The sequence below is a fragment of the Oryctolagus cuniculus genome, chromosome 1 (assembly GCF_964237555.1).
Source record: "Oryctolagus cuniculus chromosome 1, mOryCun1.1, whole genome shotgun sequence".
Taxonomy (NCBI): Eukaryota; Metazoa; Chordata; class Mammalia; order Lagomorpha; family Leporidae; genus Oryctolagus; species Oryctolagus cuniculus.
Genome location: NC_091432.1, coordinates 92,927,104 through 93,215,461, shown reverse-complemented (window position 1 = coordinate 93,215,461; position 288,358 = coordinate 92,927,104). Strand labels below are relative to the sequence as shown.

The 288,358-nt window shown below is 38.9% G+C and overlaps 1 protein-coding gene across 1 annotated transcript; it reads left to right on the top strand.

Annotated features, from left to right (window-relative positions):
• The first annotated feature begins 149,753 nt into the window (after positions 1-149,753).
• On the top strand, positions 149,754-285,346 carry TRPC6 (transient receptor potential cation channel subfamily C member 6). The gene is made up of 13 exons (XM_002708603.4): positions 149,754-150,415; positions 232,696-233,470; positions 244,472-244,654; positions 246,608-246,772; positions 258,581-258,797; positions 264,992-265,225; positions 268,844-269,108; positions 270,141-270,336; positions 271,061-271,264; positions 273,195-273,269; positions 283,044-283,127; positions 284,424-284,499; positions 284,987-285,346. Exons 1-13 carry the CDS (start codon positions 150,252-150,254, stop codon positions 285,136-285,138), a joined length of 2,790 nt encoding a protein of 929 aa, XP_002708649.1. The 5' UTR covers positions 149,754-150,251; the 3' UTR covers positions 285,139-285,346.
• Positions 285,347-288,358: the final 3,012 nt, after the last annotated feature.

Sequence of the window (288,358 nt, the reverse complement as noted above, 5' to 3'; positions counted from 1 at the left end):
TTATAAGAAGTATATTTTTAAATTTTATTACTTTTCCATTTTATTTGAAAGGCAGAGACACAGACAGACAGACAGACACGGAGATATCTTCTATTTGCTGGTTCACTCCTCAAATTCCTGCAGCAGCCAAGGCTGGCCTAGGTGGTATGCAGGAGCCCAGAACTCCATAAGGTCTCCCGTGTGCGTGGCAGGGTTCAAAGTACTTGAGCCATCATCTGCCACCTCGTAGGATGTATTGGCAGGAAGTTGGATTATAAATAGAGTAGCTGGGACTTGAACCAGCTACTTTAAAAAAAAAACACTTTTATTTAATAAATATAAATTTTGAAAGTACAACTTTTGGATTATGGCAGCTTTTCCCCCCATAACCACCCTCCCACCCACAGCCATCCCATCTTCCACTCCCTCTCCCATCACATTCTTCATCAAGATTCATTTTCAATTATCTTTATATACTGAAGATCAACTTGGTATATACTAAGTAAAGATTTCAACAGTTTGCACCCACACAAATGTACAAAGTATAAAGTACTGTTTGAAGACTAGTTTTACCATTAATTCGTATAGTACAACACACTAAGGACAGAGATCCCACATGGGGAGTAAGTGCACAGTGACTCCCGTTGTTGATTCAACAATTGACACTCTTATTTATGACACCAGTAGTCACCCGAGGCTCTTGTCATGAGTTGCTAAGGCTTTGGAAGCCTCTTGAATTCACAAATTCCAACCTTATTTAGACAAGGCCATGATCAAAGTGGAAGTTCTCACCTCCCTTCAGAGAAAGGTACCTCCTTCTTTGATGACCCATTCTTTCCACTGGGATTTCACTCACAGAGCTCTTTCATATAGGTTTTTTTTTTTTTTTTTTTTTTTTTCCCCAGAGTGTTTTAGCTTTCCATGCCTAAAATACTCTCACAGGCTTTTCAGCCAGATCCAAATGCCTTAAGGGCTGATTCTGAGGCTAGAGTGCTGTTTATGACATCTGCCATTCTATGAGTCTGCTGTGTATCCCGCTTCTCATGTTGGATTGTTCTCTCCTTTTTAATTCTATCAGTTATTATTAGCAGACACTAGTCTTGTTTATGTGATCCCTTTGACACTTAATCCTATCATTATGATCAACTATGAACTGAAACTGATCACTTTGACTTGTAAGATGGTATTGGTACATGCTACCTTGATGGGAACCAGCTACTTTGTTATGAGATGTGGGCATACTAAGCAGTAACATTGGCCTCTGCCACACACTCCCCTTAACACTTTAAAATTAAATATTTTCTTTAGGATATTAACCTTGTGGATTTTTCAAGTTTAAAATATAGATATTTTAAGTTATAAATATTTTTATGCTACTGAAATAGTTTGCTGAATTGATTTATAAATGCTTTTTGTAGTACCTTTTGTGGGCTACCATGCTGTATCTAAAGTTCTTTGCACCACACTCTAGTATTGAATTTGAAAGAAATCACATTTTCTCTAGTTTGGTGTTTGAAAATAGAAGTTAGAATTTGATTGGTAAAGAAATAGGGGAGTAGAAAGAGCCAGGCTAAGAAGTTATGAAGACAGGTGCTGAAAGCCAGACTCTGCCACCTTTCAGCTAGGATCCTTCTTGCCTATGTTACCTATTTTCTCGTGGCTTTTTTTTTTTTTAAATAGTCCTCCTATGCTAGCATTATCATGAGGACTAAATGGGATAGGGGATGGAAAAAATTTAGTGGTATCTGACACTCTGACACTTTGCTGGGACTTGAACCACCTTGAAAAAGAAATAAAGCAAACCCTGTTTGTGGCTGATTTGGGTCTCTTATTCTTCCCTATGATTGACAATGTTTCTCAAACAGAGAATTAGAGACATCAGGTTGGGATGGCTGAACACTGTCCTGTTATAGGTAAGATGGCCTTAGGATGGTAAAGCGATTTCAGCTGTCTGGTCCTGGTGGAAAGGTTGCCAGCTTCTCCCAAGTCTACTGGAAAAGAGAACAAAGGTTTGGCTGACTGGAGTTCTCCTATGCTTAATGCGGCATTTGCTATATCCTGTTTCCGATTTCTTAAGAATGAATTCAACTACACTGCAATTTATTTAAAAGCAAACTTTTGCTAGGCTTTTATGATTTTCTTCCACATCTTTTTTAGTTGTCTTTCCCATAATCAGTTCAATAATAATTTTACATTCAATTTTACTGAGATTTTTCTAATCAGTGAGTTGTTCAGAGAAATTCTTTCCTTTTTACACTCAGAGTTCTTTAGTTTCAATAATACTTAATCAAATTACATGTCAATTATGCAACCAATACAACTGGCCTAAGCAGTTTTGGAAAGAAACACAGCCTTTTGAAGACCAGGCACACATCAGGGATTGCCTGCTAACACAGCTGGCATTGATTTGTTTCCAAGCAGGAAGTATAAGTTTGATTAGTCCAGTGAGTCTGGTAAGTAAAACTTGATTGAAAGAACTTATATGAATTGAATTATAGATTAGTACATGGTTTTCTTTTGCAGAAAATGTAAGTAATTATAAGTGTGAAATGTAACTGTTTTATGCAATACTAAACTTTCAGAACAAAATCGTAAATTAACACTGGCCATCCAGATGTTCTAGCTGATAAAGACACAATTTTAATGATTGAATATTTCAGTTTTCAACTGAATGCTCTTTTTTTAAAAAAAAAAAAATTCCACTTTAGGCACTCAATGAATATTTGTTTAATTTTAAAAATGGACTCAGTGAAGCTTTATCACATTAAAAATCTTAAATAGCTATTCAACTTTAGGATTTTTTTTTTTTTTCAAAAGAAATTAGGTTACATGGTAAACAAAAAGTCCTGTGTGATCAGCTCCTGCCAGTTGGCTAGAAAGACTCAGATATCACATGGTTGGTAGTATACAAAGTAAGTGAAAAAGAATCTGATGAAAAAGGAAGGAAAAATCAGAAGATCCAAGGTGCTCAGCTGATGTGAAAGTGTGCCCAAAATGCATGGCGCTGTCTCCAGAGTCCTTGGTGGTACAGCAAGGCAGAGAAAGTAGATTGCCTTTGAGAGATGGAGAAGGAAGCTGACTTTAAAAGATACAAATAGAATCTTCTTGATGCAGCATGAATATTTCCCCATCTTTATTGAAAAATGGCAAAAATAAAACAAAGGCTGAAGGCCAAACCAGGGGCAGGGAGAGGCAGAGCAAAGGCAACAGAGTGCATTGTCTATGCCAGTTCTTTGCTTGGGCCAGCAGCAGGGCTCACTACTGACTTGAATTCATTTTCCTTCCTGAAGGGTCTTGGCTATGTGGCGGAGTCTCAGGTTTCAAGATTTAGATGTTTAGTGTACCAAGTCTATTTCTAATGTTGTTATTTGCCCAGGGAAATGCTAACTTATCCTTATGTTCATGTGGGTTTTATTTCACTGGATTTTTGGATTGTTTCTCGCTCTTATACTTAGATATTTCACTTACTTTCTTAAGATCTCAGCAATGCATTCAAAAGCATGATTATAGTAATTTATTGAGGACAGGAACTTGCACTGCAGTAAAGATATTCATCTGAGTATCTCATCTACAATATTGGAGTAAGCTGGCCCATTAATGTCTTAGAAACATAAATGAGAAAGGAGCAGATGTCTAATTAGAATACGTTCATGGACATCAGCTTCTACTAAATGAAAATAACTGTTTCTGCATTTGCTTCAGGCTTTTTCCTTCAAACACGGTCTAGCACATTTCTCCTCTGGACTCCATAGACAATGTCAATACAATATAACTTTGTCTGTTGATTTATTTTCCAATCGATAGCTTATTTGACATTTTCAGTGTCCAGGTATGATCAAAGAACCAAATATTCCCAATGCTAATCTGACCAATCTGATCACTATTGTTTCTTCATATGAACTGGAAGCTGAAGTTCATAGGGATAAGACAGACCGAGTTCAATGCTGGTGAAATAATAAAAATTTTCAAAAACTTGCATATAACATTAGCATGACTTTTCAGACAGAATATAATTGTGTCACAGACTAAAAGTTGGAAAAATATATACCAGGCTTATGGAAACCAAAAATGAGCAGTTGAGCAGATGTAGCTATCCTGATGTCAGATAAAACAGACTTTAAAAAAACCATGAAAAGAGATAAAGGAGGACATTATTTTTTGACAAAGGTTCTATTCAGCAAGAAGACATAACAATCATAAATATATATGCACTCAACACAAGACCACCCAGATATACACAGCAAAAACTATTAAACCTAAAGGGGGAGATAGACTCCAATACTACATTAGTGGGTGACACCAAAACTCCCACTCTCATCAATGGGCATATCTACAGAGAAAATCAATAAAGATACACTGGAGTTGAATCATACGATCAAGCAAATGGACCCAATAGATATTTACAGGAAATGTTACCCAGCAGCTACAGAATACACACTATTCTCCTCAGCATACAGAACATTTTCTGGGATAGATCACATATGAGGCCACAAATCAAGTCTCAACAAATTTAAAAAGATTGAAACCACGTTATGTGTCCTCTCAGACCATAAAGGAATAAAACTAGGGATCAATAACAAGAAGGACAGTTAAACACTTATAAAGACTTGGAAATTAAACAACATGCTGCTGAATGATCAATGGGTCATTGAAGAAATTACAAAGGAAATAAAAAACTTTCTTCAAATAAGTGAAAGTGAAAACACAACATAGCAAAACCTGTGGGATACAACAAAAGCAGTAGTAAGAGTGAAGTTTCTGGCATTAAGTGCTTTCATTAGAAAAAGAGAAATGTCTCAAAGATCTAATGATGCATCTTGAAGGCTTAGAAAAATAAGAACAAACCAAATCAGTAGGAGGTGAGAAATAATAAGGCTCAGAGCAGAAATACATGAAATGTAAACAAAAAAATTCAGAGGATCAAGAAAACAAAATGTTGGTTTTTGAGAAGATAAATGAAACAGATAAGCCCCTAGCCAGACTAACCAAGAAAAAAAGACAAAAATACTCAACTACATAGAGATGAAAAAAGAGACATTATAACCCACAACACTGAAATACAAAGGATCATAAAAAAGTACTATGAGTGCCTGGGCTGTGGTGTAGTGGATAAAGCTACCACCTACAGTTCCGGCATCCCATATAGGTGCTGGTTTGAGTCCTGGCTGCTCCACTTCCAATCCAGCTCCCTGCTACTGAACCTGGGAAGTCAATAGTCCTTGGGCCCCTGCACCCATGTGGGAGACCTGGAAGAAGCTCCTGGCTCCTGGTTTAGGATTAGCCCAGCTCCAGCCATTGCGGCCATTCGAAGAGTGAACCAGCTGATGGGAAAATCTCTCGTTCTCTCTCTCTCTCTCTCTCTCTCTCTCTCTCTGCCTCTGCCTCTCTGTAACTACTTTCAAATAAGCAAATAAATCTTTAAAAAATAAAAATTAAAAAAAGCAACTATGAAGAACTACATACTAATAAACTGGAAAACCTCAAAGAAATGGATATATTCCTGGATTCATATAACCTACCAAGACTAACTCAAGAAGATATAGAGAACCTAAAAAGACCTGTAACAAGCAATAAGATTGAACTCACAGAAAATAAAATCAAGAAATCTCATTCACACTAGCCATGAAAAAAATAAAATATTTAGGAATAATTTTATCCAAAGAAGTGAAAGAACTCTACAATGAAAATGATCAAACATTGATGAAAGAAATCATAAAGGACACACACACACACACAAAAATGGAAAGATATTACTTGCTTATGGATCGGAAGAATCAATATCATTAAAATGTTTCTATTACCTAAAGCAATCTACAGATTCCATGCAATCCCTATAAAAACACCAATGAAATTCTTTACAGATTTATAAAAAGGAATCCTGAAATTCATATGGAATTCAAAAGGCCTAGAATAGCCAAAGAGATACTGAACAAAAAAAATCACAGTCACAGGCATCACAATACCTGACTTCAAAGCATACTACAAAGCTCTGGTGATTAAAACACCATGATAGTGGCATAAAAACAGACACACAGATCAATGGAACAGAATAGAAATCCCAGAAATTAAACCACATACATACAGTCAATTAATTTTTGACAAAAATGCTCAGACCATACAGTGGTGTAAGGATAGTCTCTTCAACAACTGGTGCTGGCAAAACTGGATGTGTATATATGGAAGAATGGAATTAAGTCCATACTTCTCACCACATACAAAAGCCAACCTAAGGTGGATCAAAGACCTAAATTTAAAACTTGAAAGTATGAAATTCACTTTAACAGGTTAAAGTGAAATGAACACTATGAGAAACGGTGATTTGATCAGCCCTCACCATGACTGTTGATGAGCAACTTAATATGTTATCCCTCTTAGTATTTTTTTTTTGTTTGTTCTACTTACTACTTTTGGTTGAATACTGTAATCAATACACAATTCTTCTTAAGTGCTGAAACTTAACTGAAAAGTGATCGCTGTTAAATATAAGAGTGGGAATAAGAGAGGGAAGAGATGTGCAATTTGGGACATGCTCAAGCTGACTTAGCTCAAACGGTAGAGTTAGAAACCTACCAGGGGATTCCAATTCAATCCCATCGAGGTGGCATGTACCAATGCCATCTCACTAGTCCCAGTGATCAATTTCTGTTCACAATTGATCATAATGATAGGATTAAGAACCAAAGGGATCACATAAACAAGAATAGGGTCTGCAAATACTAGCTGATAGAATAAAAAAGGGAGAGAACGATCCAACATGGGAAGTGAGATACACAGCAGACTCATAGAATGGCAGATGTCCTAAACAGCACTCTGGCCTCAGAATCAGCCCTAAAGGCATGCAGATCTGGCTGAAAAGCCCATGAGAGTATTTCAGGCATGGAAAGCCAAGATACTCTGGGGAAAAAAAAAAACCTACATGAAAGATCTCCGCAAGTGAGATCCCAGTGGAAAGAACAGGTCATCAAAGAAGGAGGTACCTTTCTCTGAAGGGAGGAGAGAACTTCCACTTTGACCATGGCCTTATCTAAATATGATCAGAGTCAGTGAACTCAGGGGGCTTCCATAGCCTTGGCAGCTCATGACAAGAGCCTAGGGTGATTACTGATGCCATAAACAAGAGTGTCAATTTGTTAAGTCAACAACAGGAGTCACTGTGCACTTACTCCTCATGTAGGATCTTTGTCCTTAGTGTGCTGTACATTGAGATTTAATGCTATAACTAGTACTCAAACAGTATTTTTCACTTTATGTTTCTGTGTGGGAGCAAACTGTTGAAATCTTTACTTAATGTATGCTAAACTGATCTGTTTATTAAGAGAATTGAAAATGAATCTTGATGTGAATGGAAGGGGAGAGGGAGTGGGAAAGGGGAGGGTTGTGGGTGGGAGGGACGTTATGAGGGGGGAAGCCATTGTAATCCATAAGCTGTACTTTGGAAATTTATATTCATTAAATAAAAGTTAAAAAAAAAGAAAGTATGAAATTCCTGGAACAACATGTAGGTATAACTCTCCAAGACATTGGCACAGGTGGTGTCTTCTTGGATAAGATCCCCAAAATACAGGCAACAAAAGCAAAACTAAACAAATAGGACTATTTCAAAGTCAGAGGTTTTTGCACAGAAACAAGAGTGAAGAGATAGCCAACTTAATAATAAAAATATTGGGGGTTCCGGCCAAGATGGCGGAATAGTGAGGGCGCGCACCGATAGTCCGGGAAAATTTAGTTTAATAAAAGGGGAGTTACGGTAGCCTCAGAAAAAAGAACCAGAAAAATATTGCAGAGGAAACTCTTCTGGATCCAGTGGGCGTGAATCAGAGGATCTACTGGGAGAACAAGGTCGCCCACCGCGGGAAAGCCAAGCCGCGGGACCGAGCTGCGCAAGCTGCAGGGTCTGCGCGCAAGTGCTCGAAGGGGAGTGCAACAGCGGGGAGACTTGGGACATCCAGGGCTCCGAGTCCACACATCGGCGCTGGAAGGGGAGCGGACCTGCGTGGAGAGCATGGGAGCCCACAGTTCGGGACACCAGCGGCAGACTCAACACACCAGCGCTGGAACGCGAGGTGAGCCGAACCTCAATAACCCGAGACACCGGCAGGCAAGCGGAGAGAGGAGACTAGAGCGAACGACCGCCGGGGGGGGGGGGGATCTTCACCAAGCTAACTGGAAGAGAGAGAGAGGAAAAAAAAAAAAAAGGTGACTGGTACGGACACGGGTTTCTCTCTCTCCGCTCACCTCTCAAGGGCGAGCAAGACAAAGAGCAGGCGCCATCTTGGACATACGTCATAAACAAAGCGACCTCAGGTCTGCACCGGCCCTGAGCCTAGCAGAAAAACCTGACTCTGGGCGGGGTGAATTAACAGGAGATTAGGACCTAGTAAATTTGTGGTGCTACTGAACTGAGACTGTGAAAAAAGAGACAGTGGGGGAGAGAACTCACGGAATTCACATGAGCACTCTCCAGAGACGCTACAATTCCGTAACTTTGGCAACCCAGTGGGAGACTGAAGGAGAATTTGAGCCCACTCTGAGGGCCGAACAGATTCCCTGTGTGGTCCTTGGGAAAGAGCTTCTGATCTCTGGCTCCTGCGGGTATATCATTTGCCTGCTAACTACCTCCAACTTCGGTCAGCTGTGCAGAATAACTTCCCTTTTGAATCGAAAAAGAGAGAGAGAGAGAGAGAGAGAGAGAGAGAGAGGTTTACCACGCCTAACCTGGGAGTGTCACCTTTGGCACACCAAACAGAGCTCTCAGGCCACACCCATCTCAAGCCCTAAGGCTCCATCAAAAACAGATAGTCCACTTAATCTAGAGTCATAGTATAACAAGAAAAAGCACCACAGTGAAGAAACCAAATATCTCCAATATGCCAAATAACAAACGCAAAAACCAAGGTAATAAAAACAAGGAAGTCACCATGAAGCCCTCAAATGAAAAAGACACCCCAATTCAAGATTATGAGGATGATGACATAGAAGAAATGCAAGAAGCAGATCTCAAAAAATTGATAAGAACATTAAGAAGTTCTCAAAAACAAATTCTTGAACTACAGAAATCCTTAATGGACAAGATAGAAAATCTCTCTCGTGAAAATGAAATATTAAGGAGGAATCAAAATGAAATGAAACAACTAGTACAACAGGAAACTGGGATAGTGACTGAAGTGAAGAATTCAATAGATCAAATGAAAAACACAATAGAGAGCCTTACAAACAGAATGGGAGAAGCAGAAGAGAGAATATCGGACTTAGAAGACAGAGAACAGGAAAGGATACAGTCAAACCAAAGAAAAGATGAGGAAATTGGAAATCTAAAACATATTGTCGGGAATCTTCAGGATATTATTAAAAAACCCAACATTCGGGTTCTAGGAGTTCCTGAAGGCATGGAGAGGGAGAAAGGATTAGAAGGCCTTTTTAGTGAGATATTAGCAGAAAATTTCCCAGGTTTGGAGAAGGACAGAGACATCCTAGTACAGGAAGCTCACAGAACCCCTAATAAACACGACCAAAAGAGATCCTCACCACGACACGTTGTAATTAAACTCTCCACAGTGAAACATAAAGAAAAGATCCTAAAATGTGCAAGAGAGAAACGTCAGATTACTCTCAGAGGATCTCCAATCAGACTCACAGCTGACTTCTCATCAGAAACTCTACAAGCTAGGAGGGAATGGCGAGATATAGCTCAGGTACTAAGAGAGAACAACTGCCAGCCCAGAATATTATATCCTGCAAAGCTCTCATTTGTGAATGAAGGTGAAATAAAGACTTTTCATAGCAAACAGAAATTGAAAGAATTTGTTGCCACTCGTCCAGCCCTGCAAAAGATGCTTAAAGATGTGTTACACACAGAAACAAAGAAACACGGTCATCAATATGAAAGAAGGTAAAGGAAGGAAACCTCACAGCAAAAGATCACAGGGAATTCAAAGCATATACTAGAACTTATCTTTGGCAAATGGCAGGGCAAAGTTACCACTTATCATTAGTCACATTGAACGTGAATGGCCTGAACTGTCCAGTTAAAAGACACCATTTGGCTGATTGGGTTAAGGAACAAAACCCATCTATTTGCTGCTTACAAGAAACACATCTTTCCAACAAAGATCCATACAGACTGAAAGTGAAAGGCTGGAAAAAGATATACCATGCCAACAGAAATGAAAAAAGAGTGGGCGTAGCCATCTTAATATCAGACACCATAAACTTTACCACAAAAACCGTTAAGAGAGACAAAGAGGGACACTACATAATGATTAAGGGATCAATTCAACAGGAAGATATAACAATTATCAATGTATATGCACCTAACTGCAGGGCACCGGTTTATCTAAAAGATTTGTTAACGGACTTCAAGGGAGACTTAGACCCCAATACAATAGTACTGGGGGACTTCAATACTCCACTCTCAGAAATAGACAGATCAATAGGACAGAAGATCAACAAGGATACAGTAGATTTAAACGACACTATAGCCCAAATGGATCTAACAGATATATACAGAACTTTCAATCCTACAGCTAAAGATTTTACATTCTTCTCAGCAGTACATGGAACCTTCTCTATGATTGACCACATACTAGGCCATAAAGCAAGTCTCAGCAAATTCAAAAGAATTAGAATCATACCATGCAGCTTCTCAGACCATAAAGGAATGAAGTTGGAAATTAGCAACTCAGGAATCCCTAGAGTATACGCAAACACATGGAGATTGAACAACATGCTCCTGAATGAACAATGGGTCAAAGAAGAAATCAAAAGAGAAATCAAAAACTTTCTGGAAGTAAATGAGGATAACAGCACAACATACCAAAACTTATGGGATGCAGCAAAAGCAGTGTTAAGAGGGAAGTTTATATCAATAGGTGCCTACATCAAGAAATTGGAAAGGCACCAAATAGATGAGCTTTCAATTCACCTCAAGGATCAAGAAAACCTACAGCAAACCAGACCCAAATCTAGTAGGAGAAGAGAAATAATTAAAATCAGAGAAGAAATCAACAGGATTGAATCAAGAAAAACATTACAAAAAAATCAGCCAAACGAGGAGCTGGTTTTTTGAAAAAATAAACAAAATTGACACCCCATTGGCCCAACTAACTAAAAAAAGAAGAGAAAAGACCCAAATCAATAAAATCAGAGATGAAAAAGGAAACGTAACAACAGACACCACAGAAATAAAAAGAATCATCAGAAATTACTACAAGGACTTGTATGCCAGCAAACAGGGAAACCTACCAGAAATGGATAGATTCCTGGACACATGCAACCTACCTAAATTGAACCAGGAAGACATAGAAAACCTAAACAGACCCATAACTGAGACAGAAATTGAAACAGTAATAAAGGCCCTCCCAACAAAGAAAAGCCCAGGACCAGATGGATTCACTGCTGAATTCTACCAGACATTTAAAGAAGAACTAACTCCAATTCTTCTCAAACTATTCAGAACAATCGAAGAAGAGGGAATCCTCCCAAATTCTTTCTATGAAGCCAGCATCACCTTAATTCCTAAGTCGGAAAAAGATGCAGCACTGAAAGAGAATTACAGACCAATATCCCTGATGAACATAGATGCAAAAATCCTCAATAAAATTCTCGCCAATAGAATGCAACAACACATCAGAAAGATCATCCACCCAGACCAAGTGGGATTTATCCCTGGTATGCAGGGATGGTTTAATGTGCACAAAACAATCAATGTGATACACCACATTAACAGACTGCAGAAGAAAAACCATATGATTATCTCAATAGATGCCGAGAAAGCATTTGATAAAATACAACACCCGTTCATGATGAAAACTCTAAGCAAACTGGGTTTGGAAGGAACATTCCTCAATACAATCAAAGCAATCTATGAAAAACCCACAGCCAACATCCTATTGAATGGGGAAAAGTTGGAAGCATTTCCACTGAGATCTGGGACCAGACAGGGATGTCCACTCTCACCACTGCTATTCAATATAGTTCTGGAGGTTCTAGCCAGAGCTATTAGGCAAGAAAAAGAAATTAAAGCGATACAAATTGGGAAGGAAGAACTCAAACTATCCCTCTTTGCAGATGACATGATTCTTTATTTAGGGGACCCAAAGAACTCTACTAAGAGACTATTGGAACTCATAGAAGAGTTTGGCAAAGTAGCAGGGTATAAAATCAATGCACAAAAATCAACAGCCTTTGTATACACACACAATCCCATGGCTGAGGAAGAACTTCTAAGATCAATCCCATTCACAATAGCTACAAAAACAATCAAATACCTTGGAATAAACTTAACCAAGGACGTTAAAGATCTCTACGATGAAAATTACAAAACCTTAAAGAAAGAAATAGAAGAGGATACCAAGAAATGGAAAAATCTTCCATGCTCATGGATTGGAAGAATCAATATCATCAAAATGTCCATTCTCCCAAAAGCAATTTATAAATTCAATGCAATACCAATCAAGATACCGAAGACCTTCTTCTCAGATCTGGAAAAATTGGTGCTGAAATTTATATGGAGGCACAAGAGACCTCGAATAGCTAAAGCAATCTTGTACAACAAAAACAAAGCCGGAGGCATCACAATACCAGATTTCAGGACATACTACAGGGCAGTTGTAATCAAAACAGCATGGTACTGGTACAGAAACAGATGGATAGACCAATGGAACAGAATTGAAACACCAGAAATCAACCCAAACATCTACAGCCAACTTATATTTGATCAAGAATCTAAAACTAATTCCTGGAGCAAGGACAGTCTATTCAATAAATGGTGCTGGGAAAATTGGATTTCCACGTGCAGAAGCATGAAGCAAGACCCCTACCTTACACCTTACACAAAAATCCACTCAACATGGATTAAAGACCTAAATCTACGACCTGACACCATGAAGTTACTAGAGAACATTGGAGAAACCCTTCAAGATATTGGCACAGGCAAAGAGTTTCTGGAAAAGACCCGGGAGGCACAGGCAGTCACAGCCAAAATTAACTATTGGGATTGCATCAAATTGAGAAGTTTCTGTACTGCAAAAGAAACAGTCAGGAGAGTGAAGAGACAACCGACAGAATGGGAAAAAATATTTGCAAACTATGCAACAGATAAAGGGTTAATAACCAGAATCTACAAAGAGATCAAGAAATTCCACAAAAACAAAACCAACAACCCACTTAAGAGATGGGCCAAGGACCTCAATAGACATTTTTCAAAAGAGGAAATCCAAATGGCTAACAGGCACATGAAAAAATGTTCAAGGTCATTAGCAATCAGGGAAATGCAAATCAAAACCACAATGAGGTTCCACCTCACCCCGGTTAGAATGGCTCACATTCAGAAATCTACCAACAACAGATGCTGGTGAGGATGTGGGGAAAAAGGGACACTAACCCACTGTTGGTGGAAATGCAAACTGGTCAAGCCACTATGGAAGTCAGTCTGGAGATCCCTCAGAAACCTGAAGATAACCCTACCATTCGACCCAGCCATCCCACTCCTTGGAATCTACCCAAAGGAATTTAAATTGGCAAACAAAAAAGCGGTCTGCAGCCTAATGTTTATTGCAGCTCAATTCACAATAGCTAAGACCTGGAACCAACCTAAATGCCCATCAACGGTAGACTGGATAAAGAAATTATGGGATACGTACTCTTTAGAATACTATACCGCAGTAAGAAACAACGAAATCCAGTCATTTGCAACAAAATGGAGGAATCTGGAACACATCATGCTGAGTGAAATAAGCCAGTCCCAAAGGGACAAATACCATATGTTCTCCCTGATCGGTGACAACTGACTGAACACCAAAAAGGAAACCTGTTGAAGTGGAATGGACACTATGGGAAACGGTGACTTGATCAGCATAGCCCTGACTGTTAATGAACAACTTAATACATTATCCCTCTTAGTGGTTGTTTTGTCTGTTCTACTTAATATGACTGGTTTAATTCTGTAATTAATACACAGTTATTCTTAAGTGTTGAAATTTAACTGAAATGTGATCCCTGTTAAACATAAGAGTGGGAATAAGAGAGGGAAGAGATGTATAGTTTTGGACATGCTCAAGCTGACTTGCCCCAAATGGTAGAATTAGAAACATACCAGGGGACTCCAATTTAATCCCATCAAGGTGGCATGTTCCAATGCCATCTCACTATTCCAAGTGATCAATTTCAGTTCACAATTGATCATAATGAAAGGACTAAGAGTCAAAGGGAGCACATAAACAAGTCTAGTACCTGCTAGTACTAACTGATAGAATAAATAAAGGGGAGAGTGATCCAACATGGGAAGTGAGATACCCAGCAGACTTATAGAATGGCAGATGTCCTAAATAGCACTCTGGCCTCAGAATCAGCCCTAAAGGCATTCGGATCTGGCTGAAAAGCCCATGAGAGTATTTCAGGCATGGAAAGCCAAGACACTCTGGCAAAAACAAAACAAAAAAAACCCTAAATGAAAGATCTCTGTGAGTGAGATCCCAGTGGAAAGAAGAGGTCTTCAAAGAAGGAGGTACCTTTCTCTGAAGGGAGGAGAGAACCTCCACTTTGACTATGACCTTGTCTAAACAAGATAAGAATCGGAGAACTCAGAGGGCTTCCATAGCCTTGGAAACTCATGACTGGAGCATAGGGAGATTACTGATGCCATAGACAGGAGTGTCAATTGGTAAAGTCAACAACAGGAGTCACTGTGCACTTACTCCTCATGTAGGATCTTTGTCCTTAGTGTGCTGTGCATTGAGATTTAATGCTATAACGAGTACTCCAACAGTATATTTCACTTTGTGTTTCTATGGGGGTGCAAACTGTTGAAATCTTTACTTAATGCATACTAAACTGATCCTCTGTAAAAAAAAAAAAAATTATCAATTCCCAACTTGACTCTCACTGGGATTAAACATGACAATAGGTCTGATCTGATTTCATCATCATTTTAAAAAAATCATCTATTATTCCTCACTTTATGTTTCTGTGTGGGAGCAAACTGTTGAAATCCTTACTTAATGTATACTAAGCTGATCTTCTGTATATTAAGATAATCGAAAATGAATCTTGATGTGAATGGAAGGGGAGAGGGAGTGGGAAAGGGGAGGGCTGTGGGTGGGAGGGACGGTATGGGGTGAAGCCATTGTAACCCATAAATCGTACTTTGGAAATTTATATTCATTAAATAAAAGTTAAAAAAATAATAATAAAAATATTACTGTGTATTCTAAATGGTACTTTTTTGAATAAATGGTGCTTTTTCTATAAATTTTTGACAATGTGTGATTCCAAATAAATGATAAGTTTTTAAAAGATTATAAAATAATGAAATATTTAAATCATTTAGGCTTTGCCTAGCATATGGATGGCTGTTGGGCCACAGTCCTTTAACTCACAAAAAAATCTTTATGTGTTTCAGATGAATAATCTAAGTAGTAATATATACCCCAACTATTCCAACTACTACAATATGTATATTGACATGATATGCTATGGGAAAGGTCCTCTGTGAGATATGAAAACATAGATAAATTGCATTGATTATATAAAAAATTTAGGTGCCTACATAGAAAATACTATATCCAATCACAACATGAGCTACAATTAGGAAAAGGTTAAATTGTCACAAAAACTTAAACTAACATAGAATTCTTAAATAACAAATATTTGGATTCCTCGCTATAAAAGAAATCAAAAGTATGATTCTACAGTCTAGTAATTGAAGTAGTAGTATAATGTTATCATGTTTTCATTATTGAATTAGCACAAAGTTTAAAAAGATTATAATGTCCAATACTAAACAGATGAAATATGACATGAATCCTTTTGAGCTATTTGGATCAGCTGAATTGGTATATGCTTTCCATAGGGAAAAATGGTGACAAGCTTCAGAAACCTTAAAAATATCATTAGTTTGACATAGTAGTTTCAGGTGTAGGAAGTTTTAATTAAGAAGTAATCAGATGTATCACAGAACTTAGTTAAAAGTGTTTACTGCAGCATTGTTCATAATATAATCAAAGTAATCTGAAGCTTGATAAGTGAATAATGGTCAAATCAAGTATGATATATCTATGTAATGAACTGTTATGCCATATCTTTAGTAGAGTAAGATGTTCATGATGAGTGTTTAAAGGATAGACAATTTCAAAAATATTTACAACAAATTTCCATTTTATATGTGTAAATTAAATATAAGAGGAGAGCAATATCACCAAATGTTAATAGTGAAAGTTGAGTATTGAAGTTTAGTGAGCTTATTTTTATCTATATTTTCTGTAACATTACTTATGTTATGTTATACTTAGCAAATTCTTTCCTATCTTCACATATTTTGTAATATCAATCTACAAAAGTAATGGTTTTATAAATAATACTTCTCAATTGCACGAGGCAGAAGTGTAATTTTAATTGAAGGTTGAGGAGGAAGAGGGAGGTGTATAACAGGGATTGCCATGTAGAAGATGCAAAATACAGGTCTTATTTGCTTTATAGCTTTAAGCAGTGCCTTGGACCACATTCAGGAGCAGGAGGTAGGAGTGAAAAAGGTAATATAAGAATATTAAATATGTGTATTTGATGATCTACCTTATTGAGATCCGTGATGATTCATTGTACTATGTGTTCATGGATAGAAATTATTTTCTAAGAATGCAAAGAGCTTTTTATTTTTGCTGTATACCTCTGCCAAAATATAATGGAAACAAAACAGATTTACTATTTTATAGAGGGATTGAAATATTTTATCCTGATATATTTTACATTCTTTTATTTAAAAGATTCCATTCTATAGATTGATAAATTAATAGTATTGATGAATTAGAATTAGCAACTAACTCAGCTGGTGTATGAGAAAGCAATGGGAATGAAATGTAAGAATTATTTGAGTGTGGGGACTCCATGCCTTCTTTCTATATTTTAAGTAAAGTTGTGCCATCAATATTTATTGTCATTTCGATTACTGTTTCATCTGGTTGCTGAGGAGATATCCTTTGAATTTAGTATGTTTTATAGTCCTTGAATTTCTCAAAGTTTAGAATACAGATATTTGCTTAATAGAACTCTGACCTCAGGTGCAGCTGTGGTCAGCAAGGTGGAAGCCAATAACTCACTTGCGTGAGAGAGAGCAAGGTCACAGGATAGCACAACATAGCACATTATCATTCCATACAGTTGAGTTATGTGATTTTGCCACGAAGACACTCAGAACAAATGTGTTTTTTTCTGTGCTTGAGCAGCTCATGAATATTGCTTTGCTTTTTCTGTCTTTACTGGGATCAAAGTACAAATGTATTCACCATTTCCTTAGCGTAACTTATGCAAATTTCTGTGTAAGACTCACCTTGTTATTTCTGATGCAGCTTCATATACATTGGATTTTCTGAATTCCAGGCACTTAATTGTGTGATCTGGACTCCTGGCCTTTCAACACATTCTTGATGATGGTAGACTGCCAACTCCCTCAGTTCTGTCTTGTTCTCTTAGCTCCCAGACTTTGTCTGACTGCCCCTGGTTCTACTGTAATGTTTCTAATACTTATACCTGCTGTAGGACCTTGTCACTTACCCTGCTATCAGATGGTTATATGATTTATTTAAAGGGTTGTTTCTTTCTGTTTGGTCCATTTTAATTTAGATTTGGCTTCTTAAGTAGAAAGGTGGTACTTGGCAATTTTATATTTTTACATTGAAAAGTGTGATTTGATATTTCCATGCTGATACATATAAATAGATTTTATTTTTGAACTCATGCAAAATAGCATACAGTATAATATCATAGAATTTAACTATTCTCCTATTGATGGATAAATAGCATATTTTAATTTTTTATTATTATAAACAATGCTGTGGTGAAAACCCTTGGACATACTTTTTTTCCATAAGTTAAAAAATACCTGGGGTGGGAGCTAGGCCTGGTGGTTGTCACCTACTTCCCATATTGGAGTGTCTGTATTCAGCAGGCGTCTCTGGTTCCTGACTCCAGCTTTCTGCTAACGCAGACCCTGAGAAGAGTAGTAATGGCTCAAGGACTTGGATTCCTGCCATCCACATGGAAAGCATGGAGTGAGTTTCTGGCTCCAGCTTCAGCCTGGCCCTTCCTGCCCATTGTGGGAATTTGGGGAGTAAGCCAGTGGATTAGAGCTCTCTCTCTGTCTTTCTGCCTCTGAAAACAAAGACACACACAATCCATGGAGTGCATGTTGAATTTGAGTTGTTAAATCAAAAGGTGTATACTTTTGATCTTTTAATAAATCCTTTTAAACAAAATAAAAATCAAAAAGTTACTTTTAATCAAATTGTCTACTAATATGGTTGTATCAGTTTACATCCCACCAACCATATTTAAGAGGCTCTGTTTTTCACATCTTTATAAATTGTGGTTATAATTAGTCTTCTTAATTTTTACCAGTTGGATGACAGAAAACCCCTTTAAAAATCATGTATTTTGCACCCGCATGGGAGACCGGGAAAGGCACTTGGCTCCTGGCTCCTGGCTCCTGGCTCCTGGCTCCTGGCTCCTGGCTTCAGGCTCCTGGCTTCAGATCTGCGCGGTGTGCTGGCCGCAGAGTGCCGGCCGTGGCGGCCATTGGGGGATGAACCAATGGAAAAGGAAGACCTTTCTCTCTGTCTCTCTCTCTCACTGTCCACTCTGTCTGTCAAAAAAAAAAAAAAAAAAGAAAAAAAATCATGTATTTTGATTGATAGTGAAGATGAACATATTTTCATCTGTTTATTAACTAGTTGTGTTTCTTTTATTATGTCATTTCCTGTCAGATTCTTTATTTTTACGTATTTACAAAAGGGTCTTTAAAATATGTGTTTTGGAATTTACTTATTCTTTGATATTTTAAACTCTCCTTTCTATTATGAACATATACACAGATCTAGAAAAATTAATAAGATTACTAGTAAAGCAAATAACCATGGATCTGCTCAGGTTAAAAAAATGCTTCTAAGATAATAAAAAAAAATTTCTCCTGTTTCTTCAGTTGTCTAAGGTGGAATGGTTAATCCAAATCAATTTATTTGCTTGCAAAAGTTTTTATTCACTTTAGAAAGAATAATTTTGATTTTTCTGTACAATTGTTGTTTGGTTCATATAAAGTGTCAGACCTACAGGACCTACAGATAAAGTTACTGACAGTTTAGTTAGTAGAGTTCTCTGTATACTGAACGGTTCCACTGGGAAGAGTAAAAACCCTAACCACTAGCCACAAAGGACTAGGGTGATAAAGGGAAATGAAACTATGAGTCATTATCTCTCCAGGAGCTGCAAATGAAGCAAAGAATCCAAGACAACAAATAACAGGCAGGGAGAAGGGAGACTGAGAGGAGGAATAGTATTTTAGTCTGAGGCTCTTGAATTCCGTGAGACCACAGAGTGGTCAGGATGATTTTATTGTATGTTTATGTTCAGGATGGGCTCCCGTGACTTGCAACAGAAGCGGCTGATGAATACAGAATCCCTGCCCATTCTGAGATGTTACTGCAATTCCTTCTGATAAAAAATTTTGATATAAATTTCCAGGAAAGGCATTAATAGACCACTGAGTAATAAGCTATGCTGAGATAAGTTTACTCATGAGTTGCCGATAGTCTTGTTCCTTTTGTTTCTATATTCCAAAGTTCAGAAAGGTTGGAGGAAGATTAGGGATAGACTAGGGAGAAATAAAACAATTTGTTAAAGGTTGCCAAAAGCACCAGATAAAAATGCATACTAGAGTTTTAAAATTTCATTTGCTGTGGTTTTCTGCCCTAGAAGTGCTACTTGTTAGCTCTTGAAACAATTACCCACACAACTTTTTTTTTAAAGATGAATTTATTTATCTGAAAGGCAGAGTAATGAGGGGAACCGAGGGGGAGAGAGAAAGAGAGAAAAAGAGAAAGGGTGAAAGAGAAAGGGCGAAAGAGAGAGAGAGATGAATGAGAATTTGTCATCCACCTGCTAACTTCCCAAATGGCTGGAACAGGCCAATCCAAAACCAGGAGCCAAGAACTCCATCAGGGTCTCCCACATAGATATCAGGAACTCAACTACATTCCCTGCTTCCCAGGTGAATTAGCAGGCAGCAGGATTGGAAGCGATGCCAGTGTCGCAAGCGGTGGCTTAACCCACTGCACCACGATGCTGGCCCCAGCTCTGTCACTTTTAATACTTTATGGTTCCTTTCAGATATTTCAAGATTTCAAAATAATTTCTTTATATACACATAGCATCATTATTTCTATGACTGATAATTCCCTTATGAATTCCTTATGAATCTCTTTCAATTGTCTCTACTTTCTCCTGTATTGTGCTTACAGTATCTTGTTCCCATATATGTTGACCTTGCATGCCAACTTATCCAAGTTCAATGATTAAACTTTTTTGTAATCATTGAACTGCAAATCCAGGAAAAAAAAAGTCAGCTTACCTCTATTTCACTATTTCTTTGAGGACCCCAGCTTAAAGAAGGAGTGGTGACATTTGTCAGGCTTCCTACGTAGGTGGTTGCTGGGTTTCACTTGAGTGGCCATCATTCTGCCAATTCACCATAGCACTAGGTCTGCTCACAGCTATATTTGTGTGTGGATGAGAGCTTCAGAGTAAAAGCCATTTTGTGAGCTGGTATTACCTTACTGGGCTCCCACATTTTCTTGGATTTGAGTTTGGGAGTTTTCATATAAATTATCATTCATGTGCATGTATCATACATTATGTATATAGTGTAGATCTTTGGCCATCCTCAGGTCTTCAATACCTGATTCTTTATACTAATCCTTCCTTCTTAGATGGGAAGCAGAGCAGTGGTTGTAACAGCCTGGAGTGTGAGTGAGGATTGCCTGGAAATCGCTATGAAGGAAATTTATAGAGTGATGCAAGTGTTCTAAAACTGCGTTGTGGTCAAGGTCATACAATTATACAAATTGGCTCAAACACTTTGATCTTCATGCTTAAATGGATGATGTTTGTAGCATGTGGATTATACCACACTGAAGCTAAAGGAGAAACTCAGATACAGTTGGAGAATGGGAGAAATCTGCGCTAGACCGAAGAGGTATTGTAAAAACCAGGAAATCTTATACCTTCAGTTCTTGCTTGTTTCTTAGGAAGGGGACTACTACACAGTAAGCCCCCAGGCCAATCTGGAGTGACCACAGTGGAGGAGAAATGATGGATTGCCATGTTTGGGCAGACAGAGTCCTGGGGATTGCTTCTCTCTCTTAAATACCACCTTAGTTGGATGGCAAGGAGGCAGATCTAGAATTTCATGTGGGTTTCTTTGTGTAGTACTCAGAAAGTGGCTGAGCAGGAACCCATGGTGTCATGTGATGAGGACTGTGTTAGCCACATGGTGATGGCAACAGTGTGGTCAGCCGAAACAGAGGCCAGAGGACAGAGCAGAGGAGACCCAGAGGATCTGAAGCAATCTCCATTGTCAGGGAACAGAGGATAAGGGATAAAGAGCGACAGCTACCTGACTTGCTTAGAGAATAGATGACGAGTTACACTGGCTGAACATTCTAGAAGCAAATATAATAAGGACAGAAGCTGACAGAGCTGTCAGGGCTCAGTTTCTGTGGTATGTATCCTGCACCTGCTCTCCATCCGGATGTCACTACAAAGAGATTGTAGCCCTCCAGCTCCCTGAGCTTACAGGAGCTTTGTCTTGTTTCCAGAACCTGTCTTGCAAAAGAAGACAGTCCTTGGGATGGAGGCTTGATGGCCCTGATAGGCCGTTTGAACTTTGAATTGGCCGAATATTTTCCTAAAAGGAACCTTTAAATTAACAAAAGATAATTTTGAACCACAAAAGGATGATTCACCTATTATTGGCATTTTACCACTCTACCCTCAGCCACCCCCAGCCTTATGCCAGAAAGGGTGTCTGGCAGGAAGCTCAGTGCATTTGTAGAGACATGAAGACTGTGCTTTTGTGGTACATCTGAGCTATCATGTGTACATTTTGACACACCCCCCCCACTCACACTACCACATAAGCTAAAACCTGTTCGTTAATAGCCAGAGCTTGAATTTGCAGTGTGTCTGTGTGTTCAGGGGCAGGAGGTGGGACTGGGGTTCAAGTAATCTGTATGTCAGTTATGAATATGCAAAAGAGGAATTGTTTCTTTTAGATGAGAAAACTTCATGGCTCTGTGAGAAAATTGGCAGCCTGTTTGTTTTCTTTCTCAATGGTGGTGCATTTCACTTCTGCTTGAAAGGGAGCATCAGACAAAGCTGGTGGAGATGGCGCAGATTTTCAGTAGTGTGCATATGATTCTATTTCTCCCAGTTGCCTCCAAGTTAGCCAACTTTCTGTCCTGGAAATGTCATGTTCATTTCTAAAACTCCAGGACCTATTTCTGTCTGTAATTGTTGCCTCTGATTTGTATCCTCCTCCTCCTCTCCACCTAGTCCAAATGCTCCCCTTTCTATAGGCGCAGCTTGCACTCCCTCCCCCAGAAGTCCTCCCAGCACCCTAAAATGTACACTTTTCCTTTTGCTGCTCTCTGGTCTCACAAAGCATTTCAATGCAGACCACTTATTTAGCTTTCAATTACACATTGCTCAGAATGGCAATTTAACTGGATTTCTTGTGTTGATCTAAAACCTCTCCCAAGCTCCAGGAGGTTAGAACCTATAGACTATATTTATTTATTCTCATAGCTCATTGTTTGATATCAGTTGGTTATAAGTTGCTCCACTGGTCTTTTACTAATTAGCTATTTAACTTTGAGCAAATGTCTTAGCCATCTTAGCCTCAGTTTCCCCCTGGGGATGTTAAGACCAGTGAGATTAAAAGTGTAAAGAATTTTACCTGTATATGTCTAACTTATTGTACATAAGTACTCTATTAATGTCAGCCATCACCACAGAAAGATCCTTGAGGGCAGGGATTGTGTCTCCTTTTACTTCTCAATGACTGCATTCAAAGTGTATTCACATCCTACTGCTGCTACCAACTGACCCTGGCTCCATCAGCTCCTGCCTGGGTGGGGCTCCTGACAGCTCTCCCTGACTCTCCTCCCACAGGCCTGCAGTCTATCTTCCACACTGAGTCAGAGCGATTACTGAAGAGTGATGGGATCTAGGATAGAGTTCTGAGCTTTTCAGTAGTTTCTTAATTCCCTTTGTGTAAAAATCCCAAGTTATTTTTTTTTGAGATTAACAAAGTTTTATTAGAGTCAAAGACCTCCAGCCAGAGCAGCATGGAGGGGGGCTTCCAGGAGAGGAAAAAACCCCAAGAACCCCATGGCACTGAGTTTTTTAAGTACAATTTCAAACAGGGGGAAAAAAACCAACTTGACAATCAGATTGTTATTCAGTTACCAGGAGGGACAAAACCCATCAAAAGACTTCATTTACAATCCTTTACCCTATCTGAGTGCTTCTGACACCAACTCTGGACCTGATCTCCCCACTTTCCCCTTGAATCAGTCACCCCTGCCCACGCTGGTCTCCTGCTGCCTGTGAATTGCCTCGGACACCTGTCAGTTGCAGGACCTTCATTCTTGCTCTCTCACCTACAGGACTTGCTCCCTTACATTTTTCAGGTCTTTTCTCAAATGTCTCCTTCCCAGAAAGGCCTTCCCTTTCTACCCAATATAAATAATATTATGTGCCCCATTTTGTTTACTGTTTTGTTCTAAATGCTTTAAAAAAGCACCTGGCATGTGCATGAAAGAATGGCAGTATTAGTAAGAATAATTAATTAATAGCAAGTGCTTAATGACTGTATGTTGAAAAGCTATCTGAATGTTTTAGAAGCAAAAATTGTTGAGATATTTCAGTATATAAGCTTATGCTATAACTCCAAAATTTCAGCATATTTTTAAACAAATTCTAATAGTCTGTGAATTTAGAAAATGTCAGGTGGTCATATTAGATATTACATATTAGACTATTTTGGGGGTAAGTATATCACAGTTTAGTCTGTGATAATCATTATCATACTTCTATTTGAGCCAACTCAGACAGTGCTGCTGATCTTGGAATCCATTACTAGCTGGATTGCCAGATTTGGCAGGTAAAATACCGGACACTCAGTGGAATTTGTATTTTGGATAAATAACAGCTAATATTTTAGTATCAATTGATCCCCCAAATTGTATGGGTCATACTTATATTAGAATAATTCATTGTTGATCTGAGATGCAAATTTAACCAAACCTCTGAATTTATCTGGTAGCTATAATTACTAACACACATATCCTGCCTATTTGTGTCACAGTTCAGAATTTTTTTTACCTTTCCCAAATCCAAATCAAGTAACTTGAGCCAGTCCACCTTAGCCTGGACTTTGCTGTTGATCTGTTTTGCCACTAGAGGGATTGTTTCACTTGGTTTTTGGCTATTAGAAAGTAAAGTTGAAAGATAAGAATGATTCAATAAAAGCAGCCCTTCCTTTCCCTTGATTCCAAAGAAAGAGTACAGAACACACAGTTCAGTTAGAGCTTCCCTCTGTGAAGGAACTTTGAATAATGAGTTGTCTCTACAGTGAAATTAGTCACTTGTCTCAACCATCTATTAACACACCCCATGGAACAGCAGATGGCCTGGTGTGAAGTATGCCCACAGGGCTCTGTTTGTGGGGGAAGGGCTGCATTTGTTTCTCTTTTCTAACTACCCATCTGGTAGAGATATTCTTGCAGTTTCCAATGGTGAGCATTCCTAGGTTGAAGATTTAATTTGAGACCTGTGTGGCTCATGTAGGACAACTAGTGTCTAAGCTCTTGCCTTTATACGGTTTCAGGCTTTTTGTCTACTGAGACCTGAACAAAATATTTTTGGCCAATGAATGAAGATTCCAGATGTTGCTTTGAAATTTGTCTATATAATGATAGTGATTTTCCTGCTGAAGAATGTATAAAAATGTGTAGTTTCCTGTTAAACTCCATTTTGTTTTTCTTTAATGCCATCTGGTTAATAGATTGTACTTACACTTCTGATGTTAGTCCCAAACAGAAGCAGCGTTGGTTGATGTATGTATGAGTCGCTGCATCTGACAAGATATTCTACTTTACTCCAAATATTTAAGAGATAGGCTACTGGATTTCAAAGGCCTCTTTAAAGTAGAGTTGAAGCTCCCTCTTATTATCTGTGGCTTTTTTGTTCTTCTGTTTGTCCCATAAACTATTACTAGTTTGATTTTCTAAAGATAAGTAGAACTCTGTGAGGACATTGCATTCTTAGAATTATTAGACTAAAGTGAAGAGCAAACATTTATAAGGAGAGTAAATATTAAAAGAACAAGCAGTATTGTGTAGTGCTCAGATTAAATAGCATTTGGTTTGCTTTGTTCTCTTACCTTTCAAATTCTGCTTACCCAAAGGCGCCATCTAAAGCAGAAACATCCATTACTATGTACACACTGGGCTGGTGAAAAAGAAAGTGTACCTTTTGAAGAATATCAAGTGCTCAGTGTCTAGTTCCTCAAGGCTATTTTTTCCCAATTCAAATAACAACAGTAACAGTAAAGATAAGAGTTATAGTCAATTTTTTGCTGCTCAGTTTAAAGCATGATGTTTTACTTATCCTCCTGTTCTGAAGAATTGTAAACATATCCTAGATGTTAAGATGCTGCTTGGAATGCTGGCTTCCCGTGTTGGAGTGCCTGGTTTTGAGTCCCGTTTCCCTTCCACAGTCCTGTTTCCACTTCTTGAGGTGCAACCTGGGAAGCTGCAGATGGTGGCTAAAGTAGTTGGGTCCTCGCCACCCACATGGGAGACCCAGATTAAGTTCCTATCTCCTAGGCCAGACTGTTGTGTGCATCTGGGAGTGAATTGGTAGGAGCTCTCTCTGTCTCTTAAATAAATAAAAATAGACAAATAAAACAATTTTGAAAAGAGTAAGTTCCTGTCAAGACAGTATCTTACTCATCAGAACTCAGTGTTCTTGATGACAGGATATGGCCTATAATGGATACTTGCTAAGCAAAGTCTTTGAGTGTTGTCTCTGTAAATTAAAAATCTAAGCTCTGTGGTGGATGCAAATAATATAGAATGTTGTAATTAGAATGGTCTTGATTTCTGTGATTTCTATGAGTTACTCTGCATCTAAGTCCCCTTGAGAGCATAGCTTTTCTGAGAAAATAAAGCAAAGAACAGTGTTCCCATCTCCTTTCTGGTGATGAGGACACCTTGATCCAAAACAAAGTGAATATCTCCAGTTAGTCTTTTCTAGGGCTAACTTTTGTTTTGCAAAATTGTAGGAATTATAACCTGGTCTATACAAAATAAATCTCAGTTTAGTATGATTCATTGCTAAAAAATGTTTTATCAATATATATTCTGAGAAAAAATACTCATATAGTTAATTATGTACATATGTTCATATCTTTTTTATGCATCTTGAAACATCTGCCATGTACTGAAATTTTTGACTAGAGAAGAATCCTTGTACTTTAAGTGAGTTTTCCTCTGACTTGAAAGTTATTCTGATCCATTTGGTGGGTTACTTCCCAATGGATTACAACTGTAATTAAAATCCTTAAATTGCCCATACTATTCAGATTCAGATGAAAAGCTATGTGGTAAATGTTACCAGAAATTAGACCTAAGGTGCAAGAAATGACTCGTGTTCTGCTTGCGTACGGAAATTCCCAAGTGCTGGATCTGTGCTTTTGAACTGATTGAATCATTGATATTTTATTTTAAATTTAAGTTGCTAAATTTCATACTGTCATCATTTGGAAAGGATAATAGGTTTGTGTAAGTGACAATTTCTGAGTCTGAAAAAGCTGTTGAGTACATAGCAACAGTCAGTGTCCTGTGTCAGCTACTATGGGAAGCAGAAGAAGAGAACATAGCCTGATCCTGCCCTGTGGAACAGGGTGTAAGGTTTACGTTGTAGAAAAACAGACTGGGGTAGAGAATAAATATACAAAGATAAATTGTGTTTCTATATACTAGCAATGAAAAATCCCAAAAGAGAATTAAGAAAGCAGTTTTATGCACAGTAACACAAATAAATACTTAGGAATAAATGTAACAAAAGAAATAGAAGATCTAGGAGGAATCAAATATAAAATATGGGAGGAAATTAGGGGAGATAGCAGAATGAGCATCTCCAATTAGAGATATGAAAAGCAGAATGTTCCAAAATCTGACACTTTTCAATACCAACATGGAAATTTCAATACCAAATGGAAAATTCCACACCTGACCTCATGTGATAGGATCCAGTAAAAACACAGGTGCATTAAACTATTATATAAAACCACCTGCAGGCTATGTGTATAGGGTACATCTGAAACATAAATGAATTTCATGTTTGAGCTTGGCTCTTATCTCTCAAGATACCTCATTATGTGTATGTAGATATTTCAAAATGTGGAAAAAATGTAAAATTGGAAGCACTTCTGATCCCAACCATGCATACTCAGCCTGAACAGATTCCATACTCATGGATTGGAAGAGATAATATTAAGATGTCAATTCTAATCGAAATTCTAATTCTAATTCTAATCAAAATCCTAGGAGGTTCTTTTTTTTGTAGATATTGACAAATTGATCCTAATATTTATTGAAAAACCAAGGAACATAGATTAATGAAAACAATACATAAAGAAGAAAAGTGGGAGGACTTACTGATACTTACAATATAATTATAGTCATCAAGACTTGTAATATTGATGTCAGGGTACATTTATATCAATGAGATGAAATAGAAGTCGAGGAATAAATATATCCAATTAATGTCAATTAGTTTTTATTGGAGTTTTCAAGGAAATTCAGTGAATACAACAAATGTAACTCAAAGAATTGGATGTACATATGTTTTTGAAAACTTATCATATTAAAAAAAATTCAAGTTTGATTATAGACCAAAATGTCACAATGGAACTAAAACTTCTAGAGGAAAGCATAGGATAAACTCCTTTTGACCATGGGATAAAGAAAGATTTCTTATATTTAACACCAAATACATAATCCATAAAAGCAAGTAAATGATAAATTAAACCTTTTGTTCTTTAAAAGATACCATCAAGGACAGATGTGGTGGCACAGTGCGTTAACTGCCACTTGGGACCCCTACATCTCCTCTTAGTGAAAGTTCCAGTCCTGGCTACTTTGCTTCCAATCCAGCTCCTTGCTAATGCAACTAGGAAGCAGCAGCTGATGACTCAGGTATGCTTGGATCCTACTACCCACATGGGAAACCCAGATGGAGTTCCTGGCTCCTGGCTTTAACCTGGCCCAACCCGGACTCTTGTGGTTGCTTGGGGGAATGAACCAGTAAGTGGAAGATCACTCTCTCGCCTCTTCTTTTTCTTTGCTTTTGAAATAAATAAATAAATAAGCCGGCGCCGCAGCTCACTAGGGTAATCCTCCGCCTTGCGGCGCTGGCACACAGGGTGCTAGTCCCTGTCGGGGCGCCGGCTTCTGTCCTGGTTGCCCCTCTTCCAGGCCCGCTCTCTGCTGTGGACAGGGAGTGCAGTGGAGGATGGCCCAAGTACTTGGGCCCTGCACCCCATGGGAGACCAGGAGAAGCACCTGGCTCCTGCCATCGGATCAGCGCGGTGCGCCGGCCGCGGCGGCCTTTGGAGGGTGAACCAACGGCGAAAGGAAGGCTTTTCTCTCTGTCTCTCTCACTGTCCACTCTGCCTGTCAAAAATAAATAAATAAATAAATAAATCTCTAAAAAAATAAAAGGACACCATTTAGAAATTAAAAAAAAAAAACCCCAAGCCCAAACTGAGTGAATATGTTTACAAATGAATAACTAATAAAGTTTTGTATCCATAATGTAAAGAATGTTTGCAACTGAAGAAGAGAAGCAATCCAAGCCAATTATATCAATTAATTTTTAGAATCAGTTTATATATTTTTTTGAGTGGCAGACAAAGAGAGTGAGAAAGACAGAAACAACTCCCATATACTGGTTCATTCCTCGTATGATCACCAGGGATAGTGCAGGCCAAAGCTGGGAGCTCAATCCAGATCTTCCAGATGGGTGGTAGGAGCCCAGTTACTTCAGCTATCACCACTGCCTTCCAGGGTGGGCATTACATATCATCCAGATGGGAGATTGAAATGTATTTCTTTTTTATTCATATAACAGGAACAGATTTCATGTAGTGCAGAGATACAGTTCTAAGAATATAGTGATACTTTCCTCCCTCCATCCAAAATTTACTTTTTCCAGTGTCAAATTCTTTAGGTTATTGAAGAAACTAAATATGCTTCCAAAGGAATCTAAGTTCTGAATCTTTCAGATTTTATCATTCCCATCATTTAAAAAAATCTTAGTCCCACATATATCAAACCAACCTCCCCTCCCATCTTCTTTTCATCTCCTCCCCCTCTTCCCCAACCCCCTCTACTATCCCTTCTTCTACCTTTCCCTTTCCTCCTTGTCTTCTGTCTCCTCTCTATCTCCAAATTTTTCTATTTTTGAGATAACATATTGTTAGTCAAGGACTTAATTGCACACTAAATGAAGACCAATAAGTAGAAACCAAAAAGACCAAAGTACAGCAGGAACCTAATATAGGAAAGGATTGTAACCATAATCAAATAAAAAGATGTCCATTCCACTCAAATACAATACATTTTAAAATAATCACTCTCTTTTTAAACGATGGGACTTGAGGAATGTCTTCAGAATCTCCAACATAGTTCTTGGAAACAGCAGCTCTCTTTGTTTTCTTGTTCCTGTTTCATCTGTTTACATGCTAGGAAATTGCAGAATAGCAATACTAAATGCAATGGGCATAAACAGGCTGGAGCAATGATAATGGACCCTTGGTAAACATTGCATAGCTGTTGGAGCGTTGGTGCTGGAGAGTCTTGGAGAGCAACATCCTGTGAGGCCCCAGCGTGGACGGGAATTAGGAGGATGTTTAGAGAGCAAATGGAGGGCCCAACAAGAGAGCTTTTACTCAGCACTGTGATTACAGCACCCAAAGAATGACTAAAGGATACTTTAACATTGTTTCCTATAGGGAAAGTATCATGCTTTGAAAAGATTAAAGAAAAGTAAACCCACTACTCTGAGTTTACATCATTATTAATAATTTGTTACAATTTCTTCTAATCTTTTCTGATCATATACATTTTATTTTATGGATGTGGAATCATGTCAGAAACATAGTTTCCTGTTTGTACTTTTTATCACTGATTTATACAAGAAATATTTTCCACATTAACTGTCTCAAAATTTTAATGACTTCACTAGAACTATTTACCTAATTGCATATTTTTTATGCTTAATTATTTCTAGGGCCTTTCTACATTTTACAAGGAAAAGTGATATACCAGAGTGAATAAAAACATGCACTGCATAGTCACAGCCTACTCATTATCACTGATGGCACCTAGTAAGTGCCGAAAAGATTAGCAACAAATACCTGGAGTGCAAATCCTCCTCTTCACCCTCATGTTTTTTAAAATAAGATTAACTATGTTTAATCTCCTTGCCATATACTCTCTCTTTTTTTTTTAAGATTTATTTATTTATTTTGAAAGTCAGAGTTACACAGAGAGAGAAGGAGAGACAGAGAGAGAGGTCTTCCAACTGCTGGTTCACCCCCAATTGGCCGCAATGGCCGGAGCTTCCCCAATCCAAACCCAGGAACCAGGAGCTTCTTCCGGGTCTCCCACACAGGTGCAAGGGCCCAAGGACTTGGGTCATCTTCTACTGCTTTCCCAGGCCATAGCAGAAAGCTGGGTCGGAAGTGGAGCAGCTGGGACATGAACTGGCACCTGCAAATGGGATGCCAGCACCTCAGATGGTGGCTTTACCTGCTACACCACAGCGCTGGCCCCAAATGTTTCTTGTATTACTCAACTTGAGTATGTCATCTATTGGTACTATGTCTGTAATGAGCTAACAGACAAATGAGAGATGATTTCATCGGTCTGGGCTGTGATAGCAAAGTACCTCAGGCTGGATAGCTTATGAACAACTGAAATTTATTACTTGTAATCCCAGCGGCTGGAAGTTGAGGTCAGGGTGCCAGGCTAATTGAATTTCGTAAGGGCCCTCTCCCAGGTTACAGCCTACTGTTTTCTCATGATCTTCACATGGCAAAGAAGAGGAGGAGACCTTTCTGGGTTGCCTTTTATAAGGGCGCTAGTCCTATTCAAGAGAGCTTCACCTCCATGACCTAGTCTCTTCTGAGGGCCCCACCTCTACCACTGTACCACTGGGAATTAGATTTTCAACATAAGAGGCTTTTTTTTTTTTTTGAGTGGGACACAAACATTTACTCTATTTATTCCAAGAATAGTATATTATCAAATAAGTTCCTTGGAACTTATTCTTATGTAATTGCTATCAATAGATAAACTTGAAATTTCTCTCTGTCCAAAGTAATAAATAATGTCTGTGGTTAAATCCCATAATAATTCTCATCACTTTGAGATTGATCCTTGCATCTTAAGAAGAACCTCCCTAGTTTTTCAAATATTCAAGAAAGAGCATATCTTTTCATCTTTAATACCTAATTTGTAATGTTTGAATGAATACATAAATAATGACATCAAATAGTAAACAAAATATTTCTAAACAATTCCCTTTAGAAAGTCATCTTATGACCAAGTTAAGGAAAAGATATTCCAGTTCTTCTTCATTGTCATTGCATTGTCTAAAAGGCTACCACTCTTAATTGTATTAATCGCTCTAAATAGCACTCAATGATTTGTAAGGCTTTCTATTAAGATACTTGATGACCAACTGTGGTCAAATAACAATACAGTGAATTTCCTTTTAAAAATATTTATTGAATTGTTTGAAAGGCACAGTTAAAGAGACAGACTTTCCATCTCCTGGTTCACTTGCCAAATGGTCACAACAAACTGAGGTGGGTAAGGCCACAATCAGGAGCTGGGACTCCATCGGGTCTCCAGTGTGGAGCAGCTGAGACGAGGGCCTGTACTCTTATGGAACCCTGGTGAAAAGGAGGCCTTAGCCCACTGCGCCACAATGCTGGCCTGATACATGAATTTCTAAAATACTTTAAAAATATCTACCATTTCTCTACATTGTTGGTACTCCCTATGTTTTTTGAATGTAAAGGAGTTAGACAACAAGTATTTTTGATAAGGTAGTTGTAAGGGTTTCAGGCACCTAATGTTTGACTCTTGTGTATCCATTCTCAGTAATTGTGAAAAATCATTATCTCAGTAAGTTCTTCATTCCTTGAAGAAAAAAAAACTGCATATGTCAGTGGAAAACTTAATTATTATACAGAATTTTATGTTCATCCTATTGAAAATTCAATCAATGGCAACACCCATTCTGTTGCTTTTTGTACTTCTTACCAAATGATTGATTCTTCTTGAAATGTCATCATTGTTAAGTGGCATAGAAAAACATTTCATTAAAAAATTTCCAGCATTGTGCTAACAACTTCTAATGGGGATCCTATAATGAATTTTTCAAATATTCCTACAAAATCATGTGGTTTGCCACATTTTGCAACCAGGTGAGCCATTTTTGTGTGTGTGTGTGTGTGTAAGACTTCTCACATCCATGGCACCAGATCACTAAAAGCCAATGATGCCTTTCCAATTTTTTTTTAATATGCAAACACCATAGACAGGACCATGTTGTCCTTCCATTCTTGTCTTTCCCTACAAGAATCATTAGGCTACACAGGAACATCACAACATTTTCTAAGGCCCAAGAAGGGTTGATTTGCAGTTACTGAAATAAATTTTTCCAACTGGTTGCAAATTTAAAGATGCCAACCGAGAAGGTTTCTAAAGTCTCTTGTGATCGCATAGTCTGACTTGTAATCAGTGAATGCAGCACCTTCACAAAACTCCCTGAGAAAGGATTTTCTTCCAAGGACTAGGGGTCCACTACGTGTAAAAGCAGTCATTTGCTGTTACAGAATTGCACTTTTAGAAAGTCTTTTCTTAGAGTGAACACAAGCTTGCATGCTGGCAGTGCCCAGGTGTGGAACAGAGGGAAGCCAGTGAGCATGCAGTGGCTTCTAGCTCTGTTCTTTCCCCATCTAGAACACGGCCTGTTCGGCTGACTTGATTTAGATGATTATTCATGTTGCAGAGCGCCAGACAAATAAGTAGTTTTATCCAGACAACATCTGTCAGGCCTGACCTCCTGTCTCTCTTCTTCAAGTTAAAATCAAAATCCTTCTTCTTGCTCCTCCCCCATATGTGAAACTGCACAACTTTCCTCCAGCGGAACAGGCATTATTTTCTGTAGTGCAAGAGGTCCCAGCGGTTTGCATTTCAAGGTGTTATTTCTTCTCTCATTAAGCCTCATGCTCCCCAGGCTCCCTCCTCAGCTCTCAGCTCCTACTTACCTACAAGCATGATTTCACCAGGTAACAGCGCACTGATGACTGTAGAGTCCATGTATGTAGCCCAGGCCCCTCTCTCTTGCTTAAAATCTGCATATCTACTGTGCACCTGCATAGCTGAGGGATATGTGTTCAAAACCTAGCTTTCTTCTACTTTCCTTTACTTATCCACTATCCACGCAGTCACCCAAAATCCTACAGATTATGTGAGTCTCCTTCAGCTCACAATCCATGTGCATTCATTTAGGAAATGTTGGAAATCTCTCAGTTGCTCTGTTTTCTCATTGGTCTCACAGCCTGAGTGACAGTGGTGCTCAGCAAATGAGAATTATTGCTTACAACAGAGTATGCCAGACGTCTCACCTTTATTTTTATTTAGTCCTCACAAAACATCAAAAGAAAGTAATATTATGCTAACGCTATCTGTGAGAAAACTAAGGCACAGTTAAGTTAAACAGTTCCCCTGAGTTCACTTACCCTGCAACAGGTGTAACTAGAATTGAGACCAACTTCATCTTTTCATCAAATCAAATTTTCAAATTTTTCAACTCACCTCACAAGAATTGTCATAAGTAGTTTCCTGGTATCTCTACATCCACCTTTTTTTTCTGATCACACTTTTTAAAAATAAAGATTTATTTATTTGAAAAGCAGAATGACAGAGAAAGGTTGGGGGGAAGGGGAGAGAGAGAGAGAGAGAGAGAGAGAGAGAAAGGAATCTTCTATCCACTGGTTCACTCTCCAAATAATCACAACAGCTAAGGCTAGACCAGGCCAAATCTGGAGCCAGGAACTCCATCCAGGTCTCCCACATGAGTAGCAGGGGTCCAAGGGCTTGGGTTATCTTCTGCTGCTTTCCTTGGTACATTAGCAGGGAGCTGGGTGAGAAGTAGAGCAGGCAGGACGTGAACTGGTAGACATATGGTGTTGCAGGCAGTGGTTCAATCCACTGTGCCACAATGTCAGCCTCTCTATTCTCACTGCTACTTTGCTGCAGAAATAATCTTGGTTTAGCAAACATTTGTGAGGAGACCTTAGCCTATCTCTCTGGTTTCATCATTTACCTTTCACCAAGGATAAACACACTTTGCTCTAATCCCAGAAACAACTCGTGGCTGTTTCATACCTCAGTACTTTTTAATTCCATCTATTTTGTTGCAATTGTCAGTATTTCCTTCCTTTTCTGTTACTGAGTAATTCCATTGTGTGTATATACTATGTTTTCTTTATCCATTCTTTCACTGATGAAGGCCTAGGTTGACTCCGTATCTTTGTTATTGTCCATAGTAAGCACGAGCATGCAGGTGTCTCTTCACTATTCTGACTTCATTACCTTTGGATACGTTCCCAGAAGCAAGACGACTGGGCCAAATGGTAGTTTTTATTAAATTTTTTTGAGAACTCTCCATACTGTTTTCCATAATAGCTGTACTTATTTGTATTCTCATTAAAAATGTGTTACAGCCCCCCCCATCCTTAGCAGCATTTGTTGTTTTTTAACTTTTGATAATAGCCATTCTAACTGGAGTGAGATGATACCTCATTATGGTTTTTATTTTCATTTCCATGATGGCTAGGGATAGGAGCATTTTTTTTTCACATGTTTGGCCATTTGTATTTCTTCTTTTGAAAACTGTGTTCAGATCCTTTGCCCATTTCTTAACAAGATTGTTTGATTTGTTTGATTTTCTTAAGCTCTTAATGTATTTCAAATATTAATTCTTGATCAGACCCATAGCTTGCAAAAGTTTCCTCCCATTCTGTCAATTGTCTCTTCACTCTGTTGATGATTTTCTTTGTGGTGCGGAATCTTATTAACTTGATATAATCTGAGTTGTCTGCTTTTGCTTTTATTATCCTTGTGGGACCTTATCTAAACATATGGTACTTTAAATGCACTGAAAGCTTGCCAAACACAGGATGTAATTCCCTTTCAGCCTGGCGTGGCTCATCTTTGGATGATTTTCATCTTGGCCTGATGAATGAATTTAGGAATAAACTCAAATATCAGCTCTTTTCAGTCATTTTTACCTGAGTGACCCATGTAGAAAGAATGTCTCCATCAGCTATTTTCCCACACCACCTTGTGGGAATGGGTCACATTCCCATCACATTGTCTTAGAGTTGATTGTGTGTTTCTCTTCTGCTTCACACATAATTCCTTGAGGACAATGATCATGTCTTATTCAACTTTGCATTCTTAGTGTTTCCTCCATTCCTAGCTTGTCACAATATTTCAATAATTTGTGTCACACTAACGGATCACAAAGGGTAGTGGTCACCCCATCAAGGTGGCATGTACCAATGCCATCTCACCAGTCCAAGTGATCAATTTCAGTTCACAATTGTTCCTAATGAAAGGACTAAGAGTCAAAGGAAGCACATAAACAAGTCTAGTACCTGCTAATACTAACTGATAGAATAAATAAAGGGGAGAGTGATCCAACATGGGAAGTGAGATACTCAGCAGACTCATAGAATGGTGGATGTCCTAAACAGCGCTCTGGCCTCAGAATCAGCCCTAAAGGCATTCCGATCTGGCTGAAAAGACCATGAGAGTATTTCAGGCATGGAAAGCCAAGACACTCTGGCAAAAACAAAACAAAAAAAACCCTAAATGAAAGATCTCTGTGAGTGAGATCCCAGTGGAAAGAACAGGTCTTCAAAGAAGGAGGTACCTTTCTCTGAAGGGAGGAAAGAACCTCCACTTTAACTATGACCTTGTCTAAACAAGATAAGAGTCGGTGAACTCAAAAAGCTTCCATAGCCTTGGAAACTCATGACTGGTGCATAGGGAGATTACTGATGCCATAGACAGGAGTGTCAATTGGTAAAGTCAACAACAGGAGTCACTGTGCACTTACTCCTCATGTAGGATCTCTGTCCTTAATGTGCTGTACATTGAGGCTTAGTGCTATAACGAGTACTCAAACAGTATATTTTGCTTTGTGTTTCTATGGGGGTGCAAACTGTTGAAATCTTTACTTAATGTATACTAAACTGATCTTCTGTTAAAAAAAAAAAAAGAAGAAATTATCAATTCCCAACTTGACTCTCACTGGGATTAAACATGACAATAGGTCTGCTCTGATTTCATCATCATTTAAAAAATCATCTATTATTTTTCACTTTAGGTTTGTGTGGGAGCAAACTGTTGAAATCTTTACTTAATGTATGCTAAACTGATCTTCTGTATATAAAGAGAATCGAAAATGAATCTTGATGTGAATGGAAGGGGAGAGGGAGTGGGAAAGGGGAGGGATGCGGGTAGGAGAGACGATATGGGGGGGAAGCCATTGTAATCCATAAGCCATACTTTGGAAATTTATATTCATTAAATAAAGGTTAAAAAAAAAGGGTAGTGGTCACAAACTTCATTCATTATTATCTTACTGCTTTTTTGAGAATAAATTTATTCTTTTGTAAGAGTTTCATTAACATCAATTTTGATGTTTTACAGGTATTTGTCAGAGTAACTCCTTTCCACTACCTTTTCCATATGACTGAATATAGAATGCATTCATTCCCTTTGATTTAAATTATAAACTTTATGAAACAAGTCAAATGATTTATTTTCTAAAATGCCAGGTTTTTTTTGTTTGTTTGTTACAGAGTTCAAATTTTACTGATGTTCTGACAGTTCTCTTTTCACGTTAAATGTAACTGATTAAGGTCACTCTGAATGTCACAACAATGAAAACATAATTATCTTATGAAATGTTGATTTTTGTAGACTAACAATAGTGGACTTAGAAATGACAAGGATAAACTGACCTATTATCGTACCATCATTACACTCTTGAAACAGTGAATCAAACTTTGTCAGACACAATGAGGAAACAAGTTACTTTTTTAAGTTCAACCCAAGAGAATAGAATAGGGCATTAGCTTCATTGGTGTGTAACTGAGAAGTCATAAAGGAGATATGAAGGGACCCAGAAATTAGCAAAACAGGAGCTGTTGCCAGTCTTGGCTGCAAGGGCACAGGAAGGAGGAATGTCAGGGTGCTGTAGCAAGCACCACAAACATCAGAATCTGTCTGGTGGGAGCTGCAGCTACAGCGTGGACAAGACTGTGGCAGACTCGCAAAGCAAAAGGCATGATGGCTTTTTTCTTTCTTTTTATCTGGTGATCTACTGACAGTGTCCCCAGCAGGATGTCTAAATCCAATTAGATGCCTAGAAAACGGAGCCTGAATGTGTGATCCCTGCAAAGTGGAGTAGAGAAGGGGAAGAAAGAGGAATGAAAATGAGATCAAGTAGGCCAAGAACTAGCACTTGCCTTATTTATTACTTAGTGCCCAAATTTACATGCTGCTATCACCTTATTTAATTTGAGCTTGCAATAATTATAGGCAGGAACTGTGATCTGCTGAGATAATGGATTGGCTGGTTACTTATGTCTATTGTCTATATAAAATATTATTAGGCTATGCTGCTTACAACACAGTTCTAGCCTTATTTCCAGTTATGAAGTTGTAAATAATAAATTTTAAAAACAGTTTCATTTTTATATTATTCACATGCCATAGAATTCACTCATTTAAAGTGTACAAGTCAATGATTTTTAGTATGTCCAAAGATATGAGTAATTATTAGCACAATAATTTTAGTACATTTTGAAAACCTCTGAAAGAAACTCATACTGTGTAGATATCACCCTCATCATCCCTGTCTCCAAGAAATCTCTAATGTACTTTCCACCTCCATAGGCTTCCCTATTCTAGACTATCACATGCATGAGATAGTATAACATGCAGTCTTTTGTAACTATTTACATTCATATATCTAATGTTTTTGAGGTTTGGCCCTTTTGGAACATGTAGCAGTATTTGTTTCATTCCTTTTTATGACTTCTTATTCATCAATTCTGCAGTTGATTGATAGAAGGATTATTCCTGATTTTAACTATTATGAGTAAAGCTGTTCTATACATTTGTGTGAAAGTTTTGATGTAGGCACAGGTTTTTTCTCTCTCAGGCATATACCTGAGATAACACTGCCAGAGCAGGTGGAAATAATTGATTTTTAAATGAAAGTGAAACTGCTTGGCATAAAGTATTCTTTTGACATCAACTATCCCCCAAGAAAAGAAAAGAGCACTCCAGATACAGATGTAACTGGTTCAAGATCTGCTATATAAAAACTGTTGTTAGTGAGGGTTCAGTGAAAGATGTGTTTGTTTCTAAGCTTCAGTTGCATTTCATTCTAATATTTGATAGTGCTGGTATTTATAGTGTTGTTAGCAAGAGTGCACATCTTCCATGTGCTGGTTCATTCCCCAAATGCCTGCAACAGCTGGTGCTAAGACCAGGCTGAAGTCAGGAGCCTGGAACTCAGTCTAGGTCTCCTATGTGGATGAGAGGGATCCGAGTACTTGAGCCATCTCCTGTTCCCTCCAGTCTGCAGATTAACAGAAAACTGGAATTGGAAGCAAAACTGGGACTCAAGTAGAGGCTATCTGGTATGGGCTGCAGACATCCCACGCAGAGACTTAACAACTGCATACAATGCCTGGCCTGATGATTGGTTTTAGATACTCTATTCTTTAAAATACTAAGGGTTTGAAACTGCTGAAAAGAGAATGTGTGGGGCTGACTCTGTGGCTTAGTGTGCTAAGCCACCACTTCTGACACCGATTTGGAGTGCAAATGTAAGTCTCAGTGGCTCTGTTTCCAATCCAGCTTCCTGCTGATGCACCTGGGAAGAATGTGGAAGATGACTCATGTGCCTGGGCCTCTGCCATCCTCGTGAGGGACCAAGCAGGAGTTTCCGAGTCCTGATTTCAGTCTGGTCCTGCTCTGGTTCTTGTGGCCATTGGGAAATGAACTGGCAGATCTCTTTGTCTTTCCTGACTCTAGTTGCTCTGTCTCTTGAATAAATGAATATTTTTTTAAGTGTGAGTTTTTTAAAAAAGATTTATTTACTTATTTGAAAGGCAGAAATAGAGAGAGAGAGAGAGGTTTTCCATCTTCCATATGCTGGCTCACTCTCCAAATGGCCACAACAGCCGTGGCTGGGCCAACCTGAATCCTGGACCCAGGAACTTCCTTGCGGTCTCCCATGTAGGCACATGGGCCCAAGCACTTGGGCCATCTTCTGCTGCTTTCCTAGGCACATTAGCAAGAAGCTGGATTGGAACTGGCATCCATATGGGATGCCAGCATTGCAGGCAGAGGCTCAAGCTTCTATGCCACAGTGCCAGCCCTGAAAAATAAGTATTATACTTGAAAGTCACAATTATACATGGAGAAGGAGAGGCAGAGAGAGAGAGGTCTTCCATCTGCTGGTTCACTCCCCAGGTGGTCTCAATGGCTGGAGCTGCACAGATCTGAAGCCAGGAGCCAGCCGCTTCTTCCAGGTCTCCCACCCTGGATTGGAAGTGGAGCATCCGAGTCTCGAACCGGCGCCTGTATGGGATCCCAGCACTGCAGGCAGTGGCTTTAACCCACTATGGCACAACACCAGCCCGGGATAATGACGTTTCAACTCCCTTTTGCCCTTATAGAGGCCCTGGGGAGAAAATACACAAAGGTATGAGATGAAGAGACTATTTAATTTTTCAAAGAACTAGATTGGAAAAATCATCTCCTCAGATGGACTGACCCGCGAGCTACCATCCTGAAGGAGAGTTGGGCCAGCCCAGCGGGTACAATTTCCAGAAAGACAAACATTTGGGCCTGCTTCCAAAAATCAGGGTTGGGTTCTAGCCTGCCTACCACACAGAGCAAAGGCAGACAACCCCTTCTGGCAAGGGGGAATATTTAGAGAGGAAAGGAAAGGGGGAGGGGAGAGGAGGAGAGAGGAGTGGATTGGAGGCCAGGAGAGATGAGGTGAGGCTGGGCGAGGAGGGGAGAGAAGAGGGGCAGGGAGTAGAGGGGAGAGGAGGGGAGTTTGAGAACTACACTTTGTGTGCTCACTCTGTTCTGGTCGGTTGGCGGGTAGCCTCTCTTCCTCCCTTGAGGGAAACATAAAAAGCAAAGAAGGCTTCCTCTGGCAGGGAGCTACTCTTGGTAGCTTGAGGACAGGAGAATACAGGAGGGGCCGGCTTCTGGCACCACCACACTGTGTCTTCTGTATCTTTACTGATGTTGTTTCTGCCTGAGACTGCTTTTCCGTCTTCTTTCCTGCAACGTTTACTTAAGTTCCCTCTGTTCCTTTACCATTAATTCCTTGTTCTGCACAGCTCTGGTTAGGCATGTAATGTCCACCATAGTGCATTATGCTGGGTTATAACTTTCTGTTCTATATTCTGTACTATTTTTCTTTACTTTTCTCTGGATTGAGAGTTCAAGCAGGTTTATCTGGTTTATTGTTGCATACCTGGTACCTATGATAATGCAGGTACACAACAGGGAATCAATAAACATATATTGAATGGCACCTAAAAAAGGCATGAGTTGCAATTATTGTCTTCATTGCGTGAAGACAAGTTAAACTGCTGTTCCTTAGGAAAATTTATTTTTATTTTATTGTGTTGGAGTCACCCCAAGCTTGAATCCTTGCTTCACTATTTGCTAATGAAATGATCTTGGACAAATATTTAACCTTACTAAGTCTGTGTTTTCTCATTTGTTTAGAGATACAATAGTAGTATATATTACTATTTTGAGGATTAAATGAGATTGGTTTATGAAGCACTTCACTGGTTCCTGACACATAACCGGGGGTCAACAGAATAATTGGTGCTTGATTATAAACATGCCTTTATTTATGGTATTATCATCTACTGGATAAACCTATAAACACTAAATACAGTAGAATTACTTTAGAAAACAATTTTAAAAATCTTTAGAAAATCCTCAAATATTCAGAAATTGAACAAAACACTTCCAAGGAACTCATGACTCAAAGAAGAAATTAAGTACTAAAACATTTTGAATTCAAAATTCATGAAGCAAAATTCAGATGTGAAAGGAGAAATAGACAAACCTGAAATTAGAGTTGTAAATTTCAGTCTCTGCTTTTAGAAACTGATGGAGCAAGTATACTGAAAATCCATTAGGCTTTAGAACATGTGAAGAATACTATCAACAGAGTTGACTGAATTAATTATTTAGAGAACATTCCATTCAACCCTATAAGAAACATTATCTCAAGTGTACTTGGCATATTCACCAAAATAGACCATATACTGGGAAATAACATATATCTGGAAAAGGCCCATTTTTGTTTTTGCTAATTAAAGAAGAAATCACAAAGGGTTGTTAGAAATATATTTTAAACTAACCAATAATGAAAACGTGTTAAAATTGATATGATGCAGCTAAAGCATATTAGAAGGAAATTTATAGCTTTAAGTGTAACAGAAGAGAATGTTAATGTCAATGTTTTAAGCTTCCACTCACGAGTAGAAGGACAGTTAAGTCCCCTGTAGTTCCAAGCTTGCACGCATGCTAAGTGGAAGTAGGATGAAGATCACTTCTGCTGCTGCATTTAACCCTGGTGCCACTAAAGATGCCATTACCTGCTTCCAAGAATGGTTTGTTGTCTTGGTTGAGGACAGGATATTAGTTTTAGAAGTTTCCAGTTGTTTCTTTTCATGTAATAGTTCTCACTCCATAGGTCAAGGAACCAGTATGGGCTGTGTGCCAATGACTGAGCATGACTAACACCAGGAAAATGACTACCATATAGTTCCGTAGATCCACAGGATCTATTTGGAGCCTGAATGGGTCCAGGTTTTTATTATCTGGTCTCCATGTGCTACCACTTTAACAGTGCGACTATGAAAATACATTGGGTCTCCAGAGGTATCAATGTGAACTTGAACCCTGTACCTGGTAGTCTTCTCAGAGAACAATTATATAGTATACCTACATGACTGTAGGTCCTCTGGGGAAGAATTGTGAGGAAAATAATTGTACACTTTCACTGTTATGCATAGGTCCCTCCTCTTGGGGATCCAGCTTTTGTGTCAGTCAGCCTGTTCTGGGGATGAGAAATGGCTCCAGTCTACAAACTGTGTAAAGTATCACAACTTTTTGTTATGATGATTTCCTCAGCAATGTAGTCATTTATTTTTAATTTATTTTGATTGTTCAGATTGAACATTACCCCAGCTGCCTATTCTGCCCATAAGAACACCATATTATGTTAGCCATTTCCATAACCCTCTGTTATCCAGGAGTGTTTATAATTTCATCACATCTTACAAAAATTGCATCTACTTCTCTTATGACTGTTAAGTGCTATCACTTGACTTATGGTTTTGGTTCCTATCATAAGCCATTGCTATCAGTGAGCTCGGATCTCTAATGGGCTTCTCTACCTCACCCCTGTCCTATAAAGGAGGCCGCCTCTGAACTTTTTAGAGACGCTCACACCAGGTTCAACAGGCCACTCCTGGTTTTGGTAGCATGTGTATCCTCTGGTCTGAAAAAAAAAAATCCAGTGAGGTCTAGAATTGTGTTTCACCTGCCATAGCAATAAGGTCAGCCAGCACAGAAATGGAATTATTTCCATGGATTGTCTTTTTTTTTTTTTTTTAAAGATTTACCTATTTATTTGAAAGTTAGAGTTACACAGAGAGAGGAGGAGAGGCAGAGAGAGAGAGAGAGGTCTTCCATCCGCTGGTTCACTCCCCAACTGGCTGCAATTGCCAGAGCTGCGCCGATCTGAAGCCAGGAGCCAGGAGTTGCCTCTGGGTCTTCCCTTATGGGTGCAGGAGTCCAAGCACTTGGGCCATCTTCTACTGCTTTTCCAGGCCACAGCAGAGAGCTGGATCAAAAGTGGAGCAGCTGGGACTCAAACCGGCGCCCATATGAGATGCTGGCACTGCAGGTGGTAGTTTTACCCGCTATGCCACAGTGCACGGCCCCTCCATGCATTGTCTTTTACAATATGCATTTCACGAATTTTTTGAAGGCCACTTATATATATGGATTACAAAATTTTTGCACCAAATAAACTTATCATGTGTTCAAAAATTATTTGGGGGAGAGACAGAAAGAGAGAGAGAGAGCTCTTTTTCTGTTGGTTCACTACACAAATGCCAGTAACACCAGAGTCAAGTTAAACTCAGGAGCTGGGAATTGAATCAGGGTCTCCCATGTAGTTAGTGGGGACCAGTGTACTTGAACCATCACCTGCTGTCTCCCAGGGTGTACACCAGCAGGAAGCTAAAATCAGAAGTGGAGCCAGGACTCAAACCTAAGCATTCTGATATGAGATGAGGGCACTCAAAGCAGTGTCTTAAGCGCTGCACCAAACACTTATACCTAAATTTATCTTTTAATTTTATTTCTCACAAACTTTTTTAAATAGTTGTTTTCTTTATTTGAAATGCAGAGTTACAGAGCAAAAGGGAGAGACAGAGAGAGAGATCGTCCATCTACTGGGTTACTTCCCAAATGGCCGCAATGGCTGGGGCTGGGCCAAGCCAAAGCCAGGGACCAGGAGCTTTTTCAGGATCCCTCACATAGTGGCCCAAGGACTTGGGTCATCTACTGCTTTTCCAGGAGCATTAACAGGGAGCTGGATCAGAAGAAGAACAGCCAGGACTTGAACCAGCACCCGTATGGAATGCTGGCATTGCAGTCTGTGGCTTAACCCGTTTCTGCACAATGCCACCTCCAACTTTTTGAGTTATCCTTATACATGTCTGAGCTGAAACACACCAAGTCCTATACCAAGTTTCAGGGAATATAGCAACTGCTGTCTCACTTCTGCCTTTCAAATGTCACACCATTTCTCTTGCCGTGAATCTTAACCTGAAACCACATAAGGAAAAGAAGTATGGAAAACATAGTTCCAAATCAGTTAATTTGACAGAGTACAAAGTCACAACAGCTTCCATTTTTCTCTGAGTGAAATTGTCTCATGAAAAGAAGCTCTAGTTTTCTACATGCACGATATAAATGATTCCCAGCATAGTGGCCAGGACACCTGTTTCAGTATCTCTCATCTTGACTTAAGGGCTCCTATTTTCCCTTCTCCCTTTTATTTATATATTTTTAAAATTTTTGTCTTCCCCCTCTTTCCTTCTAACTTGAAAGGAATTGTATTTTTTTAAATTTTATTCTTGATTCCACCAGAAGGTTCTGTTAGAAGTGACTTCTTCCTCACTTCATGTTCATAATTAGGTAGAACACCTACTCCCCTTAAAGTTTCGATTACCTGATAAAATGTAGCATTTAAGCGAAATATTCACAGGGCTTTTTATGCCTTTAAAATATATGGTATTGGGGCTGGTGCTGTGGCATAGCAGGTAAAGCCTCTGCCTGCAGTGGCGGCATTCCAGATGGGTGCCGGTTCATGTCCTGCCTGCTCCACCTCTGATCCAGCTCTCTGCTGTGGCCTGGGAAAGCAGTAGAAGATGGCCCAAGTCCTTGGGCTCCTGCACCTGTGTGAGAGATCCAGAAGAAGCTCTGGCTTCAGATCAGCATGGCTTCAGCCGTTGCGGCCATCCTGGGAGTGAACTAGCTGATGGAAGGCCTCTCTCTCTCTACCTCTGCTTCTCTGTAACTCTACGTCTCAAATAAATAAGTAAATCTTTAAAAAAATATATATGGAATTACATTTGGTCAGATGACTTCCTTAAGTCACAGTACAGCACCCATTTTGCTTAGGTCTAGGGTAAATCTAGCTGTTTTTCCTAGTAGGTCCCTGAAGAAAACCCAGGGCTGTGGAAGATCATGAATGGAAATTTAGTGTTCAACAATTTGTGCAGTTCTCTGCTTACATGCCGATTACCTTCTATTTTTCCAGGGAAGCTATTTTAGTGCTTTTATACACTTGGTTCTTTGGGAGGCACTTCATTATTTCTAACAAATAAACTACGGTGACTCATAAAACACTGTCTTGGGCCAGCATTGTGGCATAGTGGGTAAAGCTACTGCCTATGGCACCAGCATCCCATATGGGTGCCTGTTTGAGTCCCGGTGGCTGCACTTACTCCATAGCTCCCTGCCAACGTGCCTGGGAAAGCACCCACATGGGAGACCAGGAGAAGCACCTGGCTCCTGGCTTCAGGACAGCCCAGCTCCAGCCATTGCAGTCGTTTGAGGAGTGAACTGATGGATGGAAGATCTCCCTCTCCTTCCCCCTCCCCCTCCCTCTCCCCCTCCCTCTCCCCCTCCCCTTCCCCTCTCCCTCCCCTCCCCCTTCCCCTCTCCCTCCCCTCCCCCTTCCCCTCTCCCTCTCCCTATAACTCTGCCTTTCAAATAAATAAATAAATCTTTTTTTTAAAAAAAAAACATTCTGTCTTTCTCTATTTTACTTGCTAAAAGGACACAAGAAATATGAATAATGTTACCTATGACCAAGGTATAGTTTCTTGACAATTTCTCTTTCTCTGCATACTTTCTAGCAAATAAAAATATTAAGAATCTAAAAAGTTTCTATACTTACAAATCTTAACTGAAGTCTTAAGTTCATTAAAATTGCTGCTGATTTACTGTTTTAAGTATTTAACATAAAACTTTTAGCCAATAAGTTTAAATCCATATGCCAATAAATTGAGAGTAATTAGTTTTCACAATTGTCTTTTGGATGAAAAAAATCCCTGCCCATAAAATACCTGGGAGATGAGTTTAATTAACTTCACTCTTGCCAAGCAGCCCCTTTCCACTTCCCTTACAAATGACCTCAGCTTGCTAACACTTGACCACCTGTCTGTGTGTCTGTTGTGTGGCCCATCTTCAGCTTATTAAATTTGCCAGGTTGCTTTACATGAGTTCCAGGTTTCATTCCTGCAAATATTCTTGCCTTCGTGCCAGCTGGTCCTAGTGACAAGGCCCTAGTTACTTTGACCCCTTTATCTACCCTTTTTTGGATAGATTTATTCTAGTTTAGGACCTTCTGTCACACCAGACCTGAAAGCTCAAAGGAGTTAAGGCAGTGCCATCCTGCTGCCTGGATTCTTGGCACCCCGTTATATCATTAGGATACTTTAGACTCCAATGAAGAAAACCAGAATTTAAACTGCGGTAAACACAGGCATGCATTACTTCATAATGTTCCAAGAACGGAGCGGACTCCAGAGTTACTTAAATTGGTCAGTTTCATGAGCTGTTCAAAAACCAAATTTCTTTTGTCCCTTGGCTCTGCCCTCTTCAATAGAGGCTTTATTGTCAGGCTGGCAACAAATTGCTGGCAGCAACTCCACATGTCATTTCCAGGTACCACCACATCCCAAAGAGGAAGGAAATGATTTCTTACTAGGTTCTTTCTAAGAAAAGGGAAAATATTTTTTTCCAAAGTGCTTTCCACTCCTCACCTTTCCACCATTAGATTGCCCCTCTTCCGGAACTGGCCAGAATTAAGTCACATTCCCGCGCTGAAGTTCTCATTGGAAGGGGAATGAGGGTGCTTATTCCACCAGGCACACTTTGGGGAGGGGACGAGGCCCCATCCTCTGAACTACTTGGTGACATGTGGGAAAGTGGATACCTTAGCAGCATTTGATTTTATTAAGAACGAGGAAGGGTGGAAGGAGACTGATAGGCAACCAACAGGGCCTGCCATATCTCTGTGCACTTCTACGTCTTCCCTGGGTTGAGGGATCAGGAAGATAGGAAGATGAGGATTCAGGACCTGAGTATGCCTACGTCTCTCCAGTTGACTTTGATCAAATTTACACAGTGTCAGGTATTTTTTTTTTGTCTTTAAAGTAGGTAATAAATATCTTCCAGTGATTGAAATGAATAAATGAAAATAGCAACAATCGTAAACAAAGCAAAAAAAAAAAAGGTTTATAGAGTTCTGGTTTTAGTGAGTTTTCAATTAAAATTTTTCCCTCCACTTCCTCAACCCTGTCAAAGCCCCGTTCCTGGGAAGAATCACTACAGGCTCTACAAATTCTAGTCCTGTTTCTCTGACACGGATTTTCCTGGAGAAGCACTGTATAGAAGTTCTGCCAGACCTGCCTTATGGCAGTGCATTTTGTTTCCTTTCTTCTGGATGTGGAAGTGTTTATGAGGCTGGAACATTAGGAACATTTCTATTTACAACATGAAATATTAGTGGTTACATAACTTGCCCTGCAGAAAGACAGTGCCACATTGTTGTGACTGAGGAAGCTGTAAATTATGCAAAAGGATGAGAGTCAAATATCTCAGACATAAAATGTGTGCCGACTTGTCAGAGAATCTGAAACAGACAGGTAGAGAGCAACGTCTCCACCACAAACGTCTCAGCTGACCTAGTTTCAAAAAATGTTTCAGATCAAAGCCCATCTCAGGTCAACAATGCCTGATTTGCATTTGAGTGATAGCTGTGCAATAAAAACCTTACACTAGTTTTCCATTGCAAACGAATTCGATGACTCTCTACAAATTATTTGAGGTCACCCTTGATGAGTTCAAGTTCATTAGGTGGCACAGTGTAATATATGATGAGTTCTCATATGTAAAGAGCAGGACCCCAAGCAGTTGGGTCATCATCTACTGCTTCCCCGGGAGCATTAGTAGGGAGCTGCACTGGAAGTGGAGCAGCCAAGTCTTGCAATGGTGCTCCAATATGGGATGCTGGCATTAACAGCTGGCAGCTTATCTCATGTCACTCAACGCTGGCCCCAAAATGATGTTCTTCTGAGTGTAAGCATCCTTACTGCTCAAAAAGCCCTCGACTGGATCTGTGTCAAGATGTGCTCCACGTATTTCTCCCTCGTGTGATTACACAGGGTGTAGAAGGAAAAGCATCATTGGGATGTATGTTATAGTTCGTTAATGAATTGGCAATTCATGATCGAGAGCTGAGACACCTGGAGGTGGCAGCCTGCCATCTGTTTGTGATAAAACACTCCTTTGTTTCATCTGTGGGAAGCAATCACCCTCACTTCAGGAGATAAAGATGAAGTTGTTCTAAGCTGGTAGCACATTTCCAGTATATATAGTGGGATTTCTGACTCCTAGAAGAATTAATTGTTTAAGCCATCAATCTAATCATTTGACATATATATGTGACAGGGTAACCGTCTTGGTGGTTACCAAGACATGGTTCCTGCTTTGGAGCATCTGTAGTTCAGCCAGAAAGTTAAAGTAGCCTGTTCTAAAATGCACATAGTAACCAGATTTTTGGCAAGTGACAATGATACAAAAGAACAGATGGCTCAAAAATAGCATAAAGACAAATATTCACTTACCCATGAAGAGTACTGAGGTGGGAGTTGTTTGAAACTTAGGTTTTCTGAAGTCATGTTGAAAAGCATGATATTTGTGGAGCTATAAGGTCACACTGATTGCAGAAAGAGCTGATAATGGGATTATTGTTTTATTGAACAAAAGTTAACGAGCTTATGACCAAGTGATTAGAGTCTCTTCTTTCTCATACTCGATAATGCTGAGGCATATTTCTGAGCTCTCTGTGAAATTGTATTAGTCTACTGACTCTGTGTGTGTGTGTGTGTGTGTGTACTACAAACAGTGGGATATATAGTGTAGCTTCTTGGTTAAGCATGTACCTCTGGAGCCAGACAGCCTGGGGCTCATTCCTGGCTTTGTCTCACCTGTGAACTAAAGCAAGTGGCTCAGCCTTTATGTTTCTCATTTTCCTTATCACCAATATAAGAACCATAACAATAGCACCTACGTGGCAACACAGCTGTGAAGATTAACCATATTGAAATATGCAAAGCACACAGATAGATACAAATAGATTGTATACTAAACACTGGGTATTTTCCTAAGCATTTGCTGGTATTATCTACCTACAATAGCTTACTTCTTGTCAGAAACAATGCAAGCCAAAACACAGTGGCTCAGTTTTTACAGCTGTGTGTGAAGGAGAGAAGACTGTAAAGCTATAATTCTATTTTAAAAAAGTTTCAAAAATTAAGGTGAAAAATAAAAACTTTGAGAGACATAGAAAAGCTAGAAAGTTTGTCACCAGCAGACCTGCATGGAAGGAATGTTAAAGTTAGTCCTTAAGGCAAATTGAAAACAATTCCAGGGACCGGCGCTATGGCGTGGTGGGCTAAGCCTCCACCTGCATTGCTGGCATCCCATAAAAGGAACTGGTTCATGCCCTGGCTGCTCCTCTTTGGACCCAGCCCTCTGCTATAGCCCAGGAAAACTGAAGAAGATGGCCCAAGTGTTTGGGCCCTGCACCCGCATGGGAGACCAGGAGGAAGCACCTGGCTCCTGGCTTCGGATCGGCGAAGCGCACCAGCCGTAGCGGCCATTTTGGGGGTGAACCAACGGAAAAAGAAGACCTTTCTTTCTCTCTCTCTCTCTCACTGTCTAACTCTGCTTGTCAAAAAATAAATAAATAAAAAAATAATAAAATCTTACCAATAATAAGTAGGCTAACTTGATCATGATAAGGGTAGCTTCATCTGGAGGACATAAAAATCCTAAATGCTTTCAGAATACATGAAATAAAAACTGACAGAACTTCAAGAAATATCGATCTCCAAAAAATTACAACTGAAGAATTCAACATCCCACATCTCAATAACTGTCAGTTTAGTAAAAAAAATTATAAGCATCCAGAGGTCCTTGATGGCACTGTATTGATCAATGTGATCTAACCGACATTTTTAAAGCACTACGCAAAAACAGAACACAGGTTCTCAACCTTGGTACTACTGACAATTTGAACTGGATACTTGTGAGGGCTGTTTTGTGAACTGTAGGATGGTTAGCAGTATCTTTGGTGTCTATCCACTAGATGTCAGTAACACCTTTCCCCCAGGGTGGTAATCAATTGTCTTCACACAATGCCAAAGGTCCTCTGGAAGCAAAATCACTCCCAGTTGAAAATCTCTGGTTTAGAAGATAGCTATGCTGTGAGGTGTGTGTTTGGAAAGAGAAGACTATTGGTTTTCTTTTTTTTTTTTAATGTCTAATCATTTTATTTTTATTTGACTATTGGTTTTCCAAACAAGAGAGCCCCTGGGCTGCAGCGGTCACACATTACCTTGATAAAATTAGTATACATTCCAGAGTTTACTAATAGTTTTCTCACTTTCATTTCAAAATCTGGGCTTGAGCTATGGTTTATTCACAGAGTTTTAATGGTACATTAGAAGTTGGCAAATGATGAAGTAAGAACTTTTCATCTGGTTTTATTCATTCAATTCAGTAAGTGCGTATCAAGTGTTTACTATCTGTTAGCTGCATTATAGCACTGAGCACATATAGAGGACAAAGCAATGTACTTGCCTTGATAGAGCTCATATTCTGCTCCTATTCGGAATAAAATAATAAGTAAATATATAAATATGTATAAATAAGTCAATATATATGTGTCTATGTTACATGGTGATGGGATTATAGAGAGAAAACACGATAAGAAAGACATGAGGAAAGGATAATGAGACATCTGTGTTCCCATTTCAGGTAGAAGGAAAGGAATTGCAAGGGCCCTGAGGCAAGGCCTTGATTGAGAACGTTCTGGGAAGAGCGATTAGGCTGGTGTAGAAGGAAGGGAGTAAATAAATCTGACATTGGTAGTAAAGGAGGCTATAGAAGTAGCACTAGGGCAAAGTCACACAGACCGTCTAGATCATTACGTAGGTTATGCCTTTCAAGGGAAAAGGAGGGCCACAAGGTTTGAAGGGAAGTAATAGGACATTACAAATGTAGCATTCTCTTTGATGGCTAAATTGTGCCTAGACTGTGGAGGACAAGCTTAGAAGCTGGAACACCAGTTAGAGGCTTTTGTCTTCTTGCAGATGAGCTTTGATGGTGCTCCATCCAGAGTGGTTATAGGAGAGGTGATGAAAACTGTGATATTTTGGATTTATTTTTGACATTCAGCAAATAGGATTTCCTGGCATAAAGGATGTGGGGTGTGAGTAAAAAAGAGATATTGATGATAAATGAGGTGTTGACCTACAAACTGGAACTGAACTAGAGCTGTCATTGCTGATGTAGAGAAAATGGAAGAAGGGCCATACACTTGAGGATATGTTAAATGTGAAATGTTGGGGTCCAATGTTGTGGTATGGTGGGATGAACTGTGGTCCAGAGTACCACCCTCCCATACAGGTGACAGTTCGAGTCCTGACGGTTCCACTTCTAATCCAGCTCCCAGCTAATGTGCCTGGGAAAGCAGCAGAGGATGGCCCAAGTGCTGGGGCTTCTGCACCCACATGGGAGACCTGGAAGAAGCTCCTGGCTCCTGGCTTCAGCTTGCTGCAGCCCTAGTTGTTGCAGCCATTTGGGGAATAAAATAGTGGATAGAAAACCTCTCTCTCTCTCTCTCTCTCTCTCTCTCTTTCTGTCTTTGTCTCTCCATCTCTCTAATTCTGCCCTTAAAATAAATATAATAAATCTTTTAAAAAAAGATTGAAATGTCTTTTTAACACATCACTGAAAATGTCAAATGAACTATTGGCTACAAGAATTTAGAGTATAGTGAAGGAGTTCGATGAAGAGAAACTTTAGTATATTTGGGAGTCTCCAGAGTCCATCTGGCACTTGAAAGCCTTGACACTGAGTTATCCTAGAGGATGGGTATAAATAGAGAAGGCAAGAGGCATTAGAGATAAGCCCTGGGTAAGGCTAATATATAGAAGCTGGGCTGATGAGTATCTTTGTTTACTGTGGCTCCTGTAATACATTACCGTGAATCCAGCGGCTCAAAACACCATTCATTTCTTCTGTTACAATTTTGGAGGTCAGAAGTCTAAAATCAAGGTCTTACTAGGGCTTTCAAACAAAGTTCCTTTTAGGTACTTCATGGGACAGCCTATTTCCTAGTTTTTTTTTTTTTTTTTTTTTTTTTTTTTTTTTTTTCAGTTTCCAGAGGCACCGGAACCTCTGACGATGGTCTCTTCCTCACATTGCGTCAGACTATTGCCCTGTCATCACATCTGTTACGATTAACTCTGATTTGCTTCTCTAGTAAGAGCCCTCAGGACTCCATTGAGTTCTGATACTCCAGGATTATCTATTTTATTCTTAACTGAATCATTCCTATAAGCTCTTTTTTACTCATAGCTTCTGGGCATTAGGACATGGGTACCTCTGGGGAAACAAATATTTGACCTGCCACAAGAAGGAACTGCAAGATAAGACTCAAGGGAGCAGTGCTCATTGAGGTAAATAGTAAGCAGAGGAAGTGTGCCCTGGAGCCAGTCTACAACAGTGCTTTAAGAGCATGGAGTGATCATTCTGTTAAATACCACTCACTGATCCAGGATGATGAAGAGAGAAATTGATCATTAGATTCACTTTAATGGAAAGCAGTGCTGAGAGTGGCAAGAGAACCATTGTATTGAAATTGGTGAAGGATGAAAACCTGCTTAGGGTGGATTCACCCTAATGGAGAAGAGCGAGCTTTTGGGTTTATGACCTGTGCGATTGTACAAAGCCCCATTCTTAGAAAAGTCCACACTTTGTTTAAGGCTGTGTTATTACTGCCTTTAAATTCTTAGTAATTTTGCATACAGGGTCTCATATTTTTAATTTGCATTGGGTCCTTCAAATTATCCAGTAAATCCTGCAGTGGAAGAAGAGGAATTGGAGCAGTGATCATGTATAACTTTTTCCAGGAATTTAAATGTGGATAGGATCAGAAATACAGAGCCAGAGAAGGCAGTGGGAGTCAAAGGAGCATTTTCAATTGAAAAGGGTTGCTTTCCAGTATGGTGCTTACTAGGTAATAATAGGGAGTCACAGCTTCTGGACACCATTTTTCCTATTGCCGGATGTCCCACATGTGGTTTTGGCTGATTCCACAGCATGATTTCACTGGAACCCTGTGTGGGAGGATATGCCTCTCTTTCTTTGTCTCATCTCCACTCTTTTTCCAGTGTGTTTGTGGTGTCATGCATGAAAGATCAAAATCAAACTCCAACATACCTTCTTATCTACCAAGCTTCTGTCACTCTCAACAATGAACTGGCAGAAGGGATTAATTTTCCAAGCTTTGTTCTTCACAAAGCCATGCTCTTTTAGAACTATTTGCAGATGGATTTTTATCATGATTTTTTCCAAGCATTTTCCCAGGCATACCAGTTAAGCTGACTCAGGGCCAGGACCATTCATTGCTGTCCTCGGGAAAGGCACACTGCTGGGTTTTGTCCAAGTGGCAGGCATTGCTTCCATCCATCACAGTCACTGGAAATGGATTTCACTTCGAAGGGCTGTGTTGAACCAGTAACCATCCATAGAGTTGTACCGAGCAGCCAAGCATCACACCCCTCCACCAAGCAAGCAAAATGTAACACACACTCTTGTGCTCCTCTGAGGCAATCTAACCTTGATATCATGGGCTAGAAAGTTTCAGGAATCCCTGAGATGAATGTTATTAAAACTATTAAGTGGAAAACAAAAATTGTGATTAGTTCAAACTAATTTTTAATTTAATTAAGATTGATTTGTTTGAAAGGCAGAGTTAGAGAGAGAGAGATCTTCCATCTGCTGGTTCACTCCTGAAATGACTGCAACAGCTGGGGCTATGCCAGGCCAAAGCCAGGAGCCAGGAGCTCCTTCCTGGCTGCAGACAGTGGCTTTTCCTGTGGCGCCACAGCTCCAAATCCTCAAATCATCTTTGATATTTGTATATATGTACAATTGTTCAATTTGTTGGAGTGAATTGTTTTGTGTCACAGCTTCAATTTTGCTTAAAGGGATAACAATTCTTTAATTTATTCAATATTAGCAATTACAACAAAATTTGGATAAAATGGTATTTTTTGACATTTGAATGTTTCTAATTTATGCAAGACTCGCTTTTCCTCTTCCTTTAATTGACCGGATTCACTGCGGTGCATCTCCTCAGTACCTAAGCAATAAGTGCCTGGAGGCTGGACCCAACAGAAAAGAGGATGGGAAGTGAGAGATGGGTGGGAGGGCAGGTCTGAAGAACACTGAGGTAGACTGTTCACTGATTCCCCCAGTTGTTGCTTGCCAACTGTGAACAGTAGCACGTGTTAGGAAACACAATTCTTGTCACCCGGTGCCTATTTTTTTTAATTAGAGTGACACTTATTAAACAGGAAATGTTTACACTTACAGAAAGTGACATGAAATCGAAGTCTGAGTCTTTGGGACCCTCCCATCTTTCCCCAGGTTCCCTTAATCTTGAGTCTTCTCACGGTTCCTGCCTTCTTGCCTTGGTTTCATGTCTCTCCTTTCCTATATTCTATCAACATTCATCTGTTTCAGTTTTATCCCTTCCAAGCCTACTCTTTATTCTGAGTTGATGAAAAGCCACGCCTAATATGTAAGTGAATAGTTAGTTTGCCCTTCTTAGACAACATAGTTGAAAAATTTTAATTATGCATCTTAAAAGAGATTTCCCCTTTCAGCTTTTACTAAAAAAAAAAAAAAAAATCTAGAGACTGAAAACACTAGGGACCAGCACTGTGGCCTAGCAGGTAAAGCTGCTGTCTGCAGTGCCAGCATCCCATATGGGCTCCGGTTTGAGTCTCAGCTGCTCCACTTCTGTTCCAGCTCCCTGCTAATGCCCCTATGAAAGCAGCAGAAGACGGCTCAAGTCCTTGGGCCCCTGCACCTATGTGGGAGACCTGGAGGAAGCTCCTGGCTCCTGGCTTCAGACAGGCCCAGCTACAGCGATTGCAGCCATCTGGGGAGTGAACCAGTGGATGGAAGACCTTTCTCTCTCTCTCTCTTTCTCTCTCTCTCTCTGCCTCTCTGTAATTCTGCCTTTTAAATAAATAAATGTTAAAAAAAAAAGAATGAAAATACTCGGCATTTTGGTAGGTAAATGTAGAATCCTAAAAATATAGAAGCCAGGGCCAATTACTATTTGCTTTGAGGTCACATGCAATTTAAAAAATCCCTTTAATTTATTTAAACTCTTAAATGTTCAAGAGAATTTTCTGGTGTATTTTATCATTTAATATTCACAAGTCCATAAAAATGTTCATTTCATATTACTGTTGAGGGAACAGAACCAAACCAAATTTACACAGTTAGTAAATGATAGAAACTTAATGTCTACTTGAGATTTTCAAGCCAAGTGTTTTTTCATTTTTGCTGCCTTTCCAATTCCAAAATCAAGTTTGTAAAAGTGCTGAGCCATGATTTTGATTTGGAAGGAATGAGTGGAGGAAAGATTGAAGGAAAGGAAGGAAGGAAGGAGGGAGGGAGGGAGGGAGGAAGGAGGGAGGGAGGGAAGGAGGGAAAGAAGGAATTAAATGGGGAGGAAAGGAAACAAATAGCAGTGGATAGCAATTCAGGAGGTGGCGATGGTGGCTGAGTTACGAGGCTGAAGGTCTCCCACTGTAGGTGTGGTATCCAAGAGGTACTTAAATTTCCTCCATTTGCTCTTTATTTCTTTTCTCAGCAGCAAGTGCAAAGTGAAATAATCCAGGATATTAAAATGGGTGATTAAGTACAGAATTTCCCTTGCCCTGTGGGAGCCTGAATTCATAAAGTAGAAAAGCAACAGCTGGAGAGGCATCTGTAGTTTCCTAAATCTAAGATCTCTAAAGCAGCCTGGCACATTTATCAGATGATTATGTAGTGCTTGTACTAAAGACTCACTCTATGCTGTTTGATGATCTTTGATCAAGGTGGAATAGCGTTAGCTCTGAAAGGTAATTAGCTTAAAGTAGGTTTATTATATTATTCATAGCTATAAAAAGATTAGATAAGAGGTAAAAAAATTCGGTGATTTTGGTACTAATCTATAGGGAAATTATTTTTGATCAAACTAACCCACAATAATATCTCTGCTTTCTTACTTTCCATATTGGTTATTGAATATACATGATAGATTTTAGTATTTTGTTTGTAGCTTTTTGTGTTAATCTCATTTCCCTTTTAGATATTTGTCTTGATGTCAGTGATATGTCAAATGCTTTTTATGAATGCCTGATAATATCCAGCAGAGATTAAAGAAATCCAGAAATAGCCATTTTAATCAAAATGAAGTGAAATTCTTTTTGAAAAGCACATCTTCAAGATAAAAAATCAAATCAGGTCTTATATTTTATTTTCTTTCTTTTATAAACAGACAAATTCAAATAAATCTGTTCACAAGATTTGTCTTCATTTGTTCCTGTTCATAAAATGTTACATAGAGTGAAACCTCTTTACACTGATATTGCTATTCCAAATAAGTAAAAACTAGAAAAGATGCTATTCCTCGTTAATTTCTCCTATTGTTATTTAATAAATGTATTATACTTTTCATCTACGTAAGAATAAATTTATTTTCTGTTCCTGGGATTTCCAGCAGCATATTTTGCTAACTTTGCTTTTGGATTCACCCTGCCCCCCACCATGATAGCTCATCTTGCAAGTAAATTACAACATGTGAAATAGTTACGATATTTCATAGTGATAAAGAAATTAGTGATTGGAATGGTCAAATTTCCAGTTACAACTAGAAAATTAAGTCAGTTATACTTAATAATCTTGTTAATACCTTAAATGTATGGAAAAAGTCCATTTTAGGAAAGTAATATTTCTTTGAATATATCTGTGTGAAAACACAAGCTTAAAATGTATTTTATGAACCTGGAATTAATTCTAAATTTAATTCTAAATCCGAGTTGATAAATATATAAATATTTTAGGCAGAAACTTGGAACCAATAGGAAGAACAGTTGGATTTGTCCAAAAAACATCTGTAATAATGGACTCAGCTATTTATTTTTTCAATATTGTCTCATCAAATAACTACTTATCATTGCTCTGCTTTCAAGACATTTTGTTTTTCTGTCTTTAGAGAAAGAAAAATCGCATTCTGTAGAGTGTACTGAGTAGATTATACAAGCACAAAATGTAAATATTTTTAGCATTTCTCCATTTTAGGTAACAACTCTTTTTAAGACTAATTTATCTTGTGTGCTCAAGGGCACATTCATTGTAAACAAGTCAGATTTCCATTTTTAGTAGGAAACCTTTGTCATAAATTTAAAAGTTATTAGCAATGAGAACATTTTAAAAATCAAACTTCTGATGAGCATTAGCTTAGAGGAATAAGAGGCCAGAACTGTGGGCTCCTGGGTCAGTTCTCCACACCCTGTGGGTGATAAGATAGCAGCCATCTTGGTTCCCCGATTTCACTAAGATATGCGGATCCTTCCTGGGCCTATGGCTGTGACATCAGACTTTCACCCTTTGTGTCATGTTTGTCCTCAGTATGGGTAGTCTAATGTGCTTTCAAAACAACCCCTTTAAATTCAGTCCAAGCAATCAGACTTGTACGTTAAAATAAAGGCATAGTCTTCTGTCTCACTACCTTCATAGGATGTGTTAATGAATTTCGACTTTATTCCTGGATGAAATCTTTGTCTCAGGAAGGCCCCACACTGTTCCGGAACCTTAAGATACTGTCAGCAGGCCTGACTGGGGAGTCTTGGGGCCAAGAAACTGATCTGCCAACTCACTTGCAAATGTAACGTCTATGGTGTCTTGGACACCTCCTTGTTAACACTCTGTTTCACTGCTTTACCACAGCTGCCAGGGCTGATAACGGCGAGAAACAGCAGGTGGGTAATGACAGGAAGACAGTTTTGGCTTCAAATGTTTATGATTCTTGAGATGGACTCAGAGATGCTCTGGGCTCTTTTGAATTCTACCTGATACCCCAGCCTCTTCTTGGTCCACGATTCCCTTCCTATTTACCTGAGTTCCAGCCTTCTTTTCCACTATGGTACAGATAGATATCAGCTGGGATGGACAAAATAATCAGCTCAATTGTTATTTCAGTTTTTTATTTCAGCAATAATTTCCCTTTTCAGATTTAATATAGTCTCTGTACCTGACTACATGAGAAGTCAAAGGTTCTTTTGACACAAACTATGCCCTTCAGATTCTACAACCTAGTTTATTTGTGTATTCATAAAGCTTTACCAAGTTTATTGTTCATATATATTCATATAAAGATTTATTTATTTACTTGAGAGGCAGAGTTACGGACAGAGAGAGGGAGAAACATAGAGAGAGGTCTTACATTCACTGGTTCACTCCCCAAATGGCTGGAACAGCTGGGGCGCTGCCAGGTCAAAGCCAGGGGCCAGGAGCTTCTTCTGGGTCTTGCATGTGGGTGCAGGTGAAAGTAGTTGAGCCTTGTTCTACTGCTTTCCCAGGCCATCAGCCAGGAGCTGGATCAGAAGAGTAGTAGCCAGGAAATGAACTGGCACCCATATGGGATAAGGGCACCACAGGTAGATGCTTAACTTACTAAACTACAGCACCGGCCCCAACAAATGAATAAATAAATCTTTTAAAAAATTTAGGTACAAATATCAGTAGCTATGACAGAGGAGGGAAGAGTATAGTGTAATGGAAAGAGCAGTGTATTTGGTCTAGAACTCTGCTGATCATTGTGTGGGTCATGTGGAGTAGCAATGGCAGCACCACTGGAGAGCTTGTTAGAAATTCACTATGAGGACTACCATATGCCCACTAAATTAGAATGTGCATTTTAACAAGCCTTTAATTAAACTTTGAGAAGCATTACTCAGGGGTTCTTGTATTAAGTCCCTTTGGAGCCATTTTGAGAGCATATTTTAAGAACTGCTCTGCAGTGGGAATGACTAATGTCAGTGTAACAGGATTTTAAAGAGACTCAAATTCAAGGTGATGGGTATAAAACACTTTTCTAAAGTACTAAATAATACAAGGGTACTTAAAAATTTATCAAACAGTGGAATTAAAAGATCAATTTGTTTTGGTGCAAAAAATTGAAATGCAAGCATAATACTTTAATAAAATACATTTCTATGAACTTTTTAAAGATTCCTTTTTATGTATGGATTTCAATTTTTTTGCAATAAGATAAATTAATCTTTATATTCCACTTTCCATGAAACTTTTAAAAAAAGATTTATTTATTTGAAAGAGTTAGAGAGAGAGAGAGATCTTCCATCTGCTGGTCCACTCCTCAGATGGCTGCAGTAGCTGGAGCTGGGCTGTTCCAAAGCCAAGAGCCAGCAGCTTCTTCCAGGTCTCCCATGTGGGTGGCAGCAGTACAAGCACTTGAGACATACTCTCCTGCCTTTCCCACGCCATTAGTGGGGATCTGGATCAGAAGTGGCACACATATGTGATAGGAGCATTGTGATCTTTGGCTCTACCCACTATGCCATAAAGCTGGCACCTCCATGAACTGTTTGTAGTCCTCTGGTGAACAGATGAAAGTTGTCTGTATTTTCTGAAAATGTCTCCATGGGGAGTGTAAACATCTGTATAACCCGTGTGAAGAAGCATGAGACCTGAAGATGTCTCTTGGTCCTCAGCTTCTCCTTTGCAGGCCACCCTTTAGCTCTCACAAGGGCGTACTCTTTAACTTACATTCTGGAATTCTTTTTTGAGATTGTCTACTTTTGATGTTGCTTTTTCCACTTTGGAACTCCTGAGTCATTCTACATCTTCTGGAAGTCAGCATGATCTTTGTTTTGCCTTTTCAATTTTTGTCAATTGAGTTAACATGAAGTACTATCATTAATTTAGATAATTAATTAATATAAAATTCAGACCAAATAGTGACCACATAGATACGCTTAGAGAATTGGAGTAATCCAGCACAAAATACATGGGGATGAGAAGTTTACCATGTGTGGAAGTTGAGACATATTTGAAATTTAGCTTTTGCAATATTAATGTTTTGTCCTATTGTTTTGTTGATGTGAGGCCAACACATGACTTAGATTGCCAAGTTCTTTCTCCTTTGCTTTCTACAACGTAACTTCTTCATTGCATCATTGACAACTAAGGGTTATAATCACCTATTGTCAGAATACGGGTGGGTTTCCCCTAATCACTAGAAGCTATGGATGAGAAATAAGGTTTATTACTGCTGGCTGAAGTATTTTTCCACTAAAACATTTTATTTCCAAAGAGTCATGGGATATTTAGAAATCATAATACCAATTTTTTCTAGTTATCTGTTTTTGTGAGGTGGGGATGGAGGAGTAGCAGAAAAAGCAAAGACTGCCATGTGGCATATGTTTGAGACAAACTTATAGATGATAAAAACTGCTAGTCTGATAAAAAATTCATACCTGAATAATTAGACTGCGTATCAGAAGGTTTCTTTTAGTTGTAAGAATTAGACTGACAACCAGTGCTTCATATATCTCATCTCTGATTCAGACATAATGGGATTAGTTGAATACTTAGACCTTCTAATTTTTGAGAAAAATTTAAGAATAAATTACGTATTCTCTTCACTCTCATCCATGCTCACCCCCACTCCCCCTCCCCCATATCACTTGTAGGAAAAAACTGCTTTATAATCTGGGATATATTTACTGTTTTTTTTTAATCCATAGGAAGTGAATGTATCTTCCTATAACATTTATTTTATCCAGTTATTATAGTTACTCAGTTATAACATTTGTGTTACTCGGTTTTGACATAGAGAAAAAATTATGTTTGACATAACATAATGCATTTGATTGGGTGATGTTGTTAGAAGTTATTTATGTTTATTAGGTCATTTGCCATTTTTCTTTTCTTTCTTTTAAGATTTATTTATTTATTTGAAAGTCAGAGTTACACAGAGAGAGGAGAGGCAGAGAGAGAGAGAGAGAGAGAGAGAGAGAGAGAGAGAGAGGTCTTCCATCGATGGTTCACTTCCAGTTGGCCGCAATGGCCTGAGCTGTCCCGATCCAAAGCCAGGAGCCAGGAGCTTCCTCTGGAGCTCCCATGCGGGTACAGGGGCCCAAGGACTTGGGCCATCTTTTACTGCTTTCCCAGGCCATAGCAGAGAGCTGGTTTGGAAGTGGAGCAGCCAGGTCTCAAACTGGTGCCCACATGGGATGCCGGCACTTCAGGCCAGGGCATTAACCTGCTGCGCCACAGCGCTGGTCCCTTGCCATTTTTCAATACCACTAAGTGATAGGTAAAAGTCTACTGAATTGGAGTGCTCATATTTAGAAGATCTAAGCATAAAATAGTGTTTTCTATTCCTTAAGAGAAGTGTTTATTTAATCTAAATGTTATATACTGAATTTCATATATTTCCAAAATTTTTTCCTTCTTGGAGTTTGAAATTTTACAACTGTGTCAATTAATAGTCATGTTTTTTAGTTCATGGCCCCCTTTTGTTGGGTAATCTTATGGTTTACTTAGTCTTCATCATGTTGGACAGATGTGAGTTGGTGATCCTTTCTTTCAGCTTCATCCTTTTTAGATATAGAAAAGTACATCAATCTGAAATGCCTACTTTTTGTTCAACACTGCATGTGTGTGTGGTGCATTGTGTGGCTCAATTAGCTGCTGCCATCAAGTCCTCTGGTGTACAGCATGAATGGGCCCTGATGATTCTCTTGTCAACCTTTGGTGAAGGTGCCAGTGAAGGCAGTTAGTGAGCAGGAAAAATATTTGACAAACTTCTTGGAGGTTATGTCTCACATCTTTACTTATTCAATATATTTTGCATGATAGGTGAAGTTAGGACTCTGAACTCAACAAGTGCACATCTCTTGGGATAATGGTCAGTTTGTAGGTTAGGGTGACCCACTGCCATGGAAATGTTGAGAACCACAGATTAAGTTCAGATCTACTTGTGATCATAATCTAAGTTTACATAAAAAGTCATCCCAGATTCTGGGGCTTAATACAACACAAGATCATTATTTCAGATCCCATGTGTCACAGCTTGAGGTTTCTCTGCTTAAGATCGCAAAAGTCTGTATTCAAGGTGTTAGGTGACAGTGTTCCAATCTGGAGGCAAATTAGGGAGGAATTCGCTTCCAAACCTATCCAGGTTGGTGACAAGATTCTTTTATTGTGGCTATAGGACCCTGGTTTGTTGCTGGTTGTTGGATGGAGCCCACATTCAGCTCCTATACCACCTTGCCCTTCCAATATGGCTACTTCTTCAAAGCTGCTAGGAAGACAGAGTCTTTAGAATGAATCTGCTAACAGGACACAGTCACACATACATAAGGAATAGGGCAGTGACATCCTTGACCTTTGCTACTTTCTATTAGAAGTAGTGACAGGGGCCCGTGCCATGGCGCACTAGGTTAATCCTCTGCCTGTGGTGTCAGCATCCCTTATGGGCGCCGGGTTCTAGTCCCGGTTGCTCCTCTTCCAGTCCAGCTCTCTGCTGTGGCCCAGGAAGGCAGTGGAGGATGGCCCGGTGCTTGCGCGCCTGCACCTGCGTGGGAGACCAGGAGAAAGCACCTGGCTGCTGGCTTCATTTGGGAGTAGTTCTGGCTGTGGCAGCCATTTGGGGGGTGAACCAACAGAGGGAAAACCTTTCTCCCTGTCTCTCTCTCTCACTGTCTAACTCTGCCTGTCAAACACACGTAAGGGAAGGTGATGGTCCAAGAGCATGACAACAGGATGTGGGGACCACAGGGAACCTCCCTAGAGTCTGCTCACCTTGCTCCTTAACTGTCTGTATCCATTTAAGTTAGGGAAAGCTGCATATAATGGAAAAGCCAAGTTACTGGTGACTAAAGCAACATACTCTTTCACATAAAAAGAAGAAAAGGAAAATCTGGAGGGAGACATTGCATGACTGTTACGGTTACTTGGTCTATTCATGTGAAACCTATACTCTTTCTACTTTTGTTTTCTAGTCTCAAGGTCAGATTATGGTCAATAGGACTCTCTTAGCACTTAGAGCCATCACAAATAGAAAGGAATAGTAGAGAGAAAATAAGAGTCACCTCACTCCAGCTTGAACAACTCCCTGAGCTTTCTTGGATATCCCACAGAACACTCCATCATTTTGGCCAAATCTTAGTTATATATAGCTGAGGGTTTCATATAAGCCTACAAAGCTTGGAGAGAGACTGAGAAATGCAATGTTTAAATAGACTTATTATTAAATAAATAAAAAAAGAAACAAGCTAAAACTAGAAGAAACCACTATTCTGTTCTTTTTCAAATAATACAGGTTTGGGGGTATTTAAGTATATTTTCAATTCAAATACTAATATAGAATAATGAAAAATTAAGAAAGAATGGTATTTAAAATTAAATAAAAAATTAATCACCCTGAAAAATAATAAATAGAGCTATTACTGCCCAAATTAAAACCAGGGTCCTTTTACTAAGAATGGAAGGAATAGATTTCAGGTAGTAACATCCTGTTTGTGCCATGTTGGCATTGAGAGCTCCTTAAAATCTTGTCCTGATGAAATGTTGAAACTCTCTGGCTGTTACTGACCTCCTTATGGAAACCATCCATCTGGGCCTGCCTCCAGACCACCCTTAAACAGAAAATATGTTGATTCCTGCCTGGATTGGCTCAGGATTCTTTACCGTGAAAAGTCTCATATACTGGTTTTTCCGTCCTTGCTGCAGTGCCTCCGATGATAACATGTGCTATTAATCAATAGTATGTGGGCTGTACCTTGTTTCACTAATTACACTTTTATCTCTACCATTCAGATCCCAAAACTCTTGGGTTGGAGTCCTGGCCTAGAGCCTGCTTCCTTTCAGCAATGCTTCTTTTACTAGGAGATTTACTGCCTGCTCTAAAATCTTCACCTACACTGATTCCATTTCAGGGCAGCAGATTTTTCCATTTTGTATCTTTGATGCCAGGTCCTTGTTCAGATTAGATCCTGCTCTCTGTCCCCACAACCCTGGTTATGCTATCTAGTATCTGCAGCTGGAACTGACCCTAGTGCTTGTCAGTTGGAGTGTCTGGACCTAGTTCACATTTTCTCTATCCCCAACCTCAGTGTGCTGCTCTTACAGCAGTTATCTAGGCCTTGCTAGATGTGGAAATATTGGCAATATTAGTCTAGGTGCACACTATGTATTTTGTGATTATATGACTTGATCAGTCAAATCAGATAGAATATTAATTAAGAATATTAATTATGCATTTTAGGAGGAGATTCTTTTATCTTCATCAAGCCAATTTCCTTCACCTACTCAGGAATGTGTTCCTATATTTTAAAGAATATTCCATTTAGGTTTCAGGTTGTGGTTTTGGATCTTGACTTTCTCAATGCCATATATAATTTGTCTGGGAGTATCAATCAGAGGTGATATATTTGGGAAAATTTTTAGAGCTTTGAGCCCATGTGGCATGGACAGTGAGGCTGGGATTGCTGTGGGGAAGGGGAAAAGAAAGATAGACCAAAATTCTGCTCAACTGCCTGGGGCTTCTGCTGCCAGCTTTATATTTGCTGCTATTGCCCTAAAACATCACCTTTGCACTCAACTGTTGTTGGAGATCTTATCAATGTTTTACTTCCCTGGGAATTATACTTCTCTGTAAGGTGATTGCGCCAGTTCATCCCATTCATCCTTCAAGCTCACCTACTGGCTCTAGTGTCAACACTCCATTGACTTTTAGGTCACACATATGACATTGAAAATATAATGGCCAATATTGTCACCCTGTCTGTGGTAGAATGAGAAGGCCATGCCAAGATGGCCACTGTCAAGCAAGCGTTAGTTACTCATGAATGGCTTCGAAACCCACCTGGCCACAGAGCCTGCCTGGCAACAGGCTGTGACTGGTTAGGGCATAAAACACCTCTTGACCGGATTGGCTGCCTCGGCTATATAAGCTGCTGTACCAACTGAAATAAACGAGTCTGCGGGTTGCTTGCCTCTGGCCCGCTTTCACCCAACTCCTGGTGTCTGTGTGGTGACTCCATGCCTCTTGCCCCCACTGTGCTCTTCCTCTCAGAACGAATCTACAGCAACACCTGTCCATGAAAAACATATCATAGTCTCAGTTTTGCATTCACATTACTAATACTTATGGATACTTACTTGATATTGTTCTGGGTTTGGCATATAGTACTTACTGAGAATTTCCTTACTCTCAAGTCATTTATAATCTAGAGAAATCTATAGATAAAGAATAAGTTAGGAAAAAACATTAAGGAATGATAAGTAGATTGTGCAGACTTAAAATAAACATGGGTTAATGAGTGACTTAGGGTGATATGTTCAAGAAAAGCCTCTGGAGAATTAAAATATAGACTTGGATCTAAAATGATAGGAAGAGTCAATCATACTTGACAAAGGTGGGGCTTTTCAATCTTCCACCTGTTGAAAATTTATCAGAGGGAAACATCAGGAAAACTCTGCAAGACAGTTGCATAGGCATAGACTTCTTGGAAAACACTCCAGAAGCATAGGCAATAAAAGCAAAAATAGATAGTTACATCAAGCTAAAGGAGCTTCTGAACTGCAAAGGAAAAAACACTCAACAAACCAAAAAAGTAACCAACAGAATGGGATAACATATTTGCAAACTGTGTAACAGGTAAAAGATTAATATCCAGAATCTATAAAGAGCTCAAGAAACTCAACAACATCAAAACAAACAATCCAGTTAAGAAATGGGCAAAGGATATGAACAAGCATTTTTCAAAGGACAAAATTCAAATGACTAACAGACACATGAAAAAATGATAAGGCTCACTAGCCATCAGGGAAATGCAAATCAAAATCATAATGAGGTTTCACCTCACTCCAGTTAGAATGGCTCTCATACAGAAATCAACAAATAATAAATGCTGGTGAGGATGTGGGGAAAAGGTTCTCTAATCCACTGTTGGTGGGAATGTAAGCTAATACAACCATTATGGGCGATAGTATGGAGAGTCCTCAGAAATCTGAAAACAGATTTACCAAATGGCACAGTCATTGTAATCTTGGGAATTTACCCAAATGAAATAAAATGAAATCAGCATATGAAAGAGTTATCTGTTTATTGTAGCTCAATTCACAATAGCTAAGATGTGGTATCCACACAAATGTCTGTCAACTGATGGCTGGATAAGAATATATATATATATATGGAATACTATTCAGCTGTCAAAAATAATGAAATCTTGTGTTTTGCAACAAAATGTATGTAACCAGAAATCATTATGCTTAGTGAAATAGGCTGGTCTCAGAAAGAAAATTATCATATTTCCCCCCTAATTTGTGGTAATTAATATACAGAGTACAAAAAATGTACTGTATATGAGCAAAATTGACATTTTGAGCTTAATTATTGTTTGATTACTGACTGTACTCTCAAGGAACAGTGGTTTTTCTACTTACTATTTTTTGGATTTTTTATTTAGGGCTAATCTTATGATTATAAAATAAAAAAGTATATCATCATAAAAATTAAAAGAAAAAATAAGAAAAGGAGGAGGAAGGAGGGTACTGTGGGAAGTATCATTATGTTCTTAAATCTGCATACATGAAATACATGAAATTTGTTCACCTTATATAAATAAAAATACTCTCGAGAAATTCAGCATAGAAAGAATTTACCTAACATAATTAGGGTCTTCATTGACATACCCACAGCCTACATCATACTGAATAGGGAACATTGAAAGCAATTTCTCTTCAGTTTGGAACAAGACAAGGATGCCCACTTTTTTCAACATTGTGCTAGATAATAGAAAGAACGAAATAAAAGGCATTAAAATAGGAAAGGAAGTCAAACTACCCTTGTTTGCATATGACATGATCTTATATCCAGAAAACCTAACGCCTCCAACATCTTTTTACAAATAATAAACAAGTTCAGTAAAACTGCAAGGTATAAGATTAATACACAAAAATCTATGCACCACTAACAAACTATCCAGGAAAGCAATCAAGAAAAAACCCATTTGCAATAGCTATTAAAAATAAATAAATTATTTTGGAATAAATTTAAGGATATGAAGGAACTTAAAATGAAAAATTGAAAAACACTGAGGAAGAAATTGAAGAGGATATGGAGAAATGGAAAGACATCCCATGTTTATGGATTCGAAGAATATTGTCCATACTACTTAAATTGATTTACAGATTCAAGGCGATTTCTATCAATTATGAGTGAAATTCTTCACAGAACCAGAAAAAAATTAACAAAATTTGTATTGAACAACAGAAGACCTCAAATAGGCAAAGTAATCCTGTACAAATGAAAAAAACAGGATGCATCACACCTGATTTCAAAATATACTACTAAGCTGTAATAACCAAAACAACAGGGCACTGAGATAGCAGCAGGCACATAAGCCAATGGAACAGGACAGAGAAATAAATCCATGACATTAAGTAAAATGAGTCATGCACAGAAAGACAAATACTTCATATTCTCTCTCATATGTGAATCTTTCAAAGCTGATTTCATAGAGAGTAGACCAGAAAATAGGAAAGAAATGGGTGATGGAGAGAAGATGATTAATGGTTGTGGGAGTATCATTGGATAGGAGGGACTACTTCTAATATTCCATAGCATAGTAGGGTGATTATAGTTGAGAATGGTACTTCAAAATAGCTAGTAGGCTGAAGTTTGTATGTTTCCAACACAAAGAAGTGATACATATTTGAGATGCTTGATATGCCAATTAGTTTGATATGATCATTACACATTGTATATGTGTATTGAAATATGATATTGTACCCCATATACATATAATTATTATATCAATAAAATAATAAATAGAATAAAGAGGCAGAATCGAAAACAGTCTGCCTGAAAAATTACCTTACATGATTATGATATATGCTATCCTTATTTTAATGATCTTTTGGGTGTATTTAATGAAATAGGCCAAAAAAGGTAAAGCTCAGTTTGAGAAAGGAGATTTTAAAGCTCAAATTACTCAGTTTCTTCATAGTCTGTTGTGGACAGCAAAACTAAGATTATAAATTTTCTTTCCACCACTTAATATATAACAGCAATAAAATGCCACCATCAGTGGAAATGCATTCCACAATTAATTTGTGTACCATGTTCTTCAGCTACTACTGCTATACAGATCTACCATGATACTTGAAATTGGGTTTCTACCTACATCTATTTATTTTTGAAGCAGTATTTTTAAAGCAACCATTACTTTAGCTTAGAAATTATAGCACAGTTCCAGGTGGTAGTTGTATGATGGTGAACAAATCTCTTGCCTTCATGGAACCTACATTCTAGGAGTGGAAATAGCCAGTATCCAAGTAAATAAATAAATCAGTTTGTTTTAGATAATCATGAGGTTAAAAAAGTAAACAGAGCAGAGTGATGTGGTAGAGAATGACTACATTTGACTTTATATGGTGGTGATCAGAGAGAGGAAACACAAGAGTGTGATAGAAGATCACAAGCAAATAAAGGAGTGGATTGAACAGGAGGTAAGGTTGTGGAGGTAGGAAAAGCATGTCGGTGTGTTTAAGGCATTGCACTAGCTATATTATCACTTGTTAGTGTTAAGCCTCACATGTAGCATGTAGTAGCTTTTTCTAATCTGAAACAAATGCCTTCATGAACTGAATTATTCTTTTGTGATAATGTACGTCTGTGCTCCTCTCACTTCAGAATGCAGGCAAGTCACTTGGGAGGCTTTTAAAAATACAGATTCTAATCCAAGGTCTTAGGTGGGATACAAAATTGAGTAATTTTAGCAAATTCACAGATGATGTCAATGCTGCTTTGAATATAATGGACTTTGAATATCAAGGCTGAGTCTGTGATAACAAGTTTGGAATTTGTGCTGAGTTCAATAGGAAGCCATTGAAGGATTTTTTAAAAAATAATATAAATCAGTTTGTTTAAGACTATGCCTTACATCTCCATGAGGCTCATTATGTGTTTGGTTTGGCTGTTTTCCGTCCTCTCCAGCAGAAATAAGGGGTCTTCAAAGTGCTCATGAAAAATGTACATTAGCTTTTAATGCCATTTTGCACAAACTGTTTGAAGCATCCTGTATTTAGTCAGAAGGCCATTTCAAAGCTTGCAGATCATGTTGCAAGGTTGTTTTTTTTTTTTCTTTGCATTTTCTTTGAATCTTAACTCCAGGTACTGAGCTAGGTGAGCTCATCTATATCAACCAAGGGGACCTTCTATCATTTTCTTTTGTGTTTCTTCTCTCTGATCATCACCATATAAAGTTAAACACAGTTATCTTCTACCACATTACTCTTCTTTGTTTACTTTTTTATACGCATGATTGTCTAGAACAATCTGATTTATTTATTTACTTGTACCCTGCCAGACATTAACATAATCAGTTTTCATCATAATTTTACATTGTTATAAAGGATGCAATTTTCTAAACTATTATAAACATGGAAAATTTTAAATAGAACTTTAATAACACTCTTAAATATATTCACTGGGATCCATATACTATTGTCATTTATATTTCCTGTCACCCACTAAAGATAATAAGCTCTTCAGTAATAGTTGCAAAGTTTACAATGTTTCATTTTTTTCTGAACTTATAATTTCATCATACTTCTCCCACAGAATGTTATCCTAATACAATTTACACTCGATGCTTAAAAGTCTTTTACTGATCACCTGTCTTTTGTGCCTGCAATAAAATATATAAGTAAATACATATTTCCAAATGTCTTGTGACTATAAAGTTCTAAGCTATTTTTTTTCTTCTGGAATGAATTATAATTGCAATTATTAGTGAAAAAACTAGTCAAAGTTATTATTTTACAAACCTTAAAAATTGCTTTTTCATTTTATAAGATCTATTTTTTACCATGAGACAATAGTTAATCTACTTCATCAAAGTGTCAAAAATTTTAAAAACAAATACAGGAAGTTAGATATTTGAAGGAAAAAGAAACTCTTGAATCTTATAAATAGATGATTCAGTTTTTGTAAGCAAAGATCTTAATAAAGAAATATGAAACACTAGAAATTATTTTGATAACATATAACCTAAGCCTAACAGCAAATTAAGGCCTTTCATTATTTGTTATTAAGAGAAGAATGAAATATTGCACGAAAAAACTTAATATAACAGAGAGAACCATATTCTAATTTTGCATCTGTATATTTCATATTTTTTTAAAAACTTTTTAAAATTATTATTTTACTTTTTTAACATTTTGTCACAATCACTTCAAATGTGGATATTATATAAATATATGCTATTTTTTCTCAAAGATAGAGATACTAATATCAGAGTGAGGTTCATGACACTCATCATGATGGACAGAAGACTGTATTGCCATTTATGTCATTTACATGATGTGATCCAGTAAAGCAATACTTAAACTAAATACCAAGTGATATGACATCTACCAATTTTTTTTTTTGACAAGCAGAGTTAGACAGTGAAAAAGAGAGACAGAGAAAAAAGTCTTCCTTCTGTTGGTTCACCCCCCAAATGGCCACTACGGCTGGTGCACTGTGCTGCACCGCGCCAATCCGAAGCCAGGAGCCAGGTGCTTCCTCCTGGTCTCCCATGGGGTGCAGGGCCCAAGCACTCAGGCCATCCTCCACTGCCCTCCCGGGCCACAGCAGAGAGCTGGACTGGAAGAGGAGCAACTGGGACAGAATCTGGCACCCCAGCTGGAACTAGAACCCAGGGTGCCGGTTTCTCAGGCGGAGGATTAGCCTAGTGAGCCACAGCGCCGGCCTGCATCTACCATTTTTTTATACTCCCTTGGTGTATTAAATTCCTCAAATAAGAGAAAACAAGTTATATTTGTCTTTCCGAATCTGGCTTTTTCACTTAGCATAATGATCTCCAGTTGCGTCCATATTGTTGCAAAAATTAGGATTTCATAATTTTTTATTGCTGAATAATATTTCATCATGGATTTATGCCACATTTTCTTTATCCAATCATCAGTATATGGACGTCTAGGTTGATTCCATATCTTTGCTATTGTGAATTAAACATGGAAGTGCAGGTAACTCTTTCATATTCTGATTTCAATTCCTTTGCATATATTCCCAGGAGTACCATGGCTGGATCATATGGTAGATAGTTTTTAGTTTTCTGAGGAATCTCCATACTGCTTTTCATAACGGTTTTACCAATTTGCATTCCTATCAACAGTGTATTAGGGTGCTGTTTTCTCCGGGATACACACACAAAAATTAAATAAATAACAATTAAAATGCAAAAAGGAAGTGGGTGTTGTGGTGCAGCAGGTTAAGTCACCACTTGAGATACCCACATTCCATACTGGAGTACTGGTTTGAGTTCTGGTTCCTCCGCATCTGATCCAGTTACCTGGTAATGCTTTCTGGGATGTAGTAGGTGATGGTCCCTGTGCTTGAGCCCCTGCCACCTATGTGGGGAACCCTGATGGAGTTCTGGCTCCTGGCTTTGGCCTGACCCAGCTCAGTCCTTGTGATAGCAATTATAGAGACATGGAAAACAAATGAGCAAGAAGCCCAGGAAGTCAAGTGAGAGCTAATCTGGCCTTCTTAAGTTTCAAACAGCAGTTAGAGCTCACAGTGGAGTTGAAAGGAAGGCGGTTGTCCATATGATGCTGAGCAAAGACTGCGAATACAGCACAGGAGCCACTGTCTGTAAAACATGTATTTATTTATATGAAGAGAACAGATTCCATGTATTTCATCATATACACAGTTTTAAGCACATAAGGATATTTCCACTCTCCCTCCCTCCCTGCTGCCTTTCATTCTTTTTCTTTTAATTTTTGTGATAACATATTTCAAATTCACTAATATATAGAGTACAAAAGAAAAAAAGAACTGCTGTCTTTTACGTACTATTTAAAGTGATGAGCCGGAGGGAGATCACCTGGGACACTGTAGAAAGAGAAGAGATGGATGCCTACATAGACGCTCTGAGGACTGTACTGTTTGGGAATTCAGAAGAGAAGGAACCAGAGAAGGGGTAATGAGGGAACCACCCACGAGGAAGGAGGGATCTAGAACTGAAGGCAGGAAGAGAAAGATGCAACTTTCTTCCAAGGCGCTGCAAATAGTTCAGTTTGTAGGGGCAGATGTTTGCTCCAGCAGATAAGATAGTGATCGGGATGGTATTCCGTATCAGGGTGCCTGCGTTTGAGTGCCAGCTCTGCTCCTGATTCTGGCTTCCTGCTGATGTGCATCCTGGCCTGGAAGGCACCGGTCTTTGCTATCCGTATGGGAGACCTAGATTGGGTTCCCAGCTCCTGGCTTCTGCTTCTGCCTGGCTCAGCTCCAGCTATTGTAGATATTTGGGGAATAAACTAGTAAATTGGATCAGTCTGCTTCTCAAATAAATTTTAAAAAATGAAAATTTTGACGGCTCTTTCTGTGAAATCACACTACTTGAGATCAAACTGGCACTATCTCAATTATAAACAGACTAGCTGCTTCCTTGTGGGTTCAGTTTTACATCTGTAAAATGGGAATAATCATGGTCCCTATATAATAGGATTGTTTTAAACTGAAATAGGTTCATATGCTTATGAGATTCTGACATGTTGGAAATATTTCAAAATGTACCTTTTATTATAACTTTTATAATTATTACATGTACTTTAAATTTTAGGTATAAAATTTGTCTCAAGAATGAAGAACACCTTCATCACAGGGAGAGTTCTTATTGGTCTAATCTATCTGGAAGGTTTCTTATTAATATCCATGAAAAGCCTTAAGTATGTTTATAATCTTATTAAAGATAATTTTGCTTCTAGGAACTTATAAAAATAATGCACAATGATACATATGTAACGATGTTCATATCATTACCAAAGGAAAAAATATACTAAATAATAATTACTTGAAAATTGGTAACATGAAGTTTGAAAAATGTGCATTCAGACAATATATTGCCACAATAACTAATGATATAGGTGCTCATTTGGGTAGAGATATGTGTTCTTTCTGCATGTTTTAAAGGTATATGTGTGTATTTGTGTGTGTGTATGTATGTGTGAGCTTATACAATAAAATATTTACAATTTTCTCTAAGTGGTGAAGTTAAGGGTGATTTTTAAAAAAGATTTATCTATTTATTTTGAAAGTCCAAGTTAGAGAGGGAGAGAAAGAGAGAGATCTTTCATCTACTAGTTCACTGCCCAGATTGCTGCAATGGCTGTGGCTGGGGCCAGGCTAGGCCAAAGCCAGGAGCCAGCAGTTTCACCCAGGTCTTCCTGGGTGACAAGTCCATCTTCCGCTGCTTTTCCCAGGCCATTATCAGGGAGAGGTATCAGAAGTGGAGCTGCTAGGACAGTAACCAGCACCCACACAGTTAGCAAGTAGTGTCTTTACCAGCTATGCCGCAATACTGGCCCCCCAAAGATGATTTTTAAAAGTTTCTATGTATGGGGGCCAGCACTGTGGCACAGTGGGTTAATGGGTTAATGCCCTGGCCTGAAGTGCCGGCATCCCATATGGGCGCCGGTTCAAGACTTGGCTGGCTCCACTTCCTGTCCTGCTCTCTGCTATGGCCTGGGAGGGCAATGGAAGATGGCCCAAGTGCCTGGGCCCCTGCACCCATGTGGGAGACCTGGAAGAAGCACCTGGCTCCTGGCTTCGGATCAGCACAGCTCCGGCCATTGCGACCATTAGGGGAGTGAACCATCGGATGGAAGACCTCTCACTCTTTCTGTCTCTACCTCTCTCTATAACTCTTTCAAATAAATAAATAAATCTTTAAAAAATAAATAAAAGTTTCTATTTACACTTCCATGTGTTCATGTGTTTTCTGGAATTTTTTAGTGTGTAAGGTTTTTTTTTTTATCACAGAATGAAAAGCAAAAATATAAATGTTTGACAGAATAGAGAAAACTGCATACAGACAGGCTGCCTCGAAGCATCTGCACTCTGCCACAGAGGTTGATGACTCTTTAACATCACCCGGAGGCATTGCCTTTCTTCCCAATGCTGCCCAGCCCCCTTTGTGAAACAAGATTAAGTGCTGTCCAAACCCAGGTTTATTAAGGGTCCTTCTGCCAGGCTGGAGCCTTGTGCAGCTTGTAGTTGCAGAGAAATGGACCTTCAGCGAAGTTAATGAGAGGAGAAGGAAACAAGTCACTATGAAGTCTGCTTGTCACTGGGCTCTAAATCATCTCCCCAATTACTTCTCTTCTGCCAGCTGCGCTCTGTGACCTGGTGCTTTGCCCAGGAGACCGATCATGTTCAATAGATTGTGCTGGAGCAACAATTCACTCAGGCAGAAGCATTTGTATGCATCCAAAGAAGAGTGTCGTGCAAGTTCAAGAACAATATGAATTTTATACTGTGCTGATCCTTTTCAATATTCAGGAGTGTTTAATAAGCATGATCCATTACTAAACAATATTATTTAACATGAAAACATAATCCTCTCTGTTGATTTGGAAAGAAGAACTTAAGCAAATTATTATATGGCTATCATTACCCCATTTTTCCTTTTTATTATACTCCAGTATAATTAATATCATGCCTAGAGGTACAGTCATTATGTACTGAAATACAGTACACATTGTACTAAAATGACCATTTATAACTTCTTTAATAAACAGATTCATTTTGTGTGTTACAATCTACCTATTGTTCAAAGTTTGTTCCAAAGTCCTTAGTGTAATAATACTTCTTAGAAACTGTCTAGTCTAGTTCTGGTCTCAGTCATGGGAGAGGAGCTTGCTTCAAGAACTCATGAGGAATAAAAACCCTGGCAAAAACTATAAACGATATAAAATATAAAGGAGGAGCATTTCACTGGATGAGAAACACCTTACTATGGCTTTTTTTTTCTCTAAGGGAATGGTAAAGGCACAGAACAGCTAGACATAAGCAGAAAGCTGTGATGTCTAACTTGAGGTGTCAGAGGAGAGTTGAGGTGTGCCTGAGGCATGGGAAGTTGAGTGAGGAAATCCTGGCAGAGGGGAAGCCACAGAAGGAAGAACCCTCAAATCTGCGTCTAAACTTTCCTCAAATCCTTGGACAGCTCCATTTGAACATATGCAGGGGAGAACTCCAAGGAGCCCAACAGAGAGTGGCACTGAGTGTTCCATAGAGATTTCAATTGCTGCCCTCCAAAGAGGAGATTGAGCCAGCCGTGTTAAAGGGCCTCAGTAAACTCAAGGTATCCATGGAAACCCCACAAGTTTCATGCTGTAAGGACCATGTCTCAGGATCTAAATCTAAAAGAATGACCCTAGATCTAGCATAAACTACGAGACTAATGCAAAGTATGCAAAACCAAACCTTCACAAGTTCAATATGATCAATAATTTAACTGCTTTTTAGGACAAAAATCAAACAGCATGCAGAGGATAATAACAGAATCCAGAGTCTCTGCCGTATAACGTCGACTATGTCTAATATGTGTTAAAAATTCATAGGTCCACAAAGAGACATACAACTGACTCAAGAGAAAAAAGGGTCAAAAGAAACCCTTCTTCTCCCTCTCTATCATTCTCCCTTTCAAATAGAAAATAAATATTTAAAGAAAAAGAAAAATGGACTGGTATAGTGAGCTAAGCTGCCACCCGCAGTGCCAGCATCCCATATCGTAGGGCTGATTCGTGCCTGGCTGCTCCACTTCTGATCCAGCTCCCTGTTAATGTGCCTGGGAAGGCAGTGGACGATGACTCAAGTACTTGGGCCTCTACCACCGAAGTGGGAGACTCAGAACTCCAGGTTCCTGGCTTTGGCCTGGCCCTGCCCTGAACACTGCAGCCATTTGGCAAGTGAACCAGCAGATAGAAGATTGACATCTCTGCCCTCCACCTTCTTTCAAATAAATGCATAAATCTTAACAACAAAAAGAAACCCTCCTCAAGATGATGTAGACATTGACACCAGGAGACAAGAATTTTAAAGCAGCAGTTATAACTATGCTCGAACTGGGAACTCAGTTTATTGCTTGTCAGCCCCAAGTCTACCTTTCTTTGCCCTGCTCCGTAAAGTGGCCTAGAACGTTTATTTCTCCTTTGCCAATTGAGCAATGTTAAGATTTTTTTTTTTTTTTGACAGGCAGAGTGGACAGTGAGAGAGACAGAGAAAGGTCTTCCTTTGCCGTTGGTTCACCCTCCAATGGCCGCCGCGGCCGGCGCACAGCGGCCGGCGCACCGCACTGATCCAATGGCAGGAGCCAGGTACTTATCCTGGTCTCCCATGGGGTGCAGGGCCCAAGCACTTGGGCCATCCTCCACTGCACTCCCTGGCCACAGCAGAGAGCTGGCCTGGAAGAGGGGCAACCGGGACAGAATCCGGCGCCCCGACCGGGACTAGAACCTGGTGTGCTGGCGCCGCAAGGCGGAGGATTAGCCTAGTGAGCAGCGGCGCCGGCCCCAATGTTAAGATTTCTTAACAATAGTCACTAAGGAGCATTTAAGAAGGAAGAGACTTCTCCTCCTAGTCTGATACACTTTTTAGCTTTTAGACATTCTCACTGCTGAGTGTAAGGCAGTCCAGAGACTGTGGCGCCCGGAGCAGCATCTCAGCAGGCTGCTTCCATTAGTCCAGCCACTGGGCTGCAAGCCCCAGCAGGTGGTTTCCTGTCTGCAGTCTCCACCCCATACATCAGGAACTTCCTGCCATGCAGTGGGCCACACCACACCCGCTGTGTTGCATCTCAGCTGTGGTGGTGGAGGTGACTTGTTTCATGCTTGTGCATCCCTTCATGGCTCCACCGCATCCCTGGAGACAGTGCAGTGACTGCTTTCCCTACCCACTATTTATGAAGATTCTGCAGACTTCTCTTTTTCTCTCAATAGCTAATAATTCTTTTAATTACATTTTTCCCATTAAAATTATTGGTAAGTTTTTGACCTCATGACTTGATCTTGGCTTTTAGTCATAAAATATGTTCAAAGTGAATAGGAAATCTCATAGAGATTCTGAAGCTAAAAGACACACTGAAATATAAAATAAACATAATAAACAGTATAAGTGATACAAAAAAATCCAAAATAAAAATTCATGATATAAGCTTAACAGCAGATTGAGTAGGACAACAAAACAAGATGTGAAGACATCTCTGTATTTCTCTAAGCAATGGAAAGAACAGAGAATGAAAAAACAAGTGAATAGAGCTTTAGAGACCTGTGGATCACCGTCACAACGTTGTAACAGGCATATGACTGTAGTCTCAGAAAGAGAGAAAATTGAAAATATAGGATAGATTTTTTCCCCAAAATAATGGCTAAAAACAAATAAACTATGGATTCAAGAAGTTCAGTTGATTTCAAAGAGGATAAATATAGAAATTGTCAGTCTTAGGAGCATCAAAGTCTAACTGATGAAAATCAATGATAAGAAATCTAGAGAGTGATTTGTTATGACGAGGGTAACCATAACATGAGCTTCTGCTGACTTCACATCAGAACCAGTGGAGACCATAATACAGGAAACAACATTTTTAAAGTACTGAAAGGGATAAAGGTCAATTCAGAATTCTATATCCAGGGAAAATATCCTTCAAAACTAAAGGTAAGAAACAGATTTTCAGACAGGTTGAAAACTGAGAAAATTCTTCATCAGCAGAACTTCCATATAAGAAATATTACAGGGATTTCAGGCTAAGAATTACACCACATGCAAGAATCACAGCTACAGCTGGCAATGAGATGATGAGAAATTTAGAAACATAGTTTTCCTTTGGTTTGTGTAAAATATACAAAGTGCAATGAAACAAAATTTATAATATGCAAAGATCTAAAGTACATGAAAACAAAAACAGAAATGAGAGAATACATGGAATGACAAGATTCTTAAGTCTTATAAGAAGCAGAATAACATGAATTCTAAGTGTATTGTGACAAGTTAAAGGTGGATGTGTGATCCCCAGAGCAGCACTCAAAATGATAACAGAGGTGTATATCCAAATAACCAGAAGGAATTGAAATGCATTAGTATGACTATTCAGTTAATGTGCAGGAAGAATGGGGGGAATAAAGGGACAAGTAGAAAGCTAATAATGAAATGGCAGATATAAACACAGTCATGTAACAAGGTACATTACATGCAAATAGACTAAGCACTCTGTTGAAAAGGCAGAGATTACCACAATGAGTTACAAATGGTAGTAATTGAAGGATACAAGTATAAAGACACAGGTATGTTGAAAGCAGAAATATAGGAAAATATACCACATATAAAGTAAGTATATGAAAATCATATGACTATATTAATATCTACAAATTAGCCCCCAAATAACATGCATTTCAGGATGGGAAAATCCATCAGGGAGATAGAATCATCTATAGTTGTCCCACAGTATCCACAGGGCATTGGTCCCAGGAAACCCACACAGATACCCAACTCTGTGGATGCTGAAGTCCTTTATATAAAACGATGTAATGTTTGCATAGAACCTATGTGCCTTCTCCTGTATACTTGGATCATCTCTAAATTACCCACAATACTAATGCAATGTCAGTTCTATGTAAATAGTTGTTATGCTGTGTTGTTTAGGGAATACTGACAGGTGAAAAGTCGGTATATGTTAGTACAATAGCATTTCTTAATACTTTGATCTGTGATGGACTACTCTGTTGACATATCATTTCACTATCTGTGTGTATGTGTGTATACATGGATTGCCAAACCATATGGAAGTTCTATTTCCATTTTTTTGAGGAGCCACCATTCTGTTTTTCATAATGGCTGTTTTAATTTACATATCTACTAAGAGTGTGTAAGGATTCCCTTATATCTACATCCTCAACAGCATTTCCTATGTCTTGCTACCTGACTGTGGTTTTGATTTGCATTTCCCTGATGATTAATGATGTTTATACCTTTTTATGTAGTTGTTGATCATTTTTATTTCTTGTTTGGACAAATGTCTATTCAGTCTATGCTCATTTTTAACTTAAGTCTTTTATTTATTTCTGCTGTTGAGTTGCAGAATATATTTTGAATATTAACCCTTTATTAATATAGTTTGCTAATACTTTCTCCCATTCTGTAGGTTGTCTTTTCACTTTTGTTGATTGTTTCTTTTACTATGCCAAAATCTTTTTGTTTAATTTTAGTTGCAGTTCTTTGTTTTTGTTTGTATTGACTACCTTTTTTTTGTCGAAGCTAAAAAATTACCACCAAGACTAATCTCAGTAAAGTTTTTCTTTGTTTTCTCTTTTTTTGAAGTTTTTATTTAATGAATGCATTTTTTCATAGATACAAACTTAGGAATATAGTGGTTCTTTTCCCCATCCCCACCCTCCCACCCCAACTCCCATCCCATCTCCCTCTCCCTCTCCCATCCCCTTATCCATTATGGTTCATTTTTAGTTTGATTTTATATACAGAGGACCAACTCCATGCTAAGCATAGACTTCAACAATTTGCACCCACGCACACACACAACATATAGAGTAAGTTTGGGAACAAAATTTGCAGTCGATTCTCATAGTACAAACTCATTAGGGATGGAGGTCCTATATGGGGAGTAGGTGCACAGTGATTCTGTTGTTCCTTTAACAATTAACACTGTTATCTGTGACATCAGTGATCATTCGAGGCTCTTGTTATGGGCTGCCGAGGCTATGGAAACCTTCTGTGACCATAGACTCCATCGGTATTTGGACACGACCATAAGCAAAGTGGATATGCTCTCCTCCCTTCAGAGAAGAGTACATCCTTCTTTGATGACCCTTTCTTTCCACAGAGATCCTTCATGTAGGACATTTTTTGCCACAGAGTCTTGGCTGTCCATGCCTGAAATGCTCTCACAGGCCTTTCAGCCAGACTAGGAAGCCTTAAGGGTTGATTTTGATGTCAGAGTGTTATTTACAGCGAATGTCATCCTAGGAGTCTGCTGTGTGGACTCCTTTCCATATTGGACTTTCCTCCTTTTTTTTTTTTTTAAGATGTATTTATTTACCTTGAAAGAGTTACACAGAGAGAGAAGGAGAGACAGAGAGAGAGAGAGAGGTCTTCCAACTGCTGGTTCACTCCCCAATTGGCCACAACAGTCGGAGCTGTGCTGAACTGAAGCCAGGAGCCAGGAGCCAGGAGCCAGGAGCCAGGAGCCAGGAGCCAGGAGCTTCCTCTGGGTCTTCCCATGCGGTGCAGGGGCCCAAGGGCTTGGGCCGTCTTCTACTGTTTTCCCTGGCCATAGCAGAGAGCTGGATCGGAAGTGGAGCAGCGGGGGGTTCAAACTAGCACCCAAATGGGATTCTGGCACTGTAGGCGGCAGTTTTACCCGCTTCGCCACAGCACTAGCCCCTCCTTCCTTTTTAATTCTATTATTATTACCAGGCACTGGAAGTTATTTATATGATCACTTTTACACTTAAACCTATCTATATGTTGACTTTAACATTTAATATGATCATTTTAACAGTTAAAATGGCATTTATACCACCAATTTTTATGGGTTTGGAGACCCACGTCAAGATTTTAGGCTGTACCCTTAGAGGTAAGTCTGTAGGGCTGTTGCGGAACTATACTGCTTTACAGTTACAGACTACCTCTTCCCCCTCTTGTTTTTAAACTGGGATCTTTTTCCAATTGACTTAAAATACATATTATTAACTCTATGTTACATAAAGAATTCAACATATAATATGAAGAAGAGAAAAGGAAAAGAAAGAAAACAGAGAAAAAAGAATATACAAAATATAAAGTATCAATAATAAACTGTCCCTTGACAGTCAGGTCAAGGACTATTCAAGTCATTGATTCTAAGAGTGTCAATTTAGCTTTTATAGCTTTCATTTTAGGAGTGCCATTAATTCTCCCAAATCAAATCAGGGAGAACACATGGTATTTGTCTCTTTGGGACTGGGTTATTTCACTAAGTATGAGGTTTTACAGCTTGCTCTATTTTGTTGCAAATGATTGGATTTCATCTCTTTTTTTTACTGCCATGTAGTATTCCATAGTGTACATATCCCATAATTTCTTTATGCAGTCTTCAGTTGATGGGTATTTATGTTGCTTCCATAGCTTATCTATTGTGAATTGAGCTGCAATAAACACAGAGGTGCAAATAGCTCTTTTGTTTACTGATTTCATTTCCCTTGGGTAAATTTCCAGGAGTGGCATGCCTGGGTCACATGGTAGGTCTATATTCAGATTTTTGAGGTATCTCCATACTGTTTTCCACAGTGGCTATACCAGTTTACATTCCCACCAACAGTGGGTTAGGGTGCTCTTTCCCCACATCCTCTCTAGCTTTTGTTGTTTGTTGATTTCTGTATGAAAGCCACTCTAATTGGGGTGAAGTGAAACCTCATTGTGGTTTTGATTTGCATTTGCCTGATGGCTAGAGATCCTGAACATTTTTTAATGTGTCTTTTGGCCGTTTGGATTTGCTCTCTTGAAAAATGGCTGTTAAAATCCTTGGCCCATCTCTTAATTGGATTATTTGTTTTGTTACTGTGGAGTTTCTTGATCTCTTTGTAGATTCGGGTTATTAATCCTTTATCAGTTGTGTAGTTTGCAAATAATTTCTTCTTTGTTTTCTCCTAGGAGCTTTACAGTTTCAGGGTTTATGCTTAAGTCTTTAACCCATTTTGAATTCATTTTGTTGTGTGGTATAAGAAAAGGATCTCAGTTCATTCTTTTGCATGTAGATAATTAGCTTTCCAAACACTATTAAGGTGGCCGTCCTTTCCCCATTGTGTATTTTTGATAACTTTGTTGACAATTATTTGACCATATATATTTGTGTGTATTTCTGAGGTCTCAATCCTGTTCACTGGTCTCTGGGTCCATTTTAATGTCACAGTGATGATGGCACTGTGTTGGATGTATTGTGCCTTTAGTGCAGCCATGGAGCGGAGGGTTGGAGGGTGGGAATGCAGGGAGGGCCACAGCTCCTGGGTCCAGAACAGCAGTGGCACCAGTGCTCAGGGTGCAGGTGCTTCTGCTGTAGCACCGGCAAGAGTAAGTAAGGTGTGAGTGCTTGTGGAGAAGCCAGGAAGTGCGAGTCTGGAGCATAGATAGACACATGAAGAGCTACTATGGCTCTAGGGGTCCAGGGCACTGACATTTCTGTTGCAGCTCTAACTGCACTGTCCATAACTCTTGCCATAGGGGTCAGGACTGGGAGTGCTGTTTTGTGTAAAGGAGCTGAACTCCAGGTCCAAGGCCTCTGCTGGGTTAGGAGGGCAGGGTAACCCCAGTCCTAAGGGGGTAAAATAGTGGCTCAAATTGCAGGGAAGGGTTGCAGCAGTCAAGGGTGTTGATTTACCAAGAAAGTTGCTATGGGCAGGCATTTGGTTCAGCTGTTAAGATGTCGTTCTGGACATTTGCCTAGGTTTGCTTCTACTCTCAATTTTGGCTTCCTGCTAACAGCCACCGTGGGTGCATGTGATGGCTCAAATCCCTGGTGCTCTGCCACCCACATGGGAGACCTGGATTGAGTTCCTGGCTCCTGACTTCAGTCTGAGCCAGGCTCTGGCTATTGAAGGCATCTGGGGAGTGAATCAGGGGATAGGACTCTCTCTGCCTCCCTTTTCCCTCCCTCTTTCTCTGCATCTCCCTTTCAAATAAATTAAATAAGTTTTAAAAGAATTTGCCAATATTCTGTGCAGAGCATGCCACTGGAGTTTGCACTGATGAATACCAAAGGAGCTTTTGCCATGAAAGCTGTGGGAAATTTACAGCTGCCATTGGGTTGTTAAGGTTCTCCATGGCAAAGCCTACTGGGTTCTCTGTAGAGCAAGTTACTGGGGACTGCAGAGGTTTCCTTCCCTCAAGTGCCAATATTGATAGATCCTACCTTCAACTCTGTGCCTAACCATTTCCAGAGATCTCTGTCATGCTGTTATCCTTAGCGATCCTTTCTGTGCAGGCATTTCTGGGGTTTTTGTTTATCTTTTGCTCACTTGTGTTGCCATCTGTGCTTAAGTGGATTCTAGTGGCTACTTTTGCTCATGGATAGCTATCTATAGTTTTTTGATGGAAAATGAAGGCTGATATTTCACATTCTGGTTTCTCTCAAAAAACCACAAATTTGACCATGACTTAGACAACTTGTTGAATTCAAAAAATTTCTTGGGAAAAGGAAAGCAACTTTTCAAAATAGACACAAGATAAAATAGAGATTATGGCTAATCTTATATCCATCTGACCATGAGGGTTTTTTTAAATAAAAATTCTCACCAGTAGACCAAGGTGGTTCTATAAGCTCTCTCAAACACAATAAGGAATAATATTAATCATATATAAACTCTTTCAGAAAACAAGATGAGGCCCCATGTCTTAACTGGCTTTAGGAGCCTACTATAAGCCTACTATAACAAAAGAAAATTATAATAGTATCTGTCATGAACAATATGTATAGATCAAAAAGTTTTTAATAAAATATTAGCAAATCTGATCAATTATTATATAAAAAGGGTAACTTAACATGATTGGGTGTGGTTGTTCCCTAGAAATGTGTTTGGTTTAATATTAAACTCAAAAACCTTCATTTGATGAAATTAACTACACCACACAGAAGGAAGGTATATGACTTTATCTTGGATGCAGAAAGAACACTTAGCAAAATTCAACTTGTCCTCTCCTGGGTTTTCTGATTCTAAGGCTCTAGATTTTCTCATATTTACTGCTGACTTTTTCTTTATCTCTTTTGCAGTCTCCTGCTCTGTTATTATCCAAATGTTGTGTTTCACAGGTCTCTGCACTAGGCCATCTTTTTCTTTATCTTCATAAGCTTCTTAGATATCACTGTCTCCAGGGTTTTCATTTCCACCCATGTTTATAGCTCTAACCCAACCTCTGTGCTCCAGGCTCGTGTAAACAACTGCCTATTTTGACATCTCCATTTGTATATTCTTTGAGAACATCATACTTAATATATTTAGATGAACTCTTAAATCACACACACTCCCATTTCCCTACTTCTTCCCAGTATCTGCTTCTTCTCCAGTTTCTTTTTCAAAAAAAGATATTTATTTACTTGAGAGGCAGAGTTAGAGAAAGAGAGAGAGGGGGAGGGAAGGAGAGAGGGAGGGAGAAAGAGAGAGAGAGAGCAAGAGAGCGAGAGATTCTCTCATCTGCTAGTTCACTTCCCAAATGGCCGCAACCAGGAGCATGGAGCTCCATCTGGGTCTCCCGTGTGGTTGGTGGGGGCCAAAGCCCTTGGGTATCTTCTACTTTCCCACATGCATTAGGTACATTAGTCAGGAAGTAAAGCAGAAGTGGCTCCCATTTAGGATGTGGCTTTGCAGGTGGGTACTTAACCCATTGGGCCACAATACCATCCCCTCTCCTCTAGCTTCTTCCATCACAATATCACTGTATCTTTCCAACTTCTCAAGCCAATGGCTCACACTTATTGATTAATTTCTCCTTATTCACTGTCTTCTTCATTCAGCTTATCAGCAAGCACTGAAATTTATGCCTCCACAATGTCTTCAATTTTATTTCACTTTGTCAAAACGGTATTGTCTCCTGCCTGATCACCACACTAGCCTCTCTTCCTGCTATTTTCCAGATTTCCCACTTGTTTTCTATCAATCTATTTTTCACATAGCATCCAGAATGATCCTATTACTCCTGAGTTTAAGAACTCTAGTGTTGGGGCTGGCACTCTGGCGCAGTGGGTTAACGCCCTGGCCTGAAGCGCCGGCATCCCATATGGGCTCCGATTCTAGTCCTGGCTGCTCCTCTTCTGATCCAGCTCTCTGCTATGGCCTGGGATAGCAGTAGAAGATGGTCCAAGTCTTTGGGCCCCTGAACCCACGTAGGAGACCCAGAAGACGCTCCTGGCTCCTGCCTTCAGATGGGTGCAGCTCCGGCCGTTGCGGCCATCTGGGGAGTGAACCTAAGGACGGAAGACCTCTCTCTGTCTCTACCTCTCTCTGTAACTCTGTCTTTCAAATAAATAAAATAAGTCTTTTTAAAAAAAGAACTCTAGTGTCTTCCTATTGTGTTATAATAAATACAGTGTACATTCCTATCCTTAATATTGAATGCTTGCTCAAGGTATACCTTGTTCATCTTTTAATCTAATCTCATTCTACATGAGATCCATCACCATATATTTTCCATACTGGTTCCTTTTTCTCCTCTCAAATGCGCCAGTTCTTTCATGACTTAACATAAAGTTTAAGCAAATTCTGTCTATTCTCTAACAGAGATGAGAGTAATATTATAAACAGGTTGTGAAAATGTTTGAAACTATGTAAATGTTAGTGTGCTGCATTTTTTGGTGATAGTCCTCCACTTCTTTTCCTGTATCATATGAATGAGGCCTTGTTTAGAGACAGAAAAGAAGTGAGGAAACAGATTCCTAACTCAAAGTCATTGGAAAAGAAGTCAAGAAGGACAGAGAAGATGTAGGGCTGAATTCTTAGAGAGAAGAGGGAAGAATAGAGAATGAAATAGGAAAACATGAGGTTGGTATAGAGACCCACCCTGAACAGGGAAGTTTGAGTTTAACCATAGGTGAATTCATGAAAATTCAATCTGAGAACAGAGTGAGTCTATGGAATAAGGAATTAGTGAAAACAAAGTTAGCAGGTGGTAGAAGAAAGATGACTCAACAGTCAGTTCTGGGTCCAAGTTAAAAAACAGCACAATAGAGTTGGCTCTTACTGGGAATTTGTGGGGTTGAGATGAAAAAGGCATTTCAACTAGGCCAGAATAGTATGTTTCCATGGTAACATATAACCAGCAAAATTCAAGGTTGATACCTTGATATAATCAATGTAATCTTTGGACAGACTGTCAGAGACCAGGAGCTGAATGCATGTAAATCCAGACTGCCCAGAGGGGTATCAGATTAAAGGCAAAATTTAGAACATCCCAATTTAGAGGTTATGGCAAAAAGCCAAATCCAGTGATGCTAATAAATAGAAACTGTGGGAGAATCTGAAATACCAGGCAATTAGTGGCCCAATGACATGGGCTACAAATAGCAAGATTTTGTGTACAGATTTTTTTTAACATTGTACTCTTATAAATTCTTAAAGAGTTAAGAATTTTGGAAGCTTTAGGCAAGAAGTCAATAGCACTTTAGTATGAACATGTTTACTCAATATGTTAGTTATCTATATATGTTCAAAAAATACCTTAACTTAAATGGCTTAAAACAATGAATATCTATTGTCTCATGGTTTTTGTTGGTCAAGAATATGGGTGTAGGCTGGCACCGTGCTGCAGTAGATTAATCCTCTGCCTGCAGCACTGGCATCCTATATGGGTGCCTGTTCTAGTCCCGGTTGCTCCTCTTCCAGTCCAGCTCTCTGCTGTGGCCCTGGAGGGCAGTGGGGGTTGGCCCAAGTGCTTGGGCTCCTGCACCCGCGTGGGTGACCGGGAAGAAGCACCTGGCTCCTGGCTTTGGATCGGCGCAGCACCAGCCATTGCGGCCATTTGGAGGGTGAACCAACGGAAGGAAGACCTTTTCCTCTGTCTCTTTCTCTCACTGTCTGTAACTCTAACTCTCAAATAAAATAAATAAAAATCTTTTTTAAAAAAAAAAAAGAATATGGGTGTAATGTAATTGAGTGCCTCTGGCTTGAGTTGCCTCAGGAAGTTACAGTCAAGCCATTGGCCAGGTTTACAGTCATCTGAAGACTTTACTGGAGCTGAAGTTTCACTTTCCGGATCCCTTTTGTGGTTGTTGGCAGACCTCAGTTCTCCAGTGGCTATTGGTCAATTATGTGCCTCTCCTTAGTTCTTCCCCAGAGAGAGTCATCCAGGAAGAAGTAAGGAGATGTGTGCAAAAGGGCCCCCAAGATGGAGGTCATAGGATTCTTATAACCACACCTCAGAACTGACATAATCATTTCTATCATCTTCTATTCACTGGAAGCAAGTCACTGCATCCTGCCGATGCTGCAGGAGGGGAGATTACACAGGATGTGACTACTAAGAGGGGGGATCTTCAGAGGCCAGTTTAGAAGCTGCCAACCACATACCATATTTTAGAAGGCAACAGGCATTATTCCTTAGGTGACGGGGCTTGAATTCTGGATTGTGAAGTGAGTAATGGACATACCTTGTGTTGTAGTTAGACATGTCACTAATGTTGATTAAATGTCACCTCTGAAGTGCATCCTATAATATATACCAATAACTCTAAGCTATTTCAATTCAAATGCTATTATTCTGGAAACCCATTGAAATTATGGGGGCAATAAAACTTCAGCCTAAAACAAAGTTGTATAATCTACATTCTCATCCCAGAATAGATCCTCAATGGTTTCAGAACATCTACAGCGATTATTTATAAAAATGGTCATGACAATATTGTTTTATAAGCAGGAGCTATAAAAATACTTCTCAGAATATAAACAACTTAGAGTATTTTGAATACATACATAACTCTCATGCCTTATTCCAAGATTAAATATAATAAAGAGAATACTAATTCTAATTTTTTAAAAGAAATCAATCTTTGAACAACACATTAATGTGTTGTTCAATGTGAATTAATGCTATAACTAGTACTCAAACAGTATTTTACACTTTATGTTCTCTGTGGGTGTAAACTGTTGAAATCTTTACTTAATATATACTAAATTGATCTTCTGTATATAAAGATAATTGAAAATGAATCTTGATGTGAATGGAATGAGAGAGGGAGCGTGAGTTGTGGGGGTTGTGGGCAGGAGGGAAGTTATGGTGGGGGGGAGCCATTGTAATCCATAAGCTGTACTTTGGAAATTTATATTTGCTAAATAAAAGTTAAAAAAAAAAGAAATCAATCTTTTCCAAGGTAGGATCAATGAAGTAGGAATTATCTCAGTGTTAGCACATTTTTTAATAAAACCACTGAAGTAAACAATCATATTCAATGTCTTTGTGTAAGGAGTTAGATTATATAAGCAATGAGATATACTGATAGGTAACTATAAGCTGATAAAAATCAGAGTAAATAAAGGGATATTATAAGGAGCTCTAACAGAGCAACAGCAACCAGAACTCCAGCCCAAATAAGTCATCACAAAATCATGGAGATCCAAAGCTGGGGTGAAGAGTGAGACGTATGTATGGAATGTTGGGTATGTCATTGTCAGATGCCAAGCTGGGAGAGTCAATGGAGAGACCAGTTATAGTGAGAAGAGACAAGAGGCAGTCCCATTTTTCCTACTGCTTCATTAATCAATCTTTTTTCAGACTCCTTTACTGGCCTCTTCCCTTTGGCTCCAGTGCTAACTATTGTAATGATTCAGAGTTGTGTCATGAGGTGCATTCTCCTTATGTATATCCTCTCCAGATTCTGTCTTGGTAATCTCTATTGCTAAATATTCCTATTTGTAGTGCTTGCCAAATTGAATCTCCGCACTGAAAAATGTCTCTAAATTTTAGGCTTGTGTTTCTAATAGTCTACCAAACATTCCTACTTGTAGATTTAGTAGAAATCTCAAATATAAGTCGCTATCATGATTGGATCACTGCTATTGGCCTTGAGTTTGAACAACCTGAATCATACTGAAACACTGATTTAGAGTGACTCTGATACATGTAGGATATAAGAGAAGCTGAGGACTTGTGCTGCATTTATAGGCTTGTGTATATGTTCTTGCTATCTGTTTACCAAGGAACTGCTTCCAGTCTGTTACCTGAAGATGCCATGTATGGAGAGTTGCCACAGGGCACTTTGCAGACTGGAAAAGTCCCTAAACTAAGGGACTTAGTGCAAACTCGCAGCTCTGTGTAGAAATGCTAATCACCTAAGTGGAAAATGTGTTGGACCATGGGAATACTCTGAGAATAGTCAGTGATTCAGAGTCCCTTTTTCCTCTATTATATGCATGAAATTTGTGTTTCTCTGGGTTGATCTTCAGCATGTTGGGTGAGGACTGATCATGCTTTGTGCATATAGGGCCACTCTTATACACACACATACACATACACACTCACAGAGACTCATTGACTCACTTTCTTGATTTTTGTCTTTTGATGAACTGAGCTTCTTCTGTTTTCACTTTAATATCATCTTTTCATGAACTGAAGTTGTTAAATCTACTTTAATAGAATATATCAAATTTTTATTCAGAAGTAATTCTTTCTAAGAAATATTATGTCCTTTCTGAGAAATATTAGCCCCTGCCCAAGGTCATAAAGTTTGTCTTTTGTTTTCCTCTAAAAATTTTATAGCTTTATAGTTTAACCTGTGGATTTACAGTCCATTTTTAATTTACTTACATTTTTAGTGTCAAATAGTAGTCAAAACTCTCTTTATTTTGATATGAATTTCCAATTAGCACCATTTATTGAAAAGAATATCCTTTCCTGTTGATTTGCAGTAATGTTTATGTCATTAAGTCCAGCCACATATATATGTGCGTAGGTCTGATTTAGGTCTCCCGGGGTAGACAATGTCCAGCCCGTGGGTTGTGTATAAGGCCTGCAAAATCATTTAGTCTGGCTCTGCCATGGCACCGCAGGTGGGACTCATGACTCAATACATCTACAGCAGGCTAATTTTGAAGTCAATAATTTTATATGGCCTACAAATAAAGTTATGAATTTTCAAATGGCCCTTGGCAGAAAATAGATGTTCCATTCCTGCTGGGGATTCAACAGTAGGTTCCCTGTGCAACAAGCCCTGAACATCATTGTTTGCTTCCCCAATACTGAGATTTTTGAGAGTTGGTTGTTATCTCCAGACTGCCATTGGTGAGTGAATTGGAAAAATTTCCAAAGGAAACAATCAGCACAAAACATTTGGTTTGCTTCTCCTTGTTCCATTAGTCTTCAGTGTCCAGGCCAGTCAGTGTTAGCTACTTTGTTAATATTTTTTCTTTTTTTAAAAGATTTTAATTTTATTTATTTGTTAGGCAGAGTTATAGAGAGAGGGAGAGAGATCTTCCGTCTGCTGATTCAGTCCCCAAATGGGAGCTATCTTGAAGGTTTATTAATCAGCAAGTACATTCTGTGATTAAATGCATCACCTCCAACAGTATATATAGATGACTTTTCCTCATGGTGGATTGACCTATGGGGAGGCATTCTTTTCAGCAAGATTCAGCATTTACTGAATCATTGCTATGTGGGAGACACTGTCAATCATGAGAACAGGAACAAGGTACAAGTCTGCACCCTCCTACAGCTCACAGACATGAACATAAACAAAGTGGCCACATAAATGTAAAGCGTTACCCAGGTCCCTGAAATGTCCCTACATGAAGGATACCTGAAAACCATCTAATCCATCCTGCTCATTTTTACATGAACCCAACTACAATTGGCATAGGCGATCCCTGGGCCTCTGAAATTCTTACAGCCAGTCCTTCTTTCAATATTTATACTTTAAAGGGCTAAAGGTTTCTGTCCTGTGTGTTGGAAGAATAGAGCATCTTCCTCAATGCCTCCAATCTGGTAGGGTCTTACATTTCCATGGTCTGTTCCATGCCAGTTTCATGTTTCTAAAAACCTGATCCACAATGCTTCTCTCTTGGAGTCATCCTACTCTCTTGTCTCTGAGATGGTCAAAACACAGAGCAGTTTCTGTGATGTCTCTCAGCAACACCCACACAGATGGTTTGCAGTTGAGAGGACACAGAGGAGATGATACATCGTAACACATCAATCCACACACAGTTAACATCAAGCACACTGATTCACAAATGTCAGCTAGATATTTCCTATCTGAAGAATTATATGGATGAAATAGCATATTGAGGTAGGCTGTGATGAGCAATGGGATTTTTACAGTTAGAAATTAGGGTGGAGGATACATTCAGAAGTGAAGTTTTAAAGCAAAAGTTCAAATAGAGGATAGGGCATGAACAAAGATCTTCCACAAATAAGCCTTTCTGATTGTTCACTACTTCTTTATTATACTCTTGTACTGGTTTAGGGTATACTGGTTGGGCAAAATTGAGGATGCATAAGTGAGTTCTGTGGATAAAATCCATAATGATGGTTTGGGGGGAATAATGGACAGCTAGCAAATCCAATATGTATGAAACTTAGTAGCTAGATGAAGCAGTAACCATACTTGGGTTGTTGGAAGAGTGATATGGCAATAATGTGTCAATGAATTACAGTGGAGATAGGGTAAGGGAGAGAGGCTAACTGTGGAGAACAATTGGAACTGCTCCCCGAGTGGGGCTGTGCTGCTGGGGTGTTTACAGGCATCCTTCTGTGGTCACATTCGCCTTGGTCGTCTCCCCTGCTGAGAGTTACCATGGTGAAGGTCAGGCCTCTTGCACAGCAGCTCACCTTGTGTGAGTGTTGAGGACTAGGGATAGTAGACCAACTTGCAATGACTTTGAAGGGTCATTAAAGTTTCTGAGTATCTCTTAGGGTAGGTAGTGGGCTTATGCCATCCTGGGATAGGTCTGACTGTAGCTTGACTTCTTTCTCTGTCCACTCCAGCTTTCTTTAGTTCTCCTCCTACAGATGTTGATCTCAAAGACACCCTTTGATAATTATCCTGTGCCTAAACTGCATCACAGAGCGCACATTAGTCAGAATATGATTATGCTAGTCTAGGAGAGGGGCAGCAGGGACCTAAATTAGAGTAGTGTCACCTGCAGTAAAAAGGTCAGGGACAGGTATTTGAAGCAGTGGTTAAGATGCTACTCCGGATGCTCCTATCCCATATCAGAGTGCTGAGGTTCAAGTCATGGCTCTGCTTCTGATTCCAGTTTCTTGCTAATGCACACCCTAGGAGATAGCAGGTATTGGCTAAATTTTTGGGTCCCTGCCACCTATGAGGGAGACCCTGGTTGAGTGCATGATTCCTGACTTCAGCTTGGCCCAGCCTTGGCTATTGTGAGTTTTTGTGGAATGAACAAGCAGGCAAAAGATTTGTCTCTGCCTCTCTCTCTGCCTTTCAAATAAATAAAAACTAATAAAGTTTTAAAATAAATAAATTTAACAATTTAAACGAATTAGAAAGGTCAGATACATAAACAAAGTCAGGTTCTCCATGGAATGACTTTGCTACCATGGAGTGTCACTGAGGATTATGTAATTAGGTGAACCAAGTCTATGTGACTGCAATAATGAATCAGTCTAATCCATTCAAACCATGAGTGAAAACATGAATGGGTGAATAAATCAATGAATGAATCAATAAGAGAAACAGATGTAGTAAGTCTGTTTGTAGTCCAATGAATAGAGCAGGTCCAGAAACACTGACTCTACTCTTTGTAGGGCTATAGTAACACACTGGACATAAGCAGATTGGCTGTCATGGGCATCACATAGGAATCTGCTATGCTTGTAAATACGAAGATGGGGAAAATCAGTGCAGGGTGTTTTCTTTCTTTCTTTCATTTTTTTTAATTTAGTAAATATAAATTTCCAAAGTACAGTTTATGGATTACATTGGCTTTCCCCCTCCATAATTTCCCTCCCACTCGCACCCCTCCCATCTCCCGCTCCCTCTCCCATTCCATTCACATCAAGATTCATTTTCAATTATCTGTATATACAGAAGGTCGATTCAGTATATATTAAATAAAGATTTCATCAGTTTGCACCCACACAGAAACACAAAGTGTAAAATACTGTTTGAGTACTAGTTATAGCATTACTTCACATTGGACAACATATTAAGGACAGATCCCACATGATCAGTAAGTGCACAGTGACTCCTGTTGTTGATTTAACAATTTGACACTCTTGTTTATGGCATCAGTAATCTCCCTAGGCTCTAGTCTATGGCATATAGCATATAGCATTCATGTAACCTTTCAAAAGGCTATGGAAGCCTTTTGGGTTCGCCGACTTCGATCTTATTCCAACAGGGTCATAGTCAAAGTGGAAGTTCTCTCCTCCCTTCATAGAAAGGTACCTCCTTCTTTGATGGCCCTGTTCTTTCCACTGGGATCTCACTTGCAGAGATCTTTCACTTAGTTTTTTTTTTTTTTTCCAGAGTGTCTTGGCTTTCCATGCCTAAAATATTCTCATGGGCTCTTCAGCCAGATCCAAAAGTCTTTCATTTTTTTTTTTTTAAGAGTTACAGAGAGAGAGAGAGAGATCTTCCATCTGCTGGTTCACTCCTCAAATGGCTGCAACAGCCAGAGCTGAGCCAACCCAAAGTCAGGAGCCAGGAGCCTCTTATGGGTCTCCCACATGGGTGCAGGGGCCCAAGGACTTGGGCCATCTTCTACTGCTTTCCCAGACCATAGCAGAGAGCTGATTCGGAAGAGGAGCAGCCAGGACTAGAACCAGCCCCCATATGAAATGCCGGGGCTTCAGAACAGGGCTTTAACCCACTATACCACAGCTCCAGCCCCAGCAGGGCGTTTTCAAAGAGATATTTATTGTGCTACATTTGTTAGTTCCATGGATGCTAATCAAGGATTTGAGATACCCTAAGTAGTACTTCTTACCAAGGTCCACTGCTGGCTGGGAAGTATTAAATGACCCTTTGTTTCCCATTTAAAGCACTGATTCATAAAAGGTAACACTGAAACCTCACCTGACCAGATTCAAATATTTCTAACTGTGTAATAGGAAATTTTTAGGATTTTATGAGCTAGTAAAAATTAAAGCAAGATAATAAAATGAATTTGCAATAAATCAGCTTGTTCTGTTGTAATTTGTCTCTTCCTGCTAAAGATGGAAAGCAAAAAAACTTGGAAAATCTTGAATACTATTAGTTGGTACTGATATTTTTTATCTTTTTAAGAAAAGACATTCTTTGGGGCTGGCGCTGTGGTGTAGGTTAAGCCTCTGCCTGTGATGCTGGCATCCCATATGGGAGACAGTTCATATCACAGCTGCTCCTCTCTTGATCCAGCTCCCTGCTTATGGCCTGGGAAAGCAGAGGAGCATGGCCCAAGTGCTTGGACCCCTGAACCCATGTGAGAGACCTGGAAGAAGCTCCTGGCTCCTGGCTTTGGATAGGCTCAGCTCTGGCCATTGTGGCTATTTGGGAGTGAACCAGTGGATGCAGAATTGATCTCTGTCTCTCTCTCACTCTCTCACTCTCTGTCCCTCTCTCTGTCTGTAACTCTGCCTCTCAAATAAATAAATAAATAAATCTTTTTTTTTTAAAAAGAAAAGACATTTCTACAGTGATGAAGGCAGCTTCCTAACCTGAGTATGTCCACAGCTCAGACGTAGTAGTCTGTAGGCACTATAAGATAACTAACTGCCAGCGAAAATTTATTTGTCCCCAATGTTGTCCTTGTCAAGACCTGTTTTAAAGTAAATTCTGCAAATATTTACTGGGGACTGGTCATGTATGAAACAGTATGTTAAGCAACGATATTTAAGATTTTGAAAGAATAAAAACAGCCAAGGAAACTGAGAGGAAGAAGGATAGAGGGGAAGAAAAGGGGATTAACCAGAAAGAAGGGATTCTTGATGATGTCACTGAACCAAAACGTTAAAATAACATGAGACTCAAAAGACATCCATTAGATTGGGTATCTTAGACATTTTAAGTAAGTTTTGAAAGGCGGTTTCTGCAGGGTCAAGGTCAGAACACAGTGGTTTCATAGAAGGAAAGGCAGTGGAGACAGCAGATTCCGAAAGCTCGATGTGAAGCAAGGGGAAATGCAAGCCCTTGGCTTGGGGATCAGAATCACAGCAGTGGAGTGTCTTTGTCACATGTGAGAGAAATTATCAGAAAGGAAATTGTAGAAAATACCGGTGAGAGATGAGACAAATGAAGAAGTGAGACTTCTCGGAGGCAGCCTGGGATGGGACTGTGAGGACAGGTGCTTGGATGGGTTTGAAGAATAGCATATTAATAGCAATGATGATAGCTAGTAAATGATCACTATGTGCAGTACCTGCCTGAGTTGTACATATTCTTTCATCCTCCTGTTGAACATTGTTAGATGTTTATGATTATTGCCCCACTTTTATAGCTTAGGAAAACAAGATACAAGGAAGAATAGTGCCTTTGTAGCTAAGATTATAAGTAAAGAAATAAATCAAAGTGTTTACTATGGGAAGCCTACTTTTAACTCTATAAAGTAGAAGGTGAGCAAATCTACTGAGAATGAGGCAGAAGCTGACACAGAAGAGGACTCCAATTATTGTGTAGGTCAGAAACAGTTGTGAAGGGTTGGGGGGTGAGTTCCACTGGGAACAACTGAGGTTCCTTGAGCAGTTATGAGGAGCCAGTGGGGGACAGTCATGGACTTTTATTGCTTCTGGTAAATTTAGCTATGCAATTTTCTCCAGCTACACTGTCCTTCTAGCAGCAGAGGAGATGAACAGTTGGAACTGACACCATCACAGTCTGTGCCATTAAGAACTTCCAGCACCCAGAGGGACATCAGTGTTCATGAGATGGTCTGTAGGTTATCCCAGCATCAAAGGTCCTCGACCCTGTCTATTCCAATTACCTGCTGCTTCACTCTATTTCATCCACTCATTCACTGGCCACTTCATGAACCTTATTAAAAATGTCATTCACACAATGTATATCCTGGAACCTCATTGCAATCTGCACCTGCAGTGATTGAAATTCTCTACTTTCCCTCAACCTATGTGAGTTCTCCTAACTAGCCCTGATCCCAAATTTAAACATTTAACCATGTATTGTTGATATTTAACCATGTATTGATGCCTCTCCATTCTCACACACTTCTCTCTCTGCCTAAGATATATTTGTACTTTCTCTGCCTGGTAAGAACTTTCATATTCCAAATGCAGTTCAATGTCAGCTCCTCTAGGGAGCTCGTCCCAACTCATTTTATCCTTAAGTATTTTCAGTTGTCCATCTCCCTTCTACTCCTTCCCATGGCATTCTTCATGTCTCCTCCCATCTTCAAACTGCATATTACTTTATTTTCTGGTTTCCCATACAACTCAATCATGAGATTCTTGAAGCCTGAGCTTGTGTTTGTGTTTAATGTCTACATTCATGTAACTGAGTGCAGCACTATAAATAGAGCTATTGCTTAATAAAATCTGATATAATCAATTTCTCTTTAACATTCATTCAAGCCTGTGCAAATATTGCTCTGCTCAATTTTTCCTGAGAATTTGAAAATAAAATCTCAATGCAGATTCACATTCATTATATAATGATTTAATGAGACCAGACTATTATATGCCAATTCTTACTAATCTGCACAAGCATTCAGAAGTCTTGATGCTTTTTTTTTTACCTCCCTATGATTTATTGGACAGGGCTACATCATGTGCTATTTCTGAGAAAATATTTCAGTATTAACATGAGCGATGGTAGCTCTGGACTGAGAAAGTTTCTGTGTGAGGGCATTTCAGGAAGTTCATGGAAAATGGATTAAAATATGTTTATTTTGGTGCCAAAAACTTTCAAAATCTATACATAGTTTTTCCATAATACTCATTTCCCATGAACTTTTTGAAGACTGCTTGTACTTCAAGGAAAATGTGTTTAAAAAGGGAATCATTTTGGGGCCAGCGCCGTGGCTCACTTGGTTAATCCTCCGCCTGAGGAGCAGGCATCCCATATGGGTGCCGGGTTCTAGTCCCGGTTGCTCCTCTTCCAGTCCAGCTCTCTGCTGTGGCCTGGGAAGACAGTGGAGGATGGCCCAAGTGCTTGGGCCCCTGCACCCTTATGAGAGACCAGGAGGAAGCATCTGACTCCTGGCTTCGGATTGGTGCAGCGCGCCGGCCATAGCGGCCATTTGGGGGCTGAACCAATGGAAGGAAGACTGTTCTCTCTCTGTCTCTCTCTTTCACTGTCTAACTCTGTCAAATAAATAAATAAATAAGTAAGGGAATAATTTTTAGTTTCCAAAGCTTTGTGCTAAGTTTTACAACCAGAGAGAAATAAATGAGGTCTTGGAGGACCCATATCTTTCTCTACATTACTTCTACCTTAGTGTTGCTCAAATCTGTTTTTAATAGAGATAGATAATTGTTTTTGTTATTTTTTATTTAAAAATAGTGATAAACAATTGCCTTTAGCAGTATAACTTTCACTGATGGAAGAGTAGTTATATAGCATTTCTGTGGCAAAAGTAACAGAAAAACAATCTAGTATAAAACTGACCATGATTGCATCATTGGAATCTGGAAGTTTTTGATGAAACTATCCCATATTCCCCTGTCTTGCTCCACGAGAGCTGACAAAATGGAGTGCCACTTGCTACTCCAGGCCAGGGCCTTAGCTAACACCCCTTAGCTTGACTCCTTCAGAAAGACTTGACTTTCAAGTTGGTTAACTTTCTCTTTTTCTAAGTTCTTATAGCTCATTACTCTACTTATCGAATCACCTAGAGCCGTATATTTAGCATATTTATTGACCTCCTTCCTAGACTATGACCTTCTTTAGGCCATCAGTTATGCCTTATTTTATTATTGATTTGTTCTTATTAGAGAGCTTGGCATATAGCAAATGCCAACTAAACATGGATAGGTGGGTGGATGCAATGGAACACACCAGCTCTTTGCATCCCCCTTCAAGCAGTGCAGGCAGGGAAGTCTGTTCGTGCTAGAGCATAGAACATGTTGTCTGTCTTTTCTTTCACCACTGCTTGTTTACCATGATGTTTATGTTCCCTGTGTTCAATAGAGATCTTACAGGACTGGCTGCACCACTCAACTCCGCCATGCAAAGGATTGTGCCTCCATCTTATTAGAGAAATGGTCCTTTTGACACAGTACAAGTCCAAATCTAATGTCACTGAGCTGCCTGCAGGTGTCATTCAGTGATAAGGCCACTGACTCTGCACCTGTCCTTTATTCTGCCTGGGCCATTGTTTCCTTAATAAGTAAAAAAGAAGGGTTAAGAATTCTTTTGTTTATTATGTGCTGAGCCTTATTCTATGTACTTGACTTTATGTTACTCCATTTCACTCTCATACAGCACTGCAATAAAAGTATTTCCTAAAATTTATAGACTAGGAAATTGGGGAATAGCTATTTTCAATAGCAACGGTGGGGCCCATTGAAAGGTGCACCAGCTGAAATGAAAACTTTGGTCCAACCACTTGCCAAGATATTGCCTTAAGGAAACCATTTGCTCTCTCTAATATTTGGTTTTAAAATCTGTACATGATGATGATAAATTCTTCCCTTATAGAGTGCTTGTAAGATTTAAAGGTAACACAGAAAGCAGGTAGCAAGGGGCTAGGAACATAGTTCATTTAAAATAGTTCTACATTGTTTTACAAACCTATTAACTATCTAATCCCATTCCACTTAACAGCCAACCTAATATTCTGAAGCCCATGTCTCTGGTCCTTTACAATTTTAGCTGACTTCCCAAAACATACAACCAATATAGATCACAATGGTAATCTACTTGTTTTGGTGGAAAGAAGAGAGGATTTAGAATCTCAAGGCATGAAAGTCTCATCTCTACTGCAGAAAGACTCACTATGAAAGTAGTTCGCTAGAAGAGGGACATGACATGATAGCTGTGGTTAACTGTATTATGCAGTAGAATATTTGACACTTCTAAAAAGGCATTTGGAGATTTTCCCAAGAATTCACACCAAAGCTACCTACCTCGGAATAGCAGGAGCTATGGGTAGTTGTGAGCAACCTGCTGTCACTCACTCCAGAGGGCCCATTGCTAAGAGAGTAGGAGGGAAAACGTCCCACACATACCCTGAACAGTGAGGCCTCAGGTCCAGTGATCTGAAGCACTGGGGAGAGCCTCACTTGACTCACACAGGAATGGATCAGACCAGCGTTATCATTTTGTGCTTTAACAAGTGAGTATTCTATACCTTATCACTCTGCTCAATGAAATGGAAAAGACTACACATAAATTATTTCATTAACCTATTACTTCGGTAACCTTATAGTACAATGATTCACAAACCAAATGATTTCCAGGAAGATAACTAGAAGGCCAGGGAAAATCTTCAAGCATTTAACAAAAAGACACCGTTAGAAAGATCACCCATCGGTGAGGGCCACCTTATGATTCTAATTGAATGGGGGCTTGCGTCATGAAAGGCAGAAGAGCCAATAGGGAGGAGAAAACGCAATCACCTGAGTGGGATTACAGAGAACAAATGATTACTTAACAGTCCCCACAAGATGTGGTGAACCTGAGAAATACCCACAGATGAGTATGCACTGTGGGATGACAATTTGCCCTGTTCTTGCGTGTGACCCTGTGTGTATCCTTTTTTTTTTTTTTTTTTTTGCTTCATCAGCATATCCATACCTATTAAATGGAATCAATGTGTTGGATGGCCTTGCTGCTGCCTCACAGAATGCTGTGGAAGGAGAGAGACTTTTGGAAGATTTCAGTCTGAACCTGCGTCAGGTTCACTTGAGTGAAAGTTTGACTTTGAGTAAAAGTTCATGAAAGAATATCTCAAATTCATCCATATTTCTACATACAAGGAACAAGTGTGTTGACAGCAAGATTCTTAGGTATCTTTAAGGCTGAGACTTTGTATGATTTTTCAACATCTTCCCATGGCACTTACCCCAGGAAGGGATTGTGCTTGTCCTACCTCTTCTGTCGTGGTTACAGTTTTTTTTTCATTGACTGATAGCATTCTTTTGTATTTGAGTAAACATGAGTCAGGTTTTTAGGGTCTGACCATCTCAAGGCCCTGGCTCAAGGCCCTGGCCCAATCATCTTTCTAAGCCTTCAAAGCAGAGGGCAATGTCCAGTGACATTTTTTTCAATGTGCTGTTTTCCCACACGCATAGGCACACTCCCTCACACAAAGTGTGCATATACTGAACAAGAGAAAAATAGTTTGAGAATTGCTGGGTGCCATGGAAATGAATATTGTTCACTAAAGCCCTAGAAATTACATGAGAATGTGCTCTTAAAAATCCATTTTGTTATTGTTGCTCTGGGCAGGTCACGGAAAAAGTGACCTATACTATTATTTCCCATCACCCCTTTTGGTGACCTTGCTCCCACTTCCTGATTCCACAAATATGAGTGAAAGTTTCTGATTCAGTTTACTAAATCCGAAGGGATGTCCTCTAGCAAAACTGCTGCTGAATTTGACTCTATTACTCTCTCCTCCCTTCCTTTCATATCTGTGCGTTTTCCCCTTTCTTTCTTGAAGTTTTCAATGGGAAAGAGGCAAGAAGAAGAAACTTGTGCTAGATGGGGAGAGAGAAGAGCAGACAGTACTCTCTTGGAGAGGAGTTGGACACGTAGTCCTAATATCCCCAGTAATTTCCTGGGTCATTATTCTGTTTTTATTACCATGACAAAATACCTGAGGCTGGATAACTTTTCAAAGAGAAGAGGTTTATTTACCTCAAAGTTCTGGAAATGTGAAGACATGTTATGGTGTCACCAAGCTCTGGTGAGCACCTCATGGCAGAAGTGCATGTGAGAGGGAGAGATCATTTGACCAGATAGTAAACCAGAAGGGAATTACAGTCAAACTGAGTGCTTTTAATGATTCACTCTAATGAGTACTAACTCAGGGTCCCGCAAAAACCATTTAATGCCTTCCAGTGCAGGGATCATCACTATGGAGACCAAGCCCCCAGCATATGGATTACTAGAGGTGCACTCAAACCATATCCAAACCATAGCATAGGCCAAACTTCCTATTTTGTGCCAAATAAATGGATGTGAATGACTGATATTCCTGACAAAATTGCCATTTTTTTTTTAAGAATGAAAGGAGATTTCGTGGCTCATGTAGTTCACAGCTGAGTGGATGGTGTCAGCACTTAATCTCAGGTCTAGCTTCAAACCAGCTGTCATATGCAAGTGGTCCTCATACACAATGAAACTGAGCTGGAAATGATTTAACCCCTCACCAGTAGTTGAAAAGAGCCTTGTATGGCTTCATTACAAAGGACTAAAATATTGAAGGCATGGAGTTCTTCACTGTGACGTTTAGAGACACTAATATGTGACCATTCCCACCACCACCAGTCTTCTAGGATTCAGAATTTCTTTCTCTTTGCTTGGCCCTGGACTCCGTCAGTTCTCTTTTATTGTATACAAACCAGTTGGCTTGGATGTACATTCCTTTCTCATTCCTACCTAGTTCTGCGTCTCTGAATTCATCCCTATTTTGAGTGTCTCATGGTTCATCTCATAAAGAGATTATCCAGGGCATGTCTCCCACATCCGGTTGCCATTTCTGTCTCTGTTTTGTCCTCTGAATCAAACCTTTGTTTTGTTTTCTGAACCTTGAGATTTCAATGCTTAACCCTGGTGGCCACTTCCCTGGAATCCAACATTTCTGCCCCTGATGAGACCTCCTGACTCTTACTAACTGTCTCTTCCTCGATGTCTTCCTGTCAGATGAGATGAGTGAACATGGATGAGGACAAACAACTGAAATGGTGAAAACTTGCTCTTAAATGACAGATTTCTTGTGGTAGCTTCCTATACAATTAGTTAATCAGTATTATTGAGCCTCTACCCATATTTTCTCTAGTCATGCCAAACACCATGAAGAAGACAAAATCAGACCTAAACTCTAAAAAGCTTATGATCCAATTAAGTAGATGAATAGGGTAAGTGAAAAATAGTGAGACCTTGGATCCAATCTGGACTGTGGCACTGTGTGACTTTGAGGCTTTGACAGGTGAAGAACTTTCTCTTCCTTTCCTATTGCACATATATGTAAAACCTGTACCTTTGGATTATTGTGAAGAATAAGTAAGATGAATGTAAAATGTATTCCATATTTTTGGTATTGTATCAGTAAGGTTCCAATCAGGTAAACAGAAACTCCTTTCAGTATTTGAAGCAGGAAAGGAAATGCTCATAATTAGTTATGCAGTTGGTAGAAAATCTACAAAGACCATCAGTAGAAGGGGAGGCAGCCCAGAAATTAATAGTAGCAAGAAGTCACAATCATCCTTAGCTTGGAGAGAGAGCAGAAGGGGCTGTATTATAGTCAGGGTCCTTAGTGAATGGTGGAACCAAGGTGGGCACGTGGAGTAGGAGCCACAAAGAAGCTGCGCCCATTACTGGGGAAGGAGAGCTTGCCAAAGAAGTAGGGGGAGAAATGCTCTGGCTTTTCCTTTCTTCTTCATGTCCACCCATAATTTCCAGAACATGTTTCCCATTAGCTGAATCCAGTTTACTTGGAAATGAAAGTACATGTATGGTCACTACCCCCCTTTCAACCTCCACTGTAATACAAACACATAAAGTCATGGGTAAGAAAACATTAAAGGGCAAGTATGCCCAACATTGGTTCTTGTCATGGTTTTGTGTAGGTAGAGTATGGTGTGTGTGTGCTGGAGGGTGGCATGACTCTGCTAGGAGGCCAGATGGTCAGGTAGGGGTTCTAAAAAGAGTAGATGTAGGCCAGTAATGAGTTGTCATTTTTAAAAAATGTCCAAGTGAAGGGGTAGGCAGTAAGGACTTATTGTTGATCACTGAGCAAGAGCTGTGACAGAAGTATGCATTGGAAACCAGTATCCTGCAGGCACTGATTGCATTTAGAGCTAAACAATAGCTTTTAAATGTTTCATTTATTTATTTGATAAATGAAAGTTGTATATATTTGTAATGTACAACATAGTTTGAATATATATACATTGTGGAATGGCTAAATAAAACTAACATATGTATTACCTAGCATAGTATTGTTTTTTGTGATGAGAGCATTAAAATTCTACAGCTATAAACCAGTTTGCCTAGTTTTGCTTTTGTTGTCCATGCTTTGGGTATCCTATCCAAGGAGTCATTACCTACACTGGTGTCTTGAAGTATTTCCCTTACATTTTCTTCCAGCAACTTCAAATACTTATGTGTATCAGTTTTGCTGCAAATACAGTGTTTTGTCAAACTTTGTTTTAAATCTTTGTCAGATTGTTAAGAATGATATACTACTATAGTCTTCATGGACTGTGACTATTTTCATGTTTGTTGAATATGTATGAAATTGATATCTTTTCATTTGATTATTGTTTGTAGCCCTTACCTATATTCCTGCTGAACTATTATGTTTGGACTCATTTGTTGAACTCTTTATTTAGTGGAGCATGATGCCTTTCACTATGTCAATTAAACATGTTATCTCAAAGATATAAAAAATGAAAATTAAAAACTTACTGTCATAGCAATTTCCAAATACAGAAGGCATTATTATTAACAATTGCTATGCTGAACAATAGGCCTCTTCCATTTACTTATTGCATCTAATTAAAATTTTGTGTCCTTTGACCAACACCTCTCCTTTTAAATAATTTAAAATTAAGTGTTAGAAATTTTAATGATGATATTTCCAGTAATATACCTGCTGTCCCGTAAGGGTAGTAAGAAACTAAACTTCAGACTCTCCATGGGAAAAATGTGTGAGTGTAAAGGAAATACCTTGAGGTATTTCCATTATTTAGCCATAATTAAAGTATACTTGACTTTGCTCTGTAAATATAAAACAGAATTAATTATCTTTTTAAATTAAAAGATTCTTTACAATTTTATACCATTGTTTTTAAAATTTATAGTTTCATAAAGCTCAACTTTCTAAATGAATTTTCTTTGAAGCCTCTATGCAATATAACTCTCATGATCTCACATTAAAATTATGAAGCAGAAAAATCTACATGGTATTTCCACATTGCAAATTGGTAGTTGTAAATTCATACTACCCACAGAGTTACAGACTGCTAGGTATTGTGCTCCTCCAGGGAAGGCTCTGTCTTGTCTATCAACGTGCAGGACCCAACAGAATGTCTTGTACACAGAAGGGGCTAATGCACGTTTTCCAAATTGCTATCATTAAATAAACTGCAGAATATTACTACCAACAAGACAGTAAGAGAAGCTCTTCTCTGTCCCTTCCATTACTTTGATGAATAATCAAATGAAGCTTGAAGTAGTGCTTCTGACAAAGGGCAGTTTCCTTGTGGTTCTTGGATGTTCCCTGACCTGTATTCAGACCTCCAGACCTCTGCGGTACCAGTCCGTAGTCAGGAAACCAGCTTCTCTGAACATCGGTTTCTGCTTTTGCAGAGTGAGCTGCACATGCCTGCCTGTATTTAAAGTTTTGTCAGGGTTGAATACAATCCTATAGTTCAAAGCAAATAATAGCTGTTAAGCACCTGTAAGGAGCCACTAACCAGCTAGCACATTAGTTACTCTCAGTGGCCATGCTTCAGCCTGCTTTCCTCATGGTGATGTGAAAGTATTGAAATTGAAGCTACGGCCGGCACCGTGGCTCACTTGGCTAATCCTCCACCTGCGGTGCCGGCACCCTGAGTTCTAGTCCCGATCAGGCGCTAGATTCTGTCCTGGTTGCTCCTCTTCCAGGCCAGCTCTCTGCTGGGGCAGTGGAGGATGGCCCAAGTGCTTGGGCCCTGCACCTCCATAGGAGACCAGGAGGAAGCACCTGGCTCTTGGCTTCCGATTGGCGCAGCATGCTGGCCGCAGCGCGCCAGCCATAGCGGCCATTTGGGGGGTGAACCAACGGAAAAAGGAAGACCTTTCTCTCTGTTTCTCACTAACTCTGCCTGTTCAAAAAAAAAAAAAATCGAAGCTACACAGTTAATTTCAACAGTGTTGGTTAGGTGTACTACAGCTGCTTAGCTAATTATACCATTCCTACTGTTTTTAACAATCCTTTCTTTCATCTATTTCCTGTAGCACAAAGTCCTCCTGGTTCTTCCTCTGAAATGTGTCTTATGTCTCAGACCCTTCTCATCCCCACTACCACCATATACCTCCAGGCTCTTGAGCATAAGCGGAATTACAATGAGAATTTCTTAGCCATCTCTTAACCTCTGCATTTCTCTTTCTACTTCTATCCATACCTGCTATCTTCCTGCTCCCTCTTGTTTCAGTTTTGCTTAATTTAGAATTGTGTAGCATTTTGAAGAGTATTTGCAACCAGTCTAAAACAGTAAAACAAAATAAAAGCTAAATAGTCATTTTTAATTCAACATTTTAATGTAATGACTTTGAAAGTAGGATATGCACCTTTCAGAATATAGACTATTACATCAATTAATACTTTTACTTCTGTAAAATTCACTACATAGTGCCTTTTTTCTTCTTTTAACTGAGATCATAACAAATTTCACCACAAAAATAATTCATAAACACTAGAATATTATCTGTAATAGGTATTTGGAGCCAAAGGCAATCTCTAGGCTCCAATGAGTAATTGAGGAAGTTGGGGGAAAGGTCAGTATAAGGAATGGAAATAATGTCTCCCATCAACTCTGCTGCACGCATCCCCTAGCTATCTGCTTCCCCCTCACCTCCCTAACTTAACAAAATGTCTCACTGCACCACTCACACATTGCTACTGGGAAGAGTCCCATGCTCACAATCCTTGCTCACCTACCTCCTGCCTGGCTCATCAGTGGGGTTGAGCTGAAAACATAAGGCATGCCCCATGTGTCTCAGCAGAGGAGCTGTGAAATTGAGCAGCTTTGCATTATAAATCAGAGGCTTACAGGTTGATGTCAGACACAAAGGTTTCTTAAAGTCTCGGCAGATAAATGTCTAGCATCTACAGCTCATGATATATCACAATTGCTCAACAATTGGCAGTTACCGTGTCATAACTTCAGTTTGGAACTTGAGAGCAGGAATGGAAAAGGGTAAAAGCATTTTTCCAGAACTGTTTTTAGGTGCTTAGTCACAAACAAAATAGAATTAAAGATTCTGAGTCACTTTCTTGATATATTCTCTCTGAAACCATTTTAGCATTCCCTGTTTTGTCTGCTATAGCACAGGGAAGAAACTCTATGTTCCCTCACCAATAGGTGGAGAATGAGTTCCTGATGTTTCCTAAATCTATGTTAGTTATCACCAGGACTTGATTTGCTAATGGAATGTGTTAGGTCATTTCAGAGGAGTCAGAATTAATGCAAGTTCTCCCTGAGTGTTAATTCCTTGTATATGAAAAGGCAGGCTGAGGGGGTGGGGACAGGTGGGACCAGGAAACAGGGATCACAGGACTCACAGGGGCGGTCCAGGAAATCTGCGGAGGGAGGCTCAGAGGAAGCAGGTTCTGTGTAAGCAGAGCAGTAAAGGTCACCATTGCTTATTTTTGCTGCTTCAGGGAGAGAAGAGCCAGACCCAAATATATTTAAGGGCTTAACACAGAAAGAAGTTGAGACTCTGCGTTATCTGACTGCTGGACTTCTTCAGTTCCCGTGGACTTTAAACAGAGTCCAGCTATGGGAAATGTTCAAAACCCACCCTGCGAAAACAGACAGAAGACACAGAACCACAAAGCCTTGGTGAAAAACAAACGGAAGTTAAGAAAGCTTATATGCAGGGTTTATGACCTTGCATATGTAAATATCACCTGTAAATAATCCTAAGACAAGGCACTTCCTGAGCCCTGCACCTCTTCCCCCAAATCTGTTAAGTGTGTGAACTTTGGCACACAGTGTGAGGAAGTGAATTTGGGTACATTGGATCAAAGCAGCACATTTCTGTCTTAAATTCGCATTTTAGTGAAGAGGCTTTAACTGATAAAGTACTGATTTGCCTAATATCTAATTGATATTTACCTGACAGTAGCTTTATCCAATGCATTATCTAAGTGCCTGAGAGTGTGTGAGAAGAGACCGGTGGGGGGGGGGGGGGGAGGTGGGGGGGGTGAGGTGGGAGGATCGGGGTTGGGGGTGGTTCATTCCCTCCCCACAAGGAGAGTAATCCTGTGTGAAGGACAAGGATCGGGAGAAGGAACAGGAGCAGGCCAAGAGTGGCGCGCAGATCAGTTCATGAGTTGTGGTCACTCATTCCTCTGTAGCTCACACCTACCCTTTATGCCCATGGATCTCTATCCTGGAGATGACAGAGATCAAACCTAGGAAGAATAAAGTGAGGGACCACAGCAATAAGGAGAGCAAAGAACTGCAGCTGGTCTGGGACACTGCACTGGGAGCAAGTGAGTTTTAAACTCCCAAGAAGTTGTGTCCGTGAGGCGGAAAGGCAGCATGGGATTAGCGAGTATTTGTGATGTGCTTTGACTTTCCCTTAGTGGCTCCCCCTGGTGACTTGAAAACAACACAGCAGCTTCTCCTTCATCACTCTTGGTCTTTGTCCTCATTAAACCTGGCATAGCTCCTGAAACCTAGATGGAATTAAACCTTTTTTTAGTGAATGAAGAGAGATTATAACCAAAATCAAAATATTTAAACTCTCTGAGGCAGCCATTGTTCAAATATTTTAGAAATTTTGAGCTCATGAGTAAACAAACAATACAAAATTAAGGGACTCTTACACATCATTTTAAAAAAGTATCATACATTCAAACAATGGAATACTACACAGACATCATAATATTAGTACAAAGAATATTTAAATTATACATGGAGGAATTTACCACTTGCAATTAGATGTAAAAAGTGGATAGCTAGGAAGTATCTATAGAATATACCATATTTGTAAAGAGAAGATAAATATAAATGGAAAGGTAAAATATCAGAAAAATATTGATTAAATGCTAACAATGATTGTTTTGGATTACCTAGAAGCATGATTATTATGTGTCATTTAAAAAAGAAAAAATGAAAAAAATTGACAAGTACAAAACGACAAATTGTAATGTTTTACCTGTTTGCATTTTCTGACATAAGTATTTGGGCTGTACTATAAAAGGGAAAGTCTTATGAGAAATAGAATGAACTCCCAGAGAAGTCCCTCATATGCAAATTTCTTCCTGGGAGATGCTGATTCCCTTGTGTGTGAGTCCATGCAGAAGTGAATGTACTCCCCATAGCTTCCTCATATATCAGGATTTTAATGTTTTTGGTATGAAAATAACCATCCTTTAATTTCATTCATTTTTTTCACAAACTTTCTGAAGTATCCATATATGCCTCAGGAGACTCTATCGTTCATGAGAAAATTAGGTCCCCTGGAAGGATTCCCTGGTGTTGCCCTCTGGAGCTTGGTCACGTTAATACACTCTTTGCTCCATGTTTCTCCCAGAGAACAAACCTTCCTTCAGACTTCCAGAGTATGAATCCCCACCCGTATTCACCACAGCTGCTTGGTCTCTGAAATCCATCATCTCCTTCGTAGTCAGGGACTTCATCAAATATGTCGGGGGCACAGCAATATTTAGAGCAGTCATCCTAGATTAGGAAAACATATGGGGGTACCAACAGCATGGTTCAGGATTCAAGGCTGGCTTTGTCTTGTATCTGATGACCTTACAGTTCTCCTTGCCTTTACATATATATTAAGATGTCCCTTCCTTTGCTTCTGGACCCAGGAAATCTTAAGAACACATCTGCTGGCCATGCTCTGTTATCTTCTGTGAGGACCTGTATCATCCTCAGGTTGGGCTAACCGCCAGGAGATAAGAGGGCAGGATGGATTGTTCATAACTGATTTTCCTAGTTTCTGAAAGTCAGCTAAGATTTAGGATAAAGGGAGTGAATGAAACCCAACTTCACGTGGGAGAGTATGAGGAAGAAAGCTAGCACTAGAGATTCTGAGTCCAGACAGTATTCAAGAAGATACGAGACTTTTCAGAAAGAGAAGGGAGGCACATCAAGAAGGGAAGAGAGGCGCCTCTTTCCTCAGTGAATCTGCTGCTTCAGATCTGTTCCACTCACAGTGAACTCCCTGGGGCCCCTGAGCTTCCATGCAGCCTTTCTCATTCAGGTTATTCCCTCTCCCTGAAACGTGCCCTCACTTCTAACTTCTGGTGATGGCAGGTGCTGTAATACCTCATCTGATACTAAAAATGGATTAAGCCCGGGTACTTCCGTACCATTTGAGTTTACCTTCATCATAGGTAATTTCACAGGTCATCAATCTTGCCCAAAAGAAAAAAGCATACCAAGATTCTTAGAGTCAAAAAATGATTTATCTTTATATGTTTGTTGCCTCCAACAGTGCCAAGAACCAAATGGTTCTCTCTCTCTCTCTTTCCCTCTCCCTCCCTTCCTCTCTCCCTCTCTCCCTCCTTCTCTCTGTCTCTCTCCCCGTCCCTCCCTCAGTACTGTTGGACTGAGAACAATTTAGACTTGGATTTGAGAGGGGGAATCAGAGATATCTGAATTCAATTAAAATGTTTTTTCAAACTAAGCAAATCTGGATTCTCTAACTTACACAGCATAATTTACTCATAGAGTTGATATCACTATTTCTACTGCCTGTTGGAAGGCCAAATGGTTACCCTAGAGAGAGCTAGTGGAGGAAATGTTGTTTTGTAAAAATAAATTTTCACCTTTCTATTTTCTCTGTGACTGACAGAAACTGGATTATCTTTGGAACATGAAGACTTTAAAATGTATTTCAGAACTATCCCAGTTTCATTAAGCTGGGAAAAAGCAAATTTTCTATATCCATATTTCCCTCCGATTCCCATGGGCCTGCTAGGACAAAATCACAGACTAAAAATAGCTTAGACAAATTTAGGCTCAGTTAGGCAAGCTATTTCTTCTGTTGTACATAGTTTTTTTTTTTAATTTTCAAGCATCTAGTTATTCCATTAATGCTATGAAAGTGTCTATGTGGTATGAAGAAGACCAACAAGATTGTGGTATATATTTAGTCACTTCCTTGAAAGTAATTCTCAGAATTCAGCTTTCATTGGGCACCTATTTCCTCTTTCTGATACTACTTTATTACATTTTAAGTTATGATAAACCATAAATTATTATCTGCCTGATTATGCTCAGCACCTAAATGTTTTGAATGTAAATGAAGAAAAATAGTTTTAAACCTTTTCCTTTATTAATTCCTATGCTTCAGAAATCATTTTATACTGACTTTATTTTCACATGTACATATTTTATTTGAGTCAAGATGCTTTTTTCATTTTCTTCTTTGCACACTGTGATTTTTTTCATCAAGCTTTATCCATTGTTGGGTTTCATTCTCTTGTCTTTCAAGCTTTTCGTTCGAAGTTCCTTCATGTTCCAAAAAATAAATCTATCTTTTCTAGTCCATTATGTAACTTTTTATGAAGTTCTAATTTGTGATTGTCTCAGGTGTGGGATATCTGGCAAGAACAATGGCAAGATTGTTTCGATCACTGTAAAGAACTCTCTTACAAATGTTAAGTAACTATTACATTTTCCAGAAATTTCTGACTGCCAACTGACTTCATCACTCCCACTCACATTGCGTATCTGCTTCTGGTGCATTAGATTTTGCTAAACTAAAATAAATATTGAAGTGCTGAACAGTCAGGATTCGAGTCATAGTTTTGATATGGCAGATAATCCTCAAATATTGCTGTATTCTAAGCACCATTAATTCAGTGGAGAACAGAAGCACTCTTGGCATGTTTGAGAAACAGCACAGAAGGACATGGAAATGCAGGACCACATTTTCAAGTTTCTACAGGAACCATATCTGCTCATACCTCACACAGCCACTCTTGGTGTCCAGAGCTCAGTGGGAGGCACTGCAAAGTCACAAGGTAAAGGAAATTGGAAAATAAATGGGTGAAAAATTGGGACTCCTAGAAAGTATTTACCCAACCCCCAGTTTTCCATTTAAAATAAAAATAAGACATTCGGAATTATGAGACAAGTGATATTTTGAGTTTTTATCATTTATACAGTTAATACAGCAATTAACTTATTTGATTTTTTTAATTTGAAAGTCAGAGTTACAGAGAGAGAGAGAGAGAGAGAGAGAGAAGTCTTCCATCCAATGGTTCACTCCTCAGTTGGCTGCAATGGCCGGAGCTGCGCCAATCCGAAGCCAGGGGCCAGGGGCTTCTTCCGGGTCTCCCACGTGGGTGCAGGGGCCCAAGAAGTTGGGCCATCTTTAATTGCTTTCCTAGGCCATAGCCCAGAGCTGGATCAGAAGTAGAGCAGCCGGGTCTCGAACCAGCGCCCATATGGGATGCCAGCGCTTCAGGCCAGGGCGTTAACCCACTGCGCCACAGCACCAGGCCCGTGATTTTTTAATATTATTAAATTTCCCTTTTGTCCCAGAGCAAAGTCATGATGTACATGGTGTTACGTATTTATGTATTTGGTTTATTCATATGGGTTTAGATTTATGGAGATCCATGAGTGCATGGAAAAGAGTGAGATTCACTTGTTATCTTCTTTTCCTACTTTGTCTAGTTTGTTTTCATATTAAGGCTACATTTCTCTTGTGAAAGAAGTTTGAATTTATAACCTCTTTTATTATTCTTTGTATAAGTTTGTATAAGATTGCATTATTGCTTCTTGAAATGTTTATTAGATTTTGGCAGGGAAACCATTGACAGTGTTTTTTTATGGGACAGTTTTAAATGCTGATTCAATCTTTCAAGCAGGAGATGGTAAGAATTTTTTTTATTTCTTCTTTAGTGTTGATAAGATATATTTTCAACATTCTGTTGGATGTAACTTTGTGATATCTTTCCATTATTTATTAGAATTGTAAGATGTGTAGAGATGTTAGCCAATTCTGACAACAAGAAACAACTAAAGTCGTAGAGATTTTTTTAAATTGGAAGTATCTCTATTTGCAAATTAAATACTCCTAGAAGATTTTGGGGAATCAACAATAAAATTAACTGAGAATAAAGGAATTCAGTAATTTTGCCAGATATAAAATTAATATATCGAAATTAATGACTGCTTCTCAGTTTTTATTTTTAATTATTTTTAAATTATTTTTAACAGATTCAATATAATTTGCAGATACAATTCCCTCCTTCTCCCTCCCATCTTCCTTTTCTCTTCCTTTCTATTTTTAGTTTTTGAAATAACGTATTTTAAAATTATGTTGCAGTAAAAAGCCTTAATACTTTACCCAATAAGAAGTTTAACTGTAAAAGGCAAAAGACTCTAGTTTAGTGGGAATATAGATAGCGGCTATAAATAATAACTGAATGGAAAAGGGATGATTTCACTTACATGTAGTAAATTTTATGGTAATTACAGATTATCAAAACTGTAATAGTATAACATTCTTATCCATTGGCTTGGCAAAGGCATAAAACAAATTTTCACAAAACTATATTTGCAGCGATACTGATACATACAAACTTTTATTTCTTTTTATAAATTTTAGCTCTCACATAAGGGAGAACATGGAATATTTGTCTTTCTGTGGATGGCTTATTTCACTCAACATTATGTCTTCCAGTTATGTCTATTTTGTTGCAAATGGTAGAATTTTATTCTTTGTTTATAGCTGAGTAATATTCTATTGTGTATATATGCCAGATTTTCTTTATGCATTCATTTGATGATGGACACCTTGGTTCATTCCAAATTTTGGCTTCTATGTATAGTGCTGTTATAAACATGGTGATACAGGTATCTCTTTGATACAACATGTTCATGTCACTAATTCCTTGATGTGGTAAGATAGTGGCTCACAGCTGGCAGCTGGCTACACTATGTGGATAACTGCAGCAGTGTCTCTGTCTTCTCTATTGCTGTTCCTTGGAGTCTTTGTTGTTTTTTTCATTTCTTTTCTGAACATTGAATATTTCCATCAGTCAGAGCCCTGGAAATGTGGTCATTCCTCTGTGTTTTTTTTTTTTTTTTTTTTTTTTAATGCAAGAACAGCTGAAGTTAGCATGGTGATACTCTATTCAGCCATATTGGGTCCTTCAAAATTATTGACCTTATTTTAAGTAAAAATAACTATTTAGACATTATTATGGATGACCAAGCTATACTTAGAGTGATAAAAGACTGAAACTTAGAAATGTATCTAATAAGAAATTTGTAAAACGTATATGGAGGAAACTAAAAACAATTCTGAAAGACATAAAACTGGATTTGAACAAATAAAAAAAGGTATCCCTTTTATTTTGACCTGATGAGTCAACACCATAAAATTGTCAAATTTTGATAAGTTTATTTACAAAGTTGGTATCCCAATAAAAATATCAACAGACAATTTTCTGGGGTTGGAAAAGCTAACAGCAAAGTTCTTATGGAAAAATAAACATATAAGAATAACTAGAAAAGTATGAAAGAGAAATCCAAAGAGAAGTGGCTGTCTTTATGATATTTTAAAATGTGTTACAAATCCTCTACAATTATATTAGTGTGCAGCTTATAAATGAATGAATTGAATAAACAAACATGTTAATGAAACAGTAGAAATAGATTCAAGTACATGTAAACATTTAAAATTTATTGAATTTATTTGAAATATAGAGAAACGGGGCAGAGAGGTATCTTTCTTTGCTCGATAACTCCCTAAATACCTAAAATTTTTGAGAATGAGCCAGACCAAATCTGGGAGACTGGGAGCTCATTTCAGTTCCCCAAACTGGGTGTCTGCTATCTCTCATGCTACACATTAGCAGGAAGCTTAAATTGGAATTGGAGCCAGGGCATGAACCCAGGCACTCTGATATTAAATATAGACTATCAAAGCCAAGACACAACCGCTGGTAAAATCCCAACCCCACCAGGAAATTTAATATGTGATAAAGATGATATCTAAAACCAATGGGACAGAGGTGAGATTTTTAATAAATGCTGCTGAAGTAAGTGAATAGCTATTTAGAAGAAAATAATTGAATTAACAACTCATACTATACACAAGAATAACCTCCAAATTGAACAAGATACATAGATATAAAAATGAAGCCATGAAATCACTAGGAGGTGCGACTTTCCCTACACATTGGCTGTAGGGAAAGGTAATCCATCCATGACGTAAAATTCAGATTCAATAAGATTTAAAGAGGGTATTCCACCATCTTCTGGCCCTTTACAATGATACAACTGGAAAATTTTATTGCTGTTTCTTTGAGCACAATGTATCATTTTCTACTATCTTCTTTCAAGATGATCTCCTTGTCTCTAGTTTTCATCAGTTAACTATAATGTGCTTACTTCTATAAGACAAGTTAAATTTCCCTAAATTTAAACTTGTGGAAAAAATAAAAAAATACATTGTCACTTGAGAATAAATGAAAGCAGGATAATTCTGAAGAAGTCCTCATGGGATAAGTGTATTTCTTTTATGACTTTTACTGGAAGAGAGATTAAAATAAGTAGGGGCAGAGAAAATCTCCTGTAAAAAATCCATAATCTTTATGACCTGTAGACAGGAAGACAGAACTCAGGGCAGTGCCAGTTGCTCATAAGTCAGGGAGGATTTATGAAGAAAAAGAGCTTGAGTTGGGTAATTCTAAAATTATGTGAAGAAATTCTTGTCAAGTCCCTGGCTTGAACTATGTATAAATGAATGTAAACTCAAAGTAGCACAACTGAAGAACCACACTGAAATTTAAGTTGCCATGAAAAAGAAATAGTTTGCTATTAAAAAACTACTTTGCAATCTAAGCCCAGTCAAGTGAATTGCTCTCAAACATAATACCAGAATTTCATGGAATATCTAAAACATAATATTCACTCTGACCGGAATACAACAGTAGTTAATGAACAAATAAAGAATCTGGAATATGTGACCTATTTTTAAGGAAAAAGATAACTTAGATGTTAGAGATAATAGACACTTTTAATGAATTATTTTCTTGAGAGAGAGTGTGAGAGTGAGCTCTCCTTGGTGATTCACACAACCGATACCTGCAAAAAGTTAGAAGCAAAAGCCAGGAGTTGAGAACCCAATCCAACTTAGCCACAATGGTGGATGGGGCCCAATTACTTGAGTCTTCATTACTATCTCTTAGGGTCCACAGAAGCAGGAAGCTGGAGTCAGGAGTCAGAATCAGGAATGGAACCCAGGTTCACTGACTTAGGATATGAGAGTCTTTTTTTTTTTTTTGACAGGCAGAATGGACAGCGAGAGAGAGAGAGACAGAGAGAAAGGTCTTCCTTTGCCGTTGGTTCACCCCCCCCCCCCACTGGCCACAACAGCCAGTGTGCTGCGGCCAGCGCACTGCCCTGATCCAAAGCCAGGAGCCAGGTGCTTCCTTCTGGTCTTCCATGTGGGTGCAGGGCCATCCTCCACTGCACTCCTAGGCCATAGCAGAGAGCTGTACTGGAAGAGGGGCAACCAGGACAGAATCCGGTGCCCCGACTGGGACTAGAACCCTGGGTACCGGCGCCGCAAGGTGGAGGATTAGCCTATTGAGCCACAGCGCCGGCAGGATATGAGAATCTTAATCATTATTCTAAACACCCACTCTGTAGTCAAGGATTTTAAAGGAGCTTCAATAACTATGTGGAATGAAAATAAAATATTGATAAAAATATCTAAAATGAAGGAAGAAATATCTTACATAAATATAGAAATAAAGAATAAGTGTAGGGCTTGGGGTTATGGTGCAGTTTGGCTTCTGTTTCTGATGCTGGCATCCCACATCATAAAATAAACAGAAATTGTAAGATTTGTCACCACTTGTCAAGGCCTTGCAAATGATTACACAGAATGAGCTACACATAGAAACAGACAATGATATTCATCATTATGAAAGAATATGAAAGAAGAAAATATCCTAATAAAAGTACAAAGGAAGTCCAAAGCACATAATAAGAATATTTATGGGAAAATGGTAGGGCCAAGTCATTACTTATCAATATGAACCTTGAAAATAAATAGCCTAAATTCTCCAATTAAGAGATACAGACTGGCTGAATGGATTAAAAAAACAATACCTATCTATTTGCTGCCTGTTAGAAATACACTTCATCAACAAAGATACAAGAAGACTAAAAGTGAAAGGATGGAAAAAGATATACCATGCTAACGGAAATCAAAAAGAGCTGGTGTAGCCATCCTAATATCAGACAAAATAGGCTTTAACACAAAACTATTACAAGAAAAAATAATAATGGCATTATTTAATTATTAAGGGATCAATTCAACAGGAAGATGTGACTATCATAAATGTATTTGCACCCAACAGCAGGGTGCCTGGCTATTTAAAACAAATGTTAATAGATCTAAAGGGATACATAGACTCCAATACAATAGTTATGGGGGAATTCAACATGCCACTTTTATCAATGGACAGATCAACTAAGCAGAAAGATTAACAAACAACAGAGCTAATCTACACTATGGACCAAATAGGCCTAATTGATATCTACAGAACATTTCATCCCACAAATGCAGATTACACATTCTTTTCATCAGTGCATGGAACTTTCTCTATGATAGACTATGATAGGCCATAAAGCAAGTCTCAGAAAAATTACAAAATATTGAAACTCATACAATGCATCTTTTCTGACTATAACAGAATAAAGCTGGAAGCTAACAATTTAAGAAACTCAAGAAAATAGGGGAGCACACAGATACTCAGCAACATGCTTTTGAGTGAGCAATGATCATATGAAAAATCAAAAAGGGAAATTTAAAAATTCCTGGAAATGAATGATGGTGACAGCACAACATATCAAAATGTATGGGATACAGCAAAAGCAGTGTTAAGAGTAAAATTTATAAAATTAATGCTTACATCAAGAAATTAGACAGCTATCAATGCTCAAGTACCTAGAAAAACAAAAACAAACCAAACCCAAAATTATTAGGAATAATTAAAATTAGAGAAGAAATAAATAGAATTGAAACAAAAAAGATACAAAAGATCTGTGAAATGAAGAGCTGTTTTTTTGAAAAAATGAGCAAAATTGACAATCAATTGGCCCAATCAACCAAAAAGAGTAAGAGAAAGTGAGAGAGAGAGAGAAGATCCAAATCTATAAAATCATAAATGAAAAAGAAGATGTAATAATGGATACCATAGAAATCAAAATAATCATCAAGGGTTACTACAGATAGCCATATGCCAACAATCTGGAAAATCTAGAAGAAACAGATAGATTTCTGAACACATATAACTTACTGCAGTTGAAACTTGAAGACATAGAAAATCTATATAGACCAGTAACCAAGACAGAGATTGAATCAGTAAAAAGACTTTCCAAACTAAGAAAAGCTCAGAACTGGATGGTTTAACTGCTAAATTCTATCAAACATTTAAAGTACTAATTACAATACTTCTCAAACGACTCAAAACAACTGAACAGGAGAGAATGCTCCCAAATTTCTTCTATCAGGCCAGCATCACCTTAATTAGAAAATAGAAAAAAAGTTCCAACAGAGAAAGAGAACTGTAGACTAATATCCCTGATGAACATAGATGAAAAAAATCCTCAACAAAATACTACTAATTGAATCCAAGAACACATCAGTGCTGCTCCTCCGCACGCGGAGGAGCCGCACTGGACCGGACGCTTGTTGTTCCCCTTTTTTACAAGTCTTTTCTATAGTAAAGTAAGAATAAGTAAACAGCGAACTCCCAAAGCAAGAATGAGTAGAGAGAAATGAGAAAGAATGAAGCAACGAACTTCCCCGCAAACTCTCCAACGCACTCTCCAACCAACCCACACCACCATGCCATCTCTCTCCTCCTATATAGTCCTCTCCACCAATCCGTGCTCTGCTACCCACACGCTGAGCACGCTGCTCTCCTCCAATCAGGAGCAGCTCCTGCAGCTTGTCAAGTTGGTGAGAGGCAGCTGGGTAGAAGCTGTTTGCTCCTCTCCCAGCGCCATATTGTGGGAGAGCAGATGTATAGAATAAGTCTTAATTCCAGTAACAGTATAGTCCAAGTTGCTCCCCACACATCAGAAAGATCATTCACTCAGACCAAATTGGATTTATACCTGGTATGCAGATATGGTTCAATATATGCAGTTCAATAAATCTGATAAATCACATTAACAAATTGAGTAAAAACCATATGGTTATCTCAATAGATGCAGAGAGCAGATTTTTTCTATTTGATAAAATACAACACCCTTTCATGATAAAAATATTAGACAAATTTGATATTGAAGGAACATTCCTCAACATAATCAAGGCAATTTATGACAAACCCTCCACCAATATCAAAGTGAATGCAGAAAGGTTGGAAACATTTCCACTAACATCTGGAACCAGACAAGGATATCCACTTTCACCATTCCTATTAAAGATAGCCCTGGAAGTTTTAGTCAGAGACATTAGGCATGAAAAAAAAATCAAAGGGATGCACTTTGGAAAGGAGAAAATCAAATTATCCCTGTTTCAGATGACATGATTCTACACACAGAGGAACAAAAAGACTCCACTAAGAGACTATTGGAACTCATAAAAGAGTTTGTTAAAGTGTCAGGATATAAAATTAACATTCAAAAATCAAAATCCTTTGTATACATAGATAATGCCATAGTGAGAAAGAACTTCTAAGATATAACCCACTCACAATAGCTACAAAAATATTAAATACCTTGGAATAAATTTAATCAAGGAGGTAAAAGATCTCTATGAAGAAAATGATAAAACATTAATATAAGAAATAGAAGAAGACACAAAAAATGGGAAAAATCTTCCATGTTCTTCATTTAGAAGTATTGATATCATCAAAATGTCCATACTACTGAAAGTAATTTACAGTGTCAAGGCAATCCCAATCAAAATACCAATGAAATTCTCAGATCTAGAAAAACCAGTGACAAATTCATATGGAAACACAAGGAACCCTGGATAGCTAAAACAATTTTAACCAACAACAAAAAGTTGGAGGCAGCACAATACCAGACATTAAGACATATTACAAGGCAGTTGTAATCAAAACAGCCTGCTACTGGCACAAAAATAGACATGAAGACAAATGGAAGAGAATAGTAACCCCAGAAACTAATCCACACATCTACAACCAACTAATCTTTAACAAATGAAATGAAACCAATCGCTGGAGAAAGGACAGTCTATTCAATAAATGGTTCTGGGAAAATTTGATCTGCACACACAAAAGTATGACACAAGATCTCTAGCTTACATGTTATAAAATCAACTCAAACTGGATCAAGCATCTAAATCTATGACCTGATTCCATCAAATTAAATTACCATATGAAAACATCAGAGAAACTCTGGAAGACATGGGCATAGGCAAAGACTTCTTGGAAAAGAGCCAAGAAGCACAGGAAATAAAGACAAAAATAAAGTGGGATTATATCAAGCTAAGAAGCTTCTGCACTGCAAAGGAAACATTCAGCAAAGTGAAGAGGCAACTGACAGAATGTGAGAAAATATTTGCAAACTATTCAACTGATAAAGGATAAGTATCCAGGATCTATAAACACCTCAGAAAACTCAACAAGAAAACAACTCAGCCAAGAAATGGGTGAAGGACATGAACTGGAAATTTTCAAATGGTGAAACACCAATGGCCAACAGACACATGAAAAAATGCTAAAGATCACTAGCCATCATAGAAATGCAATTAAAAACCACAATAAGGTACCACCTCATCCCAGTTAGAATGGCTAGCATCCAAAAATATTTAAAAAAAAATGCTGGTGAGGATGTAGGGGAAAAGGTGGAAGGAATGTAATCTAGTACAATGAATATGGAAGACAGTATGGAGATTCTTCAAAAATCTGAAAATTGTCAGCTATATGACCCAGCCATCCCACTCATGGGAATTTACCAAAACAAAATGAAATCAGCATATGGAATAGTTATTTGTGCCTCCGTATTTATTGCAACTCAGTTCACAATAGCTAAGATATGGATTCAAGCCAAATGTCCACCAACTGATGACTGAATAAAGAAATTTTGCTTTATAAATGCTATGGAATATTACTTATCCATCAAAATGAATGAAATTCTGTCTTTTGCAACAAAATGTATGTATACATATATACATGGACAGAGACAGAAATAGAGACAGAGACAGTTCTACTCCTTGCAGTTCTACTCCTGTAAAACTGTTCCTCCTACTGTTTACTAGTTGACTATTATGATTAGTTATAAATTAAGCCTGTGAATATAGAGTAGATTAAAATCATGGCTTTGTAATAACTGATTGAGGAGAGGAAGGGTGGGTGTAGTGTTTTAATTGTTCCTATAGAATGCTTAAAATCTGTTCTCTTTACATTACTGAAAATTTTAAAGACAAACCAAATTACAAAAAAAAAAAGATTTCTGGTTCAATAGTAGGCTGACTGGCTGATGCACCTGGGAAGGTGGTGGAAGATGGCCTGAGAACTTGGGCTCCTCAGCCATTGTGAGAGACCAGAATAGAATTCTTAGCTCTTAGCTTTGGCCTACCCCAGACCTGGTTGTTGTGGACATTTGGAGGTATGAACCAGTGGGTGGGAGATCCATCTTTCTCTGTCTCTTTGTATCTCTCCTGCCCTGCTGTTCAAATAAATAAATATATGATTGCGTCTTTTAAAAGATAATGGATTTAATCCTTATTCAATGATATTTTTATCTAAAAAACTACTGAATGGAAATTATAGATATAAATAATACAATTTCTAAAATTTAAAAATTCACTAAATATTCTTATGAGCAGAATTATAATGATAGAAGAAAAATATGGGGAACTTAAAGATAGACAAATATAAAATATCAGCTCTGAAGAAGCAAAGATTGAAGAAAGTAAATAATAGAGCCTCAGGAAACTATGAGACAATACTGAGTAGACATACTTGTATTTGTTGTCTCAAAGGAGAAAAAAGGTAGGCTAAAAAATTTTGAACATAAAATAACCAAAATTGTACACAATTTAGGCACAGATTTTTTTAGTTTCAATTAAGCTTTGTACTCTCTTTGATCCATCAGTCCCACTATTAGGAATTTACACTTAAAGATGTATCTCCATCAATATCGCAATACATAAGCACAAGGCTATTTATTATAGCATTGTCAACAGTGAAAATGATAGATATAGTTTCAATATCAATACACTGAATATTGTTTGAATGAAGTATGGTTACATTTCTCCAAGAGACAACAAAGTTTTTGTTAACGGTCAGGGCAATGCTAGGACCACACAGTCTCTATTGAATTACTTAACTCTGTAATTGTAGCACAAAGGCATCCCTAAATACTATGTAAACAAATGTCCATGACTGTGTACCAATAAAACTTCATTTGCTATAACAAATTGTAGGTCAGAGTTTGCCTGTGTGCTGTTTGCCAGGCCCTGGTTTACATAAAGTAGAACTGTGAATCTATTTGCCAAAAAAAAAAAAAAAAAAATTGAGGAAATCCTCTATAAACTGACATGAAGAGATTTTTTTAAATAAGTATCAAATAAAGGGACTATTTGAGTACCACAATGCATAATCATTATAGTGGGTACTAACCCATTGAATAAAACACATATATCCATCAATTCAATGGTAATGAATGAATTGTGGGAAATAAGAAGATTTTGTAATAGAGTGACAAAAATGAATATATAGGAAATGATGACATCAGAAAAGTCACCATGTTCTATATTTTGCTATGCTATTGTGAATAGTTCATGTGTCAATTAAAATTTTTTTTTATTTTTTATTTAATGAATATAAATTTCCAAAGTACGATTTATGGATTACAATGGCTTCCCCCCCATACCGTCCCTCCCACCCACAACCCTCCCCTTTCCCACTCCCTCTCCTCTTCCATTCACATCAAGATTCATTTTCGATTATCTTAATATACAGAAGATCAGCTTAGTATACATTAAGTAAGGATTTCAACAGTTTGCTCCCACACAGAAACATAAAGTGAAAAATAATAGATGATTTTTTTTAAATGATGATGAAATCAGATCAGACCTATTGTCATGTTTAATCCCAGTGAGAGTCAAGTTGGGAGTTGATAATTTCTTTCTTTCTTTCTTTCTTTCTTTTTTTTTTTTTAAAGCATCAGTTTAGTATGCATTAAGTAAAGATTTCAACAGTTTGCACCCCCATAGAAACACAAAGTGAAATATATTGTTTGAGTACTCGTTATAGCATTAAATCTCAATGCACAGCACATTAAGGACAGAGATCCTACATGAGGAGTAAGTGCACAGTGACTCCTGTTGTTGACTTTACCAATTGACACTCCTGTCTATGGCATCAGTAGTCTCCCTATGCTCCAGTCATGAGTTTCCAAGGCTATGGAAGCCCTCTGAGTTCTCCGATTCTTATCTTGTTTAGACAAGGTCATAGTCAAAGTGGAGGTTCTCTCCTCCCTTCAGAGAAAGGTACCTCCTTCTTTGAAGACCTGTTCTTTCCACTGGGATCTCACTCACAGAGATCTTTTGCCAGAGTGTCTTGGCTTTCCATGCCTGAAATACTCTCATGGGCTTTTCAGCCAGATCCGAGTGCCTTTAGGGCTGATTCTGAGGCCAGAGTGCTATTTAGGACATCCGCCATTCTATGAGTCTGCTGAGTATCTCACTTCCCATGTTGGATCACTCTCCCCTTTATTTATTCTATTGGTTAGTGTTAGCAGGTACTAGACTTGTTTATGTGCTCCCTTTGACTCTTAGTCCTTTCATTGTGATCAATTGTGAACTGAAATTGATCACTTGGACTAGTGAGATGGCATTGGTACATGCCACCTTGATGGGATTGATTGGAATCCCCTGGTATGTTTCTAACTCTACCATTTGGGGCAAGTCAGCTTGAGCATGTCCAAAATTATACATCTCTTCCCTCTCTTATTCCCACTCTTATGTTTAACAGGGATCACATTTCAGTTACATTTCAACACTTAAGAATAACTGTGTATTAATTACAGAATTAAACCAGTCATATTAAGTAGAACAGACAAAACAACTACTAAGAGGGATAATGTATTAAGTTGTTCATTAACAGTCAGGGCTATGCTGATCAAGTCACTGTTTCCCATAGCGTCCATTTCACTTCAACAGGTTTCCTTTTTGGTGTTCAGTCAGTTGTCACCGATCAGGGAGAACATATGGTATTTGTCCCTTTGGGACTGGCTTATTTCACTCAGCATCATGTGTTCCAGATTCCTCCATTTTGTTGCAAATGACTGGATTTCGTTGTTTCTTACTGCGGAATAGTATTCTAAAGAGTATATATCCCATAATTTCTTAATCCAGTCTACCGTTGATAGGCATTTAGGTTGGTTCCAGGTCTTAGCTATTGTGAATTGAGCTGCAATAAGCATTAGGGTGCAGACCGCTTTTTTGGTTGCCAATTTAAATTCCTTTGGGTAAATTCCAAGGAGTGGGATGGCTGGATCGAACGGTAGGGTTATATTCAGGTTTCTGAGGAATCTCCAGAGTGACTTCCATAGTGGCTTGACCAGTTTGCATTCCCACCAACAGTGGGTTAGTGTCCCTTTTTCCCCACATCCTCACCAGCATCTGTTGTTGGTAGATTTCTGCATGTGAGCCATTCTAACCGGGGTGAGGTGAAACCTCATTGTGCTTTTGATTTGCATTTCCCTGATTGCTAATGACCTTGAACATTTTTTCATGTGCCTCTTGGCCATTTGGATTTCCTCTTTTGAAAAGTGTCTATTGAGGTCCTTGGCCCATCTCTTAAGTGGGTTGTTGGTTTTGTTTTTGTGGAGTTTCTTGATCTCTTTGTAGATTCTGGTTATTAACCCTTTATCTGTTGCATAGTTTGCAAATATTTTTTCCCATTCTGTCGGTTGTCTCTTCACTCTCCTGACTGTTTCTTTTGCAGTACAGAAACTTCTCAATTTGATGCAATCCCAATAGTTGATTTTGGCTTTGAATGCCTGTGCCTCCCGGGTTTTTCCAGAAATTCTTTGCCTGTGCCAATATCTTGAAGGGTTTCTCCAATGTTCTCTAGTAACTTCATGGTGTCAGGTCGTAGATTTAGGTCTTTAATCCATGTTGAGTGGATTTTTGTGTAAGGTGTAAGTTAGGGGTCTTGCTTCATGATTCTGCATGTGGAAATCCAATTTTCCCAGCACCATTTATTGAATAGACTGTCCTTGCTCCAGGAATTAGTTTTAGATCCTTGATCAAATATAAGTTGGCTGTAGATGTTTGGGTTGATTTCTGGTGTTTCAATTCTGTTCCATTGGTCTATCCATCTGTTTCTGTACCAGTACCATGCTGTTTTGATTACAACTGCCCTGTAGTATGTCCTGAAATCTGGTATTGTGATGCCTCCGGCTTTGTTTTTGTTGTACAAGATTGCTTTAGCTATTCAAGGTCTCTTGTGCCTCCATATAAATTTCAGCACCATTTTTTCCAGATCTGAGAAGAAGGTCTTTGGTATCTTGATTGGTATTGCATTGAATGTATAAATTGCTTTTGGGAGAATGGACATTTTGATGATATTGATTCTTCCAATCCATGAGCATGGAAGATTTTTCCATTTCTTGGTATCCTCTTCTATTTCTTTCTTTAAGGTTTTGTAATTTTCATCGTAGAGATCTTTAACGTCCTTGGTTAAGTTTATTCCAAGGTATTTGATTGTTTTTGTAGCTATTGTGAATGGGATTGATCTTAGAAGTTCTTCCTCAGCCATGGCATTGCCTGTGTATACAAAGGCTGTTGATTTTTGTGCATTGATTTTATACCCTGCTACTTTGCCAAACTCTTCTATGAGTTCCAATAGTCTCTTAGTAGAGTTCTTTGGGTCCCCTAAATAAAGAATCATGTCATCTGCAAAGAGGGATAGTTTGAGTTCTTCCTTCCCAATTTGTATCCCTTTAATTTCTTTTTCTTGCCTAATAGCTCTGGCTAGAACCTCCAGAACTATATTGAATAGCAGTGGTGAGAGTGGGCATCCCTGTCTGGTCCCAGATCTCAGAGGAAATGCTTCCAACTTTTCCCCATTCAATAGGATGTTGGCTGTGGGTTTTTCATAAATTGCTTTGATTGTATTGAGGAATGTTCCTTCCAAACCCAGTTTGCTTAGAGTTTTCATCATGAACGGGTGTTGTATTTTATCAAATGCTTTCTCGGCATCTATTGAGATAATCATATGGTTTTTCTTCTGCAGTCTGTTAATGTGGTGTATCACATTGATTGTCTTGCGCACATTAAACCATCCCTGCATACCAGGGATAAATCCCACTTGGTCTGGGTGGATGATCTTTCTGATGTGTTGTTGCATTCTATTGGCCAGAATTTTATTGAGGATTTTTGCATCTATGTTCATCAGGGATATTGGTCTGTAATTCTCTTTCAGTGCTGCATCTTTTTCCGGCTTAGGAATTAAGGTGATGCTGGCTTCATAGAAAGAATTTGGGAGGATTCCCTCTTCTTCGATTGTTCTGAATAGTTTGAGAAGAATCGGAGTTAGTTCTTCTTTATATGTCTGGTAGAATTCAGCAGTGAATCCATCTGGTCCTGGGCTTTTCTTTGTTGGGAGGGCCTTTATTACTGTTTCAATTTCTGTCTCAGTTATGGGTCTGTTTAGGTTTTCGATATCTTCCTGGTTCAATTTAGGTAGGTTGCATGTGTCCAGGAATCTATCCATTTCTGATAGGTTTCCCTGTTTGCTGGCATACAAGTCCTTGTAGTAATTTCTGATGATTCTTTTTATTTCTGTGGTGTCTGTTGTTACATTTCCTTTTTCATCTCTGATTTTATTGATTTGGGTCTTTTCTCTTCTTTTTTTAGTTAGTTGGGCCAATGGGGTGTCAATTTTGTTTATTTTTTCAAAAAACCAGCTCCCCGTTTGGCTGATTTTTTGGAATGTTTTTCTTGATTCAATCCTGTTGATTTCTTCTCTGATTTTAATTATTTCTCTTCTCCTACTAGATTTGGGTCTGGTTTGCTGTAGGTTTTCTAGATCCTTGAGGTGAATAGAAAGCTCATCTATTTGGTGCCTTTCCAATTTCTTGATGTAGGCACCTATTGATATAAACTTTCCTCTTAACACTGCTTTTGCTGCGTCCCATAAGTTTTGGTATGTTATGCTGTTATCCTCATTTACTTCCAGAAAGTTTTTGATTTCTCTTTTGATTTCTTCTTTGACCCATTGTTCATTCAGGAGCATGTTGTTCAATCTCCATGTGTTTGCATATGCTCTAGGGATTCCTGAGTTGTTCATTTCCAACTTCATTCCTTTATGGTCTGAGAAGCTGCATGGTATGATTCTAATTCTTTTGAATTTGCTGAGACTTGCTTTATGGCCTAGTATGTGGTCAATCCTAGAGAAGGTTCCATGTACTGCTGAGAAGAATGTAAAATCTTTAGCTGTAGGATTGAAAGTTCTGTATATATCTGTTAGATCCATTTGGGCTATAGTGTCGTTTAAATCTACTGTCTCCTTGTTGATCTTCTGTCCTATTGATCTGTCTATTTCTGAGAGTGGAGTATTGAAGTCCCCCAGTACTATTGTATTGGGGTCTAAGTCTCCCTTTAAGTCCGTTAACAAATCTTTTAGATAAACCGGTGCCCTGTAGTTAGGTGCATATACATTGATAATTGTTATATCTTCCTGTTGAATTGATCCCTTAATCATTATGTAGTGTCCCTCTTTGTCTCTCTTAACGGTTTTTGTGGTAAAGTTTATGGTGTCTGATATTAAGATGGCTACGCCCACTCTTTTTTCATTTCTGTTGGCATGGTATATCTTTTTCCAGCCTTTCACTTTCAGTCTGTATGCATCTTTGTTGGAAAGATGTGTTTCTTGTAAGCAGCAAATAGATGGGTTTTGTTCCTTAACCCAATCAGCCAATCGGTGTCTTTTAACTGGACAGTTCAGGCCATTCACGTTCAATGTGACTAATGATAAGTGGTAACTTTGCCCTGCCATTTGCCAAAGATAAGTTCTAATATATGCTTTGAATTCCCTGTGATCTTTTGCTGTGAGGTTTCCTTCCTTTACCTTCTTTCGTATTGATGACCATGTTTCTGTGTTTCTGTGTGTAATACATCTTTAAGCATCTGTTGCAGGGCTGGACGAGTGGCGACAAATTCTTTCAATTTCTGTTTGCTATGAAAAGTCTTTATTTCACCTTCATTCACAAATGATAGCTTTGCAGGATATAATATTCTGGGCTGGCAGTTGTTCTCTCTTAGTACCTGGGCTATATCTCACCATTCCCTCCTAGCTTGTAGAGTTTCTGATGAGAAGTCAGCTGTGAGTCTGATTGGAGATCCTCTGAGAGTAATCTGACGTTTCTCTCTTGCACATTTTAGGAACTTTGCTTTATGTTTCACTGTGGAGAGTTTAATTACAACGTGTCATGGTGAGGATCTCTTTTGGTCGTGTTTATTAGGGGTTCTGTGAGCTTCCTGTACTAGGATTTCTCTGTCCTTCTCCAAACCTGGGAAATTTTCTGCTAATATCTCACTAAAAAGGCCTTCTAATCCTTTCTCCCTCTCCATGCCTTCAGTAACTCCTAGATCCCGAATGTTGGGTTTTTAATAGTATCCTGAAGATTCCCGACAATATGTTTCAGATTTCTAATTTCCTCTTCTTTTCTTTGGTTTGACTGTATCCTTTCCTGTTCTCTGTCTTCTAAGTCCGATATTCTCTCTTCTGCTTCACCCATTCTGTTTGTAAGGCTCTCTATTGTGTTTTTCATTTGATCTATTGAATTCTTCACTTCAGCCACTATCACAGTTTCCTGTTGTACTAGTTGTTTCATTTCATTTTGATTCCTCCTTAATATTTCATTTTCATGAGAGAGATTTTCTATCTTGTCCATTAAGGATTTCTGTAGTTCAAGAATTTGTTTTTGAGAACTTATTAATGTTCTTATCAATTTTTTGAGATCTGCTTCTTGCATTCCTTCTATGTCATCATCTTCATAATCTTGAATTGGGGTGTCTTTTTCATTTGAGGGCGTCATGGTGACTTCCTTGTTTTTATTACCTCGGTTTTTGCGTTTGTTATTTGGCATATTGGAGATATTTGGTTTCTTCACTGTGGTGCTTTTTCTTGTTATACTATGACTCTAGATTAAGTGGACTGTCTGTTTTTGATGGAGCCTTAGGGCTTGAGATGGGTGTGGCCTGAGAGCTCTGTTTGGTGTGCCAAAGGTGACACTCCCAGGTTAGGCGTGGTAAACCTCTCTCTCTCTCTCTCTTTTTTTTTTTTTTTTTTTGATTCAAAAAGGAAGTAATTCTGCACAGCTGAACGAAGTTGGAGGTAGTTAGCAGGCAAATGATATACCCACAGGAGCCAGAGATCAGAAGCTCTTTCCCAAGGACCACACAGGGAATCTGTTCTGCCCTCAGAGTGGGCTCAAATTCTCCTTCAGTCTCCCACTGGGTTGCCAAAGTTACGGAATTGTAGCGTCTCTGGAGTGTGCTCACGTGAATTCCGTGAGTTCTCTCCCCCACCGTCTCTTTTTTCACAGTCTCAGTTCAGTAGCACCACAAATTTACTAGGTCCTAATCTCCTGTTAATTAGCCCCACCCAGAGTCAGGTTTTTCTGCTAGGCTCAGGGCCGGTGCAGACCTGAGGTCGCTCTGCTTATGACGTATGTCTAAGATGGCGCCTGCTCTTTGTCTTGCTCGCCCTTGAGAGGTGAGCGGAGAGAGAGAAACCCGTGTCCGTACCGGTCACCTTTTTTTTTTTTCTCTCTATCTCTCTTCCAGTTAGCCTGGTGAACTCCCCCCCCCCCCGGGGGTCGTTCCCTCTAGTCTCCTCTCTCCGCTTGCCTGCTGGTGTCTCGGACTATTGAGGTTCAGCTCACCTCGCATTCCAGCGCTGGTGTGTTGAGTCTGCCACTGGTGTCCCGAACTGTGGGCTCCCACGCTCTCCACGCAGGTCCGCTGTGAATCATGCGTTCCGGAAGAGTTTCTTCTGCTGTTTCCTCCCCTACTCTTCCTTGAACCTGCAGTATCTCCACTTTTATTAAACTATCTCTCCCTGGACTATCAGTGTGCTCCCTTCCTATTCCGCCATCTTGCCTCCTCCCCGTGTCAATTAAAATTTTAAAAAGTCACTAGTTGTAACCATGTCATAGTAATAATTGATTGAGACAAAAATTATCAATCAGCTGGCGCTGTGGCTCACTAGGCTAATCCTCCACCTTGCGGTGCCGGCACACCGGGTTCTAGTCCTGGTCGGGGTGCCGGATTCTGTCCCAGTTGCCCCTCTTCCAGGCCAGCTCTCTGCTGTGGCCCGGGAGTGCAGTAGAGGATGGCCCAAGTACTTGGTTCCTGCACCCCATGGGAGACCAGAATAAGTACCTGGCTCCTGCCATCGGATCAGTGCGGCGGCCATTGGAGGGTGAACCAACGGCAAAAGAAGACCTTTCTCTCTGTCTCTCTCACTGTCCACTCCGCCTGTCCAAAAAAAAAAAAAAAAAAATCAATGGATGCTAAAGCTAGAGGGGGAAAGTTGCATAAAGAATGCAATATTATATTGACTCAAAGAATTACCTCATACATTGTTTATTAATCTTGATGGAGTATAGCAACTCAGGCAAGTGATCAGGGTCAATATCACCAATAATTGAGAAACCAGGATCATATTCTTTCTGATGTGAGAAAGACAACATTATATCTGCCTAAAATACATAAATTGAATATAATATTGAAAAAAATATCAGAACACCCAAAGGGATGTTCCACAAAATAACTAACCTGTGCCCTTAAAATGTCATAATGGAGAATACAAAGACGTGACAACTAAATACAGTGCAATAACTTGGGTTGGGTACTGGATGAAACAAATAAAACTGTCAGAAAGGACATTATTGGAACTTTCAAAAATTAAATATTTAAAAATATTTTATTTACGTGATAAAAGTTTCATATATTTCATATATACAGATTTAGGAACATAGTGATACTTCCCACTCTACCCTCCATCCCGCCCATACTCCCACCCTTCTTCCTCTTCCATCTCCCACTCCAACTCTTAATTTTTACAAATATCTACTTTCAGCTTACTTATTGATCAGAAAGTTCACCATATACTAAGTAAAAGAGTTCAACAAATAGTACAAAGGAAAAAATCACTATTTCTAAACAGAAGAGGCATGGGCTATAAACAATCAACAATCTCAAAATGTGCATTTCACTCTATTACATTACATTTTAGGTACTCTATTAGTTACCACAGATCAGGGAAAACATATAGTATCTGTCTTTTTGGAACTGGCTTATTTCATTAAGTATAATGGTTTCCAATTAAGTCCATTTTGTTTTTCTTTTTCTTCCTTTTTTATTTTAAATTTACCTTTTTTTTCTTTCTTTTTCTTTTCTTTTCTTTTCTTTTCTTTTTACAGCTGAGTAGCACTACATATATATTATCCAGTCAACAGTTGATGGACAGCTCAGTTGATTCTATATCTTAGCTACTGTGAATTGTGCTGCAATGAACATGGGGTACAGATAACTTTTTTAAAAGATTTATTTATTTGAAAGTCAGAGTTACACAGAGAGAGAAGGAGAGAGAGAGAGAGAGAGAGAGAGAGAGAGAGAGAGAGAGAGGTCTTCCATCTACTGGTTCACTCCCCAATTGGTTGCAATAGCTGGAGCTCTGCCAATCCAAAGCCAGGAGCCAGGAGCTTCTTCCAGGTCTCCCATTTGAGTGCAGGGACCCAAGGACTTGGGCCATGTTCTAGTGCTTTCCCCGGCCATAAAGGAGAGCTGGATCAGAAGTGGAATAGCCGGGACTCAAATTGGCGCCCATATGGGATGACAGCACTGCAGGCTGTGGCTTTACCCACTATGCTGTGGGGAGCAACTCGGACTAGACTAAGTTACTGGAATTAAGACTTATTCTATGCATCTGCTCTCCCACAATATGGCGCTGAGAAGGGAGAAACAGCTTCTACACAGCTGCCTTCAGTTCAACCAATAAACTGTAGGACCTACTCCTGATTGGAGGAGAGCAGCGTACTCGGAGTGTGGGTAGCAGAGTTGGGATTGGTGGAAGAGGACTATAAAGGAGGAGAGAGACAACATGCACCAGGAACATCTAAGGGGAACATCTGAAGGAACACCTGTGCAGCCCCCGAGAGAGCCGGCCGGCGGTGTGCCGCTCCCCCGCGGAAGTGGGGAATGTGGCAGGGGGAACCGCCCTTCCACGGAGGTGGAAGGGACGGTAGCCAACCCGGGAAGAACCAGCAGCAAACCCGGGGAGGGCCGAGCAGACGAAAGAACAGCGCAGGGTCCTGTGTCGTTCCTCCATGAAGAGGGGGAGCGACATATGCCACAGTTGCCACAGACAACTCTTTCATATGCTGATTTCTTTTGGTTTGGGTAAATTCCCAGGAGAGGATGGCTGGATCATATGGTAGGTGTATATTGAGATTTCTGAGATATCTCCACACTGTCTTCCACAGTGGCTGTACCAGTTTACAATCTCACCAACATTGGATTAGGATACATTTTTCCCCCACATCCTCACCAACATGCTGATTTCTGTATGAGAGCCATTCTAACTGGAGTGAAGTGAAACCTCATTGTGGTTTTGGTTTGCATTTCCCTGGTGATTAGTGATCCTGAGCATTTTTTCAAGCATTTGTTGGCCATTTGAATTTCTTCTCTTGAAAAATGTCTGTTCAAGTTTTTGCCCATTTCTTAACTGAGTTGTTTATGTTGTTTAATTTCTTGAGCTATTTATAGACAGGATGTCAATCCTTTATTAGTTGTGTGGTTTGCAATTATTTTCTCTCATTATGTCCACTGCCCTCACTTTTCCAAGTGTTTCTTTTACAGTGCAGAAGCTTCTCAGCTTGATGTAATCCCATTTGTCAATTTTGGCTTTGATTGCCTGTGCTTCTGGGGTCTTTTCTAAGAAGTCTTTGCTGGGACTGGCACTATAGCGCAGTGGTTTAACGCCCTGGCCTGAAGTGCTGGCATCCCACATAGGCGCCGATTTGAGACCCGGCTGCTCCACTTTTGATGCAGCTCTCTGCTATGCCCTAGGAAAGCAGTAGAAGATGGCCCAAGTCCTTGGGCCCCTACACCCACATGGGAGACCTAGAAGAAGCTCCTGGCTCCTGGCTTTGTATCGATGCAGTTCTGGCCATTGCGGCCAATTTTGAATGAACCATCAGATGGAAGACTTCTTTCTCTCTTTGCCTCTCCTCTCTCTGCGTAACAATGACCTTCAAATAAAATAAATAAAATCTAAAAAAAAGAGAAGTCTTTGCCTAATGTCTTGCAGAGTTTCCCCAGTGTTCTGTAGAAATTTGATGGTATCAGGTTGTAGATTTAGGTCTTTGGTGCATTTTTAATGGATTTTTGTGTAAGGTGTAAGGTAGGAGTCTAGTTTCATATTTCTCCACTGAGAGACTATTGGAACTCATAAAAGAGTTTGGTAAAGTTGCAAGATATTGAATCAACACACAAAAATCAATAGCCTTTGTATACACAGATTATGCAGTGGCTGAGAAAGAATTTTTATCAACCCCATTCACAGTAGCCACAAAACATTAAATACCTCGGAGTAAATTTAACCAAAGATGTCAAAGATCTCTAAGATGAAAATTACAAAATATTAAAGAAAGAAATAGAACCCCTAAAAATGGCAAAATCTTCCATGCTCATGGGTTGGAAGAATCAATATCATCAAAATGTCAACACTAACAAAAGCAATTTATAGAGTCAATCAAAATATCAACAACATTCTTCTCAGATCTTGAAAAAGTGATGCTAAAATTCATATGCAAATACAATAGACCCAACGTAGCTAAAGCAATCTTATACAACAAAAATAAAGCTGACGACATCACAATACCAGATTTCAGACATACTACAGGGCAGTTATAATTAAAACAGCCTGGTACTGGCACAAAAACAGACGTGTAGACAAATGGAATAGAATAGAAATTCCAGAAATCAGTCCATACATCCACAACCAACTTGTCTTTGACAAATGTGTTAAAATCAATCCCTGGAGCAAGGACAGTCTCTTCAATAAATGGTGCTGGGAAAACTGAATCTCTGCTTGCAAAAATCTAGAGATTAGATAATAGAATTAATAGAATTGAGATCAACAATAGAGATTAGAATTCTCTTATTCTAGGACATTCAGACTGAAGTATGTCAGGTAAAAGAATGTGAAATCTTCAACTTACTATAAAATGTATTATAAAAATGTAATGTTATCTATGTAGAGCAATGATGATAATGCAAATATGGCATAGAAATAACAAATGGTGAATCTGGATAAAGGGTATATATGAGTTTTTCTGCTTTCTAGAAATTTTTAAGTTTTTATTTGGAATTGTTTCAAAATAAAATTTTAAAAGAAAGCAATAGCATATCATACAACTCCCACCTTTGTCATAGCAAGGGATTCTCAACAAACCTGCCTTTCTTCTAAAAAATAAGCCACTTGTGATTTTAGGTAATGTTCCATGAATTGTGTTTGAAGCACAACTCAATTAAATGGATATTATTTTATTTAAAAAATGTTGCTTTTAGTTTTGAGTGTGTAAATATAAATTTATCCCTTAGAAATACTTTGAACCGAAACGTTTTAACTGGAGTTCTGTACTTTCTACAAAATTTGGACATTATTGGAAAGTAGAAACTAAAATAATTTCTGTGTCTTATTACTAATTTCCCAGCAAATTAAATTTTTTTTCACCATGAAGTGACCCTCTTTATCACTGTCACAGAAATTAGGAACTAGAGTGAAGTGGTTCTGCAAACAAAACAAATGATAAAATAAAAACAAGATTGTGGCATCTGCTCAGATATCAGGTAATGATTGACAAGAAATCTATTATCAGATGTTGAAAAGAGTAAAATCCATGTTATGTGATGGATAAAAATGGCAAAAAAGATCATCTTGTTAATTATAGACAATCTAACTAATGAAGCTGTAATTATAAGGAAATGAAGTGTTCACAGCAAATGTTGGTTGGTATTAACTGTATCCAGCACTTTAACACAAAAGATCTCAGAATATTACAGGAAGGCTTTCAAGTAAAACTGGAAGAGAATAGACTCCTCAAATTCAGAGAGATTTAAGGGTTGAATAGGGTGCTGCTTTTCATCCCAAACAGTAACATATACAATTAAAATTATTTGAGCCACAAAGATACATACATTCAGACTCATATGAAGGATCAAATCAAATCCATTTCCATCATGTTCATTGTTAAAATCTTTATGGATTTAGGTGGCACAAAGTCAATCTCTCCAACTAAAGGAAATGGCCAAGGATGTGGTGTTCCTGTGGCAGTCTGTGATTCCCAGAGTGTTTGCATTTTTAAGTGACAGTGAAGTGGTTGGGGAAGTGTGCAATTGTAAATGGGAAATCTACAAAGTATAACTTTAATAAATACGTGTGCAATTATTGGCACATGAAGCTGATGGAGAACACATGGGAAGACATTTTCTAAATTTTGAGAACAGCATAATGTGAAAGAAAACATGACCCTGTGCTAAAATATTTGATTTTTTCTTTCAAAATTAAATGACCTTTGGATTCCCAAATTTTTCCAGGAAGGAAGCAGGCTGAGATAGATGCTCAATCCCCAAGGAGGACACATCTTCCAGTACATAAATCAAAGGGATCCAAGAAGCATAGTGGAGAAGGAATACATTCCAGATGTCAGAGTCAAAGGACATAGAGAACAGTAGTTGTAGAACTTATTTGAGAAGCAGAATCAAAACCTAATTAGGGAAATTATCAAATCCTATGAAGGATCCTTCACAATGTCTTCCAGTAGGATTTCAAAATTGAATCAGCATGGGGTCCACTGTATATTCATCTTAGCAAATGAAAGTCCACTTTGTTATTATTCTGTCCCAGTCCATTGTTGTACACCAAGTATGTGTACAACAAATCCCATTTGTTTTTCAGTTCTTGGAGCTCTTGGAGCTGTTACAGGTGCCATCACTCAATGACGTGGACAAAATTTCTGCTCTTCCTCATCATAAAATGAATTTGGCTTTTGATTCTGTGACTGGTTGTGACAATTTGTTTCTCTTCAGGGTTATTAGAATGTTTTACACTTGGTTGAGAGAATGTGACTAGTATTTGTGGGAGTACTATAATAGTAACAAATGCTGTTTAACAAATACTTGTGGTTCTTCAGCATACATGGTAGACAGGTACTTCCTGGCCCCTGGTAGTTTGAAGGGGCCATAAAACTAGTTCTATGAAATGGATTTTAAGTTTTGACCCAGAAACTTTAATTACTGATTAGATACCACCTGAGACTTTTCCCCCTCTGTCATAATGATGGCAATGTTTCAGAGTGCCTGCTCCATCAGCACCTGTGACAGTAATTGTAGATTTTTAATTTGAATCAAGAAAAACATGCAGAAGGATCAGTATTAATTGCTTAAGTTACTAAAATTTTTGGGCTTTTGTTACCACAAAATAATCTTAATCTATGGGTAATATTTTGTTCTCCTATCTGATTTTAGGATTTTTAATTATTTGATTTTATGCCACTTCACTGTGATGGTTTCAATTGTGAGTTCATTTTTGTTTTTCCTTTTTAGGATTTACTGTACTTTTTGGTCCAACAATTATCATCCATCTCTTCTGAGGTGTTTTCAGCTAATTATTTCCACAAATACTGACTATGTTTCATTATCTATTTTCATTCCTGCATTCCATTTAAATATTTTTTGCTCTCTCATAGTATCCTCTTTGTATCTGGTCCTCTATGATTTCTCATGTTTTGTGTCTCCTTGTGCTTTACTGTGGATGGTATTTTTGAATTTTCAAGTTTATTCTTTATTCAGTTGTGTTTAATATGATTTAAACACATTAATTGAATTCTTAATTTTAATGACAGCATTATTAAATGTCATTTTTAGTTCTTTTTCACATCTCCAAGTTCACGGTTAGTTTTTATATATTAATGTAATTTTCAAGTGTGACTTTACCTCCAAGAAGGATAACTATTTTTAGGTTGTACTAGTTAATTCTAGTATTTGGGATCTTCGAACTTTCATTTCTCTCCTTTTTTTTTCTCTTTTAGTTCTTATATATATTACCTTGCTTTTATTTTTTTTTAAGATGTTTATTTATTTATTTGAAAGTCAGAGTTACAGAGAGAGAGGGAGAGACAGAGTTAGAGAGAGAGAGAGAGAGATCTTTCATCTGCTGATTCACTGCCCAAATGACCACAATGGCTGGGGCTGAGCCAGGCCAAAGTCAGGAGCCAGAAACTTCTTTCAGATATCCTACATGGGTGGCAGGGGCCCAAGAACTTGGGCCGTCCTCCACTGGCTTTTCCCAGAATGTGAGCAGGGAGCTGTATCAGAAGTGGAGCAGCCAGTACTTAAACTGGTGTCCATGTGGGATGCCAGCATCATAGGCTGCAGTTTTACCTGCTGTGCCACAGTTTTGGCCCCCATCTTGCTTTTAAATAGGCTTTCCTGGCTTTCATTGTTGAATATTTTATTTTTATCTTTTTACTTTCAAAACAATTCTAAAGGATTTATTCATTTGAAAGACAGACTGATAGATGGGGAAAGGAAGCAAGGTAGGGAGAGAGAGAGAGAGACCTAGAGAGAGAGAATTGCCATGTTCTGACTGGTTTATGTCCCAAATGGCCACAATAGCCAAGGCTGGGCCAGACCAAAACCAGGAGCCACAAACTCCATTTGGGTTTCCCATGTCAGTGGTAGGGACCCAAGCACTTGAGCCACCACCTGCTGCCTCCCAAGGTACACAATAGTAGGAAGCTGGATTTGAGAACCGAGGTGAGACCCAAACCTAGGCACTGCAGCAGAGGATGCATATGTCTTAGGAAATTTATTAACAACTACACCAAATGTCCACCCCTGAGAAGTCTCTTGATTCAGGCAATCAATATCTATTGCTGCTGCAACCCACCCCCAGCCCCTGTACCATCCACGTGGGTGGCAGGGGCCCAAATACTTGGCCAGTCCTCTGCTGCTCTCCCAGGGCATCATCAGGGAGGTGGATCAAAAGCAGAGCAGCTAGGACTATCGCAAGCTGTGGCTTAACCTGCTAAGCTACAACAATGACCCAATTAAGTTTTTTTTTTTTTTTTTTAAAGATTTACTTATTTAAGTCAGAGTTACAGAGGGAAGCACAGACACAGAAAAAGATCTTCCTTCCTATAGTTCACTCCCCAGGTGGCCGAAATGGCTGGGGTTAGACCAGGCTGAGCCAAGATCTTCTTGATTTCTCATGTGGATGGCTGGGGCCTAGGCACTTGGGCCACCCTCTGCTGCTTTTTCCACTATCAGGCAGCTGGATTGAAAGTGGAGCAGCCAGGATTTGAAGCCCTACAGGATGCCAGCATCTCAGGCAGCAGCTTTACTGGCTTGCTGCAACATGCTATCCCCTGTGTTTTTCATTGCTAAGGAATCATACTGTTTTCTAAAATGGCTGTACAAGTATACAGTGTGTAAGGTTCCCTTTCCTTCACACCTTTGCCAACACTTGTTACCTTGTTTTTGAGCCATCATAGCAAGTATGAGTTGACATATTATAGTGGTTTTAATTTGCATTTTGCTTATAATTGGTGATGGTGAGAATACTTCCAAGTTCCTGTTGGGCATTTGTATGTCCTCCTTTGAGAAATATCTTTTTAAGTCCTTTGCATATAGTTTAGTCTGGTGTTTTCGTTTCTTGTTACTGATTTGAGTTTCTTAAATATTCTGGATCTAAGCATCTTCTCAGACGTATGGGTTGTAAATATTTTCTCCTATTCGGCACTTTGTTGATTACTTCCTTTGTGGAAAAGAAGCTTTTCACTTGTTGCGATGCCACTTGTCTATTTTTGCTTTTGTGCTCCTGTTACCTGTGTTTTGGAGATCATATACAAAATGTCTGTTCCCAGACCAATGTTGAGAAGCTTTCTTCCTATCTTGTCCTCTAATAGTTTTACTGCTTTTGTCTTATATTTCAATCTTTAACCCATTTTCAGTTAATTTATTGGATATTGGGTAAGATAAGGACCTAGTTTTATTTTGCAAGTGGATATCTAGTTTTCCCAAAACCATTTAGGAAAAGTCTATACTTTTCCATTGCATATCCTTGGCACCTATGTCTAGGATTAGTTAAGTATAAAGACATAAGATTATTTATGGCTCTCTATTCCATTTTATTGAACTACATGTCTGAGTTGTTGTTCTTTTCCCCCAATATCATGTGGTGTTATTTATTGTATCTTTGCTGGAGATTTTGAGATCACTTAGTGAGATACCTCTGCTTTGTTCTTTCCATTCAGGGTTGCTTTGGCTATTTCCAGTCTCTGGCTTCATACCAATTTTAAGACAATGTTTTTCTATGTCTATGAGACGCTTCATTGGAATTTTGGTGGAGATTGTATTAAACCTGTAGATTGCTTTGGTAGTATGGATATTTCAACAGTGTTAATTCTTCCAATCTATGAACAAGGTTAATATTTATATTGATTTGTGTTTTCTTCAGTTTCATTTATCAGTGTTTTATTGTTATCAGTGTATAGACATTTTACCTTCTTGGTTAAATGTATTTCTAAGAACTTTTTTTCAAAATTTATATAAGGTGAACAAATTTTTTGTATTCCATATATACAGATTTAGGAGCATAGTGATACAAAGAATTCTTTTTAAGGCTATTGTAAAAGGGAAATATTGATTTCTTTTTCAGATAGTTCTTTATTCATGTTTATAAATAATACTGATATCTGTTGAGTTTGTATTCTGTAAGTTTGCTAAATTCATTTATTAACTCTAAAGTCTTTAGAAAAGATTTATTTATTTATTTATTTGAAATGCAGATTCACAGAGAGAGAGAGAGAAAAATATTCCATCTTCTAGTTCACGTCCTAAATGGCCATAAAGGCTGGGGCTGGGACAAGCCAATGCCAGGAGCCAGGAAGTCCAATCAGGTTTCCTACATTGGTGGCAGGAGCCCAGCTTCTGGGACTGCACACTAGCAGTGAACTGTATCAGAAGTGGAGCAGCCAGGACTCAAACTAGTGCTCCAGTATGGATGCCAGCATTGTTAACCTGTAGTGCCACAACATTGACCCCTCTAAAATTTTTTTGTTGGAATGCATAGTGTTTTCTATTTGTTTAAGACTACATGCTTTTATAGAGATAATTTAACCTCTTCCTTTCCGATTTGGATGTCTTTTATTTCTTTTTCTTGCTTAATTGTCATGACTAGAGTTTCTAGTAACATGTTGAATAGAAGTGGTGAGTGAGGCTGGCACTGTGGCTCAATAGGCTAATCCTCTGCCTGAGGCGTCAGCACACTGGGTTCTAGTCCCAGTCAGGGTGCCGGATTCTGTCCTGGTTGCCCCTCTTCCAGGCCAGCTCTCTGCTGTGGCCCGGGAGGGCAGTGGAGGATGGCCCAAGTGCTTGGGCCCTGCACCCGCATGGGAGACCAGGAGAAGCACCTTGCTCCTGGCTTCAGATCAGCGTGGTGCGCCGGCTGCAGCGGCCATTGGGGGGTGAACCAACCACAAAGGAAGACATTTCTCTCTCTCTCTCACTGTCCACTCTGCCTGTCCAAAAAAAAAAAAAAAAAAGTGGTGAGAGTGAGCATCCTTGACTTTTTCCTTAACTTAAAGAAAAGGCTTTTAACTTTATCATTGAGTATGATGCTATCTTTGGGCTTCTCATATATGGTCTTTATTTTGTTTAGATACATTCCTTATATTCCCACATTTTTTGAGTTTTACAAAATTTTAAAATTTTGTCAAATGTCTTTTCGGTATCTATTGAGATTATCAAATGATTTTGGCCCCCTATTCAATTAATATGGTATATCATATTGACTAGTATATATCAAATCATCCTTGTATCCCAGATTAAACCCCATTTGATCAAAATGACTAATTCTTTCACTGTGTTGTTGAAATGTGTTTGTAATTTGTTAAGGATTTTTGCAACTGTATTCATCAAGTATATTGACCTGTAATATTCTTTCTTATAGAGTCCTTGTCAAGATTTGGTATAAAGGTAATTCTTATCTCGTAAAATGATTTTGGAAGTATTCCTTCCTCTTCAATTTTTCAAAAGAGCTTTGAGAAAATTGAATTGGTTATTTTTAAAATGTTTGGTAGATTGCCATAGTGAAGCTATGTGTCCTAAGTCATTCTTGATGGGAGGATTTTTATTACTGATTAGTGTTGCTACTCATAATTGGCCTGTTGAGGCACTCTATTTGTACATGATTCCATTTTGGTAAGGTGTATGTGAATTTCTTGTGAATATCTAATAGTTGGGTTTTGACTATTTCCCACTCAGTAACTGTATGTATTTTAAAGAGAGGAATTAATCCACTTACATTTAAGAAAATTATTGATAGATAAAGCCTAACAAGTGCCATTTGAAACTTATTTCCTTGTTTTATTGTTTTTTTTTTTTCCTTTCTTCCTCTCTTAATCTTCCTTTGTGGTTAATTGATTTTCTCTAGTAGTGTATTTTGATTTCTTCCTGACTATTTTTCGTGTGTCTGTTAAAGCTTTCGTTTGGTGGTTACCATGAGGTTTAGAAAAACATCCTTTGGTTTTGGTTAGCAAACTACTTAAGAATCATAACAACTTAATATTGTTCATAAATACAGAAAAATAAATAAAACAGGAAAAAGATTTAAAAATACTAATAACAAATTGTACTTGTCTTCCATAATTTCCCATTTTTTGACTTCCTGATATTCCATTTTGCATCTTTCTATATTGCTTATCTCTTAACATATTAATATAGTTTTTATAGTTTTTGTCTTTATTCTACAGATCTGGCTTACACACCTTGTTTACAAAAATAGCATATTTTAATTAGTCTTTAAAATTATTTTACAAGAGAGTTTTCTACCTTCTGATATTTTCTTCTTATTCATTATAGTCTCTTTCTTTCACTTTGAAGAACTCCCTTTAGAATTTCTTCTAGATCAGGTCTAGTGGTGATAAATTCTTTCAGTTTTTATTTTTCTGGAATGTCTTTATTCTTCATGGATAGCTCTGGTGGGGACAAAATCCTTAGATGGCAGGTTTTTTTTCTTCCATATCTTGAAAATCTAATCCCACTCTCTCCCAGCCCGTAAGGTTTCTGCTGAGAAGTCACATTCAGCCAGGATGCTTTATCTGTTATTTGTTACTTTTCTCATGCAGATTTGACAATCCTCTTTACCCTTGGAGAACTTGTTCATTATGGTTTGAGGTATACTTGGCTGTGTTTTGTCTGACAGGTGATGTTTAGCTGGACAACTATATCTTTCTCTGGGTTTGGGACTTTTTTTATTATTATCTCTCCCCAACTCCTTTGACGTTGTCAAGTCCATCTTGAGCTCTAGCAACTCACATAATTTCTTTTCAATGCTGTCTCAAAGTTCTCACAAGCTTTCTTTATTCATTGTGATTATTTTCTCTCTTTTTCTCTTCTAACTGTGTACTTTCAAATAACAAGCATTTGAGGGCCCTGATTCTTTTTTTTCAACTTTTATTTCATAAATATAAATTTCCAAAGTACAACTTTTGAATTATAGTGGTTTTTCCCCCCCATAGCCTCCCTCCCACCTGCAAACATCCCATCTCCCACTCCCTCTTCCATCCCATTCTTCATCAAGATTCATTTTCAATTATCTTTATACACAGAAGATCAACTTAGTACATACTAAGTAAAGATTTAACAGACTGCACCCACACAGACACACAAAGTATAAAGTACTGTTTGAGTAGTAGTTTTACTGTTAATTAGCATAGTACAACACATTAAGGACAGAGATCCTACATGGGGAGTAGGTACACAGTGACTCCTGTTGTTGATTTAACAATTTGACACTCTTATTTATGATGTCAGTATTCACCTGAGGCTCTTGTCATGAGCTGCCAAGGCTATGGAAGCCTCTTGAGTTCACCAACTCCGATCTTATTTAGATAAGGCCATAGTCAAAGTGGAAGTTCTCTTCTCCCTTCAGAGAAAAGTACCTCCTTCTTTGATAGCCCATTCTTTCTGGTGGGATATCACTCACCGAGATCTTTCATTTAGGTCATTTTTTTTTTTTGCCACAGTCTCTTGGCTTTCCATACCTGAGAAACTCTCATTGGCTTTTTAGCCATATCTGAATGCCTTAAGGGCTGATTCTGAGGCCAGAGTGCTGTCTAGGCCCTGATTCTTTATTCTGTTTCTTCTACACTGGAATTGGTACTTTCTGTTATATTTTTAATTATGCTTAGTGTATTTTCAGCTCAAAGATTTTTGTTGTAATTTAAAAATTATAGTATTGAATCATTTTTGTATTTTCTTAAAGCTCATTGTGTTTTTTGAAAATGGCAATTTTGAGTGCTTCATTCTAAAGTTTAATCCATGTTGAGTGAATTTTTGTATAAGGTAAAAGGTAGGGGTCTTGCTTCACGGTTCTGCACGTGGAAATCCAATTTTCCCAGCACCATTTATTGAATAGACTGTCCTTACTCCAGGGAATGGTTTTGGATCTTGATCAAATAAAAGTTGGCTGTAGATGTTTGGGTTGATTTCTGGTGTTTCTATTCTGTTCCATTGGTCTATCCATCTGTTTCTGTACCAGTACCATGCTGTTTTGATTACAACTGCCCTGTAGTATGTCCTGAAATCCAGTATTGTGATGCCTCCGGCTTTGTTTTTGTTTTACAAGATTGCTTTAGCTATTCGAGGTCTCCCGTGTCTCCATATGAATTTCAGCACCATTTTTTCCAGATCTGAGAAGAAGGTCTTTGGTATCTTGATTGGTATTGCATTGAATGTATAAATTGCTTTTGTGAGAATGGACATTTTGATGATATTGATTCTTCCAATCCATGAGCATGGAAGATTTTTCCATTTCTTGGTATCCTCTTCTATTTCTTTCTTTAAGGTTTTGTAATTTTCATCGTAGAGATCCTTAACGTCCTTGGTTAAGTTTATTCCAAGGTATTTGATTATTTTTGTAGCTATTGTGAATGGGATTGATCTTAGAAGTTCTTCCTCAGCCATGGCATTGCCTGTGTATACAAAGGCTGTTGATTTTTGTGCATTGATTTTATATCCTGCTACTTTGCCAAACTCTTCTATGAGTTCCAATAGTCTCTTAGTAGAGTTCTTTGGATCCCCTAAATAAAGAATCATATCATCTGCAAAGAGGGATAGTTTGACTTCTTCCTTCCCAATTTGTATCCCTTTAATTTCTTTTTCTTGTCTAATTGCTCTGGCTAGAACTTCCAGAACTATATTGAATAGAGTGGTGAGAGTGGGCATCCCTGTCTGGTAGCAGATCTCAGTGGAAATGCTTCCAACTTTTCCCCATTCAATAGGATGTTGGCTGTGGGTTTTTCATAGATTGCTTTGATTGTATTGAGGAATGTTCCTTCCAAACCCAGTTTGCTTAGAGTTTTCATCTATAGAATACTATACAGCAGTCAAAAACAATGAAATCCGGTCATTTGCAACAAGATGGAGGAATCTGGAAAACATTATGCTGAGTGAATTAAGCCAGTCCCAAAGGGACAAATATCATATGTTCTCCCTGATCGGCGACAACTACCTGAGCACCAAAGGGGAAACCTGTTGAAGTGAAATGGACACTATGAGAAACAGTGACTTGATCAGCTCTTGTCCTGACTGTTGATGTACAATGGAATACTTTATCCATTTTAGTTTTTTTGTTGTTGTTGTTGTTCTAGAACTATTGGTTGAACTCTGTGATTAACACACAATTATTCTTAGGTATTTAAATTTTAACTGAAAAGTGATCCCTGTTAAATATAAGAGTGGGAATAAGAGAGGGAGGAGATGTACAATTTGGGACATGCTCAATCGGACTTGCCCCAAATGGTGGAGTTAGAATCATGCCAGGAGATCCCAATACAATCCCATCAAGGTGGCATGTACCAATGCCATCTCACTAGTCCAAGTGATCAATTTCAGTTCACAATTGATCACACTGATAGGTCTAAGAGTCAAAGGGATAACACAAACAAGTCTAGTGTCTGCTAATACTAGCTGATATAATCAAAAAGGGAGAGAATGATCCATCATGGGAAATTGGATACACAGTAGACTCATAGAATGGCAGATGTCCTAAACAACACTCTGGCCTCAGAATCAGCCCTTAAGGCATTCGGATATGGCTGAAGAGCCCATGAGTATTTTAGGCATGGAAAGCCAAGACACCCTGTAAAAAAAAAAAAAGACCTAAATGGAAGATCTCTGTGAGTGAGATCCCAGTGGAAAGAACGGGGCCATCAAAGAAGGAGGTACCTTTCTCTGAAGGGAGGAGAGAACTTCCACTTTGACTATGACCCTGTCGGAATAAGATCAAAGTCAGTGAACCCAAAAGGGTTCCATAGCCTTGGCAACTCATGACTAGAGCCTAGGGAGATTACTGACGCCATAAACAAGAGTGTCAAATTGTTAAGTCAACAACAGGAGTCACTGTGTACTTACTTCTCATGTGGGATCTGTCCTTAATGTGTTGTACATTGTGAAGTAATGCTATAACTAGTACTGAATCAGTATTTTACACTTTGTGTTTCTGTGTGGGTGCAAACTGATGAAATCTTTACTTAATATATACTGAATTGATTTTCTGTATATACAGACAATTGAAAATGAATCTTGATGTGAATGGAATGGGAGAGGGAGCGGGAGATGGGAGGGGTGTGAGTGGGAGGGAAATTATGGGGGGAAAGCCATTGTAATCCATTAACTGTACTTTGAAAATTTATATTTACTAAATAAAAAATAAATAAAAAAAGAAAAACTAAAAATAAAAAGGAGGGTACTTAAAAAGCAAAAACAAACAAACAAACAAAAACAGTTACTATAGTCTCTCACCTGGATTCCCCTTCCTCTTGTAAAGGTGGTTTTGGGTAGGATTAATTGTCCAACTTGGTGTCTCTATGGAGATAATCACTGGAGCATGTTACTCAGGCACCATCTTGTTCTCCTCCTAAGATATATTGTTTATTATTCCATTAGATGCACGTTGTGAGGGCTTTTACTCTACTTTCTATATTCAATCAATATTTCTACTTTATCAGTTTAATTTATTTATTGCAGTATTAAAACAATTTATTTATTTATTGAAAAAGTGAGAGAGAGAGAGGGAGAGAGAGAGAGAGAGAAAGATATCTTCTGTCCATTGGTTCGCTTCCCAGATACACAAAACAGTCATTTGTAGGCCAGTCTGAAGCCAGAAGTGAGGAACTACATTCAGATCGCCTACATTGGTTGCAGGAATCCAAGTAATTGGACCATCCTGCATTACCTCCCAGGCACATTAGCAGGAAGCTGGATCTGAAGAGGAGCACTGGGGCTGAAACCAGGCATTTTACTACAGGACGCAGGCCTCCCCAGTGGTGGCTTAATCAACTGTGTCATGGCACCCATCAAAATTTAGTGTTTTCACTAACTTATTTGGTATTTTGTAGAGCAAAATTTTTAATCAGTTCTATTACAAATTTTTGTATTGCATTTGGCACATTTATTTTTAGAAATGTGAAAAAAAAGCAAACTGTAGAGAAAATCTGCCTCCAAATGAAAATATTAAAAATATTACATTATATCCAAGCTAATTTATAAACTGAATACAAGTATGATCAAATTAATAAGGCCGGTGCTGTGGCTCACTAGGCTAATCCTCCGCCTGCGGCGCCAGCACCCCTGGGTTCTTCCCGGTCAGGGCGCCGGATTCTGTCCAGGTTGCTCCTCTTCCAGGCCAGTTCTCTGCTGTGGCCCGGGAGTGCAGTGGAGGATAGCCCAGGTCCTTGGGCCCTGCACCTGCATGGGAGGCCAGGAGGAGGTGCCTGGCTCCTGCCATCGGATCAGCACAGTGCGCTGGCCGCAACACACAGGCCGTGGCGGCCACTTGGCGGGATGAACCAATGGAAAAAGGAGGACCTTTCTCTCTGTCTCTCTCTCTCTCACTGTCTAACTCTGCCTGTCAAAAAAAATTAATAATAAAATACATTATACAATCTGATGTAAGCCTGATTTATTTTAAATTAGGTATTAATAAAGCTTTTTCTTTTTTTTTTTTTTTTTTTTTTTTTTTTTTTTTTTTTTTTGACAGGCAGAGTGGACAGTGAGAGAGAGAGACAGAGAGAAAGGTCTTCCTTTGCCGTTGGTTCACCCTCCAATGGCCGCCGCGGCAGGCGCGCTGCGGCCGGCGCACCGCGCTGATCCGATGGCAGGAGCCAGGAGCCAGGTGCTTTTCCTGGTCTCCCATGGGGTGCAGGGCCCAAGCACCTGGGCCATCCTCCACTGCACTCCCTGGCCACAGCAGAGGGCTGGCCTGGAAGAGGGGCAACCGGGACAGAATCCGGCGCCCCGACCGGGACTAGAACCCGGTGTGCCGGCGCCGCTAGGCAGAGGATTAGCCTAGTGAGCCGCGGCGCCGGCTAAATTAGGTATTAATAAAGCTTTATAATTTTCTTTCCACAGCCTTAAAATTCTTTGTTAAATTTATTTCCATTTATTTTGTATTTTATAGGCTGTAATATGTTTTGGCTGGTTATTTCTAGAGTATAATTGTACCAAACACATTTCCTATTTCTTTTTATTTCACCTGTTTGTAGTAGTTCTTAGCTAATTAATAACTACAGTAAATTATTATCATTCTTCTGTCGCATTTCTCCATGTTGGTTTTATCTAAAACAGATCTTATTCATCCTATTAAAGATGTGTCTGTTATTCTGTTACTAAACTTTTTACCTTATTTTTCAAAAATCAGGAATGAATTTTGAATGCTATGAGCTGTGTCTTTTGTACCCATAGATATATTGATTAGATTTTGAATTTTAGACTTTTTCTTAAAGGATATTAGTATTTATTCAATTTGCTACATGTATCAATTTATACCATGAGAAAAATTGAGGCCTAGGCTGTACTTGAACATGTTTAGCTATAGGAAACTAAAAAATAAAAACAAACAAAAACTCCCTAGCTAAATCCATTCTTTTACATTTTTTAAAAAAGATTTATGTATTTGAAAGTCAGAGTTAGAGAGAGAGAGGGAGAGATAGATTGAGATACCTTCCATCCACTTAATCACTCCCCAGATGGCCGCAATGGCCAGAGTCGGGTCAGGCCTAAGCCAGGATCAGGATCTTCATCCAGGTCTCCCACATGGAGACACTTTGGTCATCTTCTGCTGATTTTCCCAGGCCACTGGTGGGGAGTTAGACTGGAAGCCAGGACAAGGACAGGAATGGGTGCCCTTATGGGATGCTGGCATCACAGGTGGTGGCTGTACCCATTAAGCTATGCCACAACATCAGCCCTCTAAATCCATTCTTGAAATGTTTTTGTTTACTGAATCTAGGAGACATTTATCTATAAATCGCAGCAGTACTCTCACCAACCTATGACTATTAATGAATCACTCCTCTGTTATCCATTTCATATTTTTCAGAGTTGTTAACAAATATATCACACAATGCTCTTGGCAAATAGTTTACTGAAAGTCTCATAATAATTCTATCAAAAGAGAAATAAATTTAGCTCAACATGTCTTGTAAACATGAACTCATTACAACTGCTTACAAAATATTCATATGGCAACATGAGAATTTTGGACAACATCTATGTCAAAGCTTGAATTAGAGCACAAATTAAAATAGATTATGCCTGGATAAAAGATTGCTGTCTTAATTTTAATTTTTGTCCCTTATAGTTAATAACATAACATTTGACCTGTGAGAGACAGCAAATGTAACTGTCATAATCCCTTTACTATAAAAATTAAGAAATTGAGGTTCAAAGTCCTAGTAGCACCTGCTCCTATTTCACTCAAACTAGAATTAACCTAAGACCTTTTTTCAGTTCTTCTGAAGCTTCCAGGATGTTCTGTTTTAGCTTTTCCCCCTGGGATTCTATATGTGTTACAAGTCAGAATAGCCAGATGAATTTGTGAGTAAACTTTTCTTTGTAGCTCTGGCCATCTCACCCCGAAATGCATTTCCCAGGAGGTTCCTGTGTTAGTGGTTTCCCATCAGCAAGTGCACTTCACAGACTGCAGCTGTCCCAAGTCCTCTGTGCGACTCCTTCTCAGCAGCTGCTTGAGTCATGAAGCACTCATAACAGTTTCTCCCCTTTCTGTCCCCAGTAGCAATTTCTTCTTCTTTCTCTTGAGCTCCTAGCCTGAGCTCTTCTAGAGGACAGTCTATTTATTTCTGTCCCTATTGGCTTTTCAGATACTGTGTTAGAATTGCAGTATTTGTTTTTGTAAAAATCAGTCTGTCAATAAGTGCCAATGTGTATAATGAAGAGAAAATCCTTTCTCAATGAACCCCTCTCTCCGTACACACATAGCCTACCTTCATTCTCACATTTCTGAGTCAACTACCAAAAATGCTCTTTTATTTCAAAAATATAAGCATACTACTTAAACATATGTAACCTAAAATTTCATCCTGCTATTATCAACTTCATAAAAACTCCAAGTTCCCTCTCCAGCTATTTTCTAAACATTTATTTATTTATTTATTTGAAAGGCAGTTACAGAGAGATAGGGAGAAAATGCAAAAGAGATCTTTCATCCACTGGTTCACTCCCCCAAACAGTCACAAAGGTCAGAGCTGGGCCAGAGGGAAGCCAGAAGGCAGGAGCTTCTTCTGGATTTCTCTTGTGGGTGCAGGAACCCAAGCAGTTGGGCCATCCTCTGCTGCTTTCCCAGGCACATTAGCAGGAAGCTGGATTGGAAGTGAAGCAGCTGGGACTTGAACTTCCCATAAGGGATGCCAGTGCTGCAGGCAGTGGCTTAATCCACTATACCACAGCACTGGCCCCATCATCCAGCCATTTTTAACTTTGAGGACTATTTTTCATTGCTCCAATTCTATTCAACATTTCTATACATGATTCAAAAATATTTGATGGAGAAACTGTAATGTTCTTTATTGGTTTTGTTGTGTTTTAATGTAAAGAGTTAACATTTCATAGATGGCTATAGAATGCAAGAAGTTAGAGACTGACAGGTCTTTAGTAATTATATATCTGCATATGATGAATAAACAGGCACAGAGATCAGATCTACCCCCCTGAAATCACATAGCCAGTTGGGGAAGCGGCTCAGATGAAATCCCAGTTTCCAGGCTTCCAGTCTTTCTCTATCACATCATAAACTCTGCCAGAATCTTCTGATATTTTGTACCTGACCTTCTCCTGAGAACGTGATAGATACCCTGGGTTATACTGGTCTAGAAGTCATTGTATATCAAATAGCATCGAAAAGATGTCTTATCTTGCCAAATGATAAACTGATGTCACTTTTTAAGTTTACTGTAATAATTTTTTCAGTGTGAATGCTGTTACCTGCGAATGAAAAACAGTGTTATAAAAATGACACAAATAATTTAACTACATAAAAACAAAATAAATTCTCTCAATTTTTGTTTTTGTTAAGAACTAACACTTCAGCTAACACTGTCAGTGTTTTCTAACTTTGCTTGAAGTCATAGAATTTGAATTGCGTAGAAAATATATGAATATTACTTTCCCCACTAAATTGCTTCCCATATTTTGAGTTCCCAAACAGATTACATGGGAACTATTTAAATGCAACCTTTACTAACTGATTTATTCAAACACCAAAACTGTTGAGTACTTAGAGTTGGCAGTTGCCATCAACAAATTCTAAAGAGTACGTTTCATCACTTGGAAATAGTAAGATGGTGAATTACAGCTCCACATATTGAGAGGACTAACAGACAAGAATTATCTAGGTTAGATTTTCAGGGTAAATGCTCTTGAGGTAGCCAAGAATGTTTTCTTCTTCATTAAAAATACCTTCTCCACCCACCCACTCATCCATCCATCCATCCATCCATCCTACATAGCTGTGCTGCATACAAAGCTGTTCCCTCAGGGTGTACTATTTTATCTTCTCTCTTAGCTTTGGTTCTTAGTGTACTAGCGAAGTCAGAACTTTCTAAACTTGTGATCTCATTTCTGCCCTATAAAGTGAATTGTTTTTGTTCACACTTGCAACCTCCATTGCATTGTCTACCTGTTCAGGAGTGGCAAAGGTATCGTTACAGACAGGATTTTAGATATCTGGCAGTCTTCAATCCAGTTGCAACAGGCTTCTTATCTTTTATCCTGGGTGGCTCCTTGCCATGTAGTCTCAGTTTAACCAGCTTTTCCGTGGAAAGACTTCTTTCAACCACCTATGAAGTGGTCAATAGCCAGCTACCATCACATCAAATTGTTTTATTTTCATTGTAACCTTCAACTTCCTTAGTTGGCTTGTTTAATCGCTGTCTCATTCTCCTCCATGAAAGCTGTATGAGGGCAGATGATTCTTTTGCCCCTTGAATCAATCCTGTAACAGTGCTTGGCAGGCAGAGGTCATTCATTAAATACTTGCGGAATGGATGGATAGATTCCTCATTTATTGCTGCTTGAACTACAGCAACTTCTGATGCATCTCTGTTGAGAAGTTTTACTTCTCATTTGTATGCAGATTAATCAGAATTTAAAACTAAGTCTTAAAATGAATAAATTTGGGAATGCGAGAAACATCGGGCAAATAATTCTGCTTGGCAGGAGCATTTTTCTCTGAGGTAAGCAGGCTGTTGGTGTTTATCATCTTAAAATGCTTGCTTATGTTTTTTGCTATGCTCGGACCCGGGGACATCTGGTGAGGGGCACACAGAACGTTTTTGTTTTAAAGTCAAGGGTTGAGTCCTAGTAATTTCGGGCGCTGGGGGTAGAATTAGAGTACCCCAGGAAATGAAGACAGTCTGGAGAAAGGAAAGGATCCTACCCCTCTTAAGAAACAGGTTTCCTTGATCGTTCGCGTGTGACTTAAAGGAAGCTTCCTAGAAAGTCCTCCGTTTGTGTTGGAACTCGGTCAGCAGACCCTGAAAGCAGTGACCCCGCCCCCGCCCCCAAATTGCGTGTCTGGCTCCGCCTAGTGTAGGTTCCTCCTGCCCCCGAAAGTTGTGGCGACAGGGCAGGTTTTGGCTGCTTTCGAGAACGTCGCTCCGATCCCTTTAAAGGCGGGGATCAGGACGGAGGATGCGGGGGAAGAAGGCGGGAGCCGAGGGCTGGAGTCGCGGTTGACATAGAAACTCCAGCGCCGTCGCCCGGGGCCCTGTGCCCTCCGGCTCCGCTGCCGCCCGCCGCCCCGCCTGCGCTCTCCCTGCCCGGAGCCCCGGCCGCCCCCTCCCGGAGCTCAGCGGCCGCGCGCGCTCGGGCCGAGGCCCCCTGGCGTCTCCCTAAGTGTGCTTTCTCCCCGCGCGGGCGAGGAGAGCCAGTCGCGGAGCCGGGACCGCTAGCCGTCTACACCCCTACCTCACCCTCTGTCCCTTGGGCACCAGTTTGCTCAGGACCGGCGTGGCGGCGGGTGACGCGACCCTTCCGCAGCGGGTCCCGGCCGGAGGTGCCGTCACGCCTCCCTCGGGAGCCGGCCCCAGACCTGTCCGACGCTCCGGCCATGACCCAGAGCCCGGCGTTCGGGCCCCGGAGGGGCTGCCCTGCCGCCGCCGGAGCCGGCGCGCGGCGCAACGAGAGCCAGGACTACCTGCTCATGGACTCGGAGCTGGGAGACGACGGCTGCCCGCAGCTCCCGCTGCCTCCCTACGCCTACTACCCCAGCTTGTAAGTGCGGGCAGTGCGGCCGGCGGGCGCGGGCTGCACGGCGGGAGGCAGTGCGCTCGTGGGGACCGGCGTGTGCGCCTCAGAGCCAGCACTGGCGAGTCCGAGCGCAGGGTTTGTTTGCCCACGAGAGAGAGAGGGAGAGACAGAAAGAGATAGCGAGCGAGCGAGCAGGGTTCCAACTCCACTCCAGGTGACCAGGCTGGGCCATTTCTTCAACCTGTGTCACTCTGATCCCCTAAGACTCAGTCTCGCCGCGCAACAGGCGCGATGAGAACAGCGGTAGGTGTTCCGAGGTGCGCCCCCCAGGACTCCGAGCCTGTGCGGCGGGGATGACTGGGGCCGCCTCAGGGAACTCGGGAACCCGCGCTTGTCGCCTGCCTCAGCCCCTCAGCAGGCGCGCACAGCCTCGAAGTTCCTAGGTGCGCGCAGGAGGGAGTGCATTTGAGTCCCCGGCCTTCCCGCCCGGGACCTGGGGGTTAAGTTGGGGAGCCAGAACCATTGGGCTTCTGCACCGGCAGGCAGCGAGACGCTTTTTTATCTGGGGCATCCGGGGCAGAAATCCTTTCGCCGTGCCGGCTGGGGGCTCCGAGTTGATGAAGCGAGGGCGCCGGCGGGGTCATTTGTGGAGTGCCCTCGGAGCAACTGAGAGACTTTCTTTAAGAATCTGGATTTTGAGAGGTGGCAGGGAGATTGGCAGAGGGTGGAACTGAGAAGAAATTCTGCCTTCAGCGCAGGCCTGTGGGCACACATGCAGCTGGAGATACCGTTTCCGCTTCTTCGCCCCTCGGCTTGATTGGATGAGCAGATTTCCGGACCTGTCACGTCCATCCGCCTGCGGTCCCTCAGCAAGCAGTTCTCCAGCTCTGCAGGCAGCTCTAGGTGGAGGGAGGGTCTAGCCCACAGATGCCCAGTGGGCCTTGCTGGTGGATGGGCGCTGGTCGGGGCTGGCCGGAGCGAAGGGCACTGTGGTTCCCATGCGCCCTAAGAGATGAGCCCCAGGAAATGATACGTCTATTTTTTTTGTTTGTTTGTTTCCAGTAAGAGCATAGAAAAAAAATGCTGGAAATGGTTCCACTTATCTAATCTATTTGCAATGCAGTTAGAAAGATATAATTCACAGACTGTAAAATCTACCTATTCAAGTCATAGTACAGTGTTGTTTTAATACATCCATTAAGTTGTCCAATCACAAGTAACATGTGTTTCCAGGACATTTCTTCACCCTCAAAAGAAATCTTACACTTGACATCAAATTAGAACATATATATTTTTAAAGTCTGGCAGTACAGACTTGTGGACGTTCGGATCAGCTAGAGATCTTGTTCAAATGCTGCCGACTCAATAGGCCTTAGGTGCAGTGGGAGGCTCTGTCTTTCTGGCCATATCTCAGATGATGTAGAGGCTGCTTGTCTATATATCACACTCTGAAGGGAAAGGAGCTATATACCAAGAAAAAAAATCCTGGATATTCCAAATGCAACTATTTTCAATTTTTCTTTGAAAGTCTATGTTTAAAATACAAATACAGTTCTTAAAAAGATGATTTTGAATTGAGATCTATTAAGTCTGAAGCTTATATGTTTTCTGGTCAAACCAAGCGAGTTAATAGAGGTATACTGCCTTCTAAAATTAGACTGTCCCATGAACAAAATCTTTGGTTTCTAATTCTATAATTTCTACACTCAGTGGCTACTGTGTCTGTGGGATAAGTGTGGTTATATATTAGCAAAGAGAGAGACTATAAATAAGGTATTAACTCCAAGTTTTCTGAAAATTTTCCCCAATGGTCTTTAAATGTGACTTACTGCTTAAAGGAATTTTCTAGTTCTTTATATTATCTACTATTTAGAGAAAAATAATTTCCCTTGGTTCAGGAATTCCAGGTCTCTCTTAGTGGATAGACTTGAGCAGCAGAGGGATGAGTAGAAACATTTTAATGGGCTTCAATTGTAATGTAGACTGCCCCATGTCATGTTGAAGGAAATTCTTGAATTAAGAATTTGATCTTATCTGAATCAATATTTCAAATGATTTTTAAAAAATTTTTTTTCAAAGATTTTATTCATTTATTTGAGAGGTAGAGTTACAGACAGTGAGAGGGAGAGACAGAGAGAGAGGTCTTCCTTTTGCTGGTTCACTCCTTAAATGGAGTCAATGGCTGGAGCTGTACCGATCCAAAGTCAGGAGTCAGGAGCTTCTTCCAGGTCTCCCTTGCAGGTGCAGGGGCCCAAGAACTTGGGCCATCTTCTACTGCTTTCCCAGGCCATAGCAGAGAGCCAGATTGGAAGTGGAGCAGCTGGGACTAGAACTGGCGCCCATATGGGTTGCTGGCGCTTCAGGCCGGGGCTTTAACCTGCTGCACCACAGTGCCAGCCCCTCAAATGATTTTTTTTTTTTTTTTGGACAGGCAGAGTTAGGCAATGAGAGAGAGAGAGAGAGAGAGAGAAAGGTCCTCCTTTTTCTGTTGGTTCACCCTCCAATGGCTGCTGCGGCTGGCTCGCTGCGCCGATCCAAAGCCAGGAGCCAGGTGCTTCTCCTGGTCTCCCATGTGGGTGCAGGGCCCAACCACTTGGGCCATCCTCCACTGCACTCCCAGGCCACAGCAGAGAGCTGGCCTGGAAGAGGGGCAAGCAGGACAGAATCTGGCGCCCCGACCGGGACTAGAACCTGATGTGCCGGCGTTGCAAGCGGAGGATTAGCATAGTGAGCCACGGCGCTGGCCCCCTCAAATGATTTTAAACTTACTTTTCAGGTGCTGTTTTCTCTGGCAAAGCTTTTATTTTTTTTCAACTGAATAAGCAAATAACTGAAAAAAATTGTAAGCAATAAATCATAATACTTCACACCTGTGATGTATGAGCGAAAACTAAAGAAAATTACTTGTTTCTGGTTGAGAGTACGCATAGACACTTTCATATACTTTGACTTGTGATTTAAGCAATATTAGGTACTTTTTCCGAGTGGGAGCTGTAGTCAGGGCGATCACTGGAATGCTGTAGATATATATGTTGCCATTTTCTCACATCGTTGAAATCCCAAATCTTTGTAAGTTGCCATTTTGTAGGATAAATTCTCTGATTTTTACTAAACTCAAATTCAGTTTCACAGTTTACTCCTGTAGAAAGTTTTTTATATATGTTTAGGGAACTTTTACTGCTGAGAATTGTGCTAAATTATCTTGTTTGAGAGCTATAACACAGTCTGACTTTAATAGTACAAGCAGTAACATTTTGAAATGGAATTTGGGAGAAAAAATACAGCTTTTCTCTTTTTGCTGCTTTCAATTGAAAATCAGTTAAAACTGTGTATTGTGATCAGTTTGTAATGGCGATTAGAGAGAAAAGTCCATGGCCTACCAGGATCCCTGGAGGTCTATTACATTTGCTTTATTTACAATTAAAACAGAGGTCTCTGGGACATCACTTCTGAACATGGGGACGAATCCCAGATACACATACACATACACACACACACACAGAAACACACACAAATATGTAGTCTCAAGATCTGAATCACGCTCCAACTAAACTTTGGGAGGAACTACTTGATTAATTATAGATGATGAAGCAGTTAACTGTGAGCTGGTACTTAGGTAGACTGAAAGATTCTAAACCTCTTACGGTTACACACACTTAGCAATACTGGAAAATATTTTAAGTGATTTTAAAGAATTACTCAATTTTGTAAGAAATAGAAGGGATGACTCTGTTTCAGGAACACAGGGATTAAACACTGGAGTGTGGATTGTGAAGTGATGCTGTGACTGCACTGAAGAGTTATGGGTCCCAACAACCAAGGAGCTTGGAGTGTAATGTTTGTATAAAACACAAAGAAAGTAAAGGCTTGGAGCCAGAGTAGGCAGAGAGCTGGAACTGAGACAACCCTGACAAAAAGTTAGGCTAGAAAAATGTGCACACTGGCATGGATTAAGAACAGAAACTTCATGAAAGAAGTTAGCATTTCATATCCGGGGCCTGCATGCCATGTGTTTTTGTTTTTTTATACTACCTAGCTGACCTAGAAAGTCTAAGCTGGATAATTCCCCTGGGGATCTTAGAACAGGGAAACACAAAACCATGGTAGAATAGTAACAGCCATCCAGAATGCCTAGGGTTTTCACAAAAGCAAGTCCTGTTAAAGACATGCTCACCATAAGGAATGAGAGTCAGTGGAGGACATAATGCATGTGTGAGAGTCGACATAACACCTAATGGCATTCTAGATCCTAAAGAATTTGGCACGTTGTAACAACATGAAGCAATAGAAATGTGGATAAAGTACTGCCAGTGTAAAAGAAGAATCAAATCCTAAGGAAAAGACTTATTTTAAGAAGCAGATAAATAGAACATCTGTGAATGAAAAAAAAAACTGAATGCTAGGTTAACTTAGCATAATTGAGGATGATCCCCAAAATGCAGAGACATAAAGAAATGAAAAATATAAATATTATTAAGAGCCATGGAATTAGAAGATAGGAGTTCCAAAACAAGAAAATATGGAGAACACGGCTATGACAACATTTGAATAGATGATTTTCCAGATATGATGAATTCTTGTGTTCACTAAGTACAGAAATATTAGTGTAACACAGAAAAAATGTTTAAACATATTGTTTAAATTGTGGAGTTCCAAAGACAAGAGTGATATTAAAAATTAAGGAAAATACAGGGATTTGAAGGAATAAGTTTTAAAATTCAGAATATTTACAATGGAAATACACTCAACATATTTTGATACATAGGTTTTATAATGTATAGAACTGTGGTTAAAATGCATTATTTCCACTCTAATTATTAATGCAGTGCTTCATACAGTCAGCATGGTTACTGATAACATATCTTTAAACATAAGTACACACACAAAAGAACTTTAAAAGAGGGTGACAGTGTTGAATCACAGTCTTAGAAGGAACTTGCATTCCTTCTCTTATTTCACATGATGAAATCAAAAATCACTTTTAAAAAAGGGGGAGTGGGGCCGGTGCTGTGATGCTGTGATGCTGTGGCTCATTGGATTAATCCTCCGTGTGCAGCGCTGACATCCCCTATGGATGCCGGTTCTAGTCCCAGCTGCTCCTCTTCCAATCCAGCTCTCTGCTGTGGCCTGGGAAAGCAGTAGAAGATGGCCCAAGTCCTTGGGCCCCTGCACCCCTGTGGGAGACCTGGAAGAAACTCCTGGATCCTAGCTACAGATTGGCCCAGCACTGGCCATTGTGACCATTTGGGGAGTGAACCAGCAGATGAAGACACTCTCTGTCTGTCTCTTCCTCTCACTGTCTTTAACTCTACCTAAAAAGAAAAAGGTGAGGGGAGGGAGGGCTGGTGGATTCTTTAAAATTTTTACTGGCTTCGGGAAGCATTTACATAGCCTGAAACCCACTTGTGAGTCCTTGGACCCAGACTGTGAAGTTCTGATTTAAGAAAGGCAACCTACTATTAGAGACCTCAGTTAAATACAGACCTCCAAACACAGTGTTGTTGTTTTCAGCGACTCCCACAACAAAAGCCCTCTGTCTTGAACACATTTACACACACACACACAAATGAAAAATTCAGGTTATAAGATGGATTGTTCTAGCCGGTGCTGCGGCTCAATAGGCTAATTCTCCACCTAGCGGCGCCGGCACACCGGGTTCTAGTCCCGGTCGGGGTGCTGGATTCTGTCCCGGTTGCCCTCCTTCCAGGCCAGCTCTCTGCTGTGGCCAGGGAGTGCAGTGGAGGATGGCCCAAGTGCTTGGGCCCTGCACCCCATGGGAGACCAGGAAAAGCACCTGGCTCCTGGCTTCGGATCAGTGCGGTGAGCCGGCCACAGCTCACCGGCCGCGGTGGCCATTGGAGGGTGAACCAACAGCAAAAGGAAGACCTTTCTCTCTCTCTCTCTCTCACTGTCCACTCAGCCTGTCCAAAAAAAAAAAAAAAAAGGGTTGTTTTTTGTGACAATTGCTCTGAAGTTTAAGATTGAAGTTAGAGTACTAGGATTGGTGTTTGGGTATGAGTTGAAGCCTATGAATCACATGACTGTGTTCTGTTACTTCTCCTATGTCTGTCAAATAAGCTTTTTCAAAGATTTGTTCTACCTGTTCGCACTTACTTGTTCACATTTCTCTTTCCAGTTGCTAGACTACAAGCTTCCTTAGAAAGGGCTATCTTCCCTCCCCCTACACTTAGCATAATGCCTAGCAAAGAGAAGGTGCCAACTGATTTAGTCATCAACAAAGATGTCTTCCTTCTCCTCAATATTTATCCCAATAAAAATAAAATGATTCTGGCTCCTTTAATAAAAAAGCATCTGGATCCTTTAAGTTAGAGGAATGATTGTCCACAGGGGAGATGCCCACATCTTACATTGCAGCTTCCTGTCACTAAAATTCACTAATCACTGCTGCCCCTACCATGCCACTCTTCTTAGCCTTTGCTCTTCCCTTCAAGTTTCCTATGCACACTGACATGAAGCTGTTATCTTCACCGGATAGGGTAAGAATTTGGGAATAATCAGAGAGAGCTAATGTACAGAGAGAAACTCATAGCTGGCTAGAACTACTCTTCCAGCTTATTCAGTGGAATCTTCTAGGAATTCGCCCTCGCCAAGGTCTAAGTTTCATCGACAGGCAGCAAACATGCTTTCCTTTTCTCTTGAGACCATCCTCAATCCATCTAGCCCCTCACAGTCCTAGCTAGAGACAGGAAGGTTCCCCTTCTCCCTTTTCTTTCAGTGTAGATATACCTTTCAAACTCCATTTTTTCTTTTCTGGATGATTGGCATATGGATGTCCATTCCTTAAACAAAAACTTCAGCACTTACCCACAGAGGTATGGCTTCACATCAGAATATGACAGCCCAGTAGCAGAATTAGAGCTTTCCAAGTACAAGCAGGAGGCTCATTTATTTTCAAGACATAAAACCAATCAAAGAAGAAGGTGAAATACCATGATCTTATACTTATCTAGTGGTTTGATATTCAGAGTGAATCCTAGTACCTATTGTGTCCTTTGAAATAACATAACATAACACATTTCGTAACCAGAAAGTCAACATCTGGACCTTAGTTACATGTTTGCAGTTTGGAAGCCATTCCCCAAGAGAAAAGCAAGTGTAAAAATCACTCTCGAGTCTTATTCTTCTTGGTTTATGAATCAATGTCATGCCGCACTCCCCCATCCCCAGCCTCTTGCATTAGTGGTGGGTCTCTCAGAGCCGACCACGCTGGAGGTCTATGTTCTGCATGACAGAAGCCACCTCTTTTGATTCCCAAGTTGCTCTAGCTTGGAATAATCAACATCTGCTGGTAACAAATTACTATAATGAAACATATTTCAGGGTACCAACATTGTGGGTTGTGGAGTGATTGCCAGATGTGCTTAAATGCTCACATGTATTCTGCGACAGTACATTGGTTTACCTCTAGGAAGACAGTGCAGACTTTTTCCTTGAGTTATAAGAAAGAACTTCATAAGGTGATTCATCTTTGCCTTTTAGAGAGTAAAAAATCATAAGAGGAAAACATTTTCTTGAGTCCATTCTTGCTTTTCTCTTTCATAAAAAATATGCTAAGTATAATTGGATCCAGTTGGTTAAAATTACCATTTGTGATTGCTCATTGTTTAAAAATCTTTCTAAAGGCTTTCAGTGCATGGAAATAGTGCTCATCTGTATGCCAAATTTCAATTAAACTTTGGCGTCTGAAATTCAGTGTGCTGTTGAAGATCCTTTAAGCCACTGGAATTTCTTGACTTAGAGTTTTTGACAGAATGTATGTTTAGAGCAGCATAGCAAAATGGGTATTCCAGGTATTCAGATAGCCCCTATGACTGCAGCATATCTATATTCTAGCAAATTCAGCTGATGCAGCCACACAAGAAAAATGATGTTAACTGGACTGATACACAGCTTAATGTAAATTGCTGTTTTTGTAGAACCCTAAGCAAAAATATTTATATATATTTGGAGCAACTAACATTTTTTGAATACCTACTCTGTAGCAGGTTCTTTTCTAGTTGTCACAAAAATGTAATTTGCTTTTCAGAGCAACCACTTGGCTATTTTTAGTGTTCCTTTTATAAATGACAGTAACTTACATTTATGTAAAAGGTGGGAGGGGAGAGGGAGGGAGGAGAGAGAGAGAGATAGAGAGAGAGAGAGAGAGAATGAATCTCATCCATTGGTTCACTCCACAAATGACACAGATGGCCACACCAGCCAGGCTAGGAACGCAGTCTGGTCCTTTCACATGGTTGGCAGGAGCCCAATTACTTGAGCCATCACTGTTGCCCCCCGCCCCCCACAACCCGGGTCTTTTGTAGCAGGAAGCTAGAGTCAGGACCTAGAGATGGGACTGAAACCTAGGTGCTCTGATGAGGGATGTGGGCATCTTGAGTGGTAAGCCAAATGCCCGTTCCTATCAATGCTGAAATCTAAAGATGTTAAGCAATGTGCACAAAGTTACACAACTGGGAAGTTGTTGTCAAGTGGGAAAATACTGTTCTATCTCAGTGCATGCTAGTATGCATGCACACAAGGACTGGCAGGTTGCAGAGTCATATACCCCTCAGCATCCTTAGTCATCATGCTTGCATCTGGCACAGCTGGATACAGGTTGATTGTGCCCTTGGTAAATGGACTCATCATCCCTTCCCCCTTTTTAAATTTTAAAAAGAAGATTTTATTTGTTTTATTTGAAAGGCAGTTACAGAGAGAGGGAGAGACAGAAAGGAGAGAGCTATCGCCCATCCACTGGTTCACCCCCTCCCCCAGTGTTCGGCCCCCAGTGATCAGCTGCCTAATGACTGGGGCTGGGGTTGGGAAGGGCCAGAGCTGGGAGCCAGGAGCAGGAGCCAGGAGCTCTGGAAATCGAACAGGTACCCATATAGGATACCTTCATTGCGGGTGGCAGCTTAACCTGCTACACCACAGGACTGGCCCCTCCGTCTCTCGTTTTATCATAGGTTTCTAGGGAGCCACAAGTTGGCTGTAATCTATAGAACCAAGATTCCTTGTGCTGTGCTTATTATATCTGCTGTACTGTTGGGGATAGGTGAAGACAGGATACAAGGTTATGAATAGCAATAATAAGTTGTCTCAAACGTTCTCTTTCTGGTGAGCGCTTAACCATCTTTGAAAATCAAAAAGATTTTATAGTCCACTTCTTTTTATTTATTTAGTAATCTGTTTATTCATTTATCTCTTGACATTTTATATCTATATTCAATAACAAGAAAATCATAGCAACATTTATAGGGGGCTTTATGTGAGGTAGTATTAAGTGCTGTATAGGTATCAACTCATTTAATCTTTTTAACAACCCTATACGGTGTGTAATTTTATAACCCTCATTACACTGAGAAGAAAAAAAATGCCATAGCAAAAGAGGTTAAGTATATGGCTTCTCTGCCTTTTGGCTAAGATCAAGTGAAGAGGTTAAGTGATTTGCCAAATGTTTCACACCTTGTAGTTGGCAGAAATCACATGAAAGAAAGGAAAGAGCACTTAATAAATGACGAAATGGGATTTTAGAAATTGTCACATAAGGAAGACTATGAATGTACAAAAATTAGGTAGTCTGTAGATGATTTATATGTATTCGTTTTACCAAAGGTCCATGAACCAGGCCGGCGCTGCAGCTCAATAGGCTAATCCTCCGCCTGCGGTGCTGGCACACCAGGTTCTAGTCCCGGTCAGGGCGCCGGATTCTGTCCCGGTTGCCCCTCTTCCAGGCCAGCTCTCTGCTGTGGCCTGGGAGTGCAGTGGAGGATGGCCCAAGTGGTTGGGCCCTGCACCCACATGGGAGACCAGGATAAGCACCTGGCTCTTGTTTTTGGATCAGCGCAGTGCGCCGGCCACAACACACAGGCCATGGTGGCCACTTGTGGGGGTGAACCAACAGAAAAAGGAGGACCTTTCTCTCTCTCTCTCTCTCTAATTCTGCCTGTCAAAAAAAAAAAAAAAAAAGTCCATGAACTGATGACTCTTTAAAGCTTACAAAAAAATTTTCCCTTATTCTTCATTCAGCTGTGTCATTTGGATGAAATTGAATCTATGCTCTAATATAGGTTGTATTAGAGAAATGGACTCAAATGATTGTCTGATACTCGATATTTCGCTGCAGGATTCACACAATTTTTAAAGTATTTTGCATAGTATTCATCTGAAGGTGTATATTGTGAAAAATCAATTACTGTGTGGATAGTCATGTTAAGATTGATTGCCTATTCAAGGCAGATTTCATTTTGCAATTACAGCAGCTCTGGTGTGCAGCAGAGAGTATTTTGTTCTGACATTTGGTGGGTCAGCATGAAACTCACAGAAAACTGGAAAAAGTTCTCTTCATAGAAACAACTAACATAGTTATTTTGAGAGTTATAGTAAGAATTGAAAATGGCGTGATTTCTAAAGGTAGCTGAAAAATTCTTTTAGGGAATTGAAATGTTACAGATAAAACTAGGTTTTGTTATTGCTATACTAGCTTCTGGAGACTGAAAGTTGCATGGAGTAGAATGAAGGGATGGTGACACACAATGCCCATCTCTTGGCAACGTGAAAATCTCATTCTTACCATGGGGAATGATTTCTGCAGGATTTTTTTTCTTAGAGGAGCATTCAGGGCCAGACACCATTTTACATCCTGCAGGATTCATTAGATTTATTTCAACAGAGATTTATTTAAGGCATCATAGTTGAGAACTGTGAACACCTTATTTTAACATGTCTAGGCTTCTGTTCTGATATTGTATGCATCTTTAAGACCCAGCAAAAAATGTGCTGTTTAAACGATATCTCTGATTTTTTTTTTTTTTTTTTTTTTTTTTTTTTTTTTTTTGACAGGCAGAGTGGACAGTGAGAGAGAGAGACAGAGAAAAAGGTCTTCCTTTTGCCGTTGGTTCACCCTCCAATGGCCGCCGCGGCCGGCGCGCTGCGGCCGGCGCACCGCACTGATCCGATGGCAGGAGCCAGGAGCCAGGTGCTTTTCCTGGTCTCCCATGGGGTGCAGGGCCCAAGCACCTGGGCCATCCTCCACTGCACTCCCTGGCCACAGCAGAGGGCTGGCCTGGAAGAGGGGCAACCGGGACAGAATCCGGTGCCCCGACCGGGACTAGAACCCGGTGTGCCGGCGCCGCTAGGCGGAGGATTAGCCTAGTGAGCCGCGGCGCCGACCTGATATCTCTGATTTTTATTTTGTATTTACTGAAGCAGCATTTTATACTTGGATATAGATTTAGGTCATATATAACTCTTACACACCTATTAAAAAGAAGAAAAAACACACCGAATAAACCTGTCACAATGTCTCTAAAGCCCCTTCACAATGAGAGGTGGACTCTCCTGAGTCTCTTTGCAGCTTAGGATCTTCACTGACCACGGTTTCCCCAAGGTACTGTCGTGAACTATGCCAGAGAGAATGCTGCGTGATGGAGCACAAATCCAAAGAACCCGTGATCCAAAACTTCTGGTGCCAGGCGACTAAACTGACTTCTCAATTACATAGAACTAACCTATTTTGACCTAAGTGTTCTAGAACATTTCTAAACAAATTAATTTACTACTGTTCTCCTTATATTTCCCATTGTCCTCGACACACACACACACACACACACACACACACACAGGTATTTGTTTCTTAGGATTGGATGGGAGGCTTCACTACTGTTTCTGGGATTTATTTCAAAGCCACTGTTATTCATTCTGAGATGATGGATGACGTTGCTTTTGATGTTTGTACATGCACTGGCAATGAAGACTGTGTCATGGTAGTGACTAACAGCTGACCGTTGCAAGAAGCCTCAGATTATAAAATGTGTTCTATTCTAGGGAAGTTAGTATGGGAGAAGTATGTGTCCTAGAATAAATAAAATATTATGCCCAGTGTGCCATAGTTCGTGTGAATGACACAAAAGAGGTCTGAGACATATGAGATTATAAGGCGAACAGTATCCTTTGGGATCTGTCTGGAATTTAAGAAATTCAGACTTCATTCTCTAGCTGACTTTAAAAATACAGAAAAGATTATGCAACTCTTTTGCTTACTTTCCATTGTATTACCACACAGCATACCTGTGTGGTAAGTAATATTATTTCTAGTTGTAAATGCAGAAACTGAAATTCAGAAATATACAATTACTTGCCTAAGAATTAATGATGCTCAGTGTGTGAGCCAGTACTTGAGTTCATATTTGATTGTAATGTTTACTCTCTTGCTTACTTTTGCTTCTCACTGGTCTTCACTTCTTTCTCTCCTGCACACTAACAGTTCCATGAGGACAGGGGCCTCACTTATGAACAGTGACTAGCATTTGCTGGGCAGTAAATAGATACTTGTCAGATGAATAAGTTAATGTCTGCCTTTACAAAATTATTTCAGTATATTGAACTTATCTATAAAATCCTTTCATGTTTTGTTGTCACATAGTATCATTAGATTTTGCATTTAGGGTATCATGTTTTCATGTAAACATTTGTTTTGGAAGCACTATAATACTGGAGTTTTATATTCTTTCATCTTAGGTCATTTGATGAATTTTAGGAGCTTTGTAGTATATGTTTAATACTAAAAATATGACTTTTAAAACATTTTTAAATAACCGTAAAATAAGAAAATGTGAATATAAACAATATGGTGTTGATAGAACACCCATGAAGATTTATCTTTTTTTATTATAATAGCAAGAGGAAAAGTACTTGAATTTTTAATGTAACTTGAAAGAATTTGTAAAAACTGAAATTTTTGACACCAAAGCTCATTATGTCCAAGAAAATTTAAGTACCGAAATGAAATAATCCAACTTAAAATCAAGAAAGTAAGAAAAGAAAGAATGATTTAGCAAAAATGGTCTAAAAGTTACACGTTTTTGATTACATGATTTTGATTTGGACCAGATAGTATTTGGGCAAAAATTACAAATTATTTAGTTGATTTTTATTGTAATAGATCTTTAAGAAATTAGATCAATTATTTTCAAACTGAATCACAATCCCCCTATTAGCCATAATAGTTTAGAGATTACCCAATTCTGTTTACCCAAAGACTCTGATAAATCCTCACTACAGACTTGTAGTAAAAGATACTATAAAGGAAGGGTGTTGCACATTAAGTGTTATGAATACACAGAAAATATTAGCAAGCTGTTGTCTAAATGTGTAATCAGATAAAGTTGATTAAAACATTTTAATCAATGGTTTTCAAGTCTAGTCTTTTATCATAATAATCTGGATGATTTTTAAAAATAACGGTTACCCAAGAGTTACCAAAGTCCAAATAAGCCTGAATTTTTAGGGGATAGGGCTTAGAGATAGTATATGTTTTTTTAAAAAATTACCCAAGGATGTTTTATTACCACAATTTTAATGATCTGTGATTACTTTGAAATTTACTATATGAAAATTTTCTGTATGCAGATGGTGAAATGGTCATTTTTCCAATTCAATTTTTTATAGCTGTTGTATCTCTCTATTCTTTTCCTTTTTACTTGTTAAACTCCTTATTTGGTGAAGTATCAAATCTTTTTTATTGTAATATAAATTTAAAGTGTGTTATCTAAAAAATGAAAAATAAGATAGAAGTAGGGTGGGAGGGAGAGGGAAGGGAGGAAGCGAATATCTGTATGTTCTCAGAATTGTCTACACAAAGCACACTAATTTGTTAAAAACTAATTAAAAATGGAAAACTTTATAAAAAGTCACCCAGATGATTGTAATATGTGATCAGTTTTAGAAACTTACTGTTTCGGTCATTCTGGATTTACTATGAGAACAAGAGTTGGCAATAAACCTAATTTCAATCAAGAAAATTATTGTGTGTTCATCCAATAATAAAAAAATTGAGATTTTAAAAAATTCCTTTTCTAGGGTCTAGTGATTAGATAGTATTAGACAAACTGAGAAATAATGTATTATAATTAAACAAATTCTCATCAAATACCTACAATGTACACAGTTCTATTTGTGATATATTTTAGGAGCATAAATAATGTGTCTTGGTGTTATGATTGTTAAGAAGTTTGAAAAGTAATGCCAGAGCTGTTTTATGAAAAACATTACCCTATGGTGTTTTTCTTATAAAAATGCATGGTGTGATAATTTTATATATCAGTTAGAGGGTAAAATTATTTGTTTGAATTTTATTTTATTTTAATATTGATATTCTTCCTTATTGGGATTCTCAGGATAGCCTTCAACTTCTGTAATTTCAGAAAGCATAAAAGAAGTCTGTCATTTTTTAAGAATTTATGGGTTAAAATTCCCAAAGAGTGAAAATTTTGCTATTGACTACACTTATCACTTAACTGTGTTACTTTTTTCTGAACATTATGAAGTTTTGAAGATCTTTTTTTTCTTCTTTGTTGTTTCCCTTGCTCTTCAGAATCTCTTTTTTTTACACTTCCAGTTGTTGGCTTTTGTTGCCAGTGCTTTTGCATCCTCTAGAAATTTTTGCAAAAACAACTTCAAGGAGTTTTTCTCTTGTTTCCTTCTGAGTAATACGTTCAGGTTTTTAGTCCATTTTGAGGTGATTTTTGTATATAATATAATTATTTATTTTGCATACAGATATACAGTTTTTCTATAACAATTATTGAAGAGACTATCTTTTCCCTCATTGTGTCTTTTTGTTGCCTTGTTGAAAATTAGTTGACTTGAATTTATTTCTGTGTTCTATTCCATAAATCTATGTGTCTGTTTTATTCCAGTGCCATACTATTTTGACTATTATAAGTTTGTAGTATAATTTAAAATCAGGATTTGGGATTATTTCAACTCTATGTTTTTCTCCCTCAAGATTTCTTTGGCTATTCATGTCCTTTTGTTGTTCCATACAAATTTTAGAATTTTTTTTATTTCTTTAGAATTTTTTTCTGGAATTTGGATAGAAATTGCTTTGGATTTGTATATTGTTTTGAGTAGGATGAGCAGTTTAACAATACTGATTCATCCAATTTATGAACACAGGCTATATTTCCACTTATTTGTATCTTTTTAAATTTCTTTCATATTTCTTTTTAAAATTTAGGAGCAAGACGATTTCCACATCACTTTTTGTACAAGCATGTGCTAGAGCCTTTAACTTGAAGGAAGGGAAAGAGAAAAAAAGAAAGATGATAAAAGTTTGTAAAGGAAAAAATAGCAAGTGTCACCACTAACATTAGATTATGTACATAGTAAAGCCCAAAAATACCATATAAAAATTATCCATTAGCAGAGAGTTTATGAAATCATTGTGTATGTGATTTATATCAATATGTAAAATCAACTACATTTATTAATATCAGGAACGAACTCTTAGAAACACAATAAAAGTACCACTAACAGAAACAACAAAACAAAAGCTCATTGGAAATAAACATAACAAAACACATACATAACTCTAGTGGAATGAAAATCAAATTTGTATTGAAAGACATTTTAAAGTGGTAAATACAAGTACAATGCCCAAGGCATTATTGCACTCCCATGATTATCACAAAAGCCAAGATATGGAGTCAATCTAAGTGTCCACTGATTAGTGAGTAAGTGAAGAAAATGTGGCATATGTACATAATAGAATATTTTTTGGCTATAATAAACAATGAAATCCTCTCATTCAAGCCAGTATTGGAACTGGAAGACATTATGTTAAGTGAAATTAGCCAAGCACAGAATGATAAACACTGCATGTTCTTTCACATTTGGAAGTTAAAATTTGTTCTTAAAGGAGAGAGTAGCATAAATATTAGCAGAACCTAGGAAGGGTGAAAGGGAAAGGAGGAAAGAGAAGGTTTGTCTTCAAGGGTGTGCACTAGCAGGAATTTGGAATTGGGATCAAAGTTAGGATTCAAACCCAGGGACTCTAATATGGAATTCAGGCATCATAAGATGTGTTTTAACAAATATACCAAATTCCCACCCCAGCACTGATATTTGGTTCTATAATGATTGACATTATAGCAACATTACATGAAGACTGACATTTGTAATAATGCCCGTGAGCCATCAATAGAAACTTAAACTGAACATTGTGAACATACTTAAAAAAGAATATATGTAATGCATTTAGAAAGACTTTGAATCCAATATAGCTAACAAAATCGTTTATGCTATAAAACATGATAGTATACTTAAATATCCCTTTATGCAGATTAACTCATTAACAATAATTGAATAAAATCTGAGGCTTTAACTTGGGCTTCTGCTGATTTGAGCCTTCCTTCCTTCTCTGACATCAGCTGTCCTCTCACCTTCTTCATGATCTTTCTGTTCCAGCAGTAAAGGGCCAATGCTCCTGACTGATGCACATTTCATTACACCTGTTCCTTTGCCAGTATTACCCTTGACTTCTGTTTTACCAGGAGCATCCCTTGTAGAGGATCTTTCCCTGAGCTCTCCTCGGCACTTCTGGTTGTTCCTTCTCAAGGCTCTCACAGTCTTCTGGGGTGTTCTATGTCACTGTTGTTACTACACAATGATATAATGATTCATTTCTGTGCCTGCTGTATGGGGCTTTTGGGTATTTGAGAGCCAAGGCTAGGGCTCAGTGATACACTTGTGAGTTATAGAATAGTGCGTCACTTGGAATATTTTTAAATGTCTGATGCATGGAAGGATGGCAGAATGAACCAATTTTGCCAACTCAAATGCTTAGACAAGTACTGAATAAAAGAATAGCAAATAGAATGTAAATGGAGGGGTAGTTAGGATTGTCCTTTAGAGGATGGCATATTTGAAAATGACAGTTTCCTCTCAGCCCTGGTCAGTTATTGCCATAAGGCATTATTCGAATGTTCCTAAATCATCTGATTTTTATGAGCAGCCCAAGTAAGATTTTATGTCTGAAGTGTTCTGATTTTGCAAACACTAAATGTTACAAAAGGACAATAGACCAGATGTAACTCCAAGACTGATAACTTTAAAAGATTTAGAATGAATAACACATCACTTGCCATGAAATTCTAATTAGAAGCTCAACGAATTTTGCTCATTCATATAACTACATAATGAAGGTCACTACTCCACTGACCTATACCAAAGCAAAACTAAAGTTATCATCTTGGCATTACACAGGTTTTATTTTTATTTCTGAAATTGGGCTGACAGATGTTTTTCTGCAATTGGCCAGCTGTTGCTTTAAAAATGAACTGCAGCAAAAGACTGAATTGAAAGTAGATGCTTTCAAACTTATGGAGAAATACACTTTGAAGCATCACTGCAGTAAAGTGTCCTTTCAGATTACAGAGAAATTATCTTACCTCTCTGGAAAAATGTTCACCTTTACTTAGAGGTATATTCATGATATATCTTGATTATTAAGGCTGAGAGCATTTACTTTGATAATATCTACAGTGATTACCACATGGAAAACCATTTCCTAAGGAACAACTGAGAGAGTGCTACACAAAGCTTTATAAATAAAATTTTATTTACATAACATTCTCAACATTTCATATTCCTGACTACACATAACAAGAGTGGTTCTCAAAGAAATCAGGTGCATAAGCACAAATATTCCTTAACACCTGTTTTGCACTAAAAGTTTGCATCATGTTCCATAATGTTCCCATGTGCATCTGAGAATAAAGTTGTTTTTCTACTACCTCTTTTTTCCAAAAATATGTAATATGTTTATCCATAACTTTGTATGTCCTTAGGTCATGCCACAGGGGTATTCTTACCAGGACGAGGGAAAGCGAATGACTCACACCAATGACTATGAGCAGAAAATATCAACTCAGCTACTGACGATGCTCATACCATGAGTAAATCCATGGAGAACTCAAAACAGGAAAAGGAAACTAGGGAAGGCAAGAGGAAGCCTTTGGGGAAAAATCAGTGAAATAGAAGGGAAAGTTCAATTCAGAGTGGTAAAAAAAAAAAAATACGATGCTGGGTGACAAAGTTGGAAGAGAGGTATTTTGAACGCAAGAAGCAGTATCAAGTGTCCATCTGTTCCATGGCTAGTTGATACTAAGCCTAAAGCAACCTGCTTTGAGTACCATCGAAGATTCCACCACAAAGAGAGTTAGCTGTGTTATCATCTAGTAAATACATATTTCCTGAGGTCAGAGAATGATTTCCAAAGCTTACACCCTTTCTGTTCATGACTGTGTCACCATGACCTAGCACAGGGTAAAGGCTCAGTGACTATCAGATTTTACAGTGTTAGCACTGAAGATTATCCGGGTAGCTAGAATATACACTAATGCAATTGGAATAACCTGAGCCCACAGAATGGGATCTTTGTGGTCTGTTTTAAAACTTGGAGACATAAAGAGAGAGCAAGACAGACTTGGGGAAGACAGAGGGAGGAAACAGTCAGAGGGGTGATGTGCCTACACCTAGTGGAGGACATAGTTCTGATTGGGGCAGCATCCAACCCTGAAAGAACAGCTGCTCTCTGTCTCAGCCTGGAGTCTAGAGTAACTTTCTCTAACTTTTAGTGAATCAACAATTCTATTGATTGGTTGCTTTTCCTTTTAAAACAATTGTCCCCCCCTCTCTAAATGAAGCAGGAAATGGGATGCAGTGAGTTGGATAACCTGACTCTTCTCATTGCCTGACCCTGGACAGCCACCACCTCAAACTGGCCAGGGCTGCCACAGGTACTATGGAGGTCAATGTTTCTCTGTGTAGCCAGGGAAAGTCAGTATATTCCCATCCTGTCTATATTTTACACATAAATTCTTCATGCTTGGGAAATATTACAGAATCCAATCTAATCATGATTTTATTTGTTCTCTTTGAATAATTTTTGTTGTTCAATGTTGGAGTAGGCTTAAATGCTCAGTAAATATGTGAAGTATCACATAAATGAACATGCAAGTTTAAAACTGGATATGTGTAAATCCACAATTTCTTTTGGGTTCGACTTCTCTGCAGTTCATCCCTTAGTGAAAAAAAAAAGTAGACATATAAAGTAAAACTGTCCATTTCCAGTTCTTTCCTGTTTAATAACACAGCATACAGCATATTATCTCATGCATCCATTCCCTTGCTATACTTACTGGCCCATCTGCCTGGAATGATGATTTTCCCTTTATCTTTATTTGTAGAGCTCATGCGTCGTAAGAGACACTTCCCTATATTTCAGTTCTAATACAGGCAGAGTTCAGTGTGTCTGTTTCTGTGTTCCCAAGTGCATTATATACACGTATATAGTGAGCTTTTTCCACATTAAACTAAGAACATTTACAGCAGCATCTAGTACAGAACAGGTGCTTTGAACGTGATCCTATTTTGGTAATTGTCTCATTTTCCTTTGCTACTGGATGTGGTATCTGAAACATAATAAATCTTAAGTGTGTTTTTGTGGAGAAAATGATGTAGGAGTGCATTTACTCTTCTAAAACTATGAGATCCAGAAGAGATGTTAATGAAATACAGAAGCTTTTTTTTCTTACATTTTTGGTAGAATAGTGTGTAATTCTTAATTTCATGCATCTGTGGTAGGATATGTTATAATTGTTAGTGGATGTGATACAATGTATATGGCAATCCCAGCTGGTGAACTGGCTGAGAGGGAAGAAAGTTGGAAAATGTTAGGGACATAATTTAGGTGGATTCTCAAGTACTGATCAGCAATCCAGAGTATAAGGTCTGAAGGCATAGGACTAATGTTACTTGATTTAAGTTAACATTGTTATCAAAATTGGTTTTATCTGATGGATAGTCAAGGTAATAGGACTTCATGGGTAGTAAGATATTTGGATTCAGCCTATGATGTTCTCTTTATTTTTTGTTCACCCAGTTTTAAATAGGGTACTAGGTATGATGAATATTAAAGGAAGTCACAGAGCCAACTTGGGAGAAACAAAAGCAAAATTAAAGAAGGCTAGCATCAGGGTAGGCAGGTATGGGACCAAGTTACAGGGAGGAGCATAGCTCAGAGTGATATTTGATTGCTGCAGTCGGTCTCTGTCAGTGGCAAACTTCACCACCTCAAATAACTGCACTGGTCAGACTAGCACAAGTTGATGGTCCGAGTTACACAGAGAATGAATGGAATGACGTTAGTTCTTTATGTTTAGGCTTCACCCTGAAGCCCTATATTACTTCTCATTAATCTTCTTTTTTTAAAAAAAGATTTATTTTATTTATTTGAAAGGCAGAATTACAGGGAGAGAGAGAGAGAGATCGAGGAGAGAGAGGGAGAGATGGAGAGAGATCTTCCATCTGCTGGCTTACTCTCTAGGCCAAAGCCAGGAGCCAGGAGCTTCTTCCGGGTCTTCCACATGGGTACAGGGGCTCAAGCACTTGGGGCATTTTCTGCTGCTTTCCCAGGTACATTAACAGGGAGCTGGATTGGAAATGGAGCAACAAGACTCGAATCAACACCCATATGGTGTGCTGGCATTGTAGGTAGTGGTTTAATCTGTTACCCCACAGCACACCACCCCCTCTCCCCCCGCCATTAATACTCTTCTTTATGAATTTCCCCAAACCTAGACTTTAAGTAAGCTTCACTTTTTACTTCAGCCAAACATAACATATTGCTTTTCCATTATCTGGGAAAGCAGTGATTTCTTGGTTCTGGTATTTTCACTTCATTTTTGCTGTTTGAAACAGGAAAACTCCACCAGATACATTTGACAGTGTTTATCACTAATACATCACACTATCTCCTTTACACAAATGCTATTCTAGGCATAACCCAGAATCCCATTTTGGATAATTAGAAAAATCTGCCTCCTGTGGCTATTATTTAATTTTTCAGTTATGGGTCATTGTTTATTTCAAATGTGGGTTATGCTGATTTCTTTTCTTCATCACCTGTCTGTCCTGCTTATAGCTAGAAGTGACCTGCCACAAAAGGCAAGATGTGCCAGAATTCTCATTCATGGGACCAGGCATATACTCAGTTCCAGCAGAAAAATAATAATGTGGGAATTTTCAGAGTTTGAGACATTTTAACTAGATAAAAGACTTTAAATTAGAGAATCCGATAGCTAAATTGACTTACTTAGAATATGTTTTTGGAGCATCAACTAATGTTCTCTTTCTCTTCTTGTTTTAAAAATATTTATTTATTTGAAAGGTAAAATGACAGAGAGAGGGAGAGGGAGAGTGAGGAGAGAGGTAAAGGGGCAGGGGAGAGAGAGTGAGTCAGTCTTCCATCTGCTAATTTACCCCTGGAATACTGGTTAAGAGCTGGGGCTGGACCAAGCTGAAGCTGGGAATCAGGAACTCTATCCAGATCTCCCACCTGGGGGGCTGGGACCTAAATACTTGGGCCATAATGTGCTGCCTCCTATAGCAGCATCAGCAGTAAACTCTTCAGAAATATGGAGGAGCCAGAACTGCAACAGGTACTCTGATACGGACTGTGGGAGTCCCACGGAGCCTCTTAACCTGTACCACAGCACCCACCCCACTAACGTTCACTTACTGATTTGCTCAACAGATTAATGTTAGTGGAAAAAAGAAAACATGGCTCCAGATCAGAATTTGAGGTTTCTGACTCATCTCCTTAGTTTTTGTTTTGTGCCAGGATGGATTGACTAACGCTTTATTATTTGGTACAAATGCTTCCTGGACCATTTTGTTTCTTGACGTATAAACCAGTGAGACAGAAGGTGATAAAAGTATTTCGAGCCAAATAATTTAGATGATTAGAAAAATCTGCCTCTTGTGGTTCTGTTATTTATTTTTTCAAATATGGGTCATTGTGTGTTTTGGATGTGGGTTATACTGATTTCTTTCCCTTGTCATGTGTGTGTCTTGATTTTTACAGCTAGAGGTGACCTATTATCCAAAGGAAAAATGTATATTAAATGGCCTTAATTTCACTTAGTTAAAGAAAATCCTGATTTTCTGGGTCCTGAAAGTAACCTGTAAATTATAAGTAAAATACATGGTCATCTGGGTGTCATGAATTGTGAGGGAGCTGAGATGACGTTCACTTTCAGTCTCATAGATTTCATGGATGTTGGTAGAAGACCCAAGCCTCCAGAGTCAATAATGAAGTGTAGTTTCTCATCATAGCAATAGCAGAAGCTAGTGCATTCTTATTTTTTGGATTAGTTCCTTAAGCCACAGGTTTTTGTTTTTTTTTTTTTTTAAGATTTAATTTATTTATTTGAAAGACAGAGTTACAGAGAGAGGGAGAGACAGAGAGAGAGATCTTTTATCCACTGATTCACTCCCCAAATGGCTATCAAAAAGCAGCGCTGGGCAAGATCCAAGCCAGGAGCCAGGAGCTTCTTCCAGGTCTCCTTGTGGGTGCAGGGGCCCCCGTACTTGGGCCGTCCTCCTCCGCTGTTTTCTCAGGCTCATTAGCAGGGAGCTGGCCAGCATCGCAGGCAGTGGCTTTACCTGCTACACCACAGTGCTGGCCACAAAACTGTAATAGAGGAAAAGATCTTTGACCTTGCAGAGCCTATGTCTTTTGTAAAGGGAAATAACCATGGCTGGCTTTATGTTCTGCGTGAGGGACATTCTATCTTCCAAGACTACTTGCTGTACAAACATCTGTGAATATTTAGTTTGTATTAAAGGATAAGCATTGTCTTGTTTAAAAACCCTGGATTCATCTGTAAACAGTTGAATTTTGGTTGTCTGAGCATTTGTTTGGTAGAAACAGTTTATTGGAGGGAAACATTGCCATAAAAATAATTTGGGGGCTAGCATTGTGGTACAGCAAGTTAAGCTGCCACTTGTGAAACCAGCATCCCATATCTGAGTCCCTGTTTGAGTCCAGACTTTTCTCTGTTCCCCATTCAACTTTCTGCTAATGTACCTGGGAAGGCAGTAGATTATGGTTCAAGTACTTGGGTTCCTGCCACCTGTGTGGGAGAACTGAATGAGTTCTTGGCTTCTGGCTCTTGCCCATCCCAGCCCTGCCTACTGCAGCCATTTGTTGAGTGATCCAGAAATTGGAAGATCTCTCTCCTTTCTCTATCACTCTGCCTTTTGAATAAGTAAATAAATATTTAAAATAATAATCATTAATAATAATAATTTAGAACTCTAAGAAGTTATATACTTATGACTGGGGAAATAATGAAAAGCTCTTTACCTTGGGTTTGAAAATGAGGAATCAAGTTTTCTCTCTCTATGTTATTTCTTGGGTGAAAAATTTTTAACAAATTACATATTTTAAAAATTATGCCATAAAAATAGTTTAAATAGTAAAATCTAGTGTATTTTTGGCTTTCTGCTGTAAAATCATTTATACAAATATTGTGTTACTAATATTGTTACCTTAGATTGGTCATAAATGAAGTTTATTTTATAATGCTGTAAACTTTGTTGTACTTAATGAGTGCCAGTTCATAATATTTATTTAGTGCGTTTAACCACTTAATAATCTTACTGAATATAATTTTTAAAGGCATATAAAACTAAATTGTTGACTGCTATTTGTCAGTATTTACAGTAAAGTAAATAATATACAGTTGATAACTTCCTGATTACTACAAAGTTATTGCTTTTCCTGGCATCTGCTAACCCAGTAACACAAATACTAGAAGGATTGAGCCTTTGTATAAGGAATGAGATGGGACCAAAAGGAAATCATTCAGTTCAGTAACTTAGATTACAGTAGGTTGTTTTCCCTTTTATACCAGCAGGTCCTAAACTGCCAAAGTCTCACCATCCAATCAGGTGTCCATGAGCCAAGTGTTAAGACATTCCATGAATAGTGGCTTTTTAGTCAATATAGCACAGGGATTTTGACTTTTTGCAAAGTAATTATTCACTAGAATGATCTTTAAATGTCCATTTATCTAATTTTTGCTTAGCTTAAAACGGCACACCAGGATGTCTACTTTCTCCCTTGTGTGGGGAGATTGCTAGTAGCAATACATTTTTTTCTTTTAGAAATTTTTCATATAGTTCATTGCCTTCATAGTTTATAGACTTAGATATATAATATTAAATAGTTTCTTTTAAATCTTTTAAGTTAAGCTGTTTGATTGATTTAGAGTCATTATTTAATTTGAAAGGTTATAGCTTCCGAAAAATTTCCAGTTTAAGTTGAAGGCACTTAACTCTTAGGTTGCTCAGAATGATAGCATCCCAAAATGTGGGTTTTCCTATGGTGATTGTTTTGGTGAATGTTGTGAAAACCATTTATATATGTATTTTACATCTACACAGATAAATACCAAAAAAAAACTTGGAATGGTCCTTAGGCATATGATTTAAAAATTAAGTTCTGATTGAATAGTGACTATGGAAAATTTCGCCAGTACTCTGAAAAGCTGTTCTGCAACGCAGCAAATGTTGTTTTCCGATACAGGAAGCAACTACAGAAGCTTTTTTATTTGTTAGAAGTAGCAGTACTATTGATGCAAACAAACAACAAAATTCACAACAACTCCCCCAATGCTACTTTGAAAACCAACATATCAGAATTGATTTTTATTAGAATATAGATATTTCAGGACATACTCTGCCTTCCCATTCAGTACACATCTGTCCAATACTTTTCCACTACAAATTCTATAGACTCTGCCTCTTGGACCTTTATACTCTTTCAATTCTGCTTCTTTCTGATTTTTTGCAATGTAGTTTTATTTGGAACCCAATGATTTTAACCATCACTGCTATTTCCCATAGCCTGCATTAGCAGGGATCTGGGGTCAAGAGTTAGAACTGAGAATTGAACCCAGAAACTCTGATGTGCTACATGGATGTCTTAACTGCTAGGCTAAATACACACACCTGCCCATTTTTAAATTGGATTATTTGATTTTTGTTTTGAGTTATTTGAATTCTGTGTATTTTCTGTATGTCAGTTCTTTGTTAGATACGTAATTTGTATATGTTTTCTCCAATTCTGTCAATTGTCTCTTCACTCTTGATTATTTCCTATGCAGGAGCTTCTTGATTTGATATAATCTCATGTGTTTACTTTTGCTTTTGTTGCCTATGTTTTTAGATTTTATCCAAAAAATCAGTTTATATTGATGTCTTGAAGTATTTATCTTAAATTTTCTCCACTAGTTTTCTAATTTTAGGACTTACATGTAGGCCTCTGACGCATTTAGAGTTGGTTTTTGTATGAGATAGGAGATAGCAGAAGCCTACTCTCAGTCTTCTGCATGTAGATATCCAGTTTTTTCAATGATATTCATTAAAGTGGCTACCTTATCTCCAATGTATGTTTTTGGTATTTTGTCAAGAATCAGTTGGCTATAGATGTCTGGGTTTTATTTCTGGGATCTCTGTTCTATTCTGTTAATCTATGTGACAGTTTTTATGCCAGTACTATGCTGTTTGAGTTACCATAGCTTTGTAGTATGTCTTTTTTATTTTTATTTATTTATTTTTGATAGGCAGAGTGGACAGTGAGAGAGAGAGACAGAGAGAAAGGTCTTCCTTTGCCGTTGGTTCACCCTCCAATGGCCGCACCGCGCTGATCCGAAGGCAGGAGCCAGGTACTTCTCCTGGTCTCCCATGGGGTGCAGGGCCCAAGTACTTGGGCCATCCTCCACTGCACTCCCGGGCCACAGCAGAGAGCTGGCCTGGAAGAGGGGCAACGGGGACAGAATCCGGCGCCCCGACCGGGACTAGAACCCAGTGTGCAGGCGCTGCAGGCGGAGGATTAGCCTAGTGAACCGCGGCGCCAGCTTGTAGTATGTCTTGAATTCTGATATGGTGATGCCTCCAGATTTTTCTTTTTGCTCAAAAATTGTTTTTATTTTTAAGGCTCTTTTGTGCTTATTTGTAAATGTTAAGATTGTCTTGCCTATTTCTGTGAAGAATGCCATTGATATTTTGATGGAATAAACTGGGTTGTCTTTTCATTTAAAAAATGCAGTTTTTGAACATGAAACAAGTCAGAAAATACAGAAAAGAAAGGGGAACTTTCAGTCTCACTGCTTGAGCTCATATTTGGTTCTACTTCCCAGAGTTACCTACTCATATTTTCTTACATGTTCTTTCAGAAAATGTCTGTGCAGATATAACCATTTATACTCTATTATCAAAGAAAAATCAAATATCTTCATACTCATCAATAACATAATTTTTTATTCAATAGTGTATATATTTTTAGAATCTCGCATTTTAGTAACAGATTTGTTTCATTTTTTAATAGCTGCTTGGTGTATTCTGTTGTGTGGAAATACTTTTTAAAGATTTATTTTATTTGAAAGGCAGAGAGACAGAAGGAAAGGAGAGGAGAGACAGACACACAAACACACACATACATGCAGAGGGAGAGGGAGTGGTTGAGGGGGAGGGGCAGGAGGAGGGGAGGAGGAGGAGGAAGAAGAAGGTCTTCTATCTGCTGGTTGACTCTCCAAATGGTCACAACAGCAAGGTCTGGGTCAGGCTGAAGCCAAGAGCAAGGAACTCTTTCCTGGTCTCCCAATATGTGTGGCAGGGACCCAACTATTTGGTCCATTTTCCACTGGCCTCCCAGGTGCATGGGCAGGGAGCTGAATCAGAAGAGGATCAGCTGGGACTTGAACTAGCACTCGGACATGGGGTGCAGATGGCAGATGTTCTAAGCTGTGACTTAACCCTCTGTGCCACAATACTAGCACCCTGGAAACACTTTCTAAAGAATTTTTAAATGATTATTTTATATAAGTCTTTAGAAAACTCAATAGAATGATTATTTATGTATGTGGCTTATTTTGCAGTGGAAATTGTATGGGCTTTGCTATTACACATAATTGGATTCTTACTTTGATTAAATGCCTTGTTTCATGCTTAGATAAGCAACTTAACCTCTTTAAACCTCACTTTCTTCATCTGTGATATAATACCTATTTTCTTAGGCAATTGAGAAAATTATATGACTTGATGAATTCTAAATGCCTAACATGTAGTATAATAAGGGAAAAAAAGGAAAGAACATTTAGAAACTGTACTTTGTTGAAATTCCCTTGGCTTATATTTGTTTTAATAGGAATCATATTTTAGACCCATAGCTTCATTGTATATGGAAAGACTTCCATGCTCTGAAGAGCCTTAGAGAATCTTAAAGTCATAGCTGGCATCTCCTAGAGACAGTTTATAAGTAAGAAGTTTGTCTGAATACATTTGGGTATAGCATATTTATTGACATAACAGTTCCATTTTTGGTGTCAGAATTGTCTAGTAGTCTTATTTCAGTGTTTGTTAGTTTGTTATGTAATTTTGAATAATGGGAATTATCAAGTAGATGCATACAGACAGAGGGCTAAGAGTATATAGTAGCTACTCACACCAAAGGATATATGTCTTTGTGTACCTGCTTCATTCCTGGTGTCCTTTTGTTAGTGTATGCTGACTTTTGGGCAATTAGGCATACATCAGAATCAGTGACTGATACATAACAACCTAGATACCTGTTAAGATATTCTATCTTCTACACAAGGTTTTGGATAACTCACTGCTTTCTAAAATATAGGCAAGAAGAAACATTCACAAGAATGAGCTGTGACAGAAATTGGTACCTCCAATTGATGTGTTTGGGGTATGCTTAGCATGATTGATAGAGCTTTTTTCAAACCTACAGGGATTGTAAATTCTCTAGTTTGAACCAATTTTATTTTAATTTTTTAACTTTTATTTAATGAATATAAATTTCCAAAGTACAGCTTATGGATTACAATGGCTTTCCACCCCCCATAACTTCCCTCCCCCCCGCAACCCTCCCCTTTCCCCCTCCCTCTCCCCTTCCATTCACATCAAGATTCATTTTCAATTCTCTTTATATACAGAAGATCAGTTTAGTATATATTAAGTAAAGACTTCAACACTTTGCACCCACATAGAAACACAAAGTGAAAAATACTGTTTGAGTACTAGTTATAGCATTAAATCACAATGTACAGCACATTAAGGACAGAGATCCTACATGAGGAGTAAGTGCACAGTGACTCCTGTTGTTGACTTAACAAATTGACACCCTTATTTATGGCATCAGTAATCACTCTAGGCTCTTGTCATGAGTTGCCAAGGCTATGGAAGCCTTTTGAGTTCACCAACTATGATCATATTTTGACAAGGTCATAGTCAATCCCATCAAGGAGGCATGTACTAATGCCATCTCACTAGTCAAAGTGATCAATTTCTGTTCACAACTGATCATAATGATAGGACTAAGAGTCAAAGGGATCACATAAACAAGACTAGTGTCTGAAAATACTAACCGATAGAATAAAAAAGGGAGAGAATGATCCAACATGGGAAGCGGGATACACAGCAGACTCATAGAATGGCGGATGTCCTAAACAGCACTCTGGCTTCAGAATCAGCCCGTGCCGGCGCCGCGGCTCACTAGGCTAATCCTCCGCCTAGCGGCGCCGGCACACCGGGTTCTAGTCCCGGTAGGGGCGCCGGATTCTGTCCCGGTTGCCCCTCTTCCAGGCCAGCTCTCTGCTGTGGCCAGGGAGTGCAGTGGAGGATGGCCCAGGTGCTTGGGCCCTGCACCCCATGGGAGACCAGCATAAGTACCTGGCTCCTGCCATCGGATCAGCGCGGCGCGCCGGCCGCAGCGCGCTGTCTGCGGCGGCCATTGGAGGGTGAACCAACGGCAAAGGAAGACCTTTCTCTCTGTCTCTCTCTCTCACTGTCCACTCTGCCTGGCAAAAAAAAAAAAAAAAAAAAAAAAAAAAAAAAGAATCAGCCCGTAAGGCATTCGGATCCGCCTGAAAAATCCATGAGAGTATTTCAGGCATGGAAAACCAAGATACTCTGTCAAAAAAAAAAAAAAAAAAAATGATCTAAATGAAAGATCTCTGCGAGTGAGATCCCAGTGGAAATAACAGGTCATCAAAGAAGGAGGTACCTTTCTCTGAAGGGAGGAAAGAACTTCCACATTGACTATGACCTTGTCTAAATATGATCAGAGTTGGTGAACTCAAAAGGCTTCCATAGCCTTGGCAACTCATGACAAGAGCCTAGGGTGATTACTGATGCCATAAACAAGAGTTTGAACCAATTTTAAATCAGTTTCTATAATCCTAAAAAATGTTCCTGGCAGAGGAGTCTTGTTCCATGTCACTCATTCTCTATTTGCACTGTAACACTTGAGTTGCTTTGATATTCCCTACATCGAAGAAGAATATTTTACATGTATGTTTGTGAGTGCCTGGGAAGCATTGGGCCCATTTAGCTCCTTAGTATCAAGATACTTTGGGGCTGTTGAGAATGCTGACTTTAAAAGGCCTTCTCAAGTCTCTCCCTTTAGTGCCTCTCCATCTGGAAACATGACTTGGGACTTCTTATCTGTTCAAAGATGTATTTCTCTTATTCATTCACCCAATTGTTTGTTTATTATGATTTCAAGTTCATGAATGTAAACAAATGTTAGATGCAATTTTCTGTCCCTGGGGCTTGTATTTTAGTAGAGGAAACATGATAAAGTAAGTTTAAAGGGTCGTTACCATTTCCTTAGGGAAAATAAAATTATGCAGTGTGATAATAGGACAGGATGGAGGGCTACTTTAGCTAGGTTGTGCAGGGAAGTATTCTGACGAGCAGAGAGCTCAATGACAGAACTTAAGAAACCAAGTGAAAGTTTGGAGGGTATGTCATTCCAGATAGAATTAAGAGGCCCAGAAACAGAGATGGATCCAGAATATTTCTGGAATAACACTGCCAATAATGCCAGGGACTCCGGACCACGGCAGAAGATGGAGAGAACTACGAACTCCATATGAGTAGATTCTAGCTCCTAGCTACATGTTTGATTTTTTTTCTCCTGATCAGTCTTGGGAAAGAATTTTGTATTCCCTGAGTGCAATGGGAAACTATTAGCATTTGTTTATTTGTCTTTTACCAAAGTAAAGATGTGGTCTAATTTCATATTTTGAGAAAATATTCAGACCTCTGTGTAATGGGAAGGAATGTATGCAAAATGACCACTTAGAGAGATATTCTTGAAATCAGAGGATAGGCAATGGTAGGTTGAACCTGAATTTTAGAAGCAGATATGTTGATGTGATTTAATTCCAGACATATTTTGATGTTTGAACCACTGAAAAACTTGTTACATAGATATTAGATAATTAAGAGGGAGGGATAGAGGGAGGGAGAGAAACTACTTTAACATTTCTGTCATAATGTGGACAAAGGATACCATTTGCTTAAAGAAAGCTGAACAACAGGAAAAAATAATAATAAAATTTTGGTCAAATTAGATTTTAGATACCATTAGGCTTCAGGAAATGGTATTTGTAAATAGGGAATTCAAAGATTGGGACGCATCAGGTGATACTGATTTGCTATTTAAAGCAAGATACTGGATGAGTTCTTCCAAGGACAAGGGAACCAAAATGGGAGCACTGGGACATTCTGACATCTAGAGGTCAGGCTGAGGAGAAAGAGGTAGCAAGAGGGACTGAAAAGAAGCAGATGCTCCAGTACGAGAACACAGGAGTTTGGTTCAGGCATCAAGAAGGAGGAAGTACTCATTTATGTCATTAATACTGGAATGAAAAACAAAATGAGAATAGATAAATTGTTGAACTTGCATGATAGAAGTCAATAACAACCTTGATAAGAGTGTTCAGTGGAGTAAGAAAAAATTCTGATTTGAATAAGTTGAGGAGAATAAAGGGTTGAAAAGATGTATATCTCACATCTATACAACATTTTTGAAAATTTTTGCTATCTTTGGGGAGTTTCCAACTTAAACTTGTGGTGCCCTCCTCTCTCCTCTTCTTTCCCCTGCATTGACCTGTTGAAAATATAGCTGATGCCCTGTTATCTGATCCTGTTGTAACCAGTAGTTAACAGTTTAACTGGGAGTATCAATTGAAGGAGAGAATTATGGAAAATGATTTATCTAACACTTAACATATCAGTTTAAAACATTAGTTAAAGCATAAATTAGGATTGATTGAATAACAGTTTGATGTAGTGCCAATGTTTTCCCTTGAGCATACTCCAGACTCAGGGTTAGCAGCCATACCATAGTATGTCATTTTTGATTTACAGCATCAACCTATTATTTTTTAAAATTATTTTATTTATTTGAGAGAGAAAGTGATAGAGAAAGCTCACTCTCATTTGCTTGTTAACTCAGAAAGTACTTGCGACAGCTGGGTCTGTACCAGGCTGAAACTGGGAGCCAGGAACTCAATCCAGGTCTCCCACATGAGTGGCAGTGATCCACCCACTGGGACTATCACTTGCTACTCCCAGGGAGTCCTGTAGCAGGAAGCTGGAACTGGGAATGAAGCTGGGACTCAAATCCAGGCAGTCTGATATGGGCCATGGGAATCCCAAGCAGTGCCTTGACTGCTGCACCAGACACTCCTCTCACACTATCAGTTTTATTGACGTAGAATGAGAAGATAAAATTCCTCCAAATCAATCTGCAATCTAGGGATCGTCTCGAATTTCTTATGATTTCCTGTGTTTTACAGTTGCTTCATGCAACCTAGTTGTACAGAAAACATTTTTTTCAGTAGACTTTCTCTTATCCAGTCTTCTCAAAGTACTCAATATACTCTTCAGCAACTGATTTTACACTTCTCGTTCACTAATAAATATACATTAACTGAATTTTGTTGGTTGCAGAAGTTCCCTGAACACTAGCCATGGGTATTGGATATGCTAAGTGTGACAGTGAGTGTGTATTCCCAGTGGAGAACATTGGTTAATACAGGAGTTAGATAAGATGAGGTCTTTCAAGAGAGAATTTTGTACATGGTTATTGGATTGTGCTTTTCACCAGAAGAATTCAAATAATATTAAAGAAAATAAGGATTTGAATTTCTACTAAAAATCTCTGTGAGTTCATATAGTTAGGTATCATGTGTTTGTGAAAGAAAAGCAACATCAATCAATTTAAGGTAATTAATGCCTAGGAATATTGATAGTAATCATATTTTTTGTTTTCAATCTTTTATTGTGAGACATGGCACAATACAGAAGAGTATATAAAACAAAATATGAAATCTAAATATAATTATGAAATGAACTCCATGTAACTAATGCCAAGGTCAAGAAACACAACACTATCATAAGTCAGATGATTTCTTTGGGCTTCTTTCTAATCTGTCTTTTGTGATAATCATTTTTTGTTTTTTCGTGTTATTTACCCTTTACATAGTTATCCTCAAACAATGTACTTTATTTGCAGTTTCAGTAAATGGATAATGCCATTTGTATTCTTTTATTTGTTGCTTAATTTGTTCATATAATTTTGAGACTCATCAAATTTGTGTGTATCTCTATTTCATTCATTACTGTAACAGTATCCCATTGTATAAATGCTCCATAACTTATTTGTCTATTCTATTATTGATAGATATTTGTATTATTTCAAGATTTTGACTACTATAATCAATGCTGCTATATATATTCTTATATGTACATATTGTTGCATGTTTATTTGGGTTTCCAGACTGCACTGTCAACTGTAGCAAGCATTAGGCAGTGACTATGTAAATTTAAAGAAGATAAAATTATTTAAAATTAGAAATTCAGGTTTTCAATCATGCTAATCATATTTCAAATGTTCAGTGGCCACATTTGACAAAAAGCCATCAAATTGGGCAGTGCCAATTGCAGAAGATTTACATTGCTCCACAAGTTTCTATTGGGCAGCCCTGTCCTAGGGAGCATATATAGGAATAGAACTGCTAGAACCTGTAAGAGATATATCTTTGCTGTTGGTTCACCCTCCAATGGCCACTGCGGCCGGCACTCTGCGGCCAGCGCACCTTGCTGATCTGAAGCCAGGAGCCAGGTGCTTCTCCTGGCCTCCCGTGTGGGTGCAGGGCCCAAGGACTTGGGCCATCCTCCACTGCACTCCCTGGCCATAGCAGAGAGCTGGCCTGGAAGAGGGGCAACCGGGACAGAATCCGGCGCCCCAACTGGGACTAGAACCCGGTGTGCTGGCACTGTAGGTAGAGGATTAGCCTATTGAGCCGTCGCGCTGGCCTCGGGATTTTCTTTAGTTTACTGGGGCTGCCATGACAGGGTATTAATAAAAACTTGAATGGCTTAAACAAAAATAATATATTGTTTCACAGATTTGGAGGCTAGAAGACTGAGATCAACATGTTAGCAGGATTGATTTCTTTCTGAGGACTACACGGGAAGGATCTGCTACAGACTTCTGTCATTGACTTGTAAATGTTAGATTCATTACTTTTCTATTTCCTGTGAACTCAACTAATTTATCTTCACTTTTTCCTCTTTCTTTTTTCACCCTATTTATAGAATGGATCAAGCTGATCATCACAGGTAAACAAATAAATTGAGGCTTCATCTGTGTGAAAACTGAGTGGCACCAGCGATGCTACAAGGGTGAATAGGTCAGATAAAATTGGTATTTGGTTTAGAAGCTGATATGAAAGATAAAGTCCATTTCAGTAGAATAAGGCAAGTGGAGAGAGCACAACTGAAAAGAAAAAAAGTGATAAAGACCTTCATAATATTCTTACAAGATATTTTAAGTAATGAGGAAAACCTCATTATTATATAATTTGCATATCATTATATATCATCATATATACATATACATATCATTATATAATATATATATATATACCACCTTCCCTCTTTGATTATAAGAGATAAAACATACAACACAGTGTTTATTTTTATTCAAAAAGTTACTGTCTCAAAACATAAATACAAATCAGAGAACAGTACAATTAGGATAATAGGATATGGAGGACAACAGGTTACAGTGATATATAAAACATTTTTAGCTGGTTGAAACAAAGCTGTAAGAACTGCTTTCACAAAGAAGTACTCCTTTCAAGAGTGAGAAAAAAATCAACTTAGATTTAAAATAATATATACAGTCCTCTCAGCAGTTTTAGTAATGCAGTGCTCTGTGAAACAACATATGCATACTTTTGCATGTAACAATATTTGTTGATGGAAAATAATTGTATTTCATCATGATCTGTTAGCTAACCTATGGTTTTTGGCTATCACAGCCCAATGCTTGTTTGATTTCTGACTCTAAACACTGGAAGCCTTTTGGTATTCATTCATCTGAAGATATTCTTATATTGCAAGCATATTAAGGCATGGAATGATTAAAATAATTTACCTCAAGAACTGACAGACGACTGACAAAAGATACACGTCATATAAGTTAATATTTTGTTTTAAGCGATGTCCAGCTTTCCTAAGCCTCCCAAATTAGTTGATGTCAAAATGGCGAGTAGCCACTTTCTATTTTAAACTAATTTATTTGTGAAAGGACATAAAATGAAGTTAAAGCTTAGCTTCCAAGGAATATTATGGATTACGAATTCTATTATCTCACCTAATTTACATACAGAGGAAATATGCTGTAACCTGTTAGAAGTATCTTTAACCTGAAGACTGCTTGCAAAGACAGATAGGTAAAACAATATAAAATACAAATTTAAAAATTATTTTTAAGCATAAACACTCATGCTTTTCTATTTTTAAACATTATTAAACTCTCAATATATTTCTGAAACCTCATAATTTTAAGTTGGAATTTAAAAGTAAGAAAAAACAAACTGTGCAGTTATAAAATCAGGACCAATTTATATATATATATATATTCATATATAATTTTATTTAAAATTTAGAACCCTATTCCCACACTCTAATTAGCTGTATAATTTTTGTTTAGAATTTTTCTGCAAATGTCAGTTTATAAGAAACTGCCAAAGTGCTTTTCAAAGTGGCTTTCTCATTTTGCATTTCAACAGGCTATGTATGAGATCCATGTGAGGTGTTCCACCCTTGCCAAACTACTTATAGTCAGTATCCTTAATTCATTATTTAATGATTATTTGTGTTGAGCATCTTTTCATGTGCTTATGGGACATCTGTACATTTATTTTTATATCTTTCGCCAATTTTTAAAATTATGTATTTAGTTATGAGATCTTTACATATACTGGATAGAAATTTTTTTAAAAAAGATTTATTTATTTATTTGAAAGAGCTACAAAGAGAAAGGGAGAGACAAAGATCTTCCACCTGCTGATGGCCACAATAGGCAAGGAAGGGCCAGGCTAAAGCCAGGAGCCAGAAGCTTCATCTGGGTCTTTCATGTGAGTGCAGGGTCCCAAACACTTGGGCCATCTTCTGCCACTTTTCACAATTAGCAGGGAGCTGAATTGGAAGTGGAGCAGTCAGGACACAAACTGGCGCCCATACAGGGTGCCAGCATTGCAGGCAGTGGCTTTGCCTGCTACACCATAATGCTGGTTCCAAGAAATTCTTTATAAATATTTTGTAATATTTTTATAAATATTTTCATAATATTTTGTAAATATTTTCATAATATTTTGTAAATATTTTCTCTTTCTGTTTGATTCTTTGATTTGCATTTTCTTTGTTGTCTGTCAAGGAGCAGAAATTTTAATTTTAATGAAGTACAGTTTATCAATGTTATAAGTGCTTTAGATTTTAAATTTTCTTCAAAACTATTTGAGAGGCAGAGAGAAAGAGAGAACAAGTCAATGAGCAAACTTCCATCACTTTCAAAATGCTTGCAATGTCCTAATCTAAGCCAGGATCTGAGAACTCAATCCAGTTCTCCCATGTGGGTGCTAGGAGCCTCATCATAAAAGCCATCAGTACTGACTCTTTGGATCTTCATTAGCAAGAAGGTGGAGTCAGGAGTCAAAGCCAGGAATTAAACATACTAAACAGGGTAGCTTTGATATGAGAAGTGGGTGTCTTCTTTTTTTTTAATCTCTTTTTTTTTTTTTTTTTTTTTTTGACAGGCAGAGTTAGAGAGAGAGACAGAGAGAAAGGTCTTCCTTTTCCGTTGGTTCACCCCCAAATGGCTGCTACGGCCGGCCGGCGCGCTGCGCTGATCCGAAGCCAGGAGCCAGGTACTTCCACCTGGTCTCCCATGAGGGTGCAGGGCCCAAGCACTTGGGCCATCCTCTACTGCCTTCCCAGGCCACAGCAGAGAGCTGGACTGGAAGAGGAGCAACCAGGACAGAATCCAGTGCCCCGATGGGGACTAGAACCTGGTGTGCCGGTGCCGCAGGTGGAGGATTAGCCAAGTGAGCTGCAGCGCCAGCCACGAAGTGGGTGTCTTAACCAATAGGCTAAACACTTATTCCCTTTCTAGGCTTTTAATATCCTATCTAAGAAATCTTTATGTAAAAATCACAATTTTTTTCTCAAATATTTTGTTCTAAAATATTTTTCTCTTGTGTTGAAGTTGAGAGTCCATAGAATTTTTATCTAATTGGGTTTATCTTTCATGTCTGCTATCATTTGTAACACATCACATTCTCTAAACATAATGATAACTTATACCAAAATAGCTATGAAACATTAGAAATTTATTTATTTACTGGTCTTCACATGGCAAAATATATTCACTTTTTAGCAGGCACTCTTCTGTTTTTCATTTTCTTTAATGCTTTTCTGAATAATGTGACTTTTAAAAAATTTAAAGTATTTGTGACTTTTTAGGATGCATAATAAAGGGTTTAAACTTTGGATAATGAACCAGTTGTGATAGGCAAAAAAAAAAAAATGGTAGAAATATCATTTGATTTCTGAACGTGATTGGGTTTAACTTCCGACTTTAATAGTGACTATCAGCTAGGTGACACCAGTATTTACACAAAGCTTGCACAACTATCCAACATATCTAGTCTGTTGCAGTAAGATATGCCTTTAGATTCTCATTTAAGGAATCAGTGAGTCTGAATAGAGTGATGAATTTATACTTTTCACTCATAAGTAGTTAGTTAGGACCCTGCTTATGATTAATTTCAGCACTAAGTTATTGCTTATTTACATGAATGTCCCAGGCAGGTAACCACAAGACCCTATATTTCTGTTTGTCTCAGTATCCCCGTTGAGTGTATCCTTAAAATTACAATAGGCAAGTCATTATAGATCAAGCACAGTCAATCAACCAAAGACAATTATGTTCTATTTTCAATCATTTCAAGTTTTTTAAAAGAGTTTATCTAGGGATGCTTTTACTCTTCCAATAAAAAATGCACCAGGTAGTTTACCAATAACACTTTAGACCTAACAATTACTGATCTCAATTTGAATTGCTCAAGAGTTGCCTGATATTTCCAGGTACTCCAAACTTCCAGTTATAGTATATTTTTCAAGATAATAGATACTACGTAGGTGGTTCCTGGTTAGAGAAGCTCTGTCAGGTCCTCCCTCTGAGCCATGTGAGAACACACTGTGATTACCAATGCTAAGCCTGCTTGTATATTAGCGTGCTCTAAGCTACAGGGCTCTTCAACAAGTTCATGGAAAATGTGTGTTATGCAAAAATGTGTAGATTTAAAATTTATTTCCACTAAAATAAATATTTTATTTCCATTTTTAGTGAGTTTTTGAAATACCCTTGTATAGTTCTTGAATGATTAAGAATACTAATAGGGTAATATCTTTTTTTTCTCTCTTATATTTCTTATTTTAATTTTTCTTATTTTTTTATTTAGTGTATTTTTTAAAAATTTATTTTATTTATTTGAAAGTTAGAGTTACACAGAGAGAGGAGAGGCAGAGAAAGAGGTCTTCCATCCGATGGTTCACTCCCTAGATGGCCCCAATGGCTGGGGCTGCGCTGATCTGAAGCCAGGAGCCAGGAGCTTCTTCTGGGTCTCCCACATGGTGCAGGGGCCCAAGGACTTGGGTTATCTTCTACTGCTTTCCCAGGCCATAGCAGAGAGCTGGATCAGAAGAAGAGCAGCCAGGACTCGAACCGATGCCCATATGGGATGCCTGCACTTCAGGCCAGGGCTTTAACCCACTGCGCCACAGCGCCGGCCCCATTGTTTTTCTTGATAATTGGAAAAGGAATACTCTGGTTTAACAGTCCCAAGGTGTTTTTCAGTCCTTAGCAAAAGCAGGTATGGGTGGAACCCATAATTAGAAATTGTCTATGGAAAGTTTTCTTACTATATTCCATCCTTTTAGCCTGTCCTGGCCCAAACTTTGTGTCTCATACGGAGCATGAGAAATAGTCATTTTAGAAAAAAACTTCCTTATTGAAAATATCATAACCTCTACTCCACTTTACTAAACAACCTCACACAATTGAATAATGGATAACCAGTGATTTGAATGGTTTTGAAAATTTCTGATGTTTTCATCATAGAAAAATGAAAGAATTGACTTTTATCTATCAAAATGACTTATTTCTGAGGTTAGTACAATTAAAATGATTTTTAGTTTCGCAAAAGTTCCAACCAGTTTTCCTTATTTGAATGTTGATAAATTTAAATTTTTCTTACTAATTCATAAACTATATGCTTACATTTCCCCCACACCCACATTCTGCAAATATTAATCATGGTGTTTTAGGTAGCTGTAGTCCTAGGTTTATTTTTCCTTACCTATCCATTAAGCATCTTTCAAAAGATTCTTTTAAGATTAAGCATTAATATATATGAGAGGGTTTTGTAAGTTTCTTATACATTGTTCGGTAGATTATCTGATCTGATCATCTCAATTCCTATGCACCTTTATCTCTGCTCCATGGATGGAAAAACACTCAGAAAATCAAGTAAACAACAATAACAAGTGGTCAAGTTAGGAGCATAATCAAAATATTTTGATTTTTAGCTCATTTTTATTTAGAGTCCATAGTCAAGATAAATGGGATATTCAGAACAAAATTTTATTATTTCTGAATGATTCTTACTCTTTAGATTGGAATTGTTTTTCATGTTAAGTTACAGGCATGCATTTCCTCTGCCATCACATAAATGAGATGATTATAATATCTGAGTTATATATTCAATTGCCTTACATGTACATTTCATATCACATATGACAGTGCTGAACAAGAATGAATTCTAATATATTTCAAGTGTGTAATGCTGTCATTTAACACTGCATAAGCTCAGGAAAATGCACATGATAAACAATTTTAAAGAGTGCTATAAGGAATACTACATCTTTCTTTTAGTGTTTTTATGAATAATGAAAACTGAGAAAATAATTTACTGTACTGCTTTGAGTACCTAAGTCTACTTAATTCTTTTTTAAAATATTTATTTATTTATTTGAAAGTCAGTTACACACAGAGAGAAGGAGAGGCAGAGAGAGAGAGGGAGAGGTCTTCCATCCGCTGATTCACTCTCCAATTGGCCACAATGGCTGGAGCTGCACCAATCTGAAGCCAGGAGCCAGGAGCTTCTTCTGGGTCTCCCATGTGGGTGCAGGGGGCCAAGCTCATGGGCCATCTTCTACTGCTATCCCAGGTCATAGAAGAGAGCTGGATGAGAAGTGGAGCAGCTGGGACTCGAATCGGTGCCCATATGGGATGCTGGCACTGCAGGTGGCGGCTTTACCGGCTACACCATAGCACCAGCCCCTACTTAGTTCTTAAATTGTTCCAGACACTTTGCACTGTCTTCTGCTCTTCATGTGCTCTTGCTCTTCTGAGTTCTGCCCATCACAACTTGAAAAGGCCTCTGTGTTTTCTCTTTATCTACGGTGATGTTGCCTCATTTCCACTGCTGATAAGTATTTCAGAATCTTCTAGAGAAAAGGAAGCTTTACACATACATATTGCTTCATGCTAAAAAAAGTAAAGAAGTTTAGAATTGCTTTCTCATCTTATAGCTCTCAATTCCTTGTCATATTTTGATATAACTGGAAACTTAAATATGATTGAAATTAATAGTTCATGTGATTTAGTATTATGAATCTATAATTAATGACAGGAGAAAAATCAGTAATCCTATTGGCACTCCCATTTTCGATCTCAAATGGTATTCCTTCACCATCTGCCCATTCTCCAATAACAATGTATCTAGATATGTGGGCTTCATTTCACAAACACCCTAGAATCATCAAATAGAGGACTTAGTCTTAGGACGTAATTAGATATATGTTTAAGTAACTCCCTTCACTCAGAAAATTAATACTGAAGTTCTTAACCAGAGGTGGTGTCATTGGGAGGTTGAAATATGATATAATTTGAGAATACTATTTATGGGCAGTTTTTCCAAAAAGTATATTTCTAAATTAGGCTAAAGATTTTGGGAAGATGGTGATAGCAGATATACAGTTTAAATAAATGATCAAGGCAACTTTTTTTAAAAAAGCATTTATTTATTTATTTGAAAGGCAGAGTTACAGAGAGGCAGAGGCAGAAAGAGAGAAAGAGAAAGAGATATATAGAGAGAGGTCTTCCATCCACTGGTTCACTCCTCAAATGGCTGCAGTGGCCAGAGTTGAGCTGATCCAAAACCAGGATCCAGGAGCTTCTTCCGGTCTCCCACTCGGCTGTGGAGGCCCAGGACTTGGGCCACCTTCTGCTTTCCTGGGCCATAGCAGACAGTGGATCAGAAATGAAGCTGCCAAGACTTGAACTGGTGCCCATATGGGATGCTGGCACTGCAGACAGTGGCTTTATCTGCTATGCCATAGCTCCAGTTCCTCAAGGCAACTTTTTAGCAAAATCAAAGACCAGTGGACATTGACAACAAAACTGGTGACAAAGTAACTTTACAAACTCAAAATACAGGTTGATGGACAAGCCAGAATCCCTGTGTGTTGTATCTGGACTAAAGGATACAGAGAAGGGCTCGCTGTGGCCTCTGAAAAAATGAGACCAGAAATACTAACACCTGCTTTAGATATTGAAGAGAATGCTCAATTTGAAAAGAGCAAAGAAGAGTGATTTATTTACTCCAATAGTAGAGGATAGGGACTTATGGTAAATTATGAGCATGAAAGCAGTCTGGTCCTTGGATTGGAGCAGTCTAGTGTTTGTGAAATCTCAAAACTGAGTCTATAGGGTTTCTTCTTACGACAAGACCTCACAATGAGGAGTGGCATTAGCACCGAGTGTGACAAGGATGAGAGAGAGAAAGGAGAGTTAAATAAAAATGGATGTGTTTGTTTAGAACATAATTTTTAGTAATAAAGTTAAAACATTATAAATGTGTAATATCCCAGTTCTGTAGGTCCAAAGTCTGGGGGAACTTGGCTGTTTTTTTCTGCCCTAAGTCTCGCAAAGTAGAAACCAGGATATCAACTTGTCTGGGCTCTATGAAAGGCTCCAGCAAGAACCCACTTCCACATTCATTCAGACAGATGGCAGCGCTCTATGACACATGCCTGTAGGGCTGACATCCTCTTATTTGTTGTCTGTTCTGGTGCCAATTCTTAGCTTTCCTGCCTGCTGGCATTCTCGGATTCATGGTTCCCTACATCTTCAAGACCAGCTACAGAGGCTTTCTCCTAGGGGTTGAGAGCTTGTCATGTCTCAAATCTCTCTACACCTCCCATTCTGTGTCATCTTTCCTGCTGCCAAATGGAGAAAATTCTCTGCTTTTGAGGACTCAAGATATTAGATTGGCTTTATGCAAATCATTCGGATACTCTCCCTTGATATTATTTTATGGGGCATAAACTTAATTATGTCTGCAGAGTCCCTTTTGCTATGTGATACAACACATTCAAACATATATGTGATATAACACGTCAAGGTGGAGGATACAAATGTTTTTGGAAGTCCATTTGGTTTTCTACATGGGGAACCAGAGAACACAGAGCAAGGGAATGTTGGGAAGCGACTCAACTGTACAAAAATAACAGAGACTGGAGCTTTCCAACATTAGAAAGCCACCTTTCTGTGCCTCCTTCAAAAGAGTTCAAAGAAACTAATTTCACATAAGAACAGGCAAAACCAAATGGTTGAAAAAGAGGTCAGAAGACAGGTGAAAGAACAATATTTACCAGAATGAGGAAAAAAATGAGAAAAGAGTTAACAGAATTGAGGTATTAAAAAGAAAGGAAAAAAATTCAACACAAGAGTGAAACAGCACAACAGAGAGTACTTTCAGAGGAACAGAAGGTGCAAAGAGATGACTTGTTAACATGTCAAACACGGTATAAAAAAGTGAGGGAAGAGGCTTGAGAAATGATTGCAGAGAAAGTTAATGGTATTCAGTTTTAGCAAAGAATGATCAGCATAGTGGTAAATTGAGATCTCTGAAGAAAATTAAAATAAAGCAAAAGAATAGAAAAAATACTAACTGGAATTCAAGAAAACTTTAAAAATATGTATTTGAAGCTATATATTAAGTGTACATTGCATAGCTGAATGTCAATTCAGAATGACAAACATCAAGATTTATTTTAGTAAAGTGACTGTACTTGAAGGAAAAGTATTTGAATTGGAAGTGTTAGCATGAATTTCATCTTTTCAAAGACGTTCTAAAGGAAATGACACTCAATGACTCTATGCTTTTATCCCACAGTCCGATTACTCAGAGTGAATGGCACTACTATAACCAAATGTAACCCTGTTCAGTCCAGAAACTTGATAATCACGCTTAGTCCTTTCAGTTCTTAACTTTTTCCTCTTCTTCACTGTGAACAGCTAACCGGTCTGAAAGTCCCATCAATTTTATCTTTTGTGATTTCTCAAGTCTGTCCATTTCACTTCTCCATCCAAATGACACCATCATCTCTCTCCTGGAATACTGTAGTTGTCTACCTGTTAGTCTCTGTATCTCTATATATCTGTCCTTGCCACCTTCAGATCCATTCGTCACTTTACAAAATGATCTTTATGAAGCAAAATGATGTTTTAGACATAGCAGTCCTGAAAATGGCTACAAAAATGGCCGAATGCTATGGCCTTTGTGTAATGCTAGAGTCCAAAGAGACACCATTCTCATTGCAACTCGGTTAGTCTCCAGCCTTACTGGACTCCTGTAGATTACACAAGCACACCAGAGCTTACAGGTTATCACACTAGGTGGTTTTTCTTCCTGGAATGCCCTTTATTTCTTGACTATATCTTATTTTTCCTTTGTATTTCAGTTTTAATATCACTTTTCCCAAGAAAATTTTTCTGATTTCTATCCTAGATAGAGAATATACACCCAAAGGCACAGAGCACCCTGCAGTTCTCAGTCACACTTTGAGCACTTATAATTACATTTTTATTGGCCATTTTCTCCATTAACATGAAGTTCCAAAAAGACAGAAACTTGTCTGCTTATTTTCTACCTTATCCCATTTCTTAGCACATAGCAAATATTAATTTAATTTTTATTGACTGGATAATGGAATGACTGTCTCTATAGACAGAATTTGGACAGAAAAATATTCTGTTTTCCTTACTCTAATCTTTGCATTTATTAAAACCAAATACTGTGACATCTATTTTATTTATAGGAATATAACTTATAGGAGCTGTTCACATTTCACAATTAATCAGGCTACCAACATTTTATTATTAGATTTTTCTAGGGAAATCATTTTATTTATCTGAAAAACATTTCATATTTCACACTTGAATTTCTAAACACAATTTAAGCTGATTAACTAGTACCCCTAATCAGCAATGCTTTTACACTTTACTTTTTGCTAGGTAAACCAGAAAGGGGAAATAGTCTATTATCAGGAATTTTACTAAAATGTAAACAAAAATAAGGCATCTCATAGAGCCTACTTGTTTTCTGCAATTTCTATATTTGAGATGAATATAAAGATTCAAAGGACCCTAAAGTTCCTAGTCAGCAGAAAGAATGGATTCAATCATGTTGACCCAAAGATGTTTTGTGAAAATTTTCATATTAGTTCAAGAATTAGAGCAAAAATATAATAAATGTTAAAGCAAAAAATTAAATTAATGGCTTATTTTGCTGGTGATTAAGTTAACCATAAAGATAAATTATGTATATAACTTGTGAGCATTATAAAAAGTTTTTAATTCTTTTTGTGTGAAAGAACACTTCTTAATGCTTTGGTTCCTCAAATTTTTTATATTTTTTTCTGATATAATTTTACAGCTATGTGTGAACTGTATATGGCTTCTTGTATGCAAATAAGAATCTCCTGAATTCTTATTTAAAATTTCTGAAAAATCATTTTGATTAAAGCCTCATTTAGCTGTGAAGTGGTTGTATTATAAGAGATATTAGCTATCTCTTGCTGAATATAATATAGATGTTATATATGTTACATATAACATATATAATGACATATAATGGTCACATTCATTATATATATAATTATATATTATATAATTATATATAGTTATAATTATATCTATAATATATAATATATTTATTACATGTTATTATATATGTTATATAACATATATAATGAATATATGCATAACTATATGATATATAACATATATGTTATATATAACATGTGCTATATATATTATATATATAACAGCCATTAGTTGGTTCTCCCTTCAACTAGACCAGGCGTGTATGATGTTATTGGTCTTTTGCCTGAAGAATTATTTGACTACCTTTTCTTTAATTTCCTTGATATCAAAGTGTAATTCTAGTTGAATTTATTTGTTTTAGGATAATGTAGTTTAAATAAATTTACAGCAAATCCTTACTGTTTTATCTATAATGCTACTAGAGTGTGGGAAATAGGACTGGTTATACAAGATCCAATGCAGAGGTCACACACTGAGAGAACTTTCTGACTGCAGAGACTAATTAGGCAAGGGCAGTGTTCTGGGCACTGCATCAGGGAGACTCGCAAGCATGGAAGTTGGGAGTGGATGGACATCAGCTTTCAGTGAGCATATTAAGGAGCTCTTGGTTGCTTGAGTGAGGCTGTGAATACAGCAAAAGAGCTTGCCCATGGTCCAAGTCTGAGGAACTGAGGACAATCATGTCCTGGAAGGAAATGGAATCCTGAGGAGAGATCCAAGGTAAATAAACAGGGGGAAAGACAAGTCTAGACTTATGGATTGAGATACTATAAGAAATGAGGGGCAAACACTTAAATTTAGGGGTAGCAATAATATCTTAATATGAACAGATTCTTTCTCAGGACTCAACTCCTGCCATCCTCTTCATCCATGATATCCTGCCAAAGAGCCCCAACCCTTCATTTCTGTGTTCTTAAGCCTCTATCCTAAGCTTCTTAATTCATGGCTCTTTGTAGTGCTGTTGAACTACCCGTAGAGCCATGCTGTTGATCTTCATGCTGGGAACTCACATACCTTTTCTCAAGGAGTTATGAGCTGACTTGGCAATGACTCCTTGGAGGAACCAAGAGGAGGAAGGATCTGAGCCCACCTCAGAGGCTCAAGACCCATTGCCATTACAAATCCACTGTGCCTTCCCATTCACTACTATAAGCAAGCAACAGTGAGTAGGGCAGTTCCTTCTTTCCTCCCACACAGCACAGCCATGCTGATGGCTGCTCTTGACTAATTTTTTTTCTTCTCCTCAAAGTTTCCGTATAGTCAGCCTCATTTCACTAGTATAACAATACTGACCAAGATACAGAACCTCACCTTTGAATGGTACTCCCCCTTTTTTCAGGGATTACCTAAAAAATCACTACGTCAACAATATATCCCTGCTTCTACAACTTGGACAGTCCTGGAACCAGCCACTGCACATTTGTATTGTTCTCACATCATGTTGTGTATTGTCGCTCCCCGTCTTCGTGGGGGAACGACACTAAGCCCTGCCTAGGCTTCATATCCGAGTCACGGCACCATTATGTTGCTCCCCCTCTTCGTGGAGGAACGACACAGGACCCTGCGCTGTTCTTTCGTCTGCTTGGCCCTCCCCGGGTTTGCTGCTGGTTCTTCCCGGGTTGGCTACTATCCCTTCCACCTCCGTGGAAGGGCAGTTCCCCCTGGCCACATTCCCCACTTCCGCAGGGGAGCGGCACACCGCCGGCCGGCTCTCTCGGGGGCTGCACGGGTGTTCCTTCAGCTAGATGTTCCCCTTAGATGTTCCTCATAGATGCTCCTGGTGCATGCCGTCTCTCTCCCCCTTCATAGTCCTCCTCCGCCAATCCCAACTCGGCTGCCCACACGCCGAGCACGCTGCTCTCCTCCAATCAGGAGCAAGTCCTACAGTTTATTAGTTGAACTGGAGGCAGCTGTGCGGAAGCTGCTCACTTCTCTCCCAGCGCCATATTGTGGGAGAGCAGATGCATAGAATAAGTCTTAATTCCAGTAACTCAGTCCAGTCCGGATTGCTCCCCACAGTGTATGAGGGACCCTCAAACATATCAACCTTAGGCCAGGGCTCAGTAAACTCCAGCAAATCATTTTTATCCCTGAATGCTTTTAGAAAGGGAATATGCACCCCAAACTGACATTAGCCTCAATAATTTATAAAGCAAATAAAGAATTCCATAGAAGTAATGAGAGAAAGCTTGTAGACAGCAGAGATGAATTTTGTGTGATTTCTAGTTTCCCAAATTTTGAAGGTTCCATTAAAACCATAGCTTTAACTAAGAGAAGATCTAGGCTTTGTGGGGCCACTTAAATAATTTTAGAAGCTATGCAAAAATAAAAAATACAAAATTATGAATATATCTTTGCTAAAATCTCCCTGGGACCTTGGGAGAAACAAATGAGAGACTCTGAGGTTGAATTCCTTAGCTTCAGGGGACATGTGCCTTGGATTCAACTGTGTAATATTTTTGCTTGATCTGATCCCTGGCCTCACTTTTTCTTTAGGAACATGAGTGATTGAATTGATTTGGCTCCTGTCAATCTAACTACACCTCTGTCTTAGGACACGTCTTGCCTCATCTCCTTCCTTCAGAACTGTCTCCCTGCCAAGTCGACCTGACCAGCCATCTCTGCTATGGCTAAAACTGATAGAGAGGAGGAGAGAAAACTTAGGGACACTTCTGTAATAATCTGGTGATGCAGGTTTCAACCTCAGTGGAGCAGAAAGAATGGGGGAGAAGAGGCATGGACTTGATTAGTTATAAAGGATAACAACAGGGAAGTATACCCAATATCAATATTGAGTAGCTGAGAGTGAGAGGAACGGATGTGGAAAAGTTGCTGAGTTGGGCTTTACGTGTTTAAATCAGATGAAAACATGGCCAGAAGTAAAATTGTGTTAAATAAAATGTTTCAAATTATTTCCACTTTATTCATCATCTTCATGGAATTTGGGAGGAATAATTGGTAAATAATATTCCTTCAGTAAAGCAAATGTATTTGAGAAATCAGTATTATGGGTCCATTTTTTTGGAATGGATAATATGCATGCTGATCATACACACTGATGTACTAATCCTGGATGCCGACGAACATAAAGATAATGCATTTAAAAGTTGTGGGTATCAGTATTGCTGCAACTATAGTTTTGTCAAACTTTGTTTCATATCTTTATCAAACCAATGGTTATAAATGGTATACCACTATAATTTTTTAAAGATTTTATTTATTTATTTGAGAGGTAGAATTACAGTCAGAGAGAGGGAGAGACAGAGACAGGTCTTCCATCTGCTGGTTCACTCCCCAAATGGCTGCAATGGCCAGAGCTGGGCTGATCTCAAACCAGAAGCCAAGAGCTTCATCTGGATCTCCCATGTGGGTGCCCGGGCCCAAGCACTTGGGCTGTCTCCTACTGCTTTCCCAGGCCATAGCAGAGAGCTGGATCAGAAGAGGAGCAGCTGGGACTGGAATCAGTGCCCATATGGGATGCTGGCGCTGCAGGTGGAGACTTAGCCTACTACACCACAACACTGTCCACTACTATAATTTTAATGATCTGTGATTATTTTAAAGTTTATTTTATATGAATGAAATGGACATCTTTTCATTTGATTATTATTTTTAGCCCTTGCCTAAATTTTTAATTTTTACTTTTTGAACTCTTTATTTAGTGGAACATTAAGCCTTTGATTATACTGTAAATTAAAATTTTATTATTATACTGTAAATTGATGTAAATATGTAATGATGTAAATATGTAAATATGATTATACTGTAAATTATCTCAAAAATTAAAGAAGAAGGAGGAAGGGAAGAGGAAAGTGTCGCTCCCCGTCTTCGTGGAGGAACGACACAAGACCCTGCGCTGTTCTTTTGTCTGCTCCGCCCTCCCCGGGTTTGCTGCTGGTTCTTCCCGGGTTGGCTACCGTCCTTTCCACCTCCGTGGAAGGGCGGTTCCCCCTAGCCACTTTCCCCACTTCCGCGGGGGAGCGGCACACCGCCGGCCGGCTCTCTCGGGGGCTGCACAGGTGTTCCTTCAGATAGATGTTCCTCTTAGATGTTCCTGGTGCATGTTGTCTCTCTCCTCCTTTATAGTCCTCTTCCACCAATCCCAACTCTGCTACCCACACGCTGCTCTCCTCCAATCAGGAGCAAGTCCTACAGTTTATTGGTTGAACTTGAGGCAGCTGTGTAGAAGCTGTTACTCCCTTCTCAGCTCCATATTGTGGGAGAGCAGATGCATAGAATAAGTCTTAATTCCAGTAACTTAGTCTAGTCCGAGTTGCTCCCAGTTGCTCCCCACAGAAAGGAGCAAGAGAAATACTATATTTTTAGAGTTGTATCTATAAACTCCATTGAATCTGTTCTTTTTGTATTAATATCACATTACATAAGAACTGATGACAATTGTGTTATAGTAATTATCATGCATTTGCTGATAATACCCTAATCTAAGGTATTAATAAATTCCTTAAAAGTAAATAAATAAAAATTTTTTAAAAAGGTTATAGTTACAGACTTGGTGGCTCAACTTCTAGTGTCAAAACCCTGTCCTGCCGCTTAGGAACTATGCTGCCAAAACAAGGTACTTATATGCTTCTTCCTCAGTTTTCCCAGGTGCAAAGTAGAGATCGAAATAGTATGTACATCATAGGATTGAGCTAGCTCCCTCTAGCTTTACTTAAGTGTAATTGGCAGTGTGTTTATTGGGTGGATGTTGATCGACTGGTTAAGATACCTATGTCCCACATCCCACTGGGTTTTGTTCCCAGCTCTAACTCTTGATTCCAGCTCCCTGCAAAAGCAGACCTGGAAGGCAGCAGATGATGCTCAACTAATTGGGTTCCTGTCATTCACTTGAGAGACTGGAATGATTTCTTGACTCCTACCTTCAAATTTGCCCTACTCCCCTATATTGTGGGCATTTAGGAAGTGAACCAGAGGATGGGAGTTGTCTCTCTCTCTCTCTCTCTCTCTCTCTCCCCTTTTCTGCTTTTTAAATAAATAAATGAATAATTTCATTTACATATATATTCAGGATATATAAAATGATTTTATATTGTATAACGATTACTAAAATCAAAACAATCAACACATCTATCACCTCACATTGTTGTATATATGTGTTTGTGTGAGGATAATTGAAATATACTTTCTTATCAAATTAAAAATAAATAATACCCTTATTAATGATAGTAACTATGCTGTATATTGGATTCCTACAACTTAATGATCATATAGTGAAAGTATATGCCTTTTGACCAGTATTTCCGTGTTTCTCCTGTGCCCCACCCAGTCCCTGAAGAGGAACAGGAATCTACTTTAGGGCCCATGGTTGGTTCTTCAGTGAGTGGATTCCAAAGCCTCTATAGGGACACATTTGTCTGTGGATGGCTATTAAACTCTTGTTGTTGTGTAGGGGATATGAGCAGAGGACCTCCTTTCTGCCATCTTATTGATTGGGATTGAGTTATTATTTATAAAATTTTATAATTATAGCTGGCACAAATTTAAGAGGACTTCAAAAATCTGTTGCATGGTAATTTGCATAGTGTTTAAGATGCCATTTGGGATGCCTGTATCACATTCAGGGGCCCTGGGTTCAAGTCCTGACTCTGCTCCTAATTTCAGCTGCTTACCAATGCATCTGATTATGCAGGTGATGACTCAATTCTTTGGGCCCCTGACACCCATGAGGGAGGCCCAGAATGACTTCCGGGCTCCTGGCTACAGCCTGGCCTCCCCCTAGGTGTTTTGTGGTATTGTGAGTATTTGGGCAGTGAACTTGGTGATGAAAGTTCTTTTTGTTTGTCCACCCATGTCTCTCCATCTCTCTGTCTTTCAAATGAATAAAACGAAAAAAAAAAAAAAGAAATGTTTGTGGAAAATGTGGTTATGAATAACACCAATTCACTATGAACTTTTTGAAGTTCCTTGTACACATTTACAATATCTAAGTGTTTCATGAATAAGTTCATGTTTCTTAAGATCTTTCCTGATTCTGAGGTTATCCAATTCTATAGGGCAATCTGTTCTTCCCAAGCTTTATGATGAATTACTTTGCTTTCATATAACTCTACATCAAGAGAAGCAATTTTAAAATACAATACATGTTTGCAGGTCTTGTTGAAGGACAAAAGACACCTCAGTGTACACTCATGCTTTTGTCTAGGCTATTTCACTCCTATAATGAAGTAGCAGCATCTATTGGTTCCCTTAGGGGAGTGCTCCAAAGGCAAGGGATGCCATCACCACAATGCTGCTCTAGTATTTAGTCTCCAGGTCTCTTTGCTGTGTGTCTCTCATCCTTCCTCTCTAATAGGCTCTAAGTGCATTAACCACCTCCCAGCCTGGGGAGCATGTTTCAGGTGGAGAGCTCCCTTAATCCTTTCTGACCTTTCTAGGCTTTTAGTGAAGTCGGAGCTTTTTCTAACCCTTCAACCAAGTCTGGCACTTAAAGTACATGAGGATTCCTTAGAAAACGCACTTATCCCTTACTTTCAACTGAAATTCAACTCATTAGTTGTTAAAAGGAGGAAAATACTGCTTATTCATCCTTCACATCTCCTGCTTGCTAATGTGACTGTGTACTTATTAGTTAGTTCCAGGATATACAGCATAGGATTTAATATTTCCGTGATTACAAATGCCTAGTGGTGTAGGATATATTTATTGTAAGTTATTTCTTCTTATGCACTCTTAGATCAACTTAGGCATATAGAAAAAAAACACAAGAATTTTTCAGTCTGTCAAAATTCTTTTTGGCTCAAAGAATTTTTATGACACAATTACCTATCTCATACTCCTGAGTATATTTATATTTTTCTAATATACGCAAACTAAAAAAGTACCACACAATAGAATCAAATGGTTTGCAGTCACATAGATTTTTTAAAAATTATTAATATAAAAAAGAATAGATCTTATGCATCCCATAGGTACAATTCCAAGAATACAACTACACTTTCCTCATTTCCCTGCTCCTCCCCAATACCATTCTCTCCTCCCCTCTTGACATCACTTTCTACAAAGATATAATTTTTTTTTTTTTTTTTTTTTTTTTTTTTTGACAGGCAGAGTGGACAGTGAGAGACAGAGACAGAGAGAAAGGTCTTCCTTTGCCGTTGGTTTACCCTCCAATGGCCGCCGCTGTCAGCGCGCTGCGGCCGGCGCACCGCGCTGATCCGATGGCAGGAGCCAGGTGCTTTTCCTGGTCTCCCATGGGGTGCAGGGCCCAAGCACATGGGCCATCCTCCACTGCACTCCCTGGCCACAGCAGAGAGCTGGCCTGGAAGAGGGGCAACCGGGACAGAATCCGGCGCCCCGACCGGGACTAGAACCTGGTGTGCCGGCGCCGCTAGGCGGAGGATTAGCCTAGTGAGCCGCGGCGCCGGCCCAAAGATATAATTTTAATTCACTCCATATTTACATGTTTAATTCAACACTAATTATGGTATTCAACAAATAAAAAGTAGAAAGTCCACAGTTTCACGGAAGTATAAATAAGGGCTAAAAATGACAATCTTATCACCAAATGACCATTTCCTTCCTATATATTTTTTGGTATTCTGTATTAAATGCCACATATCAGAGAAAACATATGACATTTGTCTTTGTGAGACTGGCTTATTTCACTAGGCATAATGGTTTCCAATTGCACCCATTTTTGGGGAAGATTTCATTCTTTTTTATGGATGGGTATATTATGTAGTATATATATAAAACACGTTTTCTTTATCCAGTCGTCATTGATGGACAGCTGGGTTAATTCCATATCTTAGCAATTGTGAATTGAGCTACAATGAACATAGGAGTAGAGATAACTATTTCATTTGCTGATTCCATTTGGTTTGGGTGAATTCCCAGGAGTAGCATGTCTGGTAGAACCATAGTAGAACCATTTTCAGATTTCTGAGGAATCTCCATAGCGTCTTCCATAATGTACTAGTGTACATTCTCACCAATAGTGGATCAGGTTACCATTTTTCCACATCCTCAACAGCATTTATTGTTTTTTGGTTTTTGGATGATAGCCGTTCTAACTAGGGTTAGGTGATACTTCATTGTGTTTTTTATTTGCACTGCCCTGATGGGTAGTGATCCTGAGCATCTTTTCATGTGTCTTTTAGCCATTTGAATTTCATTTTTTGAAAAATGCGTGTCTGTGTCCTTTGCCTATCTCTTAACTGAATTATTTGTTTTTGTTGTTGTTCACTTTTTTGAGCTCTAGATCCTTGATATTAATCTTTTATCAGTTTCATAGTTTGTAAATATTTTCTGCCATTCTGATGGTTGCCTTTTCACTTTGTTGAGTGAGTGTTTCCTTTGCAGTACAGAAGCTTCTTAGCTTGATGTTATCCCATTTGTCTATTTTTGTCTTTATTGCCTGTGCTTTTTGGTTCTTTTCCAAGAAGTCTTTGCCTATCCCAGTGCAGCATTTGCCTGATGTTTTCCTCCAGTAATTTGATGGTATCTGGTCATAGACTTAGATCTATTTTGAGTTCATTTTTGTTTAAGGTGTAAGGTATGGAACTTCTTTCAAACTTCTGCATGTGTAGATCCAACTTTCCCAGCACCATTTGTTGTAGAGATTGTCCTTTCTCTGGGGATTGCTTTCAGCTCATCTGTCAAAGATTAGTTGGATGTATATGCGTGAATTAATTTCTGGAGTTTCTATTTTGTTCTTTTGGTCTACATATCTACTTTTGTGCAAGAAGCAGGCTGTTTTGATTATAATTGCCTTGTAGTATGTCTTGAAGTCTGGTATTGTAGTGCCTCCAGCTTTGATTTTTGTTGTTTAAGATTGCTTTAGCTGTTTGGGATATCTTGTGTTTCCATATGAATTTTAACATCATTTTTTCTAGATTCGAGAAGAATGTTGGAATTTTGAGTTGGATCACAATGAATCTGTAAATTCCTTGCTGTAGTAGGAATATTTTGATGATTTCAATTCTACTAATCCACGAACATGAAAGATTTTTTCATTTTTTCTGTCTTTCTGTTTATTTCTTTAATGTATTCTAAATTTATGGTAGAGATCTTTTGCATCCTTGGTTAAATTTATTCTAAGGTATGTGAGGTTTTTTTGGTAGCTATTATGAACAGGACTGACTTTACTAATTCTTTCTCTACCATGGCATTGTCTGTGTGTACAAAGGCTATTGATTTTATATCCTGCAACTTTACCAAACTATCTTATGAGTTCTAATAGTCTCTTAGTGCAGTCGTTTGGTTTCCATTTATATAGGATCATGTCATCTGAATAGAGGGATAATTTGACTTCCACTTTACCAATTTGCATCCTTTCAATTTCTTTTTGTTGCCTAATGGCTTTTTTTTGTAGTAATTCCTGATGATTCTTTTTAGTTCTGTGGTATCTGTTATTACATCTTCTTTTTCTTCTCTGATTTTATTTATTTGGGACTTCTTTATTTTGGTTAGTAGGGCCAATTGTCAAGAAGACAATTCTTTGTTTCGCTGATCTTTTGTAACATGTTTTTTGGTTTAAATTTTGTTTAATCTCTAATTTTTAATTCTTTACTCCTGGTACTTTTTGCTTTGCTTTGTTGTTGTTGTTCTAGGTTCTTGAGATACATTGTTAGCACCTTTATTTGATGCCTTTCCAGTTTCTTGATGTAGGCCCTAAATTTCCTTCCTAACACTGTTTTCACCTTATCCCATAAGTTTTGATCTGTTGTGCTATTATATTCATACATTTTCAGGATTTTTTTATTTCTCTTTTGTTTCTTCTATGACCCACTGTCCATGTTGTTCAGGCTGCATGTGTTTTCATATTTTCTAGAGGTCCTTAAATTGTTAATTTCCAAATTCATTCCGTTGTCAGAAAAGATACATCGTATGAAGACAATTTTTTTAATATGGAGAGACTTGCTTTATGAACTAGCAAATGTTGTCTATCCTAGAGAAAGTTTCATGCACAGATCAAAAGAATATGTATTCTTCAGCTGTAATATGAAATACTCTCTAGATATGTTAGGTCCATTTGGTCCATAGTATAGATTAGCTCTGTTGTTTCTTTGTTGATTTTCTGTTTAGTTGATATGTCCATTGATGGAAGTGGGATGCTGAAATCTCCATTATTATTGTATTAGAGTCTGTGTCTCCTTTTAGGTCCACTAACATTTGTTTTAAATAGCTAGACATCCTGACATTGAGTGGTTTTTATGGCCATATCTCTCTGTTGAATTGATCACTTAATTATTACATGATGCTTTTCTTTGTCTCCCTTACCAGTTTTTTTTTTGTTAAAGCCTATTTTGTCTGATATTAGGATGGCCACTCCTGCTCGTTTTTGCTTTCCATTATCATGTAATATCTTCTTCCATCCTTTCACATTTAGACTTGTTGGAGAGGTGTGTTTCTTGTAGGCAGCAAATAGATGGGTGTTATTTTTTAATCCATTCAGCCAGTCTATATCTCTTAATTGGAGAGGTTAGGCCATTTACATTCATGATTATTATTGATAAGTAATGACTTGGTCCTACCATTTTCCCATAAATATTCATATTGTTTGCTTTGGATTTCTTTTGTACTTTTAATAGGAGATTTTCTGCCTTTACATTCTTTCATTTGACAACTGTTCTGTGTTCCTGTGCTTGGCTCATCCTTAAGATTCATTTGTAAGCCTGGACAAGTGGTGATGAATTCTTTCAATTTCTGTTTGTTTCAGAATGTCTTTATTTCACCTGAATTTATAAAGGGGAGTTTTGCAGGGTACAGAGTTCTGGGTTGAATTTTTTTCTCTTGAGACTTGGACTATGTCTCTCCATTCTTGCCTAGCCTGTAGGGTTTCTGATGAGAAATCAGCTGCTGATTTAATTGACAAACCTCTTAAGGTAATGTGGCATTTCTCTTGTGAACATTTTAGAATCTTTTCTTTGTTTTACTGTTGAAAGTTTAACTATAATGTATCATGTTGAAGGTCTTTTCTGATCATGTCTATTAGAAGTTTTATGTGCTTCTTGTACTTGGGTGTTCCTTTCTTTCTCCAAATTGGGGAATTTTTCTGTTATTGTCTCACTGAATAAGCCTTCTAATCCATTCTATCTTTCCACATCTGCAGAAATTCCTAAGATACATGTGTTTGGTCATTTGATAGCATCCCGTAAATATCAAACACAATTTTCAGTTGTTTATAATTTTTCTTATTGTTTTTTATCTGAGCCTCCTATCTCAGATATTCTTTCTTCTGCCTTACTAGGTTTGTTGTTGAGGCTTTCCATGGTATTTTCTGTTTGACATATTCAATTCTTCATTTCTAATATTTCCATTTTATTTCTCTTTAATATCTCTATCTCTCAGGAAAATTTTTCATCCATACTGTCCATACTATAAATGGATTTCTTTATCTCATGAATTTGTTTCTGTGTTTCTGAGTGATCTTACGATCATTCCTTTGGGGAGTCATATTGTCTTCCTTATTCTTGTTTCTTGTATTTCTGCATTTATTTTTGGCATTTGTGAAGACACTTGTTGGTTTTCCCATTTGATGGCTTTTATCTTTGAACTCTACCTCTGTGGCTTTGGGGACTGTCTGCTCCTTCAGTGGATTTCCAGAGGTGTGTGCTGGTGGGGCCATGGAGCTCTGGTCAGTGCTCAAGGGTGGTGTGAGAGTCCAGGGTGACAGCCAAGTTGGACATGGTAGATTTCCTCTATGGCCAACAGTGGGGAGTGTGTGATCACATCTGCTGGCATAGTCCAGTCTCACCTCCTCTCTTCCAAGGTGATCAGTTGCTACAACCCCCACCCACACAGGCACAAGGACTGCACAAAAGATTGGTGAGATCTTCACTGTGACAACAGAACCCTCTGAAATGACCCACTCCAGGCAGTCAGGGAGCTCTGAGCCTCTGAAGCCAGACAGAGTGATTGCCCAGAGAACCAGATATACCTACAGAATTTCCACAGTATTAGTGCACAGAGCTGTTACAGTCTCAGGGTGCAGGGGATCCACTCTGAGCCCCATTGCCTTCCCTGTCCAGGGGTAGAGCAGAGGTGTTCCCAGAACCAGCTGCCTGTGAGTGATCCACCTTGGCAGTTTGACCACTAGAAACTGTGACAGGGTGGGGGATGGAAGCACCTCACAGTCCTATGTTGGTGCCCAGCCCCTTGCCAGCCTTCCAAGCCAGAGTCAAGGCCACTGGGAATGCAGACTTTTTCCCTCTGATAAAATTCTCTAGTTGAGAGAGCTGCCACAGTCTCTACTGGCAGTAAGATGGTGCCTTCTCTGTGCTAATTGCTGGGCACCCTTGTGGGGAATGAGGAGAAAGAAATGTGCTTTTCTTTCATGGGGTGAGGTGATTACCCCGCCCTGCGCTAGGGCTCCAGGCCGGACTCAAGAGTCAGTGTGGTCTGCAAGGTTCTCCCTCGTATCACCAGTGATACGGGCTGCCACACTGCTCTCACCAGTCCCCAGCTGCGGGAGTCACCAGTGGTGTCCCTGCTCCCTGCTGCATGTTTGTATATCCATGCTGCTCCACGATGTCTCTCTTCTTTCTGGAGAAATTCCCCTGCAAATTTCTCTCCAACTACCCTAGGAATGCATTTTCTCTGCTTTGCTTCTGTTATCTTCCCTGGTCACAATCGGCATATCTTTTCCCTATTCAGTCATCTTGGAATCCATCTCACATAGATTTTTTTTTTTGACAGGCAGAGTTAACAGTGAGTGAGAGAGAGAGAGACAAAGAGAAAGGGCTTCCTTTTTCCGTTGGTTCACCCCCCAAGTGGCTGCTACGGCTGTAGTGTTGCGGCTGGCGCGCTGTGCTGATCCGAAGCCAGGAACCAGGTGCTTCTTCCTGGTCTCCCATGCAGGTGCAGGGCCCAAGAACCTGGGCCATCCTCCACTGCACTCCCTGGCCACAGCAGAGAGCTGGACTGGAAGAGGAGCAACCGGGATAGATTCTGGTGCCTCTACCGGGACTAGAACCCAGGGTGCTGGCGCCGCAGGCGGAGGATTAGCCTAGTGGGCCGCAGCAATGGCCTCTCACATAGATTTTTGTGATAAAAGAAAACATTAAATATGAGTTAGTAATAACAATTATTAAGGAAGAATAATAGTATTTATTGAGTGTTCAGGGTGCCAGATGTCAAGCCAAGCAACATTTTATAATGTGTTAGCAGATATAATATTATAGAAGCCAACCACACTCTAAGGTAATATCTGCAATTAAAGACAATTTTTAACCAAAGTGTTTTACAATAAGGACATATTAATAAATATGATAGTATTACATATTTAATGGCATTCCAGAAGAATGCTGGGAAATTCATACTATAAACTTTTTTAATGATTTGTTTCTTTGAGAGGTAGAGTGACAGTGAGAGACAGACAGAGAGAGAAAGAGAGAGATCTTCTGCCCTCTGGTTCATTCCTCAAATGGCCACAAGTGCTGGGGCTGAGCCAGGCTTAACCAAGTATCCAGGTCTCCCACATGCATGTCAGCAACTCAAGTACTTGTGCTATCATTAACTGTTTCCCAGAGAAATTAGGAGGGCGCTGGACCAAAAACAGAGTAGCTGGGACTCGAACTGAAATTCTGGTAAAGAATACAGATGTCCCAAGCAGCAGCTTAAGCCATTGTGCTACGTTACCAGCACTGCTATAAAAAATTATAAATTAATTCCAAAGATATTTTGCATACTCATAAAATTCTCTTTTAATTCCATTTTCCTGTGAAATTCTGGAAAATTTATTTATTTGAGAGGGAGATAGAGACAGACAGACACAGATAACACAGATATACCATCCACTAGTTTACTTCCCCAATGCCTGCTATAACTTGGGCTGGGCTGGGGCGGGGCCAGGCCAAAGCCAGGAGCCAGGAGCCAGAGACTCAGTCTAGATCTTCCACATAGGTGGCAGGAGGCAATTACTTGAGGCAGGCATCACTGCTGCCTCTAACATGTGCGGTAGCAGGAATGAGAATGGAGCAGCACCAGAACTCAGACGCTTTGATACGGGATCCCAAGCAGCATTGTAACCACTATGCAAAATGTCCACTACACCAAATACACATCTTGCCATGACCTTTTTGAAGTATCTGGCTCTATAGGAATGTACAGAGACATATAGAGAAAAATATCTTATACTCTGTCACATTCCTGCTCTCAGGAATTTGATTAAAACTACAAAAAGAAAGACATTAAAAGGAACAACTGGGTACTTCGTTTTAAAACATCTTTTTGCAAATAAATAGTTTCAGAAAGTCAGCTAATTAGCAAGTTTAAAACTGTGTGCTATTGTTCTTGTAAAATCTGCAAAATGTGTTTGGAGAGAACTAGATAACACACACACACGGGTAACACACAACACTTTATAAATGCACATAGTCTCCTGTTAGCCTAACATAGCCATGTCCTGCATGGCAGTGTTTTAGTTAATAGCATATCCCCTATACAATGATGGTCCCATAAAATTAAAATGGAGCTAACAGATTCCCCTTGCCTAGCGACATGGAAGCCATCACAGCTATCTAAGCCTTTACAATGTCCTAGTGCAATGCAATACTCATGTGTTTGTAGTGACCCACGTGTAAACAGACCCACTGTGCTGCTGGCCATAAAAGTGCAGCACACAGTTCTATAAAGTACGTGATATTTGGTAATGATAATTAGCCACTATTTTGCTGGTATATGTATTTGCTCTCCTTTCTGTTGTTATTTTAAAGTGTACTCCCACTTAGAAAAAAATGGTGACTGTGAAACGGTTATATCATGTTACTCTGGCAGTTGCCTTATATATCTCATGTTTACCACATCCCTTTTTATATTTTTTAATTTTTCACTAGTTTTTAACATATTCCATATAGTTCTTAGATACAACCCTAAGAATCTAACGATATCCCCTTCCCCCCTCTCCCTCTCACCTTTCCTTTCTAACTCTGTTCCCTTTCTCTCTCCCTCTTTCATTTTTTAGATAACACATTTTAAATTCACATTACGGTAAAAAGGCTTAATGCTTCACCAAATAAGAGGTTTTTTAACAAGTAAATGCATTGTGGCATATGGGGTAAAGCCACCACCTACAGTGATGTCATCATATATAGGTGTCAGTTCATGTCTCAGCTGCTCCACTTCTGATCCAGATCCCTGCTAATGGCCGTGAAGGCAGCAAAAGATGGCCCAAGTATTTGAACCCCTGCCACCCACATAGGAGACCTGACTGAAGCTCCTTGCTCCTGGCTTCAGCTTGGCCCAGCCCTGATCATTGTGGCCATCTGGAGCATAAATCAGCAGTTGGAAGACCTCTTTCTCTGTCTCTCTCCCAATAAATAAGCAAATCTTTAAAAAAAATTTAACAAGTGAAAACAAAAAGATCCTAGCTAAATGGAAATATAGGCAATGGCTATAAACAATAATTGAATAGAAAAAATGATCATTTCACACATGTTAACCTGAGTTAGATTTATACCAGCCCAGCATACTCTATAATCTTCGCACCATGATGAAATCACCTAAGAATGCATTTATCAGGCCAGGGCTGTGGTTCACTTGGCTAATCCTCTGCCTGCAGTGCCGGCACCCCGGGTTCTAGTCCCGGTACCCCAGGTTCTAGTCCCGGTTGGGGTGCTGGGTACTACTCCCAGTTGCTCCTCTTCCAGCCCAGCTCTCTGCTGTGGCCCAGGAGGGCAGTGGAGGATGGCCCAAGTGCTTGGGTTCCTGCACCTGCATGGGAGACCAGAAGGAAGTACCCGGCTCCTGGCTTCAGATTGGCACAGCGCCTGCTGTGGTGGCCATTAGGGGAGAGAACCAATGGAAGGAAGACCTTTCTGTCTCTCACTGTCTATAACTCTCTCTCTGTCTCTCTCTCTCACTGTCTAACTCTGCCTGGCAAAAAAAAAAAAAAAAAAAAAAAAGGAATGCATTTATCAGAATATATCATTATCATTAATATACTATATCATTAATATACTATTTGATGTGCCATCAAAACATGTAGATTTTGAAATCCATGTTTATACTCAGTGTCATATATGAACACTTGCTTAATAAAATACTTATGGGCATGAAATGATCCAGGAGAAACCTTTGTTTCTTGAATTTTATTAACACCCTAGAGGCTTTTGCTTTAATTGAAGATATTAATGTCAAATGTTGCTTTTAAAACTTGAGAGTAATTAGTGAGCACATATTTAACCAAGACTGAGAGGCAGCATCAACAGAAACTTCAAAACTAAGAAACCTCTCTTGGCATTTTCCAGAGTAATACACATTTCATAAGGAAATAAATATGATGTAAGAAATGGAAAACAAAAAAATTCTTTTTCATCCTGAAATATTATCAGTCATTAAAATTAGTCTGATACTGCTAGCAAGTTTTCCTTTTCCAGGGTCAGTGATGTGCTTTATGAAATAGAGCACAATCCTTTACCTTTATGATATCTTTTTTTAAAAACTTTTATTTAATAAATATAAATTTACAAAGTACAGCTTTTGGATTACTGTGGCTTTTTCCAATCATAACCTCCCTCCTACCTGCAACCATCCCATCACATCCCATTCATTTTGAAAATTGCAGCCTTTCTAATACATTCAGCATTTATGTATACAATTTTTGGTGTAACTCATTAGAAACACAAACCAATCAATTTTACTTACAAAACACATTCCTGGGGCCTGCACTGTGTCATAGTAGATAAGGAGCTGCCTGCGGCACCTGTTCCTGTCCCAGCTGCTCCGCTTCTGATCTAGCTCTCTGCTATGGCCTACGAAAGCAATGGAAGATGGCCCAAGTCCTTGGGCCCTGCACTTGGGTGGGAGACCTGGAAGAAGGCTCAGCTCCAGCCATTGTGACCAGTGGGAAGTGAATCAGCAAATGGAAGACCTCTCTCTTTGTCTCCTTCTCTCTGTAACTCTATTTCTCAAATAAAAATAAATAAAATCTTTAAAAATAAACCCATTCCTGTATTTTGTGAGCTAAACCTGTTTAAATCATCTTTCAGTGTTCAGAAACTTCTGCAAAGAATTTATGTATGCAAAGAAAGAAATGAATTGAATAATATACCTAAAAATGTGCTCAGAAAAAGACTATATTTTGCCATTAAAAGAAGGAAGAGAAACTAAAATATACTAAAAAAAATTTCAAGACTTCAAAAAAGTGTCATATATGAGCTTTTACAGGCAGAAAAATAGATCACATTTAAGTAGTGTTCAGTATTTGTTACAATTTCTCATAAAAGTTAGCACTGAACATTTTTGTGAAAATAATGGTGATTTCTCTCCATTGGAGGAAAATTCAATTAACTAGATGCTATACCCTTGAATGGTCATTGTTAAAAGGAGCCGCACTTAGGGTGAGAGAGACTCCTATTTTCACTCGTTCATTAATGCATGTATACAGAATGCTTTCGGCATCTCAGAAATTGTGTGAGGGACCTGGAAAAGACATGGTTCTTGTACTCTGGGAATCTATTCTACTACGAAATCAAAATACACAGTGACAAGCATGCTGTAGTAAAGGCAGTAAGCACACAGGAGGAAAATCCACTCCATCCCAAAGAGTCAGAGCCAGCAGTCCTAATGCCAACAGGGACCCCACTGTGTGGACTACCATCTTAATCTCTATCTGCCCTCTTGCACTTGATTCTCAAAGCCTGCAAAAGTTCCTGAGTTCTGTTCTTCCTTTTGTTCATGCACCTCCTCTCTCTGTAATGTCCTCTTTCTCCTTACTCGACCTTTACCTGGATAATTCATGCTTGTCTGTGAGATCTTCTCCCAGATCTGTTCATCCAAGCCAGAAATATGAGTCACTTCCCTTTACCTTCTCCTTTCCATTCAATCCATCGCCAAGTCCTGAAAATTCAAGAGTTATCACCTTAGCTGTGGGATATTGTAATTTTTCCATATCGAATGAAATAAACATGCAATGTTGGTCTTCTTGCTCTTTTTAAGGTGGTGAAATGCAGGCTAAGAGAGATTAAGGTACTTGCTGAAGATCATATACTTAGCAAGTTTCAAAGTTGGGAGTAAAGCCAAATTCCATCTGACTCCAAAGACAAAATGCATTACCACACTCTCTTTCCAAGGCAGGGGATATGCTAATGACCATTACATGCTTTTTCCAAAGCAATATTAGTTTTAAACATTCAACTTCATTTTGTTTAATCATTTCTTCCATGGTTACACAAAAAAGGTGGCTAATGAAATTGGCACTAGACTCTCACTTTCATCTCTTCAACAGTTCCTTTAAGATTTCTACTTAAAGCAGTGGTTATTTTAAGAAAGGCAATGAGACTTCATAGTTTAATACATACTTCCAAGGCACAGAAAGTGAGAAATAATTGGAAAATACATGAAACAGTTTTCGTCTTGTTTCAACAAAAATATTTATAAGGTGTTATTAGAGATGTGCTGTAGGAAATTCATGAAATAATGACAAAAATGAGTGAAAAATAGAATCACCTATAATTATACAACCCATTTGCTGTGTTTTATAGATGAAGGATGAATGTATAATGCTGCATATGAAAATACCTCTTACTGTAAGGAGTAATGTGAAATATTGAAATGAAAGACTCAGCCTGACAGTATGGTAGATTTAAATTTGATGGTAGACTTACATTTCTGACTTAAATACCTTTAAATTCAAGAGATAATAAAGGCCTGGTGGGATTGAAGCCTCTGTCTCTTCATATCTTGATATTTTGGTGGATTCACCTGAGTGTCCACAAGGGGTTTATGATCCCAGACATGTAAAAGGAAGACTGTAGGGAAGACAAAAAGTAACATCAGTAAGAACTACTTTTTTTAGAGATCAATTTATTTTATGTGAAAGGTGGAGTTACAGAGAGGAAGAGAGGCAGACTCAGAGAGAAAGAGATCTTCCATCTGCCAGTTCACGCCCAGATGGCTGTGATGGCAGGAGCTGGGCCAGTCTGAAGCCAGGAGCCAAGAGCCAGGAGCTTCCTCCAAGTCTCCCATGTAGGTGTAGGGGCCCAAGAACTTGGGCCATCCTAAGAGGCTACTTTTAAACTAGAGAAATTCTTACCAACTGGTTGGATACAGGTAACTGGCTATTTTCCAGTAACTCTGAGTTGACTTGGGCAATGACAAAGCTTTTTCCTCTTTAATAGACATTATATTTTTAAACCACAAGAGATAATGGAGGCAAGAAGAGTAGCAGAGGACAATAATTTTTATTCAAATATGGGCAGAGTTAGGTGCACAAAATTTTACATAGACTCATCATATCCATTTTAATCATTTTATGCAATAATAGAAAATTATCGAACAATTTTATTTTCTACACACATGTACCTACTTTAAATGATCATTGCATGCAGGGCAGAATGGTTGAGTAGAGATTGGATACCGTTTATCTCAAATGCTAGAATCACTACAATAGTTTAATTTTATTCAGTTTGTTCTATTCAATTTCAGCCAACAATATCTGTGAAATGAACTTCCATTTAACCTAAGGGAAAATATAGAATTTTTCACTTTTTACTCTCTACTGACGATTGAAATTGATTTCATCAGAGAGTTAGTCTGTAAAGTTTGGTGGAATCTATGTTTCATGTCTGCTACTATTGATTTAAAATGTTTCAGAAGAAAGACAAAAGAACAGAAAATTTCAGGTAGTTGAAGAAAATGGCAACTACCTGGCTTCAGCTTCTATTTTAAAATTTTATTTAAGTTATAAAAGTTTCATGTATTGCATATGTACAGATTTAGGAACATAGTGATACTTCCCACACTACTCTCCCTCCCACCAAGGCTCCCACCCTTCTTCCTCCTCCTTCTCCTATTCCCACTCTTAGTTTTTACAAAGATTTATTTTCAGTTTACTTTGAACACATAAGGTTAATCCTACATTAAGTAAAAGAGTTTAACAAATTGTATGAAGAAAAAAACACTGTTCCTCAATGGTACAGACAAGGGGTATAAACAATCACTGAATCTCAGAATTTCCATTTCATTCCAATACATAACATTTTAGTACTCTATTAGTTACTGCAGAGAAAGCAAAACATATAACATCTTTGTTTTTGGGACTGGCTTATTTCACTGAATATAATGGTTTCCAGTTACATATATCTTATTGCAAAAGAGAGGATTTTTTTTGGCAGTTAGTAGTACTACGTAGTGTATATATACCATAATTTCTTTATCTGGAAATCAGCTGAGGGACATCTGGGTTGATTTCATATCTCAGCTATTGTGAATTATGCTGCAGTGAACATAAGGGTACAGATAACTCTTTCATATGCTGATTTCTTTTGGTTTGGGTAAATTCCCAGGAGTGGGATGGCTGGATCATATAGTAGGTCTATATTCAGATTTCTAAGATATTTCATACTGTCTTCCACAGTGGCTGTACTAGTTTATATTCCCACCAACAGTGGATTAGGGTACCTTTTCTGCCACATCCTTGCCAGCATTTTTTTTTTGCTGATTTCTGTATGCAAGCCATTCTAACTGGAGTGAGGTGAAACCTCATTGTGGTTTTGATTTGCATTTTACTAATGGCTAGTGATCCTGAGCATTTTTTCAAGTGTCTGTTGGCCATTTGAATTTCCTCTCTTGAAAAGTGCCTATTCAAGTCCTTTGCGCATTTCTTAACGGGATTGTTTGTTTTGTTGTTGTTGAATTTCTTGAGCTCTTTATAGATTCTGGATGTTAACCCTTTATCAGTTATATAGTTTGCAAATATTTGCTTGCATTCTGTCAGTCACCTCTTCACTTTGCTGAGTGTTTCTTTTGCAGTGCAGAAGCTTCTCAGCTTGATGTAATCCCGTTTGTGAATTTTGGTTTTTATTTGCCTGTGTTTCTCTGGTGTTTTCCAAGTTTTTGCATATCTGGCCTCATCTTCTAATATATGAAGGGAATTGAAAAGATCTTGGAAGTATAATTAAGAGATAATGTGCATTTTCATGAACATTTTGAGACCCTTTGTATCTTTGACAGGATGAAGAGCAAGAAAGTGGAAAACATGTCCTCAGTATAATTTGAAGAAAGAGAATGACAAAACATTACAATGATTGTAATGAGAAAAAGAAAAACAAAAAACAAATCCTGATGTAGAATCTCTTGTCTTCTTGCCTTCCTTCCTCCACAAAGACCAGGAAATTCTAGAGGAAAGAAAGAAAAAGAAAGCCAGTGGGTAGCCTTAGGATGATTGGAAACCATTTCTGCAAAGACTAAGTTGATCCTAAGACTGAAAAAATACTTGAAAAATGCCTTGGTAGAACAGGGTATGGTTTATGAGGAAAGGACATAAATGTATGCATGGCTTCAAAGAGCATTCTTAAAAATATGTAGCTTCAGGGAGGAGGAGTGTAAAAAATAAAGCACAAAGTACTTTATGGCTGTTTAGTAGTGAAGGAAATGAAAGTGAAGGGCAAAAGTCTTGTCCTGGAAGACAATAGCTGTGATGGTTAATTTTAGGTGTCAGCTTGCCTGAGACATAGATTATCCAAATATATGGCTAAAGATTTTTGCATGTGTTAGTGAGGGTATTTCTAAAGATAGGCATCTGAACCGCATTACTGAGTAAAACAGATTGCTCTTTTCAATTTAGCTGGGCATCATCCAGCTCACTGAGGGCCCAAATAGAACCAAAATGCAGAGAAAGAGCCTTTCCTGGCTGCTTGTGCTGAGGTATCAGTCTTCTGCTCTTGGAATGGGTCTTACCCCACCAGTTCTGCTGCTTCTCGGGATGAGGTCCTCAGACTTGAACTACTCACCGCCCTTCCTGTGTCCCCAGCTTGCAAGTGGCAGACAGTGGGACTTCTCACCCTTTATAATCATGGGAGCTACTTCCTTACAGTAAACTTCCCTCCCCTCCCTTCCCTTCCCTTCCCCTTCTCTCCCCTCCCCTCCCCTCCCCTCCCCTCCCCTCCTCTCCTCTCCTCTCCTCTCTCTCTCTCTCTCTCCCTCCCTCCCTCCCTCCCTCTCCCCCCCCCCCCACACACAAGGGAGCTTCAAAAAGTTCATGTAAATGAAATTAAAAGACAGGCATGTTTCCATGGCCTCTTTGAAGACCTATTCTGTGTGTGTGTGTACACATATATACACGTTGGTTCTGTTTTTCTGGAGAACTCTAATACAATAAACAACTAGAAAAATGGAAACCACACAACTTCATCTCACACCACCAGTGTGGCCAACAATCGTGTAGAGTTCCTAAACTTTGCAGTATTGACAGAAGAGGGTGCTATTGATCTAGTAATCTTGGGTGTGCCTGGCAAAAAATGATCCAAGAAATTGTCCTAATCCTCACCAAAACATGGTATTATCATTCTTTTTTAATTTTAGCGATTCTAGAATGTGTGTATTGGTATCTCATGGAGGTTGTAGTTTGCATTTCTTGAATGTGTAATGATATTGAGCATTCTTACCTGGCTCTATTCAGCTTGTTCTTTGTCCTCAAAGCTGTTTTAAATAATGGCAAATCTTCTGTTTATATAAAATGTGGAAGTAGAATCAGATGTTGTATTAACTTCATGATTGGATTGAAAGCAAGGAAACAGAGACTGAAGTGGGCAAATGTAGCCTTGCTTTGCTCTGAACTGGTGGTAAGCATATGGCTGATCCCACTGACGAGGTCCCACACATCCCATGAGCAGACACACTTAGGTTTGTGTCACTACTCTGGACTTCAGCTAAGAGTTGAGGAATGTTAACTAAACAACCATTTGGCCTATGCCAGTCCTACTTTTATTTGGCCATGATCTAAATGAGAATAAATTTAACACCAGCAGTGGGATTATCTGAGGATTAATATGTTGTTTGTTAAATTTGATTTGATTTTCATCAGAACAAAATCCTTCTTAACAGGACCAGAAACTAATTTCTTTTAAATAGTACCATAGTACCTATTTTTCTTTTCTTTTTTTTTTTTTTTTTTTTTTTTTTTTTTTTTTTTTTTAGTAATAGCATCTTGAAGTGAAAGTGCATCAACAGGTCAGGTTATAAGTAGCTGTTTAACATTGGACGACTTTGAGCCACTGTTTTCTCATATAGAAAGTAATTAGATATTAAACAATAATTTGTACACATTCTCTATTCTAGAGAACCCAAGGCAGGTATTTGAAAAGCGCCGAGGTTGAAAGGGACAATATCTAAGAGACCTTCTAGTACTTCTAGTTTGTCCCTCTGACATTATTACCTTGGGGGATAAAGTGGAAGTGATACAGAAGTGTATCCTATATGCGAATGTTTAAGTAAGTAACAGTCGCTCAGTGATTAATGGAATTAATAAAGAATCACAGAGTAGCATGCACAGAGGAAATATGAACCTTTTAAATTTACCTGCATAGTAGTATAATGCAGTTAATAAAAATGGCCAGAATTATATTGGTAGGGATCGAAGAAGTTCATTTTTACCATGAAAGAAAAAGGATAACTTCTCAGTGAAAAGTAAAACTTTATTTTTTTGTTTGTGTGCTATCAAAGCATCTAAGCATTAGTCAATTAGGCTTGTTACATGTGGTGCTAAAGCTGTGGCTTCACTGATTTTATGTCTTCCTTTTCCCCTGACTTTAGGGTAGTCAGATAACTAACTTCCATGGCTCAAGTCACCTTGAAAACTTCCTTTCACATAGAAGTACATTGACAGGAGCTTAAATAACACCTATAAAATGATTGGCACATAGTAAGCCTTTAGTAAACATCAATTCTCATCTTCCCGGTTCTAGTCAAATTAATATTATTAATATACACCCATGTCAGAGTTTATCTGATAGTTTTATTTATAAAGCTTGTAAAAAAGGGTGAATAAATATATAGTGAACTTTTAATTTACTTGATGCAATTAAAATGCTCAAAATCAAATTCTACCAAATTTACTATATTTCCTTTTTGTTTTGTTTTTTTACTGAGGGTAGATGAATGCACTTAAATTTATGGCAAGTAGCAAAGTAAAAATCAACCTAAATGCCCACCAATAGTAGACTGGATAAAGAAATTATGGGATATGTACTCTATAGACTACTATACAGCAGTAAAAAAAAAATGAAATCTGGTCATTTGCAACAAAATGGAGGAATCTGGAACACATCATGCTGAGTGAAATAAGCCCAGTCCCAAAGGGGCAAATATCATATGTTCTCCCTGATCAGTGACAACTAACCGAGCACCATAAAGGAAACCTGTTGAAGTGAAATGGACACTATGAGAAACAATGACTTGATGAGCCCTTGTCCTGACTGTCAAGGGACAACTTAATACTTTATCTCTTTTAGTATTTTTTTTTTTTGTTCTACTTAACACAATTGGTTGAACTCTGTAATTAACACACAATTATTCTGAGGTGTTTAAATTTAACTGAAAAGTGATACCTGTTAAATATGAGTGGGAATAAGAGATGGAGGAGATGTACAGTTTGGCACATGCTCATTCGGACTTGCCCCAAACGGTAGAGTTAGAAACGTGCCTGGGGAATCCAATTCAATCCCATCAAGGTGGCATGTACCAATGCCATCTCATTAGTCAAAGTGATCAATTTCAGTTCACAATTGGTCATAATGATAGGACTAAGAAGTAAAGGGATCACATAAACAAGACTAATGTCTGCTAATACTAACTGATAGAATTAAAAAGGAGATCGCTGTCCTTAATGTGTTGTACTATGTGAATTAATGGTATAACTAGTACTCAAACAGTACTTTACACTTTGTGTTTCTGTGTGGGTGCAAACTGTTGAAATCTTTACTTAATATATACTAAATTGATCTTCTGTATATAAAGATAATTAAAAATGTAACTTGATGTGAATGGAATGGGAGAGGGAGTGGGAGATGGGAGGGTTGTGGGTTGGAGGGAAGTTATGGGGGGGGGAAGCCACTGTAATCCAAAATCTGGTTTTGGGAAATTTATATTTATTAAATAAAAGTTAGAAAAAAGAAAAGTAAAAATTTGTTTAATATACTCTGGCAGTGGGCATTTCACCTAGCAGTACCACATAGGAGTGCCTAAGTTCAATTCTCACCTCTAGGTCCTGATTCCAGCTTCATGATGATGCAGACCCTGGGAGGCTTTGATAACTCAGGTGACTGACTCCTGCCACACACATGAGAGACCTGGATTGAGTTCCCAGCCCCTGGTTTGACCCCTCCAGTAATTGTAGGAATTCGGAGAGTGAACCAGCAGATGAGACCTAGAGTGCTTTCTTTCTGTCTCATCCCCCCTCCCCCATCAAGAAAATAAAATAAAATAAAATAATACTGTAGAAGATAATAAATGTGATTCTATATTGAGAACTCAATATTATTCTATAGGAAATACTCTAATGGGAAAAATAAGAGTATCTACTATATAGGGTTGTTAGGAAGACTAGTTAAGACTTATAAAGCACATAGTACTATGCTGGTGCCATGAATGGTATTTTTGAAATGAAAACACACATAATGTTCCTACCTTCCCACCAGTCCTTTGAGAAGTTAGTACTCATTTTTCAGGAAGCCAGACAAGCTACAAATGACAAAGCCAGAACCTGAATCCATGGCTTGTTATTCTACATTCTGTGTTTTTAACTACTATAAATCTGGGACATCTGATGAAAATCCATGAATTTGGACACAGAAAGAGAGAGAGGGGGAAAAAGTGTAGCTTAAAAATTCCTGACATTTTAATGCTAGGAATGATATAAGGGACAAAACTGTATGGTTGCTTTTCAGTGTCTCTATCTCAAAGTCTCCAGTCCTTTAAAATGGGGATTGAGGATTATTGAAAGATGTTAGTTGTATCAAGTGAGTATGTCAAAATGGATAGATTTGGTTTTATGAATATTTTTATGTTCAGATATATAATTCTTTATTAAAATATTGCTTATTTATTTTTGAAAGCAGAGTGACAGAGGGAGGGAGAGATTGCTCTTTCATTTACTCATTCAGTCTCCGCATGCCAGCAACAGCCAGTGCTGAGCCAGACAGAAGTCAAGGGCCAGTGGGTCTCCCACATGAATGGCAGGCCCAAACACTTGGATCATCTTTTGCTGCTTTCCTCATGCCAGTAGCAGGGAGCTGAATCAGAAGTGAAGCAGCCGGGACATGAACTGGTACCCGTATCCACCTGGGGTGCTGGCATTGCAGGTGGAGGCTTTACTTGCTACACTATGCCACAATGCCAGGTCCCTACTCTCTTCTTGAAATCAACGCCTGTGGCTTCCACATGTGAGTGAGAAGATGTGGTATTCATCTTTCAATGCCTGGCTTATTTTACTTAACATAAGGTCCTCCAGTTCCTTCAATGTAGTCACAAATGACAGGATTTTATTTTTTTCCCCCGTGGTTGAATAATACTACATTCTATGTATGAGGGGACTTCAAAATGTTTGTAGAAAAATAGCACTGCAAACCTTATTGTTGTGAAGTCTATGCTTAGTTTTTCAAAATATATATTTTATTTTCCATGAAATTTTTGAAGATCTCTCATATACCACATTTTCTTTATCCCTTTATTGATGGACTCTTAGGTTGATTCCTTAATTTGGCTATTGTGACTAGTGCTTCAATAAACATGGGAGAGCAGATATCTCTACAATCCACCGATTTCCCAGTAGTAAAATAGCTGGACCATATGGTAGATCTCTCTCTCTCTTTTTTTTTTTTTTTTTTTGACAAAGCTTTATGCTGACTTCCATAATGGCTGTACCAATTTCATTCCAAACAGTGTCTAAGAGTTCACCTTTCTCTACATCCTCTCCAACATTTGTTATTTTTCTATTCTTTGATAATAGCCATTCTAACTGGGGTGAGGTGATATCTCATTGTGTTTTTCATTTGCATTTCCTTTCCCTAATGATTAGTAATATTCAACATATTTTCATATACCTGTCGTCCATTTTAATCTTCTTTTGAGAAATGTCTATTTAGCTCCTTTGCACAAGAGTCTCTGTTATGATTAAAAAGGACTTAAGAAAATCCATAATAGATGAAGCATTAAATTACCTTAAAGTGAATACCACAAATCACCAATTTACATAGTAACTCTAAAAAGTGACTATTCTTCCTCCCCTCCCCCAATTTTACAATCAGAGAATCAGGCTCACAAGGATGACATGGGAAGTAAATGGCATATCAAGGTTCCAAATATAGCCCGTGTTTCTTCAAAACATGTGTTTCCAATATTTTTCAAGGTCCCCTAAAGTTATCTCAAGATTGGTTCTCAGATTGGTTCTCAAGATTTGGTTCTCAAGATTTGGTTCTCAGTTCCTATAACTTTGTCCTTAACCTCAACTGAGAACTTGAATTATATAACTCCAGACCCCTCAGAATAAGACTCAAGCTAGCAACCCAATATCTTTGTTCTAAAGCTTGAACCTCCTAAATTGGAATTCCTTAACTCTTAGGGACTTACCTAAATTTTCATCTTTCTGCTTCAAGATTTCAGTACTCAATGCTAAATCATGAACATTGGTGGATGTTCAGTATCTATCCTTGAGTCCCATGGCTTCAGTTAAACTGAGCCAGAAGCCACAAATTCCCTTGGGAGAAGGAACTCCTTCTTGTTCCAGGGTTAAGAGTCAATTTTCAGCTTTATTTGGATTACCGACATACAAATGTGGCTTCCTCTGCCTGGAGGACTCCTCTCCTTTTTCCTCCTCCCTACTAACTCTCTTTCATTCTTAGAATGAGTGAAACTTCCTCAGAAGGCTTTCCCTGACCCCCTGCCTAGGTTGCAAACTGCTGGTCATTCATTTATTAAGCACATTACTTCCTGTCTGTCAACATCCATCACTCCGCTATCATGTTTCCTTTACTGCCGCACCCTGTCTTCCTCTGCTATGTCTCCCATGTCCCTCATACTGTAACTGGAACATGTTGATGTAGATGCTCAGTAAATATTTAATGAATGAACAAATGAACCAAGACCTTGCTGGTGGATGTGAGATTGGATAGTGCTTAAAATTATACCCCATCGGCAAAGAAAGGCACTCCACAATTTCTTTTTCTTTTTTTTTTTTTTATTTGACAGAGTTATAGACAGTGAGAGAGACAGAGAGAAAGGTCTTCCTTCTGTTGGTTCACTCCCCAAATGGCTGCTATGGCCAGAGCTGTGCTGATCCGATGCCAGGAGCCAGGTGCTTTTTCCCGGTCTCCCATGCAGGTGCAGGGGCCCAAGCACCTGGCCATCCTGCACTGCCTTCCCGGGCCACAGCAGAGAGCTGGACTGGAAGAGGAGCAGCCAGGACTAGAACCCGGTGCCCATATGGGATGCCAGCACCTCAGGCAGAGGATTAACCAAGTGAGCCTCGGCGCCGGCCCCACCACAATTTCTGTTTCAGTAAATGAAAGCTAAGGACTGGAGTCCAACCCTCTGATTCTTTATAGTGTACTCTCTTCCCTGTGGCAGGTTCAGATAGACTGAAATACATGCTGGGAGCATTTGGACCCAGTCCATGTGGTATTTTGAGAGCATGTTGCAGACCTATTATGACATCAGTTTCTTGAGCGGCATTACCTCTAGGAATCAGCCACTTCTGCTTGTGCTCTTCACAGCATTTGGAATGTTTCTACAACATCAAATTACCCTTCCTCTCGCACCTAAAGTTAGAGTTGCTCATTTTAAGCCCTATATGAACATCAGTTTAAAATTCAGATGGATGAATCCTAGTTACACATTTATTTTTTTCAGATAATGGATTGCTTGAGCTTTAATGTGGTTGTCTTTCCTGACAGATACCTTCCAGGGGAAAAATAAGCTCAGAAAGGTGAGAACTGATGCTGCATCCATGGCTCATAATAAAAAAATGTACTCACTGTTTTCCCTGTGCATATGTTTTCAACAGTGATTTCTGAAGGAGTTAATCTTGGCAAAGTCAAGTTCACTTATAGAGCTTGTGCTGGCTTGGTTGCTGCCTGATTCCTCACCACCCTTTTCACCGTGTCTTCTCCCTGGGCAGTCAGAATCAGCACAGGTTTCTGTGGATTGCATCAAAAGATTTCTTGACCCCCAGACATTGGGATGACGTTACCTCCTAGGGGCACTTACATGATATCAGAGGGCAGGAAAGTTAGGACAGGGTACCAATACCCCTGTCCTCCAGTGTGGGCTGTCACCCTTGACCAAAGGTCAGAGCCTATGTCACGAGGCCCTTGCCTTACAGCGACCCTGTTTAACTTTAACTTCTGTTGACTACTCTGTCCTTATGCTCCATCAGGCCTTGGGCTACATTCTTGCAGATGCGGGCACTGCCTGATGCCATGTTGAATTTTCCTATCTCTGGCCTGCACACTCATAGGGTCCCTGCATTAAATCACTCAGTTTATCCCATTTAAGTGTTCTGTCTTTTTCTTGCCTGGAATTTGTCATCTGCAAGAAGTTATTTGTGGAATGGGAAAATACACTGTGTGATACACAGGACTATGACAGTTGTTGATAATAGAAGCAAAGAGTTTAAACCTCTTCCTTTGATGAGATAATAGGGATGCATTTTGCTTGTATTATACATAAACGTTTTAATATTCCCAAGAGTGCTCTATTAAAATAGATAAAAAATAAATGTCTTTGTCCAGAGCTCTGCCAAAGAGCATTTCAAATAAGGAAGACACAATACATGAAATAAATTAAACCACAAACTGGAGGCTGAAAAAGGAAAAATTACATTTCAGGTACAATTGTTTTCTGAAAAATCAAGCTTCTGTAACTGTTTTATTATTTACTCATGCTTTCACACAATTCGGTTTCTAATTATGCAGACAAGACGCCAATTGATGATAAAACAAGCAGACAAACCAAGAATATGTAACATGCAAGAGATTTTTTTCCAGTCACGCTTAGGCTGGTTCACCATTCTACAAGTGTAACAACAACAGGCCTTGTCATTTCACTCATGGAGTACTTAGGCAGGCTATGATGCGGTGTGACTGATCAAACAGAAAGTTGATATTTGAAGAAATGACAGAAGTTCATGGGAAAAACCGAAGCTAATTGAGTCAAAATGAAGACTTGCTATCGAGGAAAATGATCTGGAGGTTAAAGAGATTTGGTAGCACATTGTGAAGATGGTACAGTCATGCCCTGTGAGTAATGTCAAGGATACACAGAGCCTACAGGGCAGTGGGGAGGATACTAGTTCTGCTTTTAAGGACAAGAAACTCCTCACTTCTCGATCAGGGAAATGTCACAAAGATGCTGGGAAAAATGAGCTCTTCAACTTGCTCTCTTCTATACTGAGCTTGCTGTTTACTTAAGTGAACGTAAAATATTATATATACACTAAGACACACGGGTTCTTTATTTCCTGTTCCTTTTTTGTTTGTAGGATTGTACACTGTAATGATTTGCTGTGAGGTTAACAGGGAATAAACAGGCTTTGAAGTTTATCCCTTTAATGGCAAAATTCATGCCGTTAGCATTTATGTACTGAGTGTGTACATCGTGCTTAAATTTATACCCCATTAGCAGTATTAGGAGTGGTGAATTCCGTAGTGAAAAAAAAAAATAGTCCTTGCTCTCATGGAAGCAAAGAAAACCACTAGAGTTTTGTACTGATTCCTCAGCCCCAGAGGAATGGCCAGCGTTATGTAGCTAGAGATTAAGTACAAGAGTCTCAGTGTTGCAAAATTAGAAGAAAACCAAGCCTACCGTTCATTCTCCTAAAAACGGTCTACGGTGTTAAGTTAATCTCTAAATATCCAAACCCATTTTTTTCCATGATAATTGTGCATGTAAAAAAATATATATTCTGGAATTTTCTTTGTTTCTCTTTTCCTAAGTTGAATCTAAGAGGTCTACTCTTGAGGCTCTCATGCTGCCTGTAATAGTTGCAAACCATATTTTTTTAAAAAATAAACCTTCTGTTTTAGAATTGTGCTTTAATTCAAATATTTGCAAGGATATTTAAAGTGCAAAGTAAGGTTAATACTTAAGCTGGGTATAAGTTTGTCTAGGAGCAGTGCCATTTCATTAAAGTGCATCATCATCTGAATTGGAAGTAAAGACAATGATTGAACAGGCTCTGGTCTCAAGCACACAGTCCCCTCTACTTACGAGCTAATTTCTGTCGCTGGCATTTTCATTAGAGATGGACTATTCTGTCTCTCACTGCCTGAGGCACAGGCATCATTTTGACTGTGGAAAAAATCAAGAAAATGAGGTAGGTAAAAGCTACTTTTCATGACCTAGTTTATGTTTAACTGACGCTGTGGGCAGGGGCTAGCTACACTCTTTCCTAGAGCCAGTAAATTTATCCATTGTGATGAAACAAATTTTTAAAAAGCACATATCAATATGTTGGTTACTAAACTTTCAAGCATGCTAAGCGTGGCTAAATGGATGCAGAAAATTTCTTATGAACAATTTTTTTTTTACATAGAAGAGCAGACTTTGAGAAAGGATACGCTTCAGTTGAAATGAAAATATCTGTTGTTGACACTGTCCTGTGGAATGAGTTGTTCCTCTTTTAAATAGATGATTTTTCTAAGTTATGTTTATTCTTAATATGCAGCTCTACAGTACATTTTTATAAAACCTGTCTACAGATAAGAAATGCAATCGAGTATTATCTAGTATCTTTCTTGAAAGGTTTCCATGTTTGTTTCTTAAAAAATTGCTTTGCAAATTTTGCTTTGCCCTTGAAAGTCAAGGATTAAGTAACCTTATTACCAAAAGATACACAGAGTTTATTGTCATTTCTCTAGATTGCAATTAAGAAAGACCAGAACTGCTGCAAACCATTCATTTTTTCTGACAATATTCAAGCAACTTTCACTGTATTTTACCACTTATACAAGGAATACTAACCATCATATGTGCATTTGTTATCATTCTAAATCAAAATTCCTATGTAAGCTTTCTTTATCGGTTTTTTCTGTAGACAGAGGGTTAAAGAGTTAATGGTAATCAAGAACTTGTATTTATTTTACAAATAAAAATGTGCTAAAATTTGTCACTGCAAATGATCAATATTTGTGGTCATAACAACAGGACAGGGGAAAACTGATAAAAATATTTCTATGGCAATGTTACTGCTGTGACTTCAAGAGGATGGAAGTTATCAATGTAAAAGCCATTAATATAAATGCCATATTAGGGAGCCGGTACCATGGCTTACTTGGTTAATCCTCTGCCTCCCATATGGACGCCGGTTCTAGTCCTGGCTGCTCCTCTTCCAGTCCAGCTCTCTGCTGTGGCCCGAGAGGGCAGTGGAGGATGGCCCAAGTGCTTGGCCCCTGCACCCGCATGGGAGATCAGGAAGAAGCACCTGGCTCCTGGCTTTGGATCAGTGCAGCTCTCGCCGTAGCAGCCATTTGGGGAATGAACCAACGGAAGGAAGACCTTTCTTGCTGTCTCTCTCTCTCTCTCTCTCACGGTCTATAACTCTACCTGTAAAATAAAAAAAATATGCCATATCAGTTTAGAAGGGTATAGGATATAACTTTAGAGTTAGTGGTATGCTGAAATATAAATTACCATTTTTCAAGTCAATGGGCATTACAATTATAAATCAATATTTTTATATTTTAGAATTAAAGATGTCACCACTCACACTTATTCTAACTCAATTTGAACTTACAAGTACAGTATCAACAAATAAACATTTTTGGAAACCAGATTGAAAATCAAGAGTTAAGTAAAGTTACAGATTATAATATTTATTTATTTAAAAATACAAAAGCCATTAATATGAATTACCATCACAGCCCTTACCTTTTTCATGGATCTTGTAATTGAATAAAAGCTGAGAAATGATAAAGTCTAAACATCCTTGTTAATGTAAGTGCACATTACCTGTGGCTGGGAAAAAAAAATAAAGTCCAATTTAAGTACTTTCTGTTTTCACCATATCAATCGACCCTGAAAATCACCCTTTGAGATAAGCTGGAATAATGATTTCTGCCATTTTAATAAATAAAGAAGGACTGAAAGAGACCTGGTCTTTGATATTTGTTTATTGGTACTAATTCTTGTGAGATTTGTTTTAACTTCACGAGCTCATCTCATTCAAGTTTGCACTCCCAGTACTTTCATTTCACTTCATCCTCCCCAGTCCTACTATTTCTCCCTGAATTTCATATGTATTTTTTCCTTTACAAAGCATGCTCCTCTTCAGAAGACAACTTTTCTACCCCTAATCTTTGAACTTCTTGTTGGCAACAGTAACTATTAGAAGTAAAAATATAGAAGATAAGAGAAGAAGTGAAAGGCTGGAGAGGTTATTAGAAGCCAGAAAAATGACAGAGAGAAGGGAAGAGGGGTAAGAATTTCAAAAGGAAGGTGATGGATGTTTGCTCAGGTAACAACCACTGGTGACCTCCTGTCTGTTCTACCTCGTTTGTTCTGATAACTTAGAAGTAATACTGCTCTTCCTGAAACTCACCCCAACTCAAGATCACCTTTTGCCAAAACTAACCTTAGATTCAGTCCGGTTCTCATAAGGGAAAACTGAAATCTCATAGAAAAGATATTAGAAAGTATATTTCTTTAAAAGTTTGAAAAGAGTCTACTAAGGGTCATGACATATTTGAGTAAAAACACTAACATAAAATATACAGAGATCAAAGCAAATGCTTAGTCAAAAAGCAATTTTGAAGCAAGTTCTCTGAAGTGAGAACTCTGCAGTCTTTATCACCAGTGTCACCGAAGAGAAGATACTGGGTCTTTGAAAGCAGAAAAGTATTACAAAAAGAAGCAGTTTAAGAAAAAGAAAGAGATTCTTGATAATTAAAGATATAATAGCAGAAAAATTCCATGGACATATTAGAAGATAATGTTGAATAAATTTCCCAGAAACAAAAAAAGGTTGAAAATGGGAGAGAAAAGATAAGGGACATAAAGAGCAATTCCAGATTGTCTAACATCCAAAGAGGAGTTCCAGAAATAGAACAATGACAGCATGAAACAAAATTATCAGAGAAACAGGGCAAGAGCAATTTTCAGAAAAGGATAACACATTCTCCCCACCCTGCCACACCCCCAAATAAATGGGCTTATTGCGTGCCTACCACTGTGGAAGAAAACAGACTCTTTCTAATAGGCAATCATGTAACTTTATGACACCAGAGACAAAGAGATATTCAGAATGAAAATGTCATTATACTTCGCAGTAGCAGCTGCACAAACTAGAATCTAACATAGTGAGACCTTCAAAATTACTGTCCACATAGAATTCTCTATGCAGCCAAACCACCAATTAAGTTTGGAGGTAGGACACAGTAATGTTTAGGCATGCAACAAAATCTTTACCTCCTGTGCACACTTTCTCAGTCAGCTACTGAAGGATGGGCTGTACTAGAACCAGGAAATAAGAAAGGAAACAACAGGAGATGCAGAAACCAAGAACTTCCTAAATCTGTATATATGAAATACATGAAACCTGTATAACGAATTTTTTTTTTTAAAAGAAAGAAAGCAAGAAACTCAACACAAAGGCAAAGCAGAGGACATTCTTAGAATAATACCAAAAGGAAGATCCAAAGACAACATATGTTTATTAAGTCTAGACAACAACTGGTCCATATGAGCAGATCGTAAAATTATGGAAGAGATTCTTCAAGAAACTAAAATAGAAAAGATATCACGTGATATGTAGGATTTCTTAAGAATTACATTGAAGGAGAAGAGAATGTGGTTAAATTAGTCATGTGTGTGTGGAGCATTAAGCAAATGAAGAGAATTTCTAACTACTGGGTTTCAGGTCAGAGGAAAATTGTACCAGAAAAGATGCCGTAGTATACCAGTTAGCTATGATTAGTACTTGCATTTTCATAGTGCAAACAGCAAAGAATTATCTAAAGAAAGTTGTGAGGTAACTATACTGGTGTGATTAGGGACCATGAAGTGTGTGTGTGTGTGTGTGTGTGTGTGGGAGAGAGAGAGAGAGAAAGAGAGAGTGGGGGAGAGGGAGAGAGAAATGGGCAGGAAAGCATAGTGCAGGATTGTGAAAGTGAGCTAAGTCCTTAACTTCATAATGCAAAGTCTGGAGGTAATTGCAAACCTGAAAAATAAAGAAATAGCCATATTACCAAACTTTATGGATATAAGTTTTAAATTATGAAATAACTGGTAAAGCGGCTTGCACTGTGGCGTAGCTGGTAAAACCACCACCTGCAGTGCTGGCATCCCATATAGGTGCCGGTTCAAGTCCCAGCTGCCCCACTTCCAAACCAGCTCTCTGCTATGGCCTGGGAAAGCAGCAGAAGATGGCCCAAGTCCTTGGGCCCCTGCACCCACTTGGGAGACCCAGAAAAACCTCCTGGCTCCTGGCTTTGGATCAGTACAGCTCCAGCTATTGCGGCCATCTGGGGAGTGAACCAGTGGATGGAAGACTTCTCTCTATATATCTGCTTCTGCCTTTGCCTCTCTGTAACTCTGCTTTTCAAATAAATAAATTAGTAAATATTAAAAAAAAACTAGTAAAATAGTTTAATTAAAATGTCCCTAGGGATCAAGAAATGGGGAAAAATGAGGCACATGGGCCTGCTGCTTTTTTGTAATAAGATTAAAAAGTCTTTAAAATATGTTCATATGTAACTTTGATTAAAGTTGGAATCAAAACTAAAATAATAGCTATACAGAATGAAAAGAGCTCAGAAGTCATCTCCTTATCATTAATAAGTTTATAAACACATTGTATAAACACTCATCTTACATGTAATTATCATATTAAATGCTTTTTGTGTTGGCCTTTCATGTCATTCTTTTAAATTCACAAGACTTTCTCTCTTTTTTTTTAGATTTATTTATTTATTCAAAAGTCAGAGTCACATAGAGAGAGAAGGAGAGGCAGAGAGAGAGAGAGGTCCTCCATCCACTGGTTCACTCCCCAGATGACTGCAATAGCTGGAGCTGTACTGATCCAAAGCCAGGAGCCAAGAGCTTCTTCCGGGTCTCCCACATGGGTGCAGGGGCCCAAGCACTTGGGCCATCTTCTGCTCCTTTCCCAGGCCATAACATAGAGCTGGATTGGAAGTGGAGCAGCCAGGACACGAACTGGAATCCATATGGAATGCCAGCACTGTAGGCGGCGGCTTTACCAGCTATGCCACAGCTCCTGCCCCAAGATTGTCTCTTTAATACAACATCAGATGGTTGGTTTTGAAGAGTCTTTTGATAGCCAAAGGAATCACCGTTGAATTAAAAATATTTATGAAGATGGCAGCATAAATTCAAGCTCCTAGGAGAGTTATAATCTATTTGTGAGTCACTGAAGTCTCCCTAACTTATTTCTATTGCTAACTATCACCCTGCCATAGATAATAATATCTCCTGGAGATTTTGTATCAAGAGGAATAACTGTGGGTCCAGAGCTGTGGGGTGAGTTGCTGCCTGCAACACCTGAATCCCATATGAGCACTGGTTGAGTCCCTGCTGCTCCACTTCCAATCCAGCTCCTTGCTAATGTGCCTGGGAAAGCAGCAAAAGATGGCCCAAGTATTTAGGCCCCTGATGCCCATGTGGAAAATCGGAATGGAGTTCCAAGCTCCTGGCGTCTGGTTGGGCCAGCCTGGGCTGTTCTGGCCATTTGGAGAGTGACACAGCAGATAGAAGATCTCTCTGTCTACCTCTCACTGTTGCTCTGCCTTTCAAATAAATAAGTAAAATAAAGCTGAATAATTGCTAGTAGGGAAAGCAATTTAGATTCTCTAGGCCTGGCCACACTGAAGGGAAGGGTGGCTTGTGGAGTTTTTGTATCCATTTGTCTTCATCCTGGAAAGGTTTTCAGTCTTTAAAGAAGAAAGATTCTGGAAATTTATAAAGAGGGGAAACAACACTCATTTAGCATATCTTTTCCTTCTTTTCAAACCTTTCCCCAATTCTGTAAGAACTCACTCTGAGGTTTCCTGTTAGCAATAGAGATAAGATTTGAGGGTCTAATTTTAATTAGTCCTTCAAGCACAAAGAGGCTTTAAAACATAAAGTTGGGGATTGGTAAAGAAAGAAAATCCCCATTGTAGCATCTTTTTTTATAGTCTCCCATTTTCTTTTTATTTTAAGATTTATTTATTTATTTGAAAGTCGGGGTTACACAGAGAAGGAGAGGTAGAGAGAGAGAGAGACAAGAGACAGAGTCAGAGATGTCTTCCATCTGCTGGTTCACTCCCCAATTGACTGCAATGGCTGGAGCTGCGCCCATCTGAAGCCAGGAGCCAGGAGCTTCTTCCGGGTTTCCCATGAGGGTGCAGGGGCCCAAGGACTTGGGCCATCCCCCACTGCTTTCCCAGGCCATAGCAGAGAGCTGGATCAGAAGTGACGCAGCCAGGACTCGAACTGGTGCCCATATGGGATGACGGCACTGCAGGCGGTGGCTTTCCTCATTATGCCACAGCGCTGGCCCCCATTGTAGCATCTTGATAGGAGAAGAATCACTTTCTCATCACAGGTTGAAGGTTTACAGTAAGGGCTGGCTGCTGCTTTCACCACTATCTCCTTTACAGAAATAATCCTTCCCAGCTGGGACCTTGATCATGATTTTCTCAAATCTGCATTGATTTTTAGGGTAACAGAGCCTAAGCATTAACCGCCCTTATTAATGGAACCTATGCCTTAGCATCAACCTGATCACTCTCCTCTCCACCTACATCTGACCTCTGTCATAACCCTCTGCTCCCCACCTCCGCAGAGTGCGCATTCTCTCCTAAATCCTACTCAGCCTACCACTGGGTTAGATGCCCCTGCCATAGGTTTATCATGAGAATTAAGCAGCAGCCAACAAGGCAATGTGCTGGTTTTCTATTTCTCCCTTTAGACTATACGATTTGTAAGGACAAAAAAGTACCTACACTTCTTCACTACTGTTTTTCCCAGGTGTTATTTAGTGCTGACCTTGGCATAAGAAGGACTTAATAAGTAGCTGCTGAGTTTATTTGCTACTTTTCTCTAATTTTTATTTTTATATTCATACACTCTATTATATTGGTGACTGATTATGGGTAATAAAGTTAGTCTTTTTAATATTTATTTATTTATTTATTTGAGAGGCAGAGTCATAGAGAGAGAGGGAGAGACATAGAGACAAAGGTCTTCCATTCATTAGTTCTCTCCCAAGATGGCCACAATGGCAGGGGCTGGGCTGATCTTAAGCCAGCAGCTAGGAGTTTCCTTCAGGTCTCCCATGTGAGTGCAGGGGCCCAAGCACTTGGGCCATCTTCCACTGCTTTCCCAGGTGCAGTTTTAGGGAGCTAGATCAGAAGTGGAGCAGCGGAGACTTGAACTGGCACCAATATCGGATATGGGCACTGCCAGCAGAGGCTTAACCTTCTACACCATAGCACGGGCCCCAGAGAGTTAGTCTTTCTTAAGTCTGTACTTCCGTGGTTAAGAAATGCATATTAATCTCTATGTGAAAGGCACAGAGATTATGCCAACTGCTAGAGTCTCCACCTTAGATGGGGATGTTAAGAATTGGTAAAGTACTTATTTTCTTAAAGGAGAAATCCTTGGAATCCATTAACAAACAAATGCATGCATCTTCGTTTTCTTAAGTAGCAGGTCTAGAGACAATAAGACAAGGTCTAATATATTTAAGGAATGCATTAGAAAATGACAGTTCATTTGGCACACTAAAATGCTCTAAATATGATTTGTTCATAATCTGTCTCTTTGATTGCAGCCGGGGCACTGACAACAGACTGACCCACCGGCGGCAGACAGTTCTCCGTGAGAAGGGAAGAAGGTTGGCTAACCGAGGACCAGCGTACATGTTTAGTGATCGCTCCACAAGCCTATCTATTGAGGAGGAACGCTTTTTAGATGCAGCTGAATATGGAAACATCCCAGTGGTGAGGAAGATGTTAGAGGAGTGCCTGTCACTCAATGTGAACTGTGTGGATTACATGGGTCAGAATGCCCTGCAGTTGGCAGTGGCCAATGAGCACCTGGAAATCACAGAGCTTCTTCTCAAGAAAGAAAACCTTTCTCGGGTTGGAGATGCTTTGCTTCTAGCTATTAGTAAAGGTTACGTCCGGATTGTGGAAGCAATTCTCAATCATCCAGCTTTTGCTGAAGGCAGGAGGTTAGCAACCAGCCCTAGCCAGTCTGAACTCCAGCTGGATGATTTTTATGCCTACGACGAAGATGGGACCCGGTTCTCACATGATGTGACTCCAATCATCCTGGCGGCCCACTGCCAGGAATATGAAATTGTTCATACGCTCCTGCGGAAGGGTGCCCGGATTGAAAGGCCCCATGATTACTTCTGCAAGTGCAGTGAATGCAACCAGAAACAGAAGCACGACTCCTTTAGCCACTCCAGGTCTAGGATTAATGCCTATAAAGGCCTGGCGAGTCCGGCTTACCTGTCATTGTCTAGTGAAGACCCAGTCATGACGGCTTTAGAACTTAGCAATGAGCTGGCCGTTCTGGCGAACATTGAGAAAGAGTTCAAGGTAGGTCGTTAACAATAGCGACTTCATCTCCCAGACGTCAAAGTCAAGGTGTACTTACAAACTTTCATGGCATGCTCAGCACCATGCTAACCTGTGGGTTGGAGGTAATTTTCTATGTTAATTCAGGAAGATAAATCACAGTTAGTGATGGTCTATCTACCAGAAACTTTACATTTATTATGTTGTATCCTTATCACAACTTTGAGAAGATATTATGGAGAGATGAGGATAGGGGAATACAAAGGTTAAATAAGCCTCACAACTGACAACTGATACATGAAAACGTTCAGAATCCAGATGGGCTGAACTCTAAATCCCAGGTTCTTTCTCCTATGAAACAGGGGTTTCTGTGTTGAGAACACTGTGATAAGTGCTTTTGAGGTCAGAAAGATGAAAAAGGTTAAGGAAGTCACAGTTTGGCTTGACAGAAGAATGGAAAGATAAAGCAAAATGAAATTACCAGGTAGAACTATAAGCAATGTGCTGTGCAGCTTCAGAGAAAGCAATATTTAACTCTATTAGGTTTCAGCAAGGTTACAGGTGTTTCAGGTGTAATATGAAGAGCAATTTGGAAGGCGCGGAATGAGAGGCCAGGGTAACAGGAAAAGTAAACGCTTGCGGTTATGAGCGAAGCAGACACTTAGAATTTTGAACAGTCTTTTAATAAAAGGAATCTGGAGAAACAAATGAGTATCAGATGCTGCCATTGCGCAGTGGTCTCTGATGCAGTTGGGGAGGATGGAGACTCAGATTCCTAGCACAGGGTCATCCCACACACACCTCTGAACTCCCCCCAGTGTGTCCTCTGACCACCTTACAGTGCTGCTCACGTGGCACTGTGCACGGGCTGATGCACGATGTGCCTTTCTCCTCTACCCAGCTGTTGGTGGTTTGGAACCAAGTCTGATTCATCAGGTACAGCTTTGTAAAAATTGATCCTAGCTTTGTTTTCTCGATTTTACATACTGTGAAAAGCCTTGTCTCTGTACATCCTTGCCTTGTCTGTCCTGGAAGTGTCTTATCCCTCTGTCACTGCCAGGAAAGTGATACACTCCACTGTGGGATCCAGGTGTCCATCTAACTCCAGGCCCTAGCTGTTCAAGGAGGGGAGAAGTAAATGGCTACTGAAGCCCGCAGTCTGTGCTTGGCTCCCAGGATGAAGGAAGGTGCTTTTCCTCTGGCCACCTGGCAGCTGGGATGCAGGACAAGCCAACCATCTTTTCCAGCCCTGTCTCTTGTTCCTGCCTGCTTTTCATTTGATTCTTGGGACTCAGTGATTCATGGAATTTTGCAGGATTCAAGTTAACACAGTATCTGCGAAATCTGATTAATATTTAATATTTCTGTATTTAATTTTTAGTAATTTCATTGCTTATGTTGCAACATTTCTGTTTCCTCTGTTGTATCCTCATTTACACACTTTGACTAAATCACTGACAACTATTACATTCTGTGTGTGTCATTTAGTCATTCACCTTCATCTTTGGAGCCCCTGTTTTGTTCCAAATATTGTGGTGGGGGCAGCTGAGGATGAGGTTAGAGTAGAATAAAATACATGTAATATAATGAGGGAGTGAGTTCTTGTAGTCCCCATAATATTAGGCAATGACTTTATGACATGAAAGCAGAACATTGGCTCAAAGGTGGGAAGAGCCACAACAAACCAGGATGTGAATTCTTCAACGGCCCTACAGGTATTACAAAATATGGAGGCTCCCATGGGATTATGAGTATTTAAAGGTCTGCAAGTTCCTTTGTTCATAAAGAACATTTATCTGGTCATGTAGGTATAAGAGAAGCCTAGATTACACACTTTCCACCCATTTGTTCTGTGGCTATGAGCCTTTAGACAGTTTCACCCTTTTGTTAATGTCCTGCCTCTATGAGGTCTAGAGGAAAAGAGAAATCTATTTGAAAACAGATCCTTAAGGTCTTTTGTTTTTTTGTCTTTAGACATAGTTTGCTATTAAAAGAGGGTAGCCATTTTTAATTTTTTTTTTTAATTTTCTTTAAGTTACACAAGTTTCATGTATTTCATATATACAGATTTAGGAACATAGTGATACTTCCCACCCCACCCTTCCTCCCTGGCCAGGCTCCCACTCTTCTTCCTCCTCCCTTTCCTATTCCCACTCTTAAATTTTACAAAGATCTATTTTCAGTTTACTTTATACTCATAAGGTTAACCCTACACCAATTAAAAGAGTTTAACAAATAGTATGAAGAAAAATACACTGTTCCTCTACAGAAGAGACAAAGGCTGTAAACAGTCATTGAATCTCAAAAATGTCCATTTTGCTCCAATACATAACATTTTGGCTACTCTATTAGTTACCCCAGATCCAAGGAAAACATATGGTATCTGTCTTTTTAGGATGGGCTTATTTCACTAAGTATAATGGTTTCCAATTGAATCTATTTTGTTGCAAAAGACAATATTGCATTTTTTTTTTACAGTTGAGAGTACTCTACAGTGTATATAAATCATAATTTCTTTATCCAGTCATCAATTGATGGACATCTGGGTTGATTGCATTTCTTAGCTATTATGAATTGGGGGTACAGATAACTCTTTCATATACTGTTTTCTTTTGATTGCTAAATATCCCCAGGAGTGGGATTGCTAGGTCTATATTTGGATTTCTGAGGCATCTCCATACTGTCTTCCACAGTGGCTGCACCAGTTTACAATCCCACCAACAAAAAGTGTGTCTAGAACTTTGCAGTTAGCAGTTTTTCTAATTAGAATCCTGGCTCAGAGGGGTCTTGTTTGCCAAAGGAGAAAGGTCAGTTATTGGATTTTTACAAAAGCTTTTCATAAATACAAAACAAACAAGCATTTTTTTTTAATTTCCTCACCCAACATCAAGCCTTAAAAGAAATATTCTCTGAGACTAGTTGTGGTAGCAGAGGTAAGAAGAGGCTTATGCCAAGGTGAGCAACCCCTGCCTTTGTGGCTCAGGTCTCAGGGAAGTGATGTTCAGTCCCTACCCATGGCTCCTGTGACACTGTGTCTTTTCCCAGCATCCCAACCTCAGCTTGCAACAGCGAGGGGGACCTGACGGGGATGGGGAAGTTAGTGCCTCTCAAGGGAGTATTCCAGTATCCTGCAGACATGCTGGAAATAATCATACAAAGATAAAGGACATTTAAAAAAAATCTTTCCTAATTTTGCCACTATGAAATAAACACTGATAAGTTGTAAAATACACCAATACACCAGCATATCTCCTTCTAGTCATATATATATGACTATATATATATATGTGTGTGTGTGTGTGTGTGTGTGTGTGTGTGTATAATTAAGCTCCTGAGAGTCCCTAGTGTCTCAGGAAGCCAGGGAGATTCCGATGGTAGGACCGACTCAGGCCTCATTTGCCTCACAGGAATCTGAGCGATTGATGTTGTTGGCTGCAGGGAAGACTTCCCTGCCCCTGTGGTCATCATATTCTTTGGTTCCCTTACCTCCTGAGAGGCATGTGAAAAATTCTGTTCTCGTTTGTGTATGTCAAACTTGTTAACTAATTTTTTTCTTTTGTAAGTTTAAATATTTCTAAAGGATCTGATTTCTATATGGTGTACATATTGCCATTTGAAAATAGAACTTTTAAGTTACTATGATGATTTGATGCCCAACGTCAGCTATTTTTTAAAAAGTGGACAATCTCTGATTTAGCGTTCCGATTAGTAACTTTTTCCTTTTTCTCCCAAGCTCATATTTCCAGTCTAACTTCCCCCACAAATGTGATTCTCACTGTAACTGGTTTTTATTGTAAAGTCTCTTAAAATCACACACACATATATCTTACATAAATAAAAACATAAGCACATATATGTATACTTTTAATTTTTACAGTTTATTTTCTGTGATCATATCACTACATATTAAAATATTCTGAAAAAGTTACATTCCATCTACTATTAGTACTTTTGGTCAAAACTACATACACTGAATGCAGTTGTGAAAATAAATAAATTAAATTTTTAAAAATAAATTTTAAATATATAATACTCAATTCTTACTGGGAATGAATGTCTGTGGCAGTAATTTTGTTCACATTTTTGCATAATGTACCTTTGATACATCTTTGGAAGATTTTGTGAACTACGTAAATATGTAACGAAAAAATTCCATATTCAAATATAAAACCACTTAGTATGACAGCCATACTAATATGTTTTTATTAATAGCATGTATGAGAAATTGTTAAATATTTTATGGAATTAGAAAAATGTGTGTTGATTTTAGTTGGAATAAATATTTCTTGATGTGATTTGACAACTATCTTACTGAATTACACTCACTGAGTTGAGAAGAAATCAATAAAAGTGTTATCCATGTGTTTTAGCCAGTGAAAAATTTGAGTCCTGGACACATTCCAAGTCACATATAAAAGAGTCATTCCCACCAACCTTTCTGCCGTGCCTGTTGAGAAATTTTCCTTTCTAGCTAATGATATGTCCAAAAGATGAGTGCTAAGAATAGATGAAAAGAATAATTTTATTTAAATATGTGAAAAGGCATTTTTTTAGTACAGTGATTCTCCTTTCTTTCAGGGGATTTGTTCCAGGATCCCCAGAGGATGTTTGAAACTAGGTAGTATCAAACCCCAAATAAACTATAATCTTACCCACATGCATACATGAATGTAATGCTTTTTCCATCGTAAGTAAGCATTTATCCTACACTGTGGGTTAACTTTTGCAGCTTGAGGTGTGACAACAAAACTAGCACAAATTTCTTTCCCTCTTCACAATTCCATGATAGATTTGTTCTTACCATAGATCTTAGAAACCTCAGCATACCTTTCATTAAGAAATTGGAAACTATCACTTTTTGACCTGAAGGGAGAACCTTATGGCTTTTGTTTGACATATCTGAATTGTGAGCATGTTTACTTGTGTGCTTTGGGGCCATTATTAGGTAAATAAGATTCCTTGAACCCAAGCACTGCAGTTCCTCAACTAATGATCTGATAACCAAGGTGGTGTTGGGCCCTGCACCCCATGGGAGACCAGGATAAGCACCTGGCTCCTGCCATCGGATCGGCGCGGTGCACCGGCCGCAGCGCGCTGGCCGCGGCGGCCATTGGAGGGTGAACCAACAGCAAAGGAAGACCTTTCTCTCTGTCTCTCTCTCTCTCTCACTGTCTACTCTGCCTGTCAAAAAATTAAAAAAAAAATAAAAAATGATTAATGAATTGGTGATATATAAAGCATAGACATGACTGACAAAGGGATGATTCGCATCCCAGGAGGGATGGAGTGGGATGGCTTGAGATTTCATCATACCTCTCAGAAAGGTGTGAAATTAAAAATTCATGAATTGTTTATTTCTGAAATTTTCCATTTAATACAAGTGTTTTCAGACCACAACTAACAACAGATAACTGAAATAACAAAACATGAAACTCAGAGAAGGGGAGACTACTATATTCTCTCCATATGACTTCATTGATTAGCTCTTATTGGACTCAGAAGAGAGATGAATTCTTTGACAATAGTTGAGAATAAAGAGATGTAGTATTTTTTATGATTTTTAAAGATTTTATTTCATTTATTGACAGGCAGAGTTACAGAGAGAGGTAGAGACAGAGAGAGAGGTCTTCCATCCGCTGGTTCACTCCCCAGATGGCCACAACGGCCAGAGCTGCGCTGATCCAAAGCCAGGAGCCAGGAGTTTCTTCTAGGTCTCCCACAAGGGTGCAGGAGCCCAAGCACTTGGGCCATCTTCTGCTGCTATCCCAGGCCATAGCAGAGAGCTGGATTGGAAGTGGAGCAGCCGGGTCTCAAACCGGTACCCATATGGGATGCCGGCGCTTCAGGCCAGGGCATTAACCTGCTGTGCCACAGCGCCAGCCCAAGAGATACAGTGTTTTAAAAATGATCCTTGTTTCTATTATCCCTCTGAATTTAGAGTCCCAACATGAGCCAGCGTATTGCATTTCTTCGTCTTCAGCAGAAATGTGTATTACAATAGGGAAATACAGAAAGCCCCTCTGGGTGTATGACTTCTAGATTAATCATCCGTGGAGATTCCTGTTGCTTGGTACACAGATGGATGAGCATGGGGATTATTTTGTAAAGGAACAGAATATGTATTTTTAAGGAAATTGGTTTTAGGAAAGGTGAAGATCTGGAAATTGTCTCAAATTTGGCAGTGCTCCACGGTCCTTTGAAAAGTCTTCATGTACCTCTATTTGAAGATAATTGACTTATTTTTTGACAGAGAATGAGAAGTTTCATAAGGATTTTAAGTTGTAAGTTGCAATAAGCTCCTCCTAAATTCTCCTCTTCCATGGCAACCCACAGGGCAGTTGCTATTGAATTTTTTTGTTTTTAAAGATTTATTTTATTTTATTTGAAAGCCAGAATTACAGAAAGGCAGAGGCAGAGAGACACACACACACACAGAGGGAGAGAGGTCTTCCATTCGCTGGTTCACTCCCCAGATGGCCAGAACGGCCGGAGCTGCACGGATCAGAAGCCAGTAGCCCAGACCTTTTTTGGTCTCCCACGCTGGTGGGGCCCAAGGACTTGGGCCATCTTCTGCTGCTTTCCCAGGCCATGGCAGAGAGCTGGATTGGAAGTGGAGCAGCTGGGACTCAAACTGGCACCCATATGGGATACCAGCACTGCAGGCAGCAGCTTTACCCACTATACCACAGCGCTGGCCCCTGCTATTGAGTTTATCAGTCAATTTTAGGTTTGCATCTTGAGTATTCTAACCAAACAAATAATTTTATTCCTCATATCAGCGAGTCTTTAACCAGATCAAAGCAGAGAGAACGCTAGACCACGATAGAGAATTCCAAGTATTAGAACCATAACAAGAAGAAAATTAATACTTTGGAGAGAGCAGGTGTTTAAAGAAAATGGGGGGAAAGTTGATTCAAAAGATTTTTACCTTCCATTGCTATAGTGTATATTTTAAAATAACTAGAAGAGAAATTTTTGAATGTTGTCACTAAAAAAAGATAAATGTTTGAAGTGATATGCTAATTATTCTGATTTGATTGTTACACAGTGTATACATGCATCAACATGCTGCATTAGCCTTATAAATATGTACCATTATTAGCTGTCAATTAAATAGAAAAATAAAACCTACAAGAAGGGATTGAAGAAAGTTTTTGACCTATTCAAAGTCAATCTAATTCTTTATCATAAACTTTGGTAGTGTGAGGCCTTGGCTACCTTAAGCTTGAAATTCGATTAAGTTTAATTTTAGCAACAAATCCTAAATTGGTAAAAAACAGAAACCCAGAACTTTGCCCAGTTTTGATACTAAAGAAGGAGAGCAAAACTCATGGTTTCTTTCATGTGCAGGCTTAGATTAGGAGTAACAAACATCAAGGCAGGGACAATCTTGTTAACAAACGCAGTGCCCCAGATTCCTAATTTCCTTCTAGTTTTTCAAAAGGTACCTGTAACATATACCTACACTTTCTTGTTTCAGAACCTGTTTACATTTTAGGTTGAAGTGACGCACAACGTTTCCTTTTATTTCCTCTAAAATCACCTCTCTTATGCAGCAAGGATTGTTCCTGCTGTCATCCTGGGTAGATTGCTTTTGTGGCGCTTTCCCAGCTCCTTTAAGAGTTCCGTGTGTAGACATGCACATGGCCCTCCAGATGCCCCTGCCACTGAGGTAGAGAAAGAGGTATTGTCAAGAAACTCCTGTCATGTCTGTTTTTAAACTGTTGCTATGTTCTGGTGTATAATGCTAAAAAGAATCTGGCATAATCGGGAAAATAAATATCCCCCCAGAAACTGGCTGGGTTGAAAAGCAGTATTTGTCAGCAGAACGGCGTGTGACTGTTATCAGAACTTACAAGGTGACTTGTAGTTTCACATTTGTGCATAGTTATTAAGCGGCAGAGTAGAATACAAATCCAGGTGTGTTTTGTGCCCAGCCATATGTCTGTCTTTACACCATTCTAAAAAGTTAACTTCTATATTCTTCACGTGAAGCTCAGCTTTGAGACTCAAAATTAGTACAGATAATGCTTAGGTAGAAAGACTTTTGAGTTTATTCAAGACAGGCAGATACATACACAAATATGATAAAATGGTATGTGTGTATGTGTGTGCGTGTGTGTGTGTGTTCTTGCCTTTGAAATTTCCTATTGAAATACATGAGCAGATCTTCTGGCAGAATTTTAGGTCTATGACAAATCAGTAGTTAGGGAGAGAAATGTGACAATGTGCCCTATGAGGGTTCCCCACCCCTGAGTCCTCCTGTTTACTTTCATTGTTGCTCTTCAGAGTTCATAGCTTCACTGGGCCTGAAAATTCCCGAGCTTATGGGTGAATAAATGTGGCTACCACACACTCCCCTAAAAAGCTCCTGCTCCACTGCTGACAATCAACAGAAAAGTCAGTGGCATCTGACCTAGCTTAGAAGATGTTTTCAGGTCTTGTTTTGAAGTCGTGCCCCATTTCCTTTTATCTTTCCTGTGCAGTGGCATCCCATTAACTTTTATGTCTCTCACAAGCCTATATAGTAGATGCTGTGTTAATGCTTGCTAGTGCAGCTTTAACAGCTGCAGCAGAGCTCAATGACCAATGCCCCATTCAGAGACAATTATCCTAATTAGCAGGAGGGTCCCAGAGTGACAGTTGGGTTCAAGGAGCATGACTGGCCATTCTTCACCATGTAGATATTAATATTCTACACTTCCTTTATGCTTCATGCACAAAATCCTGTTTTACAAAACTCTCCTTTAATAAGACTATGGTATCGATCACAGCACTATGCACAGAATATTTATTGAAAGAATGAGTGAATGAATGTTTACCTTATTTTCAGTATATTTTCAGATAATATCCAGGAATCCCAGCATGCATTTGTACTTGTTAGCACAACTTAGTGATGAGGAGGTGAGAAAAGCTGGATATTGTTTGTGAAATAATGAAAATAATAATAATGGTGATGTTAATAATAACCATTGATCAGCACTGTTCTGTGCCAGGAACCTGGCCTTCCTCATCTTGTACAGTCTTCATAGCAACCCTAGGAAACGGGTAATAGGACTACTCCTATTTTCAGCATGAGGATTTTGAAGCTTTAAGGAATGCAGTCCTTGCCCAAAGTCACATGGCTAGAAAGGGCCTGAGCCTAGTTTCTAACCTGGTCATCCCTTCTCCAAAGCTCACACAATTGATTACTGTGAACCAAGGCATGTTTCCTCTTCCCACTCTGTTAACAAGGCATGTTTCCTCTTCCCACTCTGTTAACTTCTTTTAAAAAATATTTATTTATTGGCTGGCACCGCGGCTCACTAGGCTAATCCTCCGCCTGCGACGCTGGTACCCTAGGTTCTAGTCCTGGTTGGGGTACCAGATTCTGTTCCGGTTGCTCCTCTTCCAGTCCAGCTCTCTGCTGTGGCCTGGGAAGGCAGTGGAGGATGGCCTAAGTGTTTGGGCCCTGCACCCACATTGGAGACAAGGAGGAAGCACCTGGCTCCTGGCTTCAGATCAGCATAGCGCGCCAGCTATGGTGGCCATTTGGGGGTTGAACCAACGGAAGGAAGATCTTTCTCTCTGTCTCTCTCTCTCACTGTCTAACTCTGCCTGTCAAAAAAAATTTATTTATTTATTCATTTGAAAGGTAGAAACATAGAGAGTGTGTGGGACAGAGAGATAAAGAGAAAGCTTCCATCAGCTGATTCACTCCCCAGATGGCTGCAATAGCTGGGCTGGGCCAGGCCAAAGCCAGGAGCCAGGAACTTCTGAGTCTCCCATGTGGGTGCAGAGGCCCAAGAACTCCGGCCATCTTCTGCTGCTTTTCCAGGTGCATTAGCAGGGAGCTGGATCCAAAGTGGAGCAGCTGGGACTCAAATTGGTGCCCATATGGGATGCCGGTACTGCAAGTGGAGGCTTAATTTTCTGTGCCTCAGCACTGGCCCCTCTGTTAACTTCTAAAAAGAAAGTAATCTTCATTCATTAGATAGAAAGAAGAGGCAGAAATTAAAATTACAGATCATAACATCTCTCTTTTTTATTTTTATTTATTTATTTATTTATTTGACAGGCAGAGTGGACAGTGAGAGAGAGACAGAGAGAAAGGTCTTCCTTTGCCGTTGGTTCACCCTCCAATGGCCGCCGTGGCCAGCGTGCTGCGACTGGCGCACCGCGCTGATCCGATGGCAGGAGCCAGGTGCTTCTCCTGGTCTCCCATGGGGTACAGGGCCCAAGCACTTGGGCTATCCTCCACTGCACTCCCTGGCCACAGCAGAGAGCTGGCCTGGAAGAGGGGCAACCAGGACAGAATCCGGCGTCCCAACTGGGACTAGAACCCGGTGTGCCGGCGCTGCAAGGCGGAGGATTAGCCTAGTGAGCCGCGGTGCCGGCCAACATCTCTCTTACTATGTAAGATCCCTCTAAGGTAATCCGTTGAAAGGTTAATTGTAATACAGATATTTTTATTTAATTTACAGCCTCTCAAATCTCTTCTGTCGCCCCAACAGCAGTCATCTTTTCATCTGAAAGATTAATAAGCAAGCATTGTTTCTAATCTGTTGTTGTATGGTGTAGTTGTGTGACCCAAAGACTTGACCAAGAATTAAGTAAGCCCCTCAGCTTACGCAGTTTACACCAATCTTCCAAAGATGGATCAAAGGTACACTGTGCAAGCAGGAGAGGAAGTTATGATCACTAAGGAAATGATGTGTACAAAGTACTAGACGCTTAGTGTGGAAAACGTTCTCTTTCTCTGGGGTCAATGGGTGAGTTTGGCACAGCATGCTCTTTCTAATAACTTTGATTCCATTTTAAGGAAAACCTGTTCTGGGGATGTGAAGAAAATCTTCATGGTGATAACATATTTTGGAGGTCAGTCAGCAGACAGCAGCTGAAATATGTAAAAGAACAGTGAAACTGGACAGAACTTTATTCTTGAAGTATACAGTCCCTCAAGTCTGCAACATTATGCTGCTTATTGGAGTAAAATGTGCAGCTTTTGCATTATTGTTTTGTTCTTTGCCTTGTCTTTCCTAGAATGACTACAAAAAACTCTCAATGCAGTGCAAAGACTTTGTTGTTGGACTCCTTGATCTGTGCAGAAATACTGAAGAAGTCGAGGCCATTCTGAATGGGGATGTTGAAACACGCCACCCTGGTGACCATGGTCGTCCAAATCTCAGCCGTTTAAAACTTGCCATTAAATACGAAGTAAAAAAAGTAAGGTCAGGCATGAAGCAAATTTGCATGATTTCAGTTTTTATTGGTGCTAACTCAGGATGAAGGATTGCCCTTGTTAGATTGAGCTGAGTTTTTCTAATTGACATTGGCACTAAGCAGAATCTCTAAGAACTATTAACAGCTAGTTGTGAGGTATTCAACTTACACCAAACACCAGTCTTCAAAAGCTAGACCCATTTACACAGAACATTGCAGTGACTGCCGCTTTCCTTGACTTAACCAAGGATACAACAATGACTTTGTGCAGGCAAACTATAAGACTTACTTAAATGATGGGAACATCATTATTTCATACCCAGCTCCATTTTCCCATTTGCTGCTGTTTTTCATTTGGAATGAATGCCTTCAATTCCTTCCTCTGTGCATTTGAGTCCCCTCCAGCTGCAACTTTACTTGTGGGAAATTTTAAATCTCTGTCTTTTTTGAAGTAGCCCCTACACCTTTGATTGCTTTCTTAGGTTATGTGAGATCTTAAAAAATGTAATGGTAGGTTTTGTAATAAGAGTAGTTCACGCTCATGGTTAAGTTTTCAAATAGTATAGACATGTCTTCTCTCAGTCCTTCAGTTCTTTAAAAATTGCTATGTATCGATCTGAAAGGCAGAGTGGCAGAAAGAGACGGATAGGGATAGGGATAGGGATAGGGATAGGGATAGGGTTAAGGATAGGGATGGCGGGGGAGAGAAAGAGAGAGATCTGCTGGTTCACTTCCCAAATACCTGCAACAGCTAGGGTTGGTCCAGGCCAAAGCAAGGAGCCAGGAGTTCCATCTGGTTCTCGCTCGTGGATGGCAGGGGCCCACATACTTGGCCCATCACTTAGTGCCTCCCCAGGTGCACTAGCAGGGAGCTGGATCAGAAGATCATTAATGCAGCAGCTAGGTCTGAAACTGATACTCCAATGAGGGCTGCCACCGGCTTAATCCAATATGCACTGCCCCCTGTTTCCAATCTTAATGGAGAGTAATGAGCTACCATTATGCTTTTCAAATTTATGTCTTAGATATCTTCACATATCATACAATAAACACCTTTCATCTGTCAAACACTGCATTTTTATATCATTATATAAGTGTTCATTAATCAGTTTACTTTTTAAGGATGTTTATTCTATGTTTTATTATTACAAATGTTTTGTCTATTTTTTGTACAGCAAACATACTTGTTCATTTATCTTGTTTACTTGAAAACTAAATTCCTAGATGTCAAATTATAGTAAAATGTCTAATTATTTTTCATTTTTAAATGTTTATGTATCTTTATTGATTTGAAAGACAGAGTGGCCAAGGCTGGGCTAGGACAGAGCCTGAAGCCTGGAGCTCCATCTGGGTCTCCCACATGGGTGGCAGGGGCTCTAGCGCTTGAGTCATTCTCCGCTGCCCTCCCAGGCACATTAACAGGGAGTTGGATCAGAAGCACACAAGCCGGGACTCAAACCAAAGTGCAAATGGGATGTCAGCATCACAGCCAGTGGTTTACCCCTCTGTGCCACAATCCTGGCTCCAATGTTGTTAGCTTGTTAAAATTTTTATATGCTTTGAAAGAAAGCCTGTTAAGTCATAAAGGAAAGTTTGGGTAAATTTGAGTATTAAAATTTATTTTCTAGTATTTTCTAATATTTTAATTTTTATTTAAACTTTTTTGATTAACATTTAAATTTGTACATTTTTATGAGGTACCGTGCAATATTTCAACACTTGTATATAGTGTGAATTGATCAAATCAGGCAATTAGCAGGGATTCTCAGATTTACATAATATATATTAGAACATCTTGCTATCTTACTTGATGCCTGTTAATTTTAAGTTTCTTCTTTAATTCTAACCATGTTTTTCATGGAAAAACACAGAACTAAATCTTAGAACACATGAAAATAGTTAATGGTGAACCTTTCTTTAATCAAGTTGTTCCGTGTTTTGTCACCTCCTGGCTAGTTTGTAGCTCATCCAAACTGCCAACAGCAGCTCCTCTCCATATGGTACGAGAATCTCTCCGGGTTGCGGCAGCAGACGATGGCAGTCAAGTTCCTCGTGGTCCTTGCTGTTGCCATTGGACTGCCCTTTCTGGCTCTCATTTACTGGTTTGCTCCATGCAGCAAGGTATGTCCGTGAAGCTCGGGCCTCTGTTATCTACTATAAATGTCCAGTAGGGAACTTTCAATTTCCAAAATGAAAATTTCAGGGAAGCACAGTTTGCCTTAAGTAACCATTTTTAATAGGAAAATGCATACTTGTTAGAGTAAACATAAGAAAAAGATGGAAAGAATTAAAATTCACCTGAAACATCCCTTGTAATGTGTGAATAAAACCTCAGTCGCTCTGCTACTTTATTTCCTTTTAGTCTTTTCTCTACCTTTATCTATGTATATGCTTTTGTATTTTTAGTGAGGTCGCAGTCTCCTTGAATGGATACTTCAAATGACATTCTTTTTTTCTTTTATTGTTTGACAGGTAGAGTTATAGACAGTGAGAGAGAGACAGAGAGGAAGGTCTTCCTTCCGTTGGTTCACTCCCCAAATGGCCACCACGGCTGGTGCTGCGCCGATCTGAAGCCAGGAGCCAGGCACTTGTTCCTGGTCTCCCATGTGAGTGCAGGGGCACAAGGACTTGGGCCATCCTCCACTGCCCTCCCGGGCCGCAGCAGAGAGCTGGACCAGAAGAACAACTGGGACTAGAACCGGGTGCCCACAGGGGATGCCGGTGCCGCAGGCGGAGGATTAACTAAGTGAGCCACGGTGCTGGACCCTCAAATGACATTATTTTTTTTACCTTTTATTTAATGAATATAAATTTCCAAAGTACGACTTATGGATTACAATGGCTTCCCCCACATACCGTCCCTCCCACCCACAACCCTCCCCTTTCCCACTCCCTCTCCCCTTCCATTCACATCAAGATTCATTTTCGATTATCTTAATATACAGAAGATCAGCTTAGTATACATTAAGTAAGGATTTCAACAGTTTGCTCACACACAGAAACATAAAGTGAAAAATAATAGATGATTTTTTTTAAATGATGATGAAATCAGATCAGACCTATTGTCATGTTTAATCACAGTGAGAGTCAAGTTGGGAATTGATAATTTCTTTTTTTTTTTTTCTTCAGAGGATCAGTTTAGTATGCATTAAGTAAAGATTTCAACAGTTTGCACCCCCATAGAAACACAAAGTGAAATATATTGTTTGAGTACTTGTTATAGCATTAAATCTCAATGCACAGCACATTAAGGACAGAGATCCTACATGAGGAGTAAGTGCACAGTGACTCCTGTTGTTGACTTTACCAATTGACACTCCTGTCTATGGCATCAGTAATCTCCCTATGCACCAGTCATGAGTTTCCAAGGCTATGGAAGCCCTCTGAGTTCTCCGACTCTTATCTTGTTTAGACAAGGTCGTAGTCAAAGTGGAGGTTCTCTCCTCCCTTCAGAGAAAGGTACCTCCTTCTTTGAAGACCTGTTCTTTCCACTGGGATCTCACTCACAGAGATCTTTTGCCAGAGTGTCATGGCTTTCCATGCCTGAAATACTCTCATGGGCTTTTCAGCCAGATCTGAATGCCTTTAGGGCTGATTCTGAGGCCAGAGTGCTATTTAGGACATCTGCCATTCTATGAGTCTGCTGAGTATCTCACTTCCCATGTTGGATCACTCTCCCCTTTATTTATTCCATCGGTTAGTGTTAGCAGGTACTAGACTTGTTTATGTGCTCCCTTTGACTCTTAGTCCTTTCATTATGATCAATTGTGAACTGAAATTGATCAATTGGAATAGTGAGATGGCATTGGTACATGCCACCTTGATGGGATTGAATTGGAATCCCCTGGTATGTTTCTAACTCTACCATTTGGGGCAAGTCAGCTTGAGCATGTCCTAAATTATACATCTCTTCCCTCTCTTATTCCCACTCTTATGTTTAACAGGGATCACATTTCAGTTAATTTTCAACACTTAAGAATAACTGTGTATTTTTTTTTTTTTATTTTTTTGACAGGCAGAGTGGACAGTGAGAGAGAGAGACAGAGAGAAAGGTCTTCCTTTGCCGTTGGTTCACCCTCCAATGGCCGCCGCGGCCGACGCGCTGCGGCCGGCGCACCGCGCTGATCCGATGGCAGGAGCCAGGAGCCAGGTGCTTTTCCTGGTCTCCCATGGGGTGCAGGGCCCAAGCACCTGGGCCATCCTCCACTGCACTCCCTGGCCACAGCAGAGGGCTGGCCTGGAAGAGGGGCAACCGGGACAGAATCCGGCGCCCCGACCGGGACTAGAACCCGGTGTGCCGGCGCCGCTAGGCGGAGGATTAGCCTAGTGAGCCGCGGCGCCGGCTAACTGTGTATTAATTACAGAATTAAACCAGTCATATTAAGTAGAACAGACAAAAAAAATTACTAAGAGGGATAATGTATTAAGTTGTTCATTAACAGTCAGGGCTATGCTGATCAAGTCACTGTTTCCCATAGTGTCCATTTCACTTCAACAGGTTTCCTTTTTGGTGTTCAGTCAGTTGTCACCGATCAGGGAGAACATATGGTATTTGTCCCTTTGGGACTGGCTTATTTCACTCAGCATGATGTGTTCCAGATTCCTCCATTTGTTGAAAATGACTGGATTTTGTTGTTTCTTACTGCGGTATAGTATTCTAAAGAGTACATATCCCATAATTTCTTTATACAGTCAACCGTTGATGGGCATTTAGGTTGGTTCCAGGTCTCAGCTATTGTGAATTGAGCTGCAATAAGCATTAGGGTGCAGACCTCTTTTTTGGTTGCCAATTTAAATTCCTTTGGGTAAATTCCAAGGAGTGGGATGGCTGGATCGAACGGTAGGGTTATCTTCAGGTTTCTGAGGAATCTCCAGACTGACTTCCATAGTGGCTTGACCAGTTTGCATTCCCACCAACAGTGGGTTAGTGTCCCTTTTTCCCCACATCCTCGCCAGCATCTATTGTTGGTAGATTTCTGCATGTGAGCCATTCTAACCGGGGTGAGGTGAAACCTCATTGTGGTTTTGATTTGCATTTCCCTGATTGCTAATGACCTTGAACATTTTTTCATGTGTCTGTTCGTCATTTGGATTTCCTCTTTTGAAAAATGTCTATTGAGGTCCTTGGCCCATCTCTTAAGTGGATTGTTGGTTTTGTTTTTGTGGAGTTTCTTGATCTCTTTGTAGATTCTGGTTATTAACCCTTTATCTGTTGCATAGTTTGCAAATATTTTTTCCCATTCTGTCGGTTGTCTCTTCACTCTCCTGACTGTTTCTTTTGCAGTACAGAAACTTCTCAATTTAATGCAATCCCAATAGTTGATTTTGGCTTTGACTGCCTGTGCCTCCCGGGTCTTTTCCAGAAATTCTTTGCCTGTGCCAATATCTTGAAGGGTTTCTCCAATGTTCTCTAATAACTTGATGGTGTCAGGTCGTAGATTTAGGTCTTTAATCCATGTTGAGTAGATTTTGTGTAAGGTGAAAGGTAGGGGTCTTGCTTCATGATTCTGCATGTGGAAATCCAATTTTCCCAGCACCATTTATTGAATAGACTGTCCTTGCTCCAGGAATTGGTTTTAGATCCTTGATCAAATATAAGTTGGCTGTAGATGTTTGGGTTGATTTCTGGTGTTTCAATTCTGTTCCATTGGTCTATCCATCTGTTTCTGTACCAGTACCATGCTCTTTTGATTACAACTGCCCTGTAGTATGTCCTGAAATCTGGTATTGTGATGCCTCCGGCTTTGTTTTTGTTGTACAAGTTTGCTTAGCTATTCGAGGTCTCTTGTGCCTCCATATAAATTTCAGCACCATTTTTTCCAGATCTGAGAAGAAGGTCTTCGGTATCTTGATTGGTATTGCATTGAATCTATAAATTGCTTTTGGGAGAATGGACATTTTGATGATATTGATTCTTCCAATCCATGAGCATGGAAGATTTTTCCATTTCTTGGTATCCTCTTCTATTTCTTTCTTTAAGGTTTTGTAATTTTCATCGTAGAGATCTTTAACGTCCTTGGTTAAGTTTATTCCAAGGTATTTGATTGTTTTTGTAGCTATTGTGAATGGGATTGATCTTAGAAGCTCTTCCTCAGCCATGGCATTGTCTGTGTATACAAAGGCTGTTGATTTTTGTGCATTGATTTTATACCCTGCTACTTTGCCAAACTCTTCTATGAGTTCCAATAGTCTCTTAGTAGAGTTCTTTGGGTCCCCTAAATAAAGAATCATATCATCTGCAAAGAGGGATAGTTTGAGTTCTTCCTTCCCAATTTGTATCCCTTTAATTTCTTTTTCTTGCCTAATAACTCTGGCTAGAACTTCCAGAACTATATTGAATAGCAGTGGTGAGAGTGGGCATCCCTGTCTGGTACCAGATCTCAGTGGAAATGCTTCCAACTTTTCCCCATTCAATAGGATGTTGGCTGTGGGTTTTTCATAGATTGCTTTGATTGTATTGAGGAATGTTCTTTCCATACCCAGTTTGCTTAGAGTTTTCATCATGAATGGGTGTTGTATTTTATCAAATGCTTTCTCTGCATCTATTGAGATAATCATATGGTTTTTCTTCTGCAGTCTGTTAATGTGGTGTATCACATTGATTGTCTTGTGCACATTAAACCATCCCTGCATACCAGGGATAAATCCCACTTGGTCTGGGTGGATGATCTTTCTGATGTGTTGTTGCATTCTATTGGCCAGAAGTTTATTGAGGATTTTTGCATCTATGTTCATCAGGGATATTGGTCTGTAATTCTCTTTCAGTGCTGCATCTTTTTCCGGCTTAGGAATTAAGGTGATGCTGGCTTCATAGAAAGAATTTGGAAGGATTCCCTCTTCTTCTATTGTTCTGAATAGTTTAAGAAGAATTGGAGTCAGTTCTTCTTTAAATGTCTGGTAGAATTCAGCAGTGAATCCATCTGGTCCTGGGCTTTTCTTTGTTGGGAGGGCCTTTATTACTGTTTCAATTTCTGTCTCAATTCTGGGTCTGTTTAGGTTTTCGATGTCTTCCTGGTTCAATTTAGGTAGGTTGCATGTGTCCAGGAATCTATCCATTTCTGATAGGTTTCCCTGTTTGCTGGCATACAAGTCCTTGTAGTAATTTCTGATGATTCTTTTTATTTCTGTGGTGTCTGTTGTTACATTTCCTTTTTCATCTCTGATTTTATTGATTTGGGTCTTTTCTCTTCTTTTTTTAGTTAGTTGGGCCAATGGGGTGTCAATTTTGTTTATTTTTTCAAAAAACCAGCTCCTCGTTTGGCTGATTTTTTGGAATGTTTTTCTTGATTCAATCCTGTTGATTTCTTCTCTGATTTTAATTATTTCTCTTCTCCTACTAGATTTGGGTCTGGTTTGCTGTAGGTTTTCTAGATCCTTGAGGTGAATTGAAAGCTCATCTATTTGGTGCCTTTCCAATTTCTTGATGTAGGCACCTATTGATATAAACTTTCCTTTTAACACTGCTTTTGCTGCGTCCCATAAGTTTTGGTATGTTGTGCTGTTATCCTCATTTACTTCCAGAAAGTTTTTGATTTCTCTTTTGATTTCTTCTATGACCCATTGTTCATTCAGGAGCATGTTGTTCAATCTCCATGTGTTTGCGCATGCTCTAGGGATTCCTGAGTTGCTAATTTCCAACTTCATTCCTTTATGGTCTGAGAAGCTGCATGGTATGATTCTAATTCTTTTGAATTTGCTGAGACTTGCTTTATGGCCTAGTATGTGGTCAATCCTAGAGAAGGTTCCATGTACTGCTGAGAAGAATGTAAAATCTTTAGCTGTAGGATTGAAAGTTCTGTATATATCTGTTAGATCCATTTGGGCTATAGTGTCGTTTAAATCTACTGTATCCTTGTTGATCTTCTGTCCTATTGATCTGTCTATTTCAGAGAGTGGAGTATTGAAGTCCCCCAGTACTATTGTATTGGGGTCTAAGTCTCCCTTTAAGTCCGTTAATAAATCTTTTAGATAAACTGGCCCTGTATTTAGGTGCATATACATTGATAATTGTTATATCTTCTTGTTGTATTGATCCCTTAATCATTATATAGTGCCCCTCTTTGTCACTCTTAACAGTTTTTGTGGTAAAGTTTATGTTGTCCGATATTAAAATGGCTACGCCCGCTCTTTTTTCATTTCTGTTGGCATGGTATATCTTTTTCCAGCCTTTCACTTTCAGTCTGTATGGATCTTTGTTGGAAAGATGTGTTTCTTGTAAGCAGCAAATAGTTGGGTTTTGTTCCTTAACCCAATCAGCCAAACGGTGTCTTTTAACTGGACAGTTCAGGCCATTCACGTTCAATGTGACTAATGTTAAGTGGTAACTTTGCCCTGCCATTTGAAAAGATAAGTTCTAATATATGCTTTGAATTCCCTGTGATCTTTTGCTGTGAGCTTTCCTTCCTTGGTTTCCTTCCTTTTCCTACTTTCATATTGATGTCCGTGTTTCTGTGTTTCTGTGTGTAACACATCTTTAAGCATCTTTTGCAGGGCTGGACGAGTGGCAACAAATTCTTTCAATTTCTGTTTGCTATGAAAAGTCTTTATTTCACCTTCATTCACAAATGATAGCTTTGCAGGATATAATATTCTGGGCTGGCAGTTGTTCTCTCTTAGTACCTGGGCTATATCTCGCCATTCCCTCCTAGCTTGTAGAGTTTCTGATGAGAAGTCAGCTGTGAGTCTGATTGGAGATCCTCTGAGAGTAATCTGACGTTTCTCTCTTGCACATTTTAGGATCTTTTCTTTATGTTTCACTGTGGAGAGTTTAATTACAACGTGTCGTGGTGAGGATCTCTTTTGGTCGTGTTTATTAGGGGTTCTGTGAGCTTCCTGTACTAGGATTTCTCTGTCCTTCTCCAAACCTGGGAAATTTTCTGCTAATATCTCACTGAAAAGGCCTTCTAATCCTTTCTCCCTCTCCATGCCTTCAGGAACTCCTAGAACCCGAATGTTGGGTTTTTTAATAGTATCCTGAAGATTCCCGACAATATGTTTTAGATTTCTAATTTCCTCGTCTTTTCTTTGGTCTGACTGTATCCTTTCCTGTTCTCTGTCTTCTAAGTCCGATATTCTCTCTTCTGCTTCACCCATTCTGTTTGTAAGGCTCTCTATTGTGTTTTTCATTTGATCTATTGAATTCTTCACTTGAGTCACTATCACAGTTTCCTGTTGTACTAGTTGTTTTGTTTCATTTTGATTCCTCCTTAATATTTCATTTTCACGAGAGAGATTTTCTATCTTGTCCATTAAGGATTTCTGTAGTTCAAGAATTTGTTTTTGAGAACTTATTAATGTTCTTATCAATTTTTTGAGATCTGCTTCTTGCATTCCTTCTATGTCATCATCTTCATAATCTTGAATTGGGGTGTCTTTTTCATTTGAGGGCGTCATGGTGACTTCCTTGTTTTTATTACCTCGGTTTTTGCGTTTGTTATTTGGCATATTGGAGATATTTGGTTTCTTCACTGTGGTGCTTTTTCTTGTTATACTATGACTCTAGATTAAGTGGACTATCTGTTTTTGATGGAGCCTTAGGGCTTGAGATGGGTGTGGCCTGAGAGCTCTGTTTGGTGTGCCAAAGGCAACACTCCCAGGTTAGGCGTGGTAAATCTCTCTCTCTCTCTCTCTCTTTTTTTTTTTTTTTTTTTTTTTTTTGATTCAAAAGAGAAGTAATTCCGCACAGCTGAATGAAGTTGGAGGTAGTTAGCAGGCAAATGATATACCCACAGGAGCCAGAGATCGGAAGCTCTTTCCTAAGGACCACACAGGGAATCTGTTCGGCCCTCAGAGTGGGCTCAAATTCTCCTTCAGTCTCCCACTGGGTTGCCAAAGTTACGGAATTGTAGCATCTCTGGAGAGTGCTCACATGAATTCCGTGAGTTCTCTCCCCCACCGTCTCTTTTTTCACAGTCTCAGTTCAGTAGCACCACAAATTTACTAGGTCCTAATCTCCTGTTAATTCGCCCCGCCCAGAGTCAGGTTTTTCTGCTAGGCTCAGGGCCGGTGCAGACCTGAGGTCGCTCTGCTTATGACGTATGTCCAAGATGGCGCCTGCTCTTTGTCTTGCTCGCCCTTGAGAGGTGAGCGGAGAGAGAGAAACCCGTGTCTGTACCAGTCACCTTTTTTTTTTTTCTCTCTATCTCTCTTCCAGTTAGCCTGGTGAACTCCCCCCCCCCACCCCCCGGGGGTCGTTCCCTCTAGTCTCCTCTCTCCGCTTGCCTGCCGGTGTCTTGGGCTATTGAGGTTCGGCTCACCTCGCGTTCCAGTGCTGGTGTGTTGAGTCTGCCGCTGGTGTCCCGAACTGTGGGCTCCCACTCTCTCCACGCAGGTCCGCTGTGAATCACGCGTTCCGAAAGAGTTTCTTCTGCTGTTTCCTCCCCTACTCTTCCTTGAACCTGCAGTATCTCCACTTTTATTAAACTGTCTCTCCCCGGACTATCAGTGTGCTCCCTTCCTATTCCGCCATCTTGCCTCATTTCTCAAATGACATTCTAAAAGATGAACACTTCTCCTTTCTTTGTTTGTCTTTCAGCAAAATTTGAGATGAGAGCTTTGTATTTATTTTGGCTAATATGACCAGATAAATCTTAACATAAATAAAGGACCATCATGCGCATAGTAATGTAACGCTTGTTTCAGCAAGAGAGAGTTATTTTAGGGACACACTACACTAGAACCTAACAGCAAAGATAGCCTATCTTTTAGCAGAATCTATCTGTTGAGATTTTGATGAAAACAGTCAATTCAAACAGACCCGGGCTTTCATTAGTGTGAGAGAGTTTGAGAAATGTTGACCTCTTACTCGGTTCATAGGTACAGCAATTTATGTCCCGCGTTGCCAGTGATCCTGTCTTCATGTTTTTGAAGGCTCATTTCTGGGTCTGGTTAACTTGCAGCCCTGAGAGGCTGACTCAGATAAAAATCTAAAGCTCTGTGTCTGAAATGCCTGCTGGCCCACCTAGTAGGCTTGTGTAGAGATATCAGCTGGATCACTTGCCATTCCTGAACATGGTCATGACTCATTTTCAGACATTTGTGCATACATACACCATCATAACCAACATGTTGTCTTCTTATGGCTTGGTCATAATGTTGGGTTTTTAGCCATTTGGGGATCTTTCAAAACGCCTTACACTAGAAAGCTAGTGTAACATCTCTTACACAGTAGGAACGTCATAGTTATTTCTAGTGACAGGAACTGCTAGACTCTGGGTGTTTCCTGTGAGAGTAACATCCATCATAATAGTTTTTTTTTTTCCTTCAAAATAGAAAGACACAGTACTCATGGAAAAAAATGAAGTCAAAGATAAGTTGATTTCAGTGTAAAACATTTTTGAATCTATGCATTTTATGAGCATTTTCTTTCTTTTTTTAAGATTTATTTTGTTTATTTGAAAGAATTACAGAGAGAGAGAGAGAGAGAGAATAGAGATAACTTCCACCTGCTGATTCACTCCTCAAATGGCTGCAATAGCCAGGGATAGGCCAGACCAAAGCCAGGAGTCAGGAGCTTCTTTCAGGTCTCCCACGTGGGTTCAGAGTCCCAAAGACTGGGGCCATCTTCTGGTGCTTTCCCAGGTACATCAGCAGGGAACTGGATTGGAAGTGGAAGAGTGGGGATTCCAATGAGCACCTATATGGGATGTCAGCATTGCAGGCAAAATCTTCACTTGCTATGCCATATGCCATCCTTTATGAACCTTTTAAAGACCTTTTTTTTGGTATGGATTTCAAAGCATTTTTGCACTGAAGTAAACATCTTTTAATTCAATTTTACACAAACATTTTGAAGTATCTTCATGTATAAAGCCATAAATTGATCTTACATAAGTAAAATATAAATGAATATCACAGAATGAGAACAGTGAGATTTACCAAAAATGATATCTCTAGTACACATTTTTGTCTAGATATATTTTTGCCTTTTCAAACAAGTGACAAATTTCAGTTTGAACAAAAGTAATTTCTGTATCATCTTCTTTAGAACCTAAGCTGCACCTTTACATGTAGCCCCTCGTTCTGCTCCTACTCGCATTTCCTGATCTGCAGAGACCCAAGCTGAAATTAAAAGGGAGGACGGGAAGTTTCTGAACTATACCTGCTGTCTCTGTGACCCATTCAGTTATAATCGCTTCTCTAAATGGAATGATTTTCCTTTCCAGAGGGATTTCAAAAGCTTAGTGCCATCTACCATGTCTGCTGTTTTCACGCAGACTGTTTCTGGGAGTCCTTAGAGTTACACATTTCTTAAATTTTGATGGAATCCTAATCAACCTAATTTCCTTCACTATTTCATCTTCCTTGGCCATGTTTCTGTCTGGCATCTGTTTTCCGTCCTCATTTATGAACACTTAGGCAGATAATCACATTAAAGAGATGCCGTCAAGGTATTTTTCCCTCATATCTAGAATCTTCTTTATATTGGCTGTTATTTGTCCTTTGAAACATCCGTTTTACAATTTTTTCCATTAGCAATGAATATGAACATTACTTATAGGTCACAATTGATTTTTTTATGAGGGAATATTGCTACAGCTAAATTGATGCTTTTGTTGAAAATAAATTTAAGGTACTTTAGGTTTTCCCATAACCTTTAAAATCTAGATCAAATTACACAGGGCCTTGACAGAGTCCCTGTTTCTGTTTAAATTAGGCTTTCTTTCCTTAAGTGTTCTGTCTTCCTCTTTCAGAAACTTTTCTGTTCTTACTCAATGTCTTAGCTGTAACAGGATATCAATTGTTTTATGCTCATTAGAATAAAAATAGGTCCTACGGTGATTTCAAATCATTTCCATTTTAAAGCTAACCCCAGCCTTTTTCATTTCCATGTCCTGGATCCTCCTTCTGCCTAGTAAGATCTGTGCACCTCAGATGGAAACAAATCCTGTGTGATGGAAGTGCAATAACTTTTACTGTCCCCATATTTCATATGTAGAATATGATCTGCACATAATTTAGGAAATGCAGCCATCATCCAGCTAATGAGGAGGGAAACTGAACCTGAACCTAAAAGGTTGGGCTTTTGGCTGGCGCCGCGGCTTACTTGGCTAATCCTCCACCTGCAGCACTGGCACCCCGGGTTCTAGTCCCAGTTAGCGTGCCGGATTCTGTCCCGGTTACTCCTCTTCCAGTCCAGCTCTCTGCTTGGGCCTGGGAAGGCAGTGGAGGATGGCCCAAGTGCTTGGGCCCTGCACCCGCATGGGAAACTGGGAGGAAGTACCCAGCTCCTGACTTCAGATGGGTGCAGCGCACCGGCTGCAGTGGTCATTTGGGGAGTGAACCAATGGAAGGAAGACCTTTCTCTCTGTCTCTCACTGTCTAATTCTGCCTGTCAAAAAAAAAAAAAAAAAAAAGTGGTTGGGCTTTCAACCCAGTGTCCTTCCAGGACATTGTTCCAATGCTTCTCAGCTGCAAGTTCTTTTCTTGGATACTCATGACATTTACTCCATTTACATAACCAAGACAGCAGTATCGGTGTGAATCACATGCATGCTGATGAAATAAACATGAGGACAAACATCAAGTGTCTGTACACTCGCTGCAAAGTAGGCTCGGTTTAAAATTTTCATGGCTGCCTCCTTAATACTTAAGATCCACTAAATTAGTCTGTGGTGTGTGTGTGTGTGTGTGTATGTTTGAATAATGCTAGTATTATGCTTGTCACCAATATGATACAATATTTTCAGAACTTAAATATCCTGGAATGGAAAAGTTGGTTTATAGAATTATTATCAAGAACATTAGCACATGTTGGTGAAGAATATGACCAAAATTTTATAACAGCATAAAGATAATCCCATCGCTAATTATGTAAATGTACATAATTATTTTAAGAAAGCATTGGAATATGCAGGTGCTTATTCTTGTGTGTGTGTTGCAAAGTGTACAAAACTAAGTTAAGATTTCCTTTGGTGTGTGTTGTGGCAGATGGGGAAGATAATGCGTGGACCATTCATGAAGTTTGTAGCACACGCAGCTTCCTTCACCATTTTTCTGGGACTGCTAGTTATGAACGCAGCTGACAGATTTGAAGGCACCAAACTCCTTCCTAATGAAACCAGCACAGATAATGCAAAACAGCTGTTCAGGATGAAAACATCCTGCTTCTCATGGATGGAGATGCTCATTATTTCCTGGGTAATAGGTAAAGACTGATTTTCCTTCATCGTTTTTTTTCACAGCCTTAGCAGTTGTACTGAATGACTCTGATTCTTTCTCACATCAGTTATACAAATGTATGCAGCATGATACAATGCACTGCACACCATGATTTTCTTTGTGTTCTTAAAGCACAGTTGTTTTGGGTTCATTATCAGGGCCATTATCAGTCTTCTCACATGCTAGTGTCTTTTTGCAACTCTTAGAAACATTCAGAAAAAAAAAAAAACAACAGGATATTTAAATCCCACCGTTGACAAAAAGTGCCATTCATATTTTGGTAGATCTGTAATTCAAAGCTTTAAAACAACCACATGATTTAATGCAAGATTTATTAGGAACTAAAGCTAATAGCCACTCACATTTATTGAACACTTATTATGTACCAAGAATTGTTCAACATACTTTACGTATAGCAAATAAAATAATCTCTCTGTGCCTCAGCTTTTTAATCTGTAACATAGAATAATATCTGTTTAATAGTTTTAGGTGAGGATTAAGTAACTTGCTTTAGATCCCCCAGGTGGTAAGTGAAAGAGAAAGAATTGTCTTAATAAATGAATTATTTCTCTATAGAAGTATATGCATGGCTTGTCACTAAATATAATGTAAATGAGAAAGAAATTTCAGTTGGAGATGTATTAGTAAATAAATTCAATAGCTATTAGGTGTCTATTAGGTAATGAGGACACTCAGGTGAATGATATGCATTTCCTGTGCTCAAGGAAGGGAAGTCTGGTGGAGGGAGACAACTCAGTAAGCAAATCAATAATTAAACATCAGTGTGACAAATACTAGAATTGAAGAGCTGTTAAGGTGTTATGAATGTACACAAACTGGGCATATAAATATGTATGAGGTGGGATATGGAAGGGGCAGGGTAGCCCTCAGCTGTGCAGTACAGAGCTTAAAGTAGCGAGTCCAGAGGCTGAGACACAGCTGAAGTGATCTCTGTGAGGAGAATAAAAGCTGGAAGTCTGGGTATGGGGTACCAGCTTGGGTCCCTGCCGCCCACATGGGAGACTCAATTTGAGCTCCAGGCTTCTGGCCTTGGCCTGGCCCAGTCCCACTATGGTGAGCATTTAGTAAGGGACTCAGCAGATGGGAGACCTCTCTCTCTTTCTCTCTCTCTTTCTCTCCCTCTCTCTCTCTCAGCTTGCCTGTCAAATAAACAAACTATAAGACATCACTGTGGATTCTGCCCTCAATAAGTAGGTGATAACAGTAATTCCTTAAGAGGAATCCTATATAGAGAACATCATACTTGGAACTGGTGGAACAAAAGGCTAATAATGAGGATTAGGTTATGACTGACTTTGAAGTGTCCATGGAACTTCCAGGTGGAAATTTACACAAAATAATTAAATGTATGACCCCTGAGAGGAGTCTGGGCTGTGAACAAAGTTCCAGCTACAGTAGAAAAATGTAGGGTGTGAAAACAAGAGGGCTCCAGGGATCTTCAAACAAAACCTTCAATAGAAACCTTGGGTCATACTTCCCTCCCTCCTTCTTAGTTACCAGGAGAAGCACCTACAGTTATTTTTATATCACTTCAAGGGCAGAAAATGTCTTTTGGCTTCTTCATATTGGAGGCCTATGGGATGATCAACCAAAATATTATAAAACCCTGTACAAATTACATATGATCATTTAAAATGCATGTTAGGTAAGTCAGCAGCAACTGAGAGGTATTCAGACTTTCTGAATCATTTCATTCCTCAGGTGTATTTCAAGTAAACACATGGGTAATGGCATAAGAGATGAGTAATCTCACCAAAGTAATAATAACTCTTGAACCAGAAAAAGGACTTTACTTTTCACTATTTCTTTTCTAATTTAATTGTTGAAACTATAATACCTAAATATCATTTCACCACTAATACCTGATTAAAATGAAGAAAAAAATAATCACTTGAGCATTGCTTTGATCTTATTGGCAGCTTGGAGCTCATGTGTTATAGATGTGTAATGTGTTAGTATATCTAATACAGTGATTGGCACATAGAAAAATTCAACTTTTCACTAGGAGTTTATATGTTCCTTCTATATAAGAGTAGAATTTCCTATTGAAGACATACTATGCAAGATACACTCTTTTTAGTACATGATGACACTTTGAAAAAAAATAAGTTTCATGTAAGAGAATTAGATAACAAATACCCGTCTCATTCATGGTCATAAATCACTCTCCTCAGATTAATAGACAAATACACTCTTAATTTATAAACTTTAGTTTTTCACTTACAAACCTCAACCAATAATATTAAATTAATCTTTATTCTGAGGACTAAAAGCATTTTCCTTGGAACTGTTGTCCCACTCATAACAAAGATCGTCTCACAGTATTTATTTAAAGGAAAAAAATGAACAACTCAGAGCAGGGAGATATGCCTCTATAGCATGTTACACTCCTGACTCAGATTCTGACACTGGTATTTATTTTCCTTTTTCAAAAAAAAATTTAAAAGATTTATTTTATTTATTTGAAAGGCAGAATTACAGAAAGAAAAGGAGAGGGAGTGAGAGCGTGAGAGAGCAATCTTCCATCTACTGGTTCACTCCCCCAAATGACTGCAATGGCTTGGGTTGGGCTAGGCCAAAGGCAGAAGCCCTGAGCTTCATCCAGGCTTCCCACATTAGAGCAGGAGCCCAAGGAGTTGGGCCATTTTCCTCTGGTTTCCCAGGAGCATTAGCATGGAGCTGTGTTGGAAGCAGAGCAGCTGGGACTCAAACCAGCACTCATTTGGGATGCTGGCATTGCAGGCAGTGGTTTAAACAGCTTTGCCTAAGTACCAGCCTCTATTTTCCTTTTAAACTTACCATTAAGGTTTTAGGCGCAGGAGTTGGTATAGTCATTAAGACACCATGCTGAGGCACCCTCATTCCCTATCAGAGAGCCTGGCTTCACGCTCCAACTCCACTCCTGATCACATCTCTCTACTTATGCACACCCTGGGAAGCAGCAGGTCATGGCTCAGCAGTTGAGTCCCTCCCATCTCCATGAGAGACCTGGATGGAGTTCCTACCTCCCCACTTAGGCCTAGCCCAGTGTTGGCAGTTGCAGACATTTGGGGATTGCATCAGTAGATTGGAGTTCTCTGTCTTTCTTTCTCTTTATGTCTCTCCCTGTGCTGTTCTGCCTTTCAACATAAATAAAATAGATTAATAAATGAAAATTGTAGTATCTTCTGGACATGTTAACAATAAGCAACCTCCGAGATCAGATGCTGCAAGTACATCGTTAGGTTGAGAGAAGACTCACATTATTGGTCACAGAACACAAAGCTGATTTTTAATTCACCAAAGATTAAAGACTGAGTGACAGAGCTGATATTCCAGATGATCTTGACAAGGCAGAATAGTTCGCTTAAACCAATGAGGGTACGTGTAGCAAGAACACAGGGAGGGGGCATGCTTGATGACACTTTATGAAATGAAGCCCGAAGGGGCACTTGGCACCGAACGGCCACTGTGAGCTCCTGAGAAAGCAGATGTAATCCTGGGTCGACGACAATAGCAGAAGAACTGGAGTGAGTGCTGTCACTGCTCATTGACCAGACTACCTCTGCAGCGCTGTGGGTGGCTCCGGCTGCCACTGGTAGTTACAGAGCATCCCATGCCTGGTAAACCCAAGAGAGTGGCCCCTCCACATAACAGCCTTTGAGGGGCCTGAGCAAGCCTACTCACAGGGTAAATGGTGCGGTGGATCCAAGTCGTGTGGCATCTGAGGTTGACTTATTTGGAGGGCTCCACTTGGAGAAAAGGAGGACAAAACGGGACCTAGAAGCAGCCTGGGCAAAACATTTAAAGCTTCAACTTCCTTAGTTTCATGGTAAAGCTGTCTTGTGCTGGAGAAGAATAGATTTAATGAGCACACAAGTGGGGTTAATGTATTTGTTTTGAAAAGAAACTTAAAGGCAGAGGAGCGGACTCATTCTCCCTGCTCTAGAGGGCAGAAATAGAACCAACAGATCCATGTTGAAGGAACAATCCTAAAAATTCGACAAAGGCATGAGCAGTCTTCAGAAACAGCGAGCCTCATATGGCGGCACATATTGAAGGATAGGCTTGTTCCCTGTGGAGAGGTCCCCAGCTTGACAGCACAGTGGAACTAGATGATGGATTTCAAACTGTGCTTAGCAGCTCCCCGGGGTCCTCAGGAGAAATAAGATAGGAACTGTTTCTTTAGGCTGAAGTGTTCACTGTGTTTGCTTAGTTTTACATCTTCACTGACACAGCGTTGGTACCAAGAATTCTCTTTCTTCAATAGAGATGAGAAGAAGCTGGAGGAGAAGTAGGAGGAAGGAGAAGGGCAGTTCTGTAAAAACCTGGACCATGGAAGTTCAAATTCCCTTCAGTTTTAGTGTGTACTAAGTAATTGTGTGTGTGTTATGTGTGTGTTTGTACATACATGTGCATGTGCACATCGGTGATATTTCCTGTGCTAAATTTGATCCCCTAGAGTATATAGAAATTCATTCTTCTTTTAACCTGAAATAACTCAAAATCCTAAAATAAGCAATGAAGTTATATTCTCTTATAACCATATCCTCCAAGCTTCATAGAATACTGGTTTGGGGAAGAGCTTATGAGATACACTTGGAAAGCAGCAACCATCCAGAGTGTGCCTGCTGTTCACCTGGTGGGTTCTGTAACAGCCATTCAGGACTAATGTTGGAGGGAAAGGGGCAAGGTGACTGCTGAGGCTACGAGAAGATGAATTGCAACCACAGGTGTTTAAAGACTCCCTGATGGAAGTAGGTTTTGACCAGCAGCTGGACTTTGAATTTTGTTTCTCCAGATGGCTCTAGAAGGCAGGATGGCAGAGAGTTGTGTATCTTAAAGAGAATAGCAGTAAAGTAATAACTTCTTTTTTAGGCAAGTAAGAGTCTTCAAGTTGAAAAAGAAAATATGTGCCAATCATGGAAACTTTGAATAGTTTGCCATATTTTTCCAAGTGTCATAACCTGTGCTGTGTGTCTCATATGTACTGTATTATCTACATCTTATAACAGTCCTATGAATTAGGTACAAACTACTGCCATCCCCATTTTATAAACTGAGTTTTACAAATTTTAAATAACTTGCCAAAGGTTTCAAGGAAAAAAGTGGAAGATCTCAAAACCAAGTCAGTTTGATTGCAATATTACACTATGCTCCTAAATACTGTGCTACATTTTTAAAAGAGTATGCAATATTCTTAACCCACCAGGAGACGACTACTATAATTACAGTAACTGTCTTGTAATTCCTTCCAGTATTTCACTATGCTTATTTTCATTATGGAGTTATACAATGTGTAATATTTAAGACCCTTTAATTTTGCATTAATCCAAAGATTTTCCAAAGTGTCCATATCTTCTAATAATCAGATGCAATGATTAAGTGAGTTTTATTAGGGAAAATGGAAATTTGTATTAAGAAAAATATCTTATGAGAGAAGATGGAGAGAAAGCTGGGGAGATTGCAAGGGAAAGATGCAAGTCAAATGCCAACGGACGGAGAGAGGGAAGAAAGACTGGGAATATCATCATAGGTCTCCATGCAGCCTAAAAAGTACTTTTCAAGACCATTAGGAAATCCATGGGCCAAAATCAGGCTTCAGAGGGTCTGTGTCTCCCAAGAAGGGGCACACTTAGTCACTGGCTGGGAGCAGTTCAGGGAAAGCATGGCCTTGAGCAAATCGGCCGTGGTTTTCAGAAGGCAGAATCTGAGACCAATAAGCAACTAAATTCGTGAAACCAGAAGTCAGGGAGAAACACTCTCATGTCCACTGCATCAAGATGATTATTAAAATATATCAAGTGGCTGCATAATATTCCATCTGTGTGGAAGTCCCAGAACTGCTTCTGTTTTAAATGCATGTGTGTGCGTATGTGTGTGTAAGTTTTGGTTATCAATTGTTTCTATAATGAACATCTTTTTAATACAGTCTTATCAACAGTATGACTTTTATTTTAAGGCTCTAGATGAACTTTGCCAAATTGCTTTTGATTAATGCACTGATATTGTTGCTGTGGAATTTTGGGGGCTGTGGGAAATATGGCTGGATGTGCAGGTTGTGGCCAGATTTTGAAGAGTATTGAATGTCAGGCTGAGACTTTTAAAATATATTTTGTTCGTTGAAGAGCTACTGCTTTAGTGAAAATAAATTGATATTTTAACCCCTTTCTGATGCAGGCATGATATGGGCTGAATGTAAAGAAATCTGGACTCAAGGCCCCAAGGAATACTTATTTGAGTTGTGGAATATGCTTGATTTTGGTATGTTAGCGATATTTGCAGCATCATTTATTGCAAGATTCATGGCATTTTGGCATGCTTCTAAAGCTCAGAGCATCATTGATGCAAATGATACTTTGAAGGACTTGACAAAAGTTACCTTGGGAGACAATGTGAAATACTACAATTTGGGTGAGTTTACAGTACACAGTCAACATTAATAAAAATGCAGAATATTATTATAAAACAAACATCAATAGTAGTTTGGATATTGTCAAATTCTTACAAATTGTTAGTTTTCAACACCTGTACCTGAAGAAGTGTGCCTTCTGCTGCTGCTTTTTCCTTTCCTGATGGCTAGAAACCTCTCTTTTTTAACTTTTATTTAATAAATATAAATTTCCAAAGTTTAGCTTTTGGATTACAGTGGCTATTCCCCCCCAAAACTCCCCTCCCACCTGGAACCCTCCCATCTCCTGCTCCCTCTCCCATTCCATTCACATCAAGGTTCATTTTCAATTATCTTTATATACAGAAGATCAATTTAGTATATATTAAGTAAAGATTTCAAAAGTTTGCACCCACACAGAAACACAAAGTGTAAAGTACTGTTTGAGTACTAGTTATACTGTTAATTCACATTGTACAACACATTAAGGACAGAAATCCTACATGGGGAGTAAGTGCACAGTGACTCCTGTTGTTGATTTAACAATTGACACTCTTTATTTATGACATCAGTAATCACTCTAGGCTCTTGTCATGAGCTGCCAAGGCTATGGAAGCCTCTTGAGTTTGCCAACTCTGATCTTATTTAGACAAGGTCATAGTCAAAGTGGAAGTTCTCTCCTCCCTTCAGAGAAAGGTACCTCATTTTTTGATGGCCTGTTCTTTGCGCTGGGATCTCACTCACAGAGATCTTTCATTTAGGATTTTTTTTTTTTTGCCAGTGTCTTAGCTTTCCATGCCTAAAATACTCTCATAGGCTCTTCAGCCAGATCCAAATGCCTTAAGGGCTGATTCTGAGGCCAGAGTGCTATAGAAGCCTCTCTTAATCATAAAACTACCTCCCTTTACCTGTCAGGTCAATTGACTACTAAATTAAATTGAGAATAGTTTATATCATTAATTCATTTTAATCCTCTTTTCTATTAAAATAGTTTATATTTAAGTGGAATATATACACAATGGATTGCTATTAAGTCTTTTTTTAAGATTTATTTATTTATTTGAAAGTCTGAGTTACAGAGAGAGAGGAGAGGCAGAGAGAGAGAGGTCTTCCATCCAATGGTTCACCCCCAATTGGCCGCAACAGCCGGAGCTGCCCTGATCTGAAGCCAGGAGCCAGGAGCTTCTTCTGGGTCTCCCACATTGGTGCAGGGGCCCAAGGACTTGAGCCATCTTCTACTGCCTGGGAGGCCATAGCAGAGAGCTGGATCAGAAGTGGAGCAGCCGGGACTAGAACCAGAGCCCATATGGGATGCTTGCACTTCAGGCCAGGGCATTAACCCACTGTGCCACAACACCGGCCCCAGTTATTAAGTCTTAAAAAAGGAAGACTATCTTGTCATTGGTGACAGTGTGCATGAATGTGGAGGATGTTATGCTAAGTGAAATAAGTCAGGCACAGAAAGACAAAAATAGTCCATGACCTCACTGTGTTGTGGAATTTAAAGAAGTCAGATTTATAGAAGCAGAGAATAATGGTGTTTGCCTGAGGCTGAGATGGAATGCAAAAATAGGGAAGATACTGATCAAAGGTACAAAAGTGTTAGGAGGAATAAATTCCGGAGATTTATTGAACAGCATGATTATAGTCAATGATAATGCATGATGAACTTGAAAAGAGAATACATGCTAAATGTTACCACAGACACAAAAATGGTAAGTATGTGTGGTGATAGATGTTAAATAGCTTGAATTAATCCTTGTGCTATGTGTACATATATCAAAATATGCCATCACATCCTATAAATATATACATTAAAACATTCACTTTGGGGTACCATTTTCATAGATATATAACCTATTTGAAAGGAAAGGAATTGTTGGGGTCTCTGAGAGGACCCCCAATAAACAACACCATTATTTCTCAATCAGGCCTTGAATAGTTGAAAACAGTAAGTTAATATGAAGACCAGATAATTAGCACTAATACTGGAAAAATTCAGGGTGAATGGCAGTGATCCGAGTCTGTTGGCCAATGGGCTCATTAATATTGAACCTCAGATTAGGCAGACTTGACCTTCAGATTCTCAGCAGCAAAGAATGAGGACAGTCCTCAGGGTGGGGGAGTGGATGGAAGTGGGCAGCATGCGCCTTCCATGGGTGACCCCTCCATGGAGACCCGAAGAAAAAGTGCAAGAGAAAGAGGGTAATGCTGAACCATTCATGCCAGTTATTTATCCCAACTCAACAATCGAGGAGTTTTTCCAGCTCCCCAAGAGGAAGGTGACTAAAGGGAAGAAGTAGATCCAGTCATTTGCTTAAAGGCATTATCTGTAGAAATCTGGATTGGGGAAAATATATTCCCTTTGAATACTTATTTCAAACCCTCCATTAAGAAATCAGTGAACATTCAATTGGCACTTCTATGTGTTTATTATCTATATATCATAAGAGCCACATTTTATTATATATATTATTTATAATATTTAGTGTTTGTTTTACATTTAACTTATTTTTATAAAATATACAGAATTTTAAGGTCAATCTCATAGAAGAGAGTAGAGCAATGGTCACTAGAGACCAGGAAGGAGAGGGAGGCAGGGAAGGAGAAAGGTTAAATAATAGGCACCAAAATCCAGTCAAACTTGGAGGAATTGGCTCTAGTGCTCTCTAACATAGTACTGTAGCTACAGTCTACAACAATTTATAGTATGATTCTAAATAACTAGAAAAGGGGAGTCTGAAGCTTCCCAACACAAGCAAAGGATAAATATTTGAGGAGATGGCAATGTTAATTACCTTGATTTGTTCATAGTACACTGTATACATGCACCAAATTTGCATACTGTATGTACCCATAAATATGTACAAATATTATGCACCATTTGCAATTTTTAAAAACTCAGTTATGTATCTATTTACAGATAATCCTATTTTTAGATTCAAAGTGCCATAAAAAGGAAGCAGCTTTTCCTTGTTTCTTGTTATCCTTTCCTAATTCCATTTCACAGCAAATAGCAAGAACAATTTATATTCATATTTTTCCTTTTTATTACATATTGTTATGCATTTATCTTCAGAATAGTTTCTTTATTGGATTTGTTGACCTGATATAATAATGAGTGAAAAATTCATCATGAATAATTGCTACATATTTATAGTAAAAATAAAGTTATTTGAATGATCAATAAAAATTACATATAGTTAATTTAAATGACTACACTACTCTATAAGCCCCAGATTACATTATAATATAATTATAGTTTATGCAAACTTTTTGCTTATATTAATTGAGGTTATATAATAAATGCTACCATTTATTAAATGTAAGGCACTTTCTAAACACTAAACATATGTCGATTTATTGAGAGAGGTAGAAGCAGTGTTACTTCATTTTAAAAGATGTGGAAATTAAACTTTTAGTTTTACTTAAAGTTTTAGTTTTATTTGCAAGTTCTTTCAGTTGATATACATGTGTGTTTATGTGTGTGTATTTGAGAGTGTGTGTATGAATTTTATGTATATATATTTATACATTTTTACAGATATTGAGTCTATAATCTGAGCTGTTATCTATCATGCTATTCCACTATGGAAATTTGACAGCAAACTTACCTTAGGTTTGTCTTTGCTTTTTCCTAGCTAGGATTAAGTGGGACCCCTCTGATCCTCAAATTATATCTGAAGGACTTTATGCAATTGCTGTAGTTTTGAGTTTCTCCAGAATAGCTTATATTTTGCCAGCAAATGAAAGTTTTGGACCTCTGCAGATATCACTTGGAAGAACAGTAAAAGACATCTTCAAGTTCATGGTCATATTCATCATGGTGTTTGTGGCTTTTATGATTGGAATGTTCAACCTCTACTCCTACTACATTGGTGCAAAACAAAATGAAGCATTTACAACGTATGTGATCTCAGATGATTTTATGATGGAAGTTGCAGATGAAATAAATATTCCTTTAGCAGTATTTCTTTAGTCCATGGGATAAGTAATATTTGGTAACAACTTCATCTCTACTTTGTCTTCAGCAAATACAGGATTTTTCTTTAAAAGTTGGAAAAACTCTAAAAAATAAGACTGTTCTTCACATTAAATAAAAATAGCTAACATTTTTGGAGCCAGGTACTATGGTAAATCCCTCTTGTACAACTCTTTATATCTCCATTTCACAAAAAGAGGAAACAAATTCACACAAGTTAAATAGTTTGCTGAATATAAATTGCAATAAATTACTCAAATATTAGGTCTTCAGTGTACAATGAGTATTAACTGAAACAAAACCTATTCTCATTTATATTCCTCTACAGTACAGTTTTATAGGGAAATGAAATCAGTTGGGTTATGCAGATTGGCTTAACTTTGATCAATAATTATGCCTAAAAGCATTCAAATTCCTGTCTAAGACATGTCAATGATTTTGGTAACATTGCCTGTTAATGTTTTTATGGAATCCACAATGTTACAGTGGTCAACACTTTGCTGAATGTTACTATATTGTCATATTTTCCCTTACGATACATATTATATTATTTTTATTGTTAAGTTTTGAAGTACATTTGAGTAGGAAACCTAAAGAAGATTCTAACAAATTATATTATGATTGCTTAGTAATACATTATCATTTCCATTGCCAAAGCAATTGACTATTTGAATGTTAAATATACCTGTGGTTATAAAGTTATGATGGAGTACTGAGTGCTAACTATGCATCAAGTATTGAGCTAAGTGCCTAGATGCATAATGTAACCTCATCCTTGCAACAATCCTAACAATAAATATTATTGTATCCATTTTACAGAAAAGAAAATGGAGGCTTAGAGAGTAAAGAATTTGCTCATGAACACCTAGTAATTTGCAGAGGCTAAATCAACTCAGGTTCATTATTTGCAACTGTTGTTATTTATGCATTTTTATACTTCTTTTCTTTTTCTCCAGAGTTGAGGAGAGTTTTAAGACACTGTTTTGGGCTATATTTGGACTTTCTGAGGTGAAATCAGTGGTGATCAACTGTAATCACAAATTCATTGAAAACATCGGTTATGTTCTTTATGGAGTCTATAATGTTACGATGGTCATTGTTTTGCTAAATATGTTAATTGCAATGATCAACAGTTCATTCCAGGAAATTGAGGTATGATCTCTCTACACTTTTATGGTCTGTGCCCACATGTTATAACTATTCCACGGGCCAAGTCAGCAATGGGATGAAAGTATGGACTGCCATCCTCCTTTATTCTTTCCCTATTTTAGCATTTGACCAATGATCTAGGAAATTTCAACTCTGCTTCCAAAAACAGAACCAATGGGATGTGGTGAGGCAATAAGGCAGAAGGAGCAGAAATGTCTGATTCATTATTGTCAAAAAGAGAAACAACTTTAGAAATACTGTATCAACATGAATTTATATTTTATTCAAAAAATATTGCTGTTATCTGAGTCTAGTTCAGTGATGTTCAGAATCAACCCCTTTTCAATTTGAGTGTGACAACATAACTTTTTATTCCAGAAATCTTGGCCTGTATCTTGAATTCATGAGTACTCTATTGTACAATGAAAGAATAATTTTTCATACTATTTTTTAAGAATATAGGAAATACATTTATATGTTTAAAACATCTATAAAATATGCACGTTTTGAGATTTATTTAGTTTGGCAAGTTTCATAAAATTTTAGACAGATTTAGGAAAGAGCATGTGTGTGGAACATTAACATTTTGGAAAACCTTGGAGCATCTTTGGGGTCCAGGAGTGTAGTTGTTAGACCCAGTGCTTCTTGTCTAACCAAACAATGTTAGAAGCACCTCAGTAGTTCTGTCTGTGCATGTCCTTGCTGAACTGCATGTGTATCTGTACAGGATGATGCTGATGTTGAGTGGAAATTTGCGAGGGCCAAACTTTGGTTTTCCTACTTTGAAGAGGGGAGAACACTTCCTGTTCCCTTCAACCTGGTGCCAAGTCCAAAGTCCCTGTTTTATCTCTTACTGAAGCTTAAAAAATGGATATCTGAACTGTTCCAGGGTCATAAAAAAGGTTTCCAAGAGGATGCAGAGATGAACAAGGTATTTTGGCTTGATAATGTATCATCATATTGTTTAATGCTATGACTATTGCAACCACTTGGCCATACCACTTTAAGAAACAGATCAGGATGACATGTCCAGCCCAATGCATGCCCGCCTCAGCAAGTCCCTAGTAATGGGTCTGTTTACTATGAGCACATTGGATATTTCCTATTTGAAGACTAAAGGAAATATTCATTAATATAACACATGATCTGCAGTGAATGTTGAAAGCTAATTTAGGACACATTTTTGTTCTTGGGTCTAACTATTCTTCATTTCACTCACAACATACAGACCTAGGTAAAGCATCAGCAGCTGACTATGACTGGTGGCAGTTAGGCAGATTCTTAAATTCTATACTGAAAATTTCAGAAATCAATTGCTCACACTCGATGTGGAGGATCATGCTTGGCAGTAAGTAGCTCAGAAAGAAAGAGCTAAGAATATTAGTTAAAAACAATAATTATTGAGCAATGCAAGCTGAAGAAACCATAAAAAGACACATTTCCTATTTGAGGGGAAAGCATGGTCATAATATCGTAAAATATGTTGAAAGGACATGTGAGATGATGTGTGTATCTGGGGAGGGAGCAAGGCCTTTCTCTGCAAAAACCTTTGCTGGGTACAGATGTAACACCCAGGAGGAACATTGAGATACAAGGTGCATCCAAAGGAGGAAGCACAGGATGGAGAAAGAGATGAATATAGTATAATATGAGGGAGAATTGAACGAGCAGACTGTTTCTTATGAAAAAGGAAGTTTGAAAGTTACAAAGAATATCTTTATAACCTCCACTTTTGGTTAGGGTGTACACTTGCTTTTTGGTCCATTCCAAAATAGGCAGAGAAGCAATAGGCAAAAGTTGCAAAAAGCTAAATTGGAGTTTTAAGTAACAACAAACTTATAACAATAAGATCTACTAATGGAACAGAGGACTGTCATAGAAGGTAGTTAGCTCTCTATCGTTGCTGGAAATCAATAAATTCCAGAAGATTCACATTTGGTGATTTATAGATCTTCCTACATTGGATGACCAATCAGGTCAAGTGACTGTAAAGGTTCCTTGCAATAATATGATTCTACCATTTATAAAAGGGAAACATATTCTAATTCCTGTTCTCTTGGCCACTTACAAGTTGAAATTCCCAAGTAAGCAACAAACTGAGTTCTAGTTTTTTTTTTTAACTGTCATATGAAATACAAATTATATCTATATTGTGAAGGTAAAATTAAATAAATATATAAAAGTGCTTTGAGAATTCCAAGGCCCTGTTACATGTAGTCATTATTAATTTTTTGTGTAGGAATTTTGGAAAAATAGCCTGTGATATTCCTTTGATGGATTACTTACAAAACTCAGCAGGTTGAGTGGCAAAAATTTGCCAAACTTCATGTCATTAAGTGTGTAGTTTCCAAGTCTGATGAGCACTGCCACCCGAGAGAGTTCAGCAACCAAACGAAACTCCAAGCTCTTGTCAAAGGACATTTATTTCCTTCATTGGAACTTGCTGAGGATTGCGGGGAAGGAGAAGCATTGTGGTACAATGGGTTAAGCCATTCCCATACTGGAATGCTGGTTCCAGTCCTGGCTGCTCCATTTCTGATCTAGTTCTCTGCTATGCTTTGTAAAGGCACCAGAAAATGTCCAAGTATATGGACCCCTGCTACCCATGTGGGAAACCAGGATGAAGTTCTTGGCTCCTAGCTTAAGCCTGGCCGGGACATGTGGCCAACTGAGGAATAAAGCAGCAGATAGAAGTCTCTCTCTCTCTCTCTCTCTCTACCTCTCTGTCACTCTGCCTTTCAAATTAAGAAATAAATCTTTAAGAAACTCATTGGGAACTACACTAGACAGCTCTTACAGTATGGAATGAAGAGTAAAATTGGCAATGCATTTATACTCATTTGACTATTTATTTTTAATAGAGAAATGAAGAAAAGAAACTTGGAATTTTAGGAAGTCACGAAGACCTCTCAAAATTATCACTTGACAAAAAACAGGTAAGATTCTTTGAAAACATGAAATCATGCGTGTGATCAGGCTTATCTTTTGAGGAAAAGAGACAAATGTTCAGAAGTTCCTTGAAGAAATAAATAAAATACCAATTAAATAATTTATGTTAATAATCTGTTGAGAAGTGAAAATAAGCCCTATGTTTAATTAGCAAAAAAGAATTATGTATATACTTAAGATATATATTATGATACCATCGGGACCCCTGCATCTTTTTTTTTTTTAAATCAAAGACTTTATTGGATAAATGTTACACAACATTCTTTGACATTTAACTCTGAGCATACTCATGATGAAAAACAAGTTTTGTCATTCAAGTCTACGAAACAAAATAGGCTTGTGAAGATTTGAAATACAGACAAAAGCATGAAGCAAAGCTTAAATATTAAGCAACTAAAGCAATGAAAGTGAAATAGCAACATGGTAAGTCTAGATTTTAAATATCACCAAGTTTCATTTTTTAAAAAATGAAAATTCGGTTTGTAACCAAAACATGTTTCAGAATATGTCATGAGAGAAAATAGATACTTAAAACTTTCTCTCTCAATTCTTTCGCCTATTATTATTACTTGGTCATTTCCATCCCTCAGAAATAATGAATTCTAAAGCTTAACTTAAAATCTTGATTATACAATCCCATGTGTTAATTCCACCATGGCTTGGGAGTTACCTACTTCTTGAAGTGAGCCTAAAAGATACTGCTGGTGTTATAATTTGAAAGAACAGGCCCAACCAAGCAAAGCCCTAGGCCAGGCAGAGTGGGGCACCCCTGTAATGTAATATATTTCATGTTAGAACTCCCTGCTGCTACAGTTCCTGAGCTTATTTTTCCGATGTGATAAAATATGATTTCATGATAGGGACTTCCAAAAAGATAAATTTATAGTGTAGTTGAAACTTTAAGTTACATGCAATGTAATTGGGATTTGCATTAAGATCATTAGACACAAGATAAGACTACCTGCTTTTCCTTCTTGAGTGGTAAAAACAAATTGTAGTCAGCTATGCTAAATGTTCGAAACTCCCAGAACCTTTGTAAGTCCTGAGATTGGGGCTATTAGGTAATTCCAAAATACAGTGATATTATGGATGTTTGAATACCTGAGCCAAGTGCTCAGTAACCTGTTTCATTGCTTCAAATGAATTTTGTGGGTTTTATTTTTGGCATTTTTTTTGTAATATGTATTCAATATGGATTATCTTTCTGGTTTAAAAAATAAATCAGTATTGCCACTAAAAAACCTCAGTTTTATTATTAAAAGTACAGCATCATCAAATATAAAATGCCTTAAAAATGTAATACTAACAAGTCCATGTGTTTTTCTCTTCTTTTCTCCATTCATTAAAAAAGAAAAGACTTCAGAATATGTATTTACCAAATATAAGGGAAAAACTATGGTCTCTATTAAGAACTTAAGTTTCATGCACAAAAAGTGTGACAATCTCTCCATGGATCTGTTCTGCTAGTCACCCGCTGTGGGGCCACGTCCTACCTGATACCTGTGAGAATCCCTTGAGCTCACAGAGGAGGGGCTCCTTGGGGAGAGGTCCACATCAGAATTCAGATGTTGTCACCTTTTCTGAACAAGATCAATCAGTAAGGAAAGAAACAATAATAAAAGTTTCCCAGCTCAGTAGTTCTTAGAGTATACATTTTAACTCCAAGATCAACATTAGCCTATCCACTTTGAATCAAAATATGAAAGAATGTAGTAATGAAAATGTGCACCAAATGTTAAATACTAGTGGCAAATAAATACATCCTAATATGTTCTAACAAGCAAACATATATTCAGAATACAGCCCTGCTTTATTCAAGAAGGAAAAGATCCCCATTTTGTGGGTGGGGTGGGGTAGGTTGGAGTGGGCTGGGGCACTTTGCCATCCTTTCTGCAGGATGTTGAATCCTCTTTCCTGGAACACTGAAGGAAACGTTGGCCTTAGCATACGTGACTATTGCTGTTTCATAGGCAAGCCATCTTAGAAATACCTTTGTTCAAGTTGGAACTGACTAAACCTTGGAGAAAGCACAAAGTTTAAGTATGAAAAATGCTTGAATATTTCCCTATCATCCCACACCTCTTGGGCCTTTCCAAACTGTACTGATATAAACTTCACATTCTTCAAGTGACTTCTTCTATGTATATTTCACATCACCTTTCTCCTCATCTCATGCATAATTTATTGCAATAGCTTGTTATTAAACATTCCCTAATACCTTTTCTTCAGCTTAATATAGTACAATTTGCAAGTGCCCTTTTATAGACTGTTGGTTTTAACCACTGCCTTAACATTTACTTCTTAGTGCAGCTTTAAAAATCTCCAATTTCCTTCCGTCCTGATGTTCTGGTGTTCTCTGTCATTGTGGTATGGGTCCATGAAACCAGCAGCCTGCTAATGTCTTTGTGCTGCTGAGTGGGTAGAGGTGCAGCGGGACTGGGGTTTGGGCGCCATCTTGCCACTCCTTATTTTCTCAAGTCCCGTCTTCAGAGAAGAGTCATTTTCTTCATTCCTGTACCTCTGTGGTTTTAAACGAACCCGGGGAGGAAGGGAACCTGAGCTAGGATTCTGAAATGGACTTTTGAATGCGCATTTTTGGAAGTAGAGGTTTCACTTTGCTTCTTTTGTGCCTTTTCTTTGGCTGCCATCCCCATATGGGCACCAGTTCTAGTCCCAGCTGCTCCTCTTCCAATCCAGCTCTCTGCTGTATCATTTATATCAAAATGAAAGCTTTGAAAAATATTTCCCTATAGGGCTGGAGCTGTGGCTTACTTGGTTAATCCTCCACCTGTGGCGCCAGCATCCCATATGGGTGCTGGGTTCTAGTCCCGGTTGCTCCTCTTCCAGTCCAGCTCTCTGCTGAGACCCGGGAAGGCAGTGGAGGATGGTCCAAGTGCTTTGGTCCTTGCACCCGCATGGGAGACCGGGAGGAAGTACCCGGCTCCTGGCTTTGGATCAGTGCAGCATGCCGGCCTTAGCGGCCATTAGGAGAGTGAACCAACAGAAGGAAGACCTCTGTCTCTGTCTCCCTCTCACTGTCTATAACTCTCTCTCTGTCTCTCTCTCTCTCACTGTCTAACTCTGTCTGGCAAAATAAATAAATAAATAAAATAAAATAAAATAAAATAAAATATTTCAGATCAGGAAACTTTAAAAAATGGAAAATAATGCCTACAATAGATCTACAGAGTTGATTTCATTATAGAGAGGATAGTATAGTGGTTAGGAAGCTAATGTAGGGAATCAACAAACTGTGTCCCTTAGACCATATTTGGTCTTCAGCCTATTTTTGTTCAGTTGATAGTTAAAGGATTTTTGGTCTTTAAAAACATTTTAAAGGGTTGTCAAAAAATAAATAAGAATATGTGACAGATAGTATGTGTTACCTAAAAAGCCTAAAATATTTATTATCTAGCTTTTTAAATAAAGTCTGCCACCCTGCATGTCATGATGAGGGTTATGAATAAAACAGTTAACCACCACAAACAATTAAGTTCAAATATTCTGTAAGTAATTTCTGTCATAATGATGTGTGTCTCTGTGTGTTCTTCTTAGAATGTTGCCTCACTAAGATGCTTTAATCATTTGTAGAATGCAGACAGTAATCCTGTTAACATCCAAGAGTTTTTTGAATATTAAATTAGTAGTTAATAATAAAATACTTACAACAGTATCTGGCCCATAGTAGGTACATAATAGCTATTTGTGATTTTATTACTATTACTAGAGAACAGGAAGAACAAATGTAATGACACAGTTTGGCAGTGATGCTAATTCAATCAGGACTGAGAAATGAAACTCTATCTAAAAGTCCTAGAGAAAGAATGGAAACAGAAAACTAAAGATGGCATTCAGTTAAAAATTGTAAATGGATGTTACCCAGAAAAATAATCGAATATAAATAGTAACAGTGATGATAGAAAGTCACAAGTTTGAAAATCAGCCTACATTGATTGAAAAGAGGTAACAAAATTAGTATCTGTAGGGTATGCTTGCCAGCAATTCTCTGTCTCTCTCTGTCTCTCTCTCTCTCTCTCTCTGTCTCTCTCTCTCTGTCTCGCACACACACACACACAGTGATTTTCCCACCACTGCCCAACTATGGACTCAGACAAATTGCATGGCCTTCTCAGGCCTCAGTTGTTACTATAGCCTCAGAAGAATCATTAAAGTAAGTGAAATAACATTACCTAGAATTTTATTTTGCTGCTTACATTTCAGTTTCTTCCTCCTGGTTCTTCCTTGATGAAATGATTTTTCAAAGGCTTCTCTAGTATTGGATATATTCAGAATGGAGTCCAACTATGCCTGGTGACTTACTGCTTGATCCCAATCACTTGCGACATGTGTACCAAGGAATGTATAATTAATCGTATTTTAACAAAATCTAACATTTTGGGAATGATGTAGTTCATCTTAAATGTTTAACTTCCCTCTATGTATTATAAATATTATGAAGCTTAAAGGAAGCATATAAGGGTTTTCATAACTTCATGGAAAATTGATGTTATGAAAAAAACATGCATGGATTTCAATTCTTTTTGTACCAAAATGAACTTATCTTTAAACTCCATTTTCCATGAATGTTTTGAAGTCCGCTCATATGTGAAATTCAGTTTGTTTAGTTGTATTTTGTATTCACTGCACTCTTTCCTTACCAAAATTTTATTTTTGGGTAGATATAGTAAGAGCACTGAACTAAGTACTCAGAAGATTAGCATCTGATTTTATCTCTGCCCCATGAGTAAGTCATTTAATTTCTCCAAACTTACGTTTCATCATCCATAAAACAGGGTTGAAAAGCTATTCAATCCATATCATCATATTGTTGGGAAGATTAAATTGATATTTTGTGAATTATAAACCCTATACAATTGTGATATACCCTTATTATAGAGAATTAGTTCTTTTTGATACTTGTTTATAAGTAACTCAACATTTTATCAAAATAGGTCAATTTAAATTAAATCTTAAGGTTCTCTAATGAGAAAATACTAGTGCTGAAAGTATGATAAATATTTGATAATAAGCCTTTGGAGACAAGAGAAGAATCAAAGGGAGTTTGCTTTCTTTATTAGAGAAACTACAGTATTTATCAAATAATTCTATTTTTTGTGACTTCTCAAAAAATCTGTAGCATTGATTTTAATCACCTATAAAGTGTCTTTAAATGAGATTTGAATCATTTTATATTTCCCAATAGCACATATTTTAACTCTTGATTAAAACAAACTCCAGGAGCAATACCAAGCCTGTGGTGTCAGACCCTAGTCGTGAAGTATGGAATCAAGTGTTGATTCTCATGCCAGTTTAACAATCTAAATACCCCTTCGAGCAACTGCAAATTGTGGCCGCCATGGAGATGTGCTGCTCATATCTTCTTTCAAGAGAGAACCTGCTGCTAGGAGCCCTCTCAACAGATAGCCTTACAGTAGCTGGGACAGCCAGTAGGCTTCCTTGCCTTGGCTGGCTGTGCTGTTGAGATCCCGGACGTTTCTCTTGGGCACAGAACTCCTCTATGTGCAATGTTTCCTCCAGGGTTCCCCACTGGGCTGACTTTTCTCAGAAAGTCTTCTCACCTTTCATTCTTTCAGAGGTGAGCTCAGGCTCTCTGTCTGGAGGCATTTTCTGTCTTCTCCTCCATCCCCCCTTGTCTTTCAAGGTACAACCATGAACATATTTCATGCTTCTAACTCTGTCTTGGCATTTGATTCCTGAAGGCTAAAATCAACACAAGTATCTATTTTCCCTTGCTAGGTGAGCTTATGATGAACAGAACTTGATCCCCTTTTCACACAGCTTGGTTTTTATTTGATACATTAACTGTATTCCTGATAAAAATGTGGAGTTTTTTTTTTTTTTTGAGGCAACCATTTACTTTTCAAATTATTTTTGCCCATTGTTACTGAAATGGGCTCCTGTTGGAACAAGTTTGGTCTTGATATGTACTAATAAAGAAAAAGTCTCATGGCTCATTCTTACCAAATTCATGTGGATTTTGCTCATCCTTTTTCATAAGGTCTTCACTGAGATGGCCCAGTTGCTATTTTATTCTCTTCTCTCTGACCCTTGGAGAGTTAAACTGAATAGTTAGCTGCAAAAATGTTGCCTTCACATCTTCTCTAAGTATACCATAGAAATCAGTCAGATGAGCTGCATATAAAAGTACTTTTCCAAACAATGTAAGCAGATCTGCTCATCATCTTTGATCAGGTCTTTCAGCTCTGAAGGTCCCTGACTTTCGTGTTTGCTAGCATTAAATTTTCAGATGCACAGTCTGAAAGAATAGCATAAATTAAAAGTTGATCTCTGCCATGCACTATTACATGGGTTAACCTGAAAATGCCAAATAGCTTCTTGAACAATGGCTCTATTCAAGCTTCAGAGTAAATTTATCTCAAGTTTTTGGTTTCAGAGCAGGATTTCTTGACCTATAGAACAGGTCTAGTCTGCAGTGTATTGAGATTTTAAGAATTGGTCATATAACCAGAAAATATAGCCATTACTTAGGGCCAATGCTATATCTTCAATCATCTGATGAAACAATCGCATGAAGTAGTGGCTCCAGCAGATTCAGTTTTCACCAGGGTACCATCCTTATGTAGTTTTTGCAATTTGCAAACCTCTTCTCCAGATCTACAGGGCTAAAATCTCTGGCAGTGGGGCCTGGAAATATTTCTTTCCTAAAGAAGACTTTGGAGATTGTAATGCTCATCAGAGTGTGGGAATCACTGATTATTTCATTCCCTGAATGATGTAGTCATGGGTTCAAGCACATGTTTAGACACAGTATTTGGCAAAGTATCCCCATAAGAAATTGGCTAGATTAAAGCTAACACGAAATAGATCTAAGTAGTGGGAAATATGTCCTTTTGTTCAATCACAGCTATTGAGAATTGTAGAATGCTTACTATGTGTCAAGCTCTGTGTTTTATAGACCTGATCTCTTTGAACTTCATATTAGGTCTTACGATGATACCATGTGTCCTATTCCATACTTTAGGAACCTGAGGATAGTTTATACAAAGTCCCATTTCAAACAAGTGACAGAGAGAATTAAAGCCCATATCTATGGCCGGCGCTGCGGCTGACTTGGCTTATCCTCCACCTGCGGCGCCAGCACCCCGGGTTCTAGTCCTGGTTGGGGCGCCGGATTCTGTCCCGGTTGCTCCTCTTCCAGTCCAGCTCTCTGCTGTGGCCCGGGAGTGCCAGATCAGCGCAGCGCTGGCCTTACCAGCCATTTCAGGGGTGAACCAATGGAAAAAAATCTTTCTCTCTGTCTCTCTCTCTCACTGTCTAACTCTGCCTGTCAAATAAATAAATAAATAAAAAATTAAAAATTATAAAAAAGCCCATATCTTCATGATTCCAAAGCATGAGATTTACAAGCACTACACAACGGGGCCTGATTGTATAACTGCATTCCCTGATGATTGGATATTTTGCTTATACCTTCCTGGCTTTGGGTCACTGTGCTTGTGGGAAATGTAGGACTTTACCATGGTCATATAAAACTGGTACTGTTTCTAGTACACATGTTCCTTTTAATGAATAACAAAGTATTTAGTGTTCCTCATTCTGACCTTACTGAAATTACAAGATGAGAAATGCCACTATGAACAGAATTATTAGGAAATAAAAAAAAGCATAAAGAATGCAGAAAATGTGTGGAAGGCATATAAAAAAGGGATAGACAGTGTTTCATTGGAGAGGGTATATACTATGCATCAGTTAGGAACAAAGCTTATATGTAGTCCTTCCTGCTTCTAGTAGCAGACTTCTCATTCCTCATCCCTCTGGAGTTATGCATGTCTGCAAGATCCAGAAACACTGTTAATATTGTGATTTGAATTCCCTTGTATCTGTGCAAGTATCACAGATGTGATTATCCAGACTTCAAACTTGTTTAGTAGCTGTGATGGAAATGAAGATATATTAGGATATTCTGCCACCAAGTGGCAATAATGCATCTTTACACCATTGGCTATATTCCTCATAGTATTTACTTCTCTGAATTATTCAAATTTTTTTAAACAGGTACTTGTTGAATTTCTGTGACATATTAGAAACGGACTAGAAATGTTTTTGCAGAAACATATTTTAATCCTAACTTTATATTTCTGATTTAGAGAAGAAGTAATCACATAAAAATGATTTGAATGAATTTATAGTTACTTAGTCATATACCATGAAACTGTACCAGTATTTCCCAGTCAGGGATGGGTTAGCCCTTCACTCTCGTCCCCAGGATGAATTTGATAACATCTGGAGACATACCTGATTGTAACAGCAGTGGTGGGAAGCCCTCTTTGGCATCTAGTGGCCAGAGGGCAAGAATGCAGGGAAGCTAAGCAATGCATAGGGTACTTCTCCCCAGAACCCTAAAGAGTTATCCAGTTCAAAATACCAATATTATCTCTACCTTTCCAAACATTGTTGTTACTTCTGTACCATACTGTCTTCTAAAGTTCTTTAGGCATCTGCCTTACACCTTGCGTCCAATTCCCTGTGTTTCAGATGTGTGTTTACCACCAGCTGGTCTGTGAACCAGGGGCTGTATGTCTTGTGCAGCAAGGTGTTCAGAAGCCAAGTGAAGTCCATTAGTGACATCCTTCCTTCATTTTACCAACCAACAATTTTTGAGCATTTGCCATTTGCCAGTCCTAGCATGAGGAACACTGCGATGAACTAAACAAAGTCTCTCCTTCTGTAGCTTTAGAAGAATGTGGACAATAAATATGTAACCAAACCAGAGAGTAACATAATTGTCAGTTTTACCTATGTTATGAAGGGACCAAAAGGTCTAGCTTGCTCAAGGTCAACTTTTCATAGAGTGAGCAGGGAAAACCTCTCTGAGGAAGGCATGTTTTTTAACTAAAGTGCAAAAGCTGAGAATCGAGTGAGTTAACCAGGATATGGGACTGAAAAAGAGTGTTTTAAGAATTGGGAATGGCAACGCGAAAGCCTTCAGGTGGACAAAAGAAAATTAAAGAATGTTTATGTGACATTAATAAACTATTAGGCTTTAACAAAAAAAGAGTATTGTCTCCATGGGTGTGGTATGTTGTGGAACTCAGTGCAGTTACTTAGCATGATTGGCATACCCACACATTGAGGACCACAAATTAGCCTTAAAATCCCAAAGAAGCCTAATTCTTCACCTTCCTATTTCCATGAATACCTTTTGGATGCACTAATGTCCTGTACTGAATGGAAGAGACGCTAGGTGAATGAGGTTATTAGTGTGTGAGTTCACGAGTAGCAGGCAGGTAAATCCAAGGCCCTTTTTCTCTGAGTCTTTCCCTGTCATGATGACCTGTGCTCAGCCTCCACGCTTCCTCAGAACTGGAGGGTGCATATGAGCCTGAGCATAGTCCTCACATCGAATAATGGCCCAAGGTGTAAATCACAGTTGAAAGTGAAGGGTCCCATTATATCATCTAAAACGTCATATAGAAGTTTCCATGCATTTCATAAATTCATATGTTAGCAGGGCTTGAAGGATGACAGAAGTCCAGTAGACCACTCCCTTTGTTGTCAGAAGAGAGAGTGGAAAAATTAAGCGCCTTGCCTTATGTTTCAGAGTTAGATTATGGCAGAGACAGGTTGTAGTTTGTCTTTGGGATCCCAAATGGTGCTATGCATATAGAATGATTTTTTATATATATGAGGCTGTGAGTTCAGGTACATAACAAATACACTCTCTTATCACATTACTTAAAAATTTAAAAAGTCGATTTCTGATTCTTTTCTAATTATAGCTTGGCCATGACAAGCAACCAAGTATAAGAAGTTCAGAAGATTTCCATTTAAATAGTTTCAATAAGCCTCCAAGACAGTATCAGGTAAGCATGAATTTTTAAAAGAATAAGGCTAGCTATTTGTAAAATTAATATTATCAATTAATATTAAAATTAATATTATCATGTTGTTCTTTTAAAAAAGAAACATTAGGATATTTCACAATATCAAAATAATGCATTAACTAAGAAAATATTTATTTAGTAACTACCATGTTCCAGGCACTTTGTAAGTGCTGGACTCATAAAGTTTTGGAATCATGAAGCTTAAGTCTACAAATTTGTTGTTTAAAAAAAAACCTTACATTGCAAAAAAACATGGAGAGTAAAAATAATCTCCTATCCCACCACTGATAAATAAAACTGCTTACTTTTGGTGACTATTCTATCAGTCTGATTCCATGTAAGTATGTGTTGAATTTTACATACATTTTAATGTAATACAATGTGTCATTATATAAACAGGAATAGTATTTACATAGTACTCACTACAGCCTGTGTTTTTCACTCTAAAAATGTATGTTCCTACTAATTCCAATGGGTGTGTAATATTCCTATTTACATAAACATATGAAAATTTATTAAAATAATCTGCTGTTGAATGGAAAATGAATGCTTTTTCCCCATGCTACTATAAGTAGTACTACTGTGAACACACATATGTGTACTAAAATTCTATCCTTAGGATAAGTTATTGAACATGGAGTTTTATTGTTTACCACTTAACTTTGGAGTTGGCCTATCTGGATATCCACCCAGGACTTCCTGCATGCAAGCTGAGTTTCCCAATTTTTATAAAAATTACTTACTTTTCAAAGGGGAACTGATAGAAATAAAGCAGGACAACCCACATATTATAGTAAAAGCAACACTTACATGTTAGAAATTCAGGCACTAGAGAAATTAACCAGCCCTAAATCAACAGCACACATAAAATCAAAATTGGCCACATTTTTCAGTGGGGCAGTAGATATTTGATTCATTTCCCATTTCCAAAAGTGGTGCTGCACCCCTTCAACCTTCCCCATGAAATGGTTTTATCTTGCTTTCATACTTTTCGAAATAAAAGATAGAGCAATGGACACAAAGCATTTGATATTTGTTCCAAACCTATTCCTTTCTCAAGAGGTGGCTGTGAGTCATTAGCCCTGGTGATGTGAAAACTGCTTTCGAAAGAAAAACAAAATTCGGAAGTGTTCATCCCCTGCCAGCTGAATCACCTAAACTTTGATAGCCACGCCTTCCAAAGCTAAGGGGAGGAAGACTTGGAGACTTCTTCCCAGTGAGTGATTTGTCATGAATATTCAAAAACTGAGATGGATTTCTCCTTTCTCTGTCTAGAAAATAATGAAGAGGCTCATTAAGAGATACGTCCTGAAAGCCCAGATAGACAAGGAGAGCGACGAAGTGAATGAAGGTGAGTGGAGCCCATGCCAGGACTCAGGATCCCATGCAGAATTGAGGGGGAGCTGCGCAGCTGGGTGTGGCAAGAGGGAGCTTCAAGGAGAAGTGCAGGGCAGGCGCTCACTAACCATCAGTTCTGTTCAAGTAGTGAGAAGTGGGTTATTTCTCCACACTGGGGACAAATATCCATTGCCAGCTCAAAAGCTATTTTTATGGGAGATTGGAGCAAGGTGAAGCTGCTACCCCAACTCCTACAGCAGTCACTACCATTTCCCTCGAATTCACGTTAGCAGCACTTTGTTACAATTTTGCTTTAATCTCTTTGTTCACCAAAATAGGTCCTAGGGAAGATAGAAACCTACTCCGGTAGGATGTGGTTTCATTTGTAATGATTTAAAATACAGATATGCATGGAATTAGAACTGATTTCATCTTGTCCCAGAATCACTTGTCTCTTTGCATGGCATATTTACAATTCTCATCACTCTTGTTTTCCAAAGGGGAACTGAAGGAGATTAAGCAAGACATCTCTAGTCTCCGCTATGAACTCCTTGAAGAAAAGTCTCAGAATACAGAAGATCTAGCAGAACTTATTAGAAAACTTGGGGAGAAGTTATCCTTGGAACCAAATCAAGAGGAAAGCAATAGATAATGCAAAGACTTCCTTAGCAATATGTATTTATTTGTTCACTTGAAGCCATATTACTTTCTGATTTATTTTTTTAAATACAATTGCCCACTTTTAAACAAGAAAAAGTTTGGGATAACTTGGGTTATCCTATCATCTGGAACCTTAATAGCTAATATTTTAGTGATTAAACTTTTTTGTTCAGGCTAAAGTTGGCTGAATATGGTGAAAATTATTCCCAGTTGTCTGGTGCTTGTTTGACAAATTGCTTTCTTGGGTGTGACTGTTGTGATGATGTGACTGTCATGTAGTATCTGCCTGGGAAAGGGTCAGAGATGGCAAGAGATTGACCCAGTTAATTCCCTGTGTGGTTTAATGTGAATTCCCTGCTGGTGACTTCTACTCTTGAACTATAAAGAAAACTAATCTATGACCATTTAAAGAATCATCTGCTTACTTAGCCTCCAAAGAAGTAAGATTGATGCTGTCTGTGCAGAACAGGCTTACATTTATGCTAAATTCTGAGTCATCTCTTTAAAACATTACACTTAACAATGATAATGTGTTTCATCCACTGAACTCTGAAAACATGGCCCAAGTATGTGTGTGTGTGAGTGTATGTACACATGTAAAATGCCTCACCGATTTCTTTTGTAGCTAATGTGGACATTCAAAAACTCTTTAAGTTGTATCTTTTTTTAAAAAAGATTTATTTTATTTATGTGAAAGAGTTACAGAGAGAGGTAGAGACAGAGAGGTCTTCTACCCACTTTTTCACTCCCTAGATGGCCACAACAGCTGGAGCTGTGCCAATCCGAAGCCAGGAGCCAGGAGCTTCTTGCAGGTCTCCCATGTAGGTGCAATGGCCCAAGGACTTGGGCCATCCTCCACTGCTATCCCAGACCATAGCAGAGAGCTGGATGGGACGAGGAACAGCCGGACTATAACCGGCGCCTATATGGGATGCTGGCACTTCAGGCCAGGGCATTAACCCACTGCGCCACAGTGCCGGCCCCTAAGTTATATCTTTTAAGAGGATTGAAAAATTACTCTCCAAAAAAAGTATAACTTATTGGAGAAGTACCAAAGTCTCAATGTTATTTATTGGTTCAATTAAAGCACAATTTGAATCATTTCTCAGGGCATTTATGGAAGAATTCTCACATTTGGCTAGTGAATGTAAAAGGGAAAATAATGTGGAAATTTTCAAATATTCATATTGTTTTCAATATTTCCTGTCATCTTCCCCAAATATGTAAAATAGAAATTTACATTCATATTCATTCACTAGAAGGTTGATATTACTTACTGATGATGTCAGGTGGCATCTTAAGCAAGTAAAAGAGAGAAACAAAGGTTCATCTCTTTTCCCTAAGACAATCAACTTTCAGAGGATGCTGGACATTAACTGGAAAAGCTGCTTTTTATATTCAATAAAGGGAATCTTCAAATGCAAACTTGATTTCAAACATTAAATCATCATAAAAAATGTTTAGCCCTAACTTTGACTTAATTTAAATGAAAGAATCCTAGTGTAATCATGATCAGAAAATACAGTAAAAATGTTTATTCAGATTTTTGTATATATGCATATTAGTTACTGAGAAATTACTTAGTGATACAAAAAGTCCATTTATAAATGTTGCATGACAATAATTGAATTGGCAGCTGTGACAAATTAACCTCATTCAAAATGCGATATCAGCAAATTAAAATAATGGAACATCCAGGAAGTGTTTGTGTTGTGCCATGCAGGAGACTGGCCTCCACGCCAAGGACCGCCCACTCCAGAAAAGATGTGCAGACCCCTCAGTATCTTTTCATTTAGCATAACTTCATAAGATAACAGTTCGGAGACATGTAACAGGCATGACCATGAGTTTCTGAGTAGAAGAAACTGCCTTTCACCAAGTGGCCCCTATTATTGTTCCAAGTTCATGTCCTAAAGTCAAGTCAGCAGACTTTTCTCAAAGGACAGCTGAATGGCACCTCTTCTAATTTCATTTCCATTGGAAGATGAAAGGTAAACCAAATGTAAAGAAAGATTTTTTTTTCAAAGACTATTTTTTTATTTGACAGGTAGAGTTATAGACAGTGAGAGAGAGAGAGAGAGACAGAGAGAAAGGCCTCCTTCCGTTGGTTCACTCCCCAAATGGCCGCTTCGGCCGGCACTGCACCAATCCGAAGCAAGGAGCCAGGTGCCCCTTCCTGGTCTCCCACTCGGGTGCAGGGCCCAAGCACTTGGGCCATCCTCCACTGCCCTCTCGGGCCACAGCAGAACTGGACTGGAAGAGGAACAACCGGGACTAGAATCTGGCGCCCATATGGGATGCCGGTGCCACAGGCGGAGGATTAACCAAGTGAGCCATGGCGCTGGCCCCTCAAATAACACTCTAAAAGATGAACACTTCTCCTTTCTTTGTTTCTCTTTCGGCCCTGAAGAAAGATTTTTAAAATTATGAGCTTAACTAAAGGCATATCTCCAAGGACAGTCACAAGCCTCCCAGCCTCTGGCTTTAAATCTTATATTTGCACCACAGTCAGGCTCACATTTTAAAATAAAGTGATTAATAAGTTGAAGTGCATTTATCTCAATTTCTCTCTAGCCTGTGAGTATAAGATACCAGCCTCTACACATCTCAGTTGTGTCATTTCCAAATGGGGATATTGATAGTGTCTACCTTGTACAGGTTTTATAAGCATGAATTAAAATAAATTTGACTATGCAAGAAAAATATTTATCACAGTGCCTGGCACATGATAGGTGCTTAGTAAACATTCTTCATAGTTAGATTAAGTCCCATTTTTCCTTTGGTTACAAGAGCCCTAAGTTCAGATCCTCATTTTCTATTCCTTTCCATCCCTTGTAGTTTGAAGTCAATTCTTGTCATCTGTTTTGTTTGATTGGTAAAATCAGATTGCATTTGTGCTATTTCTCATTTTCAGAGTATTGAGAACAACAGAGAGTAAAACCAAGCATTGGTGTACAAGCACAGGGCTTTTGTCCTGTTCTCTGGTGATGGGTCTGCCATGAGGAGGCAAGGAGTGAAGAGTAAGGAGTGGGCAAGGCTTGGCCTGCAGGGAGTAGCTGTGTGGTCACAGTAGCAAACCTTACTGCACTATCATCCTTTTGGAGCGTGAACTCCGGAGGACACCAATTCACAGGCTATGATCCAGGAATGACACTTATGCCTGCCTCGTATTTCCTGGTGGTCTGGATTGGCCCTACTAGAAGTGGTTGTAC

Coding starts and splice junctions, on each gene's coding strand:
- TRPC6 (XM_002708603.4), top strand. CDS start 150,252: ATGACCCAGAGCCCGGCGTTCGGGCCCCGGAGGGGCTGCCCTGCCGCC. Junction 233,471..244,471: donor ACATTGAGAAAGAGTTCAAG/GTAGGTCGTTAA, acceptor TGTCTTTCCTAG/AATGACTACAAAAAACTCTC. Junction 244,655..246,607: donor TTAAATACGAAGTAAAAAAA/GTAAGGTCAGGC, acceptor CCTCCTGGCTAG/TTTGTAGCTCATCCAAACTG.